This window comes from Tachyglossus aculeatus, chromosome X4 (genome assembly GCF_015852505.1).
Source record: "Tachyglossus aculeatus isolate mTacAcu1 chromosome X4, mTacAcu1.pri, whole genome shotgun sequence".
Classification (NCBI taxonomy): Eukaryota; Metazoa; Chordata; class Mammalia; order Monotremata; family Tachyglossidae; genus Tachyglossus; species Tachyglossus aculeatus.
Window position 1 is genome coordinate 18335779 of NC_052098.1, and position 278470 is coordinate 18614248.

Sequence of the window (278470 nt, forward strand, 5' to 3'; positions counted from 1 at the left end):
TACTAAGCGCTTGGGAGAATACAACACAACAGAATTAGCAGACAGGTTCCCTGCCCATTACGAACTTACAGTCTCGAGGGGGAGACAGACATTAATATGAATAAATAATTTATAATATATAAAGACAGGTTCACAGTGCTGTGGAGCGAATATCAAATGTCCCCAGGTCACAGATCCAAGTGCATAGATGATTCAGAAGGGAAAGCCAGCTGGGGAACAGAGGGCTTAAGCGGGGAGGGCCTCTTGGTAATGCTTTGAGGGTGGACAGAATGGTGGTCTGGCAATATATGGAGGGGGAAGGAGTTTCAGACCAAAGGGAGGATGAGGGAAAGGGGTCAGCAGTGAGGTAGATGAGATCGGGGCCCAGTGAGTAAACTGGTGCTAGAGGAGTAGAGTGTGTGGGCTGGGCTGGAGTAGGAGATTAGTGAGGTGACGTAGGATGGAGTGAGTTGATTGACCGCTTTAAAGCCAATGGTGAGGAGTTTCTGTTTGATGTGGAGGTGGATGGGCAGCCATTGGAGGTTCTTGAGGGGAGACATGGACTGAACATCTTTGTCAATAAATGATCTATGCAGCAGAGTGAAGTATGGATTGGAGTGGGGAAGAGACAGGAGGACAGGAGGTCAGCGAGGAGCCAGATGCAGTAGTCAAGGCGGGATAGGATAAGTGCTTGGATCAGAATGGTAGTAGCTTGGATGGAAAGGAAAGGGCAGATTTTAGCAACGTTGTGAAGGTGAAACTGACAGGATTTGGGGACAGGTTGCATATGTGGGTGGAAGGAGAGAGATGAGAACTCAATGTCAAGATGATGGATTTATGAGATATGGTGGATAGTGGTATTGTGTACAGTGATGGGAAAGACGATGGGAGGTCAGGGTTTGGGTGGGAAGATACGGCATTCAGTTTTGGACATGTTTAATTTGAGGTGCTGGCAGGATGAAATGTGAAATTGCAGGGAAGGAGAGAGTTCGGGGCTGGAGAGGTAGACTTGGGAATCATCTGCATAGAGATGGTAACTGAAGCCATGGGAGCATACTCATTGAAGCAGAACGAGCACAGGGAGTCAGCAGACCTGGGTTCTAATTCTAGCTCCACCACTTGCTTGTTGCAGGACCTTGGCCCAGTCACCTAATTTCTCTGTGCCTCCATTTCCTCATCTATCAATCACTCAATCAAAGACACTGATTGAGTGTTTACTGTTTGCAGAGCATTTATAAAATCATTATTGAATGCTTAACTCTGTAGAGCTCTATATTTAGCGCTTGGGAGAATGAATTGAATAATTATGGTAATTTTGGTATTTAAGCACTTACTACGTATCTAGGACCGTTCTAAGCTCTGTGGATACAAGATAATCAGGTTGGACCCAGTCTGTCCCACATTCATTCATTCAACTGTATTTATTGAGCACTGACTGCGTGCACAGCACTGTACTAAGCACTTGGAAAGTACAAATCGGCAACATATAGAGACGGGCCCTACCCAACAACGGGTTCACATGGGACTCATAGACTAAGTAGGAGGGTGTGGGATTTATTCCCCACTGTACAGATGATTTTACAGGGAGAGTACAATATAACAGTTAGTAGACACTTTTCCGGCCCACAAGGACCTTACCTGGGGATTCAAATACCTGTTCTCCCTTCCCCTTTGGCTACTCCCACCATTCCCAGCCTTTGTAGACCCACTCTCCCTGGCCTGTCTGGGTCAACACCAAATCGGTGACACCCTCACCTTTATTAATGAGCTGCTTTTTCCTAAGGAGTTTAGAAAACTCAAAACAGTGTTCCAGTTCTTGAAGTGCCTCTGAACGATTAAACACTGAAAATATTTTAAATACATAATGTTTATGAAAGTTTTGCCCAAGGACCGAACCATTTCAAAGAGATGACGATTTGGAATTGTTCACTGGCTCTTTAAAAATTCTAAACACCATCAGAACAAGTCTATTTTTCTTTTATTCCATCAGACATTGGAGTCAGTATATAAATTAGCTTTTAAGACTCCATTAGGATTAAACACAACAACAGAAATGTAAATTATTTAGTCTGGGAACTCTGACTATTCTCTATTACTTTGAAATCAATTTCATACTGTTAAATGACTTGCATTTGGTGAGCAATCATCAACAAATATCGATTAAGCACTCACAGAGTACATAGCACTGTACTGCGTGCTTGGGTGGGGGGTGTACAAAATTTACGATAGGTAACGGTCTTTACCTATGAAGAGCCTAGTCGGGAGTGGAACATGCTGGAACCGTATTCCTCTCTCATCACCTCATTTCCCATCGTGGTCTGTTTGCTGTGGCCCCATATGAGGACAGTGTCAGGAACAGGGCTCGCCTTCAAACTTTTTCCTCTCCAAGGAACGTGAGCGTTTGCGCTCCCTGGTCAGTGAACAAGAGGGAAACCGTTCAAATTCGAGGAACCTGTCATCTTGTCGTGGTATTTTCATAAAGTATCTGATGCAAAGAAAGAGGTTGAGATTGGGGAAATTTTAATGTATGGATGGTTAACTGCAGCAAGTATAAAATACCGCATAACCTCATCATCATCAATCGTATTTATTGAGCGCTTACTAGGCCCTCTTGAGAGCTCACCTCCTCCAGGAGGCCTTCCCAGACTGAGCCCCTACCTTCCTCTCCCCCTCGCCCCCCTCCACCCCCCCTTCTTACCTCCTTCCCTTCTCCGCATCACCTGTATATATGTATATATGTTTGTACATATTTATTACTCTATTTTACTTGTACATATCTATTCTATTTATTTTATTTTGTTAGTATGTTTGGTTTTGTTCTCTGTCTTCCCCTTTTAGACTGTGAGCCCACTGTTGGGTAGGGACTGTCTCTATATGTTGCCAATTTGTACTTCCCAAGCGCTTAGTACAGTGCTCTGCACATAGTAAGCGCTCAATAAATACGATTGATGATGATGATGATGCAAAGCACTGTACTAAGCGCTTGCACCGTACTAAGCGCTTGTGTATAACCTATACACAAAAGCACGTGTGTTGGATCCGGGAGGAGCAAATGTGTGTGTGTGTGTGTGTGTATGTGTACGGGGGCGGGGGAATCTAGAGAGCAAGAAAGGTAATCTGCATCATCTTATTTATATTTTAAGAAGCGGGATAAATTCCCCTCAAAGCAGTGGTTCGCAAATGCAGTCACGGTTGTGTCTCTGTTACCGAACCGCCCAATACTTTCGTTTGTCATCATCAATCATCAGTCGTATTTATTGAGTGCTTACTATGTGCAGAGCACTGTACTAAGCGCTTGGGAAGTACAAATTGGCAACATATAGAGACAACATATATGACAACATATATATGGCAACATATAGAGACAGGCCCTACCCAACAGTGGGCTCACAGTCAAAGTCATGAGCTTTATTGTTTTTATTTGCCAAGGCACTTTCAAATTGAGAAAGTGCGAGGGAAAAACGTCGTGGCGACCTCAACCAAATACCGTCTGAGAACCACCGTTCCTCCACACTTTTTCAACGGCCCCTTTCCCTGCACGGCGTCCAGCTGTTGCAATAGTGACAATCGCCATGTGTCCGCGATGAACTTTTCCCCCAACTTGCGCGACCCCCCCGGCCCCAAAACCAACTGGGGCTCACGCGTGGCAGGCGCTCCCTGCCGCGGGAGGCTGAGGCCGGTATGTGTGCAAGCCTATACGGCGCTGGCATAAGGTGAGCCCACTGTTGGGTAGGGACTGTCTCTATATGTTGCCAATTTGTACTTCCCAAGCGCTCAGTACAGTGCTCTGCACAAAGTAAGCGCTCAATAAATACGATCGATGATGATAAGGTGCCGCTCCTCCCACTGTCAAGCTGCGGGGTGGGGGGAGAGCGGCACGGAGGCCCGGGGATGTGAAAGAGGAAGCAGAAGGGTCGGAGAAAATCAATCAATCAATCAATCGTATTTATTGAGCGCTTACTATGTGCAGAGCACCGTACTAAGCGCTTGGGAAGTACAAATTGGCAACATATACAGTCCCTACCCAACAGTGGGCTCACAGTCTAAAAGGGGGAGACAGAGAACAAAACCAAACATACTAACAAAATAAAATAACTAGAATAGATATGTACAAGTAAAGTAAATAAATAGAGTAATAAATATGTACAAACATATATACAGGTGCTGTGGGGAAGGGAAGGAGGTAAGATGGGGGGATGGAGAGGGGGACAGAAAAGAGAGAAGAAACGAGTTTCTTCTCGTTATGTTTGGTTTTGTTGTCCGTCTCCCCCTTTTAGACTGTGAGCCCGCTGTTGGGTAGGGACTGTCTCTATATGTTGCCAATTTGTACTTCCCAAGCGCTTAGTACAGTGCTCTGCACACAGTAAGCGCTCAATAAATACGATTGATGATGATGAGGGGGAAGGAGGGAGAGGATCTACCGGGGCGGCCCTCCCCGGGGCCAAGTGGCAAGCCGTGAGTTCCCTCCCCCGCGGCTAGTGACTCCTTTCCCCTCCCGTCCAGTGGCCCGGCAGCAGGAGCATACCGCACACGTGTGCGCGCCAAAGGCCTGGCCCGCTCTTCCACCCCCTCCTCGGGCGGGCTGCGGGAGGACGTCAGGTTTCTCCGGGTCGGTGCTGGGATCGCGCCTCCCGCTCCCAGTTGCTCTTCCCAACCGGCCCGGGGCTGGACACTAGCCCTTCCGACCGGGAATCCCGCGGCCTTCCCGCCCCCTTCCTCGTTTTCCCCACCCGCTTCAGCCCCGCGCGCCGGGAGCGAGGCGCGGGCGCGCGCACACGCCCTCCCCCCGCCGCCTCCAGAGGGCGACGAAGGAGGAAGCGGACGAGGAGTAGGAAGGGGGACAGCTGGGGTCTGGAGTGCCGAGTAGCAGCCGCAAGAAAAGAAGTGGCGACGGGATCCCGGCCTCTCTTCCCCACGCCCAGTTAGCCCGAGTAGGACTGGTGGGGATTAGAGAGCGGCGAAGAAGCCTGCTTGGGGGAGGGAAGGAGCGAGGAAGAGTGAATAAGGAGAAAACGGCGGCTAGTCCTGTTGGCGCTGACAGTCATCGGACTGTGGTTTGGTGGTGGTGGGTGGGTGGGGGGGGGGGTCGGCTCCTCCTGATTCAGACCCCTGGCCCCGTCCGACCCCCGGGGAGGGGCGGAGAAGAGATTTGGCGGGGGGCGGGGACGGCATTTGTGCCTCCGGAGGAAACCGACCCTCTCTCCCACCTCCCCAGGATGTGAACCAGCCACCCGCAGGGCCAGACAGATAGCCGGACAGACGGCCAGGAGGCCCCACCCCCGTAAGGAGGTGGGGAGAGGAGGGGCAACCCGCCGGGATCCCCCCGCCTCCCGGCAGGCTTGGCCAGGGGTTCGTACCTCTTCCTCTCCCCACCCACCTCCCTCCCTCCCTCTCCGTGGCAGAGAAGGGCAGTCAGACAGACCGACCCAGAGGGACGGGCTCGTTTAGTCCGCGGGCCGAAGAGCTAGATTAGCAGGCGGCAGCGGGTGAGTAACCGGCCGCCGCCCCCCTCCCCTCCCCTTTTCCTGCCCCCCACCCCATGATGTCGTACGGCACATACTCTCTCCTGTCACTCGCACCTGGCAGGTTGCAGAGCCGCTTTCCCGGGAGCCGGGTTGGGGAGGAAGAAGCCGGAGGCGGTCAGGGCACAGGGGGGGTTCTTGCCCTCTCCCCTCCTCGCACCTTGCCCCCGTGCTCTCCTTCCGGTGACAGTTAACTTCTGCACCGTTTTCGAGACGAAACATCCTTGTGCGTTCCGCCCCGCTTTGACCCTGCCTCTACTCGCCCTCCTTTAAAACCGGGCAAATCTGGAAAACGGACAGCCTCCACCTCCCCTCGTTTGACCGTTTCGCTTTTTCTCCCGTGGGGCCGCTTTGTTTAGGTTTCGGAAGCAGACGGAGCGAGGGACCGAGATGTGATCCGTTTCTCCTGAGCAGAAGAGGCCCTTCCTCCTCCCTCCTTGCCTTTTCCCCAAGACGGTATGTATGGAAGCCTCCGCTGTCGTTTCGGAATCGAGAGCGAGTACTGTACAAGTCCAGGGTGTGCGTTCGCGAACCTTGGGTTGTACGGACGTGGTCCGATGGGGGATTTGTGCTCTCTCGAGCGCTTAGCGGTAGTTAACGGTACTGGGCAGTACCGTTCAATGAACACGACCGATTGATTGATATATGTGCAGTCCCTCCGGGGTTCCGGGGTTGCCTCTTCCCCGGCAAATGTCAATATTGTACTTTTGCCATTGGCCTAGGAGATTTGTTTTGGTTAGCCCTTCATTGTTGCTGTTGGACCGTCTTTGAAACGTTCGCGGTTTTCTTCCGCCGCTGGTTTTACAAGTATCACTGGCTCGGAAAGAAAAGTAAACGCTCCCCCCCCCCGCCCCCCCAATCGTGGGATTGTATGGGTCCGCCGCCGATATTACAGAGCGGGATGTCTTGGAAGAAGAAGGAAAAAGAAAATACACTTCTGCAAACATGTTAGCCGCTACTGCTGCTGCTGTTTCCGGTACTGGGTTATAGTGAAAACTCTTCTTGACCGTTTTGGCCGCTTCAGCTCACGGTCTGGCGGACTGTATCCTGTTGCACTCTCTTCTGCCTGAGGCCGACGCCAAATCAGTTGCTTTCAGGGAGACAGTGGACTCCTTTATTTTTTCATTTTTCTCGGCCCTAGAGAGAAGAAACTGGGGGAGGGGTGCGAGGGGAGTGAGGGGAAGGAGTACGCCGGTGACTTTTGGTTTCGTAATGGGTTTGCCCGGGCGAGTTGGCGACCGGCGAGTTTTCTGACGTTGCAAGCCGCAGATTCTGTGGGTTGACTAATCGATCTTTCTCCCGTTGCCTCCCTCCCCTGCTCTCCTCACCTCACCTCTGGAGCATCCGACTCCGCCGGGCATGGGAGAGGTGCATAGCATTTTTAGACTGTGAGCCCACTGTTGGGTAGGGACTGTCTCTATGTGTTGCCAATTTGTACTTCCCAAACGCTTAGTACAGTGCTGTGCACATAGTAAGCGCTCAATAAATACGATTGATGATGATGATGATGATGATAGCATTGCTACAGCGGGCTTGCCCGTCCCCAGATCGCTTTGGCCTGCTTCCCACATGGGGCTAAATTGGGATCGGGCACGTTTGAAGTTGTCACACCTTCACCAGCACCCCCCCCCCCCCCCCCCATCAGCTGTTGCTGCCCGGTGGGGTGGTCTGTGTCGACCGCGAAGGCCGGATGAAATCACCAAGTCATAGGCTCCCCAACAAGCGGTTCTCCTCCACGGGAGAGATCAGAGGGAAAAGACACTTGGAGGGGTTGAACCCTTATTTGACCCGGGCCTCGGGGGATTGCGGGTGTCGGGCTTTTCAAACGATAAACCACCCCGGGGGATAGGCCGGACACGGTTGCTCGCAGGAGAAATCTGAAGATTGTCAAGTGGCGGTTCCTGAAAGGGAAATGAGATCATGGGGGGCGGGCGGGGGGGGAAGCAGTCAGATGGAAAACGAAAGGGCACCGAGGGTACGATCGGTTTACTGGTTGTGGATGGAATGAAATGGAGCCGAGTCCTCTCTCTCCAGCCGGTGCAGCCCAGCAACCGGTAACGATCAAGGTTTCAGAGAGCCGTTCATTCTCCTTGTTTGTGCATCTGTTCGTTTTGGCATCGCCCAAAGGGCCCTTTTTCTTTGCCCCCTTGGGGTTTGGGCCACTGCTTTTTATTTACTCCGGAACAAATCTGCAAATGGGAGGCCACCGTTTACTATTGCAGTATGGAAGGAGGTATTTAAATACATACGACTCTTACATTTATCGTAGGTTCAGTGACTTACCCTTGAAAGGAAAGAAAAATTGTCCACCAAACTCACAGAGTAGCAGTAAACTAAATTTAGACGTGGGAAATGTACAGCCCTGCCTTTAAGCACAGAATCAGAGGCCCAAGTCCTGAAGGAAATTAGGCCGGCCCTAAGAGAAATCAAGATAAAGAGCGGTAGAGAATTTTGATAAGAATGGAAGAAAAATGACTTTTAGCGCTGTTAAGCTTTCATCAAGCAGCTGATTTCTCACAGCCATCAAGTGCATCAGCGCTCCCCTGGTCAATGTGGGAAAGTTGATGGAGGTTTCGTGGCCCAACTTGGAAAAAATAATGGGCAAGGATAAACCTTTTTAAAAAAATCGAATCTACAAGGCTCCCATTCTGTGATATGAGTGTTTACGAAATAGCGGAATTAGTGCCGTTGAAAACTTAGATTTGTTAAAATTAAAATTACGGCAGTGCATATTTAAAAACTTTAATTTTTCTCCTGACCTGTGTCCTTATTTAGTTGTCCATAATCCAGCCTTTGTAATATTTTTTATGAATCTCTCATGAAGTGCCAGAGAAGAGTGTATTTTAGAGTATTAGCATTCTCACTTACACTGTGAAACCAAGATACCTGAACTTTGAAGACTGTAAGTCCACTCCTGCTGGACTGCGTGAGGCAGAGCTATTGTAAACAAGCAGGTCGACTTGGCTGCTAGTCAGTGAAAACTCTGTCCCACATGACTTGATGAACCTGAATTTACATGCCCCACAAAAGAGGGGAGATTTGAGCTCTTTAATTTTTTTTGAGGTTCTACCAATTTCAGAGGATATCCTATTAAAACTCTGAAACTCTTAGAGTTTTAACTCCTATTAAAACTCAAACTATCAGCCTTAAAGCAAATTTGAATTCAACAAAACCATTGCTCATTCCACAACTTCTAAATGGTAGAAATGGTCAAAGGAACACTCCTTTGCTCATGAAAACTTAATGAAATAAGGTAAAGCTAAGGGGAACATTCACACTTTGCATATTTAGACTATATACACAAAAGATTAATAGATTCCGCCTTGTTTGATTCTTAAAGCACTGGATAGAATAGTTGAGTTCCACAAAGTTGCTCCAGTTAATGTTTTATCTATTTCCATCTGAACCAATGGAGGAGTGCCGGAGAGCAACATAGTACTTCTTTTGAAACTGTATTGTTCTGGAAGGCCCTTCGGAGAGTTCTCCGAAGATATGCAAGATATGGATTTTTAGGATGTTATCCATTTTGTCACAATTTCTATCCTATTGATTATCATCTTTGAAAAATTAGGATGAAAACTGAAAACATTCTTTGGAATTCAAGTTTTTCTTCAGATTTTTCTGCCAAATGGATATGTTGATTTACTAATTCATCCTAATTGAGCCAGTTAATTCAAGTCAATTTAATGCACTTAGATGATGAGTCATCAATATCGTCAATGTCATCAACAAGTGACATGTTTTGGAATATATTAGCCGCAAGGTTTGGTCACTTCTAAATTTATCAGAAAATTCATTTCTTCCTGGGTGCTTTTTGTCTCCCCACTCTATAGAGTCTCAGGTTTCTTTGGGCCACTTGCACCTGTAGTCATTTTTTGCTTATCTCTTGTGTGAATCCTCTCATTCTTCTTGTTTCAATATAATGCCCTCCCCTCAGAACCAAGATTTGGACGTTGACTTTTGGATTGATGTTTGAGTCCACTACCTAAACTAAGCAAGGTTGCTTTACCATTGCTCTGTAGGCCAGCAAATAGCTGCAATGTTGAGCAAACGCCAAGTAACACTTGCCGTGCATGCGATGTTGTCTGGGGATTATAAAAATCAAAAGGTAAAATAAAACCCACATTTTGGAAAAATTTTTGAAATTTAAATCGAATTTTGCCGGAATTAATAAAAACCTGATAATTAATCAACCAATCAATCGTATTGAGCGCTTACTGTGTGCAGAGCACTGTACTAAGCGCTTGGGAAGTACAAGTTGGCAACATATAGAGAGAGTCCCTACCCAACAGTGGGCTCACAGTCTAAAAGGGGGAGACAGAGAACAAAACCAAACATACTAACAAAATAAAATAAATAGAATAGATATGTACAAGTAAAATAAATAAATAAATAGAGTAATAAATTTGTACAAACATATATACAGGTGCTGTGGGGAAGGGAGGAGGTAAGATGGGGGATGGAGAGGGGGACGAGGGGGAGAGGAAGGAAGGGGCTCAGTCTGGGAAGGCCTCCTGGAGGAGGTGAGCTCTCAGTAGGGCCTTAAAGGGAGGAAGAGAGCTAGCTTGGCGGATGGGCAGAGGGAGGGCATTCCAGGCCCGGGGGATGACGTGGGCCGGGGGTCGATGGTGGGACAGGCGAGAACGAGGTATTTTCTCAACATGAAAATGCCTTTCGTTATTTAAAATGTAGTGACTGTTGAAGGAGATCCTTCAAGAGTAGGGACATCTAGAAATTAAAACAAAAAAGAATAAGCAACTTTTAAATCTCTTTATTGGAAAAAAATACAACATTTGAATATGCCTCCTAAAACTAATTCAGAGTTCGTATGTGATGTGAATTGCTTAAATACTTTAATGCTTCTATTTTTATTGAAAAGCTTCAAAATTCATATTTTATCTTCTTTTATATGTCTGCGTTAACTGACAGGGATTCCCCAGGAATTTTTGGTTCTACTTGTTAGGTGCCTTTTGGAATTGTTTCTTCTGATGCTAACCCCCTTCACCAACTTGAAGAGTGTATTTTTTGGCCTTCTTTTACATTTTCACAATGCCAAACTGCAGGGGATCAGCAATCCCTGGCACAACTAGCCTTTGAATGCAGATCAGCCATCACTATTTTTACTGCTACTGCAGGATCCTGCACCTGTTTTTCCTCCACCAGTACTAGTGTTTCCACTTTTTTTTTGTTTTTTGGTCTTCCTCCCACCATGAGTGTTCAACGACACCATTAGGAATTCACGGCCCTAGAGTGGTGACCTAGAACCGAAGATTAGGAGCCCAGGTGGAAGAAGAACAATACAGGATCCCAGTGGAGAAGGAATTCTGGGCAGGGGTGGTGGTGGTGGTGGTGTCCGTCCAATATCTGGCAAGTATTCCATCCTTGTCCCTCTTTCACACCTTTTGGACTGGCCTGGCAGTAAAAAAAGTGTTATCAATGCTTATAAACTATACTTTTACTCTTTGAATAATAATAGTAATAATTGTGGTATTTAAATGCTTACTATGTGCCAAGCACTGTATTGAGAGAGATACATGATAAACAGGTCCCATATGGGGCTCACTGTGTAAGTGGGAGGGAGAACAGGTATTGAATTTTCATTTTGCGATTGAGGGAACTGAGGCACAAAGAAGTTAAGTGACTTGCCCAAGGTCACACAACAGGTGAGGGGTGGAACAGGGATTAGAACCCAGGTCCTCTGACTCCCAGGCCTGTGCTCTTTCCACTAGGCTATGCTGCTTCACGGTGTAGTACAGTACGGTACTGTACTACAGTGAATAAGGTTGGGCACAGTCCCTGTCCTGCATGGGGCTCACAGTCTGTTTGACCCCTCTCTCCCTCTGTTCCCAGCCCTGGCTTGGACTTCAGTCTCAATCTCTTGTCATTCCCCTTCTGGTTTAAGTCCCTCTCTTCCTCTCTCTTTCTGGTTTACAGCACTAGAGTCCTTTTTATAAGCGTTCACTATGTAGGCAATCACAGCCTGGGGAGCCGCCTAGTAGCCTGCCAGCCAGTCTGAAGGTTTGGAGCTGGTGATCCAGACTACTACTTTGTCTGCCTAGAGAGAGAGAGAGAAACACACCTGCACATGCGTGCGCACGTGTGCACACACACACACACACACTCTCTCTCTCTCTCTCTCTCTCTCTCTCTCTCTCTCTCTCTCTCTCTCTCTCTCTGTCTCCCTCCCCCCTTGGGGTCCATAACTCTTTAGCAAGGCACTTAAGGGAACAAGTTAGAGTAGATATGGTCAACTTGTGGGTTCTATGCTTGAGCAACCAGGTAAAATGGAAAAAAACAGGTAAAAATGGAAAAAAAAACCAGACAGAGCTTGGACAGTGCCTCAAGCCCCTAGAATTTAAAAATTCAGACCCACCATTGATTGAGGAAGCCTGTGACAAAATTTGTACTTTTCAAGATGGTGGCTTTGCCACAGTGCATTACGGGGCAAGACAGTTCTCACTAGCTCCACGGTGGTTGGAGAGTCACGGTTTTTAGGGAAGAGATAGAGGGGGAAGTGCAGCTCCTTTTCCTGTTGCTGTCAGGGCTCACTGCCTGCATGCTATTTCTGAACGAAATGGGTGGAAGGGTGTGGTTAAAATGTTCCCATTCCCAAGCCAGCAGTTTCTTCTCCTGCCAAGCTGATGTGAGAATTTATTTATTTGAAGCCTTTGTGGTGGTTTTTATTTGTTGTCATGATAAAAGAGGCCATTCCCTGGTTATGTCATGGGTTAATTAATCCCAAGTTTCAGGATCCCCTGGGCTTGGGCTAAGATGCCAAATTTAGGACCATACAGGGCTCCACATCCTAATAGTAGGGCTGTCTTTCAATTTGAAGATAGTTGAGAGAATACAAACAAGCATATAATCATGGTAGATATGAACAGGTACAATAATGATGAAAGAAAGAGAAAGGAAGAAGAGTCATGGATCGTGCTGGTGTGTGTTGGAGTGAGGTAGAACCACAGGCACCAACTCCATGGGGGTAATGGGGATGAAAGTCTTTCCCGGCTCCACCGTTTGGAGCTAGAAATGGACCAGAGGACCTCTTGGTCCTCACAATGTTTGTGGGTCAGGAGTGAGCGACTCCTCTCTCCTCCCCCATCCCATTCTTTGCCTCCCAGTCTCCCCGTCTAGACCGTAAGCTTGTTGTGGACAGGGAACATATCTACCGACTCTGTTATATTGTGCGCTACCAAGCGCTGAGTATAGTGCTCTTCATGCAGTAAGCGCTCGATAAATATGATCGATTGATTTGATCCTCTCTCCACCCCCCCTTTATTTCCTCCTTCTCCACCTTCACTGTCCTTCTTCACCCCCCCTTTCATTCTCCTCTTTCTCCCCTTTACCCATTTGACCTCCTGAACACTGGCTTTAAGGCACTGCAACAGCTCTTTCCCTCCTACCTATCCACTCTGTTCTCCTGCAGCACCTCAGCTTACCCTTTCCAGTCCTCCCAAGCTCACCTCACTGTGCCTTATTATCGACTCTCCTACCTAAAACCTCTGTTTCATGCCCTTCCTCCTACCAGGTACTTCCTCTCCCTTCAAATCCACTAGGCCACACCTTTCCCCATCTTCAAAATCCTTCTGAAATGTCTCCCCTCCTCCAGGAGGCTTTCCCCTATTTATTTATTTTTCCCCAGGCCCTTATCTCGGCACTTTTGCACTACCTTAGCACTTTTGCTCTCAGTTTTACACACAAAAATATGATCTGAGTAATTCTTCCCACTGGTGAATTCGTTTATGTCCATCACTCCAGCTAGATGGTAAGCTCCTTTCATTCATTTGATTCATTCAATCGTATTTATTGAGTGCTTACTTTGTGCAGAGCACTGTACTAAGCACTTGGAAGTGGATCCAAGATCATTGCCCGTTGTGGGTGGGGAATGTGTTTGTCTAATGTTATATTGTACTCTCCCAAGCGCTTAGTACAGTGCTCTGCACACAGTGAGCACTCAATAAATATGATTGAATGAATGAATGAATGTCTTCTTCCTCCTTCTCTTCTTCCTAGAGAGCGCCCAGCCTACAATATGTGCTTAGTAAATACTGCCTATCGTATTTATTGATCGCTTACTATGTGCAGAGCACTGTACTAAGCGCTTGAGAGAGCACAGTGCAAGAGAATCCTAATTCAAATGCTTAGAATGGAGCTAAACAGAAGCGTTCGTAGGATGACACTTGCAACAGCCAAGTGCAGGTTCCATTGATTTTTAGCTGCATGGCCTGAAGCCTGTGAATAGCTTTTCTCTGGGGCCAGTGGAGATTTGGAACAGTGGCCTAATTCTGGGGAGCTAGCTAATGGTTGGGCTGCTGTTGTTGAAACTTAGCTCCTGCTGCTCCTGTTGAACTCTGTGTTGCCCCTGGCTTCCCAGAGTTCTTGCTCTTTCCATTTTGGCTGCCCTGGCCAAAATCTGGACTTTTATCAGTCCCCCAGGTCGTTTGAAGGGTGGCAAGGCTGGGAGGTTTTAGGTTGTGACTGTTCTGCCTGGTGTGGTGTGGTCGTGTTAAGGGAGTGGGGAGATTTGTGCCATTGTACAAATTCAAAATATTTGCCCCAAAATCGCAACTATTAAACTCCAGATTAGGCTTAACACTTTTGAGAGGTGGTGAAGCAAATAGGGAAAATTGCACAGGGTGGCTATCTTGAGAATCAGAGAAGGCAAATTAACCTGAGAATATGTTTCCATGGTTTTTCCAGGTTAGAGCAGGCTAGGGAAGTTCTCCGTGGTCACTGACTAATCAGTTACTGTTGAGCACCCACTTGCTCCATGACATCAGTGTTCTTTTGCCACATCGGGTAGCTTAATGAACAACATGCTGTCTGGGAACTACAGATTCAGGGTCACTGTTCTGAAAAGTGGCTAGGATAAAAATGAATAACATTTGCCTGGCTGTTGAGGGAGAATCCAGATAGAGCTAGAAAATATTTCTAGAGTCACAGAGCGAGAAAGGGAACCCAACTGCTACAGGTGTCCAGAGGAATTTGAAATCTGTATGCATTGAAGTTTTTTGTCTGCTCTTTAAATCATTTTTTGGTGAAAACGCCACTTGATTGAATGTTTAACAGTACAAAAAAATTGGTTAAAACCAAAAAAATTAGAGTTGTTGATCTGAAACACCTGTGAAACTATTGGCGATATTTTTTTTCCTTTAAAATTGATTTTGTAGAGCAGGTAACTGCTGTACAAACAAAGCATTAAGGAATAGGTAGAACTCTCTAAGTCCTAGTTCTGGCTGCTCCACTGTTGATTTAAGCATAGCAAATACCTTGGGTGCCTCACTTCTGCAACTATTCAAGGTGGAGGTACCACTCCCTACTTTGTGAGGAATGATAATCACGTCCCTGCAGTCCTCACTGTAAGTGTCCTCCCCGACACTTCAAAGTTCAGATTGATTCAGTTAAAAAAATCCTAGGCATTGAAAATTATAATTTAAAACGATAATGATTGAGCATAGGCCAGGGCCCATCCTGCCCCCTGAAAGACTCGACTGTTCCCAGGTCGGTGGCGTGGGTGGTTGGATTTCCTGCTGCACCATTACTGAATCCGCGGTCCGGTGGCAGCGTCAGTGATTCCTGCCACCGGCCCGGGCGCTTCCCCAGCACTTTTCCGCCACGTCTCTTTGATGTCTTCAGGTGGCAGGGGAGGGCGCCAGCTGGGGAGAGCAGCAGCCTTTGGATCTGGGGGTCTCCTCGGCTCCAAGTGGGGCCACGGATGAAGAAGTAACTAAGAAGCAGGGCTATGGGAGCTCTGGGGACTTGTCTTACATTTTCTTTTTAATGGCAAACCAAGATGAATGACATTGATTCAGCATTGTTCTCCGTTATTTCAGAGGGGTGACAGTGCAGAGACAATATAAAGCTAGAGTTTCTCCCCCTCCCACTTTATGTGAAGACTTTGAATGGATGTAGATGAACACGGTTATAGCAACCCTAACTTTAGATATGTCATTTCCCACAGATTGGAACCAGAGAAATTGTAATTTATTTCAATCACAGCATTCTATGTTAAGATATCAACCTCATCTATCACTTTAAATAGATTACCCCTGAAGCTGTCTTTATATCTCTTTGAAATATTAAAAACTTCTGTAGCTCAGCATAGAGCATTGCCTAGGTCAGGTTTTAGGGCCCTGCCCCTGACGCTGACTGGCCCAAGATTGATAAGCAAGGCAAGTTTGAGGTCCAGCCTACCCACACCCCAGATTTTTAGAAGATTGGCCTGTACAGGAGGGCCAGAATATTAAAGGGATTCAGTCCTTTTAAATGGCCGCAAAACAATTATGACTGTCCACGCAACCAGGCTCCACTAGCAGCAAAGACTCTCAGGGAAGTGAAAAACAGGTTTATAAGTTCTTCTGTATTTTGGTTTATCTCCCGCTGACTCGGTTCAGCAGGAGGTGAAGCAAAACAAAGAAGAACATGTTTGGATGGGGTTGTTAACACTTAGGAACCCAGACTAGAACTCCAACTTACTTAGACAAATGAGAAAAATCATCCTACAAACAGAATGACAAGTATAGGTGTGCAGTTATTGATGAAAAACACCATCAGTACAGTTGAGGGAAAGGTTGAGTAGGTACAAGGATACCAGAAACAGGCCCAGGATCTGAATGTGTTAGTGCTGTTATGAGAAAGCAGTGTAGCCTAGAGAAGAGAGCATGGGTTGGAGTGGCATGGATTCCACCGCTTGTCTGCTGTGTGACCTTGGGCAAGTCCCTTTGCTTCTCTGTGCCTCAGTTCCCTCATCTGCAAAATACCTATTCTCCCTCCTACTTTGACTGTGAGCCCCATGTGGGACCTAGTTAGCTTGTATCTACCCCAGCACTTAGTATGATTCTTGGCCCATAGTAAGCACTTACAAATACCACAATCATGAATTAGTATTAGAAAATCCAACCTGATACTAGGTTGTAACAGCAGGATCATGACTTACTAGGGTTAGGAAATAATGCTTCTTTATGTTCTGTACTGCTCAGACCCTCATTAGAATCCAGTTTTGGTCACATACCATTGGAAAAAAACCCCCAAATGCCATTTAAAAAATGGAGAGAGAACAAAACGAAGACAAGAAAAGGGACAAAAATGATTCAAGGGATGGAAAATAGGCCATAGGAGAAGCAGCGAAATAATTTGAGAAGAAAAGTTTGAAAGTTACCTTAATAATGGTCTTCAAGAATGCTAACAAATTTCTTTTCACGTCACTCAAACCCACCTTACAATCCCATGGCCGTGGCACTATTCTCGACTCCGGTTTCTTTTTCCACCCTCATATTAGGTCAGCCACAAAATCCTGTTGGTTCTTTCTTCACAGCATCTCCAGAATCCGCCCCTTCCTCTGCATTCCAGCCGCCACCATGCTGGTCCAAGCCTTTGACCTAACCTGACTTGACTACTGCATCACCCTTCTCACAGCTCTCCCCACCTCTCGTCTCTCCTCCCTCCACTCCTCCTTCACTCTGCTGCCTAAGTCACTTTTCTTAAAACGTATTCTGTCTCATCTTCCCAACTCTTCAGAAACCTTCAGTGTTTGCTTATTCCTCATTGTAGCAAGCAGAAAGAACCTCCTGACTGTTGCCTTCAAGGCACTCAGTCAGCTCTCTCCCCATCTCAGTCTCGCTCCCCTCCTACCACACGCCAGATCGCCTGCTTTGCTTCTCTCAAGTCAACTTACTGTGTGCTGTTCTTGTCCCTCTCACCACTGACCTCTTGCTCGTGCTCTCGTTCTAGCCTGGGACTCCCTCCCTCTTCACATCCTGCAGATCGCTGCTATCCCCATCTTAAAGCCCTCCTCGAATCTCACTCATTTCCCATCTCTTATCTCTCTGCAACTTTGACACTTCCACGACACCTAAGTACTGGGGCACACTATTCCCCCCACCCCCATCCTTCCCCTCCCACATATTTTAAAAGTCTGTTGCTCCTCACTATTTGTAATTTATTTTAGTGCCGCCTTGCCCTTGAGGGCAGGGACCTTGTCTACTAACTCCACTGTGCGCCCCCATTGTACACGTTCTAGAGGACGCAGTAAGATCAAGACACAGTCCCTCTCCCATATGGGTATCACTGTCTAAGGGGGAGGGAGAACAGATGTTTAACCTCCATTTTACAGATGAAGAAACTGAGGCACAGAGAAGTTAAGTGACTTGCTCAAAATCACACAGCAGGCAAGTGGTGGAGCTGGGATTAGAAGCCAGGTTAGTCTACTGATTCCCAGGCCTGTGCCCTTTCCACTAGGCTATGCTGTTTGCAGTCTAGTGATAGTAGTAGTAGACTTATTTCAGTGCCCGTTTTATGCAGTGCACTCTACTAGGCGCTTGGGCAAGTCTCATGACTTTACTGTGCCTCAGTTTCCTCATCTGTAAAACTGGGATTAAACACCTGTTCTCCCTCCTCCCTTAGACTGTGAGTCCCATGTGGGATAGGGACTGTGTCTGATCTGATGGTTTTTCTCTACCCTAGCCCCTAACACAGTGCTTGGCATATAGGAAGCACTTAACAAATACCACAATTTTTAATTATAATTGGGAAGTACATATGAAAGAAGTGGCATCTTCCCTGTCCACAAGGCAGAGGGAAACATAAAAATATTTAAAACTCAAGAGGTCAAAAGAAATAATTGAGAACATATAATATATGTGAGTGCTCAGGAGGGCGTAAGGAAGTACATCGCTGCATTTCTCGAAAGCCTTAAATGGTTATTCATTTAACTCCACATCAAGCAGAAACTCTTGGTTTTAAGGCACTCCAAAGGCTCTCTCCTGCTTACCTATCCACTCTTTTACCCTATTGCACCCTAACTCACGCTCTCCATTTCTCCCAAGCTTACTCCTTTTCTCTGCCTCATTCTCGACTCTTTCACCTCATGCCCTTCCTGCAGTTTAAAACTCCCTCTCCCTTTAAGTTGCCCAGATCTAATCTCTTCCCATTTTTAACTCTCTTTTGAAATCTTAACTACTCCATTGAAGTTTTTTTCTCCATAGGTCACATCGTCTCAACAGTCTAGAGGAGGCACTAAAGATCAACACATAGCCCCTCTCCCATATGGGTCTCGCCACCGCCTAAGGTGAATGGAGGGCAGATGGCCTGGGAGTCGGAAGGATCTGGGTTCTAATCCCGACTCCGCCACTTGTCTGCTGTGTGACCTTGGGCAAGTCACGTCACTTCTCTGTGCTTCGGTTACCTCATCTGTCAAGGGGATTAAGACTGTGAGCCCCATGTGGAACAAAGACCGTGTCCAACCTGACCACCTTGTATCTCCCCCAGCTCTTAGTACGGGGCCTGGCACATAGTAAGCACATAACAAATACCATAAAAAAGTCATCTCAGCATTTCTGCATCATCTCAACATTTAATGCTCTCACAACTTCCCCTAGCACTTTTGTACGTAAGCATTTACAAACTCTATTTCCCCACTTCTTCCTCCTATCTGTCAATTATTTTGTGTCTGTCTCCTCTATTTAAATTGCAAGCTTCTCGAGGGCAGGCATGATGTCTTCCACCTCTGTTGTAGCCTTCCAAGTGCTTAATACAGTTCTCTGCACCTGGTGGTCGAGAAGTACAATCGAGTGAGTAGCTGGGTGCTAGAATGGGAACTCTGGGGAATGGTCTCATGCCACTAATTTATCTACTTTGGCTAGCCCTTGCTGCCTTCCCCATTGCCCTACACCTTTAATGGAGTCACCGAACCACAATCTGTAAGCTTGCTGTGGGCCGGGAACGTGTCTGTTTATTGTTGTGATGTCCTTTCCCAAGCGCTTAGTACAGTGCTCTGCACACAGTAAGTTCTCAATAAATAAGATTGAATGAATGAAATTTGGGCATGCTCCCTCATGCTGCTCTTGCTGCTTCTGCCTTTCCTCTTGAATTCACTTGTATCTAGGGCAAACCCCATGGGTTGAGCCACCCACATTGGAAAGAGCTTCACCTAAACCTTTTCCATTTTCTGAACTCTCCTCTACAGGCTTTGATTCAGATCCTCGGCCACACTGTAGGCCTTGTTCCCTCTCTGTTCCCTGTCCTGCTCAGCCCGACATTTACCTCGGTTTGAATCACCCTTGGCTATGTGACGTGAATTGATTGACATTCTGAGCCTTTCAAAAGAGATGCATTGTACTACTTCGGCAGATGGGAAGTTTTTTCTAGGGAAGCAAGGACTTGTATTTCTAGTTTTATTTTTTTCTCCTTTCAGCTTTAACAAGCTTGAATGTTTCCTGATCAATTTTGCTGTGGATTCTTGTAAGTGATGGTAGCATAGATGATTGCATATGGATTTCCATGAACTGTAAGATGGTGTTCAAGGAGCTATTTTGTTTGAATTTTTTTCAAGCGTTACCTCTGCATTTCTGTTTGTGTGGAAGGAGAGCTTTTAAAATGATCCCTCTGCTTTGATGTGCCTGCTATTAGAATCTTGCAGTGGCTGAAAATGCAGGCACTTCCTCTCGCTCTTCCTCTTGAGTGACAGGCAGGGTGGTGTTATTGTCAGCGGTGATGGGGTGAGTTAGGCAGAGGAAAGGATTTGGGAGAGAAGATGAGGAAGTCAATTTTGGGCGTTGTGAAGTATTGGTGGGATCCAGGTGAAGATGTTCTGGATCTTTCATTCATTCATTCATTCAATCGTATTTATCGAGCACTTACTGTGTGCAGAGCACTGTACTAAGTGCTTGGGAAGTACAAGTTGGCAACATATAGAGACGGTCCCTACCCAACAACGGGCTCACAGTCTTTCCTTTCCTCTCCATCCAAACTGCTACCATGTTAATCCAAGCACTTATCGTATCCTGCCTTGATTACTGCTGATCTCCCTGCCTTCTGTCTCTCCCCTCTCCAGTCCATACCTCGCTCTACTGCCCGGGTCATTTTTCCACAAAAACATTCAGTAAACGTTTCCCCACTCCTCAATAACCTCCAGTGGTTGCCCATCCACCTCCGCATCAGATAGAAACTCTTTACCATCGGCTTTAAAGCACTCAATCACCTTGTCACCACCTCCCCTCCTACCCTGTCCTGCCCCCTCCTACCTCACTTCGCTACTCTCTTACTACAACCCAGCCTGCACACTTCGCTCTTCTAATGCCAACCTACTCACTGTACTCAATCTCGTCCATCTCACCGCTGACTTTCTCCCATGTCCTGCCTCTGGCCTCGAATGCTCTCCCTCTTCATATCTGACAGACAATTACTCTCCTCACCTTCAAAGCCTTATTGAAGGCACATCTCCAAAAGGTCTTCCCTAACTAAGCCCTCACTTCCTGTTTTAGCACTCCTTTCTGCATCACCCCGACTTGCTCCCTTTATTCACCATCCTCGCCCCCAGCCACATAGCACTTATTTATGTACGTATTTGTAATTAATCTTTTTATATTGATGTCTGTCTCCCCCTCTAGACTGTAAGCTTGTTGTGGGCAAGGAATGTGTCTGTTGTGTTGTTGCGTTGTACTCTCCCAAGTGCTTAGTACAGTGCCCTGCACACAGTAAGTGCTCAATAAATACAATTGATTGATGGATTGGAGGCAGAGGAATCCTGAGATTTGCAGAAAAGAAGAGAGGTCAGGGCTAGTGAGGTAGATTTGGGACTCATCCACATAGCAGTGGGAGTTGAATGCTTACTGTGTGCAGAACATTGTACCAAGAGCTCGGGAAAATTCAGTACAGTAGTTTGATAGACGTGATTCCTGCCCTCAAGTAGCTTAGAGTCTAGAGGAAGAGACAGGCATTAAAATAAATTATACATAGGGGAGGGAGCAAAGCATAAGGATATGTATGTAGGTACTGTGAAGTTGGGGTGAGTACTAAAGTGCTTAAGAGATACAGACCCAAGTGCATAGGCAACTTGGGGAAGGCTAATAGTGTGTGGAAATGAGAGGTTAGTCAGGAAAGACTTCTTGGAGGAGATATGCTTTTAGTAGGGCTTTGAAGATGGGGGGAGTAGTGATCTGTTGGATATGAAGGGGAAAGGAGTTCCAGGCCAGCAGGAGCATGTGGGCAAGGGGTCGGTGGTGAGGTAAGTGTGAGGGTTGGGTTGTAGTAGGAAATCAGAGAGGTAAAGGAGGAGGGGGAGTGCTCAGAGAGTGCCTTAAAGCCAGTGGTAAGGAGTTTCTGTTTGATGCAGAGATGGATGGGTGACACTACATAGTTCCCTAACAACATTCTATCTAGAATGCATAGTTCTCATAGGAGAACTGGGTGAACAAAAGGCATTTACTAATGCACTGATTAAATAGATAATACTGATCTACTGGAAAAAAATACAAGAGAAGTCAAATAAAATAAGGTCACAGAATTGATATATTATGAAATGAGAAATAATTTAATTAGCTGGAAAGAATGGGGGTCAGGTTGGGAATGCTCAATCCAGATGTCTTTTATGGTTTGGTATTTATGCATTTTAATGGACACAGTTGGAAAGTCTCTGTTCCACATGGGGCTCCCAGTCTACATAGGAGGGGAAACAGGCATTGAATCCCCATTTTACAGTGAGGCACAGAGAAGTTAAGTGAGTTGCCCGAGCTCACACAGCAGGCAACTGGCGGAGTCGGGATTAGAACCCAGGTCCTCTGACTGCCAGGCCCATGTTCTTTCCATGAGGCCACACTGCTCCTCTAATCAATGATTGATTGATTCTTTTGACAGCACACGCCTTTCTGGATAGAACGCAGTACAAAGTTAGAGTACATGATTGCAAACTTGCATGCAGTGTCAATCAAGGCATGTGTTTTACAATACAAACTTCCCTTCATGCATAGTTCAAGAATATTACCCTGACAACAAATTTTCAAAAATTTTGATGAGACCAGCACTGAGGCCATCACCCCATTTTTCTGACAGCATCTTTTAAAAAATTAGATTCTTCACATATTCACCTGTATATTCAGTGTTTTGTGCAATTGCTTCATCCCAATGTGTTTGTACTGCTTTCTGCTTTATCCTTATTCTTCCTCCAGGTTTCACTATCTGGTGATCATTTCTGTCTGTCTCCTACATTAAACTGTAGGTTCCATGAGGGCAGGGGATGTGTGTTTTGCTACTGATACACTCCCTCAAGTGCTTATTATGGTGCCTGGCACTCAGGTGCTCAATAAATATCACGGGTTAATTAAGGAGTTTATAATCTAATGGGGAGAGACAGGCAAAATTATTTACAGTAATATTATCAGGAGGTAATAGGTAAATACATAATTGAAGGTACAGATTAATGAAGCTATACATAAGTAAATTCATTCATTCAGTCGTATTTATTGAGCACTTACTGTGTGCAGAGCACTGTACTAAGCGCTTGGAAAGTACAATTCGGCAACAGATAGAGACAATCCCTACCCAACAGTGGGCTCACAGTCTAGAAGGGGGAGACAGACAACAAAACAAAACAAGTAGACAGGCAGGCTAAGAATACAGAAGTACCGAGAGTGGGTTTTGTGTTGCTGCACCTAGGCTACTGAGAATTCTTTGGGAGTAGGCTTTTGGGAGTAGAAGGTTTCTTAGGAGATTTTAGGAATTTATTTTTGGTATAAATCGTCAACGTATCATGGTATGAATTGTTTGAAATATTCAGGAGAGGTTTCCTTTTTAAAGAAGTTTGCATTATTAGGAAATCAGATAGATCTTTTTTATGTTCTGATGTGTTTGCTTTCAGCCAGAACCGAGAGACAGATGGCAATGCGTTTTTCACTAGCATAACCGTTTAGCTCCTTTGTGCGCCTAGATTCTGATCTACTGGAATACTGCCATTCCAGTGCTTGATTCTTTTTTCAGAAAAGATTCCTCTTGTCCTGAATTATCCATTAGTTTGGGAAGTGGATAAATGAACTCTGGAAGCCCTCGAGTGGAATTTAAATCTGTCGAATGACATTAAAGTGAAGTACACTAATTTGCTGTGTGAATTAGCATCCTTGTTCTTATGCTGAGCTCTACAAACTGGGAACAACAAAGGAGCAGGACCTTATGTTTTGTCTTACAAAATCCCACATGGGTCTAATAGGGACTCTCTTCTTATATAACGTCAGCTTTTTTCTTATCCCCAAATTCTGCCTGAGCTTTTGTTCCTGTATCAGTGTTGAGTGGCATTTGACTGGCCCCTGGGTCGAGTTAAGAATCAAAACAAAATCCGTTATATAATTTGAACTCATCTCTGGTTGGATTTCATGCAGTCGTCTGGAGGAAAGTGTTAAAATGGGTGTGTGTACATTATAAAGTCCTATGAAATTTACGTATTTAAATATATGTGTAGCTATGTAAATATGTAAAAACTCACATTTGGCTCTTCCCTAATCCAGGAGCCTTCTCCTTCATTTTGGCTCCGGTTTCAGCTGAGCTGAGGAAGCAGAACATTTCGAATCTGCATTTTAGTCCCTTCCTCCCCTTGTTCAATGAGTATTTGTTTTTGTTTGCTGGCTGCTGCTGGCAGCAGAGTGCACATATCTGCTCTGGAGGCAGAGAGCAGCGATTTAAAGGGGCCACTTCCTAGTAGTGTGGCCTTTCAGGCTGGTTTTGAGCCGGTCTGTTCCCTGTCGGATACAGACGCCACGCTGGGCGCCTCCGTCTCTGGTATTTTGTATTTTAAGCCCTCGGCCTCCCTACGGCCTGGATCCCGCTGTTGAACTTCAAGGCTAGGAAGGGGCGCCTGTGTTCAGAGGAACCAGGGGGACTGACCGGGGGTCCTCTGGAGAAATGCTTTAGGTTCCACAGAGTGTTCTGTATGAGGTCATGACATTTCACCGAGTGCCCGGCTCACATGCGTTTAAGGTCATGTGCACCTGGGTGTCTGCTGTGGACAAGTGTTGTCACTAGTTACCCTACTTCCCAGGCCTGCCCTAAGCTCATTGAAAAAAACAAACAAGCAAAGCCACTTTCTGGGTAGGCTGGACCTTTCATTTTCATTTTAATGTATGCGTCGAACTGGACTTTCAATTTAGGTGCGAATAAGGCACTCAATTCAGGGATCATACTGTATTTTACCTAAGCAGTAAGCAATTTGGCACGTACATAAATTAAACCAGTAAAGGAAATCAGTTCTGAAATGGTTTTTAAACAGTTGCACTTTGTTTATTTTCATAAATGTGTTTCAGCTGAGAAGTGTATGTGTTGTGGGAAAATGAAGAAAAACAGGCAAATGACTAACAACAGACTCTGGCGTTCATCTCTTGCTTCTAGTACTTACTGATGCCTCAGTGGAAGTTTTTCTCTTGCAAGGAAGTCGGGATCCTGGATGATGACAGCACAGTCGAATCTTTCAAAACGGACTAGAATGGGAAATGAATAAATTATAGCGTAGGTAAATCACTTTGGTTTTCGAGAGCTCAAAATACTCGGAAGTCTTTGCAAAATTTAGCTTACAGATCACTGCTAAATATGATGGATACATCAGTCTTTATCAAGTGTGTCTTTAAAAAAATCTCATAATACGATTGAAATGTTCAATCCTGTAACTGAAGTGATGGGGGTTATGTCTGAAGAGTCTGAAGACTGTTCATGGACTTTTCCTATTTTTTCCCCACACGTATCTAGAGCCAGGCCAGAAGAACAAAATGAAAGTCAAAGGGAAAGGTATGGACATGAAGGAAATGACTTACCTTTTTCTATCCTATTGTCCATATCTGGGTTGGAGCAGAGCCTTCGTCTCCATTTGATCCCATAGTTCCACCCCTCTGTTTCTTCCTCCTGTACTGGAAGACTGGGGACATGAGGAATCACACTTCCAAAAGGACCCCTTTTTACCAGGCTGGATGAACCCTGAGGTTTTTCTCATTTCTTCTTCTTTCACCACCTATAATGGTCCTTGCCCTAACCTGCACCTTCTGGATGTCAGCGAGGACCTCAGTGATTTGTACGGGGCACTTGGTTCTTCCATTATGTGTGTTTTCATTTACTGTTTTGGACCAAATGCTAATCAGGGAGCGTGTGTCTTTTTAGCAGCGTGGCCTAGAGGAAGGAGCTTGGGCTTGGGTGTCAGAGGACCTGGGTTCTAATCCTGGCTCTGCCACTTGTCTGCTGTGTGACCTTGGGCAAGTCACCTCACTTCTCTGGGCCTCAGTTCCCTCATCTGCAAAATGGGGTTTCAGTCCTGGTCTCCCTCCTACTAGACTGTGAGCCCCTTGTGGGACCTGATTATTTTGTATCTACTCCAGTGCTTAGTACAGTGCTTGGCACATAGTAAACACTTAACAAATATCACAGTCGTGATGATGACGACGACGATGATTTCGGGGTAGAAAATTGAGTGCTGTCAGAAGAAACAGATGTGTACACGCAGGCAGCATCAGTTCAAGGAACACATACTATAATGCCAGTTTTCCTCAAGGTGGGATTTGTCAAGAGCCTAGTCCCCATGTTACAAGAGAAATGAGCATATATGGGAGTGTCTCACTCAAGAATGGCATATAAACAAGGTGAGGACACCAGTAGCCATCTCCTGCAGAGGAGGGCATGCTGTTACCAGACTGAGCCCCCTCCTTCCTCTCCCCCTCCTCCCCCTCTCCATCCCCCCCGCCTTACCTCCTTCCCTTCCCCACAGCACCTGTATATATGTATATATGTTTGTACGTATTTATTACTGTATTTATTTATTTATTTTACTTGTACATATTTATTCTATTTTATTTTGTTAATATGTTTTGTTTTGTCCTCTGTCTCCCCCTTCTAGACTGTGAGCCCACTGTTGGGTAGGGACCGTCTCTATGTGTTGCCAACTTGTACTTCCCAAGCGCTTAGTACAGTGCTCTGCACACAGTAATCGCTCAATAAATACGATTGATTGATTGATTGATTGCTATGGCATAGTCCATGGCTTCAGGCTGCACTTCCAGTACCTAATGGTAGGCATGTCTTCTTCCCTTTACCAAATAATAATAATAAAAAGACCTTGCTCTAAATAACGCATGCACCCATGCTCTAAAAATTCTCCTTTGCCGTCGACGTTGGAGCTAGTAGATGGGGTTCCTTGTGCTGACAGGGCTGTGGTAATATTCCTGTGGAATTCCTTGTGAGTATCTTTGTTCTCCAGGACTCTAATGTCGAGTCATCCTGGTGGTTTGGAGGCCCCTCTTTTTTTAACCACATCACCGTCAGCTTGGAGAGTATCAAACCGTAGGTCCCGCTGGTATACAATTGTCTCTGTATTTTGATCGGTCAACCAATCCATCAGTGGTATTTGTTGAGTGCTTACCATGTGCAGAGCACTGTGTTAAGCCCTTGGGAGAGTACAGTAGAGTAGAGTTGGTAGACACGATCCCTACCCACAAGGAATTTACAGCTCTCTACACAGTTTTGGTAGATCTTCTGAAAGCATATAATAATAATAATAATAATAATGATAATAATAATGGTATTTGTTAAGTGCTTACTGTGTATCAAGCCCCGTGATAGATACGAGCTAATCAGGCTGGACACAGTCCCTGTCCTACTTGGGGCTCCCATTCACAGATGAGGTAACTGAGACAAAGAGAAGTTAAGTGACTTGCCCAAGGTCACACAGCAGACAAGTGGCGGAGCTGGGATTAGACCCATTACAGGTGTACTCCAGGAGACTTATGTAACGTGATCCTCGAATAGGTGGGTGATTTGTGCACCGTCATGTTATGGGATATGCTTTCCGGCAGTCTTAAATGTAGTTTGTTCGGTTCCTGTTCCAGAATGAGCCCTGATGTGACATCTGAGCTCAACAGGTAATTAAAAAGTACATTCTAGATCAGTCTCTGCCAGCCCCTTCCCCTTGTCCCTTCCTCTGCACTATTTTTAGGAACTTTCTTGACTCCTCTTTAATCAATGAATCATATTTATTGAGCACTTACTGTGTGCAGAGCATTGTACTAAGTGCTTGGGAGAGTACAGTATAACAGATGTAATAGTATTTATTAAGCGCTAACTGTGTGCAGTGACTTCTTTTAGTGTGTTGGGAAAGGTAGAATAAATATGAAACTTACTACTGATGTTTTATATAGAACAATATGACTCATGGATACCCACTTGGAGAAGATGGTTGAGGTGACTTTTCTATTTTTTTTTTTTTTTTTTTTTTACTTCCGAACAGTCAGTAGAAGCAGCATGGCTTAATGGATAGAGTATGGACTTGGGAGTCAAAGGACTGGGTTCTAATCCTGACTCCACCACTTGTCTGTTGTGTGACCTTGGGCAAGTCACTTAACTTCTCTGTGCCTCAGTTACCTCATCTGGAAAAATGGGGATGGAGACTGTGAGCCCTACGTGGGACAACTTGATGACCTTGTATCTACCCCAGTGCTTAGAACAGTGCTTGGCACATAGTAAGCCCTTAACAAATACCATTATTATTATTATTTACATGAGGGGTTAGCTTAGATTCTCGGATTTTTTTTATTTTAAAAGAACACGCTTCATGGCTTGGAAGCAGCATGGCATAAATGAAGAACTTCCATGAGTTGCTTGATTCATCCTGACTGACATGGCCCACCTCAGCATCAGCCCACTGAGATTTTCCCAGTATTCGACACAACCATTCAGGCCTCACCATTTCCAACTGGTCTCACCTCCAGCCAATGATCATCCCTCCTCCTCCTCCTACTGGACCTCAGCAATGAAGCAATCAATGGTATTTATCGAGTGCTTACTATGTGCAGAGCACTGTACTAAGAGCTTGGGAGAGTACGATACAAGAGAATTAGCTGGTACGTTCTCTGCCCATAACAAATGAACTCACATAAACCCGAGCTCTCAGTTTGCTGGAGAGAAAGCACGTACCCTGAGTCGATGCCAGATGATTCAGTTCTTGGAATAATGATAGATCTTTTAGACAAAAGAAAAAAAGATCTCCTTTAAGCTATATGAGAGGTTTTTGTTTCAAAAGCCGTTCATAATAGAGAGCGAACCCAGATAAAATTGTCAGCTGTGTGACTTTGGGCAAGTCACTTAACTTCTCTGTGCCTCAGTTCCCTCATCTGTAAAATGGGGATTAAGACTGTGAGCCCCCCGTGGGACAACCTGATCACCTTGTAACCTCCCCAGCGCTTAGAACAGTGCTTTGCACATAGTAAGCCCTTAATAAATGCCATTATTATGTTGTTATTATTAACATTTGTGAAGTATGCATTCATATCCTGGAGGCTCTCGCCTTCAATAAGAAAAATTTTAGAGGTCAAACAGACTTTTAAAAGAACTCTTCCAGAGCGTATTTAAGGGAGAGTAGTGGGGACTCAGAGGTGGGAAGGAATGGGTGTGTGTGTGAAACTGACAGGCAAACAAATAGTGAGGGATGTGAAGTTGTGGGTTTGGAGAGGGACAGATTCAATGGGTAGATGTAGGGTAGGTTCTCCTTGGAGCTATAAATCCAAATATTGAATTAACAATACATAATCTGATTTTTTTCTCTTCCTTCCCCGACCTGAGGAGAAAAGATTGAGGCATCATAAATGCGTAATAATAATAATTGTATTTGTTAAGCACTCACTGTGTGCCACACACCGTACTAAATGCTGGGGTGGATACAAGCCAATTGGGTTGGACACAGTCCCTGTCCCACGTGGGGCTCCCAGTCTCAATCCCCATTTTACAGATGAGTGATCAGGCACAGAGAATAATAATAATAATAATAATAATAATAATAATAATAATAATGGCATTTATTAAGTGCTTACTATGTGCAAAGCACTGTTCTAAGCGCTGGAAGTGAAATGCCTTGCCCCAGGTCACACCACAGACATGTAGCAGAGCCAGGAATAGCACCCATGACCTTCTGACTTCCAGTCCCATGATCTATCCACTATGCCGTGCCGCTTCTCTTGGCAGATCTTTTTGGTTTTCTGCCAGTCGAGGAGTATATAGCCTCTCCCTCATGTCTGAGTGGAGCATCTTTGAACTTAACCTCTGTGCTACAGCAGTTCCTGAGCTACGCAACCCAGTTTGGGGAGGAACGGAACCACTGAGAGCATTAGGGCTGCTCTGCTGGAACTATCCTTAAGCCAGACTCTATCTCACAGGTCTACCTGTAGAATTGCAGTGCTTAGAAAGGAACTTTTAAAGGTACTGCAGAGCCAGGAGAGTGTATAGTGGTGACTGAGTAATTCTCTGAGAAAGTGATGGAGGGAGGATGAGCTATTTGCATCCTACAGAGCTCAGGAAGGAGAGTGGGGCCCAATACTTATCCTTCTTCCCCTCATTTTCAATGCTTTATAATGATAATAGAGAGTGGAGGAGAGAAGGGAGAAGAACTAAGACCCGATGGGAAAAAAGGAAGATGTTAAAAATAGGCACAAAAAGATTTCTTTGGGGCTAGTCCAGTGGTTTAGCAGTAGTGCAGCATGGTGCCAACCTGGAGGCATAAGTTCTGAAAAAAACTGAACTTCAGGCCCAGGGCTCCTGGGGCAAGGGGGAGACTTGGGATTGACCCTCTGCTGCAATTGTATTGATTCCCTCTAGACTGTGAGCCCATTGTGGGCAGGGATTGTCTCTCTTCATTACTGTATTGTACTTTCCAAGCACTTAGTATAGTGCTCTGCACACAGTAAGCGCTCAGTAAATATGATTGAATGAATTTCCATCTGTTTTCTGGGTTTCAGTGGATTGGCCAGTCTGCTGGGCTGGTTAGAGGAAAGGAGCTTTTAGGGATAGGTGCCCACTCCACGGGGCAGTGGAGATGATGGCCCCCACAGCTTTCTCAGCTGGACTTCCAAACTTACTCATCCCAGGTCTCCGGCAAGGCTTGAATGTTTCCAGATGGGACTGAAAAGACCCAAAATGGTGGCTTTCTGGCCTATTGTAAGCTCTTTTTCCCTGTCCCTCTCCCAGTCTGCATCCTCCCCTAAAATCTCTACCCCCTTCTTGCCCCTATGCTCAATATGATAAGGTCAAAATTCATTTCGAAGAAGGGATTTTTAACCAGTATTAGTTGGAAAATAAAAATTGTGGCTGCTTGATGAAATGACTGTAGATTAGATTTGTCTGTACTCAGCAGGCCAGGCAAATTTCCACAATACCAGTCACTGGGCAGAGCTTCTGATAGTGAGATTTGATGATGGATACAATGGATGATGCTACTGGCCTGGTGGAAAGAGCACCGGCCTGGGAGTCAGAAGACCTGGGTTCCAATCCCGGCTCTGCCACTTGCCTGCTGTGTGACCAAGGGCAAGTCACTTAACTTCTCTGGGCCTCAGTTTCCTCATTTGTAAAATGGGGATTCCATGCCTGTTCTGAGTTCTACTTAGACCATGGGCCTCATGGGGGACAGGGCCTGTGCCCAATTTGATTAATTTGTACCTACCAGCGTTAGACACAGAACTCTTCTAATGGCTGGGAGATCTAGAAATAGAAGTGGGTAAAGAGTGCTTAAATACCACGATGATTATTCATATTATTATGAATAATAATCACAATAAATTAGGGAGCGGGGCAGGGGTGAACTACCAATCCTTTCCTTTAGTCTCCTGAAAAGTCCGCTGTACCCCACAGGCCATTGAAAGTGTTCAAATGGTATGTGGGAAAGACAGAGCCCATGACAGGCTAAAACATTTCAAGAAAGAATTGTTAAAGCAAGAAGAGATTCTAGTGTCGTTCACAATCTGATCCATCGTCATGTAGTTTTCCTGGAACTCTTATAATGGCTGGGAGATCTAAGGGAAACCTAGAAATAGAAGTGGTTAAGGAGTCATTGATCCTTCCTGAAACTCTTTTTCAGACTGCCATTTCCTTTGGGACAGCATCTCCTTGCAGGAATACAAGGATCCAGATGTGTAATGGGTAGGACAAGGAAAAGGAGGGCCAGGGTGGAGGGCGGGGGTGGGCAACCAGAGTACTTGCCCCAGAGCCCCTGGGGAATTGGGGCTCCAACTTTTCTGATTGGAAAGTGGGTGGGAAAAGAAGGATGAGATAGAGATAGTTCATAGTCACATCCCACCATAGTGGCTGCCAGCTCCCCAAGAGTTTCTGGAATGATAAGTCCCAGAAATAGGGCATACATGTAATAGTAGTACCTGTATTTTTTCAGTGCTTACTATGTGCCCAGCACTCATACTAAGTGCTGGGAAAAAAAGTAAACGGGTGAGATAAAGACACAATGTCTTGCCCCCAAGGGGCTCTCACAGTCTAAGATTAATTTGGAAGAGGGGATTGGAGGCTGGCAACAGACACGTAGGGAAAGCTGGTAATTTAAAAATATGACAGATGAGGACAACAGTAAAGACAAGGGCAATAAGGCATTGTGGGTAGAGGAGTAGGGTTTACAAGTGCTCCTGGATGTAATGTTTTTGGAAGCAGAAGAATGTCAGGGGAGATATACCTAGGGCTGGTCTTGATCTGCAATTGCAGACAGCATTGGTTGACCCTTTCTTGGCAGCTTAAAAGAGTAAAGACAGACCAGTCCTGTGATGGCACTCATCTCAGACCCCACTCCATCCTAGCTCTGACTCTTGTGGGAACTTGAAGCGTGCACCTCAGTATGTAGTTTGCTGTTTTCCTCCTTTTTTGGTAGAACACCCACCTCTGAATTCTCCCACGTAAAAATTCATGTAACAAATGTCTCAGGAGAGAATTTTAGATGATGTAAGACTTTTCTCCAGTTGAACCAACAGAATCAAATCCTTCCTGTGATGGATTCTACTGTGGCTATGGTGTTTCTCCTCACTCTCGACAGTAAAGAGCTTGAATTGATCAGCCTCTGTCCTTGTGCAATTCCTGTTATGTAACTTTTCTTGGCAGCCCTACTCCCTGGGTGTTTGACTTCTATTCCGGAAGGTATTGCGTTAGTATTCGTCCCAAAGTAATTGGCCAAAAATGAACATAAAAAAGAATGTCTGGCAGAATCGCCGGTTGATGTAACAAAATTAGGGTTAGGTTGGGGGAAACCAACAAACCCAAGGGCCCTATTAGAATTCAGAAGAGATAATGGACAGCAGGAGACTTGATGCTACAAGTATCTGGGGAATTGTTTGACTCTTAGTCTGCATTCACAACCTTTGCTTTTACAATAAATTAAACCAAAAAAAGCTGGAAATTATTGAGTAGCAAGGAACTGAGTTTCTACATTATTTCTCCACCTTATCAGTTACTTTTGCATTTTCTGAAAGTATGTTGCCTGGCCCTTTTTTTCCACTTGGGAGTTTTTTGGGGGTTTTGTGACAGTGCCGTGGAGGATCAAAGGTAAATCGTCTACTTTTCATTTGCCTAACCCAACCTTTTAGATATCTGTAAAGGAGAAAGGAGCAGAAGGAAAGAGAAACTTTCCTTTTATGTACTGTTTCCTGGTTAGTGGATCCCAAGTAATTAATTTTTTCATAGATTTTTCTGGATCTTTCTTTCTCCATAATTTTATTGAGAGTAAACCACAAAGTACTATGAGATTGTAATTCCTACCAAGGATTTATTTTGCCAAAGGCTTCAGCCGCATGTTTAAAGTCATAACTGAGGTGAGGTTTAAAATTGTGGAATTATGATTTTTGAAAATATTTCTCCCTTTATATATATATGTATACACACACACACACACACACACACACATGCACACATATATAGGCTTTTAGAGTACTCTTTATCCTCTGGAAATGAAGATTCTTCTCAGTCCCTGTCTTTTCTAGACCAGTAACTCACTTCTGAGCCTGAAGTCACTTGTTTGACCTTAGTGTTTCTAAAGCCAGAGGAAGTTATTTCTTGCCAGGTCTTAATAGTGTTTGAATAACACCTCTGAACTGTGCATGTCTACATTGTCAAAGTGAATTGTCAGGAATATTTGAATCGATCAATCAATGGTATTTATTGAGTACTTAGTCTGTGCCAGACACTAAACTAAGTGCTTGGGGCAGTACAGTACAGTTAGTAGACATGATCCCTGTCCTCAACGACCTTATCACCACCAAAGTGTGTTGACCCTAACGATTAGATTATTGTTAGAGGGAAGAGAATATGGTTTTTAATTGTTAAGATTCCCCAATTAACATTGGTGCTATTTCCCTAGTATAGAGAAGCAGCACGGCTCAGTGGAAAGAGCCCAGGTTTGGGAGCCAGAGGTCAAGGGTTCTAATCCCGGCTCCGCCACTTGTCGGCTGTGTGACTTTGGGCAAGTCACTTAACTTCTCTGTGCCTCAGTGACCTTATCTGTAAAATGGGGATTAAGACTGTGAGCCCCACTTGGGACAACCTGATCACCTTGTATCCCTCCCAGCGCTTACTTAGAACAATGCTTCACATATAGTAAGCGCTTAACAAATACCATCATTATTATTATTATGATTATAGGCCAGCATTAGTTGTACAGGAAAGACTGCTTATTATAATCCTTCACTTGCAAAATGCACAATAAAGGGCAGAAAATCCCACGAGAAGCAGTGTGGCCTAGTGGATAGAACCCAGGCCTAGGCATCAGAAGGACCTGGGTTCTAATCCCGGCCCCACCTCTTGTCTGTTCAGTGACCTTGGGCAAATCACTTCACTTTTCTGGGCCTCAGTTACTTCATGTTTAAAATGAGGATTAGGACTGTGAGCCCCATGTGGGCCAGGAACCGGGTCCAACCTGATTAGCTTGTTATCTACCCCAGTGTTGGTACAGTGCTTGGCATATAGTAAGTGCTTAACAAATGCCATAAAAAATAAATAAAAATGAGTCAGCAAATTCCCTATTTCTCCTTTGTTCTTTTTGGCAGGAAGAGCTGGGTCCGTTATTCTTGGGGAGCCTTCAGCTCGCACCCAGAAGCCTGGAATCTAGTAAGGGCTTAGTGCAGTGCTCTGCACCCACAAAGCCCTCAATAAATACTGTTGATTGATTGCTCGACAGTACCGGTTGGAGTCCTCAGTAGGTAATATCTGTTCACAAACATGAAGTAAGGATGGTTTATTGGATCTTAGTAGGATCACTAAAGCACTCACCCTAGTGATCAGGCAGGGCTCCAGACAAGCTCAGATAGCCCCCATAATCCTCTAAGCCTCCGCCCGGGACACAAAAATTCCTTGCCCCAGCATGGGCGAATGATTAAACGAGCCAGAATATAGGGTTGTCTCTTTCAAGATTGCCGTGGTTGATGGCCTATACCAACTTTTTATCACCTTGAGTTCAACTGAAGTCTCTCCTACCATAGTTACCTACATTTGAATTATTTTCTTTTTTCTTCCAGGTGAAGCAGAAAGAGCTCTACCTTTCATATGCAACATAAAGTTGAAGACTGAGATCCTGTGCACTTTGGGCAAAAACTGGTGCATTGGCCATTTTGGGTAATTACATCCTGAAAACAGCATTTCTGTGGGTTTTTTTAACCCTAATCTACAGGACACAGACTGTGAGATCTGGCCGATAAGCAGTACTCCTGATCATCTTAGATGTGTCGTTAGAGGAGGTGTCTTCTATCTATAGGGTGTGTTTCCTGGTTTCCTAGATTTACTGACAATCAGGACACAGGATCTTTCTCTTTGAGGCTAATAGCCCTGAATTATCCTACCTATGTCTTAGGCACTTGTTTACGTTACTATAAATAGTCTTTTCCAAAGACCAACTTTTCACTGTGCTTTTAGAAGAAGTTGATTTGGGCATCTTAATCTGAAAGTAGAAAAATATGTGGTTCAAAAATGAACATCACAGCAATTTTAAAAGCTGCTTAGAGAAAACATGATTCCCAAATCATGCATTGTTTTTCTCCAAATAAACATGCCCACAGATTCTAATTCTCTATGAAGTATTTTCAGAAAGGGTGTATCCATAACAGCAGATAGTGGTAACCACTCTAACAGCATGCTAAAATCTTTTCTAAAGAAGGATGCCCTTTACAAGTAAAATTGCTCTGATTAAGGTTGTTTTTCCCTTTTATGAAACTATAAGCAGGTGACAGAGGCTTCTGAAATATGAACTCTTTTCTTGACTTAAAAAAAGCACATGGAGGAACTTTAAGTGAAGCAGGAAGCATTAATAAGGAAATCAAAGGGATCAGAAGCTTCCCAATCACACTCCTTCCTTACGTTTTATGACTGTAAGTTCATTGTGGACAGGGAACATATCTACCAACTCTGTTGTATTGTACTCTCCCGAGGGCTTAGTATGGTGTTCTGCCCATTGTAAGTATTAATTAAATATGATTGATTGATGGATGGAATTCATTACCGCAGGATGTTGTGCAGGGCAAAAATAGCAAGAAGGCTCAAGAAGAGATTAGATGAATTCATAGTGTTCAAAAATGGGTTAGTAAAGGGAAAGTTGGGGAGGGAAAGAGAAAAATTGGGGATGTTAGATGGACCCCCCTATGCATTAGAAAGGAAGTCGAGGAGGGCAACCTCCATACACTGTCTTCAAGCATCTTTTGGGGTCACTGGTGCAGATCGAGTCATGGACTGGATGGATCGCTTATTAACCCAGTAATGGAAGGAAATGCTTATGATCACATGTTCCTCTGTTTCTCTCTTCCCCGAGTCACATTATTTTGTCACGCATTTACCATTTTAAAATGAAGAAGAAATCAAACTGACTGACGATCCCAGGTAGCATTTTATTTTGGAGGTCGGTTTCCCCTGTTGCTACTTGCAGTGTCGAACCATGAGATGTTACATTCTGAGTGTCTCGGTAAGAGTGGGGATTATTTTAAACAGCTTATTATCATGCACTGCATGTTGCTTTACAAAAAACATTTTCTCTTGGTGTTTAGTTTTTCCTTATTTCTTGCACCAGTCAGTGGGTCATGGCTGAGACGACTAAGTGAAATTGTTTCAGAGGAGCAGTGGAAGGAGCAGTAGAGGAGCCCTGGTGGGCTGGAAGATCTTAGCTGGCAGAGGCGACGCCATCCCCAGCTGGCACCCCCACTGCTGCGGCCTCGGTAGTGGCAGTACTGGAATCCGCAGCAGAGCCATGGTGCCAACCCATGACTAGGACCATGGGGAATGGTTGTTCAAAACCCCATAGGGGCCCCGGTGCCAGCCCCGGCCCTCATGCCTGTGTCTGTGACTGCAGCGGCAGCTTTTTGAAACCCCTTAGGAAGCTGGGAGGGGGCCCGTGGAGGCATCGTCGGGGTGGGAAGATGGTGGTAGCAGCAGGTCATTGTGGAGTCTGGGAAGTGAAGGTGGGCAGAGGAGGGTGGCGGTGGAAGCATAGGCAGTAAGCATGTCAGTGCTTTCGTAGGGCTCCCTTAACATAATGGTGTGGGGGGACGGGGCTTCTGAGTCTCCATGGGACCCCTTGAGAAGGGGATCTGGGACTTAAGCCCCACGAGCCCCAGTAAACTTGTGCCTTCCCCAGTCAATCGACCAATCGCGTTTATTGAGCGCTTACTGCGTGTGGAGCACTGTACTAAGCTCTAGGGAGAGTACAGTATAACAGAGCTGGTAGACACGTTCCCTTGCCCATGATGAGGAATGTAATGAATTAAGCATACTTTTGAATATTTCCATTTTGTTCATTTTTAGGATATTCCAGAGTGCTACTTTCTGTCTTTGTATATATTTTTTAATTGTTAAGAAATGGACCTCTTAGACTAGGTAGCCGTTAATAGAGTTGTTTAAGTATTTGCACATGTTTACTGATGTAGAGATGAAAGTTTGTATGCAGTCAGGAAGACTCCCAGAGCCAGGTTTTACAATGCCCCTGGCAATTATTAATTGCCAGGGGGAGAGAGGTATGGGGATTCTGGCCCGGCTGCATCAGGGACTGGAGCTACTGGAGAAACTGGGGGCTACAGGCCATCTCGGTGGTTTGACCGAGGGCTCCAGGAAAGTGGCGTGGCGTGGCCAATGAAACCGAGGAGTCCAGCCAGCTCGACCAGGGAGGGCAGGAGCTTGGAGCCAGAGGGTGGCGAGGAGGAGGTAACTGGCTCAAACTAAACTGGGTTTCCATCACTTGGTACAAGGAGATGGGTCAGGACCAGGCGTCCACTAAGCGGGGAGGCCGCAGACACTTTCCCGCCCCTCCCCTGCTGGAGGCCCCACCACATGTGTAACTGGATTAAACAAATATCCTGGAGGTGGGAGAGAGCCGGGAGGGAGAGGGCCAAGTTTGGGTGGGTAGGAGGAAGGAACACTATTCAGAATAGCTGGGAGCTGCATGAAAGGAAGAGAGGGGAGGAGAGGGAATTGATTTACCAGCAGTGATTGGCTGTACCTTTGGGGATGGGGCATATGGGTCTTGGAGTAGTTCAGCAATTACTGCATGATGCATCTCTGGGTTGCACCTACTGTGGGGTAGCTGCAACCTGGGGTAGATCTGTATTTGACCACTTTGGGCATTTTAAAAATAATTTAACATTTGCACGTGATGAATTTTCTTTTGTGGTTGAGAGAGCAGGTAACAATTGAGATAAGCATGTATTATCATTTTGAAGTATTAGAACCGTATTTGATGGTTCTTGTTTTTGGAGTGAATTGCAGGCTTGTTAAATAATAAGTTTGCGATATGCCTTCTGACAGCAGTGGGTTGGAAGTGTTTTTTCTTTTTGGTTAGGGTTTTATTCTTCATAATTTTCAGTGATCGTATCGTATTTCTTATTTTTTAATTATATTTTCAAGTATTTAAAAACTTTTGGAAAAGTATTTCACTTAGATGTTTTTAAATTTCTAGGTTGAATGCAAGGAGGATCATTATGTTTGGATCAGTTTTTAGTTTTATTCAATTAATCTATACTTAGCTTGGTTTTCTCTTTGGCCTTTGATTACTTTTGGAGCTCTAACTTGTTTTTGTAGGATTCTATTTTTTTCTATGGGGTTGTGTTTGAAGAGATAAGGGGATCTTGGTTTTGCATATTGTGTTCTATCTTTAATTTGCTTGCTGGTGGTACAGATATGGAATCAGCATACTTGCAGACAATTGGTGGTGGAAGGAAGTTAAATAAACCATCAGGCCAGTGCATTTAGCTGAGTTATATATGTTGATCATCAAAGATGGTGTTACTTATAATAATAATAATAATAATAATAATAATGGAATTTGTTAAGCGCTTACTATGTGCCAATCACTGTTCTAAGTGCTGGGGGAGATACAAGGTAATCAGGTTGTCCCACGTGGGGCTCACATTCTTAATCCCCATTTTACAGATGAGGTAACTGAGGCACAGAGAAGTTAAGTGACTTGCCCAAAGTCACACAGCTGACAAGTGCCAGAGCTGGGATTAGAACCCACGACCTCTGACTCCCAAGCCCATGCTCTTTCCACTGAGCCATGCTGCTTCTCTAATGACGCAAGAAGCAATGCATTTAAGTTATTTTGTAAAGAAGTTTTCACATTTTTATGTAGTTTTAAATAGTTGAATGAACCATACAGGAACTTAATCGATAGCAATCCAACTATGATTACCTTTTGTTTAAAAAAACCCCTATTTGACAGCTTTGTTATTCATAATTATGCTTGATGAAAAGTTTGCTTTCAGAAATATCAAACATCTTCAATAGGCTGCCCATTTCTACTGGATAGGTGAAGTGGATTATTGAAAAACTTCTAGAAAATACAATGCCTGCCACATAGTTATGATTGCCTATTTGTATAGAGACTAGGATAAATAGATGCGATATCCATGGGGGAAATAAGGACTACTGCTTCAACATTTCCAGTAAGCTATTGTTTCTACCCTTCCAAAGCTCTCACTCATCTCGGGTCTCTGATAAAACCTGAGCGCTTCCAAACATCTGAAAAGACCCATTAGATCTTTTAAAGCTCCCTCAGTCAATCAAACAATCAATGAATCAATAAATTGGATTTATTGAGTGCTGATTGTGTGCAGAGCACTGTACTAAGCACTTGGGAGACTACAGTATCACAGGTTTTTTGGGGTTTTTGGTTATTTTTATGGTACTTATGTGCTTACTATGTGTCAGGCACTGTACTAAGCACTGGGGTAGAGGCCAGCTAATCAGATTGGACACAGTCCATTCCCACAGTCTCAATACCCATTTTACAGATAAGGTAACTGAGTTGGTAGACCCGTTCCCTGACCACAATGAGCTAGAAGGGGAGGCAGACATTAAATAAATAAATTATAGGTATTCAATTCAATCGTATCTATTGAGCACTTACTGTGTGCAAAGCACTTTACTAAGCACTCATATAGTTACATACATGAGTGCTGTGGGACTGAGAGGATTGAATAAAGGGTGCAAATTCAAGCACAAGGGTGATGCAGAAGGGAGTGGGAAAAGAGGAAATAAGGGCTTAGTCAGGGAAGGCCTCTGGGAGGAGATAGTAATGGCATTTATTAAGCACTTACTATGTGTAAAGCACTTTCTACGCGCTGGGCCTTGAAGGTGGGGAGAGTGATTGTTGGCTATGAAGAGGGAGAGTGTATCAGCCCAGAGTCTGAGGGATTGGTGGTGATTTTGTCAAGATCGAGGTACAGTGAGTAGGTTGGCATTAGAAGAGCAAAGTGTGTGGGCTGGGTTGTATAGAACATCGGGAAGGAAAGGTAGGAGGTGGCAAGGTGATTAGTGCTTTAAAGCCTGTGGTAAGGAGTTTCTGTTTGATGAGTAGGTGGATGGGCAACCACTGGAGGTTCTTGAGGAGTGGGGAAACATGGACCGAATGGTTTTGTAGAAAAATGATCGGGGCAGCAGAGTGGGGAGAGAGGGGAAGCATGGCGGGCAGCAAGGAGACTGATGCAGTAGTCAAGGCAGAATAGGAGAAGTGCTTGGATTAGCGAGGTAGCAGTTAGGATGGAGAGGTAAGTGTGAATTTTAGTGATGTTGTGAAGGTTGAACCAACAGGGTTTTGTGACAGATTGAATATGTGGGTTGAATGAGAGAGATGAGTCAAGGATAATGTCAAGATTACAGGCTTGTGGGACAGGGAGGATGGTGGTGTTGTCTACAGTGATGGGAAAGACGGAGGGAGGGCAGGGTTTGTGTGGGAAGATAAGGAGTTTTGTTTTGAACGTTGTCAGAGGTGTTGGAGGGACATCCAAGTAGAGATGTCCTGTAGGCAGGAGGAAATTCGAGGCTGCAGAGAAGGAGAGAGATCAGGGCTGGGGATGCAGATCTGGGAATTATTCTCAGAGAGATCCTCATAGAGATGGTAGTTGAAGCCATGGGAGCAAATGGGTTCTCCAAAGGAGTGGGTTTAGATGGAGAATAGAATAACTGAGCCCTGAGGGACTTCCGCAGTTAGGGGGTGGGAGTCAGAGGAGGAGCCTGTGAAAGAGAGTGAGAATGCATGGCCCAAATCGTCCAAGGTCAGTAGTCCAATGGAAGGAGAACCAGGAGAGAACAGTGTCAGTGAAGCCAAAGTTAGATAATGTTTCCAGGAGAAGGGGGTGGTCGACAGTGTCAAAGGCAGCTGAGAGGTCGAGGAGGACTAGGATGGAGTAGAGGTCATTGGAGTTGGCAAGAAGGAGATCATTGGTGACCTTGGGAGGGCGGTTTCTGTGGAGTGAAGGGGATGGAAGCCAGATTGGAAGGGGGTCAAGGAGAGAGTTGGAGGAGAGGAACTGGAGGCAGAGGGTGTAGGCAACTTACTCAAGGAGTTTGGAAAGAAATGGTTGGAGGGAGTTGGGGCCATAACTAGTCGGAGGGTCCAGTCAAGGGAGGGTTTTTTTAGGAGCAGGTAGACAGCATGTTTGAAAGCAGTGGGGAAAAAAGCCAATGGAGGGTGAACAGTTGAAGATGGTGGTCAGGGAGGGATAAAGGGAGGGGGCAAATGCTTTGATAAAGTGTGAAAGGATGGGGTCAGAGGCACAGGTGGAGTGGGTGGATTTTGAGAGGAGGCAGGAGAACTCTTGAGATAATGCTGGGGAAGATAGGAGAGTTGAAGAAGGGTCTGGAGAGGAGCAGGGGAGATTTTAGGGCAATAACTCCTGATGGTTTCAATTTTCTCAATAAAGTAAGTGGCTGGGTCATTAGGGCCAAGAGGTGGGGATACAGGGGGTTTGAGGAAGGAGTGAAACGTCTGAAACAACTGGCGAGGGCAGTGGCACTCCTTGCCACTCCTAAGCCCCATCCTGTTTGCTTCTATTCCTTTTCACCCTTGTACTCAAAATGAAAAGCTGGCACCTATGTTGGAAAATAATTTGGCCATGTTTCAAACAATCCTCTCTGTCTTGGAAAAGCTCTGGACTCCCCAGAGGTTTTGCAAATACTGTAAAAGGTTTGTTAACTGGCATGTTAACAGAATGGGAGGTGCCATTTATTTAAAATGGTCAGTTAACTAAGAATCAGGGCTGCCTTGTAAGTGGCATAGCATACGGTGGGCAGATGAGAGCTACATAATTAGGAATAAGGTCCCTAAGGAAACCTGTTAACAGGAGGAACAGGTCTTAGTGGGGAGAGGAACTGTTAAGGGAGAATTGCTTGCTAATTGAATTAGTCTGAACTCAGCTGTTTGTTGCCTACCCTGGCTACTCATGTTAAAATTCTAAGGAGAGTTTGGTAACTGCATATACAGTTTGACTCGATCACCTCCCTCCTACCAGCTAGGGAGCTCTCAGGGCTGTAAAAACCCCTTCCCCATAAGAGATTAATGGTTAAGTTGGTCTGGTAAATGAGAAAATGAGCTCCTATTGTGTATTGTCCTCTCCCAAAGGCTCAATAAATGTCACTGATTAATTCATTAATTGATTGATTGGAAATACCAGTTTCTTGGGCTTTTTGGTCAGCGAGGTTTTGGGTAAACCAGTTTTTACCCGTAATATGTTTCACTTTTCCAATACTGAAATAGCTTGTGGATAGGGAGAAAGTGTCTCTACATATTGGCTTCCCCACTGTCAAAGCTCAAGGTTAGGATTTAAAATTTAACAATTTTGGAAATTCTCGGAATTCCATCTCATATTGTGGATAAATGATTTAGATGGCTGTCAAGCTTTGTAAAACACGTCTGGTTCAAGTCCATTGTAAATTAGCAGTGAAAGGTGAGCTGCCAAATTTTATTTATGTATTGTTTTCAGATACTTGTAATTAATTTCAAAATCATTGTCTTCCTCCTGAAGCTAATTACGGAATATTGCAGATAATGAGAATATATGTATATAAACACACTTATGTGTGTATCAGTAGTTATGTGTTACATCTGATATATCTATATATCTACATAGATATATATATATATATATATATATATATACATAGGCACTAATAGTGAATCACCATCCTTGTGTGCTGTGTGCTGGTATGATCAAATGGAATGATCCTTCTACCAATAATTCCTTTCCCCTATTAATTTTGCCCTTTGGTTTGTGACTGAAATTATCACTTGAAGTGTCTGCTACTTTGAACTCTGCCTGCTTTAACTTGCTATCTCTTTGGAACTTTTTGCTCTAGGAAAAACATCATAGTCATCAGTCAGTCGTATTTATTGAGTGCTTACTGTGTGCAGAGCACTGTACTAAGCACTTGGGAGAGTACACTATAACAATAGACACATTCCCTGCCCACAGTAAGCTTACAGGTCAAGAATAGTCCTAAGAATAGTCCTAGAATTTAGAGTCTAGAATAGTCCTATTCCAAAAGACTGTATGCCAGACTGGCCTTCCCACCTCCTGCACAGTTTACACAGATGCCTAATTGTTCAAAGAACTGCTTTATTGAATCTTTAAAAGAGTTTCTTTTGCTCACCTTTCCTGTGTATGCCTCAATTCGGCTCTCCCGACAGCACCTATTAACTTATTTTTGCTGTCCTCTATTGTCTGCCCATGTCTGGTCTAAAGGAAATGTGTCGCATTAAGCGTTGCTTCAGTGTGGTGATCTATTATTTGAGTACTTCATTGTTCTGCCATTTGATATTCTAGTTGGCACCGTAGGCTCTCCATATTATTTTTGCTAAAAACCCGGACTAGCTGATCAACCATCTCAAGCTTGTGCCCCTTTCCCCTTCCCTTTTAGTGATTGGGAGTGGAAGAAAGGAAGTGGGTAGATTGTAAGCTCCTTGAAGGCAGGGATCGTGTCTACCAACCCTGTTGTATTGGAAGAGTGCTTAGTACATCGCTCTGCACTCAGTAAGCACCCAGTAAACAGCAATGATTGATGTCAAAGACCCCGTTCTCAAATATCTGGACTGCAAGCTCTGCTTTAGCGCAGATACGAACTCAAGAAATTTACGGGAACAAGAGCAGCCAGGGATTGACTCAAGGTAGGTAGCCAGATTAGCCTGGTTAGTCCCAATTATGACACAGTGATACATTTTTTTCTAAAACGGCCCAACACAGCCTACAGTCCACGACTCTGTGGGATAAATGAGAAATGGAGTACGCCTATTCATCGGTAACACTAATAATAATAATTATGCTTAAGAACCTGGGTATGATAAGTGCTTAGTACAGTGCTCTCAGTAAGCACTCAGTAAATACAGTTGTATGAATGAATGTCTGTAGCAGATCGAGGTGTCTCAGCTGTGTAAGAGTTGTGCACTAAACTCTAGATATTATTGTTATGGTGCGGTGTGACCTTGGACAAGTCACTTAACTTCTCTGTGCCTCAGTTATGTCATCTGCAAAATGGGGATAAGAGTGAGCCCCATGTGGGACAGAGACAGTTTCTAGGAGAATTGGACACAGTCCCTGGCCCACATGGGGCTTACAGTCGTAATCCCCACTTTACAGATGATGTAACTAAGACTCAGAGAAGTAAAGCGACTCACCCAAGGTCACACAGCAGACAAGTCCAACCTGATTAACTTGTATCATCCGTAATGCTTAGAACAGCACTTCGCACATAGTAAGCACTTAAGTCCTATAATTTTTTTTATGTGCTAAGCATTGTTCTAAGTGCTGGGGTAGATTAGAGTTAATCAGGTGAGGTACAGTCCCTGTCCCACACGGGCAGTGTAATGCCAACGGACAGCGGGCCGACTGGGTTGGTTTGAACATCCAACTTCTACCTGCTCAGGGAGCCCGCGGGGACTCTATCACCCCACGATTGCTGCATGGCTCTTCTCCTGCCCCGGAGAGGTGAGTGCTGGACGGTCGGGCCGGTGGCCTCCTACAGGAGCGGCCCTGCTCCGGCTTCTAGGTTGTTCGCCGTGAGGCCGACTTCAGCCTGAGCGTAGATCTTCACTTTGGTCTGGTATAATCCCGTGATTTTACCTCAGGTGTCTCTTATTTGTAATTGAATGTAATAATTGTGGTATTTGTTAAGCACTTTCTATGTGCCAGGCACTGGGGTACATACAAATCAGTGGGATTGGGCACGGTCCCTGTCCCATATGGGGCTCACAGTCTTAATCTCCATTTTACAGATGAGATAACTGAGTCTCAGATTTGTTTTGATGTCTGCCTCCCCCTTTCTAGACTGTGAGCCTGTTGTGGGCAGGGACTGTCTCTCTTTGTGGCTGAATTGTACTTTCCAAGCACTTAGTACACTGCTCTGCACACAGTAAGCGCTCAATAAATACAAATGAATGAATGAAACAACTCACCCAGGGTCACACAGCAGACAGGTGACAGAGCCGGGATTACTACCCAGGTCCTTCTGACTTTCAGGCTTAAGCTCTATCCACTAGGCTGTGCTGCTTTTCATGATGTTGGTTTCCCCCTATAGCCTGTAAACTCCTCATGGGCAGGGATAGCACCTACCAGTTCTATCGTCTTCTCTTTATCGAGCGTTGTGCACACAGTAAGCACTCAATAATAACCACTGATGGATCGATTGCCTCCTCTATGTGATTTTTCTCCCTTGATAATTAGGACACAGGGGACTTCGGCTGATTCAGTGACGTCTTCAGCCCTATGTTGTCAGTGGCAATCTTTTGGTTGTGTACAGTTTCCCGGATTGTAGGCTGGCACGTAACCTTAGTTTTCTTCAGGCTGATGGCCAGCTCATAGCACTGAACCGACTCTGCAGAGTGGCACCTGATCTTTTTTTTGCCTACTTGCCTGTGAGTTTCCAGAAGTCAGGCATCACAAGATACAGCAGCTGCTGGATGAATGGCACAGGGACTTTGGCTGGTGCTTGTGGCTTATTGAGTGGGAAGTGTATCCCAAAGGACTGGAAGAATATTTCCACACAAAATGTGGTGTTGTTGACTGTTCAGAAGCTGTGGGTAGTTTTCAGAACACGCTAAAAATTAGACTGAGACCTGTGGAAAAATTCCATTTTTTCCCTTTTTTCTTCTCTTTTGCATTCATTCATTCAATCGTATTTATTGAGTGCTTACTGTGTGCAGAGCACTGTACTAAGCACTTTGGAGAGTACAATATAACAATAAATAGACACATTCCCTGCCCACAATGAGCTTAGAGTTTTCTGTCTTTTGTCCATGTCTTTTTTTCTGAAGCAGCATGGCTCAGTGGAAAGAGCACGGGCTTTGGAGTCAGAGGTCATCGGTTCAAATCCCAGCTCCACCACTTGTCAGCTGTGTGACTTTGGGCAAGTCACTTAACTTCTATGTGCCTCAGTTACCTCATCTGTAAAATGGGGATTAAGACTGTGAGCCCCAGGTGGGACAGCCTGATTACCTTGTAAACTCCCCAGTGCTTAGACCAGTGCTTTGCACATAGTAAGTGCTTAATAAATGCCATTATTATTATTATTATTATTGTTATTATTATTATTATCTATTAGCCAGGGCTTCCCCTTTTCTTCTATTCCTCCTTTTGGTCTTTCTTCGCGTTTGAGCCTTTCCCCTCCGTATCATTTCCCTTGCCTTCCCCATTCTACTTCATCTCCTTCCTTCATATCCCCCCTTCCTTTAGTTTATCTTGTCTCCTCTACTCCCATGGCTCCAACTGCACCCTTCTTCCTGGAAGGCGGGTAGGTGCAAGCACTCAAATAAACAGTGACATGGCCACTCCCACCCAGCCTTTGAGTTCTACATCTGTATATAATGGTTTCACAACAGCAGGCCAAATTTCACTTCTGGCCATAGCATGTTGATGGTGTCCCTACCCTGTTTCCCCCGCATTCCATCTTTGACCATGTGACCATGCCTCCTCACCCTCAGCTTCAAGGCTGTCCATCACCTCACCCCCTCCTACCTCACCTCCCTTCTCTCCTTCTCCAGCCCAGCCTGCACCCTCCGCTCCTCTGCCGCTAATCTCCTCACCGTGCCTCGTTCTCGCCTGTCCCGCCGTCAACCCCCGGCCCACGTCATGGCCCTGGCCTGGAATACCCTCCCTCCGCACATCCTCCAAGCTAGCTCTCTTCCTCCCTTCAAAACCCTACTGAGAGCTCACCTCCTCCAGGAGACCTTCCCAGACTGAGCCCCTTCCTTCCTCTCCCCCTCTCTCCCCTTACCTCCTTTCCCTCCCCACAGCACCTGTATATGTGTATATATGTTTGTACGTATTTATTACTCTATTATTTATTTTACTTGTATATATTTACTCTATTTTGTTAATATGTTTTGTTTTGTTGTCCGTCTCCCCCTTCTAGACTGTGAGCCCGCTGTTGGGTAGGGACCGTCTCTATATGTTGCCAACTTGTACTTCCCAAGTGCTTAGTACAGTGCTCTGCACACAGTAAGCGCTCAATAAATGCGATTGAATGAATGAATGAATAACCCTCATATCTCTCAACCCAATGTCCCCGAATACCCAGTCTCCTATCCTGTGGCTCTCCTCTATGCTGACCTCATACAGCTTTTTTTTTAAAAAATTATCCTGCCATTGTCACATCTGATCCTTCCCTGCTTTATAATTGACTTTGCCTGAATTTCCAAAGGCCCACACCCCTTCCTCCTGCCCCAAAGTCCTTTTAAAAATTTACCATCTCCAAGAGGCGTTCTCTGACCAATCCTCCTCTTTTCTGCTCAGGTCATTCCATCAGCCACTTTGGCAGTCATAACTATAGCTGTTTATTTGTTATGTATTTATTTCTTCTTGGTGAAGATCATGTGATGTGAAACTATGTTTTTTTGAGTCATTGAATCTGTAGGAGTTCTAGGGGATTCTTGTGGTTGAAGATTTTTTCATAATTCAAACAATTTGGCACACATTTGAGACTATATATATGTCAACTAGATGTTACTTCTATGTATGCATGTGTCCCCCATATTTGTGAGCTGTGAGCTCGTCTCTAGATTGTGAGCTTGTTGTGGGCAGGAATGTCTCTGTTGTTATATTGTACTCTCCCAAGCACTTAGTACAGTGCTTTGCACACAGTAAGAGCTCAGTAAATACGATTAAATGAATGAATACCCTTGCATATATTGTTATTATTATGGTATTTGTTAAGTGCTTACTATGTGCCAAGCACTGGGAGACTCCTCGTAATTCCTATGTGTGGATGTGAGTGCATGTATGTTTCTCTGTTCATGGGTCTGGAGTTTAGCCTTTCCTTTCTGATGTTTCTGCTCATCTATTTCTCATTGCCTCTAAAATTTGACCTGAGACAGAAAATGCCGGTGGCATCCAGTGTCAAGTGTGGAGCAAATGCTTCCTATTTGAGATCAAAACTTGCATCTGATTATGTGCAAATAGCAACTGCATCTCTTCCAAGGAATCCTGGGATTCCTTGAGAGTGGGGTTAGAGTTGAATGTCAATCCTGTTATGTTGAAAGTTGTGTTACATAAATTTGCTATCCAAAGTTCCTCTTTCAGGCCCCTGTTGCACTTATGTCTTTATTATGGTATTTATTAAACACTTACTTTATGCTAAGCACTAAGCTAAGCACAGTCCCTGTCCCACATGGGGCTCCCAGTTTAAGAGGTGGGAGAGCTGGTGTCTTATCCCCATTTTCTAGGTGAAGAATCTGAGGTGCAGAGAGATTAAGTACTTGCTCAAGGTCACACAACAGGCCAGTAGCAGAGCTGGACTAGAACCCAGGCCCTCTGACTTTGAGTCCTATAGTCTTTCCACTAGGCCTCACTTTATACCCATCCATAGTATTTGTGTATTCGTGTATGTTCAAAGAATGTAAGGTCCCTGTGGGCAGGGAACATGCCTTGTGCTTCTGTTGTACTTCCCAAGCACTTAGTACAGTGCAACCTACTCTCTGAAGCTTGATTTTTGTCTATCCCACCACTGACCCCAAGCCCAATAGTTCACTACTGTCCCCACCTTAAAAACCCTCCTAAAATCACACCTGTATATATGTATATATGTTTGTACATATTTATTACTCTATTTATTTATTTTACTTGTACATATCTATTCTATGTATTTTATTGTGTTAGTATGTTTGGTTTTGTTCTCTGTCTCCCCCTTTTAGACTGTGAGCCCACTGTTGGGTAGGGACTGTCTCTATACGTTGCCAACTTGTACTTCCCAAGCGCTTAGTACAGTGCTCTGCACACAGTAAGCGCTCAATAAATACGATTGATTGATTGATTGATCTCCTCCAAGAGGCTTCCCCTATTCCCTTATATTTCCTATCCGTTCTCCCCACTGCCTCAATTATGCATTTGGCTGAGTACCCCTTAAGTACTTTAATACTCACCCCAGCCCCACATCACTTATGTACGTGTCCTTCTACTCTGTTTCCCAGTATCTATAATTTATTTTGATGTCTGTCTCCCCCTGTAGCCTGTAAGTTCCTTGTGGGCAGGGATCACATCTACCAACTCTATCATATTGTATTTTCCCAGGAGCTTAGTACAGTGCTCTGCACACAGTAAGTGCTCATTAAGTACCACTGATGGATTGATGGCACTCAGGCACTTAATAAATGACATTACTACCACTAACTACTTCTTTTGTCTCCAGATCTTTGAATTCCAGCCTAAGAAATATAGGTTGAATTTTACTACTATATTATTTCGTCAAGTTTTCAAGTTATAGTGTGTAATAAACCTTTTATTTTCATAACTTTTACAGTAACAGCAATGGTAATAAGTGTAGCCTTTAATTAATCAATCAATAGTATTTATTGAGCACTTTGTGCAGAGAACTATACTGAGTATTTGGAAGAGTATAGTGGAAGTAAAAAAAACCCATGAATATTTTCAGGATGTGTTTTTGGTTTTAAAGGATTTTGGAGGGAGAGGGTGAAGGTCTAGAGAATCACTGGAAAGATGAGTAGCTTGGGTAGGAGAGGACAGGCTTAGAGAAGCAGTGTGGCCTAATGGAAAGAGCAGGGCCTCAGAGTCAGAGGACCTGGGTTCTAATCCCTGCTCTACCATGTGTTTGCTGTGTGACCTTGGGCAAGTCACTTAACTTTTCTAATACCTCAGTTACCTCATCTGTAAAATGAGGATTAGATCCTACTCTCTCCTACTTAGACTGTGAGCCCCATGTGGGACAGGACTGTGTCCAACCTGATGAACTTATATCTACCCCAGTGCTTGGCACTTAACAAGTACTATAATTATTATTATTATAAGAACCTGATCTACACATGGATCTCAGTGAGTATCGGAGATAATTACTGAGATGTATTCCAGGATGACTTGCAAAACCAAACAAACTTAACTGCAAAAAGGTCAATTAAGTAATCTGCATTTTATCTCTTAGCTCTATCTATGTAGGTAGAGGCATTTTTATCTTTGAGGAACTCTTTGAAAACTGCTGTTACAGAGTGTTTTAAAAAGGATGCAGCCTTAGTCCAATTTTTGCATTGTTCCTTTTTTTCTGCTTGAACTTGTGAATTTCCATTACAATAGCATTGCAGATAGGGCCCGAGAATCTATAAACTGCAACAGTTTTCATCAGCTTGCCACAAGTTTACCAGTTTGTGGCATTGAGCTTCTTCGGTTTGGAGAAGTGCAGTTTTAGTATTATGTGATGTTTCTTTCATTTTCATGACTGTAAAGTTCCTAATTGCCTGCAAGAGCTGGTAAGGATTGGGTTTACCAACTCTATTGTAATCTCCCAAGCCCCTTACAGTGCTCTGCCTCAATGACAAATAAATGATAAATACTTTTGATTGATTGAACTGGAATCCCCAGACAGAGCACCTCTAGGGCCTGTTTTTGGATTTGGAGTGTGGTGGCAGTGTGTAAGAGACTTAAGGAGTAGAGCTTTATTGGTACAGTAGATCATCTCATTAAACTGCCCTGGCCAAGACCTCTTACTTTTGAGGTCCCGCACACCATTTTTTCCCAATCGGTGGCTCCCCCAAATTGTTGGGCAAAATGACACATTTGGACTCTTAAATGGACATGATGCCGAGATCCAAGAAATGTAGTTTGTGAAAAGCTGTTCAGTTAAATTACAGAGAAACATGCATAGCCAGTGTACAGTAACCCCAAAAGGGGATTATTTTGTATACATTTTGTATGTTTTGTAATCTTTTTTTACTATTGCTGCAATTCATCAAAAAATATGATCGAGTGATTGAAACTAGCTTGTTGAAAAGCAAGACAAGTGACTTTCTGTCTTTACCACTCATCAGAGACACAGTCATAAAATTCTGTACATTGTAGACAACATTACTTGATTCAATTTTGCTTCGTTCGTTTGTGAATTACATGAATATTTTTTATTGAATTATGTAAAAACATGCAGTTTTTCATTTTATAGAAAGTCTTGGTGGAAGAATAATTTTTTTGTTGGGACAAAAAGTATAACCTTTTATGTTATACTTTAATGTCATCAGGCAAAAACTCCTCACTCTCGGCTTCAAGGCTCTCCATCACCTCGCCCCCTCCTACCTCACCTCCCTTCTTTCCTTCTACAACCCAGCCCGCACCTTCCGCTCCTCTGCCACTAACCTCCTTACTGTGCCTGGTTCTTGCCTGTCCCGCCATCGACCCCCGGCCCACGTCCTCCCCCTGGCCCGGAATGCCCTCCCTCGGCACATCCGCCAAGCTAGATCTCTTCCTCCCTTCAAAGCCCTACTGAGAGCTCACCTCCTCCAGGAGGCCTTCCCAGACTGAGCCCCCTCCTTCCTCTCCCCCTCCTCCCCCTCGCCCTACCTCATTCCCCCCCCCAGCACCTGTACATTTGTCTGTACAGATTTATTACTCTATCTTACTTGTACTTATTTACTATTCTATTTTATTTTGTTAATATGTGCTGTTTTGTTGTCTGTCTTCCCCTTCTAGACTGTGAGCCCGCTATTGGGTAGGGACCGTCTCTATATGTTACCAACTTGTACTTCCCAAGCACTTAGTACAGTGCTCTGCACACAGTAAGCGCTCAATAAATATGATTGAATGAATGAATGAATGTTGTATTACAACTTGAGTCAACCTTCTCATTATGGTATTTTTTTGTTGTTGTAATACACCCAAATTAGAACAGTCTGCCCAGGCATGCACAAAACTAAATTAAAATTGTTGCCACAAACCGTGGCAACATACACTCCATACGCTCAATATACAACACTATCTTGAACTTTGCTTGGTTTTTATAGCCCTTCAGGTTTAATTGAGAACAGGGCAGAACAATCAATTTGTCAATACCATGTTGGGGGCTGTTTTTGTGGAAGCATCCTTCAGCATAAGAAATAGATACTTTAAAAAGTTGTTTATAAAGTGCAACTCTGTAGATTGAACTCCATTATTTCCATGGGTTTACTTTTTATTATAGCAGAGGTGTTCTGTCATTCTGGCCAGGGAATGCATCTACTGACTCTGTTAGAGTATACTCTCCCAAGTGATTAGTACAGTGCTCTGCACACTGTAAGTGTTCAATAAGTACGATTGATTGATTGATTGTCTGTCCTCCTTCTCTGGAATTCCCATGCTGCACTACAAACAGGGAGTGAGGAAGTGGCAGGGTGCAGTAGGATTAGAACTAACAGACTCAAAGTCTTTAGGCTGATATTTAAGCCTCTGAACCATGCAAATTCACATTGTGTCTAAAGCCTTTACTATAGTCAGAGCTTAAGTAGCCATCTGATCACCGTGTTCTAATCCTGCCCTGTATTTTTCAATTTGTCAATACCATTTTCGTGAGGGTGGAGCAGTATGGCTTAGAGACTAAGTAACAGCTTGATAACCTTGGGTCTCTGAGTCCCAAAATGCTCTGGGTTTCTAATGCTCCCTTCAATCGATGGTATTTATTAAACACCTACTGGGTGAAAAGCACTTTACTAAGTGCTTGGGAGAGAACAAGAGAAGCAGTACACATGTGCCCTGTTCTCAAGAAATTTACAATTTAGTAGGGAGAGGCAGACAAAAATGATTCACAAGGATATAATAACCAGTAGTGCAAACATCAGGATGAAATAGCTGAATAAAGAATCAAATGTCCTAATAAATATACGTATGTATATAATTCTGCTCTCTCCACTGCAGCGGGATGAGGATAAAGCAAAGCCTGCCTTCTGAAATTTTTAGAACTTTGGTATTTACTCATGTCTTTATATATTATTTTCTGTTTCTTGTTTCACCTTCCTTGTGTGTCTGTGGTATTAGTGATGGTATTTGTTAAACACTTCTATGTGTCAAGCATTGTTCTAACTGTTGGGTTAGAGAGAAGCTAATCAGGTTGGACACAGTCCCTGTCCCACATAGGGCTCACAGTTTTAATCCCCATTTTGCAGATGATGCAAATGAAGCACAAAGAAGTTAAGTGACTTGCCCAAGGTCACACAGCAGACAACTGGTGGAGCCGGGATTAGAACCCAGGTCCTTGTGAATCCCAAACCCGTGCTGTATCCACTAGGCCATGTTGTTTCCTCAAGTCTATGCCCCCGCCTCCCCCCCCGCTATCCTTAGATTGTGAGCCTCTTAAGGGCCAGAGATCTTGTCTTTCTAATCTATGTACTTTTTCCCAGTGCTTAGTATAGTGCTTTGTATATGGTAAGCCCGTAATAAATCCTATTACTACTACTACTACTAGTTACAAAGTATGAATTCTAGTTCTGACCCACCACTGTCACATTGCATGACTTTGAGCAAGTCTCTGAGCCTCTCTGGACTTCTACTTCCCTTTCTGCAATGTGCAGATTGTACTATCTGCCACTGCCTAAGTGCCAGAGAATTTTGTAATAGCAAACTCTTTATCTTATGTTGGGACACTGACGTCCTAGTCATTTTAAAAAATGAGTGTATAGAAAATGAAAACTTCCAATCGCCATATAACCTTCTATCCCCCATGGTTAACCTCCCTCTGTGTTTTAAATGCAGAAATAGGATTGGTGACTTCATGAGATCGGGATGAAGAATTTAGGTCATTGGAGCTAAAAAAGTCTGTGGACAGCAGATAGGAGGGAGGGAGGAAAGGTCTTTGTGAGAGGGAGAATTTCTATGTAGCTGGGAGAGTTGCTAGGGTCAATAAAACAACAGCAAAACACCCTAGGTTGGATTTTAGATTTTTGTATGAGTAAATATTTCTATATCTGACACAAGGGAACATATCTGTTGTTATATAGTACTCTCCCAGGTGCTTAGTACAGTGCTCTGCACACAGTCAGCACTCAATAAATATGATTGACTGACTAATTGACATGACTGACCCAGATAGTTTGTTATCAGTGTATGGCTTTAGCAGCAAAGGCAGATGTGTAACTGGCAATCTCTTCCAAACTACACACAAAGATTGTCCTTTGGCCATGCTCTTCCATTTGCCACGTCTAGTGCCTGGTGTCATTTTACAGTTCCACCTTATGGGTGTTCATGATCTTGACACTGCTGCTCCTAAAGAGTGACCCCTTTCCCAATTGCTGCCTCTCAGATCTTCTGTCTGCCGTCATTCTCTACCAGAAATTCACACCTGTACAACATCATAAAAAGTTGGGCTTTGCTGTAGCTTTGAAATATTTCTTCTGCCCTCTCTGCTCTGTCCCCTCCTCTCTGTGCTTCAGTTCCCTCATCCGCAAAATGGGGATTCAATACCTGTTCTCCTTCCTACTAGGATCACAGCCATAGTAACTGGGATTTCTGATATTTTCCTAATACAAGTGCAATCTTGGCTAATTGATGTCTTGGAAAGAACCTCTTCTTCCAGCAGGAGCAGTTTGTAATAATAATAATAATATTTATGGTAGTCATTATGTACTTACTATGTGCCAGGCACTGTTCTAAGTACTGGGGTAGATACAAGTTAATCAGGTTGGACACAGTTCACATGGGGTTCACAATCTTAATCCCCATTTTACAGATGAGGTAACTGAGGCCCAGAGAATAATAATAATTATGGTATTTGTTAAGCAGTTATTATGTGCCAGATGCTGTACTAAGCACTGGTGTGGATTCAAGCAAATCGGGTTGGACACAATCCCTTGTCCCACGTGGGGCTCACAGTCTCAATCCCCATTTTACATATGAGGTAACTGAGGCACAGAGAAGTGAAGTGACTTGCCCAAGGTCAAACAGTAGACAGGTGGTGGAGCTAGGATTAGAACCCAGGTCCTTCTGACTCCCAGCCCCATGCTCTATCCACTAAGCCAGGCTGCTTATGATCAGGGTATGCCTAAATTCTCTATGGTCGTAGTGAAGGAAACTAGCACAGTCAAGCTGTTTGTACTCCCCCTCATTGTGGACAGGGATTGTGTCCGCTTATTGTTATATTGTACTCACCCAAGTGCTTAGTACAGTGCTCTACACACAGAAAGTGCTCAGTAAATACGATTGAGTGAATGAATGAATAGATGGATGTTTCACTCGTCTAAGGTAGCACTAAGTCGGCAAACAACAGAGGGTTCTGCTGCTCTTCCTAGTAAACAGTCCTTCCCTTAACAGTAGATGGTAGGACCAAAACCATTCCTCTTCTAGGGTTCAGCTAATCAGTGAGATCCTTTTCCCATTCTGGTCACCACTCCTTGCGGTTCTTCCTTGGGATAACAGGTTGGAACTTCACTCTAATTTTGCATCTTTCTTTCTAGTCTTCTGTGTGGCTATTAAAAGCCTTTTCCTGGGAGCGGTTCCTGGGTGTTCTCGACTCTTAGTTAATAGAATTTGTGACGAACAAGCACCTTCTATATTCCCAGAATGCCAGGTAACAAAGCTATTACTGTATTAGCAAGTTCTGTGTTCCTTGTTAAGATTGTTGAGGTGCTGTAGCCACTTCCTCATTCTCCTCACATGTCTCAGCATGGTTGTGTTGGGGTGAGCAGAACGTCAGTGCTGGGAGACTGCATGGGTTCTAGGACTTCATTGCTTGGGGTCCTGTCTTGCCATTCGATTTTGAGAGTAGCCTTTAAGTGGTGCTGATGGAGAGCCTTTGACATCATCAGTAGGCATGGACTCTGGCAATTAATTAGCAAATTTGGCTACCCTGAAAAGCTCGTTAAGATTCAGAGACTGCCCCATGACAACAAGAAGCAACGTGGAGTAGTGGGTAGAGCACAGGCCTTGGAGTCAGCAGGTCGTGAGTTCTAATCCCAGCTCCACCACCTATCTGCTGTGTGACCTTGAGCAACTCTCTTCACTTCTCTGGGCCTCAGTTATCTCATCTGTAAACTGGGGATTGAGAACGTGAGCCTCACATGGGACAGGGACTGTGTCCAACCCAATTTGCTTGTATCCAGTGCTTAGTACAGTGCCTGACACATAGTAACTGCTTAAATCCTACTCCCTCCTAGTTAGACTGTGAGCCCCATGTGGGACAGGGACTGTGTCCAACCTGAAAAACCCCTATCTACCCCAGTGCTTAGAACAGTGCTTGACACATGGTAAACAGTTAATAAATGTAAAAAATAGACTTTGAGCACCATCCAAAGTCCCAGAGATGACTATTCAAGGATTGCTGTACCCTAGAAGCATACATCCAAGAAGACATGCTAATCATTGTAAAGCATATCATTGAATTAGCTAGGTGTTACGGGCTTATGCTAAATCTGAAGAAGTCCAAGATGGTGTATCAACCTGCACCAGGAAAGTCGCATCCTCAACCAAAGAATGGGTATTAACAAGATGGCTAAATGCTGTCCCAGAATTCTGTTATCTAGGTAGCACTCTGACTAATGATGCAGTGAAGGCTTAACATGAAAACCATATAAGCATTGCAGATGAATGTGTTTTCACGAGTCAGAGAATTGTGGAAATATCCCACATGATGTGATATGTATGAAGGGCTCAGAGGACCTCGTGTGGGTGGGAATTAAGCATTTGTATTAGAAACTACTTTCACTCATCCAGACTATCATAAACAGTAAGAGAGGAGGAGGAAGGAGGCTTTTAAAACTTAGCAATGCTGAAGATAGTATAAAATGTCTTTATCTCCCAAGTGCTTAGCATAGTGCCCTGCGCACGGTGCGTGCTCAGGAAATACCGTTGAATGGTATGATCATTCATTCATTCATTCAATTGTATTTATTGAGTGCTTACCATGTGCAGAGCACTGTACTAAGCTCTTGGGAAGTACAAGTCGGCAACATATAGAAATGGTCCCTACCCAACAACGGGCTCACAGTCTAGACAGACAACAAAACAAAACATGTAGACAGGTGTCAAAATCGTCAGAACAAATAGAATTATAGTTATGTGCACATCATTAACAAAACAAATAGAATAGTAAATATGTACAAGTAAAATAAATAGAGTAATAAATATGTACAAATACATATACAAGTGCTGTGGGGAGGGGAAGGAGGTAGGGCAGAGGGCGGGATGCGGAGGAGGAGAGGAAAAAGGGCGCTCAGTTTGGGAAGGCCTCCTGGAGGAGGTGAGCTCTCAGTAGGGCTTTGAAGGGAGGAAGAGAGCTAGTTTGGCGGATGTGTGGAGGGAGGGCATTCCAAGGCAGGGGAAGGACGTGGGCCAGGGGTCGTTGGCGGGCCAGACGAGAACAAGGCCCAGTAAGGAGGTTAGCGGCAGAGGAGCGGAGGGTGCAGGCTGGGCTGTAGAAGGAGAGAAGGGAGGTTAGGTAAGAAGGGGCGAGGTGATGGAGAGCCTTAAAGCCGAGAGTGAGGAGTTTTTGCTTGATTCGTAGGTTGACAGGCAACCACCGGAGATTTTTGAGGAGGGGAGTGACATGCCCAGAGCATTTCTGTACAAAGATAATCTGGGCAGCAGAGTTAGTATTTAAAACTTAAAAAGTCAGGGAATCCCTGGGTTGAAGTCATAGAGGGCAGCCTTTTAGCAGCCAAACTGGCAAAACTTTGGAAGGAATTGCCTTAGAAAATGAAGAGGCGAGACTAGATTCCTGAAATAGGGCAAATCTAGATTATGAAATCATTTGTAATTCTGCCCTTTGAGACCTGGAGGACTATTCCCACTCAGACAAACTGAGATGGCTGCCCTACTAGAAGTTGCGATACCGGTTGACTGGTAGGATGCAGGCACTGCCCTTCCTAAGAATGCCAGTGGAAAACCCCGTACTTCTTTCCTTCGGTTCTTCAGAATGCCTAGAGAAATCACACAGAACCAAGCCCCCTACTGACTTGTGAGTTGTGATTTCTTTTTGTTTCTATAGTAAACTTTCTCCCAAGTTTTTCCCCAGCACGACTGTTTGAGGTAAGGTAGGTAATGGAGGGGAGACCCAGTTTCATTTTCCCTCCCCACCACGGCTCTTCCCCATAGCATGACTGATAGATTGGACCCACTTTTCTAACCAAATCACCTGCTTAGTGACTGCTGCGGGTGCTCCGTGTAATTTTCTCTCTTACCCCCCAACTGACCTCGGGGTTCCCGATGGGAGGCGCGTATTCTACCTTTTGGTTGTGTAGCTCCAAGGGACTTGCTCTGCCCTGGGGAGCTGTTTACAGTTCCAGGCGGCACGCACCAGAGAGGCCCTGCTTGTTCTTTAGACCTAGTCTAGGTGGTGGTTCAGCAGACAGAGGTCCCAGCTAGTTGGTTGGGATTTCCATTGGCAACACTCCTGCACCTGTCGGGAAAGTTTTTGCTGTGGCTTTTGCCCTCCTAGCCCTCCGCAGGTGGTTTGATTAAATGGGAGGGATTTGAAGGGGAATATGGGTCATTTGTATCGTGTTAGTCAATATTTAAACATGGCCTGTCTGTTAGGCCATTGCACTGTATCCCAGTTAATACGTAAGCTTGAATCAGCTCCACTGTTTGGCGGGGGAGTGGTTTTGTTTTTATTTGGGGTTTTTATTTTGGTTCGAACCGCCCATTTTCTTCTCACCTTGACTATAAAAATATAAGGAATATTCTTACTAGGTCATTGGTCCATCCAGCTCTGTTTTCTATCTCCCAACAAAAGCTCCAAACAATATTCAGAGGAACAGGGTGGGGGTTGCCTTCTTGACATTTATTCTAATATTACATCTATAAATTTTCCTCCTAAATCTCTAACTTTACTTCTAAAAGTCCATTATGGACCTCTTGTTTTGCTTTTCTTCAAACCCCCCGATAGCCTATTTCTTCTTTGGTGTGCCCAATTTACTGTGGTAATTTCCCCTTGCCTTCAGTGCATCTCTGGTTGTATGTCCTCCCGTCACCTCAAGCTTAACTTGTCCAAAACAGAACTCCTTATCTTCCCACCCAAACCCTGTCCTCCCCCTGAATTTCCCATCACTGTAGATGGTACCACCATCCTTCCTGTCTCAAGCCCATAACCCTGGTGTTATCCTTGACTCCTTTCTCTCATTCAACCCAAATATTCAATCCATCACTAAATCCCGTTGGTTCCACCTTCACAACATCACTAAAATCCACCCTTTCCTCTCCATCCAAACTGCTACCACGTTAATACAATCACTCATCCTATCCCTCCTGGATTACTGCAGCAACCTCCTTGCTGATCTCCTAGCTTCCTATATCTCCCCAATCCAGTCCATACTTCACTCTGCTGCTCACATCATTTTCCTGCAGAAATGTTCAGGCACGTCACCCTACTCCTCAAAAAACTCCAGTGGTTGCCCATTCACCTCCGCATCAAACGAAAACTCCTCACCATTGGCACTCCTTCACCTTGCTCTCTCCTACCTCATTTCGCTACTCTTCTACTACAACCCAACTTGCACACTTCACTCCTCTAGTGCTAACCTTCTCACTGTGCCTCGATCTCACCTATCTCGCCACCGACCCCTCGCCCATGTCCTGCCTCTGGTCTGGGACGCCCTCCCTCCTCAAATCCAACAGATAGTTACTCTCCCCACCTTCAAAGCCTTACTGAAGGCACATCTCTTCCAGGAGGCCTTCCCTGACTAAGCCCTCCTTTCCTCTTCTCCCACTCCCTTCTGCATCACCCTGACTTGTGCCCTCTGTTATTCCCCCCTTCCCAGGCCCACAGCATTTATGGACATATATGTAAATTTTTTAATATTAATGTCTGTTTCCCCTGTCTAGACTGAAAGCTCATTGTGGGCAGGGAATATGTCTGTTTATTGTTGTATTGCACTCTCCCAAGCGCTTAGAACAGTGCTCTGCACACAGTAAGCGCTCAGTAAATTTGAATGAATTACTTAACCACCTACTGTGTGGAAAAAAAAAAAGCCTCCTTTGTTAGTTTTGAATTTACCACCTTCAAACTTTGCTACCCCTTGTTCAGTGTGAATCATCTTGTGGTGATTATTTTGATTAAGGGCTTTATTTTTATCCATTTCTGGTATGTGGGACAATGAAACAATTTTGGTGAAAGTTTGATATATGTAATGGGATTAAGGAAAGCGTAGAAGATGATCATTTTTCCTTGAAATTGATTAGCCCTGAGTTAACCTCAGAAAAAAGGAAAATAATATTTAATCAGTTTTTGTTTGGGTATGATGACAAGTGAGGGGAAACTATTTTAAGGGATTAGTTCTAGTAGAAAAAGGAGACTTTAGCTTTCTATTCCAAACTGGTTTGTATCCTATAGGTGATTGGTATATAATTGGGAAGTTAGTAGACATATGTTAATGACCAAAGAGGAGAAAGTATCAATAAGAATAATGATTGTGCTTAAGTGCTTACTATGTGCTAAATACTGTACTAAGCACTGGGGTAGATATGAGATAATCAGGTAGGACCCAGCTCCTGTCCTACATTGGGCTCACAGCCCAAGTAGGAGGAAGAACAGGTATTTAATCCCCTTTTTACACATGAGGAAACCAAGGTACGGAAAAGTTAAGTGATTTGCCCAAGGTCACATAGGTAAATGGCTGAGCTGGGATTAGTACCCAAATCCTCTGACTCCCTCTAACCTTGAGAAAGGATTTTTAGGCATTTGTTATCATCAGTAATATAGCAAAAATAATTTTGCTTTATGCTTGTTCTCATTTTCTTTTGTTTTTATGGCTCTCTGTTGCATGACCATACAAGTGAACTATGCAAGGAAAAACTATTTCGTAGAATTAAAATTCAACTATAATTAGTGAGATATTTAATTCTTACTCAGAACACATAATTCTATATTAAAAATTCTAATTTGATATATGAGCCTTTCTGAGACAAAGAGTTTTGAATCAATTCTAGTTTTTACTCTACAAGTCAGTATAACCATTTTAAGGCATATAAGTAATCAATCAGTTGTATTTGAGTGCTTACTCTGTGCAGCGCAGTATACCAAGTGCTTGGGAGAGTATAATATAACAGAGTTGGTAGACAAGTTCCCTGCCCACAATGAGCTTACAGTCTAGAGGGGGAGACAGACATAATATAAATGAATAAATTACAGGTATGTACATAATAATAATACCAGCATTTATTAAGTGCTTACTATGTGCCAAGCACTGTTCTAAGCACTGGAGAGGTTACAAGGTGATCAGGTTGTCCCACGTGGGGCTCACAGTCTTCATCCCCATTTTACAGATAAGGGAACTGAGGCCCAGAGAAGTGAAGTAACTTGCCCAAAGTCACACAGCTGACAATTGGCGGAGCCGGGATTTGAACCCGTGACTTCTGACTCCAAAGCCCGTGCTCTTTCCACTGAGTCACGCAGCACATTAATGCTGTGGGGTTGAGGGAGGGATGAATAAAGGAAGCAAATCCAAGTGCAAGGGTGACAAAGAAGGGAGTGAGAGAAGAAGAAATGAAGTCTTAGTTGGGGAAGACCTCTTGGAGGAGTTGTGCCTTCAGTAAGTCTTTGAAATTGGGGAGTTACATCCGTGCTCTGCCACTTGTCTGCTGTGTGACCTTGGGCAAGCCACTTCAATTCTCTGGGCCTCAGTTACCTCATCTGTCAACTGGAGATTAAGACTGTGAAGCCCCACATGGGACAGGGACTGTGTCCAATCTGATTTGCTTGTATCCACCCCGGCACTTAGTACAGTGCCTGTCACATTGTAAGCGTTCAACAAATACCACAATTATTATTATTATGTCTCCACAACTTTGTGAGATTTTTTTATGAACAGATTCAACCTAATGTGGATTTTTTTTTTTGGTAACCTAAAACTTCACACTGGTCTAAATTTTACTGTGCAAGCCCAAGAGACACAGGGTTCTCCAAAAAAAGTCAAAAATGATTAAGTCGGGGGCAAGCGTTAGTGTTTTAAAGTCAGCAGGAGCCGCCACAGCCTCTCTGACACTAAATAATAATAATAATGTCATTTATTAAGTGCTTACTATGTGCAAAGCACTGTTCTAAGTCCTGGGGAGGTTACAAGATGATCAGGTTGTCCCACGTGGGGCTCATAGTCTTCATCCCCATTTTCCAGATGAGGTCACTGAGACACAGAGAAGTGAAGTGACTTGCCCAACGTCACACAGCTGACAATTGGTGGAGCCGGGATTTGAACCCGTGAACTCTGACTCCAAAGCCCATGCTCTTTCCACTTAGCCACACTGCTTCTGGGCAGTGGCTGTGGGAGTCTTACCGCTGTAGTCTGGGCTAGGAGGGCTTCCGCCACCACTTCGAAGTAAATCCTGAAGACTTTCCAGTGGAAACCCTTTTGAGTGGCGGGACAGAACTTCTAAAGAGGGAAGCAGCGTGGCCTAGTAGAGAGAGCTTGGGCCTGGGAGGACCTGGGCTTTATTCTGCTGCTTTTTTAAATTTTATTTTATTTTTTGGTATTTTTTAAGCGCTTATTATGTGTCAAACACTGTTCTAAGCGCTGGGGTAGGTACAAGTTAATTAGGTCGGACACAGTCCCTGTCCTGCATGGGTTCGCAGTCTAAGTAGGAGGGAGCTGTCTGCTCTGTCCCTTAATTTCTCTGAGCCTCAGATACCCCAACTGTCCAGCACTTAGAACATGCTTTGCACATAGTAAGTGCGTAATAAATGCCATTATTATTATTACGGTGGGGAGTAAATTCTACTCCTTCCTGCTTAAATTGTGAGCCCCATGTGGGACAAGGACTCTGTCCAACCTGATTTTATTGTATCTACCCCAGTGCTTAGTTAGGAGCCTGGCACCTCTTAAGCTCTTAACAAGTACCAATAAAAAAAAAAATCTTGTTCACTCTGCCTAAGTAGTAAATCATGTCTCATTTCTTTAAATATCTTCTAATGGTCTATTGCTGGTGCAACAGATTGTACCCCTTAATCAATCAGTTGGTATTTATTGAGTGCTTACTATGTGCAGAGCACTGTACTAAGTGCTTGGAAGAGTATGATAAAACAGAGTTGGTAAACACATTCCCTGCCCACAAAGAGCTTACAGTCTAGAGGGGGAAACAGGCATTAAAAAAAATTACAGATATGTATGTAAGTGCTGTGGGGCTGAGGGATGGGTGGAAATCAATTCCAGTTTAAAATAAAGGAGGCCCATAGTCATAGTAAAAGTATCGTGTTGGTTTTATTAGTACAATACTATACTTTTAAATTTAAAAGGATAACAAAATGATACCTTCTGGCATTTATCTTTTAGTCAAATAGATGGCTATTCTGGAAATTAGATTGAAATAATTTGGCCAACATGTTTTTCTTGTGGGTGGAATATAGATATTTGTACTCTTTATTATTGGAATTGAATTGTTGTAATAATACGTGCTAGGCAGCTTGGGGCAATCTAATTCTTAAATCCTGGAGGTAAAGGCTTTCATTAAGCCACAGAAGATGTGCAGCTAAAATTCACATAATAGTTGTTGTATCCATTTTGCAATTATAGGTAACAATACAAATTTCATTTTTGTAGGCATTTTTCTTTTGTAAATTTAGTAAGCATTTTCTTTTTCTTTCAGGCAAATGTACTAAAGAAAACCCAGCACGGGAATGGCTTGCCTCACCTTGACAGAGATGGAGGGAACTGCCACATCTACTGCTCATCAGAATGGTGATGTCCCTGGGAACGATAATGCTGTGAAGCAAATAGAGCCGTTTCTTCAGGTCTATCTTTACCACTCCCTGGGAAAGGCTGAGGGAGATTACTTACAGTTTCCAGCCGGGGAGCATATTGCTGAAGAGATTTGTGTGGCTGCTTGTAAAGCTTGTGGTAAGTCTAGGGGAGGTCAATCAACTTCTGATTGAGTGAGTACTATTTTAAGTCCAGTATGGAATGGTAAAAGTGTGCAGTACTATATTCTGATGATCAGAGCAGACATAAGCATGCAAGGGTGGAGGGAGTTGGCATTTCAGTTTTGCTTTTTCCACAGGGGGTCATCATTAGATAATTATCAGCAGTTGCCTCTACACAAGTTAATCAGGATGCCAATATTTGGAAATTGGCCAAATGTGTGTGTATGTGTATAGATGCACATATGTAGATATTTGCATGTATAGATGAATTTTTTTGAAAGTGGTATTTTAAAATGGTTGGCTAGTGGGGCGTTGGCAGGTGGTGGAGATCACAGCAGCAATCATGGAAACTTCCTGCTGGGTTTGGGGGCTTCAGCACAGCATTGGCACTATGCTGAGGTCACTTTGGCTGCAAATGGGTCCTGTATGATAAAAAAAATATATAACTTTGTATGAACTTTGCAATTTATCGCACCTTTTTTTAATGGTATTTGTTAAGCGCTTACTGTGTGCCAGGCACAGATACACGCTAGTTTGGACACAGTCTCACAGAGGGCTCACAGTCTTAATCCCCATTTTACAGATGAGGTGACTGAGGCACAGAGAAGTGAAGTGACTTGCCCAAGGTCACACAGGAGACAAGTGGTGGAGCTGGGATTAGAAGCCTGGTTTTCTGACTCCCAGGCTTGTGCTCTTTCCACTAGGCCACGTTGCTTCCCAATTTTTCAGTGCACCTCAGGGACACTTTTAACTGAGATCTCAAAGCTACTGATAGAACGCTGTTTTGAAAGCTAACCTGAAAATGCTGTTCTAACTCACCTAAATTTCTGGGCCACAAGAATCCTTAGCAGGGAGGTGAGAAATCTGTCACTCTGTGGAGATGATTGTGCTTTCTATATGTTTCCCTAGTGCCCATCATTGTTCTGTGGCCTTTGAAAAAAAACTCATTTGTGCTTGGTGATCCATCAATATCAAACAGTATTTATTAAGTGCCTATGGTGTGCAGAACACAGTATTAAGCAGTTGGGAAATAAACAAAAGTAGTAAATACACAATCCCCTCCCTTGAGGGCTTTGCAATCTAACAGGGAAGTCGTGGACAAAAATTGACGAGTATTCAGTAGTCCAAGAAGTGAGAGGCTAGATATAAAAGAGGGAGGTGAATGAACAAATAAATGCATTAATAATAGTGAGTCAATTGTATGGCAAGCCACTTCTCCATGCCTCAGTTCCCTCATCTGTAAAATGGGGATTAAGACTGTGAGCCCCACATGGGACAACTTGATTACCATGTATCTCCCCCAGTGCTTAGAACAGTGTTTGGCACATAGTAAGCACTTAACACCGTCTTTCTTCTTTTTCTTCTTATTATTATTGAGCATCTACTGGGTGCAAAGCACTCTACTAAGCATTTTGGAATGCCCCCATTTGCCAGCTTTACTATCTCTAGTGAAAGCGGCAGTACCAGCTAGAGAAAGAGTGGCCCTTCTGGCCACTGCTATCCTGGCTTCCATGGCTGTGATTATCTCTGGGAAAGTGCTGGTAGTTCAGGGCATCTGCATTCCCTAGCGTAGATATGGTGCGGTGAATGTGCTGCCCTTCAAATGGCATCAATCGATTGCATTGGTGAGTACAGAGCACTGTACTAAGTGCTTGGGAGAGCTAGACCATAAACTCCTTGTGGACAGGGATCGTGTCTACTAGCTGTTGTATCATACTGTCCCAAGCACTTAGCACATTGCTCTGCACACAGGAATCACTCAACAAATCTCATGGATTGATTACAAATGGTAGAAGACACAGCCCTGTCCTCAGAGAGCTTATAGTCTATTGGGGGAAACACACGAAAATAAATTACAGAGAAGGGGAATAATAGGGTCTATAAGATATGTACGGTCTGTGAGGGTTGTGGAAACCACTTAGGTGGTATGGAGAGGCCAATGTGGCAGTTGGGGGATATAAAGTGGGATAATTAGAGATTAGTCAAGGGAGGCCTCCTGCACGTGAAGTGATCTCAAAAGGGCTTTGAAAATGGGAAGAGCTGTGAAAGGGAAGGGAGGTCCAGACAGTGGGGAGTCTGTGAGCAAGAGGCCTGTGGCAAGAGAGATTCATTCATTCATTCATTCATTCATTCATTCAATCGTATTTATTGAGCGCTTACTATGTGCAGAGCACTGTATTAAGCGCTTGGGAAGTGCAAGTTGGCAACATATAGAGACGGTCCCTACCCAACAGCGGGCTCACAGTCTAGAAGGGGGAGACAGACAACAAAAGAAAACATATTAACAAAATAAAATAAATAGAATAGTAAATATGTACAAGTAAAATAAATAGAGTAATAAAGCTGTACAAACATATATACAGGTGCTGTGGGGACGGGAAGGAGGTAGGGAGGGGGAATGGGGACGGGGAGAGGAAGGAGTGGGCTCAGTCTGGGAAGGCCTCCTGGAGGAGGTGAGCTCTCAGTAGGGCTTTGAAGGGAGGAAGAGAGCTAGCTTGGGGGATGTGCGGAGGGAGGGCATTCCAGGCCGGGGGGGGGACGTGGGCCGCGGTCGATGGTGGGACAGGTAAGAACGAGGCACAGAGAGGAGGTTAGTGGCAGAGGAGCGGAGGGTGCGGGCTGGGCTATAGAAGGAAAGAAGGGAGGTGAGGTAGGAGGGGGCGAGGTGATGGACAGCCTTGAAGCCGAGAGTGAGGAGTTTTTGCCTGATGCGTAGGTTGATTGGTAGCCACTGGAGATTTTTGAGGAGGGGAGTAACATGCCCAGAGCATATCTTCACAAAGATGATCTGGGATGAGAGATGAGAAGAGGCACGGCACAGTGCATAGGTTAACTTGGGAGGAATAAAGAGTGCAAGCTGGGGGGTAGTGGGAGTGGAGAGTGGATGAATAGCAAGAGAGAGCCGATTGAGTGTCTTAAAGCCAACGGCCAGGCATTCTGCTTGATGCGGTGAGGGATGGAAAGCCATTGGAGGTTTTGGAGGATCAGGGAGATGTAGGCAGGAGGAGCTGAGTGAAATAATAATAACTGTGGTACTTGTTAAGTGCTTACTATGTGCCAGGCACTGTACTAAGCGCTGAGGTGGATACAAGTAAATCAGGTTGGACACAGTCCTTCTCCTATGTGGGGCTCATGGTCTCAATCCCCATTTGACAGATGAGGTCACTGAGGCACAGAGAAGTTAAGTGACTTGCCCCAGGTCACACAGCAAACAAGCGGCAGAGCTGGAAATAGGTCCCATGACCTTCTGACTCCCAGGCCCGTAGTCCGTCCACTATTCAATGAAGTGTTGACTGTAGAGTGGAAAGGCAGGAGGGAAATCAGTGAGATCAGCTTGGAGGCTGGCATTTGTTGGACGCTCAGCATGGCTCTAATGATTAGGCATCCATTAAAATAGAAGGGCCCTTCAATTAAGGATTTGTATTTATTTAAAGCTCAGCCTGCAGAAGTTTATACTAAAGTTGGAGTTTACAGTGTAATAACCTCAATAAGATTACAACCAAAAGAGGGGAGAGACAACAGGTACAAAAACCATTAAACCTCAAGGTGTGATTCGAGTACATTCATTCATTCATTCATTCAATCTTATTTATTGAGCACTTACTGTGTGCAGAGCACTGTACTAAGCACTTGGAAAGTACAGTTTGGCAACAGAGACAGTCCCTACCCAACAACGGGCTCACAGTCTAGAGGGGGGAGACAGAGAACAAAACAAGTAGGCAGGTGTCAATACCATCAAAATAGATAAATAGAATTATAGATATATGCATAGCATTAATAAAATAGAGTAATAAATATGTACAAATATGCACAAGTGCTGTGGGGAGGGGAAGGGGGAAGGGCAGAGGGAGGGAAGGAGGAGGAGAGGAAAAGGGGGGCTCAGTCTGGGAAGGCCTCCTGGAGGAGGTGAGCTCTCAGTAGGGCTTTGAAGGGAGGAAGAGAGCTAGCTTGATGGATGTGTGGAGGAAGGGCATTCCAGGCCAGAGGTAGGACATGGGCCAGGGGTCGACGGTGGGACAGGCGAGAATGAGGCACAGTGAGGAGGTTGGTGGCAGAGGAGTGGAGTGTGCGGGCTTGGCTGTATAAGGAGGGAAGGGAGGTGAGGTAGGAGGGGGCGAGGTGATGGAGAGCTCTGAAGCCGAGAGTGAGGAGTATCCAATTCTCCTAGAGACTGTCTCTGTCCCACATGGGGCTCACACTCTTATCCCTATTTTACAGATGATGTAACAGGCACAGAGAAGTTAAGTGACATGCCCAAGGTCACACAGCATCATAATAATATCTACAGAGTTGTTAGTGCACAACTCTTACACAGCTGAGACACCTGGATCTGCTACAAACATTCATTCATGCAATCGTATTTACTGAGCGCTTACTGTATACAGAGCACTGTACTAAGCGCTTATCATACCCAGGTTCTTAAGCATAATTATGACTGTTAGTGTTACCGATGAACAGGCGTACTCTATTTCTGATTTACCCCACAGAGTTCTAGACTGTAGGCTGTGTTGGGCCATTTAAGAAAAAAATATATATCACTGTGTCATAATTGGGACTAACCAGGCTAAACTGGCTACCTACCTTGAGTCAATCCCTGGCTGCTCTTGCTCGCTTAAATTTCTTGATTTCATATCTGCACTGGAGCAGAGCTTGCAATTCCAGATATTTGAGAACGGGGTCTTTAACATCAATCAGTGCTGTTTACTGGGTGCTTACTGAGTGCAGAGCGCTGTACTAAGCACTTGGAAGAGTCCAATACAACAGTACTGGTACATACGATCCCTGCCCTCAGGGAGCTTACAATCTACCCACTTCCTTTCTTCTACTCCCAATCACTAAGAGGGAAGGGAAAAGGGGCACAAGCTTGAAATGGTTGGTCAGCTAGTCCGGGTTTTTAGCAAAAATAATATGGATAGCCTACGGTGCCAACTAGAATATCAAATGGCAGAACAGTGAAGTACTCAAATATAGTCAGCTCACCACACTGAAGCAATGCTTAATGTGACACATTTCCTTTAGACCAGACATGGGCAGACAATAGAGGACAGCAAAAATAAGTTAATAGGTGCTGTAGAGAGAGCTGAATTGGGGCAAACACAGGAAAGGTGAGCAAAAGAAACTCTTTTAAAGATACAATAAAGCAGTTAGGTGGAAAGTACATGACTTCTGGGTGCAGGGTTGAATTCAGTGTTTCCTCCTCTTAACCTTACCGCAGTGTTAGCAGGCGCTTAGCAGTTTCTGTATTCAGCACCTTTGGCCCAAGAGGCAGTCACAGAGCCAGCTGAGCTATTTATCTGGAATGTAGCCTTCAAATATCTTATTTTGCCTTAAGGCTTTTCTAGTGAGGAATCAATAGCCTACTCCTTCCTGCTTTTCACCCAGATAATTCAGTTAGTTTGGAAGCGTTTCCTTCCTCAAGAGAAGCAAGTCCTGAGAGAGGCCCCATTAGCTGAGCATGGGAAAGGGTATTGTTTCTTTCCTATTTTCATGAGCGTATCAAAGAAGTGATGAGAAAATTACAGAATTGGCCATAGATGGAATTGGCCAAAGCAAATTTCCAGCCTCACCTTTTGAAATTAAGACTGTTTTGGAATAGTTGTTGGTCAAGGACCCTGTTTCTAACAAAGCTATAAAATTAACATCCCTTCCTATCACTCCATCCGAGCATCATCCGAGCACTCTTTTTGTATTCATTTGTCTTCTTCCTAGGATTGAGAGTTTTCTGGCTTCTGGTTTAATTGAGTTTCAGAAGGGTTAAGGAAGGACCAGGAAGCTCTTCAATCTCAAGTTAGAGTAACAAAGAGGCCTACATGTTGTCAAGTGTTCAACTTGTTTCTGAGTCTTAAAAAATTCCTAACAAGAACGAGAGCTGACAGAGAGTACAAGAGAGTACAACCAGATCCTGAAAAATCAGCTCCCGAGCAGGATTTTGGGGGACACAACCATGGACATGCAGATAACCTTCCTAAATTCCAGTTCTGCAGCAACATTTTCAGGGTGATGGTGCAACTCAAGCTAGCTTAACATTTGTTGTCTTTCTAGATTCCATACCTATTCTAGGTTTTTCAGTCTAGTAGTGACAAGTATAGCCCATCAATTCCAAGTAGGAAAAGTCTAAAGGATGAGAAAAGGTGCTTGGTTTCAACCAGGATATAGTTGTCACGTGAAGAGTCCACTTGTGGCAGTTTGACTAGCCAGAGAATGCATTTTAGAGTTGTTGCTGCTACTGTTGGCTTGGTTTCAGTTTGAAGAAAAGAGGCTCAGGTCAATTAATTGATGGAGAGGTGAACAGTAATGTGGGTTGGGAAAGCTGCTTTCCAAAAATCTAGTTTTAGGGTAGGAAGTGGAATATATTTTCGGAAGAATGACTGCATGTAGAACATATCCAATGTCAAGTTAATTGGACTATTTTGTTCTAATTAATCTTGATGCTAAATTACTGCTGACCTCTTTGGATCATCTGAAATATTGATTACCAATTGGGATCTGTTTCTCATAAGGAGAAGGCCCTGCAGCTGCTACTGAAGAGACATAAGTTATTTTTCCCCATCATCAAGAAAGCAGCTTCAACTAGATAATAAGTAATATAGTCTCCCAGTGGTTTTTTCAATTTATTAAACTCTTATTGCTTTTAAAAATTGCTCCAAGGAACTCAGTTTTCAGAAGTGACAAATACAGAAGGCCATGGGTCTGATGGTGGGGTTTTCATGGAAACTGTTTTGTGGGTCTCCTTTAAGCCTACCAAACTCTTTAAGCGATAGCATGCTGAATTTGCTTACTTGGTAGCCTTGAAAGTGTATCCTATGAAATGTATGCAGGAAATGACAAGGCTCAATGCCCATGAGGCCCAACCACCATATCCCTTCACATTTTATTTATAACTTTTGCAAGGATGTAAATGATGGGAAAAGACTTTCGTCTTTTTTTTAAATGGTGTTTGTTAAGCACTTACTATGTGCCAGGCATTGTACTAAGCACTGGGATAGATACAAGCTAATCAGTTTGATCACAGTCCATGTCTGACATGGGGCTCACAGTCTTAATCCCCATTTTACAGATGAGGTAGTTGAGGCACAGAGAAGTGAAGCGACTTGGCCAAGGTCACATAGCAGAAAAGTGGCGGAGCCAGGATTAGAGCCCAGGTCCTTCTGACTCCCAGGACTGGGCTCTATCCACTAGGCCACACTGCTTCTCTCAGTAAAAAAAGGAACAAGAGACACAGACTTTATAGGAACATATTAGGCACATTCTAGAGAGAATTGAATTATTCGGGGGGGTGGGGGGGAGCTACAGGCTGCTTGTGTTCCCGCAAGGTGACTTGTATGGCCATTTGGAAAAAGCACAAAATAACTATTTCTCAAAGGCACAGTGTTTAGCAACCTTGTTTTCAAGTTGAATGACCAGTCTGTCTTTTCAAAATGATGTGCCTTGTGAATGTTGGTGTGAGCTTTTGAAGAAAGAGCAGCAGCTCTGTGGGATGACTTTTGGGGTGTGCTGTGCTGCCTGATTGTCTTGGTGATTGATAGGGATGGCCTAGAGCTGCAGGTGACACTGTGCTTCCCTCACACCCACCAGTAGCCTTTAATTCAGGGACCTACCCTATAGCTTCTCTCCTTTTCTTCCTCTTCTCCTCCCTCACTGTATTGAACTGCTTGTTTGATTTTTATTCATATCAAAAGTTCAAGTTGTGACTTTTATGTGTATTGAATGTTTATAGATTACCTTCCTATACTAGTGAAGTCTAGAGTACATTTGAATGTGAATCAATCAATCAGTGGTACTTACTGAGCTCTTACTGTGTGCAGAGCTCTGTATTAGGCACTTAGGGGGAGTAGACAGGATCCGTGCACTCAAGGAAGTTACAGATGAGAGGGGTGTTAATAACTGGAAATAAGCAGGGTTTTTAATGCTAGAACGTGGTAGAAATTATTTCTGACATCTTGTTGGATTTGGGGTTGTTTGTCCCCCAGGCAGTGTAAGTGGGTAAGCACCATAGAAAAAAGGAACTAGGATCTCAGAAGCAGCATTCGTGTGGTCTGCATTGTCTTCCCTTCTTGTAACCGTCATCGTCCATCAGTCTAGGTTTTCAGCCTTTGTAATCGCAATAAAAGTACCAATAGTTACTCTACATCCCAGCTGAACTCTTGATTTGAAGTAAGCTCAATACTAAGCACTGAGGTGATTGCATCAAATTCAGACCCCATCCTACAAGGCATTCACAATCAGAGTGGAGGACAGACACATATAGGATAACATGAGTGTAATCTAATCAACAAGAAAAACAGGCTATAATTCAGTTCAAAATAACAACTCTGAAATACATAAGGGGTAAATAGAAAGGGGGCAGTTCACCTCACTGCTTCAGATGAAGTTCTTGGTGAGAAAACACCACAACCTTCCACCAATTCCAAAGCTCTGGTTCTAGGCTTCTCTTTTCCTTCCACTTCTGAGAGAAGATGAAGTGTAATTCTCAGCAGTTTTGGAGGGAGATGGGGTAACCCTGATCATTGAATCTTAGGAAGATTGTTTTCAGTATGCTGTACAAATGTGAATTTGCCCCTTTCAAATAAAAAAAATGATAAATATCCTGTTTCATTTAACCTGAAGGGTTATTTCCATTTTTTGTCATTGCCTTTGTCCTCTCTCAATTTATTCTCACTGAGCTAATTTAGTCAGTTTGTTATTCACTCTGTTCCCCAGATTTTTTTTCTCTGAAACATTCACAGAACCAGTCTTTTCCTTCCCCATTTTATTCAGTTTGTTTTTCCTCCACAGGAGTACAGCCCTGAATTTGTCTCTGTTGAACTTCTTTCTGCTTGCTTATACTGTACTCTCCCAAACGCTTAGAGAAGCAATGTGGCATAGTGAATAGAGCACGGGCCTGGGAGTCAGAAGGACCTGAGTTCTAATCCTGGCTCTGCCACTTGTCTGCTGTGTCACCTTGGGCAAGTCATTTCACTTCTCCGTGCTTCAGTTGTAAAATCTGTAAAATGGGGATTAAGAATGTGAGCCCCATGTAGGACATGGACTGTGTCCAACCTTGTATCTACTCCTGCGCTTTGAACAGTGCCTGGCACATAGTAAGTTCTTAACAGATACTACCTCCACACCCCCCAAAAAGTGTTCTGAACACAGTAAGCACTGTTTCTGATATCTCCAATTTGTCAGTATCACTTAAACTCAAAATTTTATATTCCATGATACTGGAAAGTCGGGGGAAGCTTGGAATCAATCATTCACTCAGTCGATCCACAGGATTTATTAAGTGCTTACTCTATGCATAGCACAGCACTAAGTGCTTGGCAGAATACACTAGAGTAAGTAGACACAATTCCTGTCCATGAAGAGCTAATAAATTACAGGGGAAATGGCATAGTATAAGGATATGTACATAAGTGCTGTGGGGCTGAGAGTGGGGTGACTATCCGGTGCTTAAGTGGTTCGGGTAAAAAGTGCATAGGTGACCCAGAAAGGAGGGCAAATAAGGGAAAGGAGGGCTTAGTGATCAGCTTCTTGGAGGAGATGTGATTTTAGTAAGGCTTTGAAGGTGGGGAGGTGGTGGTCTGTTGGATATGAAGGAGGAGGGAGTTCCAAGCCATTGGGAGGATGTGGGCAAAGGGCCGGCAACGAGATAGACAGGATCGGGGCACAGTGAGGGAGAGCTGATCAAGTGACTTAAAACCGGCAGTAAGGAGTTTCTTTACTTTCAGGCTCAAGCATAGTGGTTCTCCAGTGTGGCATAGTAAAGAAAATCAGGTAGGAGAGAAGCATAAGATACAAAAGGCTTTACCTAATGTGGGGAAAAAAACCAAAGAGAGTTACCCTGTGCAGTGTTTTTCTGTACAGTGAACTGTCAACCCTAGTTCCTCTGTGACAGTTAATAGCAAAAGCAAAGGTAACCCAAGGCTAAGAGAAGATAAATGGAAGGAGAGGATAGTAAATGACAGACTGTAAAATATTTGCTAATAGAAATGAGACAGACACCAAATACAAAGCTGAATGCAGAAAAAAGAAAAATGACTAGGGCAGGGAGCAACCCAAGGAGAGAGAAAGGAGAGATAAGAGGGAGAAAAATGGGAATGTCACCCAGTCACCCACACTGGGACAAGGATAGATGGACAATCTAAAAGGCAAACAGAAGGAGAAAATCAACACCACAAGAAGGTAGAAGCAGTAGATGGAAGAAGAGAACAAAAACATCATCATCTGTATAATCCAGGGGAAGACTGGATGATTCTGCTAGTTACAGATATGTTTAATCTGTGTATGTATGAATATTGAGCAGAAGCTCACTAAAAGTAAGTTCCTTAGCCATAGATATTTTTTTTGGCAGTTGCACCCAGAGTGCTGGGGAGGTTTATTCCCCATTAATTTTTTTTTTTTGAGAGAGAGTTTGCTCTAGGTATAAAGAGAGTACTGTTTTTGTTCAGTTTCAGGATATCACCGCAGTGGAAAATGTTGAAGTCTGACCCGTTAGAACAGGAAAACAGTCTAGGTGTTCACATCAGTGAAGTCTCTCTTTGTGAACATATTTTTCTCCCCCGGAAGAATTATGAAAGTTAACTCTGGGGACTTGCCTGGTGAAGAGAACTTGGACCAGATGATCACAAGTATTTTCTTGTATTCTATGCCAGACTATTACAAGTCCCCTCCTATGCCTGAGCAGAGCAGTGGACAACTGCTTTGCTGTAACGGACATTTTTATAACCTTAGTTTCATGGGCAGAGATATTGGATTAATTGAACATCTTTTTTCTCCAACTCCAAATCAGATCAAGTGAGAATAATTATGTGCAAACTGTGGCCTTGCTGCCAACGCTTAGTACAGTGCTCTGCACACAGTAAGCGCTCAACAAATACCATTGATTGAACCGTTGAGTAGTCCTCACTTCTCAGGGAAGCTTTCTTATAATCTTCCAGGCTTTATTTTAATACCCACTCCACCTGTATTTTTCATTACATTTTTCTTTAAACTACTCAACCATACTAGGTCAATGTAAAATGGTTGTATACTTTTAATTATTTATTTTTCTTATATAGACTAAATTATACACCAGAATAACTAAATTTTAATCAGAGAGCAGGTCAAAGTATATGATAATGTTGAAGCAAGGAAAGGGAGTCAGAAATCCTGACTTTTAGTCCTTACTCCTGTATCAGTTCATATGTGATTTTTAAGAAATAATTCTTTTTATGCTTTTTATGCTTGTGCCTCTAAAATAGTGACAGTAATACATGTAGTGGTCATGCTTGTAGAGAGATTTGTGTGTAAACTACTAATGTTCCACTTTAAAGCCCTCAGAATAGGAAACAGTGTGGCCTAAAGGTTAAGAGCCTGGGTCTGGGTTCTAATTCTGCATCTGTCACTTGTCTGCTGCTGACTTTGGGCAAGTCACGTAACTTCTCTGTGCCTCAGTTACTTCACTTGTAAAATGGAGATTAAGACTGTGAGCTCCATGTGGGACATGGACTAAATCCAATCTGATTAGCTTGTAATCAGTCGGTTAATTGTATTTATTGAACATGTACTATGTGCAGAACACTGTACTAAGTGCTTGGGAGAGTACAATACAACAATAAACTGATAGAATCCCAGACCACAATGAGCTCACAGTCTAGAGGGGGAGGCAGACATTACTATAAATAAAAAATAAAGCGCAGACATGTACATAAGTGCTGTGGGGCTGGGAGAGAGGATAAATAAAGTGAGCAAATCAGGGTGACGCAGAAGGGAGTGGAAGAAGAGGAAAAGAAGGCTTAGTGAGGGAAGGCCCCTTGGAGGTGATGTGCCTTTAATAAGTATTTGGAGGTGGGGCGAGTAATTGCCTGTAGGATATGAGGAGGGAGGGCATTCCAGGCCAGAGGCAGGACATGGGTGAGAGGTCAGTAGCAAGATTGAGATAAAGGTATAGTGAGAAGGTTAGCATTGGAGGAATGAAGGGTGCAGGCTGGGTCGTAGTAGGAGATGGCAAGGTGAGGTTGGCAGGGGCAAAGTGATTGAGTGCTTTAAACCCAATGGAGAGGAGTTTCTGTTAGATGTGGAGGTGGATAACCACTGCAGATTCTTGAGGAGTGGGGAAACGTGGCCTGAACATTTGTGTAGAAAAATGATCCGGGCAGCAGAATGAAGTATGGACCGGAGTGGGGAGAAAGAGGAAGGTGGGAGGTCAGCAAGGAGGATGATACAGTAATCAAGGTGGAATAGAATAAATGATTGGATTAACATGGTAGCAGTTTGGACAGAGAGGAAAGGGAGGATTTTAGCCATGTTGTCAAGGTCGCACCAACAGGATTTAGTGATGGATTGAATATGTGGATTGAATGAGAGAGAGCAGTCAAGGATAACGCCAAGGTTATGAGCTTGTGAGACAGGAAGGATGGTGGTGTCATCTATAGTGATGGGAAAGTCAGAGGGAATTCTGTTTTAGACATGTTAAGCTTGAGATAACTGGAAGGCATCCAAGTAGCGATGTCTCAAAGACAGGAGGAAATGTGAGACTGCAGAGAGGGAGAGAGATCAGGGCTGGAAATGGAGATTTGGGAATCATCCGCATAAAGATGGTAGTTGAAGCCATGGGAGCGAATGAGTTCTCCATGAGAGTGGGTGTAGATGGAGAACTGAACCTTGAAAGACACCCACAGTTAGGGGATGGGAAACAGAGGAGGAGACCGCAAAAGAGACTGAGAATGAACGGCCAGAGAGAGAGGAGGAGAACCAGGAGAGGACAGTGTCAGTGAAGCTGAGGTTGGATAATGTTTCCAAGAGAAGGGGGCGGTCCACAGTGTCGAAGGCATCTCAGAGTCAAGGACAATTAAGATAGAGTAGAGGCCATTGGATTTGGCAAGAAGGAGATGATTTGTGACCTTCGAGAGGGTGGTTTCTGTGCAGTGAAGGGGACGGAAGCCAGACTGGAGGGGATCAAGGAGAGAATTGGAGGAGAGGAATTTGAGACAGTGGGCGTAGACAACTCATTCAAGAAGTTTGGAGAGGAATGGTACAAGGGAGCTTGGGCGATAACTGGAGAGAGACGTGGGCTCAAGGGAGGTTTTTTTTTTAAGATGGGGAAACATGGGCTTGTTTGAAAGTAGTAGGAAAGAAGCCATTGGAGAGGGAACACTTGGAGAGGGAAGAAGGTGGGGGAGGGCAAGTGTTCTGATAAGGTGCAAAGGAATGTGGTCGGATGTGCAGATGGAGGGGGTGGTTTTTAAGAGAAGGCAGGAGATCTCCTCTAGAGATACTGCGGAGAAGGATGGGAGAGTTGAAGAAGGAGCAGGGAAGATTTTAGGGAGATCATGCCTGATAGTGTCAATTTTCTCAATAAAGTAGGTGATCAGGTCAGTAGGGACAAGGGATGGGAGAGGCAGGGGGGCAGGGGTATTGAGGAGGGAATTCTTCCTCCACCCTTCTGTGTCGCCTAGGCACTTGTGACCATACCCCATGAATACTTTGGTACTCATTCCCACCCTTACTACACTTATGTACATATCCTTATACTCTGCCACTTCCCTTATCTGTAATTTATTTTATTGTCTGTCTCCCCCATTGAATTGTAAGATCCTTTTGGGCAGAGATTGTGTCTACCAAATCTTTTGTACTCTCCCAAGTTCTTAGTATAGTTCTGTGCACAGAGTAAGTGCTCAGCAAATACCATTGATTGGCTGATCGATTATTGGTGAATCATTTTCCTAGTTTTAAAGTATGTTGTTGGTGTGTTTAAAGGTGTAATTATTCTGTTGCCTGCTAGGTAATGCCCTGGAGGAAAACTGCACAGTAAACTAGCTTTTTAAAACTACTCTTTTAATGCTAGACTATTTTAAAATTTTTGCCAGTGCATAATTTAGCATTAGTAGTAGCTGGAGTTGTCTGTTTTTATTTGCCGTTATCTTTTTAATAGTAATAATTATGGTATGTGGTAAGTACTTACTGTGATACTACTTAGATACAAAGTAGTCAGGGGCTCGCAGTCTTAATCCCCATTTTATAAATGAGGTAACTAAGGCCCAGAGAAGTGAAGTGACTTGCCCAAGGTCACACAGCAGACAAGTGGCGGTGCTGGGATTAGAACCCCTAACCTTCTGACTTCCACTCCCGGGCTCTATCCACTATACCATGCTGCTTCTCATGCTGTTACTAATACTAATACTGTTACTTCTATCCATTAAGGTAAGTAACTTAATCTCTCTGGGCACCAGTTTTCTCATCTGCAAAATGGGGGTAAAATATCTGCTCTCCCTACCTTTTAGAGTTTGAGCACCATATCTAGCAGGGACTGTGTCCTATCTGATTATTTTATACCTACCTCAGGGCTTGGCATATACTCACCTAATAGATACCGTCATTATTATTATTTGAATTCCAATTGCCTGCGTAGAACTCACACTATGCTAATGGTGGTAAATAAGGACTGAGTATGTCCTAAGCACTGGGGTAGATACTATACAGTCAGATCAGACACAGACCCTGTTCCATATGGGGCTCATCTTCTAAGAGGAGCCGTGCTAGGAGCCAAAAATGTAATAGGCCTATTGTTATGTTGGTCAATCAATGGTATTTATTGAGTGGTAAGCACTGTACTGAGAACTTGGATGACCTGATTATTTTGTATCTACCCTAGCACTTAGCCCATAGTAAGAGCGTGATAAATGCCTTAATTATTAATATTGCATTAGTAACAAGACCCGTATTCCGTGTCCTCAAGAAGCTTACAGTTTAAGAGGGGACACAGAAACATATGCCCATTATTGCAATGAATAGGGTGTGGTCAATGATCAGTAGTATCTTTTCTTCTTTTAATCTTATCTTGAAGCCTCCCCAAGGATATTTGCTCTAACCAAGTTTTCATATGGATTGAATGGAGTTATTAGAAGGAGGGACTTGAAGCTAAATAATAATAATGGTATTTGTTAAGCGCTTACTACGTGCCAAGCACTGTTCTAAATATTGCATTACCTCTGGGCTGGTCTCCCAGTAACTTAAATGACAATTCCCTTTGTGCCTGAAGGCCCGGTTCACCCATCTTCCTTTGATTTCCAAAGGGTTTTGTTATTGTGGGGAATATGCACCCAACAGAAAACAAGTATATGGTTAAAATGTCAAAAGTAGAAAGCTGTCGGAGGAACAGAGAAAAGATCAAGCACCCAAAATCGCTCATTTAAGGATCAGTTTTAAAAATAACAGTAATCAGAGATAGTTTCACCTAAGCGCTCTTGCTAGGTATAGACATTGAATACAGTTTTCTTTTTCTAATTTACTTTTTCCCAAAAAAGAAGTTTTAGAACTAGAAAAAGCTTTTCTTTCTTGCATTGATAACCCATGTACTTGCATTGTCCAAGATCTTCCACCCAGTAAGTATTGAAGTAGAAGCCCTGTGAGCCCATTGTTGGGTAGGCACCGTCTCTATATGTTGCCCACTTGTACTTCCCAAGCGCTTAGTACAGTGCTCTGCATACCATAGGCGCTCAATAAATACGATTGAATGAATGAATGAATGTCCTGCTGTTCTTGAACCTTATGTGTGTCACCTCAGATGATCCATGTACTTTTTCATTTCTCTTGAAAGAAGATAGTCATTTTTGTGAGCTTTACTTCTCCTTTTTCATCCGATTTGTGAAACCAACTGTCTTCCACCCCAAACCCTCACTCCTTCCTCTTTAGTTGTTTTGTTTTCTGTGGTCTGGCCATCTGAGCAAGAGTAGTTGTAAAATTTCTTTAAAAGTACTTTTAATTCCCTTTTTGCTCCCTTTTCTCTGAATAATGATGCTGTTTCCTCTCCGTTTGAAAGGAGCATTTTTATCCATAAATAGTAGAGTCTTTTTCGTGACAAAGACTAACAATTGAACCCCACAATTCTTTTTTTCTATCAGAATTTTCTTAGATTAGTTCCCTTTTTGCTAGCACTCAGTAAATACCACTGATTATTTGATAGAGTTCTGATAAAGACTGACTCATGCCTTCATCCTGTTTATAATTCTCCATCCCACTTACATTCTCTTTTCATGTGTCTGGGAAAGTAGACTTGGAATACGTATCAAAATAGAAGACAGCTACTTAGTATCACTTCAAGTTTGGACTTGACTTTCTGCCAGAGTAGCCTTAAAATCATGGTGAATGGCTGCTTAGAGGGCTTGCCTGGCATTCCATGTTCAGAGATTAAAATGTCCTTGATAGCTGTTCATTGGTGTTGTTATAGAAGTTTGAGTTGCCAGTCATCACGCTCTCTCACTTATCTTCTTCCTGTTTTAATTGTTTCTTAGAACACAAATGTTGTCTTGCTGATATTCTTTCAGCCCTCTTATAGTTGTCCTCAAAGCATCTTATTGTATTTCTTTCATAATTTTCCAGGTGAAAAAAAATAAAGCATGTTGAAATATTTGAAATCTGTCTGAATTTTGCCATAGTTTGCATCTGTTAATTTAAGGTTTAGGGTGTAGAAAACAGCTGATCCTATACACGCTGTTATAGCCATGACAAAGCAATGGAACCCAAAACAAGTTCAAAGCAGGGAATTTGAAAACTATAACCTTTATGCAAAATGCTTCAACATTCTCCCATTTCTCATTAACTAATTCAGCTTGAAACCAGTGAAGTCTTCTAACATTTTTTTTGTTTTCTTTATTATGTGATGCCATTATGCTTTTTCCAGATACACGATAGCTAGGAGTAAATTCCTGTATTCCTGTAAAAGTTATTTGGCTGTTTTTGAACTTCCATTCCTTTTCTAGTGATCTAACAAGTAGCGTGCTTTTATTTCATAATGAGAAAAGTATAGCAGAAGTTAATGTATGACCATGTGTGACAGAGTTCAATTTTTTTTCAGTAATGACAACTTGAATAATATCCTTGACTTGATGTTGGCTTCAGGTGGAAATACTGTTATGATGCAGTCTTTCATTCATTCAGTCATATCTATTGAGCGTTAATTTTTGAGAGCAATAAGAATCTGATCAATTCATACTTGATAATAAAGCAGAAGCATAGTTTTGTCTTTTCTGTGGCAAGTTTTCCTCTTTTAGTTGAAGTGGAGGTCTTGATATATAAGTTTATTTATGTCTCCAGTCTAGATGAGAATTGTTTTTTCTATGGCTACAGAACTGGTTCACAGAGACAGAAATTTGGCTATGAGTCAAGGCAACTAATGTAAATTTAGCACATTTTAGATTGTAAAGAACAGAGGATAGGCCTAAAATAAATCAGGTCATGAAGAATTAGAATTTTAGGGAGCTCTGCCTTCCCTCTCCAGTTCCATTCTCCTTTTCCTTTTCATTTGCTCTTTTTTATTGCCCTTCTGCTCTACTGCCTGCCACCTGAGGTACTGCACTTTGAAACAAGTTTTTTCTTTCATTTCTTATTTCCTGTTATCATTTTGTTATGTTTTTATGAGGTCTCTGTGTCCTCTGACAATATTTCTTGGCAAGTGCTTGCATTTGAGAATGAGTAGGATGGATTGAATGTGTCTAGTGTGATTGATATTTGAAATGGACTGATAGGAATCTTTGGAGGAGATAAGATATTTTTGAGGGTTCCTGGAATATTTCGAGACATCTGAAGTCTTGGATGGGCCATAAATGTGGAAACCACACCAAACAAACTCCGGAAATGTGGGTTTGTACCCGGCTAGTGTGGCAATCAATCAGTGGTCTTTATTGAGTACTTACAGTGTGCAGAGTGCTGTACTAAGTGCTTGGGAAAGTACAATACAGTAGAGTAGTGGGCATGATCCCTACTTACAAGGAGCTTACAGTCTACAGGATCCAAAAATGGCACTGGCGTATAATAATAATAATGATGGTATTTGTTAAGCACTTACTATGTGCCAAGCACTGTTCTAAGCGCTGGGTTAGATACAAGGTAATCAGTTTGTCCCACATGGGGCTCACAGTCTTAATCCCCATTTTACAGATGAGGTAACTGAGGCACAAAGAAGTTAAATCTTGACACATAGTAAGCGCTGAACAAATACCATTATTATTATTATTATTATTATTATTATTATTATTATTATTAAATGGCTTGCCTGAGGTCACAAAACAGGCAAGTGGCGGAGCCAGGATTAGAACCCACGTCCTCTGACTCGCAAGCCCGTGCTCTTGCCACTAAGCCACACCTTTGTCAAAGGGTCCCCTCCCTCCTATATAGTCTATTAAAATGTTTTTCCATGCAAATCGTCTTATTTTCAAGTGCTTATAACTCCCAGTCACTCAGGAAACAGTAAGGGCAACAGTAGTGAAAAGAATAATCAGTGAGTATTGCAGTATCAAAAATAAAAACCAGTTTTTACCAGTACAAACAGGTACCCTGACCTGCACAAGAATAGAAACCCAGGTGTTTCTATTTCTGTTCTATTCCTAGTTGACTCAGCTCTCCCTGTCCTCGGTGGCTGACCTAGAGATCTCAACGGGACAGGGGAGAGGCAGGGTCTTGGGCTCTGCCTTTCAGCAGGAAGTAGAAAGTCAGACAGCGGGACACCGGGCCCAGTTGGATGGAAACCCAGGTGTCCTATAGTTCTGTACTCTGAGGCTCCCCATTTGGGTGTGGCCGGGCCCCAGTGTGTAGTGAGGGTTGAAGGAGTTTGGCCTGGGATTTCCGCAGTCCGGCCCACTCTTGCTTGTGGGCAGGCGAGGCGGGGGTAGGGGAGATCTGTGCCCTGCCCCTTTGCCAGTAACCTGGTTGGAACAGAGCTGGAGGAGAGAGGAGGTTGGGGAGACCTCGCCGATTGTGTTCAACTGGATCACCCCTGCATCAGTGGGGTGCCTGGTCCCCCAAGCATCTCCTTCTGTATTGTCCTTTCCTAAGCACTTAGTACAGTGCTCTGGATGCAGTAAGTGCTCAATAAACACCATTGATGGATTGATTGGTGCCATAGGGGTCGTTCCCCTTATTCTGGGATGGGATGACCCAAGGCCCCGCCTTGAGGTGGCCACATGATGGTCCTTGCTGGTCATGCCACATAATGGAAAGTTTTCACATGTGCCCGTCCTATAATGCTTTTTTTTTTCTTTTTAATGGTATTTATTAAGCCCTTACCACTGTCAAGCACTGTTCTAAGCCCTGGGGTAGATAGAAGTTTATCAAGTTGGACACAGTCCTTGTCCCACATGGGGTTCACAGTCTAAATTGCAGGGAGGATGATTTAATCCCCATTTTACGGATGAGATAACTGAGGGACAGAGAAGTTAAGCGACTTGCCCAAGTCAATCACTAAGCATTTGGGAGAATGCAATATAACAGTATAAATGTTATTATTATACATAATATTATTATATATATGATTAGCTCTCAATCGTATTTATTGAACTCTTACTATGTGCCGAGCACTATACTATGCACTTGGGAGAGTATGATATAACAGAGTTGGTAGACATGCTCCCTGCCCACGACGAGCATACAATTGATTGTGAAATCTCCCCAAATAGCGGTTGGTTAACTGTTATGTACATATCTGGCCCATCTCTATGTGAGGTCAGGTATAGTTAGGCTTCAGGTCAGGCTTCAGGGGAAGCAGCGTGGCTCAGTGGAAAGAGCATGGGCTTGGGAGTCAGCGATCATGGGTTCGAATCCTGGCTCAGCCACTTGTCAGCTGTGTGACCTTGGGCAAGCCACTTAACTTCTCTGTGTCTGTTACCTCATCTGTAAAATGGGGATTAAGACTGTGAGCCCCTGTGGAACAACCTGATCACCTTGTAACCTCCCCAGCTCTTAGAACAGTGCTTTGCACAAAGTAAGCGCTTAATAAATGCCATTATTATTATTATTATTATTATTCTTATCTGTAAAATGGAGATTAAGACTGTGAGCCCCAAGTGGGACAACCTGATCACCTTGCATCCCCCCAGCGCTTAGAACAGTGCTTCGCACATAGTAAGCACTTAACAGATATCACCATTATTATAGTTAGGTATAGTAGGTTGGCCATTTGTCATGTTTTATATTGAATATTTTGGTTTCGCTGCTGGTTTCTATGACTGACACAGTGCCAGAGTTCATACGCCTCTGGAAGGGGAACTCAATAGCTGTGGAACAAGTGGAAGGGTCAGGATCCCCAGGAGAAGCAGCGTGGTCCTCTGGGAGTCAGAGGACCTGGCTCCTCCTCCCCCTCCCATCCCTTTACTGTAGGGGTTCCTCAAGGTTCAGTTCTTGGTCCCCTTCTGTACTCGATCTACACTCACTCCCTGGTGACCTCATTCGCTCCCAGGGCTTCAACTATCATCTCAATGCTGATGACACCCAAATCTACATCTCTGCCCCTGCTCTCTCCCCCTCCCTCCAGGCTCACATTTCCTCCTGCCTTCAGGACATCTCCATCTGGATGTCTGCCCGCCACCTAAAACTCAACATGTCCAAGACTGAACTCCTTGTCTTCCCTCCCAAACCCTGCCCTCTCCCTGACTTTCCCATCTCTGTTGACGGCACTACCATCCTTCCCGTCTCACAAGCCCGCAACCTTGGTGTCATCCTCGACTCCGCTCTCTCGTTCACCCCTCACATCCAAGCCGTCACCAAAACCTGCCGGTCTCAGCTCCGCAACATTGCCAAGATCTGCCCTTCCCTCTCCATCCAAACTGCTACCCTGCTCGTTCAATCTCTCATCCTATCCTGTCTGGACTACTGCATCAGCCTCCTCTCTGATCTCCCATCCTCGTGTCTCTCCCCACTTCAATCCATACTTCACGCCGCTGCCCGGATTGTCTTTGTCCAGAAACGCTCTGGGCATGTTACTCCCCTCCTCAAAAATCTCCAGTGGCTACCAATCAGTCTGCACATCAGGCAGAAACTCCTCACCCTCGGCTTCAAGGCTGTCCATCACCTCGCCCCCTCCTACCTCACCTCCCTTCTCTCCTTCTCCAGCCCAGCCCGCACCCTCCGCTCCTCTGCCGCTAATCTCCTCACCGTGCCTTGTTCTTGCCTGTCCCGCCGTCGACCCCTGGCCCACGTCATCCCCCTGGCCTGGAATGCCCTCCCTCCCAACATCTGCCAAGCTAGCTCTCTTCCTCCCTTCAAGGCCCTACTGAGAGCTCACCTCCTCCAGCAGGCCTCCCCAGACTGAGCCCCCTCCTTCCTCTCCCCCTCATCCCCCTCTCCACCTTCCCCATCTTACCTCCTTCCCTTCCCCACAGCACCTGTATATATGTATATATGTTTGTACATATTTATTACTCTATTTATTTTACTTGTACATATCTATTCTATTTATTTTATTTTGTTAATTTGTTTGGTTTTGTTCTCTGTCTCCCCCTTCTAGACTGTGAGCCCACTGTTGAGTAGGGACTGTCTCTATATGTCGCCAACTTGTACTTCCCAAGTACTTAGTACAGTGCTCTGCACACAGTAAGCGCTCAATAAATACGATTGATTGATTCCCCCTGCCTTGCCTCCTTCCCCTCCTCACAGCACCTGTATATATGTATATATGTTTGTATGTATTTATTACTCTATTTTATTTGTACATATTCTATTTATTTTATTTTGTTAATATGTTTTGTTTTGTTCTGTGTCCCCCCCTTCTAGACTGTGAGCCCACTGTTGGGTAGGGATCGTCTCTATATGTTGCCAACTTGTACTTCCCAAGCGCTTAGTACAGTGCTCTGCACAGAGTAAGCACTCAATAAATACGATTGAATGAATGAATGAATGAATTCTAATCCCGGCTCTGCCGATTGCTTGCTGTGTGACCCATGTTATATTATATTATGTCACTTTGAGATGGAACAGACATGCACGCAACATTTAACCAGTTGCTATCTGGGAAGAGTGCACAATCAGTCAACCAATGGTATGGTATGCTCCTTGTGGGTAAGGAATGTGGTTACCAACTCTGTTATATTGTATATTAATCAATTGAGAGCTATGTGCAGAGCACTGTACTAAGCACGTGGGCGAATGCAATACCACAGAGTTGGTAGACACGTTCTCCGCCCACAACGAGCTTACAGTCTAGAGGGCAGAGCAGTACTGTGAACTTCTTTCTCTTTCATCCCCAGCTCCTTTGTGCTGTAAACAAAAATAAGAGACTTGCCCCAAATTCTACAATTTTTTCCAGGTTTCTGTCCTCCTTCTTCAGGCCTCTGTCCTTGCTGGGAAGAGGGGGAGTATGAGTGGGCTAATGTGGGCAATGTGTTTAGGTGGGGGGAGCGCCCAGGACTCGGAACAGCCATATAGCCTGGGCCTTTCCAGCAGGGGACTCAGGGATCATTTCTCTTAAATAATGGTGGCATTTATTAAGTGCGTACTATGTGCTACTTCATCATCATAGGTTTAGTTTGATCTTTTAAATTTCTTATGCTATTTTCCGCTTCACCTCTTCACCAATATGCAACCCCCCCGCCCTCCTTCAGGGTCTATTAAAAACCCAATTTTTTGGATGAAATTTTTGATTACTGGTTAGGTTTTCCATCCAGCTTCTCTAGTACCTATAGATTCTTCCATTGAATAGCTCTGTAAATCTCATTTCTAGTGTAATATTCTAGCTCCGTGTTCTAGGACTTTATATTTTTAATCGCCATTCATGTTCCCAAGTCAGAGTGTTTTTTCTTTTTCTTTTGTTCTTATATGGCAAGATACTCAGAGGCCAAGCACTATCTCTTACATTTCTTTTATAATTCCCAACAGCACCTAAGTCAGGGCTCTGCACAAAACAGGCATTTAATAAGTGCTGTGGATGAAAATGAACAAAAGCTCTATTAAGGGAGTATAAACTGTGTTTAGATTAGAGAAAATTGAATAATGAAGCTCTTCATTACCAAATGAGTACTCAGACCTGGTTTTACACTAACATATGAATCTGCAACTAAGTCTATGGCTACACGAGCACAGTGAACTGAAGAGATGAGTAATATCTAGTGAACCTTATCAACAATAGCAGCTGATAGAATCATTCCAACCAAAATGCGTGTCCCTCCTCCCCATGCCACCATTTTTCTCTCCGTGATTTTTAAAAAATAATTGAATGTCTTAATTTCACGTTGCTTGCATACGTCCTCCCCCTTTCCCTGTGAGTCTTGGGGTGGAAGAAGATGAGGTCCCCTCTGGAGAGAGTGGCAGGGGAAACTGTGTCATCTGGGGACAGCCAGGTTTTAGTGATGGCGAGGAGAGGTGGCGACTGGTTCGGGAACAGGTCAGTGATGAAGGGAAGCTTTCTTGGGATGGAGCAGAGTTCCACAGTCTGCACTTAGCCGAGGCTGGGGGAGGGGTAGGTACAAGGGGTGGGTAGGGGTTGGATGGGAATGAACGGTTATGGCTTTATTCATATTACTGAAAATTATCTCTAATAATTTCCTTTCTGCTGCTTTTCTAGGTGTCACACCTGTGTATCATAACATGTTTGCTCTAATGTGTGAGACAGAGAGGACCTGGTATCCTCCCAACCATGTCTTCCATATAGATGAGTCAACCAAGCACACCATCCTGTACCGAATAAGGTAGTGAAATTATTCATTTGGTGTTGAGTGGAAGAAAACAAGTAGCATGTGATTCATTATTAAGTTAGTTAGAAAAAAACAAGGCATTGAAACCAACGGAGAGCAAAATGAAAAATCCAAACATAACTTATTATATGTATGCAGTTTCTAAGTGAGCCCGCTGAAATTTTTAGTTTTGGAAAGATCGTGATTTTTTTTTCCTGTTGTGTTTTTGTTGTTCTTGTTGTTAGTCAAATTAAAGTAATATTGGAGACTTCTCAGTTTAAAAAGAAAAGCAGCAGAAGTTAAGGCCTTCATTAAAAGTCAGTTAACACGATAAATATGCCTGACAAAGGTATCTAATATAATTAGGATGTTCATGGTAGGGGTGCTTAATTTTTCATTCACTGAACAAGAGATAATCTGTTTTTGAAAAGCGTCATTCCAGAGCCGTAAGTTCACTTGTTTAGCCGCCTTATCATAAACCTTCCTGGAAGGGTTAGCAGCCTTGTACAGGTGAGCTTCTGGATATGCGCTATTTAGAGACGGAGCTACGGGGTGGGGGCAGTGATCATATGCTCTCCTGCATTCCCGCTTCCCTCAAGATGGGCTTCCATACACATTCCTTTGAGATGATGATGGTGGTATTTGTTAAGGGTTTGCATAAGAGATCACATTGCAAAAGTTGTGGAGGAATCAGGGAGTGATTCTCTAGTTGAATTTGGAATAAGCCTGGTTTGAATAGAAAATATGAGAGCAGGGCAAAGGGAGTTTGTTCATCTCTAGACTGTAGTGCGCCGCCCCCCCCCCCCCCCCCCCCCACTTCTAGTCTGTAAGCTTGTTATGGGCAGGGAACGTGCCCCCTAATTATGGATTGTAATTAGAGTCAATCTCTAATCGAATTGTACTCTCCCAAGCGCTTTGTACAGTGCTCTGCACCTAGTAAGCGCTCAATGAATGGCACTGATTGATCGATTCTCCTCTTGGCAGCTCCATGGTGGTGTGTTGTTGGGTCCCCCAGACCTAAAATATCAGTTATGTTCGGTCCATTTGCTATTGTTGAGTAATACTTATTAACCGTCAGAGTGGTAGGTGCTGAACAAAACTCCCTCTCTCAAGAAGCACACATATATCTACCTGCTTTCCATAATTCAGATGAATTTAGCCTCAGTACTCTAATCATGTGTCTTACAGGTTTTACTTTCCTCACTGGTATTGTAATGGAGATAAGCGAGCCTACCGACATGGGATTTCTCGAGGTGCTGAGGCCCCTCTTCTTGATGATTTTGTCATGTCTTACCTCTTTGCTCAGGTATGGCTTTTGGTTTATGGCTACCTTCCCTGATTTTGATAAACTTTTGGTCTCTTAACTCTCCCCTCCTCTCTGTATTCTCCAATAGTCAGAGGCAGCTTCATACAGGGACGGTCTTTGTCATAGACCAAATGTGGAGAAGGGCAGAGAGTTCGATGTTTTGTGTCAGTTCTCAGCCTAGGCATTACCGTAGCCAACCTGATTAACTTGTGTCTACCCCAGGGCTTAGAACAGTGCTTGGCACATAGTAAGTGCTTAACAAGTACAAGTAACAAGTAGAGAAGCAGCGTGGCTCAGTGGGAAAGAGCACAGGCTTTGGAGTCAGAGGTCATGGGTTCAAATCCCGGCTCTGTCAATTGACTGCTGTGTGACTTTGGGCAAGTCACTTAACTTCTCTGTGCCTCAGTGACCTCACCTGTAAAATGGGGATTAAGACTGTGAGCCCCCCGTGGGACAACCTGATCACCTTGTAACCTCCCCAGTGCTTAGAACAGTGCTTTGCACATAGTAAGCGCTTAATAAATGCCATTATTATTAAGTACTCTTAATACTAAATGCAATTGAATGAAATTATGATTATTATTAGATCAATAAAACCAAGGACCTTGTGGCTGGAGGCAGCGTAATACAGTCTAATTTTACCGAGATTCCTCTAGTTGGCCATTTAGTCATCACTACTGTAGATCCTTTCAGAGAGGGCTCTGTCAGTTATAGCCCAAAACAGGTGTGGTTTCTCTAGGGATTTAAAATTCTCATGTAGAACTCCTGTAGCTATGTGTTTCCCAGACCTTTCATGTGGACTCAGAGACAGAGTAGCTGCCAGAGGAAAAAAAATATGCTGCTTTTTAAGCTGTTTGAATTGTTACATCACCTAGGAATCTATAGTTCTGATAGTACTTGGAAGTCTGGTATATAAGAAGTGAAACCAAAAAGAGTACTTCCCTGACAATCCTATTGTTTCATGCCAGCCTCCTCCCTGCAAAAATATTTGTAAACTACCAAAATTGAATCTGTGAAGATGCCATTTGCCATTGAATTGGTATATTAAAAGTGCCTAAAACAATGCCTCGGGAGGATTAATGGGGGCTAAAAGAGGCTATTACTACTATCACTATTAATACAGATACTTTCTGTATTGCTTGCCTAAATTTGTTGCCATTTTTGCTTTGCTCCCTGAGGAGGACATGGGGACCACCTCAAATAATGATGGTAAATGTTTTTGTTAAGGGGCCAAGCACTGTATTAAGAAAGCCATATGTTCTAATCCCAACACTGCCAGTTGCCGGCTGTGTGACCTTGGGCAAATCACTTCACTTCTCCGTGCCTCAGTTTTTAAGTGTAGTAGTGTCTTTTAGACTGTGAGCCCACCTTTTAGACTGTGAGCCCACCTTTTAGACTGTGAGCCCACTGTTGGGTAGGGACTGTCTCTATGTGATGCCAATTTGTACTTCCCAAGCGCTTAGTACAGTGCTCTGCACATAGTAAGCGCTCAATAAATACGATTGATTGATTGATAGTGTGGCAAGACTAAAGCCTTGGCAAACAGTAACCTGGCTGGGGTGTCTGGGATCTATTTTAAAGGATGAAGTAATTTTATTGATCTCTTTGGAGTTTTTAGTTGCTGATCCCAAACATCCAGCCAACAATGAATGGGGCCAGGGTGTAAAATGGGGATTGAGACTTTCAGCCCCCCGTGGGACAGGGACTGCGTCTAACCCGATTTGCTTGTTTCCACCCCAGTGCTCAGTACAGTGCTTGGCACATAGAAAGCGCTTAACAAATACCATAGTCATTGTAATTATTATTAAGAGCTGGTGGGGTAGGATGCAAGGCAGTCCAGTCAGACAGCCCCAGCCCCACATGGTCTAAGGAGGAGGGAGAACTACTATTTATAGCAGCACCTTCTCGTGCCCCCTACATGAAACTGAGTCAGATTTTGGATGTTGGGTATGGGGGAGTCAGTGTCGACCCTGGCTGGGCTGGGCTCAGACTGGAGACACATGCTTCCGGGCATACCCTACAGCTCGCTTCTAGGGCCGTGTTGAACCAGGGGGCAGCGGAAGATGAGACTGAGGCTCTTTTTTAGCACACAAGGGCTGTACGCTGTTGGAACGCTAAATTCCAGCCCTCTCGAGTGATGATCATCCTTGTACGCTTAGGCAGAAGTGCCATCCAGAAATGAAGCAAGTGCCTGGATTTGAGCCGGACACCACGGTCTCGGTGCTTTATTTAATCTGGGCAGAGACTGGGGACTGAGTCAGGTAGGCCAGCCTGCAACAATTTGTCCCCCACAAACCCTTTGTAGCCTCAGACTTTCACCTTGGCCCCATTCATGGTTGGCTGGACGTTTGGCATCAGCCACGAAAAAATCCAAAGAGACCAATAAAATTACTTCATCCTTCAAAATGGATCCCGGACACCCCAACCAGGTTACAATAGGACAAGGATTTAGTTTTGCCACGCTACTACACTTAAAAAGCCCGGTGACTGACAACAGAGTACTGACAACCGAGGATTCTATTCAACCAGGTGTCAGGAAGTCAGAGAGTGGCAACTAAGCCCCAACTGACTTCTCCTCTTGTTTCTTGGGTGATGGTTTGAGAGTTCAAAAGCTGAAGCTAGTGAAACAAGAAGAGAACCACTACTATTGTGGTTCTTTTTATAGTACTGAAACGAACTGAGAGGAGGCGAGTATTTTCAGATCCTCTCAGTTCCCTTCAGAATTAAAGCCAGCACCGTACATTTGTCGTCTTAGTGTCAGGGCGCCTACTTGCCAGTGTTTGCTGGTTGTGGCTTTATGTGGCGCTTAATACAGTGCTCTGCACACAGTAAGCACTTAATAAATGCACTTGATTAATTGATTGATCTTTGATGACCAAGCCAGATCAGATGGACTGCCAGAGTATGCCCTCCTAAAAATCACATCTTCCCCAAGAACCCTTCCCTGGGGAACCCTCATTTCCCCTACCCATCCACCGCTCTGCATCACCTATGTACTCGGATCTGTACCTCTTAAACTCTTGATAGTCACACCTCAGCATTTTATGTACATTTCCCCTATCTGGAATTTGTTTCAGTGTCTGTCTCCCCCTCCAAACTGAAAGCTCCCTGTGGTGAGGTATCGTGTCTGCCCTGAGAAAGCAGCGTGGTCTAGTGGAAAGAGCCACAGGCCTGGGAGTCAGAGGATCTGGGTTCTAATCCTGACTCTGCCCCTTGTCTTTTATGTGACCCGGGACAAGTCATTTAACTTCTCAGTGCCTCAGTTCTGTCATCTGTAAAATGGGGATTAAATCCTATTCCCTCTTACCTAGACTGTGAGCACCATGTGGGACTGGAACTCTTTCCAACCTGATTATCTTGTATCTACACAGTGCTTACACCAATGCTGGGTACATTGTCAACACTTAACAAATACCCTAATTGTTAGTAATTATTATTATTAATATTATTACCTACTCAGTGGTATTGTATTTTTCCCAAGTGCTTAGTACAGTGCTCTGCACACAGTAAGTGCTCAGTTTTCTAGACTGTGAGTCTGTTGTTGGGTAGGGATTGTCTCTGTTGCTGAATTGTACTTTGCAAGCATTTAGTATGGTGCTGTTCACAAAGTAAGCACTCAATAAATATGATTGAATGATTGAATTTAATACCGTTGATTGAGGTACAATAGCAATTGATATCACTGCAGTAGTAATTGTTATTAATTATTATTATTATTCACTCTGTTGTACTTTCCTGAGATTTTAGTGAAGTGCTCTGCACACAGTAAATGCTCAATTAATACAACTGATTGATTGATTGAGGTGCAACAGCAATGGATATCACTGCACTGGTAGAACTGAAGGCAGCCCCTCCTCGTCATCCAAACATAACAGTAACAATAATGATATTAAAAATAGCATTTGTTAAGAACTTACTGTGTGCTAGTCACTGAGCTGAGTGCTGGGGCAGTTACAAGATAATGAGATGACATGCATTCCTCTGGGCTCCCAGTCTGAGAGAGAGTGAACAGGTATTTAATCCCCATCTAATCCCTCCTCTTGTGCCTCTGACCCAATCCCTTCTATTCTTCTCTCCCTGACCACTATCTTCAACTGTTCACTTTCCAATAGCTTCTTCCCTACTACTTTCCAACTTGCTCCTGTATCCTTAAAAACCCCTCCCTTGATTCCCACGGATCCCTCCAGGTCTTTCCCCATCTCCCTCCTCTCATTCCTCCCCAAATTTCAAGTTTGAGTTATCTACACCTGCTGCCTTCAATGTCTCTCCTCCAATTCTCTTCTTGACTCCCTCCATTTTGATTTCCACCCCCTTCACGCCATAGAAACGTCCCTCTCTGAGGTTACCAATGACCTTCTCCTTGCCAAATCCGACAGCCTCTACTCCATCTTAATCCTCCGTGACTCCTTGAAACACTAGTTTCACTGACTCTGTTCTCTCCTGGCTCCGCCTCTATCTCCCTGGTCATTCCTTCTCGGTCTCTTTCGCGGGCTTCTCCTCTGCTTTCCACCCTCTAACTGTGAGAGTCCCTCAAGGCTCAGTTCTGGGTCCCCTTCTATTCTCCATCTACACCCGCTCCCATGGAGGACTCCTTCACTCTCATGGCTTCAACTACCATCTCTATGCAGATGATTCCCAAATCTACCTCTCCAGCCCTGACCTCTCTCCTTCTCTGCAGTCTCATATTTCCTCCTGCCTTCAGGACATCTCTACCTGGATATCCAACTGACCCCTCAAGCTAAACAGTCCAAAACAGAACTCCGCTCAGTCAATCAATTGTATGTATTGAGAGCTTTCTATGTTCAGAGCACTGTGCTGAGCACTTGGCAGAGTACAGTATAACAGAGTTGGTAGACATGTTCCTTCCCCACAACAAGCTTACAGTCTAGAGTTTACAGTATTCTCCCTTTGATTTTTCATCACTATAGACAGCACCACCAGGACCTTAAATGGCATTATCCTAGACTCGTCTCTTTCATTCACCCTACATATTCAGTCTGTCACTGAATCCTGTCGGTTCTACCTTCACGACATTACTAAAAATCCACCCTTTCCTCTCTATCCAAAATGCCGCTGTGCTGATCCAAGCACTTAATTCTATCCTGCCTTGATGACTGCATCTTCCTTTTTGCTGACCTCCCTGCCTCCTGTCTCTCCCCAATCCAGTCGGCACTTCACTCTACTGCTCAGATCATTTTTTTCTCAAAAAACATTGACCACATCTCTCCACTCCTCGGGATCCTCCAGTGGTTGCCCATCCACCTCTGCACTAAACAGAAGTTCATTGCCACTAGTTTTTAAAACACTCCCACAGCTCACCCCCTCCTGCTTTACCTGACCCGATTTCCTATTACAACCCAGTCTGCTCACTCTGCTGCTCTAACACCAGTTTACTCACTGTACCTCCATCTAATCTATCTTACTTCTGACCCCTTGCCCACTCCCTGCCTCTGACATAATAATAATAATGATGGCATTTGTTAAGTGCTTACTGTGTGCAAAGCACTGTTCTAAGCACTGGGGAGGTTACAAGGTGATCAGGTTGTCCCATGGGGGGCTCACAGTCTTAATCCCCATTTTACAGCTGAGGTAACTGAGGCACGGAGAAATTAAATGACTTGCCCAAAGTCACACAGCTGATAATTGGCTGGGCCGGGATTTGAACCCATGAACTGTGACTTCAAAGCCCGTGCTCTTTCCACTGAGCCACACTGCTTCTCTAACATGGAACTCCCTCCCCCTCCATGTAAGACAGATCACTTCTCTCCCCTTCTTCAAAGCCTTATTAAAGTCACATCTCCTCCAGGAGGCCCTCCCCTATAACCTCTCCCTTCTGCAGTTCCCATACAACTTGGATCTATACCCTCTAAGCACTTGATATTTGCCCCTCAGTACTTAAGTAACTTATGTAAGTATCGAGCTGTAATTCATTTGTTTGTATTAATGTCTGCTCCTTTCCCTCCCACCCCCCTGCCACCATAGAAGTTGCTGCTGGGCTATATAAAGCTCCCAAAGGGGAGTAGTATCATACTCTCCTAAGTGCTTAATACAGTGCTCTTTACAGAGTAAGTGCTCAATAAATACCAATCAATCAATCAATCGTATTTATTGAGCGCTTACTGTGTGCAGAGCACTGTACTAAGCACTTGGGAAGTACAAATTGGCAACATATAGAGACAGTCCCTACCCAACAGTGGGCTCACAGTCTAGAAGGGGGAGACAGAGAACAAAACCAAACATATTAACAAAATAAAATAAATAGAATAGATATGTACAAGTAAAATAAATAAATAAATAAACAGAGTAATAAATATGTACAAACATATATACATGTATGCAGGTGTTGTGGGGAAGGGAAGGAGGTAAGATGGGGGGATGGAGGGGGATGGGGGGAAAGGAAGGAGGGGGCTCAGTCTGGGAAGGCCTCCTGGAGGAGGTGATCTCTCAGTAGGGCCTTGAAGGGAGGAAGAGAGCTAGCTTGGCGGATGTTGGGAGGGAGGGCAGTCCAGGCCAGGGGGATGACGTGGGCCGGGGATCGACGGCGGGACAGGCGAGAACGAGGCACAGTGAGGAGATTAGCAGCAGAGGAGCGGAGGGTGCGGGCTGGGCTGTAGAAGGAGAGAAGGGAGGTGAGGTAGGAGGGGGTGAGGTGATGGAGAGCCTTAAAGCTGAGGGTGAGGAGTTTCTGCCTGATGCGCAGATTGATTGGTAGCCACTGGAGATTTTTGAGGAGGGGAGTAACATGCCCAAAACGTTTCTGGACGAAGACAATCCGGGCAGCGTCGTGAAGTATGGATTGAAGTGGGGAGAGACACGAGGATGGGAGATCAGAGAGGAGGCTGATGCAGTAGTCCAGATGGGATAGGATGAGAGCTTGAAAGAGCAGGGTAGCGGTTTGGATGGAGAGGAAAGGGCAGATCTTGGCAATGTTGCGGAGCTGAGACCGGCTGGTTTTGGTGATGGCTTGGATGTGAGGGGTGAATGAGAGAGCGTAGTCGAGGATGACACCAAGGTTGTGGGCTTGTGAGACGGGAAGGATGGTAGTGCCGTCAACAGTGATGGGAAAGTCAGGGAGAGGGCAGGGTTTGGGAGGGAAGACCACTGATTAATCGATTGATTAAGACAGCTGCAGTGGTAGTAGCAGGATTATGCTTGGTTTAACGTAGAACCAGGTCGTCAGTGGCTGAAGTCATTAGCGTGCCAACCCTGTGGAGCACTGTGCACTTGGCAGATGGGGACAGAACTTCATCCGTCAGTAAACTGCCATGGCCAGCCAATAAAAGGGCAAGGCGACTGTTAATAGTTCATATAGTTAATATGATGATTCCTCCATGGAGACCTGACTCTGCAGCTGGCCACTTCTAACAGGCGGATTGGTAGGTCAAGAAGGTTTTCTCAAAAAGTCAAAAATCACACATTGATCATAAGGCGAAATGAGAGTTCCTAAAAAATCAAAGCAGAGATCACCCAGTTATTGGGCATCCCTGGAGGGACTGAAGTATCTGACATGGAACTCTAGACTGTAAGCTCATTGTGGGCAGGGAGCGTGTCTACCAACTCTGTTACATTGTATTCTCCTAAGTGCTTAGTTCCGTGCTGTGCACACAGTAAAGGTTCAATAAATATGGTTTATTGAAGTCTCCGTAGCCTTTTCTTTTCTCCCTTTTACTGTGGTTATTCAGCAAGCATACAGCCACACTGGCACAGAAACAACTCTCTTCCCATTCTTCACATTCGTTGTTTTCAGAAAATAGCTGTGCTCTTTGCCTTTCTTTCTTCTGTGACTGTGACCATGGCCCAGGTTCCTTATTTGATATGTTCCTTATCTAAAATGCTAAATATTGAATTTTCAAGTGTGGGGGTTGAGATTTAAATTAGTTCCTTTATTTCATATATTGAAATCCCTATGCTGCTGCAAAACCAATTGAATTCACGTTAAAGTTGCAAGTCTCTCTTCATATCCTTTTAATCTTATGGTACTGAAGAAATTCAACAATCCTGGCATATTAGCAAGGAGAGGCAGAATGAGCAAAACTTTTTAATCAATGTGACATAACCAGCGTTTATCAGTGTTTCATGGTTCCCCGCTTCAGTCTATACTTCACTCTGCTGCTTGGATAATCTTTGTATAGAAACGCTCTGGGCATGTCACTCCCCTCCTCAAAAATCTCCAGTGGTTGCCTATCAACCTTCGAATCAAGCAAAAACCCCTCACTCTCAGCTTCCCCCCTTTTAGACTCCCCCCCCCCGCTTTTAGACTGTGAGCCCACTGTTGGGTAGGGACTGTCTCTATGTGATGCCAATTTGTACTTCCCAAGCGCTTAGTACAGTGCTCTGCACATAGTAAGCGCTCAATAAATACGATTGATTGATTGATTGATTGATTGATTCAGAGCTCTCCATCACCTCGCCCCCTCCTACCTCACCTCCCTTCTCTCCTTCTCCAGCCCAGCCTGCACACTCTGCTTCTCTGCTGCTAACCTCCTCACTGGGCCTCGTTCTCGCCTGTCCCGCCGTCGACCCCTAGCCCACGTCCCACCTCTGGCCTGGAATGCCCTCCCTCCACACATCTGCCAAACCAGCTCTCTTCCTCCCTTCAAAACCCTACTGAGAGCTCACCTCCTCCAGGAGGCCTTCCCAGACTGAGCCCCCCTTTTTCTTCTCCTCCTCTCCTTCCCATCGCCCCCCTCCCTCCCTCTGCCCTTCCCCCTTCCCCTCACGACAGTACTTGTGTATATTTGTACATATTTGTTACTCTTTATTTTATTAATGATGTGTATATAGCTATAATTCTGTTTATTCTGTTGGTATACAGCTGTCTACTTGGTTTTTTTTTGTCTGTCTCCCCCTTTTAGACCGTCTCTATATGTTGCCCATTTGTACTTCCCAAGTGCTTAGTACAGTGTTCTGCACACAGTAAGCGTTCAATAAATATGAATGAATGAATGAATGAATGGCCTTTTTAAAGCCTATTCCCCACCCCCACCCCATCTTTTTGGGGAGAATTGTGGGAGAAGTCTCCTCTCTGATCTCCCATCCTCTTGTCTCTCCTCACTTCAATCCATACTTCATGCAGCTGCCCGGATTGTCTTTGTCCAGAAATGCTCTGGGCATGTTACTCCCCTCCTCAAAAATCTGCAGTGGCTACCAATCAACCTACGCATCAGGCAGAAACTCCTCCCCCTGGGCTTCAAGGCTGGCCATCACCTTGCCCCCTCCTACCTCACCTCCCTTCTCTCCTTCTACAGCCCAGCCCGCACCCTCCGCTCCTCTGCCGCTAATCTCCTCACCGTGCCTCGTTCTCGCCTGTCCCGCCGTCGACCCCCAGCCCACGTCATCCCCCTGGCCTGGAATGCCCTCCCTCCCCACATCCGCCAAGCCAACTCTCTTCCTCCCTTCAAGGCCCTACTGAGAGCTCACCTCCTCCAGGAGGCCTTCCCAGACTGAGCCCCCTCCTTCCTCTCCCCCTCGCTCCCCTCTCCATCCCCCCCGCCTTACCTCCTTCCCTTCCCCACAGCACCTGTATATATGTATATATGTTTGTACATATTTATTACTCTATTTATCTTCCTTGTACATATCTATTCTATTTATTTTATTTTGTTAATATGTTTGGTTTTGTTCTCTGTCTCCCCCTTCTAGACTGTGAGCCCACTGTTGTGTAGGGACCGTCTCTATATGTTGCCAACTTGTACTTCCCAAGCGCTTAGTACAGTGCTCTGCACACAGTAAGCGCTCAATAAATGCGATTGATTGATTGGACACAGTCCATGTCCCACCTGGGGGATCACAGTCTTAATCCTCATTTTACAGATGAGGTAATTGTGGCACAGAGAAGTTAAGTGAGTTGCCCAAAACCACACAGCAGACAAGGGGAGGAACCAGGATTAAAACCCAGGTCCTCTGACTCCCAGGTCTGTGCTCTTTCCACCAGGCTACGCTGCTTCTAAAGTTTCTGGCCTTGCCGCGGCTAGACCATTACATCAGCCTCCTCGCTGGTCTCCCAGCCTCCAGCCTCTCTCCTCTCCAGTCTATACTAGGTGCTGCTGCCTGGATCATCTTCCTTAAGATATTCGGCCCACATCTCTCCCCTCCTCAAAACCCTCTACTGGCTTCCTGTGTCTCTCTACATCAACCTAAAACCCTTCACAGTTGGCTTCAAGGCTCTCCTCCATCTGGCCCCACCTTCCATATCTGCTCTCTTCACTTCCTTTGTCCCGACTCACTGTTTTGATTCCTTCACACCAGTCTTGTAGCTGTACCTTGCTATCCACTCTCCTGCTTCAGTTCCCTTGCTCACGCCATTCACCAAGCGTGGAACTCCCTCCCTCCCTCCCATCAGACAGACCACAGCTCTCCCCACGCTCCGAAAATCACATCTCCTCCAACCACAAGATGTCCCCAATCAATTTTCCAGCACCCTGAGCCATATAATAATAATAATAGTAGTAATTATGGTATTTGTTAAGCACTTACTATGTGCCAAGCACTGATCTAAGCGCTGGGGTAAATACAGGGTAATCAGGTTGTCCCATGTGGGGCTCACAGTCTCAATTCCCATTTTACAGATGAGGTAACTGAGCCACAGAGAAGTGAAGTGGCTTGCCCAAAGTCACATAGCAGACAAAGTGGCAAAGTCGGGATTAGAACCTGTGACCTCTGACTCCCAAACCTGTGTTCTTGCCACTGAGCCATGCTCCTTCTCTATATTCATCCCTTCAGCCAACTCTAGTATTTATGAACTTATTCACATCCTCCTTAACACTCATGTATATGTGCACTTGCTTAATTATTTGTTTTGACAACTCAAGTTGTACTTTTTTTGTTGTTAATCTCCTCTTTTAGAGGGTAAACTCCTTGCACACAAGATATGTGTCACTTGGTTATTTTGTACTTCCCAAGTGCCTAGGACAAGGCACCTCACCAAGTGGGTATTCAAGATATGCTTAGTACTACTACTACTGATAAAGAAGGATATACCCAGTTTCCAAAATGAGTAGTTCATGTGAGGGGTTTTTTTTTTAACAGAAAACAAGGTTGGGAACACTGGTTCTTTAAATTCCAAGTAATAAAAGATGGGAAGAAATAGTCTGAAGCTATAGAGTAGCAAACTGCTAAACAGTTGGTCTTCATTAAAAACTACAGCTGATAGTGACGTCACCAGAATGGAAAAATGCAGGCTAAGAAAACCAGCCAGACAGCTATTTTAATTTAGCACCACTGTTCACTTATTCTCCAAAGTATGGGGAAAAGGCTAAAAATATGAACACTAACTTGCCGTTGTTTAATGAATTTTGGCCTGAATTTGTGTTTAGAGTCCATGCTTTATGCATTCTTTTTTTAACACACTAGAAAAGAGTCTATACTTCGTATTAGTCAAAATTATAAAATAAACTTTCTGAATTCATATTTGTTATATTTAATGAAGCCATACTCCCTACTAGTGGGGATATGTACCCTTATCGATGCTGTCTGTAATTTATTTCAGTGAGATTGAAAGCTCTGAGGGCAAGGATCATGTATACTAATTCTGTTGTACTCTCCCCAGCATTTAGTATGTGCACAGTAAGTACTCAATAGATATTATTGATTGAATGATTTGGGAAACAAAGCTAAAATGTAGTCCTCTTGACAAAATGCAAAATAACATCTATCTCGTTATCCTATTTTCTGGCTGTGATTTGTGATAGTAAAAGCTTGAAAAAAAAAACTTTACCTAATCTGTGGACAAGGCAGGTTTGCTGCTCTGGAACACCAGTAATGAAGCCCCCAAAGCCCATGACAGCATTGCAATGTCCTGAGACCATTCTGGGGATGTAGGCCAGGTCCCTACAGTTTTCTGATAGCTATTTTCATTGAAATTTTAAACCTTACATTTAGCCTGAGGTCTATTAGCTCCTTTTTTAGTCACCAACTTTTTTTTTCTTTTTTTTCCAAGTAAAGGAAATTTGAAGAGCCTTTAGAGGATGGACAAGCTATTTTAATCCTGGCCACTTTAATGTAGTTACTAGAACAGAGTAGAACAGGCTGCTCTTGTATGTACCATCCTTATTGAAGTCTATTTAAAATCAGATGGTAGTATCCTCCTGCATAGGAAAAGGAGCTAATGTATTTTTTTCTCTCCTATGAACATTATAATGCTGAAGGTTTAAATGTGATGGACAAAAATACTTAGTGAGAATTTTTTTTCTTTTTTCCTTCAGTGGAGAGATGACTTTGTTCACGGTTGGATAAAGGTGCCTGTAACTCATGAAACACAGGAAGAATGTCTTGGGATGGCGGTCCTGGATATGATGAGAATAGCTAAGGAAAAAAACCAAACCCCCTTGGCCATCTATAACTCTATCAGGTAATTAACTCCTTGCTTAAAAGTAGTGCTACATGTCTCTTAGTTTTCAAGAGTACAGGTCTGTGCTATTACTGATTCTCCTGTTCTTAAAAACATCAGTATCAAAGTATTTCTTTTACCATAATACCATATCAAGAGAGTTGTTGAAGGTGAGTATCAAGGGCAAATTTTATCCAAGTGTGTGAGGGCAGATGAAAGAGCTGACGCACCTCCAAAGACCCCTCCATATTGTGCACATGAAGGAATTATCTTGGCCATGCTGTTGGATTTGTGGTCTGAGGCACCTGACACCTTTTACTTAATAGCAAAATCTTTCTAAAGCATCTGCTTGCAAACAACTTCTTCTGGTTTCCTCATGCCAAGCTGATCTGCCTGCTGTCGTTGTCTCCCATCATCATTTGAGATTCTCCTTCAGTATATCTTTAAAATAGTTCTCTTGTCTTCCCTGAATTTTGGTGCCCTATCAGAGACAGCCAGTTTGGGTCTTCATATCATTTCTTTCTGAATTGGCAGTCATCTAGTTCTCCTGCTCTCACAGCGGTCATAAATTGATACTTCAGAACTATCTACGAGATGTGTGACTTTCAAGTTGAGAAGCCAAAGTGTCATTAAAAAAGAGTAGCTGCCTTTCTAATGGCACATATGAGGATTAGGAGCCTAAGGAGGGCCAACATCTGTAGGGATCTAAGCATAGTACACCAGTGTTAGTGAAGAGTATAGATGACGCCACTCTCATTGCAGACAAGAAGAAAATCAAGTTAGTAGCTTGAGTAATCTTTTTAGAGCACCTTTCATCCTCAAGATCGAGCTCCTACCGAGAATAGAGCATTTCCCAATATACGATGGCGTGGCCTATATTCCAGTTTTTGAGGAAGTCACTACTGCAGTTAGGACCTGAAGAATGGTGAAGGCTCCTGGATCTGAAGGCACACCCGGATGAATTGTACAAGCAAGGAGGAGATGTACTGCTCAGATAACTGCTTCAGCTTTTCAAAGGAAATGCCTTAGGGCTTTCAGTATGGCACCATCATCACTGTTTTCAAAAGAAAGGTGAAAGAGCTGTACCCTTTGAATACATGATATTCACCCCACCCTCAGCCCCATGGCACTTACGTACATGTCTTTATACCCTGCCATTTCTCCTATCTGTATTTATTTCATTGCCTGACTCCCCTGCTAGGCTTTTAGCTCCTTGTGAGCAGGAATCGTGTCTACCAACTCTGTTATAACATACTATCCCAAGTGCTTAGTGCAGTGCTCTGCTCACAGTAAGCGCTCAGTAAATACCATTGATTGGTTGATTGACTGACTGAAATACAGAAGCAGTTGTGACATGTAACTGCCATTTATTGCTGGCAATAACTTAGCCAGAGTACTTCTGAAACTGGCTACGGAAGAATAGTGTTAATCATGTGCTCCCAGAATGATAATGTTGTTTTTAACCACAGTGGGCATGACTCTTGCTGCATGTCAGACACAGAATAACATTAAGGCCTCTATAGTGTATTCTTTAGCTATACAAATGGCTTAATACAGTGCTCTGCACATAGTATGCACTCAGTAAATACCAATGATTGATCGATTCAAATAAGTTTAGCTGTCTTAGGAAGTTTATTAAGAGCTACGATGACATGGCCAGGTATTTCTTTTTCAACCCATATCATGCTGCCATCCAGTTGACTTATTCTACACTGCCATGTTTCAAGATGCAAGAGAGGACTTAGAATCTGATGTTAGAATAAGGAAAGCTCTTCAGACCCAATAGGTTATGAACATCATTGAACCTAATTGTCTGAAGAAATATCTGAAGTAAATAAAAAAGTAAAGTGGGTAAGTCTAAAGTGTAAGCCCCTTGTGTGCAGAGGGAATGTGTCACTTCTAGGTTTTGTACTTCCCCAGCGCTTAGTACAGTGCATCATACCCAGTGAGTGCACAATAAATGCTATTTTTACCACTACCACTGAGGTTATGAACCAGTCTGCCTCTAGTTAACTCTAGGCAAAAAAAAAAAAAAAAATCATAGGGGATTGAGTTGAATGCAGTCATTGGATTCTGCTACCTAAGTAGTTCATTACTAAATACAGGATAATCAGGTTGGACACAGTCCCTGTCCCACATGGGGCTCACAGTTTAAATCAGAGGGAGGAGGATTTAATCCTCATTTTAGAGATGGGGTAACAGAGGCACTGAGAAATTAAGTAGCGTATGGTGGATTAAGTTCTTCAGTAACCTGTTCAGAAAGGTTTTGTGAGAGTCTTGTCAATCAATCAATCAATCAATCGTATTTATTGAGCGCTTACTATGTGCAGAGCACTGTACTAAGCGCTTGGGAAGTACAAATTGGCATCACATAGAGACAGTCCCTACCCAACAGTGGGCTCACAGTCTAAAAGGGGGAGACAGAGAACAGAACCAAACATACCAACAAAATAAAATAAGTAGGATAGAAATGTACAAGTCAAATAAATAAATAAATAAATAAATAGAGTAATAAATATGTACAACCATATATACATATATACAGGTGCTGTGGGGAAGGGAAGGAGGTAAGACGGGGGGATGGAGAGGGGGACGAGGGGGAGAGGAAAGAAGGGGCTCAGTCTGGGAAGGCCTCCTGGAGGAGGTGAGCTCTCAGCAGGGCCTTGAAGGGAGGAAGAGAGCTAGCTTGGCGGATGGGCAGAGGGAGGGCATTCCAGGCCCGGGGGATGACGTGGGCCGGGGGTCGACGGCGGGACAGGCGAGAGCGAGGTACGGTGAGGAGATTAGTGGTGGAGGAGCGGAGGGTGCGGGCTGGGCAGTAGAAGGAGAGAAGGGAGGTGAGGTAGGAGGGGGCGAGGTGATGGAGAGCCTTGAAGCCCAGGGTGAGGAGTTTCTGCCTGATGCGCAGATTGATCGGTAGCCATTGGAGGTTTTTGAGGAGGGGAGTAATATGTCCAGAGCGTTTCTGGACAAAGATAATCCGGGCAGCAGCATGAAGTATGGATTGAAGTGGAGAGAGACACGAGGATGGGAGATCAGAGAGAAGGCTAGTGCAGTAGTCCAGACGGGATAGGATGAGAGCTTGAATTAGCAGGGTAGCGGTTTGGATGGAGAGGAAAGGGCGGATCTTGGCAATGTTGCGGAGCTGAGACCGGCAGGTTTGGGTGACGGCTTGGATGTGAGGGGTGAATGAGAGAGCGGAGTCGAGGATGACACCAAGGTTGCGGGCTTGTGAGACGGAAAGGATGGTAGTGCCGTCAACAGAGATGGGAAAGTCAGGGAGAGGACAAGGTTTGGGAAAGCAGAGAAAGTCTCCTGCTCCTGTAGCTTCCCCTTTGAGAACAGAGATTATGAAGACAACAGCACACAGGGAGAGAGAAGCAGCAGACAGAGCAACCTGGTGTATGGCAGTCAGTATTGTTTTGCTCTTTTAGCAAAAGAGAAAGTAGTGCCTGGCTCTGCAAAGAGGAAAGGTTGATCTTCATATGTGTATTCTCCTCCACCTAATTTTTCCATCGCAGTTGACAGCACCACCGTCCTACTTGTCTAAGAAGATCTCAAATTTGGCATTATCCTGGCTTCCTCATTGTCTTTCAATTCTCCTGCCGATTTTTCCTCCATAACAGTTCCCAGACCCTCCGCTTCTACCTCCGCATTGAACAGAAACGCCTTACCATCAGCTTTACAGCACTCAACCAGCTTACCCCCTTCTACCTAACTTCACTGATTTCCTACTACAACCCAGCCCGCACACTTCGCTCCTCTAACGCCAGCCTGCTCACTGTACCTTGATCTCGTCTGTCTCGCCGCCGACTCCTTGCCCACGTTCTCCCTCTGGCCTGGAACTCCTCTCCCCCTTCATATGACAGACCATCAAAGCCTTATTAAAATCACATCTCCTCCAAGGGTCCTTCCCTGAGTGAGCCTCATTACCCTCTCCCTTCTGCATCTTGGACCTGTACTCTTAAAGCCCTTGATATGCATTCCACCCCTCGGCCTCACAGCACATATGGACCTAGCCATAATTTATTTTAATGTCCATCTCCCCCTCTAGACTGTAAGCTCCTTGTGGGATGAATCGTGTCTCCCAACTCAATTGTATTTTATCTGCTCAAGCACTCTGCCCACAGTAAGCACTCAATAAATACCATTGATCAATTGATTGATCTGCCTCCAAATGGCTCCCACCAACCCTGCCGCCCCCTTACAGTCTGCTGACCTTTGCCACCCCCCTGGAGAATCCCCCCAGGCTCTCACCCAACTTCCACCCCATTTTGGCTTCTTGAGACAGAGCAGGACAGCCACAGCTTCCCACCCTACCCCCAAAATTGCAGGGGTGATGCTAATGGTTTTGCCAATTGCGTGGGCATCATCACCCCTTTCACCGTTAGGAAGTGGGAGCCCATGAGTAGAGCTGCATTTGAATAAGGTTGCTCACCATAGATGAAAGAGAATCAATCTCTTCCTTGCTTGGCTTTTTGAAAGTTTGGGGTTGGTCTTTTGATTTCGTTTTGAGATTTATAGTTGACCCTAGAGCATTGAAAACGGTGTGCTCTTGTGTCTCCAGCTACAAGACATTCTTACCAAAATGTGTTCGAGCAAAGATTCAAGGCTATCACATTTTGACGCGAAAGCGAATAAGGTACAGGTTCCGCAGATTTATTCAGCAATTCAGCCAGTGCAAAGCTACTGCCAGAAACTTGAAACTTAAGTATCTTATAAATCTGGAAACTCTTCAGTCTGCCTTCTACTCAGAAAAATTTGAAGTAAAAGAGCCTGGCAGAGGTCCTTCAGGTGAGGAGATTTTTGCAACCATTATAATAACTGGAAACGGTGGAATTCAGTGGTCAAGAGGGAAACATAAAGAAAGTGAGACACTGGCAGAACAGGTAATTCTTAATGATATATTCTTATTCTTTGTTGTTGTAAGGATTTTAAATAAAATAGTAGTGGAAACAAAGTAATTTTGTTCATCATTGGCCCAGTCTTGCAAAGCTCCCATTAATGGCAAGGGAAGCTGGGCTGGTGTGCTCAGTAGTGGCATGCCTAAGTAACGTTATTACAAATACTTTTGGGATAAGGCCTGTGGGCATTTGTTGGACCTGATGAAAATCTAAATATGAAGACCTTCCTAAACTAGATGCTATCTTTGTCTTCCTTTTAATTTGCTCTCAGTTTTTTATTTGTGATAGAGGGAACACAGGATACCTTTATCCCTAAAATAGGATAAAGAAAATGAATGGAATAAATCAAATAAGCAATGATTTTCTGTGACAGGGTACTTATTAAACAACTCTATAATTTACTCAGATATTTGTGGCACACTGTATGATAGAATGAAGCTTTATCACTTAATCTTATTTTTTGCATTGAAATTTAGCATTAAATTAAAGCATGCTTGTTAAACAACTCTATAATTTACTCACATACCTGCTGTATGCTGTATGATGATAAAGAGTGAAGCTTTATCACTTTTTTTATCCTTCTTTGCACTTAAAGTTTCAGGTATCTGTTGATTCTATTATTAGTTAAAACCATTTTAGGGTTTAGTGTCTAGGATTCTCAACTTTTGGCACTCTAATAAAATATAAGTCCCAGCTGTTTCATGGTAAACCCAAAGCAAGATTGTCAGGTTGCTATGGGTGTAAAAAAATGCATTTGTCACTTTCAAAATCTTGATGAAATGGGATATTGGAGATGGGAAAGGCCATCTACTTTTCAAAAATACAAATATCCTTAATTTTATACATCAGTGCCTTTCTTTAATGATCACCCCTGAAGGACCTAAGAACTATGGCAGTGAAGGAAGACTTCATGCTTTTGCCTGAAACTCTCAGTTTCTCTAGATCCAGGTCCAAAGATGAATCAAAGGCCAAATCCAGATTACTGTTAATACTAATTATTACGTATTAAATGTGAAATATGTAACATCTAGCATTGATTACATTCCTGCTTCCAACTCATGCTATGTATCTGAAAGGGTATTTATTTTCAGGTACTTAAAAAATTTTTGGTGAACACCTGTAAAAAAAAATTTGTATTATATATTAGAGGAATTAACTTCAAAATTCTGGTGTCTTTTGACAAAGGCATTTGTAGGAAAATATTTTCTATCTGAATATAAAGATGTGGAATGTACATAAAGATGTGTGATTATGAAGATGGTGACATTTTTTCGTGGTCTGTTTCATTTCTAAAAATTTCTCTCCTTTATCAGATTTCTAATTTGATAATTTATAGATCCACTGAGGATTTTAACTCTGGATGATCACCTTGCTTTTCTTAATTTTGAGGTTGTTTCAGACCTGTAATACCTGTAAGAGAAAGGACTGTTGAGCTGATTATGCTTTCTGAGATTCTAAAGCTGAAACATTATAAAGTCAACTTTCAATTTCACCCAAATATTCATTACAGGATTTACAAACATATTGTGACTTTCCTGATATTATCGACGTGAGCATTAAGCAAGCGAACCAAGAAGACTCTACTGAGAGTAGGGTGGTAACTATTCATAAGCAAGACAGCAAGAATTTGGTAAGTTCTCTCTGATGACTAAATAATAATCATGCACTACACATGAATTGTAGAAACGTAGGACTGGAAAGGACTTTAAGAGACTATCCAGTCAAGCTTCCTACCTCCAGGCAAGTGACCGATTAAGCCATCCACAGCAGATGGTTGCTTATTCTTTTCTTAAAGACCATCAGGGAGGGGGACTTCACTGTCTCTCTTGGAGGCTGTTCCAGTGTTGCATCACCTTGACAATCAAGAGTCGCTTCCCTAAGTCCAACCACACTCTTTCCTGCTGTAATTTTAACCCACTTCCTGTCAGTCAATCAATCAATAATATTTTTTGAAAGATTACTGTGCAGAGAGCAGTACTAAGTGGTTGAATTGGCTTTTCTCCTGGACATGGAGAGCTGATCAACACAGCCTCATTAAAAAAAAAAAATCTTCAAGTAATTAAAAGCCATAAAAAAAACCCTTTGAGGTCTTCTCTTCTCCAGGATAAACAACCCCATTCCTGGTAACCTTTCTTCAAGGGGCTGTTTTTTACACTCTATTAATTATTTTTGGCACTCTTTTCTGGGGACTCCCCATTTTTTTCACATATAAATGACCTGAACACAATATTCTGAAGATCTGACCACTGCTGAAATGGTCTGTCCAGAGCAGTGTAAAAGATTATTTCCTGGTTCTAGCATGCCAGACTCGTAAGAATTCCTCGCAAAATGATATTGGATTTTTTTTTATAGTGGCACTATATTAACCACTTATATTGAGTTTGTGGTAACTATGCTTTCTAAATTATTTTTTTCTTATGCTAAGTCATTCTTTCCCTCATCTTTCCCATTTTCTTGTCTGTGTTGTTGAAACCTGTAGAAATGAAATTTATACCTTGAAAATTTAATTTAGCTTTAACAGTGGACTGCTAGGGCAGGTTTTGGTTAAAAAAGTATACAAGCAGTTTTCTAGATCAGTAGATTGGAGAAAATCGCACCAAATATAAGAAGTACATAAATTTCATTGAAATTTATTTGGCCTCTCTCAGTGATCTGCTGCTATAACCTAGTAATTCCCTCTGACTTATTAACACTGTCTCTTCCAGGAAGTTTAAAGAGACAATTTTAACTTGTTATGGGTTTTTTTTTTCCCTCTTGGATGCAAGGTTGTTTTTGTTTTTGGCCTCCATAACAGCGCTGGTTGGTATATGTAAGGCACTGTATTATAGCCTCAATATTTGATACTGGTGAAAATTAAACTTCCCACTTTCCAAAACTAAATTTCATCAGACTTAAAGGCAGTATTTCAGGTGGGTGGGTAAGGTGGGAAATAATTGACTTCTTTGGTTTAAAACTCCTCAGAGTGGGAAGTTCATAATTTAGGAAGAGAAAAGCAATGAGATTTAGTCATATGGTACTTCTTAAAGTATTCAAGATCCTATGCTTTTGAAAGGTGATGGATGTGCGTTTGCAATTTTCAGACAAGGTGGGTTAACTTAATGTTGTGGGTAGAGGATGGAAAACAAACTCTCAGTGGCATCCTTATTTCTTTTTTTTTCCACTGAGACTCAGCATCAAAGTAGCCTGGTAGGCATTTATATCTGCTTGCAGTGGTCAATGGGGAGGGTCAAAAATTGGCAGTAGACAATCGTGTCCGGTTTAAGATCTGAAGACCCCCAAAATCAATGATGATGGACTCTCCTATCATGAGCAACAGACAAAAAGAATTAATTATACTGATAGTGGCTTGTGCGGTGCCACTTGTGCTCTCTCAACTCTGCCAGTCATGTTCCTTCTGCATCATTGACTGCGACTAGTGAGTAGGTGGGTTAGGGTGTAGCACACTGTGAACTGCACGCAAAGGTTTTTGAATAACAATAATTGTAGTATTTGGTAAGCACTTACTATGTGCCAAGCACTGGGGCAGATACGATACAATCAACTCAGACAGTCTCTGGGACTCATGGTCTAACGGGGAGGGAGAATGGGTATTTAGTCACCATTTTACTGAGGTGGAAACTGAGGCAAAGAGAAGTTTAGTGACTCATCCAAGGTCACACAGCACGTACTTCCCAAGCGCTTAGTACAGTGCTCTGCACATAGTAAGCGCTCAATAAATACGATTGATGATGATGATGATGGAGCCGAGCCAGGATTAGAACCCGGGGGGGGGGGGGGGGCGGGGAGGGGTTAATGATATTTGTTAAGCACTTACACTTGGATAGAGCATGGGCCTGCAAGTCAGAAGGGCCTGGATTCTAATTCTGGATCCACCACTTGTCCTCTGCATGGTCTTGGGCAAGTCACTTCACTTCTCTGTACCTCAGTTACCTCATCTGTAAAATGGGGATTAAGACTGTGAGCTCCATGGAGGACATAGATTGGGTCCAACCTGATTAGCTTAGCCCAGTGCCTGGCACATAGTAAGCACTTAACAAATACCACAAAAAAGTAAAATCACATACAGTTTCTTTCCCACATGGGGCTCCCAATCAGAGAGGATGGGAGAACCGGTCTTCTATCCCCAATTTACAGATGACGAAACCGAGGTACAGAGAAATCCAGTGACTCGCCTAAAGTCACACAGCAGGTAAATAGTGGACCTGGAATTAGAACTCAGTTTCCTATTTAAGAAGGTAATGTTCAACCCAACTCGTCAAAGTAGTTAGGAAGGGCGCCCTAAAACCAAATATAAAAAAATGTGCACTATAAAGAGAATAGCCAGCACGCATGGAATAGTAGGATGTTACATGATGATGACTGCAGCAGCATCGCAAAAAGATGAACAACACTTCTAACCCTTGAAATGGGCAGATACAGTCAGGCTTGAAACACAGGGTGAAATTGAACCACCTGATAAAGGATAGATAGCTCACAGCTTGGCGCTGAATGAATCATCTTTTATAATAGAGAGGTCTTCCCTCTTCACTTTCAGGTATTGAATCCACAAGTAGGCAAATTCAGTGACGAATGACGGGCAGGATGGCCATTTGTCCAGCTTTATACTGGTCAGTCTGGTTTTCATCTCGCCTGTCAGATCCTGATATGGAACCAGACACTTTTTTGTCCAGTCTTCTTGTTCTTTTCTTCATTTCTCATGCCGAGCCATCTTCCAGCGCAGCTCCTCTGTTGAGTTCTGTGGTCCAGACATAGCACGGTATACACTTGGAAGGGTAATGCATTGACTCAAGAACATGTAGGAGTGAGTGGGGTCCTGGGTCCCCCCAGAGAAGTGGTCTAGGATTGGCCAGGCTGGCCTACTTGAGCAAAATAGTGCCTGCGATATCATCACGTTACTCTGCATGCCCGGTTGAATACTTGTGACTTCTCGTGCATCTCATCTGGAATTGGTGAGGTCACCTTGTTGCCAGTCTAGTGACAGAAGCAAGTAAGTCCAGAACTAGCTTCTGTAAGCAGCTAAATTCTGTTTTATTTAGAGACAGCGTGTTTAAACAACATAAAACTTGTGATGTAAGTTGAAAATCTGACCCTGAAGCAGTGTTCCATACACAATAAATGCTTAATAAATACTATTATTACTACTATTCCCACAGAGTGGCCCTCTCTACTAGTCGAAGAATCCTGATGAGTGGAGAAAGTACAGAAAGGAGCAAACAAAATTAGGAAAACAGAGTAGTGGTATATGAGGAGAGACTAAAAGTAGGTCTCTTCAGTCTGGAAACAAGATAGGTGAGAGAGGACCTGACAGAAGTTATAAATTGTGAAGAGGGCAGATAGAGTGAATATGGAATTGTTTTCACTGAAACCTAAGACTGCGGGCATCCTTAGAAACTTTAAAGTGGTAAGTTCGAGTCAAACCAAAGGAACCACTTCGCAAATGATGACAAGCATATAGAATTCGTTACTTCAGGAAACCGTGAAGGTAGTATATATCAGTAGCATCAGTAGAGGTTTGGATTAATTCATGGATGAGAAATTCATAATGAGCTTCCAAGGGGAAATTCTTGATTTAAAGGTTTGAGTTTGAGATGTTAGATTGTACTTCCATTACCATTAGGAGAAATGTCTAAGAGGGCAACCACTGTAATGTTCCTTCAAGCACCTTTTTGCTACTGTCAGAGATAGAATATTGGGCTGTGTGGACCTTTGGTGACCTGTCCAAAACTGAACTCCTTATCTTCCCACCCAAATCCTGTCCTCCCCATGACTTTCCCAACACTGTAGACAGCACCATCATCCTCCCTCTGTTACTAGCCTATAACTTTGACATTATCCTTGACTAATTTCTCTCATTCAACCCACATAGTCAATCCGTCACCAAATCCTGTCAGTTCAACCTTCACAGCATTACTACAAACCACCCTTTTCCTCTCCGTCCAAACTACTACCACATTAATCCAAGCACTTATCCTCTCCTATCTTGATTACTGTATCAGCCTCCTTGCTGACCTCCCTGCCTCCTATCTCTCCCCACTCCAGTCCATATTTCACTCTACTGCCTGGATCATTTTTCTATAAAACCATTCAGTCCATGTTTCCTCACTTCTCAAGAATCTCCAGTGGCTGCCCATCCACCTCCACATCAAACAGAAACTCCTAACCATCAGCTTTAAAGCACTCAATCAGCTCACCCCCTCCTACCTTACTTACCTCTCTGCTTTCCTACTACAACCCAGTCCGCACACTTTCCTCCTCGTACACCAACCTACTCACTGTACCTCAGTCTCATCTATTTCACCTCTGACCCTTTTTCCACATCCTCCTCTGTAGCCTGGAACTCCCTCCCCACTCCATATATGCCAGACCACCACTCTCCCCCACCTTCAAAGCATTATTAAGGTCACATCTCCTCCAAGAGGAGATTAAGACCTTTCCCTGGCTCACTCTCCCTTCTGTTTCATCTAGAATATAAGCCTGTCGTGGGCAGGGGATGTGACTGTTTATTGGTGTATTGTACTCTCCCAAGAACTCAGTACAGTGCTCTGCACACAATAAGTGCTCAGTAAATATGATTGAATGAATGAATGAATCTATGCACTTGGCTCTGTGACCTTTGGGCATTTGATATTTGCCCCACCCTCAACCCCATAGCACTTAGGTATGTATCTTAAAATATATTATGTTACTTATTAATTTACATTAATGTCTGTTTCCCCCCTCTAGACTGTAAGTTCTAAATTCATTGTGGACAGGGAACATTTATGCTAATTCTGTTGTATTGTACTCTCCCAGGTGCTTAGTACAGTGCTCTGCACATTGTAAGTGCCCAATAAATATCATTGATTGATCGACTGATTGACCCAGAAGTGGTATTTCTTAAGTTCTTATGTCAGGGGAAGGGTCTAAAATGCTAGGAAAGAATCCCCTTCTTTTGTGCTCTTTCCTGTACTGCAGGGAATGCTTAAGAGAAATTTTCATCCCTGTATAAGACAGATGGTATTCATTTTTCAGACAAACTATGTGGAATTGAAAAGAGGGGTGAAGTGTACCCAATTCTTGTACACTCACATCAAGCAGTGGTAGTTATTGAGTGCCTACTGAGTGCAGAACACTGTTCTTGGCAGGAGAATTAGTAGTTATCAAGCACTCTCTGGGTGCAATACACTCTATTAAGCACTTGGGAAGTGCAAAACAAGGAAGTGACAAACTGACTTGCCCACAGAGAGTTTATTCTCTAATGGGGCTGACAGACATAAGAGTATCAACAAATAGAGAAAACTAAATAATTGTATTCTAATCCCAGCTCCATCACCTGTCTGCTGTGTGACCTTGGGCAAGTCACTTCACTTCTCTGTACCTCAATGACCTCATCTGTAAAATGGGGATTGAGACTGTGAGCCCCATGCAGGACAGGGACTGTGTCCAGCCTGATTTGCTTGTATCCACCCCAGCGCTAGACTGTGAGCTCATTGTGGGCAGGGATTGTCACTCTTTATTGTTGTACTATGCTTTCCCAAGTGCTTAGTATAGTGGTCCTATCACTGTAAGTGCTTAATAAATACGATTGAATGAATACAGTTCCTTGCACATAGTAAGTGCTTGACAAATACCACAACTGTTATTACAGTTGAGCATATGTAGGTACGTAAGTGCTGAAGATAGTACACCAAAAACCAGAAACATCATCCTGAACCTCTAGGAGCATACATTTTAATGGAGGAGTGAAGCAGATATAAAGTATTTCTAAATAGTGAAAGCAGGAGGAAGAAAAATCATAACAAAAATAATAATAATAATGGCATTTGTTAAGCGCTTACTATGTGCAAAGCACTGTTCTAAGTGCTGGGGAGGATACAAAGTGATCAGATTGTCCTACATGGGGCTCACAGTCTTCTTCCCCATTTTACAGTTGAGGTAACTGAGGCCCAGAGAAGTGAAGTGACTTGCCCAAAGTCACACAGCTGACAGTTGGCAGAGCCGGGATTAGAACCCACGACCTTTGACTCCCAAGTCGGGGATCTTTCCACTGAGTCATGCTACTTCTCTAATGCGCAAAAATGCACAAGTATGACAGAGACAATGATGAATTATTGAATATACATCTGAATAGTGTGTGTGTGTACACATAAGGGCTGAGGATGGGTAAAACACCAAAAGGGCTAAGGGTGGATGATTAGTTTATGTCGAGGTTTTGGGAAGACTTCTTAGGGGAAATGGGACTTTAGGAAGGCTTTGAAGAAAAGGAGAGCTGTGGCCTGGGGTATTTAAAGTATGATATGGACATATCCTTATATTTTAGTATTTCCCTTATCTGTAATTTAGTTTCAATCAATTTAATGCCATTGACTGATTGATTAAGAGGGAGTTCCAGGCAAAGGAAATAGTGTGATCAGAGGGTTGAAGGTGGGAGAGTTGAAAGTGAGAGACAGCAAGAAGGTGAGCTTAGGAGAAGCAAAGCATGCAAGTTGGGAAACCGCGAGTGAAGGGAGCCAATACATAAGGTGGAGAAGGCTAGCAGATAGCCTTGAAGTCAATGGCATTGCGTTTCCGCTTAACGCAGAGGCAAATGGGTAGCCTGTTGAAGGCTTTTGAATAGCGGAGAGACATGTGGCAAACTGCATTTTAAAGATGATGATGCAGGCAGCAGTGTACAGAGCCTGGGAGACAGGTGAGGAATTTTTGCATGATGAGAGCTTGAACCAGGGAAGTGGCTTTGTGGGTGGAGAGGAAGGGTGTATCCAGGAAATGTTTTGGAGAAAGAACTGGCTGAATTTGGCAGTTGATCGAATGTGAGGGTTGAAACAGTGAGACGCGGAGGATGACACTGAGTTGTCAAGCTTCCGGGAATGGGGCGGACGGCGTTGTTATTAACAGAGAAAAGAGAAAACAGCACCAGGCACTACAAACGTTAAGTGCAGCAACATAACAAGGGGCCGTCTTTTTGTGTGCATTGGCCTATTCAGTCACTCATGCCCTCATAGGTGAAATTTCATCGTCAGCGGCGTCTCTGAATACAATGGACAACTGCATATGGATCTGTGGTATTTATTGAGCATTTGCTATGTGCAGAGCACTGTACTAAGTGCTTGGCCTATCAAAAGAGATGGGACAGTTGGGAGGAAGAGCGAGTCTAGAGAAGATGAAGTACAGTTTTAGACGCGTTAAGTTTGAGGTGCTAATGGGGCATCAAAGTGGAGATGTCCTAAAGGCATGAGAAAATGAAAACTACAGGATTGTAGTTAGGGGGAGGTCAGGACTGAAGATACGCAAGTGTGGCGATCATGCAAGCAACTAAGCTCCCCAATCAATCAATCAGTGGTATTTATTGAGCACCTACTGTGTGCAGAGCACTGTACTAAGCACTTGGCAGAGTACAATACAACAGAATTAGCAGACACATTCCCTGCCCATAATGAGCTTACAGTCTAGAAGGGGAAGAGTGAGAGAGTAAAGCCAAGAAGAGTAATGAGTGGACTCAGAACAGTCTTGCAGGTCACCCCAAGTTTGGGAATGAGAAGTGAAAGGCTCATATTTGCACAAATATAGGACTAAGTTCTTGTGCATGTTACATCCAAAAAAAGATACTAAGCCTAGGTTTTTTGAACAAATTTGTGTTTACGGTAGAGGCGGAAATGCATTCTCTGAACTTCATCAGAACCTACAGCACTTAGGTAAAAAAACCTTGTTATTATAGCTGGCGTCTAGGAGTCACGGTTCTCCCTCCCCACCCCAACACACACACACACACACACACACACACACACACACACACACACACACACACACACACACACACACACACACACACACACACACACACACACACACCCCCCCCCCCCCCACTCCATTAGTTGATCTAGGGAGCTTCAAATTTCCTGTTTCAAACATTTGCCTGTGTAATTAGTCTTGGGTCTTGAGCAAATGCCAGCAAGGTAAAGATGAACAATTAAAATAGTTCTTCCTTCCTGAGGAAAGTAACTGAAAACACTTTGAAAGCAAATGTTACATGAGATTTAATTATGTTTCTTAAAAAGGAAAAAAAATAACCCTCAATTTCTTCTCAAAATAACATACTCTGCCCATCTCTCTCCTTGAAGATATTCTTCATATCTAAATTTAGTAATAGCAGTTAAAACAATTCTAGTAGTTAGGAGGTCACAGCAAACAGCTTTTCTTACTGTACTTCTTACTTTTCTACTTTTGCGTTTTAACAGTTGTCCCTATTCTAAATTTCATATTTTGTAATTAGACTGGTTTTGAATGAATGTGCTTCTTTGTATTTCTATTTTAAAACACTGAAAGTCTTTTGTTTCCTATTGAACAATATGTTTGCCATCTTGTGGGGTTTTTTTTGTGAGGTGAAACAGAAGACTAGGTACTGTGGAAGATCTGTGATGACTCTTGAACTCTTTTCAAAGAGGAAAAAAAGACCCTAATGTTTGTTTCTTCATGGAGCCAGATTCTCCCAAGTAGTTAACAGTATTTATTGAACACTCACTTTGTTCAGAGCATGGTAATATAGGCTGACTCAAGTTGCTTACAATCAATTGGGTAATATACGACAGACACTAATAGAGAAAACATAAGCAGAGCCGACTGCATTTGGCTCTGGGTGCACTGCAGAGGAGTAGTCACGAGGTAACGGGTTACAAATTTATTCATTCATTCATTCTATCATATTTATTGAGCGCTTACTACACATAGTAAGCGCTTAACAAATACCATTATTATTATTATTATTATTATTACTGTGTGCAGAGCATTGTACTAAGCGCTTGGGAAAGTACAATACAGCAGTAAAGAGAGACAATCCCTGCCAACAACAAGCTCACAGTCCGGCGGGGGGGGGGTGCAGATTTGAATGTGCCCACCTAAGTCGGACTTGGAAGGAGGAAACATGATGGTTCTGGGGCATGGGGAAATCAGGGGTTCCCCTGGGGAAATACTCTGGATTTGGGAGCTCAGCCCAACCTCCATATGTCAGCACACTACATGCAGCATGTGCACACAGCATAACCTGATGATGTCATATAGTTCAGTGCTCTGCCCACAGTAAGGGCCCAATAAATACGATTGACTGACTGGAACGGGAGGGAGTGCAAATTTTTAGCTATCTTCGAACAGCTGAATGCCATTCAAAAGAAGAAGGGACACCATCTTCTTCATCAGTAGCATTTATTGAATGCCTGAGTTTCTGTGGCCCTTTCCCCTTGGTTCTCTAAGGGGCCATGTCCTAGCTCGGACTCACATGGGCTCATAGTCTAAGTAGGAAAGAGAAGATGGGTTGAGCCCCCATTTTACAGGAGGGGAAACTGAGGCATTGAGAAGTTAAGTGTCTGTCCCAAGGTCATACAGAATGCAAGTGACATAGTTGGTATTAGAACCCAGGTCCTCTGACTCCCAGCCCCATGCTTTTTTCACTTGGCCGCATTTACTTACAAGCTGGACACTTGAACAAAATGACCACTGCTATTGTGCATAGGATAGACTGGCAAGGGGCAAAGGTGTGGGCTAAGAGACCAGTAAAACAGGCAGAAGCATTTACACGTAAACAGTATAAAAATATAAACAACAGAAATACCTAAGCACCTGTACAGAGACCTAAAACTGCTGAAGATTCCTAGATATATGGAAGCAGGTTCGCCTGAGCCACTCCTGGAAACAAGTTGGGAATATTTAGAACTCTCACTCAACTGATGGGTGGTTGTTGGTAAATTACTCCTTTTTCCAAAATGGCACCTCTGAAGTTGAAAGAGTCCTTGCAGTTTCCATATGCACATATCATGCGGGTATCTCAGGAATGGCTTTGACTGCAAGCCCCCAGTTCCCCGAGTCTTTAGAGAAATTCACAGCAAAATTTAAAAACAGAAATTTTAATAAATGTGAAGGAAGCTAGTGGGATATTTAAATTATATTTACAGCAAACTTTTTTTAAAAAAAAATTGGGATCTTATTCATTTTTCATCTTTGGTTTAGCGGGTTGAATAAAATGATTTGAAATGACAAACCCTAAGAGCATTTTCTCTTGTAATCCTGTTATCTGAATACAGTCTCGACTGGTGTTTGGAGGCAGGTGGAGGAATAACTAAGATGGGTCGAATCCTTTTCTGATGCTCGAGGTGTTGCCTTATTCATTTTTACAATTTCTAGGCTCCTCATATGTCATTTCAGCATTTTATTTCCAAGGTGATGTTCAGGAAAACAGTTATTCTGGGAACCGTGCAAATGTCCACAAAAACTGTGTGCCATTTAAGAAAAATAAATGTAGTTTTTCTGCTTGTGTGCCAGTATTAGGAATTTAGCACCAGTTAGAGTTATATTAATTCACTGGCATGTATATATAAAATAGGAGCAACTGGAGCAGCAGAGTGGCCTACTGGATAGAGCATGAACCTGGGAGTCAGAAGAACCTGGGTTCTAATCCCGGCTCTGCCACTTGTCTGCTGTGTGACCTTGGGCAAGTCACTTAATTTCTCCGTGCCTCAGTTACCTCATCTATAAAATGGGACAGGGACTGCGTCTAATCTGATAAGCTTGTTGTATCTACCCCAGCGCTTAGTATAGTACCTGGCACATAGTAAGCACTTAACAAATATCATAAAAAAAGAAAAGGAATAACATGTTTCATTCTAGACTGTAAACTCACTGTGGGCAGGGAACATATCTACCAACTCTGTTGTATTGTACCTCTCCCAAGTGCTTAGTACAGTGCTCTGCACATGGTAGGTGCTTAATAAATACCAGTGATTGATATTTTTGCATATTTTTCATTCCTAAAACCCTCTCCTGTTTTTGCACCCTAAATCATGCTGTTGACCTGAATAGAAGTTCTGCCTGTCATAGGAAGTAACACAACTTTGACAGGGTTGATCTCAGGCAAGCAAGAGAGGAAAAAAAACCCTTTTTAATATAGAATACCCAAATGTCCTCTATATGAACTTAAATTTAGGCTTAAATCTTGGTTAAATTCCCATTTTTCTATCCCAAAATTGCAAATTTAGAGTTCCTCACTAAGATGGGAAGTGACGAGGACCAAGTGAGCTTTGATCTGGACCGTTCAGAATAAGCCGAGCCAAGCAGGGAAACAGAGTGGCCTGGTGGAAAGAGCATGAACCCAGGAGAGAGGAGTCCTGGGTTCTAATCCCAGCTCTGGCATTTGCCTGCTGGGTGAACTTGGATAAGTCACCTAACTTCCCTGTGCCTCGGTTTCCTCATCTGTAAAATGGGAATTCATTATCTGTTCGCTTTCCTACTTAGACTGTGAGCCCAATGTGGGAGGGATTGTTTCTGACCTGATTGTCTTGTCTTTACCCCAGCCCTTAGCACTGTGGTTGGTAAGTGCTTAATAAATACTATTATTATTGTTATTATTATTGAGCTGCATTCTGCTTATACCATGAATACTCGCTAGAAGATATCTGCACTACTGTTAAATGATATTTCATGCAATTTTCCCTGAATAAGGGATATCATTTGAAACAAATCAGTTCTCATCTCATTCTGCAGCTCAACGGTGATATTCCACTTAAGGTGACACGTGCCAGCTTTGTAGAGACACAGAATTAGATAGTTTTAAAAAATCTCAGATCCCCTCCACACCTCAGCTATGTTGAGAGTAGCGTTTTAGAATCTGTCACATTTGGAATTTCAAAGACCAGAACACTGATTTACGAAAAAAATTTCTAGTGTGTAGAAATTTTCATCAGGTTGCTGCTGACCAGTTTTTCCACTAAGAATATGGAAGGCCTTTACTGAAATATCTCTGCTCCAGCCTCAAATTCTGATTTACCAATTTGGCCAAAATTGAACTCAAATATATAATCAAAACTAAGACTAAGATGAGGACTGGGGCAGTCTGGACTGGAGTAGTGAGGAGTTGAGAAGACTAAGGACTGTTCATTTGAAGCAGTAATGAACTGTTAATTTTTACTGTTGTTATTATGAATTTGCTGATCTTAGCCTGTTTTCTTTTTTTTCTTTTTCCCTGTGGTTTATCCCACCCACTTTAGATTGTGAGCCCCCTATGGGCCAGGAGTTTCCCGACAGAACAGCGACTTTCGCTGCACTGTCGGGCGATGCACGCTTCCCCACGACGTGCTTTCCTGCCGAGGTAAGTACCTCCCCCTTCCCAGCCCCTGCCACCCTCACCCAGTCTTCCCTGCTCTTAGTGCTGCTAATGTGGCCTTCCTGCTCCCTCCCTCCCACTACACCCCACACTTGCCACTTCTCCTCCACATCCCTACCAGGTCATCCCAGCCCCGAAAACCAACCTTTTTCTTCGTTTCAACTTCCCCAATTTTTCTAATTTAGCAGCTAGGCCGCTGCCATTCCCCTCACTTTCCCCAGCGAGCAGCTCTGCCCTTCCCCACCCTGGTCAAAGCCACAGGACGGAACTAGACCACAACAGAAAGCTGGGAGAGAAGGCAGGGGGGATCACCTCCCCTGCCTCCACCCCCCCTGCCCCCCTCAACCCATTCTTTCCCCTTCTCCAGATGGCAGCACCGCCCTCTCCACCCTGCTCGAAGCTGACGGGATGGCTTGGCAGCGTGGCTTCCTAGCCCTGGGCCACCACCTTCTGACTCTTCCTCTTTCCCAGATTGCAGCCACACCCTCCCTACTCCAGCCAAAGCCAGGGGATGGAGGGAGGATTGGTGGCAGCAATCCCTTCCCTGGCCTCATCTCCTTGTCCCCACCACTGCCCACGTCCTTTCACCCTACGGAAGCTGAGGGTAATGGGGCCCTACCGAGACAGAATAGGAATCAGGTGTGGGTGTGGAACTGTGGACTCTCCTGGGCTTTCTCCTGGCTCTCTCCTGCAGCCATGTAATTGTGGCCCTCCCCTTCCCTCCCTCCCCCCCTAATTCCTGACCCAGTCCTTCTTCGTCTCCCTGGTTTGGACTGGATTAGGAAGGGCGGACCTACAAACCGGGAAAGGGGCAGGGGTCAGAACAATGCTAGATCAAGCGTTTTTAAAAGTTTGGGGTTTTTTCAGAGAGAAAAAGGTGGGTTGGTTATGGAATCTGGGCAGGACTGGCTGGGGAGAGTTGAGGTGAAAAAGTCAGGGAAGGGGATCAGGAAGTTGGAATTGGGGAGGTTGACTTCTGGGACTGGGGAGGGCGGGGCTGGGGGGTGGTCAGGAAAGGCTTCCTTACCTGTCAAATTTTCAACGTGGAAAGCAGAGTGCGGCTCACTTAAACAAAAAGTGATTTCTACTAGGCTGTCCTGGAACTGGCCCTGGGAGGATAGCTAAATTATCATTCGTGTGTCCTGCCCTGCGCCCCCCATGCGTTGTACACTGTAAGTGCTTAATAAATGGGATTGATTGATTGATTGATGGGAGGGGAGGTTTTAGAGACCTCAAAAAAGGCCTTAATTCTCCATCTGAATGAGACTCAGGAGATATGTTTGGTTTTGTTCTCTGTCTCCCCCTTTTAGACTGTGAGCCCACTGTTGGGTAGGGACTGTCTCTATGTGTTGCCAACTTGTACTTCCCAAGCGCTTAGTACAGTGCTCTGCACACAGTAAGCGCTCAATAAATATGATTGATGATGATGATGATGAATAAAATCATCAGGAGTCCTCCCTTGTAAAGCAAAATGGATTTACATTTGGGTCACGGGCAGGAACACTATTGTAAACCTTCTCAGCCTAATCTGTTGGGTTTCTACTCACTTGAATCACTCCATCAACCACTTAGTATATTTCTGTACAATATGCTTATATTTCTGGAGTTCGTTTTTATGTCTCTGTTACAGACGTCCATGTTATTTGCATTTGTGTTTTATGGCACTTCAAACGTGTAATCTGCTCTAACTCCCCTATTTGGAACCCCCCACCCCCACCCCCCGACCCCGGTAATGTTCCTCAACGCCAAACTGTGGATCGGCAATCAATTTGGGTCAGCTGAATAGTTAACTTCCTGTGGAAGCAGTGATCGCCCTTACCCTGTGGAAAGCTGTCCCTATGAACCAAAAATATATTCAATTTCTGCTCCTTTAAAGTCTATTTCAAAATTATAATCCCAGTGATTGCCTTTGGAATTTAAAGGTAAAAGGTAGCATTTGAAGATTTCAGTGAGAATAGAAAGATGCTTTGGAGATTTAAAGTTTCCTTTTCTAAGTATTTGTAATTATTTGCTTTTATTTTCAGGCAGATATATTGTTTCCTTTTCATTTTTAAATTTGCATATTTTTGAAAAGTCCTCCCTGTACACAAAGAAATTCTTAAGCGTAGTTTGAACCCAACAAGATATGTAAAAATTTGAGCCAATCAACATTCAGTTATTGATCGAGTCTGCAGAAGGCTAGCATATTTTTGGTACCAAATAAACATTTATGGGAATTGCCCCATTCAGACAAAGGAAAGGTTTTTAGAGGCATCTATAAAGGAAAGCCTGGTAACTGATGTCCTGAGCAAAGCTTAAGAAGCAGCCTGGCCTGGTGGACAGAGCACTGGCTTGGGAGTCAGAAGGACTTGGATTCTAATCTCGGCTCAGTCACTTGTCTGCTGTGTGACCTTGGGCAAGCCATTTAACCTCTCTGTGCCTCAGTTCCCTCATCTGTGAAATGGGGGTTAAGACTGTGAGCTCCATGTGGGACAGGGACTGTGTCCAACCCGATTAGCTTGTGTCTACCCCAGTGCTTAGTACAGTGTCTGGCACATAGTAAGTATTTAAAAAATACCATAAGAAAAAAGGATGTGTGGTAACTGCTGCCTTCCTGCTCACCACAGAGCTTCAGTACGTGCTCTGTACGTGCCAGGCCGGGGATAAAAGCTGGTACCCGCGTGCTCTCCGATCCCCTGCGTCCTGGCCGAGCAGAGCCACCCCTGTAATCAGTCAATCAATGGTATTTATTGAGCGCTTACTGTGTGCAGAGCACTGTACTAAGCGCTTGGGAAGTACAAGTTGGCAACAAGTTGGTAAGGGCCACCTTCCCTCCCGCCACTCAGGACCTTGCTCCCGACACGGTGCGTACCTGCCCCCTCCACCGCTCAGCTTGGAAACTGGCCATCGACGAGATTCTACCTCCTCCTGTCCCAAACCACCTGGGTGGGAAAGAGAAAAGCAGCTGCAGCAGAAGGCCTCCACAAATCCTTGGGAAGACTGGTGGCTGCTGGAGCGGCCGCTGTGACCCCAAGGGTGCCTTGGACTCAGGGCCACCAGGACTGTGAAACTCTGCTCCTCTAGCCACAGCTCCTGGCCCATTTTTGTTTTTTATTTTGCGTATTTGCCTTTGTGTTATGTTTTATTGCTTCATCATTCCTGATGTCTCTGTCTCCAATCCCTTCTCTCCATTCATGTTCTTAGATTGTGAGCCCCCCAGGGACAGGGACTGTGTCTAATTCCCACCTGGGTATTCTCTCCCAGTGCTTAGCCCAGTGCTCTGAACACAGTAAGCACTTTTACTACTACAACTACTGCTACCGCTGACAAACTGCACTTACTGTGAATATGTGGAGTTTCTTGGCCATGCTTATTGAACCTCATGGTTTTACCCAGCCTGCTCTTTGGTTTGATAGGCTTTTGTATTTTGGGAGCTTTCCTTTCCCCTGTCAGTTTTTCAGCACACAAGGAGTGGGGAATGGGGGCTAGCGAAAGAGTCATTCATTCATTCAATCGTATTTATTGAGCACTTGCTGTGTGCAGAGCACTGTACTAAGTGCTTGGAAAGTACAATGAAACGAGAAGGTTAATAGGTGTGGGTGGTGAAAAGTAAAAAAATATCAGGGAAGGGGAAGGACCCCAGAGACTCTGGGGAGGAGGATGGTGAGGGTGGGGGAAGAAGCAGAACAAAGTCTTCAGCAGATCCGAGATTAGCTCGCTTTTCTAATACAAATTGACTCAATGTCTCAGGTCAGCATTTTTCAAACTGAGGTCCGTCAAATGCCAATCTGAATTAGGCTAGGAACCAAAACAATAGTGTCGGTAAGAGCTGACGTTTTCATTGATCGAGAGAATCAATGCCAGAAAAGTTTGTTACAGTGAAGTTTTCCCTTCATTGTAGGGTTCAGTGAGGTCCCCCCACTTTTTCCACCAGCTGCTGGTGATGAAAAGCTAGCAGTGTGTTTGGTTTTGTTTTACTGGTATTTGTTACGCACTTGCTATGTGTCAAACACTGTTGTAAGTACTGGAATAGGTACTGGTTAATTAGGTCAAACACAGTCCCTGTCCCCCCATGGGACTCACAGTCTAAGGTATTGAATCCTCATTTTACAGTTGAGGAAACTGAGGCTCAGCGAAGTTAAGTGACTTGTCCAAGGTCACACAGCAGACAAGTGGCAGAGCCGGGATTAGAACCCAGATCCTCTGATTCCCAGGCCCATGCTCTTTCTACTAGGCCATGTTGCTTCTTAAAGTGTTGACACTTTAATTCATTCGATAGTATTTATTGAGCACTTACTGTGTACAGAGCACTGTACTAGGCATTTGGGAGAGTACAATAACAGTAAAAGACACCTTACCTGCCCTCAGGTAATTTACAGCCTAATGTGGGAAGATGGGCAGAAACAAAATGTATTCCTACAGTGGGAAGAGGAGGCAAAACGTGGATATATCTGACAATAGCAAGAATATGGAAAAACAGAAAAAGTAAAGCATCCAAGTAAATAAGGAAAATTTTGTGGGAAACCTTCAAAGAGGCAACAGGGTTGTGGTTAGCTGTCCCACTTATTAAAGATATAGCATAGATTTTATCTATACAAATCTAGAACCCCCTTTTTCTCATGCTTCCTGCGTTGCATGCAGTATTCGATCTTTCAAATGATAGGAATGCTCAAAGTCAAGTAGCTTGAACTCATCTCCTGTTCTTGCCTCCCGGATTTTTCCTCTCCATTTACCTGGGGCTTTGCTCTACTGCCCGGGTAATCTTCAGACACCCTCAACTTCACGTTTAACCCTTTGTGGAGTTCTGGAGTCCGAAGATTTTGCACCTCTGCCCGCTCCCAACCCCATGACCCTAAGCAGTCCTGAATTCTGATTCCAGATCCCTCTGCCTTAAATTTGCCCCATGAGGGTCCTGAGAACTTTCTGGATTTCTTTTCCCCTCTGTAGTTTGAACCTTACCTTTCCTTTGTCTTCTCCCTCTGCCTTCATTTCCCCCACCTCCACACATTGGCCACAGTACTGGGTGTGGTACTTAGGAATCCATCAGTCACTTCCTCTAACGGGGTGGGGGTGGAGGGTTGCCAACTTGTTGCCAACTTGTACTTCCCAAGCGCTTAGTACAGTGCTCTGCACACAGTAAGCGCTCAATAAATACAATGAATGAATAAATGAGGGTGGCAGGGATCCCCTCATCTCCAAGAAAATTAGTCCTAGAACTCGGGAACCAGGTAGAGACAGTCCCCTTTACGTCTCAGCTGAAACCCAAGCCTACTCTGGTAACCACTGAAGATGACGGGCACAGCTGAGGGATTTAGGCATCACAGTGTTACCTCAAGGCAGAAACTTGGATTTCCTCCTGCATTTAGCACCTACAACTACAGGGCAGAACACTCCATGTCTCTAATGTACGCAGAAATGGAGCCATCTTACATGATGACAGTTTCAGTTTTTGGGTGTGATTCCTGGTTCTGGATTTCTAGTTTTCCGTTATTGTTTGATTTAATAATCAGTTTATCTAGCCCTTCATTTTCCTTGATTATATGTAGGCACCTGTTATGTAATAATAACAACAACAGTAATAATAGCACAGAAGCTCCTTTTGGCCAGGGAACCTATGACACCCTTTTGTTTTGTACTTCCCAAATGCTTAATATAGTGAATTGCACCAAGTGGATCTTCAACAAATACTACTATTAGTACATGATTTGCAAGTATAAAATGCTTAGATTGTAGCAAATTATTCAGCTTTTGTCAGTGTTTTTCCTATACATCTAGTCCATTGTTGCTATTCAAAATTATTTAAAAATGCTATCAGCAAGTAATTCTCTTTCTCCTTTTTCTGTTCTTCTCTGCTTTCAGGAAATTGAATTTCTCTCCTTAAAAGAAGCTCTGTCTTTTATATCACTGATTGATGGGTATTACAGATTGACTGCAGATGCACACCATTACCTCTGTAAAGAAGTCGCACCCCCAACAGTGCTTAAAAATATCCAAAGCAATTGTCACGGGCCTGTTTCGTAAGTACCGACATGCCCTGCTTCCTCCCCTCCTCAAAAATCTCCAGTGGCTACCAATCAACCTACGCATCAGGCAGAAACTCCTCACCCTCGGCTTCAAGGCTCTCCATCACCTCGCCCCCTCCTACATCACCTTCCTTCTCTCCTTCTACAGCCCAGCCCGCACCCTCCGCTCCTCTGCCGCTAATCTCCTCACCGTGCCTCGTTCTCGCCTGTACCGCCGTCGACCCCCGGCCCATGTCATCCCCCTGGCCTGGAATGCCCTCCCTCCCAACATCCGCCAAGCTAGCTCTCTTCCTCCCTTCAAGGCCCTACTGAGAGCTCACCTCCTCCAGGAGGCCTTCCCAGACTGAGCCCCCTCCTTCCTCTCCCCCTCCTTCCCCTCTCCATCCCCCCTGACCTACCTCCTTCCCTTCCCCACAGCACCTGTATATATGTATATATGTTTGTAAACATTTATTACTCTATTTTACTTGTACATATCTATTCTATTTATTTTATTTTGTTAATATGTTTTGTTTTGTTCTCTGTCTTCCCCTTCTAGACTGTGAGCCCACTGTTTGGTAGGGACTGTCTCTATATGTTGCCAACTTGTACTTCCCAAGCGCTTAGTACAGTGCTCTGCACACAGTAAGCGCTCAATAAATACAGTTGATTGATTGATTTTACACTGTGGCCGTGGTGGGAGGAAAGAGTAATCTTTAAAGTGTATCAGTCAACCAACCAATGGTGTTTATTGAGCACTTGCTGTGTGCACAGTACTGTACTAAGCACTTGGGAGAGTATAGTACCATAGATTTGTGATAGACACAATCCCTGCCCACGAGGAGCTTACAGACTAGAGGGGGAGAGAGATGTTAAAATAAATTGTGGATATGGACATAAGTGCTGTGGGGCTGGGGGTGGGGTGAATATCAAAGTGACTAAGTAATACAGACCCATGTGCACAGGTGAAGCAGAAGTGAGGGTGAATAGGGGAAATGGGAACTTAGGAGGGAGGGCCTTGTGGAGGAGATCTGATTTTAGTAGGGCTTTGAAGATGATGAGAGTGGTGGACTGTCAAGTGGAGATCGACGGCAAGGTAGACGGGATCGAGGTACAGAGAGTAGGTTGCCAAGGTTAGAGTGAAGTGTGCAGGCTGGGTTCTAGTGGGAGATCAGCGAGGTAAGGGAGGAGGGGGATAACCGATGGAGTGCTGAAGCTGATGGTAATTGGTTCCAGACAAAAATGAGCAACCTCATCCTTACTGAAGAAACTAAAAAGCATTTACTGGTCATCTACTATAGGCAAAGCACACTCAGTCTCTGGAAACATACAGTAGTGGGCAAAAAAAGTTCCTGCTGTCCCGGAGTTTACAGTCTAATGAGGGAGATGAGCTGATGCAGAGTGCCTATCGTAGAATAGATAAAAGGGAACGTAAACACAAAGAATTAAAGACCAAAAATGAACCACTAAATAAGTAACAGATAAATCAAAGTCCTAGCACATGGATGCTCAGGTAGCTAATGGGGAGGCGTTTATGGGAGGTGAGGGATTCTTAGAATGTGGAAGATAACGGAGGTGGGTGATGAGGAGCAAAAAGTTAAGCCTTGGACTCCCAAATGGCTCTCCTTTGGGATTGGACTTTGATCTTTGGGGGTGGCACATGGTCATTCTTAATGTCTGTGGTGATTCTTTAAGTTAGCAATTCCATCTATAAATGTGATCAAAGGATGCTGTAAAGCGTGCCAGTTACATAAATTCAAAAGGTTTGGGTCCTCGAGTCTTCTCTACTGTCAGAGATCTCTTCTGTGTCGCAATTGTCCGCATTTTGCAATACAAATTATCTTTCTTCTTTCTGACTCTCAGGATGGAATTTGCCATCAGTAAACTGAAGAAAGCAGGTAACCAAACTGGCCTCTATGTCCTTCGCTGCAGTCCTAAAGACTTTAATAAATACTTCCTCACCTTTGCTGTTGAGGTGAGTATATCACATTGATGACTGGCAACATTCTGCTTCACAGGATCAAAATTGCTGTTGGTTTTCAAACAATTTGATTCTCAAGCTTTAACTGTAATATCAGGAATGGTGGAGGTAAAGAGAAATGGAAAAACTAGGAAAATGGAAACAGGCCAGAACCTTAATTAAATAGGAATTTTAAGCAGATGAAAGTTAATTTTGCGATGAAAATGTCAGTACTCTTCTATGTATCCTATTGCTAAAGAAAGAATAGCGATAGGAAATTTCCAGGAAGAAGTGAGATGTGGTGTGGCTTAGTGGGAAAAGCCGGGCCTGGGTGTCAGAGGATCTGGGTTCTTGTCCTGGCTCTGCCACTTGTCTGCCGTGTGACCTTGGGCGAGTCACTTCACTCCTCTGTGCTTCAGTTCCCTTATCTGAAAAATGGGGATTCAATTCCTGTTCTCCCACTTATTTATACTGTGAGCCCCATGTGGGACCTAATTATCTTGTTTCTGCCCCAGTGCTTAGTACAGTGCTTGACACAGAGTAAGCACTTAAATATCACAGTTATTATTGCTATTTTCATGTGGCACTTTCCCTGCCCAAAGGTGTTTCCCCACTACAGGGGAAGGCAGGCAGAAATACTTACAAATAGAATAGTAGAGATAATACAATTGAATATATGGGTATAAATGGATATGAATAAGTTCAAAAGTGTTGGAGGTTAATAAATGAATTGTATTTATTGAATGCTTACTGTGGGCAGGACACTGTGCTAAGCACTTGGGAGTGTATAACACAGTTAGTAGACACATTCCCCGCCCACAACGAGCTTACAGTCTAGAGGCCTGATGGGTTTGTGCAAATTATGGTGCTGGGAATTAAAGCAGTCACTCATTCAGTGGAATAGATTAAGCATTTCATGCAGAGCACTGTACCAAGTGCTGGGGGAGAGTACAATACAGTGGTTACACATGAGCCCTGTCCACAAGGCACTTGGAGTCTAGTGGGGATCTCTCGGTAATAAAGAACTCAGGGCACTGTACTTGTAAATGATCCTGTGCTATAATTCAGTTGAGGAATTCGACATGTAAGATTTCTAGACTCAGTGGTATAATTATAGATGAGAACAGGTGCTCCAAATGCAGTCCAGAAGAGGCCATAGAATGGTGTTTAGCACTCCAAATATCCATCTGCTTTTGCTTTGATGATATAAAGTGAAAGAATCTAGGAACAGTTATCTCTGCAAGCATTCATACTTGAAACTTGTTCCAAATATCTTCTACATAAGACTGAATGCTTCTATGCATTGTCTAGATGTAGATAATAAAAGGGGCATGCGTGAGGCCTGATGGTTCATTGTGACATCTCCTAGAGCAATGGTTTTGGGGGAAAAAATGATCTGTGTCCACAGAGGCTTCTTTTTATTGGATTTCTCTCAGCTAATGCAGCTAAATTTATTCCATCCAAGTATTAAAGCAAGTATTCCAAAGGGGAAACAATCCTATGCACCTCTCTCCCTCTTCCCTTCACACATCTCTGGACTCCATTGACTATCACACTATATTTGACTGAGAAGAGTGCAGCCTTCTGGACAAGGTGATGTTTCTTTTCAAGGCAGGAAGTAAAATAATAATAATAATAATGATGATGGTATTTTTTAAGCGCTTACTCTGTGCCAAGCACTGTCCTAAGCTCTGCGGTAGATACAAGGTGATCAGGTTGTCCCACTCAGGGCTCACAGTCTTAATCCCCATTTTACAGATGAGGTAACTGAGGCACAGAGAAGTTAAGTGACTTACCCAAAGTCACACAGCTGACGCGTGGCAGAGCCGGGATTAGAACCCACCACCTCTATGTAGTGAGGCTAATGACTGTTCGCTGTGTGGTGTGTTATGCCCATCTCCTGTCTCTTTTGGAGGCTGGTCCTATTTTAGCCTGAGTTTGCGAAATTCTGATCCAGGAAGGTCTGCTCTGGTTTTCAATTGCCCTGGGTATTCCTGACTGGCTCTTCATTCATTCATTCAATTGTATTAATTGAATGCTTACTGTGTACTGAGCACTGTACTAAGCGCTTGGGCTCTTAGTCATCCCTGGTCAGGAGGTTTCCTGAGGAGATGCGTTGTGGGAAGGGAACATGTCTACCGACTCTGTGATGTTGTACTCTCCCAAGCGCTAAGTACAACACTCTGCACTCAGTAAGCTTTCGATAGTACAGTTGACGAGGCCATTCCAGGTACATCCCCAGGGTTCAGGCCTGATGTAAAGTAGACATACAGTGGCCCCAGGGGTCCTGGATCAAACTGCACCTTCCGACCCAATCTAGAATGGATTTGAAACCCTAAAAAGGACGCAGAACCACTCAAGCCTAGGATTGATTGGAGGCAAAATTGTCTTGTTATGCCAGGGGTATCACGTAACTTCTCTCTACCTCAGTTACCTCATCTGTAAAATGAGGATTGACTGTGAGCCCCACGTGGGACAACCTGATTATCTCGAATATACCCTAGCACTCAGAACAGTGCTTGGCACAGAGTAAGTGCTAAACAAATACCATAACTCATCTTCTTCTTATTATTATCATTAAGATGCTATCGGGATGGCCAAAGGTGGCCCCTGACAGTTGAAGGGGAGAAAAAGTTTCCTTTGAGGAGAACTGGCATGGCTCAGTGGAAGGAGCACGGGCTTTGGAGTCAGAAGTCATGGGTTCTAATCCCAGCTCCTCCACTTGTCAGCTGTGTGACTTTGGGCAAGTCACTTAACTTCTCTGTGCCTCAGTTCCCTCCTCTGTAAAATGGGGATTAAGACTGTGAGCACCATGTTGGACAACCTGATCATCTTGTAACCTCCCAGCACTTAGAACAGTGCTTTGCACATAGTAAGCGCTTAATAAATGCCATCATCATCATCATTTGAGGATGTTAAGCCCTCCTGGAAGTTGTAAGGGAGCCCGTCTGTGGTAGCGGGTTTCAAGAGTGAATTGAAGTGAAACAGTCATTCATGTTGCTTTGCTTGTCTTCTTTTGATTCAAGAGATTCCATCACCCCTCTCCACAAACCTCCCTCCTAGAGCTAGCCACATTCTGTCACAGCACACAGTCTTTTGTCTCCCCCTCTAGACTGTAAGCTTATTCATCATGGGCAGGAAACGTGTCTGCTAATTCTGTTGTACTCTCCCAAGAGCTTAAAACAGTGCTCTGCACAGAGTAAGCGCTCAATAAATACCATTGATATGTTGATCGATTGCACAGAAGAATGTCAGAAATGCACTGAGCCCATAGCACCACATTCAAGAACCACTTTCTAATGCACTTTAAGGCTACAATCCTTAAAGAAGTCTCTCTAGCAGAACCCTTGAAAGACTTCTGCTGAGCCCATTGTTCCTAAAATCTTTCCCCTCAGTTTTAGGAACAGCTTCCCCTGACCTCAAGTGACATGTCTTAAAGGAGTGTTTTGCAATAGATGCCCAAAGATTGGTGGCTTTGGGGCATCCTGATTCAGGGTAAATTTTTAGCAGAATTTGGAGAAATTTAAGGGAAAAGCAGCTTAAATACCAGCACTCTGTTATTCTAAATATTTGACTTTCTGTTGCAAAACGCTACAAGTTTTTTGTGAAATTGGGCCATTGTCTCTGGGAGATGATTGATGTTTAGCTGCCGTACCCATTTGTCATCTATTTTTGTTTAGCGGGTGGATTTTTCAGGGTGTTCGATTACTCAGAATTCCCAGCTATTGTCCGTGAGTGCTTTGGCCATTATGGCCATGCAGCTTCCCTCCTGGGAAACCAGCCCCTCAGTCCAGGCCAGCACCCCCTTCAAGAGCAGGATTATTCGAAATACGAGCCCGGACATCTGCAGTGTCCCCTTTGTGTAACTGACTAGAGTATCACTTCTTGTAATGAGTTTTCATTTCTGTTTTTATGCCTAAATCAATGCAGCGGGAACATGTCATGGATTACAAGCATTGCTTGATTACTAAAAATGAGAACAACGAATACAATCTCAGTGGAACTAAGAAGAGCTTTGGTAACCTTAAAGATCTTCTGAACTGCTATCAAATGGAAACTGTTCGCTCAGACAGCATCATTTTCCAGTTTACCAAATGTTGCCCACCTAAGCCCAAAGGTAAAGACAGTTTTTCATCTTTCCTCTGTGTTACCTGTTACGTCGATTTGGACAAAGGTAATAGACGAGCAGCCTAACACACAGATTTATTCTCTCATCTCACTGTGTAGGCACTATTTTCTAGTCCTAAACCTAGGTTGCTTTTGGCTTCCGTTGAATATAAATTACTTTGAAATGCTAGGTTTCTATCTTGGCAGCTGTTCTCAGAATTCTGTGTTCTTTGAACCTTAGTATTTACACTGCAAAGTCAGTGAATATTTATTAAGCACCTACAGCATGCATAACATTGTCCTAGGCATTTTTAAGAGGTCCAAATCCAAAATAGGATTAAAACAATACAGATATGCTTTTAAAGTGACGAAAAGCAATTGTTACCTTATCAAATAGCAGTGTAAATATGCACGAACGATAGTTTTTTATTTAGAATTTTTTATGTGTTTATATGCTGCTGCTTAATTTTCCAAGTGTTAGCTATCACGTCCTATTTAGCAAAAAGGTGTACCAACACACTAAGGATCTGTTTTTATCTGTGCCAAATAGGTCTGCCAATTTTGTAATGTTAAATTGAAATAAGTTTTAGTCACTCTATTCAAGTCAGGTTAAGGAGGTTGAGGAGAGGAAGGGAGGCGTCTAAGCCATAGTAAAATTTGTAGCATTATCTTGAAAAGAGTGCCATAAAAAATAACAGCATCAAAATTCAATAGAGCTGTTGCCAAAGATTGCTTGACGAAGAGTGTTATAGCAATGCTGAGCTATATATGTGTACCTATTTTTCTGAAATAACATTTCTGGGACATTTATTATGTATACAGTTAACCTCATGAAGTCTGTTCATAGTGTAATAGAATTTAAGGGATCGTTTGGTCCTACCTCCTGGCTCTATACAGGTGAATGACCAAGTAGAAGTAGTAAGTACCTGCAGTATGCAAACATTGTACTAAGGACTGGGGAAAATACACAGGTGAGAATTGGACACAGTCTCTAGCCCTCAAAGGGGCTTACAATCTAAGAATAAGGGGACTTGGGGGAAGGGTTTCTGGAAGGCACATAAGAAAAAGATGAAGTGATAAAACCACAGATACATCAGAAAAGACAAGGAAAATGATTCATTCATTCATTCAATCTTATTTTTTGAGCGCCTTCTTTGTCTAGAGCACTGTACTAAGATCTTGGGAGAGTACAATATAACAATAAACGGAAACATTCACAAGGAGCTTACAGTCTAGAGGGGAAGACAGACATTAATAAAAATAAATTACAGCTATGTACATAAGTGCTGTGGGGCTGGGAGGGGGGATGAATAAAGGGAGCAAGTCAGGGTGATGCAGAAGGAAGTGGGAGAAGAGGAAAGGGGGGCTTAGGGAAGGCCTGACTGAACATAAGAAACGGAATAGGGTATTGTAGCTAGAGAAGCAAGGTTACAGGCTCCATGTGGCTTAGAGTCCAACAGTCACAGCAGACTCAGCCACAGCAAAAGCCTTCCTAGCATTCTAAAATTTGTGGAGGCCTCATGCTGCCAGTGTTTAAGGACTTCCAGGTCCTGATGCCATGGCACAGGTCAGGAGCCAAAGCCCGGGGATGGCACGGTGGGAGGACAACAGAAATTCCAGTCAGTGTTCCTCTCTAGTTTGGTGGCCAGTAGTGGGGCCACAGGCTTCCCTCCATTCTAAAAGGTGGAAATAATAGTCACTGTGGTATTTGGCAAGTGCTTACTATGTGCCAAGCATTGTACTTAGCGCTGGGGTAGATGCAAGGTGATCAGGTCCCACATGGGGCTTACGGTCTGAGTAGGAGGGAGAATAGGTATTGCATCCCCATTTTGCAGGTGAGGGAACTGAGGCTCCGAGAAGCGAAGCGACTGGCCCAAGATTACCCAGCAGGCAAGTCCTCTGACTCCTGGGCCCAGGCTCTTTCCACTAGACCACACTGCTGCTGCGTCCTCCTTCTGCCACGCTGGAGAAAGGGCTGAGAGTGGTGTGGGACTTTTGTTCTGAGAGAGCAGCCTGGCCTCACACTGCCACCCGTGTCCTCCCTTGGCTGTGCTAGAGACAGAATAATCCACTCAAGATTACTGACTGTCTGTTCTCTTCCTAGTTCTCCAGAGAACGGAGACTCACACACTCTTGTTAAATTATTCCCATGTTTAGTAACAGACAGAAGTTCATTCTTATGTTTAACAAAAACCTTTCTGGGTTTAATTTAAGCCCGCTTTGTCGTACTTGGTCCTAAGTACAAAGAGTTGGTATCCTCTCGTGGTCTAGGGGAAAGAGCCTGGGTCTGGGAGTCAGAGGACCTGGGTTCTAATCCCCGCTCTGCCACTTGCCTGCTGTCTGACCTTGAGCAAGACACTTAACTTATCTGTGCCTCAGTTCTTTCATCTGCAGAATGGGGATTCAATACCTGTTCTCCTTCCTACTTAGAATGTGAGCCCCATGTGGGACCTGATTATCTTATGTATACCCCAGTGCTTAGTACAGTGCTTGGGACATAGTAAGCACTTAGCAAATACCGCTATTATTATTGTATACATGAAGACAGTTTCTAAGTGACCCCTTAATTTTCTGTTCTCCACGCTAATAGGGTTTCATAGACACAATATTTTTTTCCCTCCACAGATTGTTTTTGTCACTCTTCTATAGGTCATCTCCAGTTTCTCCATGTGCACTTTAAAGATTCAGGGATCAAGCCTAGGTACAATACTTTAATAGAAGTCTGACTAATGCAGATGCTACAGAAGGATTATTTTCTAGGCCTTGCATTTCATACTTAGGTTAATACATCCCAGTATCATGTTTCTTTTTTAAAAATAACAGAATGACATTGCTGACTCAATCAATTTCTGGTTAACTGTGTGTGACCTTTATGCCTTTTCCTGCTATATTTGTCTCTAGCCAGTCTTATTCCCATTCTGTGTTTTCTTTGTACTACTGTAATGTTGATTGTTCTTTGACCCCAACTGCATAGGGAAGCAGTGTAGTCTAGTGGAAAGAGCACAGGCCTGGGAGTTAGAGGACCTAGGTTCTAATCCCAGCTCTGCCTCTTGCCTGCTGTGTGACCTGGGATAAGTCACTTGACTTCTCAGGACCTCAATTTCCTCATCCGTAAAATGGGGTTTCAAGACCTGTTTTCTCTCCTAATTAGACCGCAAGCCTCATGTGGGACAGGGCCAAAGTTTGACCTGATTATCTTGTATCTATTCAAACGCTTAGTACAATGCTTGGTATGTAATAAGTGCTTAACAAATACAGTAGTAATATCAAAATTATTATTATTGAAAGCCAACCTATTTCACTACGACCATTTTTCTAAATTAGAAGGTCAGTTTTTATTCCTGTCAGGGAAGCCAGCAACATGAGTTGAAGTGAAACAAGAGAAGCAGCATGGCCTCGTGGATAGAGCATGGGCCTGGGAGTCAGAAGGACCTGGGTTCTAATTGCGGCTCCACCACTTGTCTGCTGTATGACTTTGGGCAAGTCACTTAACTTCTCTGGGCCTCAGTTCCCTCATCTGTAAAATAGGGAGTAAGACTGTTAGCCCCACGTGGGACATGGACTGTGTCCAATCTGGTTAGTGTATCTACTCCAGTGCTTAGTACAGTGCCTGGCACATAGTAAGTGCTTAACAAATACCATTTAAGAAAAACCAAAAAAATTTCCCCAACGAATTAGCACTGTGGGGAAAAATCCAATTTCCCCCCAGAACATTTTAGGTAAAGCAAGCAGCCTTAGTTAGCTGGCCCAACCCCTTGGAACCAGATGGGAGCTAGAAGTGGAGCCAAGATGTGGCTGCACATCTTAGTTGACCTCCTGTTGAAAGGCTGTGTTCTCTTATCGACCTAGAAACCAACAGGGTTCCTCACACCCCCACCAGTAAGGTAAGGTGTTTTGCAATGGAAGATATTCTTCCTACTCTCAGTATTTATAATAATAATAAAAATAATAGTGATGGCATTTGTTAAGCGCTTACTATGTGCAAAGCAGATGGAGGCCATCTTCCTTAAAGATCACATCATTGTAGAGGAGTCAGAAGTGTGTTTTTTGTTATCAGCCTTATTAACTAAGTATTCATCTTCCAGTTGCATCTGTTTTTGCTGGAACCTTCATCTCAACTGGGGAATCAGATTGTATGATACGTTCTGTTGTTGAAATATCCGACATTCTTGGACAGCCAAGAGTAGGACTGTGATCTAGCAAAGAGTGCAATATTCTCAGCACCAAAATGCGGGTTATGTATCCCAGGACAGTATATCCCAGTGCCTAAGTTCTCAGTGCCTAAGTTTCTCTGTCTGTGCCATGCATTAGAAATGCACTTTCAAATTATAAAGGGTCTATCACGCATGTTTTTTTAATGTTAATTTTTAAGCGCTTACTACGTGTCAAACACTGTTCTAAGTACTGGAGTAGATACAAGTTAATTAGGCTGGACACAGTTCCCATCCCACCTGGGGCTCACAGTCTAAGTAGGAGGGAGCATTGCTTGAGTGGTCTGTTGGCAGGGTGAAGATATAGGTACCACCATTTCTAGTCCAAATAATTCATACTCAAAGTGCAAACCACAGGTAAACAAATCTGCCAAAAATATAGATCCCTCATTTTTCATGTCTGTCTGGTTCCCTTCACAAATAAAATGATCAGACTGCTGAAATTTACCGCTTACTAAATTAATGTATTTCTGACTTTCCCTTTTTTCCTCAGATAAATCTAATCTCTTAGTCTTCAGGAGCAATGGCATTTCAGATGTGCCTACATCACCCACTTTGCAGAGACACAATAATGTAAACCAGATGGTTTTTCACAAAATCAGAAATGAAGATTTGACATTTGTAAGTAGTAGTAGTAATGACAGTTATTGAAAGTGATTAAATGCTGAGTTTTTTCCATGTTTCAGAAAGTACTTGAGACAGCATGTCTCTCCCCTTGTTACCATACCAAATTTCCCCATGCCATGAGTAACACACCTTATTGCACAAGAGGCCCAAAGAATGTTACTAAAGGTGGGGTTGACAAAAATAAGAGTATTTTCAAAATGAATTTGGGTCCAGCTCTTGGGTTTCCCTAAGAGAAATCATCGAGATGGGTAATTTTTGGTTTGAAAATCCCTGTCTGCTTTGGGTAAGAAATGGAGTTTCTCACTTGAAATATAGATTTCTGACCAGAATCTGCACAATGCAAATTTAGCACTTGCTACCAATCTCAAGTTTATGTGGCAAACACTGCATGGCCTTGGGTAACAGAGTACTTCCTCAGCCCATGCGCAGAGCTCCTCTCCTGAGTTCATCTGCCTGAATGACCAATAGTATTTTGGTTTTTTCAGTACCCCAGGTACTAGATATCCACCCGTTACCATGGCAAGCCATGTGCCTCAGCCTCCGGAGTCCAGCGAAGCTAAAAGCAGAGTGAAGAGAGCAGCACAGAATAGCAAGTAGAGTCCTGAGCCAATCGGGAGGCATGCAAGAGCATGTTATTACACAGCCCAAAAGTCATGACTTCCCAGATTCCAATCAATCAATCAATTGTATTTAATGAGACCCTATTGTGTGCAGAATACTGTATTAAGCACTTGGGCTAGGTAGAAGCCAATCCAGAAATACTATGACAAAAAGAACTGGTTACAGATCTTCCCTTTGAAAACAAGACAGGAAATGTTTGCACCTCTAGGATTTTAAAAATTTAAGCCAACTTTGCTCCTCCCCCCCGCCCCCCCACCTAATAGACAAGTTTGTGAGAAATAGTCTCGTGAAGTCACTGAAACATTTGGTAGTATGAACCTGGATTAGCTTGACTGATTCCAGGACAGCTACCGTATGTTATTTAGATCAATCAGTGGTATTTATTGAGTGCTTACTGTGCGCAGGGAACTATACTAAGCACTTAGGAGAGTGCAGTACAACAGAGTTATATAAGTGGAACATGAGCGATGTTTCCAAATTCCCAATTTTTCTCCTCAAATGGCCTTGGCAACTGGCCAGGAATTCCCATTTCCTGAGTTTCTGAACAAAATTTTAGACACATGTTTGAGGAGGAAATGAAGGGGGGTGGGTGGAGAATGAAACCCTAGCAGATAGAGAGTGAGGAAAAAGGAGTAATTGGCAATCTCTGCTCCAATCCTGTCCACTGATTCCCTTCCCTGTGAGATGGAAGACTCTGGGGGTTTGGGATTATCATGCCATGTGGAAACCATGCTGTGCAGTAATATGCAAAGGATTTTAAAATAAAAATAGCTATCTGCTGCATCTCTCTGGGCCTCAGTTACCTCATCTGTAAAATGGGGATTGAGACTGTGAGCCCCACGTGGGACAGGGACTGTCCAGCCCAATTTGCTTGTGTCTAACCCAGCGCTCAGTACAGTGCCTGGCACATAGTAAGCACTTAACAAATACCGTCATTATTATTATCAGTTTCCCGACTTGCCCATAGCTACCATCAGAAGGAAGGAAAACAGAACACCAGCAACAGCTGCTGTCAACTTTGTTGTTGATCTCATTAGACAGCGGCTGCTACTGCTGGTGTCCTGTATTTGTTGCATAATTGTGTTTCCTCCTGTTGTTCCTCCTTAGCTTCCCCTCCACGGGAGACATGCAACAGCCCCAAGGCTGAAGGGTGCCAGGCTCCCTCAGTCCCTCAGTGTGGACCCATCCTCAACTGCACAGTGGTTCCTCTCTGCAGCTGCTGCAGGGCCTCTTTCATCACTAGGAGGCCCCTAGATCTGTGAGCTAGGCCTAGGGTGAGCTGCAAGCAGGGGTCAGTCCCCGCAAACCACCTCTTCCCTAGCTCCGACTCAGCTTAATAATAATTCCAGTATCTGTTAAGCACTTACTATGTGCCAAGCACTGTTTTAAGCACTGGGGTAGATACAAGGTAATCAGGGTGGACCCAATCCCTGTCTCACATGGGGCTCACAGTCTTAATCTCCATTTTACAGTTGAGGTAACTAAGGCACAGAGAAGTGAAGTGACTTGCCCAAGGTCACACAGCAGACAAGTGGCAGAACCTGTCTTCTCCAATTGCCCCTTGCCCCTTCTCTGCTCCTGCTCTCCTCCTGTGGCACTTCAGCAAACACACAGTCTCTCTGCCTCTAGTCATCAACCCGTCAACCAGCCTGGCTCCCTAGCGTAGCTCGAGTTTCCATGTATGCACCAAGCTATTTTAGCACATTATGATTTGAACAGTATTCCTAGGCCACGGAATTTTGGAAGCATCGGAAAGGTGTACTGATCTGGAGGTGGGAGTCGTCTTCTACCGGGAGAAAGGATGGAGTGAGGATTCTCCAGAGCAGAAAAAAGATTCATTCATTCATTCAATCGTATTTATTGAGCGCTTACTGTGTGCAGAGCACTGTACTAAGCGCTTGGGAAGTACAATGAGAGAAGAGTCAAGGATAACACCAAGGTTACAGGTTTATATATATATATATATATATGTCATACATGGACTTTGTTAGCACACTCATGCCTAAGTGGCTCAGATGTGCTAAAATGGAAGTTGAGGGGATATGATGGGGGAAGATTAGAGATTAATTGGAGAACACCTCTTGAGGAGATGTTCTTTCAGAAGGACACTGAAGACAGGGAGAGCTGTAGTTTGTTGGATATGAAGGGAGGGAGTTCCAGGCATGGGGAATGACATGAGCGAGAGGTTGGTGGTGGGAGAGAAGAATGAGGTACTATGAGTAGATTTTAAGAGGAAATAAGAGTACACGCTGGGGTGTAATGAGAGAATCAAGTTGGTAGGAGGGACAGAGCTGGATTGTGAATGAAAGTCAGGTATATGCATATATATACAAAAACCCCTTATCAGTTTTTCTGGGGCAGTTTCAGTCATTCCAAACATCATAGTAGTTTTGAATGTGCCTGGGTTACTTAGGTATTTAAATGAAATTGAGCAGAGGAACACTGTTGTTCTAAAAATAAAAGGAAACCATTTATTTTTCAATAGTATTCCCTGACAATTGTTAGCCCTACCATTGTTTGTTTGAAAGTTGTGGAGATATCGGCATGTGCATTATTAAGATAGTCTGAATATGGTAAGATGCACCCAATGTCTCTGAGGGAGTTAAAGATTGGAGGGGGCCACTGGATTGACGGTCTCCACTGCCTCTCTTCTTGCTCTTCTTCCATCTTTTACAGTCGGAATATTGTTACCCTTGCAAACCACCTCTCTTCTCTTCAAAACCTCAGCTAGCCCGTACCGGGCCACCAAAGAGTCCTTGTCCAGTTAGTTGTCTGTGACCTTTTGAGAGCTTTAAAAAAAAGAATCCCTAGGAAAGTAGCACGATAAGATGGCACCTGGAGATGCTAAATTTCTTTAAAGCTAGTACAGAAGATGAGGTATATTTTCTTTTCTGGTTTTCCATGAGAAACCTCAATCTGGGAAAGATGAAAGATTATTGACATAATTTCTGAAAATGAAAAAAAATTAGGCAGACTGAGAAACGAAAGTCAATGAGTAAACATAAAATCTAAAACTTGAGCTGCAGGCCAATGAAAGAATGCTCGTGTACAATGGCCTTCAAATTTCATTTTTTAATTTTTATTAAATTAGAATGTCTTCTCTTTCTTTCTGCTGTTTCTGTTGAAAAGTGTTCAGCTATGAAGATGAAACAAGATATTCCTCAGGGATCTTAAGAATAAAGATAAATCCCTTTGAATATTTGGAATATTTTCAAAATCCAATTTCTGTAACAAGCTTTAGCTTTTGCATTATATGTATGCGGATTGGAAAAGTTAGCATTTCAACTCTGGGTTCGTTGAAAGTTACCTGACAGACTGACATGTTTCCGGCTAGCACAGAATCAATCAATCAGTGGTATTTTAGAGCGCTTACTGTGCGCGGAGCACTGTACTAAGGGCTTGGGAGAGTACAATAGAGTTGGTAGCCACGATCCCCGCCCATAAGAAGATTACAGACTAGAAGGGGTGACAGACATTAAAATAAATGACAGATAGGGGAAATGGCACAGTATGGGGAAATGGCATGGTATGAGGTTATGTCCATAAGTGCTGGGGACTGAGGGTGGGATGGCTATCAAATGCTTGAAGGTTACGGATCCAACGGCATAGGCGACGCAGAAGGGAGAGCAAGTAGTTTTAGCTTATATTAATGTCTGCCGCCTCCTCCTCTAAACTGTAAGCTCATGGTGAGCAGGGAATGTGCCTTTTTATTGTTATTTTGTACTCCCCCAAGTGCTCAGTACAGTGCTTTGCACACAGTAAGTGCTCAATAAGTACGACTGAATGAATGATGGCTTTGAAGATGGGGAGAGTGCTGGTTTCTTGGTTACAAAGCGGGTTGGCAGCAAAATAGATGAGATCGAGGCACAGTGAAGCCAGCCGGCGCTGGGGGAGTGAAGTGTGTGGGCTGGGCTGTAGTAGGAGATCAGCGAGGCAAGGTAGGAGGAATGTTAGTCATTGTTACCATTTTCGGTCCTGTTTTACTATCTGTTTAAGGAGTTAGAATGGATAAATTGACAGCAATTTGGATTTAATTCTCTAGTTTGCAAGTTAAATGATCAAGGAGCAATCAATCAGTTGTGTGTACTTTTTGGATTTCATCAACTGGTCTTTCTTTTTGTTTTCTATTAAAGAACGAAAGTCTGGGACAAGGTACCTTTACCAAGATTTTCAAGGGTGTAAGGAAAGAAATAGGAGACTACGGTCTCCATCAAACAGAAGTCCTTTTAAAAGTTCTGGATAAAGCACACAGAAACTATTCAGAGGTTTGTATGTAATTTGAAAATTTTGAGGCGTTCATTGTTCAAATTAGTCATTTTTCAACCGAACTTGCAACCCTCTAGCTCTCTTTAAAGATAATCCAGAAACCAGTTGCTTTCTCAGCATCCTTGTAATCAAATGAACACGATTATTATTAAATTTTTATCCTGATATTGTCTGTCACTTGAGTCCAGTCAAGGGCACAGGGGCAGCAGTGCTTCATAAAGAAGTAAAGGCACTGGAATTAGGGCACATGGCTGTGGCCGCTGGGTTCTGAGACCAGCGGAGCATCCTTTGCCGCTAATCTCCGTCGGTCCACATGAGCAACTACTTTGGGTGGCTTATCTGGAGGCACCCCTGTTGTTTTCCTCATCACTGGGGAAACTGTGGATTTTCAGAGTAAAATCCAGTAGTGAAGTTGGGAACAGGGGCAGCAGTCTAGGAAGTAGCAGCTTAAGACATCATCATTGCCTACTCTTTCAGCTGCCAAGTTCCTACTCTGCCTCTGGGCAACACATCAGTCGATGGTATTTATTGAATGCTTTCTATGTGCAGGGCACTGTACTAAGCGCTTGGGAGAGTACAGTACAGTAGAATTAGCAGACACATTCCCTGCCCATACTCTATCTTAACACTTTAACGTCCCCTGAGAAAAAATGTTCCTGTCCTAAACACTGTAACTTCCCCCGAAGAACACCTAGCATTCCTTCTCTCATTACTCTTTGTGTTTCTCTTATTTTTTAGTCTTTTTTTGAAGCAGCCAGCATGATGAGCCAACTTTCGTACAAGCACCTTGTATTAAATTATGGAGTCTGTGTCTGTGGAGAGGAAAGTAAGTAAAATCATTGATATTATCTGGGGCAATTTCATGCCTTTCTTATCGGTGAGGCCATGCCAGTTGATATGGGAAGATCTGTTTCACAATCATAGTTAGATGACAAGTGGACCTGCAGTTTGGAAACCATTGAAAATCGTTGCAGAGCAGCATATGGAAAAGGAGTTTGGAGCGCAACCTTTGCAGAGGGGTTATATAAAGACTCTGTATGGCCAAATAGAACTGCTGTCCTCCCACAGCCCAGTAAAATACCCAGTCCCTAGAGCATGACTATTCAGAAGAGTGTGCATCCCCTGCTTTTGTGACTGCATCCTTCTCCTCCTCATCAGTGCTATTTATTGAGCACTTATGGTGTGCAGAGTACTTACTAAGCACTTGGGAGAGTACAATACAACATTGCAGCAAAACAAGGAAAGGGAGACATTCATGTAATCCGGTAATGTCACGGAGGTCAGGACTTTATGGAATCCTAGAGCCAAAAGGAACTGGAAGAAATTATCTAGGAAGTCCTCCTGCTTCCAGAAAGGACCACAACCAAACCATCCCAGAAGGATAATTGTGACTTACTTTCCGAGAATTCTTCAGAGAAGGAGATACCACAGCATTCCTCTGGAAGTATTCCTGGGAGTTAAAAAAAAAAATCTGGTATTTCTTCCATTGACAAACCTAAGTTCCTCCCAATGAAAAAGAATTTCATTCTTCTGTGCTCTGTTCACCTAGAGAGCAACTACGCATCGCCAAGCGTAGCTATTACTGTACACTAGCTAACCCATAGATTGAGAGCCCCTTGAAGGACAGGGTCCATACATGTCTAATTCCCACCCAAATACTCTTTCCCAACACTTAGTACAGTTCTCTGTACCCAGTCAACTCTTAATAAATACTGTTTCTGCTCCTGCAGTTCTTTCTCCTTTCTTCATAGAGCCCGTCTTCAACCATTTTAGTCATTTGTGTTGTCCTTGCTCCAGAGAGAAGTGAGGGAAACAAAGTTCCCACCATCTAAATTAAATGTAGGGCTCTAGAATGAACACAATAATGGCCAAAGGCTTTGCTGAATATAGCGGAAGGATTGCATCATTGTTTCCAAATACAACAACCCCATATGTACGTACAAGTCTCCACTGATCCTCAACACAATGATTTGTTTTACAAATTTTCCAGATACAGAAGTGGACTTATCGCCTGTAATTTCCAGGGTCATCTTTGGGACCCTTCTTATAACTGGGGGAGCTACAGTGATGATCCACCAGGTCTCTGGTTCAGTTAGTAAATAGTATTCATTGAATGCCTATAGTGTACTGAGTGCTGTATTAAATGCTTTGGAAAATCTCTGGCCTCAACGAGTTACTGATCTAATTGTGGAGGGGGGCGTGGACATAATTGTACCATTGATCCAAAAATCAATATATGCATAAGTGCATAAGATGAAGGCAGATACATAATTGTAAAGGTGAATATTTGATGGATTCAGCTTGGGATACTGACAATGAATCTCTCCAGTTCCAACTCCCTGCCTGGAATATCAAGATGTTCCAGTTTTTCCAAACTTTCTAAACTGATTGAAAGGTGCAATCCTCATCTGGAGGCGGTGGACTTTTAGGAGAGCTCTGAAGATGGGGAAAGTTTTGATACGGTGGATTTGAAGGGGGAAGGAGACCAGATAGAAGAGCGGAAGGGAACAGAGGTGGGAGAATTCTGAGTAGGGTAGAGGTTGAAGTTGAGCTTGGGAGGAGCCAAGTATGTGAACTGGGGTTTAGTATCTTAAGAGAATTGATATGTAAAATGGAAAGGGCTGGTAGAGAGCCTTGAGCCCAGTGGTTAGGGGTTTGTGCTTGATGTTGCCCAGTGCTTGCTTAGAATGATGTCGGTTACACAAGCTGGTCAAGAGTTCCAAAAGTTTTCCTTCATCCCAGTGATTTGTGTTGTTGTTATCTAATTATCCCAGTCATGAGCTTATTTTTTTTTTTTAACAAAGGCACTATACTTCTGATTTACACTTAGCTTGTGGTCCACTCCGATGCCCAAACTTTTCTGTAACTCTTGCACTGTGGCCCAAGTAGGCCCAAATGCACACTTTCAAATGCAAACCTGTGGGTATTTTTTAAAATATGAATCTATTGTAACTATTAATCATGGCATAATATCATTCTATACAGTAGAAATTGTATAGGAAAGCCATGTTAGAATTTTAAATACAAATTTCATGCTATCACTATTTTAATTTTCCCCACTGCGCTTTTCTCTAACTTCTGCAATGTGTCATTATCCTGATCTTACCAAATTCATCCATGGAGTGGTGAAGAATGTTGAAATAACAAGTGTTCTTCTTCCAATAAATTTCTTTTGGAAATTAAGTTTAAAATAGCAATGTAGTTCTAAAATTAAACCACGAAATCTGGGTCACAACCAAGTGACTAAGCATTTGCCTATTTGATGGAAGGCAACTGTTGCTTCTTGATCCTTTGATCTTAGTAATATGGCTCATAAAATACTCCCATGGCAAAATAGTTTCGATCCCTGTTCATGGAAGGGAACATCTGCTTTGGGGGAAGAGAATATGATACTTTTAGTGATAATCAACAGCAATTTGATTTGAAGATAAAATTGTCAAAGAGTAACTGCTAATATTTGTGCAAGTTGTGAGAAGGATTTAAACACAGTGAGAAAGAAATATATTCATTCAATCGTATCTAGTGAGTGCTTACTGTATGACAAGCACTGTACCAAGTGCAATATTGAAATTTGAGCTTATTTTCTCTATTCTTACAAAGGTGTATAGCATTCATTGCAATATCCTTTACTGTACAGAGATAGGCTAAAGCATTATTACCATTTTTAATTACTATCAATCAATCAATCAATCAATCAATCGTATTTATTGAGCGCTTACTATGTGCAGAGCACTGTACTAAGCGCTTGGGAAGTACAAATTGGCATCACATAGAGACAGTCCCTACCCAACAGTGGGCTCACAGTCTAAAAGGGGGAGACAGAGAACAGAACCAAACATACCAACAAAATAAAATAAGTAGGATAGAAATGTACAAGTAAAATAAATAAATAAATAAATAAATAGAGTAATAAATATGTACAACCATATATACATATATACAGGTGCTGTGGGGAAGGGAAGGAGGTAAGACGGGGGGATGGAGAGGGGGACGAGGGGGAGAGGAAAGAAGGGGCTCAGTCTGGGAAGGCCTCCTGGAGGAGGTGAGCTCTCAGCAGGGCCTTGAAGGGAGGAAGAGAGCTAGCTTGGCGGATGGGCAGAGGGAGGGCATTCCAGGCCCGGGGGATGACGTGGGCCGGGGGTCGATGGCAGGACAGGCGAGAGCGAGGTACAGTGAGATTAGTGGTGGAGGAGCGGAGGGTGCGGGCTGGGCAGTAGAAGGAGAGAAGGGAGGTGAGGTAGGAGGGGGCGAGGTGATGGAGAGCCTTGAAGCCCAGGGTGAGGAGTTTCTGCCTGATGCACAGATTGATCGGTAGCCATTGGAGGTTTTTGAGGAGGGGAGTAATATGTCCAGAGCGTTTCTGGACGGTTCCTTAAAGAATGATAAAAATGTCTATGGAAACTAAGTAGCAATATCTTAAGGCAAGACCATCATAAGAATGCTACCCATGCAAAATCCCACCTCCCTGCCTCAGCATTAGTCAGGATATAAATGTAAAGCAATGTATGGTGGAGTGCAAACTCAAGTAGGCCCCCCAAAATTTGTGAATGTGTTGAGCTAGGAAGCAGGACAGTAGGGAATTTGATGAAGGCCCCTGTCATTCAAGGATCAAGCCTTAGTAAAGCAGAAAAGAGTTATATGTCACAGAAGGTGGTGATCCAAATGTTCAGATGTGAAAGAATTTGCCAAAAATGTATAAACTGGGAAAATCGGTCTGTCTCCCCCACTAGACTGCAAATTCATTATGAGCAGGGTGCGTGTCCATTATTGTTACACTGTACTCTCCCAAGCACCTAGTACAGTGCTCTGCACAAAGTACATGCTCAAGAAATACAATTAATTGATTGAGTCATTGAAAATGGAGGCAGATTTCTTTACTGGCCCAAGCAAAGCTTATTATCCAGGATAAAATAAGGAGCAATGAAAGGGTCAGGGGAATCCCTAAACTGTATTGACCAAGTCATAATATGCAAAGGTGGCTAAGTGGAAAGAGCCTGGGCTTGGGAGTCAGACGTTGTGGGTTGTAATCCCACATCTGCCACTTGTCAGCTGTGTGACTTTGGGCAAGTCCCTTAACTTCTCTGGGCCTCAGTTCCCTCATCTGTAAAATGGGGATGAAATCTGTGAGTCCTATGTGGAACACCCTGATTACCCTGTGTCTACCCCAGTGCTTAGATCAGTGCCTGGCACATAGTAAGCACTTAACAAATTCCATCATCATTATTATTATTATTATCTTTGAAGGCTAGTTCAAAGAAACTACAGTTAGAGCAAAATCATCAGCATTTATGAAGCAAGAAGAGCCAAGTATGTTTAAGGGTCCAGGAGACCCCAATCTCATCCCTGACCTTGCAGCCTAGATTGCTGGTACTTTCCTTCCCTTACCCAGTTCTGAGGCACTTCCACTATCTAATCCAGCTTTCTGTGCCTCCCAGGATGTTTTAAATGGTGTTAGGAGCAATTTATGTTCAATAATAGTACTTCTGGTATTTGTTAAACACTTTCTAATAATAAAAATAATTCTGCTATTTAAGTGCTTACTATTTGCCAGGCACTGTACACAGCACTGGGGTGGATATGAGCAAATAATGTTGGACACAGCCCCTGTTCCACATAGAACTCACAGCTTAATCTCCATTATTACAATATGAGGGAACTGAGGCCTAGAGAAGTTGTGTCTTTCCCAAGATCACACAGCGGACATGTGGTGGAGCTGGAATTAGAACCCATGACCTTCTGACGCCCAGGCCCGTGCTCTATCCACTAACCACGCTGCTTCTGCAAAGCAGTGTACTAAGCACTGGGGTAGATACAAAATAATCAAGTCAAACACAGTCCCTGGCCACAAAGCATTAACAGTTTGATGATGGCAATGGTATTTGTTAAGCACTATATGCCATGAACGACACTAAGCACTGGGGTAGATGCGAGATAGATCAGTTCTAACACAGTCCCTGACCCACATGGGCCTCACAGTCTAAAGGAAGCAGCATGGCTCAGTGGAAGGAGCATGGGCTTTGGAGTCAGCGGTCATCGGTTCAAGTCCCGGCTCTGCCACTTGTCAGCTGTGTGACTTTGGGCAAATCACTTAACTTCTCTGTGCTTCAGTTACCTCATCTGTAGAATGGGGAATAAGACTGTGAGCCCCCCATGGGACAACCTGATCGCACTGTAAACTCCCCAGCGCTTAGAACAGTGCTTTGCACATAGTAAGCGCTTAATAAATGCCATTAAAAAAATAATAACTTGTTGCCCAGTGAAACAGGAGGGTCATTTATTTTAGGGGAGGTAAAGCAGAAATTAGAAGAGCCAGGCCTTGAGGAATTTGATTTATTATCAGTCAATTAATGGGTATTTATTGAGTGCTTACTGTGTGCAGAGCACTGTACTAAGCACTTGGGAGAGTACAATATAACAGAGTTGTAGGCATGTTCCCTGCCCACAGGGAGCTTACAATTTAGAGGGATGTAGTGCCACTGATTGAAAGCTGCTGTATCATCATCAACATCATCCCAATTGTTTATTTAAGTGCATCAAAGTGTGCCAAGCGCAATACTAGACACTGGGATGGGGGGGAAGTAAATGAAAAGTAGCAGGATCCCTGTCCTTCAGGAGCCCACAATCTAAAACTGAGGGTAACGCACACACTTAGAACAGTGCTTGGCACATAGTAAGCGCTTAACAAATACCATCATTAACACACACACACACACACACACACACGCACACACCGAAAAAGTCCAACTCAAAAACATATTTGGCGTGTCAGAAAAAAGTTCAAACAATTGAAAGTGTCTCCAGTGCTAACTCCCCGTTCAAGGCATCAAGATGTTCCAATTTTTCCGAACATTCTAAACTGATTGAAAGATACACCTCTTGTCAGTTCATCTTATGCACTCGGCACTAGGGCACTTTGGAAATAGTATAAGTGGCAGCTCAACACAACAGGCTGATGACAAGGAGACTGAAGAGTTCTGTGAGAAAGTTGAAGGTGTTCTTCATAGGAGGTCAATAGGTGGGACATAGGGAACTTATAGCTATCACAGGACAAAAAGAAAGCGTCCAAGAATGCGTTATTAGCAAATTTGGAATAAAAAACAACCTAGCCAAGTGAGCAAGAAGTTTGATTGTTCACTTCTGCCAAGGCTGTCTATCCCTCATGAGCAGAGTAGTAGCAAAAGAACAAAGGTATCAATAGGCTGGGAAAAACTCCAACCAGAACCAGATGAGTTAAATATGGATGCATCTGAAAATAATATTTTGCAGCATTTTGACAATAGACAAAAGCACCATTTGCATTGGCTTGCTGCAATAAAAAAAAAATAATCACTGCCTCCATGAAGACCAAGTTAAAAGAATTATGAAGCAGCATGACCTAGTGGATAAAGCACGGGCTTGGGAGCCAGAGGACACAAGTCATAATCCCGGCTCGGCTCCTTGCCTGCTGTGTGGCCTTGAGCAAGTCAACTTTTTTGTGCCTGTTTTCTCAGCTGCATAATAGGGATGCAATACCTGTTTTCCCTTCTCCTAAGACTGTGAGCCCCATGTGGGACAGGGACTGTATCCAGCCTGATTAACTTGTATCTACTCAGCATTTAGAACTGTGTTTGACACATAATAATAATAATATTAATTGTGGTATTTGTTCATTCATTCAATTGTATTTATTGAGCGCTTACTGTGTACTAAGCAATAGGGTGGAAACAAGCAAATCGGGTTAGACACAGTCCCTGTCCCTTCGGGGGCTCACAGTCTCAATCCCCATTTTACAGATGAGGTAACTCAGGCACAGAAAATTGAAGTGACTTGCCCAAGGTCATGCAGCAGACAAGTGGCAGAGCCGGGATTAGAACGCATGACCTTCTGCCTCCCAGGCCGGGGCTCTAGCCCTTATGCCATGCTGCTTCTCATAGTAAGCACTTAACTAATACCATTAAAAAAAATTAAGACGTCAACAAGGAAGTGCCAATTTAGTGGAGAAGTGTTTGCAGAGCAATTACATTTATTGAGTTTCAAATATAACTTTCAGGGGAATAGATCAGGATCATGCTGTATTCCTTATGCAAACAATCTTGTCAGTAAATAAGACAAAATGAAAACAGTCAAAGAACAGAGAAGAATCAAGAAAGGGAAGCTGAAAATGAGGGTGAAGTGGATGGGCATGAAAGTAAAAAAAAAAAACAATGAATTATACAATACAGGTTGCTTTGCAAGGACAGATTGGAGGTGATTAAAAAGGTCTATGAAGTGCTCAGAAAAAAGAGATTAAGACTAGCAGCAGGAAGTGAAGACTCTGAAGAGAGTTGAAAAAATGGAAGACTGAGTCAGAATATCCTAGTGACACTAAAAGATGTAAATGGAGAATGGATAGCACAGGATTAAGCTGAATAAAATAAATTCAAAAATTCTACAAAGGCTTGTACTCATTTAAAATCACAGTAAATTGCATTCAGCCAAGGACAAACTGGAATCTGGCCCAGAGGTAATTTGAAAATGCTGAAAGCTGAAAATGCTGTTCACAATGTGAAATGTGGAAAATGCCCAGACAAGAAAAATATATGGCTGGAGTAAACTCAAAGCAGGAGAAAAACCATGTAAAGTGCTAACACAGTGGTTTAAGCTTATAATTAATGAGCAAGGAAACTCCAGCTACATGGAGAAGAACAAAGACAATGTGGCTGAAGAAAGGAGACACCGAAGGTCTTCAAAGTTAGTTCCTAATAACTCTCCTCCCACAAGCACACAGAGGTCTTTCCAGTCACACTAAATGAAGAATGATCCTGATTTTAATACCGGCATAGAACAAATCAAATTCCCCACAGACTACCCTACTGTTGATAACACCTACTCACCCTATCAGCTAACTGAAAAGTGCAAGAAATACTAAATTCCAATTTGCTTTATGCTTGTTGATGATAAAAAATATTATTTGGCAGTGTAATTCAAAGTTGTTTTCAATTAGGCAGCAACGTGACATATTTAAACCACCCGGGGAAATGAACTGCAACTCATAAAGCAATGGAGCAAGGCACACGCAAAGTTTCTCACCTAAGGACCACATTCCAAACAAAGATTTAGGAAACAATGGGTGTTAGATAAGGTTCAAACTAGCTATGCAGTGGAATGAAAGATGGGCGGGGCACGAAGTTTGCAGGAATGCAGTCGACGACCCTCCTAATAGATTAGACTCCAAAAAGCAGAAATCCTCTGTGGCGAAAGCCGAGGACCTACTTGATAAATCCATTAACGAAACAGACCCACCCTGACGCGATCTGCCTGGATAGAATAGAATGGTGTTTTTCTTCAATAAGGTCCCAATGAATATGACCAATTAGAGAATTCAGAAGAACCCCGCTGAGACATGCAGTAGTCATTGAAGTGAGCAGTTCCCAATTCTTAGTCTTTATAAAGCAAGCGCTCAATAAATACGATTGAATGAATGAAAAAATGCCATTATTATTATTATTATTATGAGCTCACCTCCTCCAGGAGGCCTTCCCAGACTGAGCCCCCTCCTTCCTCTCCCCCTTCCCCTCCCCACAGCACATGTGTATGTTTGTACAGATTTATTACTCTATTTTACTTGTACATATTTATTCTATTGATTTTATTTTGTTAATATGTTTTGTTGTCTGTCTCCCCCTTCTAGACTGTAAGCCCGCTGTTGGGTAGGGACCGTCTCTATATTTTGCAAGGCATCCCCCCTGCCTTACCTCCTTCCCTTCCCCACAGCACCTGTATGTATGTATATATGTTTGTACGTATTTATTACTCTATTTTACTTGCACATATCTATTCTATTTATTTTATTTTGTTAATATGTTTTGTTTTGTTCTCTGTCTCCCCCTTCTAGACTGTAAGCCCACTGTTGGGTAGGGACCGTCTCTATATGTTGCCAACTTGTACTTCCCAAGTGCTTAGTACAGTGCTCTGCACACAGTAAGCTCTCAATAAATACAATTGATTGATTGATAGTAAGTGCTTAATAAAAATGCCATTATTATTATTATTATTAGAGGGTTGCCTTCTTGCAGAACCCCACATTAAGAAAAATCTCACGTTGTAGGACACGCCGTGTTCAGTGTTACATATGTGTGCTGCATGTGTGTAACCATTTCTTCTGACACCATGTCATGCTGCAACCAGACGACTATATGTTGTTGGAATAACATTTCCTGATTTTAGCATTCTGTTCCAACTTAAAACGTGTAGTGAAAACGTGTTGTGGCAGAACCGAGTTTGTTATATCTACTGCATTGTACTCTCCCAAGCACTTAGTACAGTGCGTTGTGTACTGTAAAGGCTCAATAACATTTATTATGCGCTTACTATGTGCAAGGCACTGTTCTAAGCGCTAGGGAAGTTACAAAGTGATCAGGTTGTCCCAAGGGGGGCTCACAGTCTTCATCCCCATTTTACAGATGAGGTAACTGAGGCCCAGAGAAGTGAAGTGACTTGCCCAAAGTCACACAGCTGACAAGTGGTGGACCCGGGATTTGAACCCATGACCTCTAACTCCAAAGCCTGTGCTGTTTCCACTGAGCCATGCTGCTTCTCCCAAGTGACTTGTAATCAATCAATCAATCAATCAATCGTATTTATTGAGCGCTTACTATGTGCAGAGCACTGTACTAAGCGCTTGGGAAGTACAAATTGGCATCACATAGAGACAGTCCCTACCCAACAGTGGGCTCACAGTCTAAAAGGGGGAGACAGAGAACAGAACCAAACATACCAACAAAATAAAATAAGTAGGATAGAAATGTACAAGTAAAATAAATAAATAAATAAATAAATAGAGTAATAAATATGTACAACCATATATACATATATACAGGTGCTGTGGGGAAGGGAAGGAGGTAAGACGGGGGGATGGAGAGGGGGACGAGGGGGAGAGGAAAGAAGGGGCTCAGTCTGGGAAGGCCTCCTGGAGGAGGTGAGCTCTCAGCAGGGCCTTGAAGGGAGGAAGAGAGCTAGCTTGGCGGATGGGCAGAGGGAGGGCATTCCAGGCCCGGGGGATGACGTGGGCCGGGGGTCGACGGCGGGACAGGCGAGAGCGAGGTACGGTGAGGAGATTAGTGGTGGAGGAGCGGAGGGTGCGGGCTGGGCAGTAGAAGGAGAGAAGGGAGGTGAGGTAGGAGGGGGCGAGGTGATGGAGAGCCTTGAAGCCCAGGGTGAGGAGTTTCTGCCTGATGCGCAGATTGATCGGTAGCCATTGGAGGTTTTTGAGGAGGGGAGTAATATGTCCAGAGCGTTTCTGGACAAAGATAATCCGGGCAGCAGCATGAAGTATGGATTGAAGTGGAGAGAGACACGAGGATGGGAGATCAGAGAGAAGGCTAGTGCAGTAGTCCAGACGGGATAGGATGAGAGCTTGAATGAGCAGGGTAGCGGTTTGGATGGAGAGGAAAGGGCGGATCTTGGCAATGTTGCGGAGCTGAGTCCGGCAGGTTTTGGTGACGGCTTGGATGTGAGGGGTGAATGAGAGAGCGGAGTCGAGGATGACACCAAGGTTGCGGGCTTGTGAGACGGGAAGGATGGTAGTGCCATCAACAGAGATGGGAAAGTCAGGGAGAGGACAAGGTTTGGGAGGGAAGACAAGGAGCTCAGTCTTCGACATGTTGAGCTTTAGGTGGCGGGCGGACATCCAGATGGAGATGTCCTGAAGGCAGGAGGAGATGCGAGCCTGGAGGGAGGGGGAGAGAGCAGGGGCAGGGATGTAGATCTGGGTGTCATCAGCGTAGAGATGATAGTTGAAGCCGTGGGAGCGAATGAGGTCACCAAGGGAGTGAGTGTATATTGAGAACAGAAGGGGACCAAGCACTGAACCTTGGGGAACCCCCACAGTAAGAGGATGGGAGGGGGAGGAGGAGCCTGCAAAAGAGACTGAGAAAGAACGACCGGAGAGATAAGAGGAGAACCAGGAGAGGACGGAGTCTGTGAAGCCAAGGTCAGATAACGTGTTGAGGAGAAGGGGGTGGTCCACAGTGTCAAAGGCAGCTGAGAGGTCGAGGAGGATTAGGACAGAGTATGAGCCGTTGGATTTGGCAAGCAGGAGGTCATCGGTGACCTTTGAGAGCGCAGTTTCTGTGGAATGAAGGGGACGGAAGCCAAACTGGAGGGGGTCGAGGAGAGAGTTGTTGTTGAGGAATTCTAGGCAGCGCGTGTAGACAACTCGTTCAAGGAGTTTGGAAAGGAATGGTAGGAGGGATATGGGACGATAACTAGAAGGTGAGGTGGGGTCAAGAGAGGGTTTTTTTAGGATGGGAGAGACATGGGCATGTTTGAAGGCAGAGGGGAAGGAACCAGTGGAGAGTGAGCGGTTGAAGATGGAAGTTAAGGAGGAGAGAAGGGATGGAGCGAGAGATTTCATAAGATGAGAGGGAATGGGGTCAGAAGCACAGGTGGCCGGATTAGCACTTGAGAGGAGGGAGGAGAGTTCCTCTGAGGATACCACTGGGAAGGATGGGAGAGTAGCAGAGAGTGTTGAGAGCCGGGGGGTTGGAGAAAGGGGGGAAGAGACTTTGGGGAGGTCGGACCTGATGGATTTAATTTTGTTAATGAAGTAGGAGGCCAGATCGTTGGGGGTGAGGGAAGGAGGAGGGGGAGGAACCGGGGTCCTGAGAACGGAGTTGAATGTACGGAAGAGCTGGCGGGGGTGATGGGCACGGGTGTCAATAAGGGAGGAGAAATAGTTTTGTCTGGCAGAAGAGAGGGCTGAGTTAAGGCAGGAAAGGATAAACTTGAAGTGAACGAGGTTGGCATGGTGTTTAGACTTTCACCAGCAGCGTTCGGCAGCTCGAGCATAAGAGCGAAGGAGGCGGACAGTGGCAGTGATCCAGGGCTGTGGGTTAGTGGTGCGAGAGCGGCGAAGGGAAAGGGGAGCGAGCGAGTCTAGCTGAGTAGAAAGGGTAGAGTTGAGAGCAGTAATCTGATCATCAAGACTGGGTAGAGAGGAGAGGGCGGCGAGGTGGGGTGTGAGGCGCTCCGAAAGATGGGTGGGGTCCAGAGAGCGGAGATCTCTGTGAGGGAGTAATACGGATTTACAGGGGAAAGGAGTGTGAGTGAGGAGGCAGGTGAGAAGATTATGATCAGAGAGAGGGATCACAGAGTTGGTGAGGGTGGACACAGTGCAGCGATAGGAGATGATGAGGTCGAGGGTATGACCAAGTTGGTGAGTGGGTGAGGTGGGGTGGAGGAAGAGGTTGGCAGCGTCAAGGAGAGATAGAAGGCGGGCGGCAGAGGAGTCGTTAGGGATATCCATGTGGATATTGAAGTCTCCGAGGATCAGAGTGGGCAAGGAGAAGGAGAGGAGGAATGTGAGGAAGGGGTCAAAGTCGTTAAAGAAGTTGGAAGTGGGGCCCGGAGGGCGGTAGATGACGGCTACAAGAATCTGGAGGGGGTGGTAGAGGCGAATAATGTGGGCTTCAAAGGAAGGGAAGGAAAGGGAAGGGGGAGGAGGGATAGTGCGAAAGCGACATTGGGGGGCGAGAAGGAAACCGACACCTCCTCCTTTTCCGGTGAGTCTGGGGGAGTGGGAGAAGAAGAGGCCTGCACTGCAGAGAGCAGCAGAAGAGACCGTGTCGTCCGGCGACAGCCATGTTTCAGTTAGGGCGAGGAGGAGTAGAGAACTGGAAAGGAAAAGGTCCAGGATGAAAGGGATCTTACTTAAAACGGAGCGGGGGTTCCAGAGGCCACACTTGGCATCAGCTGTCGAGGGTGGGGAGGGAGGGGGAAGGGTGCGAGGGGTGGGGAGGGTTTGGATTGAGGTAAGTACTTTCCCAAGCACTTAGAACCGTGCTTTGCACACAGTAAGTGCTCAGTAAATTTGATTGAATGAATTGGTTGATCATTGCATTGCACTTACTAGAAACTTAGTACCATTACTTCCACTACTACTATTATTTTTAAAAACCCTTAGTACAGTGATGCAATAAAACAATTGCAGTGCATAAGCCATTCTTCAAACTTTAATTTTTACCCCAAAGCTGACTAAAATGTGTTAAAGTTTAAGCCTTTCCTGTTACTAAATTCAATTTAAATTTCCTAGTCATTCACTTGTAAATACATGCATTATATTTACGTTTTGTATTTTCACTTAAAATATTTGAGCCATGTTATTCTTTTTTTCATTTTAAATTAGATATCCTGGTTCAAGAGTTTGTCAAATTTGGATCACTGGACACTTATCTGAAAAAAAACAAGAATTCTATCAATATTTTGTGGAAGTTGGAAGTGGCCAAACAGTTGGCATGGGCCATGCATTTTCTAGTAAGTAATGAGTGTTCTTAACAATGGCGTATTGTATAAATTCTACCAGAGGTAGTCTGATTGGCCTTCCCCAATTAAGCCCACTCCTTCTCCCTTCTAAGTCATCTTTGTATTTGAATCTGTAACCTTCGGGCATTTGATATTTGCCCCACCCTCAGCCCCGCAGCACTTATGTACATAGCTATAAATTATATAGTAGAGCTAGGCAACACATGACCAGGGCATTTGTAGTGCCAGACATTACGGAGTGTAGATGGGATGCATGTTAATACCCGACTACTGCTGTACTGACCAGGGAAAATCTGTAGCACAACTAGCCAGGAAGAGTGATCTTTTTCTGGGGTAGATAGAGTAACCTGTAAGAGTGAACCACCAATTATGTAAAGCACAACTTTTTATAAGTTGATTTGTCACATCTTTACTTGGGCTTTAAAAGTGAATTAATGAGGTGTAAATTGATCTCATAGGGAACTTAATTATGCTACAGATTACAAACTCTAGGTTGAGATGTTGTACTCTAGTGCTTAGCGCCATGCTCTGCACACAGCAAGCACTCAATAAATATGACTGATTAATAGATCATCATTATTTTATGTGTCTTGTTTACTGGTATATTCTTCATATATTTACCATATCACTCACTGTGGGAGGTAAAGTTCATATCATCTTTTATTTCCTAATATTCCCAGAGTAATGTTTGTTTTAATATTCTCACCCATACATTTTTACAAATGAATTTCTATTTTGCATGTACATGTATTTCCCTTTAACAGGAGGAAAAAAATCTCATTCATGGGAATGTATGTTCAAAAAATATTTTACTTATCAGGGAAGAGGACAGGAAATCAGGAAACCCTCCTTTCATCAAGCTCAGCGATCCTGGCATTAGTATTACAGTTTTGCCAAAAGACAGTAAGTTTTTCAGACGTGGCTCTTTTTTAACAACTATTGTGTTTTACCACGTGTCTAGCGCAGCATTCTCCACCCAATAGGCACTCAGTAAATGCAGTCGTTGGTGGTGATGATGATGCACTGGGGTGTTGGTTTGGAAAAGTGATACTCTAGTTTTTCCCTGTATTATCTGTATCATCGTGATCACCTTGGTTAACAATATAATCTACTCGGGATTTGAAGCCATTTTTAAGGCCACCTAAATTTAATGAACAATTTATATCCAGGGCTTTTTAGTCATTCATTCGCTCAGAGCAGCATGGCCTGGTAGAAAGAACACAGAACTCAATGGGAGAGGATCTGAGTTCTAATCCCAGCTCCACCACTTGCTTGCTTTGTGACCTTGGGCAAGTCACTTGACTTCTCTGTGCCCCTGTTTCCTCATCTGTAAAATGGGAATTAAAGACTGGTTCTCCCTTACCCACAGATGGTCAGCCCAGTGTGGGACAGGGACTGTGTCTGATCAGATGTTATTGTATGTACTCCAGCACTTAGCAGAGTGTTTGGCATGTACTAAGTGCTTAACAAATACCATTATTGTTATTATTATTAGTCATCCTTTTTTAAAACCCATGAGGTTGTCTCTACAGTCTTGGTGGCTGCTCTTGGTTGAACCAGTTCTTATGCACACAGGATATTGATTAAGAAAAAATGTTTTTTTAATCTTGATTTCCAAGCCCCCCATGTTAGTCAAGGGGTTTATTTCTTGGGTTCTCTTGCTGTATAGCCATTAAACAATTATGGGGAAGTTCAGTCTTTACCTCTTCAGGACTCTAGTACACAAGCTAAAGAACCTAATACAAAGACTGTAGACTGTAAGCCTGTTGTGGACAGGGAATGTGTCTTTTTAGTGTTATATTGTACTCTCCCAAGCACTTAGTACAGTGCTTTGTGCACAGTAAGCACTCAATAAATACAGTCGAATGAATGAATGAATGAAAAAGCCCAGCACTCAGATTGGAGTGAGGAATGGTGGGCCAAATTTGGAGCAAACCCACACATCAATTTCAGACTTCTTGGACCAAAGCTGATCCCGGGCAAAGCGAAGCCCAGCTCCAATAGTCCAGATCCACCTCCAACCAGTAAGCCTGGCTGGGCCCTCTGAGATTTCACTTAGCTTCTATAGTTGTCTGTAAGGGCAGCTGGCATTCATAACCTCATTGAGCACCCAGGAACTGCTGTCCATGCCAGGAGCCACTGCACCCCAAATCAGAAGAAGCCTTTCACAGGCCAGGCCAGTCTCAACTTGCGCTCTCCTAAGCACTTAATACAGTGTTCTGTGCAAAGTAAGCGCTCAATAAATACCACTGATCGATCGATAGATTGATTCACCTATAATTCAGCCCCACCATTCTGGGAACCAGCCTATATGGAATTCTGTTCCTCAGACCAGGGGAGATGGAAGTGCCCGGCACGGGTGGCTGGAGTATCATTGTCCATCCAGTACTTAGTACAGCACGAGGCACATAGTAAGCGCTTAACAAATACCATTATTATTATCATCTATAAAGAATCATGCTTATCACAGTGTGCATATTGAGTCATGCTTTCCTTTTCCCCTATCCTCCAGAAGAAAAGTTGGGTTTGAACAAGTTTTGGTCCAGGTATAGGCCCATTCTCTAGGGTGGAGACAGGGAGGGGCAGAAGGGGGGTTCAGCTGGCAAAGTTCAAGGCTTTGAAAAAAATTGGCATACACAATTGCCCCATGCATTATTACTTTGTGCAATCCAACTACCTTTAACATCACATTTTGTTTTCATGATGACAAAGTCCTTCTAGAGAGAATACCATGGGTTCCACCTGAATGCATTGAAAACCCCAAAAATCTAAGCTTGGCAACAGATAAATGGAGTTTTGGAACCACTCTGTGGGAAATCTGCAGTGGAGGAGACAAACCACTGAGTGCACTTGATTCTCAAAGAGTAAGTTCTGCAAACCGTGTAAATTGGGATTACTGCTGCCTTTTAGAGGTTTCACTTTTTTGACCATTCACGTTTTATACAATAAAACTGCAATGTGTTTTTAAATTATAGAAGCTACAGTTTTACGAAGACAGGCACCAACTTCCTGCACCAAAATGGACAGAATTAGCGAATCTTATCAACAACTGTATGGAATTTGAACCAGATTTCAGACCTTCTTTCAGAGCCATCATACGGGATCTCAACAGTTTGTTCACTCCAGGTGGGGTTTCGAAGGAGAGAGAATAGACTTGCGTTTCCAGGACCTTCAGTTTGCTGTGAAGAATTTAGACTCTGTATGAGTATTGATTGACACAGAACGTTCTCATTTACTAATATGTCTTCTGATCACAAATTCTACTAGAAAATATTCTTTCATGGAATGGAGAATCATGGCTTTTGAGGAGACGAGAATTTCTAAATTTGTGTGAATTGGCCTATTTTCTTCCTGATTTTTGTTCTTCAGAGCCTGAGAGGCTAATAGTTTCCCGCTGCAAATTTCCATGTAATGTGACAGCTTCAGGGTGTGTGTTCATGAATTTATGCATTACAAGTACGCTGTCTTCCACCTATCTATCCAGAAGCTCATTTTAAAACCTACCTCCTGCATGTTAGCATTCATATTTCATCATCTTCAAATATGAAAAGACAGCTCATCACCGTTTGGGTGGGTGAAAAGTTTTTTCAGGACTTGGCAGTTTCCATGAACTGAGTTTTCCACCAACTCTACCCATACAAGGATATGTTTATCATCATCATCAGTGGTATTTATTGAGTGCTTACTGCATGCAGAGCACTCTACTAAGCACTAGGGAGAGTGCAATATAGCAGTCAGTAGACACGTTTCCTGTCCACAATGAGCTTACAGTATAGGATTATCATAAGCATGTGTCCTCAAATGCTCAACTGCACAGCCCTGCCTCCCATTTCTAGGGCTCAAGGAGAAGGTGAAAGCTGACGTTATCTCCAGTGTTTTAATTTGTTCCTAACAACAAAATTGATATAGTGTCGTCTAGATAATTAGCAGAAACATTATCAAATTTAGCCTTCTGTAGCCTCTCTTGCAATATTTGTGCTCAGGAAATATTGAAATGTGAAAACAGACACATCTGGACTATTATGCAAGTCATTTTAAGCAAACCAGCATTTAGTGGAAGGAGAAAGTTTACAGAGGATACACTCATGTGTGTCTGTGTCCACTCTGGCTTTAATCTAGACAATTTGGGCTGAACTGCTTTCATTTCTGCCTGTTTTTTGTAATGGTTCATAGTTAAATACAGCAACTGGTTGTTAATTAGAGCATTAATGCTTATTTTGAAAGTACCACATTGCCTTGTCCCCTGTTAATAACCAGAACCTCACCTCCCTGTCCATTTAGCAAAAAAACCAGATCTAAGGACTTGTGAGAGGCCCCCCTTTTTTTAATATATACCCTGGGGCCTATACCTCTTTTCTAAGTAGGGTCAGTGTGCTTTGAAACATTAAAAAAAAAAAGTTTTACCCAGTATAATGATACTAGAGGTTGTTGCTCAGATGTTGTTAAAGCCCATAGAAAGGTATACTTTGCTGACATAACAGAGATGCAATTTCTCCTTTTTGTTGTATATTGTTTTCCCAGATTATGAACTTTTAACAGAAAATGACATGTTACCCAACATGAGAATTGGTGCCCTCGGATTTTCTGGTGCGTTTGAAGACAGGGACCCCACACAGTTTGAAGAGAGACACCTTAAATTCCTACAACAGCTCGGCAAGGTAAAAACTCTGTGGGACCTGTTTATGAAGAGAACATTTTTTATTTTCTTTTGGTGATTTCTTGGACTGCGGTTGTATTGAAACCTTCTTTGGTTGCTGTTTCTGGGTCAATTGTGTAAATCTTATTCTCTCCAGATATAAATCAAATAGATTTGTTCCAGGCAGTCAGTAGTTTTTGTTACAACATGTAGCCAGCAACTGCTTATCAAATTTGCTGAGCCATCATTATGCAAAATGCCAAAATAGCGTAATGACATTTGGTCTAGGGATCCTGCTCAGATACATCTTGATTTGTTCTTACTTTTGTACAGATCTCTTCATGATCAAAGCACTAGTCACTAGATTTCCAGAAGTTACAAATTGTAAGTCCCCCATAGTATAAAAGTTGGCTTTGTGATCATGGACAAGCTATTTAACTCCTTTGGTACTCTTTTTTATCAGTTAAATTGGCGATAGTAATATGCACCTTGATAAACAGATTTTTTTGAGGATCGTTGAAAAACTATTTGAAATGCACTTAGGACTCCGTAAGTGTCATGTAGACCGTAAGTATTATTAGCCACTTTCAGCTCCAGAAAATAATATTTAAACTTCATCTTTAAAACATGAGATTGCAGTTTCTATGATCCTTTGTGTTTTCATACTCAACTGCGATTACTAGGTTCATAGCCTGTTCAGTGCAGGTACTAGTTTTCAAGTTTTTAATCACTACCAGAGGTATTTTTATGTCAAAAGCCAGTGCTTACAATTTTCCACTTTTGAACATCTGTTTCTACCCCATAAATAAAAACTAGGAATCAAAGAGTGCTCAGGCAATAGCAAGACATATCCTTTGGAGTTTCATAGCATCTGTGAGAAATAAATTAGTCAAAAGGAACTCCCAAGTAATTCAACATTAAATGTATATGTATGTATATATATATTGCATTTGTTCATTGACAAAAGAGGAAAAATGTCCTCGCAAATATTGGCCCCAGCTCTCTGAGGGAATTTGCTTTGCTTTTTGATTCTCACCACAAAACATCATCTAGAAATCAAGGCCAGCCCTAGGAAGGGGAAAAGTGAGCAGCTGCTCAAGGTGGAGGATGGGTGGAGGTGTCTGTTATATTGTTATTAATATAAACAAGCACTTAGTACAGTGCTGTGCACATAGTAAGTGCTCAATAAATATGATTGACTGACTCCTTGCCAGCAGCGCCATTGATGCCAGTTCCCCCATCGTGAGCACTGCTGCACCATGGCTGCCCCGTCTGCCTGGGTTACAAAAGATGGCTGAGAGTAACAAAGGCAACACCCCACTCCTGTCACTTCCTCTGCTGTGGCCACTGTCACTTTCTCAGCTCTTTATGGGCACTACACATTCCAGAAATGCTCTGGGCATATAAATATCCTCCCACCCATGTTTGTGGAGTAATGCAGGAAAGGGCAGAGAGGTGTAGCCCCCTGGGCTAGGAACTCATAAATTAGGAGACATTTGATTCAAATCTTACATTTTTTTGGACACCTGGCTTAGATCCCTATAGTGATGATTAATTTGAGCAGAGAAACTCCTTTAGATATTCTGTTTTGTTCTCTTTGTTGTAAATTTTAAACTAGTTGATCTACATTTTTCATATGCACTCAAACTTCAAAAATGTTTAGGGACTGATTATGCAGTCTGTGGATTACCTATGCCTTTTGTTTCCCTGCCTCCCTCCTGAATCCTGCCATTTTGATAATTAATATCTCTTCTAGAAGATGAGGTGTGAAAAGGAGAAGAGGCAAAATTTGAGTTGACTGTGTTTGCAGATGAATTTTGAAAAGCAGCAACTAGAAACCTAATGCCATTTTTCATGATTTCTTCCATCCTTTTTATTTTTAATCATGTTTCTCTTCCTGTCACTTTTCTTGGGGCTCTTCTCTCTTCCATCCCATGACTTACCTCCTGACAACCCTTTCCCTAATCACTTACTATTTATAGTGATATTGACCAGGCTACTTTTAATCTCCTAAAGTGTCACTGGGTCCTAAACCACCTTCTCCTTGTTTGACCCAGATTGTGAACAATGTGTGGGTCCTAACAGCCTGATCCTTGCTATATCTCCCAGAAAGTGTTTTGGTTTCTAAACCAGAGGGGACTGGGACACCAGATAGGGCCAAGGCTCACCTTCAACTTTCAGCCATAAAGAAAATCCTTCAGTGTTATTCCATCTGAGAGCTATTGCTAAAGCCTTTAAATGTGGCACGTGGGGGCAGTGTGCATTCAAGGCCTCTTTCGCCTTCACAATCCCAGGATTGAACAATGTAAGATTTTTTTAACCTTTAGATAGAAATGTGATTTTGTTCTCCTACCATCTAATGAATGAGAATCACCACCAAAAAATAAAATAAACTATTCTACATTGTAGTTTTCAGAAATTTTTAGCCCCACAAATTCTTTTCTTTCCCCCAGTATTTGCCATGGCCCCATCCCCATTTTAGCCCTGCAATCTCCCAACCACCACTGATGTTTTTCTACTGTTCCCATACCCCAAGATATAGAGATTTGTCTGCTACAGATATACTCAGAAGTGTCCCATTCAGATTACCAAGCAAAAAAGTAATGGGAAAGAGAGGCAGAGTTTTTGAAAATATCTCATTAGGCCTCCTTCCTGATCATTTCCATTAGGACTCTCAGATTTCTTTTAGGTCTTAAGCAGATGAATACACACTTAATTTAATGGCTAGTGGTGCACATTGAAGGACTTCCGCTTAATTCGAAAACGATAATTAGCAAAGATTCAGAACTCTCTGTGAATTAAATACTGTTATCTCTATTTCAGATTTTCCCACTGAAGAGATTTAGGTAAAGACATGTTCTGGGGCTTGCCCAGAGTCTTCTAGAAAGATTATGAAAGGTTTTGACAGACCTAGGGTCTTCTCCCTCTCCCGTCTTGTTCCTATAATCTAATTCTCACCTCTCTCTCTCTCTCTCTCTCTCTCTCTCACACACACACACACACACACACACACACAGACCTTTCATTGCTTTTGCCAAATAATTGGGCAGCTAACTGGCTGACCATGATGATGGGGACGCTATTTATCCCCCTCTCCCTCCCACTCCCAACCTTACTAGCAGAAAAAAAGAGGTGTGGATATGTGACAGTGGTGACAGGAGAGTTCTACCGGCAGCAGCAAGCCATGTCCTCTCACCATGTCTTTGGATCTATGGATCTGTGTATGGACTCTACACTCCAGTCTTGTCAAGGAGATATTCTAGGAATCGGAATCCTGGAGAAGCACTGTAGCCTAGTGGAAAGAGCATGGGACTGGGAGGCACTTAGTAAGCATTTAACACACGCCACTATCAATGTTATTGCTATTGTTAGTATTGTTACTATTATCCTGCAGGAAGACATTCATGGCCACCTCAACTAGCTCCACCTTCATCCCAGGCTAGGATCTAGTTAGTTTTTCTGAGGGTTTGTGGATAAGAACAATCGCAGGCCTTTCATTTCCGGTTCTCTTCAAACTCAGAGCTCAGAGGAATCATTTGCAACTTTTAACAGAAAAGGAGTGGTTGAAGTCAGGTAAGCGCTGAATGGAATTCCTGTAGCAAGAGGAATTGAAAGGACCCCAAAAGCCAGGGCACCAGTGCTGCTTTGGGTTACAGGCACAAGGTAAATCTGGCTACATCAGGTGCATCACCTTTAGGATGCAGAAGCCTAGTGTTTACTAAGTATTGCCCCGACACTTGCTCACAATCCCGTCGGATTACCTCCTGAGCCCAAACGGCCTAGAAAACCTGGCCAGCTGACACTCTTAGAATGCATCTGTTATACCTTTATATCGTACTCTTCCAAGCGCCTAGTACAGTAAGCGCTCAATAAATACGATTGATGAGATCTAGGATTCCCATCCATCAGCCCGGTTTTCCATCTGGAGCTATAGATTGGTAGATGACAGTAGAAAGTGCTGCAAGACATCCGTAATAGCCAGGCTTCTGGGGCGTGAGGACCACAACATCAAGAAAGGGCGCTCTGCTTTGGCAGCTCAGAGGGGCCTCCCTACCCCACCCCACCCCGCTTTCACCTGGAGCTAGCCTCTACGGGATCAGAGGCTGCAACAGGCCCCTACATTAGCTCATTTGGCAGTTAAAGGAGAAGCAGAGAAGCAGCATGGCTTAGTGGAAAGAGCACGGACTTGGGAGTCAGAGGTCATGGGTTCTAATCCCAGATCCGCCACTTGTCTGCTGTGTGACCTCGGGCAAGTCACTTAACATCTCTGTGCCTCGGTTCCCTCATCTGTAAAATGGGGATTAAGACTGTGAGCCCCACCTAATACAACCTGATAACCTTGTATCTACCCCAGCACTTAGAACAGTGCTTGGCACATAGTAGGCGCTTAACAAATGCCATCATCATTATTATTAATTAGAGTACCCAGAAAGGTTAGGAGCCTTCGCTAATACAGCGCATGCTATATCTCTTCCAAGCAGACCATTTTAGTTATTTTCAATGTAACGTAGCAGTCCACTGGAAGTTTTTCTTCCCGCAAACATATTGTTCCTAATCAGCTCTATTTGTCTCCCTGGCTGAAAGACATTTATCGGACCAACTTCTTAATAGCTGTTTCTCCTTTGGGTTGAAATAGTAAACAGAACATCCCAAAATTGCAGCCCATAAAATTTAATTTTGGTGATGTTGAGGCAAAATGAACCTTTAATTGAAAAAACTTGTTTTTCTCTTAAATGTTCTTTCATTCTGCCTGGCTATTTATAGGCTATCACCGCAGAAACGTTTCTCCGAAAGAGTTGAAAAAGAAGTCGGCCGCCTCCAAACCTAGTAGAGAATGAAGAACCCCTTCCCGCTCTCATTCCTCAGTTTTCATTTCATAAAATGAAAACATAGCATTTAGAGTCATACTGTCAGGACTTGTGAGACATCAAATTTAAACAGAATGTGAGATTTAGATTTAATCTAGAAATCTCACCAAGAATACATTGCCACCCTGGAGAAGCGTGAATAATCAGCCACGGAAAAAATCACACTTTTGAAACTGCATGAATAGAGCACATTGTTCCATTTTTAAAATACGTTTGAATTTTGATTAATTTATTCTCCTTTGTTTGATTATTTAATCTTCGTTGGTTTGTGGAGTAAACTTATAATGTAACCCGTTAATACAAAGGAAGTTGAGAAAACTTTAATAAGAGCGTTTTCTAAATATGTTTTTAATTAAAAAGATTTCTCAGTACAGTAATTTGGTTTATAGGAAATGGAAATGGAAGGCAAAACATTTTAAAAAGAGTGCTTTTCAGTCATTGAGACTTCCTTAGTTGTGGCAATTGCCCATCTGCATCTGGGAGTGCAATCTGTGCTCCAGCTTTGCATGCTTGAATGGACATGCCTCTAGGTCAGCCCGATTATTCTTATTGTCTTCTCAGGACACTCCTAAATGCCACCCTGCAAAAGTAATTGCACATATAACGTAACCCACATCTCTGTAAAAATGTTGTCGTCTTGGCTTTCTTTAGAGGATCCAGCTGTTAGCATTATGCATCCCTTTAGGCAGAGATCCTCTTCAATTAGAATAATAATAATAGTAATAATAATCGCTTACCATCTGCCAAGCTACTAAGCTCTGGTGTAGACCCAAGATAATCACGCCAGATACAGTCCCTGTCCCACATTTATTTCTTTTAATGTCTGTCTCCCCCCACCTAGACTGTGAGCTCATTGTGGGCAGGGAGTATGTCTGTTATATTGTAATAATAATAATAATGGCATTTGTTAAGCGCTTACTACAAGAAACACTGTTCTAAGCTGGGGGGGAGGGGAATACGAGGTGATCAGGTTGTCCTACGTGGAGCTCACAGTCTTAATCCCCATTTTACAGATGAGGTAACTGAGGCTCAGAGAAGTTAAGTGACTTGCCCAAGGTCACACAGCTAAGTGGTGGAGCCGGGATTAGAACCCATGACTTCTGACGCCCAAGCCCGTGCTCTTTCCACTGAACCACACTGCTTCCCTAATTGTACTGTCTCCCAAGCGCTTGGTTCAGTGCTCCGTACACAGTGGGTGCTCAATAAATAGGATTGACTGACTGACATGGGCTCATGGCCTAAGTAGGAGAGAGTAGGATTTACTCCCCATTTTACAGATGAGGAAACTGAGGCCCAAAGAAGTGAAGTTCCTTGCCCAAAGCCACACAGCAGGTGATCAGCTGTGTGACTTTGGGCAAGTCACTTCTCTGGGCCTCAGTTACCTCATCTGTAAAAGGGGGATCAAGACAGTTATCCCCACGTGGGACAACCTAATTCCTTTGTATCTCCCCCAGTGCTTAGAACAGTGCTTGGCACATAGTAAGCACTTAACAAACACCATCATCATTATTATTATTCAGCACTTAGAACAGTGCTTTGCACAGAGCAAGCACTTAACAAATGTCATCATTATTATTAAGTGGCAGAGCCATGATTAGAACCCAGGTCCCAGGCCTGTGCTCTTTCCACTAGGCCAAGCTGCTTCTCGTGGTAGTCATGATATTCTAGTTAGTTTTTGGAGGATAAGGGGTTTTAGTCAGTAATATTCAACAATCCAGGCTGCCATCCAGATTATTTATCTAAAATATTGTTTTGCGCACATCTCCCCTCTCCCCCAAACCTCCTCCGATGGTCGCCCATCTCCTCATCAAACAGAAACTCCTCGCCATGGACTTTATGGCATGAGCTCTCTCCCTCTTACCTGTCTTTGCTCCTCTCCCACTACAACTCAGCCCGCACACTTCACTCCTCTAACACCAACTTGCTCACTGTGCCTCGATAACATCCGTCTCACTGTCAATCCTTTGTCCATGCCCTTCTTCCCACCTGGAACTCCCTCCCGCTCCATATCCAACCTTCAAAGCCCTGCTAAAATCATATCTTCTCCAAGAAGTCTTCTCTGACCAATCTGTCGTCTCCCCACCCCTTCCTCTCTCCGTTGTGCATTACTTACTTACTGGGAGACAGAAGACCAGCGTTCTAATCCTGGCTCTGACGCTGGTCTGCTGGATGACTTCTATCATCTGTAAAATGGGGATTAAAAGACTGTGAGCTTCACATGGGGCATGGACTGGGTCCAACCTAATCAGCTTGTATCTACCCCAGCACTTAGTACAGTGCCTGGTACCGAGGAAGCGCTTAACAAATACCATTGGAAAAAAAAATCCAGATTCATTTGAAGGGGCGAAATGGAAAACTGGGCATGGAACGTCAAAGTTAAGATAAGTAGGTGGGGTAATGTTTCTGACTTTTAGTTCTTTCAGTTTGCATCCTCTAGCGGTTTGTTCTAATTTCTTCTGGGCTGTATCCTGGTGCTATTTACAGTTATATTATTCTAATTCAGTTAGCCTGTTTATTGGATGAAAAACTTGGAAGGAAAAATCTGAATGGAAACGCTTTTGTCTACTGCCCAGGGTAATTTTGGCAGTGTGGAGATGTGCCGGTACGACCCCCTGCAAGACAATACTGGTGAGGTGGTAGCTGTGAAGAAGCTTCAGCACAGCACTGAAGAACACTTGCGAGATTTTGAAAGAGAAATTGAAATTCTGAAATCCCTGCAGCATGATAACATTGTCAAATACAAGGGAGTCTGCTATAGTGCCGGTAGGTTGTGCATTTAAGCTGGTTTTCTTCAAGATTTGTCCACATCAGTCCCATCTAGCTTGTAAGCTCATTATGGGCAGGGAACATGTCTGTTAACTCTCGTATTTTACTCGCCCAATGTACAGTACAGTGCTCTGCACATAGTAAGCACTCAGTAAATACCATTGATCAATTGATTGATTAGCCTAAAAAAGCAAATTTATGTGACCTTTGGTGAAAAAAAAAAACAGGGCAAATGATTCAGAATTGCACCAAGCAATTGTGGGAAACCTCTCCCCTGGTCCTAAACTACAGGAAGGCTTTCCTAGGCAGACCCCATAAAAAGGTATCCTGTGCTGTGCCATCAAGTTAAAAAAGAGAAACCTATCTCCTCAGGGCGTCCGCAAAGAAAATAGAGTAAAAGTTAGAGTTCATTACACCAAATGCGATTTTTTTTTTTTACCATCTTGGTAAGGGGTTGGTCATTATCATCTTATAAAGAGCCTTAAGTCAAAGACTGTGAAAGACCTCCAGTCGTCATTCGAAACAGCTTTCCATCATCACCTTCAAGCAAGACCACAGATGCGAATAATTCCTATTTTGTACGTTTCCAGAAAAGGAATTTTCTCTACATCCCTCAATGATTCATGCCAATATTGAATAGTAATCAGTTTCAGGATATTTTTCTCTAATATCTGATGTAAAACCTTCAGCTGCAGTTCAAACCTGTACTTCCAGATTCTGTTTTCACTGGGGATAGAGAACAGATCATCACCAGCCTCTGTGAAAGCTCTTTGTGTTCTTGAAGCCCTTGATTAAAGCATCCCTCGGGCTTTCTTCTCCAGACTGAGTAATAGAAGTCCCTTTAACCTTTCCACAGCAAATCAGTGAATTATTTAGTCATCAAAATACTGAAAACATTTTCTTTTAAAAATCAGCTGCTCGTATTTCAAAGCAAATGGAAAAAGAGCAATATAGTCATTATCTTGTTTTAAAATTTGCCTACAAGAGTGGACAAAGGAGGAAGACACTATCTTGGATTCCTCCATGAAAAAAATTCAATAATTAAAAACTTGCAGACATTTTTAAAAGCTCTCCACTGGAGATTTTATGACAAAGACTAGAGTGGTAAGACTAGAAGCAGCGTGGCCAGTTGAATAGAGCACGGGCCTCGGAGTCAGAGGGATGTGGGTTCTAATTCCAGTCCCGCCACTTGTCTGCCATGTGACCTTAGGCAAGTCACATCACTTCTCTGTGCCTCAGTTACCTCATCTGTAAAATGGGGATTAAGGCTGTGAGCCCCATGTGAGACATGGACTGTGCTCAACCTGATTGGCTTGTATCTATCCCAGTGCTCAGAACAGTGCTTGGCATATAGTACGCACTTAACAAATACCATAAAAAAATGGCTGGGACTTGAGGTGGAACTCTGCAAGACTCTAAGTTTTCAGCAATTTCCAGGATGGGTGAATATTTGAACAATGTATTTTCTCTCCAATTGGCAGTTCTCTTTGACCGTGATTTTTGTTAGCATTAAGGTTTTTGTAACTGTCTCCCTCAGAATGTTCAAATGCTATTAGTACATAAATTATCGTTACCACAAATGATTTTATGTAAGTTAAAAAACATCCCTAATTACTTTTAAGGGAAATAAAATGTATTTCATTATCCTATTGCTACATTTTTTCAAAAAAGGTTTTCAAGCATTAAGCGTGGGAAGTGTTTTCTTAATTGTCTGCCTTGGAGTTTGATTTCGGCAACAGTTTTACTTTTCACATCTTAGGCAATCGTCAAGACGATTTTACAAATTCTCATTTTAAAGGGGAGTGAATCTGCTATAGATGCCACCGTTCCTTCCAAGAACTTATTTATATCATCCATTAAAACCAAGAGACTTCAAAGTCTCCTTCACGGAATAACAAATCAAATTTTACTAGGTTTTGATCATCTGGAAAGGCTTATCTCAATTTTGCAAATCCCAGAAAAGAGTTTCTTATATATTGGTGGAGCAAGACAAATGAAGATTTACCAACTGTAACAAATTCTGATCACTAATATCAATCAATCAATCAGTGGTATTTACTGAGCACTTAGCATGTGCAGAGTACATCCTTCCTTCCTCTCCCCCTCGTCCCCCTCTCCATCCCCCCATCTTACCTCCTTCCCTTCCCCACAGCACCTGTATATATGTATATATGTTTGTACATATTTATTACTCTATTTATTTATTTATTTTATTTGTACATATCTATTCTATTCATTTTATTTTGTTAGTATGTTTGGTTTTGTTCTCTGTCTCCCCCCTTTTAGACTGTGAGCCCACTGTTGGGTAGGGACTGTCTCTATATGTTGCCAATTTGTACTTCCCAAGCACTTAGTACAGTGCTCTGCACATAGTAAGCGCTCAATAAATACGATTGATGATGATGATGTACTCATCAACAGAGTACAACAGAGTTGGCAGATGTATTCCCTGCCCACAGCAGTCTTAATTTTTATTTCCTCTACCCACTACTGAGAGGAAGGAGAGTGCCCCTCTTAACAAACTCTTAGTATGAACTGGCATAATGTTCATTACAGTAGTTATAAAGACTAATTTTCAAATGCTGCAAAAAAATACTTGAATTCCAATAGAGGGTGAGATTCCTTATTGTGAGCAAATAGCACAGGAGCAAAATATGTATATAAACATTCCTCTTGAGATCTTTGGAGGGTTATTTTTTCAAAGATTTAAAGGGAATTATTATCGACTTCTATGCAGTTTTAAAATCTGATCCAATTTTGGCACTGTCTCCCTTGAAATGAACATTGTCATAGAGCAGAACTGAAATTTTCCGAACTAGAGTCTCTAGATAAATTTGAGCCTGAGGACCTAGTTGTATATTTATGCCCCTTAATGGTAATGTATCAGGATATTAAATTGAAAGGTTTGTGAGAGGGAGAGCTGGTTTAGATATTGCAAAGACAATCTGTACAAACCAAGGCTTCTAATCTGTAAATGTTGGTTATATTGCAAGCTGTCGAACATGTTTGTGCATCTTTCCCACCCTCTTCGAACATAAAACAGGAATGGATTCTAGTGGGCATAGCAAATAAAGGAAGGATCTAAATGTGTTCCAATGGGTCATTTGTACAGGGCGTTTTCTCTCCGACTGTATATATTTCAAAATTGTGCCATTTAGATACAACAAGCAGTAACTTTATATTTTCATTTACGTTTTAATTTACCTTCTCAAAGGTCGTCGTAATCTGAGATTGATCATGGAATATTTGCCCTATGGAAGTTTACGTGATTATCTCCAAAAACATAAGGAAAGGCTGGATCATAAGAAGCTATTACAGTACACATCTCAGATATGCAAGGTAGTATACTATGACCCCCCCTCCCCGCCGGTCCTCTTTAGAAAGCACACTGTGTGGAATACCCCTAAATTCATTCCCTTCTCATCGCCTTTTTATTAATATCATGTTTATGAAGTGTTTACTGTGAGCTAAGCACTCTGTTAAATGCCGGGGTCGATAGAATTTGACGGTCCTTCCCCTGGCTCTGCTGCCTCCTCACCTCCTCTCCTCGGCCACTTTCCTGTCCGCTCCATCCTGCTTTGGTGCTGTTTTTGGAACCAGCCACCCTAACCCTTCCTCTGGTAATCCCGTCCCTATCACAGGAATGAGGACAGATTGACGGGGTGAGGTACTGCAGCCCCTTCCTAACCTCCCACCACCTTTCCCTCTGACCCCCTCCCCGTTTCTGAGCCCAGGGGCCTAGCAGGAAGGGGAAATGAGGTGACGGCTGCATTTGCAGGAGCAGCAGTTAGTTGAAATGCTGGGAAGCAGCATAGCCTACTGGCAACAGCGCGGGCTTGGGTGTCAGAGGTCATGGGTTCTAATCCCGGCTCCGCGACTTTGCTGTGTGCCCTCGGTTCTCTGGGCCTCAGTTACCTCGTCTGTAAAATGGGGATTAAGAGCGTGAGCCTCAGGTGAGACAGTGACTGTGTCCAACCTGATTACCCTGGATGCCCCTGCGCTTAAAACAGTGCATGGCACATACTACATGCTTAACAAATGCCATGATCATCATCATTATTATTATTATTTAAATCAACCCATCCCTGTCCTTGCTTCCCAGCCACCCCAGCCCCCACCCTCCTCCATCCACCCCCTCCCCTGACCCATCCTTGCTCTTCTTTCCCAGCGCCTGGCCCTCCTCCCCCTGGCGCCGGCCCAATCCCATCCAACCCCTTGAATCTTCGTCTCCTCTCCTCACCCCTACCCCTCCGCTTCAGCCACATGTAACCTGTGGAATTTCTGCTCCGTTGTGGGAAAGCTTCCCTTCATCCTTGACCTGTTCCTGACCAACTCACTGTTCCATTTCGCCTTTACTCCAACCTGGCTCTCTCCAGATGACACCGTCTCCCCCATCACTCTCTCCAAAGGGGGCTTCATCCCCATAGCTCTCCAGGAAAGGGGGAGGAGTGGGCTTCCCATTGCCAGTGTCCCAACTCCCCCATCCCTCTCTTTCCCTAACTCTGAAGACCATATCATCGACCTCTACCACCCACTCCAGTTACCAGTCATGGTTATTTACCACTGCTCAGGTTCTGCCCCCGACTTTCTGAACCATTTTGATCCCCTTCTCGCTTTCTTTCTCTCTTTCCCTCTCATTTTCTGTTACAACTCAGCCTGCCCGCTTCACTCCTCTAAGGCCAACCCACTCACTGTACCTCAGTCTCATCTGTCTCGTCACCAGCCTCTTGGCCACATCCTTCCTCTGGCCTTTTCCCTAGTGTTAGAACAGCAGATCATTAAAGCTCTTAGTAAATGTTACTAATTGATCCAGTCGAGGCCGATTTGGCTGTCATTGTTGGTTTTGTCATGTGGATGTATTTTCCTGAGAAATTATTTTAGTTTTTCTTGGGTAATGGAGGGAGAGGTCAGATTTGGGGGCGAAGTATTTGTTCTAGTTACTTTTTGTTTTCAAGAAACATGTTGAGTTGTATTTTTGTTGCAAAAATGTATTGCACCCTCATTTAGTTAAATGAATAAATACAATATAAAGTTTCTTATCCTTAGGGCATGGAGTATCTTGGAACAAAGAGATACATCCATAGGGATCTGGCCACAAGAAATATCTTAGTGGAGAATGAGAACAGAGTTAAAATTGGAGATTTTGGATTGACTAAAGTCCTGCCACAAGATAAGGAATATTACAAAGTGAAAGAACCTGGAGAAAGTCCCATATTCTGGTAAGTTATGCCTTTCAATAAAACAAATGCAAGTAGGAGTGTCCTGATTCTCAGAATTGATGCCTACAGAAGCAGCATGGCCTAGTGGACAGAGCACGGGCTTGGGAGTTGGAAGGTCACGAGTTGTAATTCCGGCTCTGCCACTTGTCTGCTGTGTGACCTTGAGCAAGTCACTTAACTTCTCTGGGCCTCAGTTCCCTCATCTATAAAATGGGATTAAGACTGTGAGCTCTATGTGGGACAGGGACCGTGTCCAACCTGATTATTTTAGCGCTTAGAGGGATCAAACCAGCGCTTAGAACAGTGCCTGGCACATAGTGAGCACTTAACAAATACCATTATTTATTTCACTTTACTGCATTGTATGGCCAATTTGCAGTCATCTGAGAAAGGGTGGCTAGCCTGGATCTTTGAGATCTACAGTTTATCATGTCCTGTCATTTCAACTTCTTCACTTAACCCTTTATCTAACGTGCTGATGCGCAAAATTGATTTTTTCACATTTCTTCCCCTTTTAGTTTCATTACTCGCCCTTTTAAGGAGCAATAAAATGGCCAAAAATGTCAGAGGGGAAAGAAGAAATCAATCAGTCGATTGGTGGTATTAATTGAATAGCTTACCGTGTGCCGAGCTCTGTACTAAGCGGTTGGGAGAGTGCAATACAAGACACATTGCCTATGCACAAGGAGCTTTCAGTCTAGAGAAACAAATGATCTGGCTAATTCTCAAACTGAATGATTAACCTCTGGGTAATTGAGAGTTGATAGTAATTGTTACTATATTTTATGTCCAGTAAGCACTGACACTGGATGTAACCCTAATGCTAAAAGTCACTTAAAGCTGCATTATGGGAGCAGGTTCTTGGATTGGATTGAATGTGGGAGGTGAGAATTAACACATAGACTTTATTCAGCATTGTTTTAGTGAAAGCTCCAGCAAATACACTGTGTTCTTTTCTGAGATGTTAGATTCCCACATCTAATTTTTTGGTTGTTGCAAAAAGGTCAGAGGAACTGGGTCAGATTGTGGTGACCTCATGGGATGTTTAAGACCAATTGATAATAATAATACCCTGATTTGACATAGCACTTTTATTCCCAAAGCTCTTATGTCCCATTACTTTGCTCATTTTTGTCCTCACAACATCTCCATGAGGTAAGGGAAAGCAGGGACAATTGTTCACATTTCACTGGTGAGGAAACCAAGTGACTTGCCCAAGGTCGCACGGCAGACCAGTGGCAGAGCTGAGACTTGAACTCTAGTCCTCCATTCCCCCGTTCTTTCCATTATTCCACACTTCCTCCCATCAAGAACTCAGAAGGGGAATTGCAGGGCACCTGGCAAGAGGGTGTAGGCTATTGTTTTAAGCAGACACTGTCCCACAGGACTGGCGGATTGCCAACAAAATACTCATTTAACTAAAGGGTTCCGGTGTTCCTGGGAATTTTAGACCAATAAGTCTCAATTCCAGTACTACAATTAAGTTTAAGATAATAATAATAATAATAAGGGCATTTGTGAAGCGCTTACTGTGTGCAAAGCATTGTTCTAAGCATTGGGGGATACAAGGTGATCAGGTTGTCCCACATGGGGCTCACATTCTTAATCCCCATTTTACAGATGAGGTAACTGAGACCCAGAGAAGTTAAGTGACTTGCCCAAAGCCACACAGGTGATAAATGGCGGAGTCAGAACCCATGACCCAAGCCCGTGAACTCCCAAGCCCGTGCTCTTTCCATTAAGCCATGCTGCTTCTCTAAAATGAGTGACCATATGAGAAAACACAATCTTTCGGGGAAAAGCAATGTGGTTTTTCAAAAGGAAAGTCATGCTTCACCACTCTGCTAGAGTTCTTTGAAAGAGTTAATGTATATGTGGCTAGCGGAAACCAGTGGACAAAATTCAAGAGACCTCTGACGTGATTCCACACCAAAGGCTTAAAAAAGGAGAACTGTCAGAGAGAATGTTGGCTAAAAGATAAGGAAAAGAGGGGAGGGATAAATAGCCATTTTTCAAGATGAAGGGTTGTAGTGTGTCCCCCGCCCCACCCCCCCACCCCCCACCATCTGTGGTAGGACCATTTTTGTTTAACATCTTCATAAATGTTCCAGAAGAGGTAATGTGCAGGGAAATCTCAGCAATGACAGATGACATTAAACTTTTAAGGATGGTGAAATACCAGAACAATGGGGATAAATTCCCAGAAAATCTCATTAAGCTGAATGAGTAGATTGAGAAATGAAGGTGAGGTTCAGTGGGAACAAGTGCAAGGTAATGCACTGAGAGGAGAATAACCCAAATTGCAACTTCTTGGTTGGAGCTCTCTTGGAGTTGTAGCTTGGAGTTATCAGTCACTTTTCAGGAAAACAATCTCAGAGTCATTGTTCATGGTTTTTTAAAATCATTGGGCCAATGTGTACAGTAGTCAGAAAGGCCAAAGAGAGGCTGGATAACATCAGGAAGGGGATAGAAAGCAAGACAAAAGCCTTAGTTTTGCACTACGGAAATCCACGTTGCTCCCAAACTGGGAATCCTATCTACAGTTCCGATCCCAGCATTGCAGGAGGGACTTGTTGAATGAATGAATCAATCAGTGGTATTTATTGAGCACTTACTATGTGCTGAGCACTGTACTAAGTGCTTGGGGGAGTACAATAAAGCAGAATTAAGTCTTCCATCAGATTGACGGAATCATCAGAGAAGCAGTGTGGCTCAGTGGAAAGAGCACGGGCTTAGGAGTCAGAAGTCATGGGTTCAAATCCTGACTCTGCCAATTGTCAGCTGTGTGACTTTGGGCAAGTCACTTAACTTCACTGTGCATCAGTTACCTCATCTGTAAAATGGGGAATAAGACTGTGAGCCCCATGTGGGACAACCTGATCACCTTGTATCCTCCCCAGCACTTAGAACAATGCTTTGAACATAGTAAGCACTTAACAAATACCATTATTATTATTATTATTGACATAATCGAGTACAGAGATTGGAACAGTGCAGAGAAGGTGAGTCAAAATGACAGGGGGAGATATTCAATTATGAGGATAGACCAAAAGAGCTGTGACTCGTCCATCCAGAAAGCCACAGGCTGAGAAAGGGACATGATTGAAATCTACCAAATGAGAAAGGGTGTGGACAGGGCAAATATTGAATTGTTAATAACCAAATCGCACAACAACAGAATGAGGGGAGACAACCACTGAAGCATGATGTTGAGCGAGGATCGAAACAAAAAGAAACAGTTCTTCACCCTGGGGGTGGCTGGGGGGGGGGGGCAACCCTATTGAATTTGTTCACATAAGAAATGATGTAAGCGGAAATTAAGTTCAGGAGGCGTTGGGATAAATTAATGGTTGAGCAGTCCATAATGAGTTATCATAAGGAAAGTTAGGGATGGAGTGGAAAAAGGTTAGGGGTGTGAGATGACTCCTGAACTCTAGGATGAAATTCAAGGAGGGCAGCTAGCTCATGAATCCTCCAAGCATCCAGTTGCCTCCATTAGAGACAGAATATTGAAATGGATGGCCTGACCCAGGAATGGCAGTATACATTTAGATAAACTCTGGTGTGCTTTATTTTCACAGTCAGTTCTGCTCCAGTACGATTTGCTGGCGGACCCGAGCCGCGACCTGGGCCGGGATGTCCGTGCAGCCGGCAGACCTGTGTAGGATCAGACCAATGGGTCATTCAGTATGTGTCTCCAATAGTCGCAACTGGATGGTTGGACAAATAGTGTGATATTTGCCCTATCAGTGGTATTCACTGAGCACTTGCTATTTGCAGAGTATTGTACGAAGCACTTGGGAGGGCGCAATACAATAATAATAATGATGGTATGTGTTAAGTGCTTACTATGTGCCAAGCACTGTTCTAAGTGCCGGGGTAGACACAAGGAAATCGGGTTGTCCGACATGGGGCTCGCAGTCTTAATCTCCATTTTACAGATGAGGTAACTGAGGCACAGAGAATCAGTCAATCAATCGTATTTATTGAGCGCTTACTGTGTGCAGAGCACTGTACTAAGCGATTGGGAAGTACAAGCTGGCAACATATAGAGACAGTCCCTACCCAACAGTGGGCTCGCAGACTAGAAGGGGGAGACAGAGAACAAAAGCAAACATACTAACAAAATAAAATAAATAGAATAGATATGTACAAGAAAAATAATAAAAAAATAGAGTAATAAATATGTACAAACATATATACATATATACAGGTGTTGTGGGGACGGGAAGGAGGTAAGATGCGGGTGATGGAGAGGGGGACGAGGGGGAGAGGAAGGAAGGGGCTCAGTCTGGGAAGGCCTCCTGGAGGAGGTGAGCTCTCAGTAGGGCCTTGAAGGGAGGAAGAGAGCTAGCTTGGCGGATGGGCAGAGGGAGGGCATTCCAGGCCCGGGGGAGGACGTGGGCCGGATGGCGGGACAGGAAGGTTGAGTAGGTGCGAATGAGGTTCTCGTTAATGCAACTTGGTAATAACAAGGGCCTTTTTCCCGAGGTGGGGGCAGGGAGTCAGTCAGGACCAGACCGGGAAGGGGGGTTGGGGGGCACTATAAGGAAGGTCGCTTAGGTGGGTGGGGGTGGAAGCAGGGGGCATCTATGGCGGCGCTCGGAGGAGAGGAGCCTTCCGGGAGCAACGGGGGCCACGCGGTGTGATGGTGGGCGGATCTCTCGGGAATGGAGTCCCGGGCATCTATGGCGGGCCTCTCTGGCGCTCTGAGGAGAGGATCCTTCCGGGAGCAGCAGGGTCCACGCAGTGTGATGGCGGGAGGGCCTCTCGGGAACGGAGTCCCGGGCGTCTATGGGGGCGCTCTGAGGAGAGTATCATTCCTGGAGCAGCGGGGGCCACGCGGTGTGATGGCGGGCGGGCGGGCCTCTCGGGTACGGAGTCCCGGGCGTCTATGGCGGCGCGCTCTGAGGAGAGGATCCTTCCGGGAGCAGCAAGGCCGCGCGGTGTGATGGCGAGCGGGCCTCTCGGGAACGGAGTCCCGGGCGTCTGTGGCGGCGCTCTGAGGAGAGGATCCTTCCAGGAGCAGCAAGGCCGCGCGGTGTGATGGCGGGCGGGCCTCTCGGGAACGGAGTCCCGGGCGTCTATGGCGGCGGTCTGAGAAGTTAAGTGGCTTGCCCAAGGTCACACAGCAGGCAATTGGCGGAGCCAGGATTAGAACCCATGACCTCTGACTCCCAAGCCCGTGCTCTTTCCACTGAGCCACACTATAATAATAATAATGGCTTTTGTTAAACGCTTACTATGTGCCAAGCACTGTTCTAAGCACTGGGGGGGGGTGGGGGGGATACGAGGTAATCAGGTTGTCCTACATGGGGCTCACTATTGGTAGACATGATTCCCACCCTCAAGGATCTTACAATCTCATGCTATTCCACTCAACATGTTTCTTGAACAAAATGTATAACAAATATTTTGTCCCCAAATCTGATGTCTACCACCATTGTTCCAGAAAAACTAAAATGAGTTTTTCCAAAAACGTCACATTGTAGCATTTGCGGTACCCAACACCACGTGCCTGCGTAAGTGCGCACAACTGTTTCTTCCAACACCACGTTACATTTTTCCAAACAGGCTCACGTTGCCAGAAGAACGCTCCTTAATTCTGCAACATCATTCTAACCAAAATAGGTAATGATAACACACATTATGGTGGAATAAAGTATACCAAATTCATTAAAGATTTAGAATGCAGAGAAATAATGGGAAAGTCAACACAAGTTCTTAGTTCGGCAATTGGAAAGCCTGTTGGCTTTTTCACACGACTGAGATTTGAGGGCTGCCAGGATTTATTTCAGTCTAAATGGTTGTGAATGACCATTAGTAGTTATTTTTTCTATTGCATTAAGATCTGGTCAAGGGGACACTCCCATGGAGACCTTAATTTGAAGGGACAGGGCACAGTATTTCCTCCCTCTAGGGTTTGGGCTGGATGAATAAGGTGAGAAATGCCAAAATACTTGCTGATGCAATGAGAAAGTATTGTCTGTTCCTCGGAAACACGTCAGGTTGTGGGGTGGGTGGGGTGGGGACAGGAGTGGTCTTCCTGGTTTCCTAGAAAGCTCAGCGGCTCAGCAGTTTGGCTGGTGAGTTTGGATTTAGCTAAATGATGCTGAAGTTGTCCTGAACCAGCTGGGGGGAGATTTAGAAGTGTTGCGTGTTTTTGTTGTTGTTGTTGTTTTGTGCTTACTATGTGCAAGGCACTCTATTAAATGGTGGGGGTGATAATAATGATGGTATTTGTTAAGCGCTTACTATGTGCCAAGCACTGCAAACTAAGGTAGATACAAGGTAATCAGGTTGTCCCATGTGGGGCTCACAGTGTTAATCCCCATTTTGCAGCTGAGGGAACTGAGGCCCAGAGAAGTGAAGTGACTTGCCCAGAGTCACACAGCCGACATGTGGCGGAGCCGGGATTGGAACCCACGACCGCTGACTTCCAAGCCCGGGCTCATCTCACTGAGCCACGCTGCTAGATACAAACCAATCAAGTTAGACACACAGGCTGCATGCAAGTCCCAGTCCAGATCACCGATCAGGTCTGCCGGCTGCGCAGAAGTAGTTCATAATACCGGAGAACCTGCGTGGCCTACTGGATTAGAGCATGGGCCTGGGAGTGAGAAGGGTGATGATAATAATAATAATGATGGTATTTGCTAAGCGCTTACTATGTGTCAAGCACTGTTCTAAGCGCCGGGGTAGATACAAGGTAATCGGGTTGTCCCACGTGGGGCTCACAGTCTTAATCCCCATTTTACAGATGAGGGAACTGAGGCCCAGAGAAGTGAAGTGACTTGCCCAAGGTCACACAGCAGACAAGTGGCAGTCGGGATTAGAACCCAAGTCCTCTGACTCCCAAGCCCGCGCTCTCTCCACTAAGCCGCTCTGCTTCTCCTCTCGTTCAATTGCCCACTGGAGGGCGGATAAAGTGTCTCCGTCCCCAGGGTCCACTGGCAGGGCCCAGCTTCCCTCTGCTAACACAGTTGGGGAGGAGCGGCCCAATGTGGCCGGGCTGCTTACCTGATCCCAGCGTGATAGCCTTGTGCTGCCCGGTGACGGCCTGTGATCACCATGTGATCCCGGGGGGCCACGCACATGTCCACCATGTGACAGCCCCCCCCTCACCCCGTGATCCCAGGTGGCTCACCCCATGTAACCCACGTGCCCACTGCAGGCCATCTCCGCACCACCCACAATGCAGCCAGCCCATCGCCCCGTCCTCTCCACCTATTTGTGTGTATGCCGATGCAGTCATTCTGCCGTCCTTCCCCGTGAATCCCACAATCCAAGGGGAAGGGTCGCTCCCCCCCCCCCCCCCATATCTCCCTCCCACCTGGCGGAGATGATGAGAGCCATGGGCAAACGGCCACCCGGCCCCGACTTGAATGAGACGCCGATGGCAAGTGGATTCTCCCCTTAGGCTGGGAGCAGCCGAGCCGCCCCCAACTAGAAAAACCAGCTGCAGGCCACAGGGGCTACCACCCAAGACGCCCGCTTCACTCCTTTAATGCCAACCTACTTGCTCCATCATCATCATCATCATCATCATCATCATCATCAATCGTATTTATTGAGTGCTCACTATGTGCAGAGCACTGTACTAAGCGCTTGGGAAGTACAAATTGGCAACATATAGAGACGGTCCCTACCCAACAGCGGGCTCACAGTCTAGGAGGGGGAGACGGGCAACGGAACCAAACATATTAACAAAATAAAAGAAATAGAATAGATATGAACAATTGATATCATCATCATCATCATCAATCGTATTTATTGAGCGCTTACTATGTGCAGAGCACTGGACTAAGCACTTGGGAAGTACAAATTGGCAACATCTAGAGACGGACCCTACCCAACAGTGGGCTCACAGTCTAAAAGGGGGAGACAGAGAACAAAACCAAACATACTAACAAAATAAAATAAATAGAATAGATATGAACAATAGATTTCATCATCAATTGTATTTATTGAGCGCTTACTATGTGCAGAGCACTGTACTAAGCGCTTGGGAAGTACAAGTTGGCAACATATAGAGACGGTCCCTACCCAACAGTGGGCTCACAGTCTAGAAGGGGGAGACAGAGAACAGAACCAAACATACTAACAAAATAAAATAAATAGACTAGATATGAACAATAGATATCATCATCATCAATCATATTTATTGAGCGCTTACTGTGTGCAGAGCACTGTACTAAGCGCTTGGGAAGTACAAATTGGCAACATATAGAGACGGTCCCTACCCAACAGTGGGCTCACAGTCTAGGAGGGGGAGACGGGCAACGGAACCAAACATATTAACAAAATAAAAGAAATAGAATAGATATGAACAATAGATATCATCATCATCATCAATCGTATTTATTGAGCGCTTACTATGTGCTCCATCTCAATCTCATCTTGCCCTCTGCGGTCCCTTGGTCTAGCATGCTCTCTTTCTCGTCCTAGGTTGGAACAAGACATCTAAGTATCCGGCTGCTTTTTTGTTGGGTTTTTTGAAGTAACCCATACTCTGGAAAATGTTAATTTTAGGGAAAGCGATAAGACAGTGGGCATTGGAAATGACTCTTTTAGGAATCTTTAGTGGGCATACATGGGCAAAGACCTCAACCAGAAACTGTTTGCTCCTACTTCTACTTCTCTACTCTTTCCACAAGGCCACGCTTCCTCTGGTGGGAGATTTTGCGAGACCACAACAACCACACTTTATGAGCATGAGCGTACTGAATTTTTTGAAACCCCTGGTATTTTATCAAGAGTTCAAAGATGTTCATTTCCTTTCTCTTGAACAATCCTTCATTCAGAAAAACTCCATGAAATTTCAACAGCCTGAAATTTCCATGGTTTGTCTTGAACTGCTTATTTTAGAATAATAATGATAATAATAATAATGGTGTTAAGCACTTACCTTGTGCCAAGCACTGTTCTAAGTGCCAGGGTAGATACAAGGTAATCAGGTTGTCCCACGTGGGGCTAACAGACTTCATCTCCATTTTACAGATGAGGTCACTGAGGCACAGAGAAGTTAAGTGACTTGCTCAAAGTCACACAGCTAACAAGTGGCGGGAAAGTACTTGTTTAGCAGCAATGTTGACAGAGTCTTGTTATAGCACATGGTTCCAAAAATGCTTTGGGATTTCCTTAAGATCTGTAAAATTCCAGCATTAGGGATTGACCTTTTACAATAATTGTACGCATTTGATATGTATAAACTCAACACCACATCTACACTGGCGGCCTGTAGATACAGATCACATGTTGTAAGATGTGAAGTCCTGCAATATTTTTCTGCCACGGTAATATGAAAGATTTACGGCAATTTCTGAAATGCTCTTAGAAGGTCACATTATTGATGGCTTAGCCCAGCAGGGGAAGAGAGAAACAACATGAAGAAAGCTATTACATCATCAGTTAATGTTATTATCAGATATCTTTAGGATGAATGTACTCCCAGGTCTGTGAAAGACTTGGGTGCAAGGAGAGCACCTGGAGGCGGAAATTGGAAAAGAAGGAAGACTTGTCTCTAGATCAGTGGTTCTTAGTGAAATCCCTGATCATTTTGGTACAGTGCTCAAAATTAAAAATGTCCCAGTTGAAAATGTCTTTGCCTAGAGATGGTCCACATAAAACTTTTTACCATTATTTGCTTAATTTTTAAAATGTACAGTCACAAAAATGTTGTGGTGACCTATTTTTGACATCAGCAGCTCTAGAACAGTGCTGTCACAATCCACTAGTAGTACCAATGTGATTTCTTAGCACACCAGCCAGTATTTGATCAAAATATCTTGAGGAAAACACTGTAGTGCTTGCATTAAGGGACGATAAACATGAGCTGCTTATTTGATTTAAATAACTACCTAGTCTCTTTAATATAAAAAAGGTTGTTTCCTATTCAAGGTTGCTTTGCATAATTCTTTAATATAAAGGCATTTTTATGGTTAACATTCGCTTTGTCCCTGTAAGAATGATTCTCCATTCCAGGTCTATCATTCGTTTCCCCTCTCATTGAAATATACAGTCTGCAGTCTATTGGAGTGGTAACCTCAAACAAATTTAAAAGTACTACTGTAAATTGGCCTTTGGAAAATGGAAAAATGAAGGAAAAGTTAAAAAAAAAACAACACATTTAGGAGTGGAACAGTTAATTTGTGTTTGGTTGATCAAGATTACAGCCAAGAAGAATAAACATATTTATTCTGTGGTGCACAGAAATACTGCGATAGACTGTGCAGAAAGTAGAAATTAGTGAAATGCAAATGTAGGCTTATGTAGTGCTTTGATATGCTTTACGTTTGACTAATTTATTTCCTTGAATCTTTCATGATAGAAAAACCATTCTTCTTTACAGTACTACCGGCTGAACAGCGGGGGAAAGAAGGAAAATTACAGATCAGTTGCTTTTTCTTCTTGTTAGCAGGTCTGGTAAAAAGGTTTCACTGGGGAGGAACGACTGAATTGTGAAGCTCAGTAAAAGACCCTTGGTATCCTCAGCTGGAGGATTCGGGAACAAGAGAGCTCTGTCATAAATCACACCATGTTCCCTCTTTCTCCTTCGCTCCCTCACTACCACTCCTCCCTTCCCTCCCTGTCCCTTCTGCCATCCCCTTTCCCTTATTTGTGTCCCTTTACTCTGCACACACTATAGCACTTTTCCTTTTCACACCATGATCTTAAGCTACAGTTCCATGAAAGAACACCAAACCTTCAAGAGGGTGCTTGAATGGAGCTGAAGACATGCAGAAGGGCTCCTGGCCCGTTCAGCTGCATCCAGACCCTTAAAAAGAAACAGGCTCAGGTCCCTCTACACCAGCAATGGTTTTGTTTCTGGAGAGAGTTTTTTGTTCTTTTGTCCTCTCCTGGTTCTCCTCTTATCTCTCCGGTCGTTCTTTCTCAGTCTCTTTTGCAGGCTCCTCCTCCCCCTCCCATCCTCTTACTGTGGGGGTTCCCCAAGGTTCAGTGCTTGGTCCCCTTCTGTTCTCAATCTACACTCACTCCCTTGGTGACCTCATTCGCTCCCACGGCTTCAACTATCATCTCTACGCTGATGACACCCAGATCTACATCTCTGCCCCTGCTCTCTCCCCCTCCCTCCAGGCTCGCATCTCCTCCTGCCTTCAGGACATCTCCATCTGGATGTCCGCCCGCCACCTAAAGCTCAACATGTCGAAGACTGAGCTCCTTGTCTTCCCTCCCAAACCTTGTCCTCTCCCTGACTTTCCCATCTCTGTTGACGGCACTACCATCCTTCCCGTCTCACAGGCCCGCAACCTTGGTGTCATCCTCGACTCCGCTCTCTCATTCACCCCTCACATCCAAGCCGTCACCAAAACCTGCCGGTCTCAGCTCCACAACATTGCCAAGATCCGCCCTTTCCTCTCCATCCCAACCGCTACCCTGCTAATTCAAGCTCTCATCCTATCCCGTCTGGACTACTGCACTAGCCTTCTCTCTGATCTCCCATCCTCGTGTCTCTCTCCACTTCAATCCATACTTCATGCTGCTGCCCGGATTATCTTTGTCCAGAAACGCTCTGGACATATTACTCCCCTCCTCAAAAACCTCCAATGGCTACCGATCAATCTGCGCATCAAGCAGAAACTCCTCACCCTGGGCTTCAAGGCCCTCCATCACCTCGCCCCCTCCTACCTCACCTCCCTTCTCTCCTTCTACTGCCCAGCCCGCACCCTCCGCTCCTCCACCACTAATCTCCTCACTGTACCTCGCTCTCGCCTGTCCCGCCATCGACCCCCGGCCCACGTCATCCCCCGGGCCTGGAATGCCCTCCCTCTGCCCATCCGCCAAGCTAGCTCTCTTCCTCCCTTCAAGGCCCTGCTGAGAGCTCACCTCCTCCAGGAGGCCTTCCCAGACTGAGCCCCTTCTTTCCTCTCCCCTCGTCCCCCTCTCCATCCCCCCGTCTTACCTCCTTCCCTTCCCCACAGCACCTGTATATATGTATATATGGTTGTACATATTTATTGCTCTATTTATTTATTTATTTATTTATTTTACTTGTACATTTCTATCCTACTTATTTTATTTTGCTGGTGTGTTTGGTTCTGTTCTCTGTCTCCCCCTTTTAGACTGTGAGCCCACTGTTGGGTAGGGACTGTCTCTATGTGATGCCAATTTGTACTTCCCAAGCGCTTAGTACAGTGCTCTGCACATAGTAAGCACTCAATAAATACGATTGATTGATTGATTGATTCTTTTTTTCATGGTTTCTTAAGCCCTTACTATGTGTCAGGCACCGTAGTAAGTACTGGTGTAGATACAAGGTCTTCAGGTGGGACACAGCTCCTGTCCTGCATAAGGCTCACAGTCTTAATCCCAATTTTATAGAAGTACAGAGAAGTGAAGTGACTCGCTCATGGTCATACAGCAGACAAGTGGCAGAGCCGGGATTAGAACCCAGGTCCTCTGACTTCCCAGGCCTGGACTTTTTCCACTAGGCCCCGCTGCTTCCTGATTTCAAGGTCGAAATCATTGGCTCAAACGAGGGTTTGGGATGATCAGTGGTCTTGAATTTATCCATGCAATTCTGTCTCCCCTTAGCCGGATAATCATAAATTGGCAGGACCACGGTCTCGTTCGGTCTTTTGATCTTTATTGATTTCCTTCCACTCAATCTAGGTATGCTCCGGAATCTCTGACGGAGAGCAAGTTTTCCGTAGCCTCGGATGTCTGGAGTTTTGGAGTGGTTCTGTATGAACTGTTCACATATATCGAGAAAAGCAAAAGCCCACCAGCGGTCAGTGTGCCATTTTTATCTACCAATCTCGTGGTGGGGAGTGGAGGAGGGAAGTGGGAAAACAGGGTCATCTGGAAAATAAGCCATAATCCATTATGAGGCCTTTGAAACTTGTTGGATTTTTTTTCAGTAGTACAAAGTCCATTTATACCAAAAAAAATGTTGGTTCACCTGTGCTCATTAATCGGAGAAAAGAAGCTGTGGATATGTTCTTTGAGAACAATATAATGAAGGATTTCTAGTCCGATCCAGTACCAAAAAAAATCCTTTAACTCGATGATTTTAGGTTACTAATGTTGCACCGACCCCTGACTTTGGGGTTTTTGTTTTTTGGTCGGGAGAAAAGAGATTTTCATGCACTCAGCCAAGGTGATCATAGCTTTGAGAAAATGTGATCCCAGTGAAAATTCACTTCTCAGTTACACATGGGGATGGAGCCCAGTCCAGAAACCAGGATTCATCTAAATCATATCTAAGCTCTTACTACTGTGCTCTGCAGCACAGTAAGTGCTAAATAAATACCACTGAAGAGTTGAAAAAGTCACGGTGGAATCTCTGTCTGCTAATCTGGACGTATTCAGTATAATCAGTCATTCATTTATTGAGCACTTACTGTGTGCAGACCACTGTACTAAGCTCTTGGGAGAGGACTACATAGCAATAAACAGACATCCCCTGCCCACAGCGAGCTTACAGTCTAGAGGGAGAGACAGACATTAATAGAAATAAAATTACAGTTCTGTACATAAATGCTGTGGGGCTGGGAGGAGGGGAGGATGAATAAAGGAAGCACCAATCAGTGGTGAGCCCGCTGTTGGGTAGGGACCGTCTCTATATGTTGCCAACTTGTACTTCCCAAGTTCCCAACTTGTACAGTGCTCTGCACACAGTAAGCATCTAGAGCAAGTGGACAGACATTTAAAGAAATTACAGATGCATACCCAAATGCCGTGGGACTAAGGGTGGGGTGAATAGAGTACTTAAAGGATACAAATCCTAGGGATAAGGGCACCAAAGGAAAAAAGAGCAGAAACACAGAGCCCGAGTGGGATTCAACAAACACACTAATAGGCACACGGAGGACCCGGCACAAACAACTAGAGCAACCACAAAACATCACATACATCTCCACGTACACATAGAGTTGGCCTTCCTATTTGTAAATGATGCTACTGACAGTGAGGTGTACCTGTAGAACCCACAATGAAGACATAGAGAGATTGGGAAATAGTCATAGAGCTATCAAACACTCAGTGGTATTTTTTGAGCGCCTACTGGGGATGGAGCACTTGGGAGAGCCCAACTCGTGCAGTCAATCCACCGATGGTATTTACTGAGTGCTTACTGTGTGCAGAGCACTGTTCTAGGAGCTTAGACACAATTATAGAAGAATCCAAGTTTCTGGACTGACCTGTAATAATAATGATAATCATAATTATGGTATTGGTTAAGCGCTTACTATGTGCTAAACGCTGTTCTAAGCGCTGGGGTAGATGCAAGGTAATCAGGTTGTCCCATGTGGGACTCACAGTCTTAATCCCCATTTTACAGATGAGGTAACTGAGTCACAGAGAAGTGAAGTGGCTTGCCCAAGGTCACACAGCCGACAAGCGGTGAAACCGGGATTAGAACCCACGTCCTCTGACTCCCAAGCCTGTGCTCCTTTCACTAAGCCATGCTGCTTCTCTAATCACGATGGTATTTGTTAAGCGCTTACTATGTGCCAAGCACTGTTCTAAGCACTGGGGTAGATACAGGGTAATCAGATTGTCCCACGTGGGGCTCATAGTCTTAATCCTCCTTTTACAGATAAGGTAACTGAGGCACAGAGAAGTGAAGTGACTTGACCAAAGTCACACAGCTGACAAGCGGTGGAGCCAGGTTTAGAACCCATGACCTCTGATTCCCAAGCCCGTGCTCTTTCCACTAAGCCATGCCGCTTTACAGTGCAACAGAGTCGGAAGGCACATTACCTGCCCACAACGAGCTTACAGTCTAGAGGGGAAGGCAGACAGGAGTATGAGTAAATCATTCCAGCCCTTAGAACAGTGCCTGGCACATAGAAAGTGCTTAACAAATATTATTATTATTATTTCTAATACATAATTTATAAATATATACATAAGCGCTGTGGGGCCGAGGGTGGGACAAACACCAAATCCTCCAAGGTCACAGATCCAAGCGCGGAGACGGCACAGAAGAGAGATGGAGGCTGGGGAAAGGGCTTAGTCGGAGAAGGCCTCTTGGAGATGATTTGACCTTAATAAGGCTTTGAAGGTGGGGGAGAGTGGTAGTCTAGCATATATGGAGGGGAAAGGAGTTCTGCTACAAAAACCAGTAAGACCTGGCAAACGAGAGCTACGTAGAGAGGTATAAATGGAGAGAAACAGATTAAAAATGTCCTAGAGACAGATTCAAGAGAGGAGGCTAGGTGACGGTGGGTGACTTGATGAGTGGAAGACCAAATGGGTGGATAATGGGGAATAATCCTAATTTTTAAAAACATTTATTCATTCATTCATTCAGTTGTATTTATTGAGCCCTTACTGTGTGCAGAGCACTGTGCTAAGCGCTTGGGAAGTACAAATCGGCAACAAATAGAGACGGTCCCTACCCAACAATGGGCTCACAGTCTAGAAGCGGGAGACAGACAAAAAAGAAAAAAAAAACAAGTAGACAGGTGTCAATACCGACAAAATAGAATTATAGCTATATGCACTTCATTAATAAAATAGAGTAATAAATATGTACAAATATACACAAGTGTTGTGGGGAGGGAAAGGGGGAAGGGCAGAGGGAGGGAGGGGGACGATGGGAAGGGGAGGAGGAGGACGAGAGGAAAAATGGGGGGTTCAGTCTGGGAAGGCCTAATGAATTTTTTCACAGGTTTTAGCTGATATATAATAATAGATGGTTTTAGTAAGAGGAGGGCTAGTCAGGCACGAAAGCTTCAGGGAAGATCACGTGAATGTCAGAGGGAAAGGAGAAAGGGCTAGGGAATGGGGAGGAAATAAAATTGGGAGGAGAGAGGAGAAAGAGTTTAGTAGAGTGGGAGTCTTTAGCTAGTTCTGGATTGTTTTTCTATTTTCTTCCCAGTGTTATTAAAGTAGTAGGACCATCCTTCAATGCCCTATCCCATGATGTGCCCAGACCCTCTTTGTTTTCCTTCTCTCACATCCCCTCACCCACCTTTTTCCCACTTCCCATCTGCAGTTCCAGATTTCTTCTCTCTTTCTCTCCCAGTGCTCCCAGATCCCATACCCTCTCCAGAGTTCCAGAGCCTTTTCCTTTCCCCCTTCACGTCCCAACTCTCCAGACCCCTTTCCTTCTTCCGTCTCCTGCTATTCTGAGATGCCATTCCCTCCCTCCTTCTGCCAGCTCTCAATACCCAATTCCCTGTTGGGATGTGCATCTGTTGATGTGTGTGTATGTGTGTCTGTGTAGGAGACTGAGTATGTCTCATGTGTACATTTTACACCTATGCAGAGAATGGGTTATTTAGCTCATTGTGGGAAGGGAGTGTGCCTGTTACATTATTGTGTTGTACTCTCCCAAGTGCTTAGTATTGTGCTCTGTACACAGTAAGCACCCAATAAGTATGATTGAATTGACTGATTGCTCCCACGGGAATAATTTTCACCATGACACTAGGTTTTGAAAACTTGGATGAACAACCCCAGGAAATTAAATTATTACATTATTATATCAGGGCTCTGTACATAAACAAGAGCCCATAAGAGACTTATGCAGAGAGCTGTTGTTTTTACAGGAATTCATGCGAATGATTGGCAATGACAAACAAGGACAGATGATTGTATTCCATTTGATAGAACTTTTGAAGAATAATGGACGGCTTCCAAGACCAGAGGGCTGTCCTGATGAGGTAATAAGAATATTTGGTCTCTATTATCATTAATGTTTACAGTAAGTATATATCCCAAAGTAAAGAGGAGCAGCGTGGCTCAATGGAAAGAGCCCGGGCTTGGGAGTCAGAGGTCATGGGTTTGAATCCCGGCTCCACCACTTGTCAGCTGTGTGACCTTGGGCAAGCCACTTAGCCTCTCTGTGCCTCAGTTCCCTCATATGTAAAATGGGGATGAAGACTGTGAGCCCCACGTGGGACACCTGATCACCTTGTATCCCCCAACGCTCACAACAGTGCTTTGCACATAGTAAGCGCTTAACAAATACCGTTATTATTATTATTATTATTAAAGAATCCCAATTCTGTGACATATAATTAGCTGAGCATTTTTAGAGAATTAGGAGTGGGAAACTGAGGCACGGGAAGGGTGACAGATGCTCTAAAGTGCAAAACAATCCAGGGAATACTAATTATCAGTCTCCCACCCAGATGAACAAGATGCACTCTGATGGGCATAATTCTGATTTCTTTTCTGTTTCCCCAGATTTATTCTATAATGACAGAGTGCTGGAACAACAATGTAAGCCAGCGCCCCTCCTTCAGGGAGCTCGCTGTTCGAGTGGATCGCATCAGGGACAGCATGGGTGGATGAAAGAGCTGGAGCTCACAATAGGTTCACATTAGACTTCAAAATTAAGCTTTCTCCTTCAGGTTGCTCTGGATTATTCTCCCACACATCTTAATGGTGGATAGACAAAGACATGTCGAAGTATCTCATCAGAACCTGCAAGCTTTGGGGACTTTCTGCTTGTTTTTGCCAAGAGAGTCGTACTTTACAAGAATATGCCAATAGACCCTGAAATAGTATCGGGAATTATTTCTGTAAGCAAGGTAGTGAAACCAGTTCTGTGTGTCATCAGTTAGCATCGCCATCATTTGCCTTTCGAGGCAAAGTAAAAAGAGCAGTGACAAGTAAACCGTCGGTCGGACGAAAAAGCAACATTTCATTCATTTTTTTGGCCATGATGAAGATGCATAGAATATATTTGTACGGTCTTTTTCTCACAGTGAATGTAGAACGACTTGGCACTCGGAAAATGTTTTGCACAAGGGCTTGTGTTCATGAATATTGTTTTATAGTTTTTCATTGCTGATCCACAAGGGTGTCACTGCAGAACAGCATGAAGAAAATGTACCAAGTAAATTTCAGTGGGCCCATTCAACGGCACCCCTGGTCAGCAATATTAACAGGTGTATGCTTAGAGCTTTTTGTTTCATGTACTGTAAATATTTTACTACGGAAAGGGAACAGATGTCTAGGTTTATTTGTACAGGCTGATTTCCCCACTCCTGAAGGCAATCTATTTTCCTACTCAGTTTTCATGTGTCTGGGTGGAAGTGTTCATTAAGTGGAGTTCCCGCCACAGTATCTTCACCCTTCTTCACCCTGAAAAATAAGGACGGGACAACAGTTCTCCGGATAGGTATTAGCCTCCAAACTCTTCCTTCAACCCCAGAGACCCGTGGCCAACAATTCAATTAAACCACATAAGAAAAATGTTAGCCTTGTAATTCATACTGTGTAAACCTACTTGCTTTGCTCTTCAAAGATATTGTAGGTTAGAAAGATAAGTTAGTAAGTTCAATTCTTGGTCAACCTTTGTTTTCCTTAAGGTTGATTTATTTTAATAGTAGGAAAAAATCATTTTTCCTAACCTCCTAGCTAATTCTGTGTGCATTGTTTAACAGGAAATGAGAGCAATTGCCAACCCCCACCTTTAAGAGTAACAGAATTCATAATGCAAACCTGGGAAAATTAAGGCAAGCGTAGTGGAAGAATTTTGCAATAGATCAAGTTTGTACTTGATACTCCCATTTTGCCAGTAAATTGCCAAGTTTGGGTGTTACTGTATTCTGGATCATGTACCTCGTTGACATTTTTGCCTCATGCTCAAGTTTAAACTATTTAATCCATATCTTGAAGATTTGTCTCAGTGGCACAAGCTGGTTTTTAATTATGTACTTTTGTTTAAGTCAAGTCCCGTTATTAGTTGAGTTCTGCTCTGGAATCGGTCTGAAATCTCAGTGTATATTAAACATTTGGAGGTCTGGAGAAGGCATTTTTTTTTACAAAAAAAAAGAAGAAAATAGCTTTACAGCATTGACAGCATTTGACAGCTGAACTAATGAATGCAGAAATAATCTAAAATGGCAATGTACTTTGGTGCAGTAGTAAAGTAGATCCCAATGGATATTTAAAAAGCGAAATGTAGTCGTTTGTGTTAAAAAAAAAAATCTCAGGGATATATATGTGTAGTGCAATTAAGAGATCTTCCAGACTGCCAGTTTTTCGAGAGAAATGTATGCCCTTATTATGATATAGGATCGTTTGATGGATTTCATACTCGGTACTAACAAAAGTGGGTGAAAAGTCTTGTGAAGGTCTGTATCATTTTGTTTTATGCTTTTAAAAAAAACAAGGATACTTGCTGGTATTCTTTTCTTTTTTAAAAAAATTTTAATACCTTGAGTCTTAGTGATAGGTAAAGAATCCCAAGCAAATTCCCTTCATTTTACTGAATTACGGATGAATGACTCTGGGATTTCAAAGTGAAGTTATTTTTTAATTGAGGGTTTATGTTTTTCTTTTCAGTTCAAACCATGCATGGAAAAACACTGTAATTATTTAATTGGTTGTTCTCAAGGTACTTGTCGTGACTTTACTGTTCTTATTAATGCCAGTCACCTTCAAATTAGTACAATATAGAAATGAAGTTTTGTTAGAATCTCAGCAGTTCTCTGTATATGCTGCAGTATTTTTTTACTTGTTTAGAAGTCTTTGCATTAAGAGGCAAACTAATTCCTCTGTTGGTATTTGCTTTGGAAAAAAAATCTCCTTTACATGTTATTTATATATGCTCCCTAAAGCGTTGTGGCCTGTGGTGGAAAAGTGCTCTCCCTCACATACATGACCGCTGCTATGAAGTTCCGTGGAATTTTTTTTCACCGCTACTGCTTTTCAGATATTTTAAAATTATTTTAATAGTACAGTGCACATTGCAAGCACCTAAAAATTCACAACAGCGTTTCTCTCCGGTACAGTCCTGCTCTGCAATTTCTTGATTGCCGGTGTGCTTATTCTTCCCAAACTTGTTCTTAAACCTTTTCTAAAGAGCTGCAAAGATCATGTAGTGAGACTATAGATGTGAGTTGCCATCTCACTGTCACCTACCTGAGAAAGTGGGGAAACCCACTTACAGGTTTCTGTATGGACAAATTGGAGAATCCAAGGAATGCTTCCCTAGTTCTCTGACACCAGCTAGTATATTGTCTCCGTGAACATTGCTGTATCAACATAATCCAAAGTATTAAAATAATTTTAAAATGTGAAAGTTCCCTGTAATTTTTTAGAGTAGACTTATAAAGTTCTCACCTTTTCTTTAATAAATGAATCCAAAAAGTGGTTGCAGTAGGTATGAAGCAGTGTGGCCTAGTGGAAAGAGCACAGGCCTGGAAGTCAGAGGCCCTGGGTTCCAATTCTGGCTTCGCCATTTGCCTGCCATGTGATCTTGAGCAAGATGCTTAACTTCTCTGTGCCTCAGTGACCCCACCTGACAAGTGGGGATTAAGTACCTGTTCTCCCTCCTCCTTAGCCTGTGAGGGACAAGGACTTGGATCGACCCGATTGACTTGTATCGACCGCAGTGCACAGAACCGTGCACTTGGGCAAGTCACGTAACGTCTCCGTTATCTCATCTGGAAAATGGGGATTGAGGCTGTGAGCCCCACATGGGACGGGGATTGTGTCCCACCTGATTTGCTTGTATCCACCCCAGCGCTTAGTTCAGTGCCTGGCACAGAGTATCTACCGCAGTGCACAGAACCGTGCTTGACTCACAGTAAGTGCTTAATAAATGCTATAATTATTATTATTTGAACATCCTGCCCAGCACCGTGCATGTGTCAGTGACTGGGGCTTCCTGCCCTTCTCCTCTATCAGTCCCCACATTTGTTTAGGAGATAGAGGCACCCTCAGGGTATCCTGAGGACCAAACCTCCTTTGGCTCCATCATTTCTAGACGGTGAGCCCGTTGTCAGGTAGGGACCATCTCTGTATATGTTGCCGACTTGTACTTCCCAAATGCTTAGTACAGTGCTCTGCACTCAGTAAACGCTCAATAAATCCGATTGAATAAATGAATTTGCTGTGGTGATGGATCCAGCGGTAGCATTTACTGAGGAGTTACTGTGTGCAGAGCACTATATCAAGGTCTTGGGAGACTCCAATACAGTTAGTAGACATGGCCCTCTACCCTCAAGGAGTTTACAGTCTAGCAGGGGAGACAGACACTCATCTAAATTACAGATAGGAGGAAGAAGGAAAAGGGGATATTTACATAGGTTTGTGCTTTAAATGCTTAAACAAGAAACGCTACGGGAGATTGTGAGAAGAGAGGTGCTTAGGTGGCACGCGGAGAAGCAGCATGGCTTAGTGGATAGAGCGCGGGCCTGGGGGTCAGAGGGTCATGGGTTCTAATCCCAACTCCACCACTTGTCTGCTGTGTGATCTTGGGCGGGTCACGTGTCTCCGTGCCTCAGTTATCTCCTCTGTAAAGTGGGGATTGAGACTGTGAGCCCCACGTGGGACAGGGACTGTGTCCCTCCCGATTTGCTTGTATCCACAGTGCCTGGCACATAGTAAGAGCGATATTTACATTCACATCCAAAAAAAAATCTAATTTATAATTTGATTCTTGGTGTGTATTTACATTACTACTTGATCACACGACTATGTCGTGTGTTTTTACTGCTGTTTCTTAATATATTTATATTGTTTTGGGAAATGTTTTTTTTTCCCCTTGGGAGAGCTTTAATGCACTTTACATTATTTCCTCCGGGAGACCTTTTTTTTAGTGTTCTTTTGCTTAACACTGCATTATCATGGAACTAATTCAGCCCTACTGGGTTCCTGCCTAACATGGAGAGAGATTGATTTAAGTTAATGAGACTGTGAGTAATCACAAAGGAGACTGTGTGTTGTTTTTAACTCAAGCCCAAACGTATTTCTTACAAGTAACATTTGAAGAAAATGGTTTTCAGAGGTCTGGTGTACTGAAGAAGCTACAAGTCAGCTCAGTGCTTAGAACGTTTCACTGTATAAAATTTGGTCCCCTCCTTGGGTCCCTTTCAATGTAAAAGTGTGAAACTACAGCCTCAAGATCCAGCAAGCAAGCAGCGCTGTAAGGGTTGTGCAATTTGGAGAGTGATAATTCATTCATTCAGTCGTATTTACTGAGTGCTTACTGTGTGCAGAGCACAGTACTAAGCGCTTGGGAAGTACAATTCAGCAACAAATAATAGTAATGGTATTTATCAAGTGCTCATTACAAACCAAGCACTCTGCTAAACACTGAGAGAGATACAAGGTAATCAGATCAGACACGGTGCCTAGCTCACATGTGGATAACAATCTAAGAGGGAGGGAAAACCGGTATTTTCTCCCCATTTTACAAAGGAGGAATCTGAGGCCCAGGGAGGTTAAGTGACATGCCCCAGGTCACACAGCAAGCAAGTGGTGGAGCCGCATCCAGCACCCAGGGCTCCTGATTTCCAGGTCTGTGCTCTACTCACTGGGCCACGATGACAAAGGGGTCACGGGTGAACCTCAGTCAAATCACAAAGACTTTAAGACCGAGACGTTGTGCCAAGAAATCGATTGTAGAGGCCTCTCACACTTCGCTGGTACTTGCCGGTTGGGTTCCTGCCGAAGCAGTGAGTTCAAGCAAGTAGTCAGGCAGAAGTGCGGGGCACTGTGAATGGCGTGCATTCATTCTATAGACAAAACCCATTTTGAATCAGAGACCACACGATACGGCCAGTGCCTAACGTGAAGGGCACGGACCAAAGCGGTTCAAATTCATTTCATTCATTCAATTGTATTTATCAATCAATCAATCAATCGTATTTACTGAGCGCTTACTGTGTGCAGAGCACTGTGCTAAGCGCTTGGGAAGTACAAATCGGCAACATATAGAGACGGTCCCTACCCAACAACGGGCTCACAGTCTAGAAGGGGGAGATGGACAACAAAACAAAACATGTAGACAGTTGTCAAAACCGTCAGAACACCCTTTGTGTTAGCCAGCTATTTTCAGCATTGGGGTCACAAATCTTCACCACCAAAGGCAAGCCTCGAGTAGATGCTCCCCTGCTTCTGACTATTTCACCCCTTCGTGAGCTTATTTATTAAGCGCTTACTGTGTGCAGAACAGTATGTTGAGTGCTGGGAAAAATATGCATGTGAGAGGTGAGATGTTGGCTATGCAGATATTAGAATAGATGGTAAGGCTGCTTAACCCTGCTGTCTTCAAGTATATGAAGGGGTATGTAGGGAGCATCCTGACCAGGGGTTAGCTGTATCCAAGGAGGGCTGAACAATAAGAAATTAGCTCAACTATAAATGGCAGCAGACCAGAGTTTGTTTAGACAGACCTAAGGGGTTTTTGACTATCATCACGTTGATAAGACCCTAGACCAGGTTACCAAGGGAGGCTGTGGATTTTCCATTCCTCGAGGCCGTTGACAGAATTTACTGAGTGCCTACTTCGTGTAAATCAATCAATCAATGGTATTTATTGAGTGCTTACTGTGTGCAGAGCACTGTATGAAGGGCTTGCATGGTTCAGTCATTTGCCTACAGGAAATAAAAGGCAGGATCAAATGGCTTCTTAAATTCCTTCCAGTTCTGAGAATCTATTTAATCATCAAATAGTACGATACACACTGATGGTCCATTGGAAAAAGCAGGGCTCTGCAAATCAGGCATTTATTGAGCACTTAATGTTTACAGAGGAATGGGTGACCATTAGAGGTTTTTGAGGAGTGGGACAATGCCTGAAAAATGATGTTTTATCTGGTTTTGTACAAATAGCTTTGCTGCTTGTAAATATCTTTATGTTTGTCTCCTCCATTGGAGTGTAAGATCCTTGTGGGCAAAGAACATGCCACTTCTTTATTCTGTACTTCACAAGCACCTAGTACAGTATACCACACAAAAAGAGTGCTCCATAAATACTACTGCTACTGAATTTTTTATTGTGTTCTATTTTACTTCACGTCCTTCTCTGAATTTCTTTTGAAGATTTAAAAATGAAGAAACTCATCCATCATAACACTGTATTTTTTAAAATAATGACACTCAACAGTGTTTGGCAGACATCCTCAAGCTGTATCCTCAAGGAGGAAGAAAGGTAGAGCTCTGGAAGAGCAAAGGGTCAGCTGTCCCTGACCTTTTATCAATCAGTGGTATTTGTTGATTTATCAACTTACCAAAAAAGAAACTTATCGAGCACCTATTGTGTGCAGAGCCCTGTACTAAGTGCTTGGGAGAGTATAATATAGGAGGGTTGGTAAACGCTGAGCTTGCAGTCTAGAGGGGTGAACAGCTCTAAATAAATAATTTATAATATATAATTTAAAGATATGTGCATAAGTGCTGTGGGGTTGAGGGTGGGGTGCATATCAAATGCCCAAAGGTCACAGATTCAAGTGCCTAGGTGATGCATTTTGTACCATTAAGCTTGCAGACCAATATCTGAAGAAACTTTATAAGACTAGGCCTTAGCCAAAGTGGGGATGGGAGAGAGCCGCTCAATAGGTCTGGGCGGTGATGATAGTGATGCAGTTACCCAGGTAAATCAGGCCAAAAGAAGAGACTTATTTTGTCTGGATTCTCTCAGTTGTTTCCTTTCTCCTCTTATCTCAGCATATAATGATTTTAGAGTTGGGGAAAATAGTAAAAAAAAAAAAAAAAATACTTCCTCTCTTCCCTCCCAGAAAAGTGAAGGAGAGTATCTTGGGCTCCTTGAGGATTGAGATTGTGTGTACCACTCCATTATTGTGTGGTCTTCTCCCAAGTGCTCAATGCTTTGCACACGGTAAATGCTCACTAAACACCATCGATTGATTGATTACATTCTGGGAAGACTGGGCTTTCATTTCATGAAGTCTTATGGGATGAAAGCTTTCCCTGTACTGTCAAATTACTGTACATCCATCTCCATTTTCTCAACGGTGAGATATAGTCATCCAGGAGGCCAAGTTGAGCAGTTGAGCATCAGCCCACGACCGTACTGGGAACCACCCAATCAGTGGTATTTAATGAGCACCTACTGTGGGCAGAGCACTGTACTATGCACTTTGGAGAGCCCAATACAACAGAGTTGGTAGACCAGGGAATCCAATTCTACAGCTTCAGATAAGAACCTCCCCAATTCAAAACCCAGAAAGGGAGCAGCATTTCTAATCAATACTACCTATCGCAGAGAGAATGAGAGCTGGAAAAATGAGGCTTGGGGGGCGGGGGGCGGGGGAGTGAGGGAGGGATCAGATGCAGGGAGAGAGTTGGGAGGAGTGGGGAGATCATCAGAGACTGCAAAAGAATGAGAGAGAACTCACCTGAGTCTGCTAGAGGCTATAGCCACCCAGAACTGTCTGTTCAAAACATGTGTGAGAAACTACAGTGCTCATATCTTCTGCATCTCAAAGTGGAACAGAAGGTTGGACTGAAAGGCAGCAGGGCCAATGGTTTGAACAGATGAGGGCAAGGAGAGAGAAAGGAAAAAAGGTTACTGGTTCTCTTCCTCCCTTTTTCTCCACCTCATTTCTCTCTCCCCCTCTTTCTCTTCCTCACCCTCACAGAGAAATAGGGGAAGGAAAAGCAAAATGAAGAGGGAGAAAGAGTTTAGCAAAAGCGTCCCCATTCCCGCTCCCGGCTATCTTTTGAGCTCATCTTTGTCCCTTATTGTGCCTCCTGGCTGGCAGTCTGGTTTTTCCTCCAGCTGCTATTGTTTCTCAGCTGCTGAAATTAATTTTAGATGTAGAGTAATGCTAAGCGTGGTTTGTTGCTGTTAGAAGCTTCAAAGCACACAAAGCCTTATGCTCCAAGCCCCACTACTTCCCTCCCTCCCACTCACCTTTCTTGCTCCTAGCTGCTCTCTGTTCACTTCGGAGGTTCCTGGCTTCTGTTGTCTTCCTGGACCTTGAATCGGCTGGGCTACAGCTCCCTTTCTAAAGGAGCTTGGACAAATTTTGGAAACTTCTAGGTGTTAGCCTGACTGTCATGGAATCCCTTGTTTGAGGCTTCTTGGTACCCACAGCTCCCAAACAACGTGACCTAGTGGAAAGAGCATGGTCCCAGGAGCCCGAGGACCTGGGTTCTAAGTACCTCTTGTCGCTGTGTGACCTTGGACAAGTCACTTAACTTCTCTTTGTTTCGGTTACCTCATCAGCAAACTGGGGATTAAAACTGAGAGCCCCTGTGGGTCATGGACTCTGTCCAACCTGGTTAGCATGCATCTACACCAGCGTTTAATATTCATTCATTCAATCAATCAATCGTATTTATTGAGTGCTTACTGTGTGCAGAGCACTGTACTAAGCACTTGGGAAGTACAAGTTGGCAACATAAAGAGACAGTCCGTACCCAATCACGGGCTCACAGTCTAGAAGGGGGATACAGACAACAAAACAAAACATGTGGACAGGTGTCATCAGAATAAATAGAAATAAAGCCTGGTATATAGCAAATGTTTAACGAATACCATAAAAAAAGTAAAGTCACCCCCACTAGACTGTAAGCTCCTTAAGGGCAGGGATCATGCCTACCAACTCTATTGAATTGTAAGAATAATAATAATAGCATTTGTTAAACGCTTACTATGTGCCAAGCACTGTCCTAAGCGCTGGGGGGATACAAGGTAATCAGATTGTCCTACATGGGGCTCACAGTCTTAATCCCCATTTTCCAAATGAGGTAACTGAGGCACAGAGAGGTTAAGTGATTGTCCAAAGTCACACAGCTGACAAGCAGCGGAGTCTGGATTAGAACCCATGACTTCTGACTCCCAAGCCCTCCGAAGCACAGAGTAAGTGATCAGTAAATACCATTGATTGATATTGTCATCATTTATATTAATGTCTATCTCCCCCTATAGACCTCAAGCTCCTCGTGGGCAGGGTACATGTCTACTTACTCTGTTATATAGTACTCTCCCATACGCTTAAATACAGTACTTAATACAGAGAAGCAGCGTGGCTCAGTGGAAAAAGCACGGGCTCGGGAGTCAGAGATCATGGGTTCAAATCCCAGCTCCGCCGCCTGTCAGCTGTGTGACTTTGGGCGAGTCACTTCACTTCTCTGGGCCTCAGTAACCTCATCTGTAAAATGGAGATTATGATTGTGAGCCCCACATGGGACAACCTGATCACCTTGTATCCTCCCCAGCGCTTAGAACAGTGCTTTGCACATAGTAAGCGCTTAACAAATGCCATTATTGTTATTATTATTACTCTGCACACAGTGAATGCTCAGAAAATACGATTGATTTCAGGGAAGACGGACGGCTAGAATTTTTCATTCCCTCTGTTTTCACCTTAGTTATCTTTCCCCATGTCCTCAACCCCAAGTCATAGGCGACTTGTACTTCCCAAGCGCTTAGTACAGTGTTCTGCACCCAGTAAGAGCTCAATAAATACGATTGAATGAATGAACAGGCGGAATTCAGCAGTAGACGAATTCTCCGTCCACTTCGTTGTCTTCGATAGCATAGTGGGGAAAAGATTACGGCTGCCACCGAGTGGCAATTCTTTAAAACGCTCAATTTTACCTGATCCAAGGCCAATTACCTTCGAGTCGTGCTGAAGTCCTTGGGTCCTAATGCCAATTCTGGAGAGCTCAAACGGGTCTCCTCCATCCCCCAGCAGAGGTGGGAAGTCTCCGTTCTGTTCTGGGGTGACGAAGACATTTCTAACCCGTACATCCAAATACAGAACACACTGCTATGTTATGTTATCCTGGACATGATGTTGTGTCGCAGACAAAAATGAAAACCGGAGAAGGGGGTGCTGCTGCTGAATAAGCCAGGGGGCAGAGACCCCTCACCCCCACTCCCAACGGGCCCAAACTGTTTTCTCCCTTCGATCTGGTGGGGACACTGTGTAGAGAAGCAGTGTGCTCAGTGGAAAGAGCCCGGCCTTGGGAGTCAGTGGTCATGGGTTCAAATCCCGACTCCACCGCTTGTCAGCTGTGTGACTTCGGGCAAGCCACTTAACTTCTCTGTGCCTTAGTTTCCTCATCTGTAAAATGGGGATTCAGTGCCTGTTCTCCCTCCTACTTAGACCGTGAGCCCCATGTGGGACAGGGACTGTTTTCAACCTGATTAACTTGTATCTACTCCAGCAGTTGGAACAGTGCCTGCCACCATAAAGAACAGATAGCACGAGACAGTTTTTGTGCAGGTACAGTGTGATCAGAACAGTGGATTCCATATTTCCCCCAAAGGTGAATTTCACTGTCTGTCATATCTTCTTCCAGCACAAAGGACATTTAGAAATAGATGAGCTTATTTTTGTGTGCGTGGCTCAGTGGAAAGAGCACGGGCTTTGGAGTCAGAGGTCATGGGTTCAAATCCCGGCTCCGCCGCTTGTCAGCTGTGTGACTTTGGGCAAGTCACAACTTCTCTGGGCCTCAGTTACCTCATCTGTAAAATGGGGATGAAGACTGTGAGCCTCACGTGGGACAACCTGATCACCTAGTATCCTTCCCAGTGCTTAGAACAGTGCTTTGCACATAGTAAGCACTTAACAAATGCCATTATTATTATTATTATGTTCATATCTGAGGGTAAGTGCACATGCCTGAATGTGGTTAGACTGCAAAAAGAAAACAAAAAATTATTTTTAATAACCAAAAAGCTATTAGATATAGGGAGAGGAGGCTCATCTCTTTTCAACAACAGGCAATTCCAAAAAGGTGAGTATATTCATTTTCTATCAAATTAAAATAAACACTTCTTAATCCTAACCCCTCCCTCCCCCCTCCTTCTCCTTCTCCCTCTCTCATAATGTCTGCTGAAATTTGCTTTAAAAAATTTTAGAAACATTTTCAGGTGCTAGGGATATCATCTGAAAGTGTTTCTAATTTTTTTTAAAGCAAGTATTTAGCAGATGTTATAAGGGCCTCTTCAGAAACTTCCCTTGACTCGGGGAGGGAAAACCCCAGGGATTTCAGGACACAGTGGGGGTGGGGGTGGGGGGCACCACCAAGCATCTGAGTCTGTTTTCGGTGACTTTGAGGGATATTTCAACCAGGAGTAAGGTTGGGGAGCTCCTAGTCCATCACAGTCTCTTTTGGGAGGGATTTATCATTTAATACTCAGTTATATAACAGATGGGGAGTTCTCCAGCCCTGCTCCTGGTTGAAATATCCCCCAAAGTCACTGAAAACGAGCTCAGATGCCTGGTAGTGTCCCCAGTGTCCTGAAACCCTTGGGGTTTTCCCTTCTGGGTACAGGGGTAGTTTCTAGAAGTCTCTAAAGAGGCCCTGGAAAACTCTCCCTGCAATTCAGTGCCACTGCCCTGTGGCTCTTCAGATCGGCCCCTTCCAATAGCCCCAGTAGATCAGTTGGGGTCCAGCTATCCAGCCAGGCAATCGAGTCTTGCACTTCTCTCCGGCCTGCAAGGGGCAGGCACCTCCCTGCTCATAAGCACAAGACACCGCGATTCGTTAGAAAATTCACTTTTTCAGAGTGCATGAAGAATATGTTTTTGATCATGTAACATTTGAACCAAAGTCTGATTCCAAAACTCCTAATCCTCATGTTATAAATTACAGATGGGGGGAGTAGTAGAGTTTAAGGATAGGTACTTAAGTGCTGTGGGACTGAGGTGAGTATCCAAGTGCTTAAGGGGGACACGGGCAAGTGCGTGTGTGATGCAGTAGGGAGGGCGGGTGGGAGAACTGAGGGCTTAGTCAGGGATGGCTTCTTCACTGTATTGATATATAGGCTAGCTAAACTTATCACTCTGTCCAACAAATGACTTCCTTTTTTGTGACCTTTAAGTTTCTTCTCTGGCTCTGCACACAGAACGTGCTCAATAAATATCACCGATCGATTGATTGATGCTTGATAGAGGAGCAGAAATGCAGAAGGTGACAGAGGAAAGTCATAAGGTGAGAGACAGAAAGATGCGTATACACTTAGGCAGACACCTGTACCAGAATAGATGTCCTAGGAGTGCAGTGTAGCAGATAATAATAATAATTAATAACAATGATATTTGCCAAGTGCTTAATATTTTCCTAGCACTTTACTAAGTGCTAAGAGTAGATGCAAGGTAATCAGGTCAGATGCAGTCCTTGTTCCAAAATGGAGTTCACAGTATCAAGGAGGAGGAAGAACAGATATCAAGTCCCCATTTTATAGATGAGGGAACTGAGGCCCAGAAAAGTTAAGTGACTTGCACAAGGTCACACAACAGTACCTACAGGATTGCATCAAGCAGTCAAAACCAGGCACTGCAGGCTTTTTTTTTAACTTTTCCTGGCAGTGCTTAAGCTCTTGGAAAGCTGAAACCATAGCTTTTACTCAATCAACCAATCATATTTATTGAATGCTTACTGTGTGCAGAACACCGAACTAAGCGCTGGGGAGAGTACAATGTAGCAGAGTTGGTGGACACGTTCCCTGCCCACAAAAAGCTTACATTGTTCTTTCCCAAGCAACAAGCACACAGTAAGTGCTCAATAGATACGATTGAATGAGTGAATGAATGAATGCTACATCACTCTGTGCTGAGGACATCTGCTTTGGTGAAAGTGTGTGTGTGTGTGTGTGTGTGTGTGTGTGCACATGCATGCATGCGTGCACACACATGCGCGCACAAAAGATGTGTGAGCCTGTAGGCTTGTTGTGGGCAGGGAACATGTCTGCTAATTCATGTTTGCAAATACAAGCACTTAGTACAGTGCTCTGCACATAGCAAGCACTCAATACCATTGATTGATTGATCCTTGCCTAAGTGTCTACCTGGATCTACATCTGCCTCCTTTTCTCTCTTTTACTCTATTCCTAATTGTCTGTTCTTCTATCATCGACCTCCTTAGTAGTAGTAATAATAATATTATTATTACACTATTCTCATTCTGTTAGTAGTAACAGTAGTAGTAGTAATAATATTTAATAAACGCTTACTGGGTGCAGAGCTCTGTACTGAGCGCCGAGAAAGAATACAGAGGTGGGAGTTAGATATGGTCTCTGTCCCTAAAGGGGCTCACAATCCAATAATATAGAGGGGGACAGTGAACTGGCGAAAGATATAAGAGGACAGACTTTTCTCCTACCAGCTGATAGGCCCCCCAGAGATGCCACTGCTCTGTGCCCAAGAGTCTAACCTTGTGGTTTCAGGTGAAGTGTCATGAACTGTGAACAAAGATTCCGGTTTCCAATCCCCTTCCCGTGGTGCCAAACAAAGGACTGCCAGTGATGGTGGTTACAGAGTAGAAGGCAGTGTGTATTCAGATTCTGTTTGTTTACTTTTTCAAATTGCTGAGCTGAATACCTGTTGCAGACGCAATCACGACATTCATTCATTCATTCAATTGTATTTATTGAGCGCTTACTGTGTGCAGAGCACTGTACTAAACGCTTGGGATGTACAAGTTGGCAACATATGGAGACGGTCCCTACCCAACAGCGGGCTCACAGTCTAGAAGGGGGGAAACAGACAACAAAACAAAACATATTAACAAAATAAAATAAATAGAATAAATATGTACAAGTAAAATAAATAGAGTAATAAATAGGTACAAACATATATACATATATACAGGTGCTGTGGGGAGGGGAAGGAGGTAAGGTTGGGGGGAGGGGGATGGGGAGGAGGGGGAGACGAAGGAGGGGGCTCAGTCTGGGAAGGCCTCCTGGAGGTGGTGAACTCTCAGTAGGGCTTTGAAGGAAGGAAGAGAGCTAGCTTGGCGGCTGTGCGGAGGGAGGGCATTCTGGGCCAGGGGGAGGACGTGGGCCGGGGGTTGACCGCGGGACAGGCGAGAACGAGGTACAGTGAGGAGATTAGCGGCAGAGGAGCGGAAGGTGCAGGCTGGGCTGTGGAAGGAAAGAAGGGAGGTGAGGTAGGAGGGGGCGAGGTGATGGAGAGCCTTGAAGCTGAGAGTGAGGAGTTTTTGCCTGTTGCGTAGGTTGTCTGGTAGCCACTGGAGATTTTTGAGGAGGGAAGTAACATGCCCAGAGCGTTTCTGCACAAAGATGATCCGGGCAGCAGTGTGAAGTGTAGACTGAAGTGGGGAGAGACAGGAGGATGGGAGATCAGAGAGGAGGCTGATGCAGTAATCCAGTCGGGATTGGATGAGAGATTGAACGAGCAGGGTAGCAGTTTGGATGGAGAGGAAAGGGCAGATCTTGGCGATGTTGCGGAGGTGAGACCCGCAGGTTTTGGTGACGGATTGGATGTGAGGGGTGAATGAGAGAGCGGAGTCGAGGATAACACCAAGGTTGCGGGCTTGTGAGATGGGAAGGATGGTAGTGCCGTCAACAGTGATGGGAAAGTCAGGGAGAGAGCAGGGTTTGGGAGGGAAGATAAGGAGTTCAGTCTTGGACATATCGAGTTTTAGATGGCGGGCAGACATCCAGATGGAGATGTTTTGAAGGAAGGAGGAGACACGAGCCTGAAGGGAGGGAGAGAGAGCAGGGGCAATGTAGATTTGGGTGTCATCAGCGTAGAGATGATAGTGGGAGTGAATGAGTTCACCAAGGGAGTGAGTGTAGATAGAGAACAGAAGGGGACCAAGAACTGACCCTTGAGGAACCCCTACAGTAAGGGGATGGGAGGGGGAGGAAGAGCCCACAAAAGAGACTGAGAATGAATGGCTGGAGAGATGAGGAGAACCAGGAGTGGACGGAGTCTGTGAAGCCAAGGTTGGATAGGGTGTTGAGGAGAAGGGGGTGGTCCACAGTGTCGAAGGCAGCTGAGAGGTCGAGGAAGATTAGGATATAGGGGTCGTTGGATTTGGCAAGCAGGAGGTCATTGGTGACCTTTGAGAGGGCAGTTTCCGTGGAATGTAGGGGATGGAAGCCAGACTGGAGGGGGTCGAGGAGAGAGTTGGTGCTGAGGAATTCGAGGCAGCATGTGTAGACGATGCATTCAAGGAGTTTGGAAAGGAATGATAGGAGGGAGATAGGGCGATAACTAGAAGGGGAGGTGAGGTCAAGAGAGGGTTTTTTTAGGATGGGGGGGACGTGGGCATGTTTGAAGGCAGAGGGGAAGGAACCAGTGGAGAGTGAGCAGTTGAAGATGGAAGTTAAGGAGGGGAGGAGGGATGGAGCGAGAGATTTTATAAGATGAGAGGGAATGGGGTCAGAAGCACAGGTGGCCAGAGTAGCACTTGAGAGGAGGGAGGAGATCTCATCTGAGGATACTGCTGGGAAGGATGGGAGAGTAGCGGAGAGGGTTGAGAGCCGGGGGGTTGGAGAAGGGGGAGAAGTAACTTTGGGGAGCTCAGACCTGATGGATTTAATTTTATTAATGAAGTAGGAGGCCAAATCGTTGGGGGTGAGGGAAGGAGGAAGGGGCCTGAGAAGGGAGTTAAACGTACAGAAGAGCTGACGGGGATGATAGGCATGGGTGTCAATAAGGGAGGAGAAATAGTTTTGTCTGGCAGATGAGAGGGCAGAGTTAAGGCAGGAAAGGATAAACTTGAAGTGAACGAGGTTGGCATGGTGTTTAGACTTTCACCAGCAGCGTTCAGCAGCTTGAGCATAAGAGCGAAGGAAGCAGACAGTGGCAGTGATCCAGGGCTGTGGGTTAGTGGTATGAGAGTGGCGAAGGGAAAGGGGAGCGAGGGAGTCGAGCTGAGTAGAGAGGGTAGAGCTGAGAGCAGTACCCTGATCATCAAGGTTGGGTAGAGAGGAAAGGGAGGTGAGGTGGGGCGTGAGGCACTCAGAAAGATGGATGGGGTGGAGAGAGTGGAGGTCTCTGTGAGGTAATCTCCACACCGTGCCTCGTTCTCGCCTGTCCCGCCATCGACCCCCGGCCCACGTCATTCCCCGGGCCTGGAATGCCCTCCCTCTGCCCATCCGCCAAGCTAGCTCTCTTCTTCCCTTCAGGGCCCTACTGAGAGCTCACCTCCTCCAGGAGGCCTTCCCAGACTGAGCCCCTTCCTTCCTCTCCCCCTTGTCCCCCTCTCCATCCCCCCATCTTACCTCCTTCCCTTCCCCACAGCACCTGTATATATGTATATATGTTTGTACATATTTATTACTCTATTTATTTTACTTGTACATATCTATTCTATTTATTTTATTTTGTTAGTATGTTTGGTTTTGTCTCCCCCTTTTAGACTGTGAGCCCACTGTTGGGTAGGGACTGTCTCTATATGTTGCCAATTTGTACTTCCTAAGTGCTTAGTACAGTGCTCTGCACACAGTAAGCGCTCAATAAATACGATTGATGATGATGATGATGATGATAGATTTACAGGGGAGAGGACAGTTAACGTCACAAAAAACCCCCTGCTCATCCTTCTAAGTAGACCCTTAGAAGATTTTCTTTGAAAGTACATATTACAATCTGACTGGAACAATCACATTCCCTGAAAATTCGCTTCTCAATCAGTGGTATTTATTGAGCACTTACTGCATGCAGAGCACAGCACTAGGCACTTGAGAGAGTACAGTGTAACAGAGTTGGTAAATACATTCCCTGTTCACTTCTGTAGTTCTAGTAAACGGTAATAGCAACTGGGCTCAGATTTTTTTGCTCCAGAAATTCCTTTAATCGACTGTTTGTTACTCTAACTTTAAAAACAAGTTCATTTTTGCTTTAGTATAAAGTATTCCAGGATTCTGACTGGAACTCAAGGCCTACCCACCCCACCCCGAGACCCCCCCCCTCCCCCCAACAAAAAAACCACACCCTTCAGGTTATTTCTACAATATTGTGTATGCTTTAATGATTTCATCCATTTCCCTACAGAATCACAAGGTTAAAATAATGAGAAATACCCTAGAAATGAAAATTTAAAATTAGGAACAGACTTGCAAATCTTGTTACTTTTCCACTAGAAAAAAAAAATCCCTGAAGATTGCTCTTTCAGGAAAAAAGGTATGAGATTCATTCATAGTTAACAATAAAGAAAGGACTATTAGATTCTTCCAGGTTAACTGAAAACTACAGTCATCAAAACAATATTTCACTTTCTACCAATACATAGTACTGATTGGGACATCAACGAAGTTGACATTCTCACAGCTCAGCATGCTTTGGCAATATCAGCTTTGGTACAGGTATAAGTACAACAATAAGACGCCAAGCTGAAGTCTCTCTTTTTTCGGGGATGTTTCACCCAGCTAAAGTTGCTTGGCTCTAAAGGATTTGTGGCTTCCCCTTCACCTTGACTCGTCTCAGAATATTCCTTGAGTTGATCGATGTACGTTTTTAAATTCTCCGACATGGGTAGAGACTCATGGTCACTGTCCAGATCAAATAAATCCTTCAGTTTCTTCTGGGTGAAGATGCCCTGTAACTCTTCCACGCCAGGATTTAATGCTGACTTCAGCTTGTCCGGTTCCACATCTTTGCTAATGAACGATTGGACAGATTCTGTTGACAAAAAAGGGGACCGATAAAAGTGCAGGAAAACCATTTGCATAACATGGAAAACTTGGGGGCAGTTAGACAGACACTGTGTTTTAGGGTGGGGGGAAAGCAGTCTCAAGGAATCATAGGGAAGCAGCACAGCTTAATGGAAAGACCACAGGCCTGAGAGTCAGGAGGCCTGGGTGATAATCCAGGCTCTGCCACTCGCCTACTGTGTGACCTCTGGCAAGTCACTTAGTTCTCTGTGCCTCGATTTCCTCATCTGTAAATGGGGATTTCCTCTTTTGAAAAACGGGAAGCAAGAGCACAGCTTACTGGAAAGAGCACGGGTTTGGGAGTCAAAGGTCATAGGTTCTGATCCTGGCTTCACTACTTATCAGCTGTGTGACTTTGGGCCGATCACTTCACTTCTCTGTGCCTCAGTTACCTCTTCTGTACAATGGGGAGTAAGACTGTGAGTCCAGTGTGGGACAACCTGATTACCTTCTTATCTACCCCAGTGCTTAGAACAGTGCTTGGCACATAGTAAGCGCCTAACAAATACCATCCCCTTTTACATGTGAGTCTCATGTGGGACAGGGATTACATCTGACTCACTTATATTGGATCAATCAACGGTATTTTCTTGGACACTTACTGTGCGCAGAGCACAGTTACTAGTGCTTGGGAGAGAGCAATACAACAGAGTTGGTAAAATGAATCTCTCATCTCCACAGCCTATTTCCCCTTCTACTGCCACTTCAGCTCTTCTTTAATCAATCAATCAATGGCATTTACTGAGCACTTACTGTAGGCAGAGCACTGCACTAAGCACTTGGGAGAGTAAAATGCAACAGAGTTCCCTGTCCACAAAGAGCTGCCTATACCCCAGTGCTTAGTATGATGCTTGGAACATAGTAAGTGCATAACAAATTCCACAACGCAGCTGTGCACATGTGCATGGTGTCAGTGGAATCACATGCATTAGAATGCCAGGAATTGAGCCTTGGATCACAGAATAACTGAATGCATGCAGGGAGGCAGAAAGGCAGGATTCAGCTGCACGGAAGCTAATGGAACGAGTACAGTGGCACACTTCTGGATGGCCTGGTTTCTCCTCTGAGAAGTCCTGTTTGAGTACGGGATACCAACAACCTGGGCGGAGAAACTGATTCTAGTCCTAGTTTCTGGCTGTGATTTTCATCTTACTTGATTAAAACACAGCCGCACTCTTTCCCTGGGGCCAACAGCAGGGTTACTGGTTACTTCTAAGCATCTTATCCTTCTCTAGGTGTTGGAAATGTCCTATCTGGATATTGTTTAGCTAACATATCCACAGTTTCTGGTGTCTTTCATCTTCCAGTCTTTGGATACCTTCTGAATCTCCTGCCTACTTCCACCCCACCATTCATTCATTCATTCATTCATTCATTCAATCGTATTTACTGGGTGCTTACTGTGTGCAGAGCACTGTACTAAGTGCTTGGGAAGTACAAGTCGGCAACATATAGAGACAGTCCCTACCCAACCACGGGCTCACAGTCTAGAAAGGGGAGACAGACAACAAAGCAAAACGTGTAGACAGGTATATAAAAATAAAAATAATAAAAACTATATAGTCAAATATATATAGTCATAAAAACAATAGCTAGTGGCCCCAAAACAGTTGCAGTCAAATAAGATGAAAGTCACAGGGGGCTTCATGTTTGGGTATGTCTAATTTATGTACATAATTCTTCTCTTTATCTAACTGGATAAATCCTGAGTGGTTAATTCCATTTTACAGCTCACAGTTATACTTGTATGGCTAAAGATGGAGATGGAAAAATAAGTTAAAAGCCTCTGCCCCTTTGATGTCAACTATTATTACTCTGAATCTGCACTCCCGGATGACTCTAGCAGTGAAGATGGACATGGAAAATAGCAAGGATGAACGTTCGTCTTGAGACTTTCCAATTTGTACCGTCCAATCAATTTTTTTGCACTTTTAATTGCTGCTTCAGAACTTGCTGCTTCTTAACAGGGATAAGCATGTCCCTGCGAGTTTTGCTTACCTTGGTAATAGGCCTTAAATGGGAAGCATAAAAGGTACCAAAAAAGAATGACAGCACCCCGCCTTTTAGGGGAGAAAAAGGCACTCGATTTCAGTCAATCAATCCATCAGTGGTATTTATTGAGCGCTTACTGTGTGTGGAGCACCGACCTAAGTGCTTGGCGAGAAGCAGCGTGGCTCAGTGGAAAGAGCCCGGGCTTGGGAGTCAGAGGTCATGCGTTCGAATCTTGGCTCCGTCACTTGTCAGCTGTGTGACCTTGGGCAAGCCACTTAACTTCTCTGTGCCTCAGTTACCCCATCTGTAAAATGGGGATTAAAACTGAGCCCCACGTGGGACAATCTCATCACCTTGTATCCCCCAGTGCTTTGCACATAGTAAGCGATTAACAAATACCATTATTATTATTACCACCCAACAATCTAAGAGCTCAGTGGTATTTATTGAGCGTTTACTTTGTGCGGAACACCGACCTACGCGCTTGGGAGAGTACCACACAACAATGTAATAGTTCAGCGGTACTTATTGAGCTCTAACTGGGTGCGGAGCACCGTCCTGAGCGCCTGGGAGAGTCCCACCCAACAATCTAAGAGCTCAGTGGTATTTATTGAGCTCTAACTGGGTACGGAGCACCGTCCTGAGCGCCTGGGAGAGTCCCACCCAACAATCTAAGAGCTCAGTGGTATTTATTGTGCTCTAACTGGGTACGGAGCACCGTCCTAAGCGCTTGGGAGAGTACCACACAACAATGTAACAGTTCAGTGGTATTAACTGAGGTCTAAGTGGGTGCGGAGCACCGTCCTGAGCGCTTGGGAGAGTCCCACCCAACAATCTAACAGTTCGACGGGGTTTATTGAGCGCTAACGGTATGCAGAGCATGCTTCCGATGGAGCGCTTTCCCACTTCGGAAGTCATTTTCGTCCCCACGGCACCCCTGCGAGGCGGGAGTACGCGGAGGCACGAAGCCCCACTACAGCTCCGGAGCCAGACGGAGCGGGGGTGGAGCCACTCACCAGCCGGCTGGGCCTGGCGGTCCATCTGCTGGTCCAGCGACAGCCTCCGCCAGCGGGAGCTGCCGCAGGTGTAGATGACGGTTCGGATGAACTCGCGGCCGCAGAGTTTCATCCTCTCGGGCTGTTGTGATCGGCCCTCCCCCGGGAAGTGGCTGGACAGCAACCAGACCCACAGCAGCTGCGAAAACACCGGGTACTGCATGTCGATAGAGCCGCCCCTGCTTCTGCACTCCCTCTCGCTCCTTCCCCAAGCCCCTCAACTCTCCCGGCCTCCTCGCCCCTCAGCCCTTTTTATAACCCTCCCGCTCCCCTCCTCAGTCACCCGGTCCCGCCCCCTCCCACTTCCCCAGGGCACTTGCAACCGTCCGAGCAATCGCGTGCGCTTTTCGCTGCTGCTCCAGAACTCCGGGCTTTGCGTGCGTGCATGTGCATGCATCCGTCCATCCATCCATCCAGTCCACCGTACTGCTCGAGCGCTTACGGTGTGCAGAGCACTGTGCTAAGCGCCCGGGAGAGGTCAGTCCGGCGATAGAGACGATCCCTACCCGCCACCAGCCCCCAGTTATCTCCCCGCCGGTTTGACTTCCCCGGGTTAAAGGGACCCGTTAAATGGGAAGCGGACTCGATAAGACTTGGGATTTTCATTGACATTTTCTATAGGTTCCGAGAGGAGTCGGGATCGTGTGCCCGTCCAACATTAAGTCGGCACGTTGTCCTCAGTGGGAAAAGCTACTCTCCTGGCCCGGTCACTTGTCTTTCCTTACTGATCACCCTCCCTCTCTCGGCCAACAACGGGGCCCTACCGGAGCGTCTGCTCAGACGGAAAGTTAGCACGGCCCTGGGGAACTGAGATCTGGGAGAAAGCTTTATCTTTTCCAGATGATTAAAAGCTCGTTGTTCATAAAAGTTGCATTTTCATCTGGCCTTTTGCTGTTACACTGTAAAATGCTTGACGTGATGGATTGGATTGGATGACAACCTGTGCAGATTCCTGGTAAAAATACAGTCTTCCACATCCTAAGGGTATTTAGTGGGCCTGGCTCTGTTCAGTTCATCTCCATCGACGGCAGATCCGGATGAGGTCTCAATACACTTCCACTGCTGTAACTCCACAGACTTGGAGCATCATCTAAAGTCCTAGGGACAGTCATTGATGAATTACTTTTGTGGGTAACTGTGCCCCGGAGACACTCGCCCACACCCAAGCAGCAAAGAACTATATCTGCCGGCACGAGGGAACCAGGCACACAGTCAAACATCTATATTGGCCACACGGAGCTTGATGGTGTCACGGAATTCAGTTACCTAGGCTGATCGACATGGCAATGATAGACAAAAGAGTAGGAAACTGAATCGAGAAGAGCGCATTCTTTGGGAGACTGTCGGGGTATCATAGTAGCGTGGTATTAGTGCCCGGACCAAACTAAAGGGCTAGAGAGATGAAGGACCGTCCAGTTCTCTCTACAGCTATGACACTCGGGCTCCGCACCAACGCCACATTCGACTCCTTGAGCAGTCTCGTCAGCATCATTTGCAGGCTACGACAAGCCTGTCAGTCCAAATCAAATGACAAGACAGGGTCACAAACAAAATCAGTCTCCTAGCACTATAGCTCTGGTCGCCACAACAAAGCTACACCGGGTGGGACACATAAAGGATGACAGCAGGATCCCCAATCTGCTGCTACGATGGTGAGGTGAATCGGGAAATGAGAACGAGGATGGAGGGAGTTAAGTAAAAAAAAAAAAATCTCAGGTTCAAAACGAGGATTGAATTACTGAGGACACACCAGAGTGGCTCTTTTTGAGCAGAAGCTTTGTAAGAATGAGACAAGGAGGCAAACATGAAAACACTGCTTTGCTATACCACAAATAAATATAAATAGAGGAGGGGGAAAGAAAATGACTCTTTCTGTATTCAGGAGCTCTGCTTTCACTGATGGAGAAAGGTAAATTACACCTAGGAATACCTACAAAGTGCATTTGCTTTAGGAAAAAAACAAAACACAAAGACACTCACAAACATTTTCGCACACAGGTAAATTTTGTTAATTCTATCTTAAGAAACAGGATATACAGGACTTGTCAGTCATCACATCCTTACATTTACTCCTGAACACGTGTATTAAGTTTATGCCCGTTAGGAGAGTTAATTTTGTTGTAATTATTATTTGCTTATTTATTTTCCAGATTGCTAAAGCTTCTTCCCTCCCTACAAACTGAATGGAGAAAGTTGCTCAGGTGTTGCAAGTGTTCCTCTTTGAAGAAGCTCTCTTACCTTTCCCCGGGCAACGGCGTCCATGGGACACTGTGGGAGAGGGGTATCCGAATCCCCTTACCTGGGGATCTGTCAGTCTTGAACAGCGTTCCCCTGACGGCCCTCCTTTCTGGAAGAAGGAGAAATCTCACATCTAGCCTTAAATTGTTGAATTGTCAAATCCCAGGTATTCACTGCATGTAGTGTTTAAGGGTGAATAGGGAAGGAGGGCGCTGCCCAACAATCAACAGGTAATAATAATAATTGTGCTATTTGGAAAGTCCCCCTTACACCCCCAGCTCCTTGAGGACAGGGATCTCGTATTGTACTCTCCCAAGAGCTTAGTTCGGTGCGCATGGTAAATAAATACTGTTAATTGATTGCTTGTTTACTTACTATGTACCAAGCACCGTATTAAGCACTGGGGTAGTTACAAGGTAATCCCATGGGACACAGATCCTGTCTTTGCATCACAAGGCCTGGAACTTCCACCCATTCATATTTGGCAGACCAATACTTTCCCCATCTTCATAGCCGTACTAAAATCACATCTCTTCCAGGAAGCTTTCCTGACTCATCTCTCAGCTCCAGGCCCTATCTTTCCCTCTGCTGCAGCACTTTCCCACTCCTCCCACCACACTCCTGTACGTATTCTGTTGCTTCCCCCAGCTTGTACTTGATTTTGGTGTCTTTCTAGATTGGATGCTTCTCGAGGACAGGGTTAGTGTCTGCTAACTCCACTGTGCTCTCCCAAGCTTTTAGAACAGGGCTCTGCCCAGAGTAAGTGCTCAGTAAATTGACCAATTGGTTGCCGAGAAAGACACTCCGGCTCCCCTTCGAACAAAGCAGGCTTTTTGCCTTTTACCTTCTAACTACCAAAACCGTAGCCAGATCCGAGATGATGCCCAATTCCAGCTCCAATTAGGGAGAATGAGTCCTCACTGTGACTCTCCTAGAAAATGGTACTAATTGATGAGGCTTTGGGGTTGTGAGCTGCCAAAAGGTATAGAAAATGAATAAAATGACTATGACTGTAATCGTAGGCTCATTTAGCCAAGTGCATGGAAATTGAAAAATTGAGTAATTAAGACAGCAAAAGGTTTTTTTTTTAATGGCAATTTATTAAGCGCTTACTATGTGCAAAGCACTGTTCTAAGCACTGGGGAGGTTACAAGGTGATCAGGTTGTCCCGGGGGGGCTTACAGTCTTCATCCCCATTTTACAGATGAGGTAACTGAGGCACAGAGAAGTTAAGTGACTTGCCCAAAGTCACACAGGTGACACACGGCAGAGCCGGGATTTGAACCCATGACCTCTGACTCCAAAGCCCGGCCTCTTTCCACTGAGCCACGCTGCTTCTCTTCTAATGCCAACCAACTCACTGTACCTGGATCTTGTCTATCTCGCTGCCAATCCCTTGTACACGTCTCCCCTACAGCCTGGAACTCCCTCCTCCCTCATATCCGAGAGATGATCACTCTCCCCACCAAAGTCTTATTATAAGCACATCTCTCCCAAGAGATCTTTCCCATGTCCTCATTTCCCTCCGTCACCCTTGCACTTGGATTTGCACCCTTCATTCGCCCCAACAGCATTTATGTACACAGCTGTAATTTATTTACAGTCTGTCTTCACCTGCGTCTACCAACTCTGTTATATTATACTCTCCCAAGGACTCCCAGGAAAATGTTTAAATCAATCAATCGTATGTATTGAGCACTTACTGTGTGTAGAGCACTGTACTAAGCGCTTGGGAAGTACAAGCTGGCAACATATAGAGACAGTCCCTACCCAACAGTGGGCTCACAGTCTAGAAGGGGGAGACAGAGAACAAAACCAAACATACTAACAAAATAAAATGAATAGAATAGATAAGTACAAGTAAAATAAATAAATAAATAGAGTAATAAATATGTACAAACATATATACATATATACAGGTGCTGTGGGGAAGGGAAGGAGGTAAGATGCAGGGGATGGAGAGGGGGACGAGGGGGAGAGGAAGGAAGGGGCTCAGTCTGGGAAGGCCTCCTGGAGGAGGTGAGCTCTCAGTAGGGCCTTGAAGGGAGGAAGAGAGCTAGCTTGGCGGATGGGCAGAGGGAGGGCATTCCAGGCCCGGGGGAGGACGTGGGCCGGGGGTCGATGGCGGGACAGGAAGGCTGAGTAGGTGCGAATGAGGTTGTCGTTAATGTAACTTGGTGATAACAAGGGCCTTTTTCCCGGGGTGGGGGCGGGGAGTCTGTCAGGACCGGACCGGGAAGGGGGGTTGGGGGGGGGCACTATAAGGAAGGTCACTTAAATGGGTGGGGGTAGAAGCAGGGGGCGTCTATGGCGGCGCTCGGAGGAGAGGAGCCTTCCGGGAGCAGCGGGGGACACGCGGTGTGATGGCGGGCGAGTGGGCGGGCCTCTCGGGAACAGAGTCCCGGACGTCTATGGCGGCGCGCTCTGAGGAGAGGAGCCTTCCGGGAGCAGCGGGGGCCATGCGGTGTGATGGCGGGCGGGCCTCTCAGGAACGGAGTCCCGGGCGTCTATGGCGGCACACTCTGAGGAGAGGATCCTTCCAGGAGCAGTAAGGCCGCGCGGTGTGATGGCGGGCGGGCGGTTGCGCCTCTCGGGAACGGAGTCCCGGGCGTTTGTGGCGGCGCGATCAGAGGGGAGGATCCTTCCGGGAACAGCGGGGGCCACACGGTGTGATGGCGGGCGGGCCTCTCGGGAACGGAGTCCCGGGCGTCTGTGGCGGCGCGCTCTGAGGAGAGGATCCTTCGGGAACAGCGGGGGCCACGCGGTGTGATGGCGGGCGGGTGGGCTTCTCGGGAACGGAGTCCCAGGCGTCTATGGCGGGCCTCTCTGGCGCTCTGAGGAGAGGAGCCTTCCGGGAGCAGCGGGGGCCACGCGGTGTGATGGCGGATGGGCGGGCGGGCCTCTTGGGAACGGAGTCCCGGGCGTTTAAACTCAAGGTAAAGTAACATTTCAATTGGCTTTTATGAAATCCAACTGCGAACCTATGGTATTATATAAATATCCACTTTCTGGATAGTTTTGAAATCCTAAACCTTCCTGCCTCAATGCGTGTGTTCACATCACACATTTAAACCGGATGATTCCAAAAGTTTCTAAGTGTACCTGGCTGCTTCAGTTAATTTGCTAAAATCGCCAAGGAGTGGGGAAGCAGTGCTTCCTAGTGGAAAGAACATGGATCTGGGGGTCAGAGGACCTGTGCCCCATGCTGGCTTTGCCATTTGCCTACTGTTTGTGACCTTGGGCAAGTCAAAACGTCTCTGTGCCTCAGTTACCTCAACTGTAAAATGGGGATTAAATCCTCCTCCCTCCAATTTAGACTCAAACTAACTTTGAGGTTCAGGGCCTTCGAGTAATTTAAAACTGAGTTTCGTATCAATAAACCATGCTTAGGAGCACTAGTGAAAGTAACTTTGAAATTAAACTGTTTATATCGGAGATTGCTGGCAGTAGGCTGATGTTGACAAATTCACTGTCTGACTGGATTGTGTTAAAAAAAACCCCAATACCTTTTTTATTGCTCAATACTTTGCTTCCTGTCACATTTTAATATTGTTACTTTTGCATCATCTCGAAAGTGCGTCAAATAGATGTGTTGTGACTTGAAGACGAGATCATAAAGAAAACATAGTTATGTGAGTTGAATGACTTTGAAATCAACATTTTATATTGCTAGGATGTCTGGCTATCATTCGGTAATCAGCCATTAATTTGGTTCAGGCTGGAAGCTAAGAAGCAATAGTTGTTTGTCACAGCAAGGGAAAAAAATCCATTCCAAACAAAGAAAGGAGACACTAAATAATTGAACTTCCAGGATTTCAAGTTAATAAATTACAGTGTTATCTTTACTGTATGATTGTATTATTTGTGTAAAAAAGATCAAGATAATGATGAACAGAATGATGCGTTTAATCTCCAGAAATGTGCGCCGTTATAGTTTGCTCTACACAGTATGCTGCTCCAGTTCGGTTATTTATTTATTTATTTGTTTATTGTTTTAAAGAAGATGCTTTGAAGTTTAGTTCTCCACTTACCACACACCAGACCTTTTTATACAAAGGCCATTTGCACTTAGGTTAATAGGAAAAAATGATGGAGCTCTCAGCAAAAACAAAGGATGGGCTTCCGTTTCCCTTCTCACGCACTTCACACCCCCAGGAGTCGCAAACTTTGGGCCCCTGTTGCACATGCCTTCCGCCAGTGGTTTCAGTGAAAACCTCTCGATGGACTACAATTCACTAGATTGCTAGCTTCTCCTAGGCAACGATGATACCCTCTGACCAGTGCTCTCGTAACACCAAATTAATTGCTCACTGGTGTGAAATGAACCAGAGCTGGAGGGTTGACTGTCACCTTTCCTCTGTCATTCAGATTCAGCAGAGGATGCCCACGAGGCACAATACTGGGCCCAAAATGATGGAATCGGGGAGAACTCTCAGGGAAAACCATTTAGCTTGAATCATTCCATCCTCTTGGTATTTTGGGACTGGATTTTTTGGGTGAAGTCTAAACTAGAAGTTTATTCCAAATGAAAACCGTGGGGACTGACTGAACAGTGCTCTGAACACAGTGCTCAATAAATACGAATGAATGAATGAATGAACCCCATTAATTCCTCTGTCTCTAGAGTACATCTCCATGCAGCCCGTGTTAATAATGATAATTAATAATTCTGGTACTTGTTAAGCACTTACTGTGATTAAGACTGTGAGCCCCATGTGGGGCAGGGACTGTGTCCAACCTGCTTACTTTGTATCGACCCCAGCGCTTAGAAAAGTGCTTGGCACATAGTAAGCATTTAACAAATAACACTATGATTGTTATTATCGTTGGGGTTTGAAGGGTCGGGGATAGAGCTTTCTTCATCCCATCCCATTCTTCTCATTCTTCATGAGATGCAGCATGGCGTTGTGGATCGAGCACGGGTCTAGGAGCCAGATGGTCATGGGTTCTAATCCTGGCTCTGCCACCTGTCTGCTGTGTGTCCTGGGGCAAGTCACTTGACTTCTCTGTGCCTCAGTTACCTCATCTGTAAAATGAGGATTGAGACTGTGAGCCCCACGTGGGACAGGGACTTTATCCAACCCGACTTGCTTGTCTCCACCCCAGCATTTAGTACAGCGCCTGCCACACGGTAAGCACATAACAAATAGCGCAACTATTGTTATTATTACTGTCGCCTTTCCCACCCTTGCCTCCTCAAAAATCTGCCCTCTTCACCATCCCCTTGCTACACCATGGCTCCTGCTCCTGATCCCTTTCCCCTTCCCCACACCCACATCCAACCCCCTCCTAGCCAGCTAGCAAAAGCGTGACCTACCACTCAGATGCCTTCTCTATACCAAGACCTAATATTTTTGCCAATCGACTGGGTCTAGAGGAAGTTCCATTTTAACTATGATTCCCTAACTAATGTGTGCTAGATTTGGGCTGTGTGGATATAACCTTCCATTAAGGAGGCACACTGCCTTGACCCACTTTATGAATCCTGTCATCAAGAGAAGTAGCGTAGCCTAATGGAAAGAACATGGGCCTTGGAGCCAGAGGACCTGGGTTCATTCATTCATTCATTCAATCGTATTTATTGAGCGCTTACTGTGTGCAGAGCACTGTACTGAGCGCTTGGGAAGTACAAGTGGGTTCTAATCCTGACTCTGCCACTTGCCTGTTGTGTGACCTTAGGCAAGTCACTTCACTTCTCCGGGCCTCAGTTTCCTCATCCATAAAATACCTGTCCTCAGCTCCTCTTTACACTGTGAGCCCCATGTGGGACAGGGCCTCTGTCCAACCTAATTATCTTGTATCCACCCCAGAGCTTGATAAAGTACTTGATACATAGTAAGTGCTTAACAAGTACCGTGATCATTATTAAGCTCTCGATCTGCTAGGCAAGGAACAGTTCAAGATATTCCTTCCCTTCCCGACCTCCTCAAATTCAGTTCCTACTCCTTTGTGCCAGCTTGGGGATGACTAAAGGCAATCTGTGGGCATCACAAACAACCTGGGACATTAGCTGTCAGTCATGCCAATCATTAGCACTTCTGGACCAATCAGGACGCTCATGCAAGGAAATTATCTTGATGTTGCTGTTTTATGTCAACAAATCCAGCAATGAAAATCAGACTGAACTGGGAAAAGAAAAACTAGTTACCAGCCTCTTTTCATTGAACTGAAAAAGAGACCACTGAACAAGGACTACCTTCTCAGGTTCCTTTTTTTTTTTTAATTTACCACATCGTTCACTTGGAGTCATGAGGTACACTGCCAGCACTAAATGTGAACACAGGAATGTGCTATCCCCTCTCTAAAATGAGAAAACCAATGAAACGGACATATGTGGATTATGTAGAAATCCACATGCGTTGAATATTGCTCAAATAGAAAAACCTAATGAATGGCTATCTGCAAGGACAAGGAGAAAGCAAAACAAAAACACTCCAAGGTTGAGAGACTTTTTGACGCTCAAACAACTCTTTTTGTTTAATAACACTTTCCCCACATGCATTGTGTGTTTTAATTCTTCTAATAGCTTGTTAAGAAATCCAGCTCTTAGCAGATAAGCACTGGATATAATGACTGATTCATGTTCTGCTTTGGAAAGAATTACTTGCACAAGGGATTAGTCTCTGTGTTCCTAAAAGTGAGCAGCAAGAACTGGAAGAACAAGGACAGCGGAGAGGGAGATTATAAGTATGTGGTAAAGGTTAGAGGGACCCAAATCTCCTACCACCAGGAGAACTAAATATTCCAGCATGCCACTGTCAGAGGAACTAGGTTCTATTCCCGGCTCCACCACTCATCTGCTGCAAGACCTTGGGCAATTCACCTAAATTCGATGTTCCTCAGTTGCCTCATTTGAAAAATGGAGATTCAATACCTGTCTTCCCTCCTACTTAGACTGTGAGCCTTATGTGGAAAAGGGACTGTGTCCGCCCTGATTATCTTGTATCTACCCCAACGCTTAGTAGTGTGCTTGGTACATGGTACACGCTTAACGAATACCATCATTATTATCATTATTCCTCAGAGGGGAGAACTGGTGACAGGCACACAGGGAAAGAAATAATAGGGTAAATACAGTATCAACAGTCATCCAAAACACCAGTCGTAATAACAAATGCAGCCGGTCAACACTGTTGGATAGGTTGTCTTCACCTTCCCAGCTTTTGAAGAATTGGGCAGGATCGGTCACCCCTGGGGTTGACAAGCAGGGGAGGGGACTGCCACCCTTCCCTCCCCAGGGCCTCAATGAAAGAAAAGCTCTGGGCTTCGTAGCTCCAGCTTCTCATGCCTACTCAACCCACTGCTTCCTCAAACTCACATATGCTTAATTGATCAGTCAATCAATCATATCTGTTGAGTGCTTATTGTGTGCAGAGCATGGTACTAAACGCTTGGGCGAGTACAGTGTACCAGAGTTGGTAGACACAGTCCCTGCCCACAATGAGTTTATGGTCTGCAGTCTTAAAGCTTAAAGCAGTGTGGCCTAGTGGAAAGAGCACAGGCTTGGAAGTCAAAGGCCCCAGATTCTAAACCTGGCTCTGCCACTTACCTGCTGTGTGGCCTTGGGCAAGTCACTTAACTTCTTGGCCCCTCAGTTTCTTCATCTGTAAAATGGGGATTTACTACCTGCTCTCTCTTCTACTTAAGACAGTGAGGCCCATTTGGGAACTGATTATCTTGTATCTATCCCAATGCTTAGAACAGTGCTTGACATGTAGTAAGCGCTTAGTAGATATCATAATCCTAATGGTTTAGGGAGTAAGTAATGCTAGGCTAGTCCTGAGGGCTGGCCAGAGATCCAGATAGTAGTAGCCATATTATTCGTTGAATACTTACAATGGGCAAAGTACTGTGCTAAGCCTGGGGAAAGAATACCATGGGGGAAAATTAGACAAGTAGCACAGTTGGGATAAAAGCCCAGGTCCTCTGACTTCCAGGGCCATGTTCCTTCCCCTAGATGGATTTTTTTCCGGGAATTGTATGCAGAGATGGTCTCTGGTTCTGTGAAAGAGGAGAAGGATTACTGGAAAAGGCATGGCATGCCACACTGTAACAGAAGGGGTGGGCTGAGGGGGTGGTGGCGAATATAAATGACAAAAATCACTCAACCTGTATTGAGTCTCCTTGCTCTTTCCTAGTTGAGTAGGAGAGGAGGCTCCCTTCAGAATGAGCCCAAAGTGGGGGAACCACAGCAATACAATCTATGCTCGCTCAAACTGTGTGGCCCTGGTCTTGGGCTGACATGGGATGGGGTGGGGGAGGGGACGTGGAGGGGATGTTACAGAAGCGGGGATCTAGAGCTGTGAGAAATGGGGGTTCCCAAAGCAGGAACTGCCTACAAGCAATCCACAGTCGAGTGGAAATGATCCACAGCTGCAGTGAACTTGGTGGCAGCTGGAGAGGCTGAGCCACGTTGGCCACAGCTTCCTGTGACCCGCTGTCGTGTTGTGCCACCATCATCAACCAATCCTTAGTATTTATTGAGCTCCTGTTGTGTGCAAAGCACTGTACTAAGTGCTTGGGAAAGTCAGAATTGATAGACCTGATTTGTGACCACACAGAACTTACAATCTAGTCAGAGAGACAAACACTAAAATAAATCACAGGTAGGGGAACGTAGGGAGCGGGGGAAGGCGATGAGACAAGCAGTATGTGCACACAAACCGTACCCAACGGCTCAAGGCCAAACAGACTCAACAACAGGAGATAAAGAGACCAGGGCAAGAAAAGCAAGCTTGCACCTGCAAGGCTCGGAGGCAACCTCAAGGCCATATCCGCAGCCAGCGACGGTTGGCAACGGGTGGCTGGGGGCGAGCCAGAGCAAACGCTTCATGACTGGACAGAGCAGTTGTTAGGCTAGTGGCTGGAGGGCGGTCAAAGCCTCGATATGCCATCCCCCGAGAAAACCCTGCCCCCGGGCAACGGGGGGTATAAGAGACGAACAAGACAAAGGGGGGGCATGCGCGCGCTCTCTCCCTCTCTCTCTCTCGCTCTCTCTCTCTTTCAACCATGTAACCGCTGATAGCAAATAAACGGCAACCAAGCTTTGAACCTCTGGCTGACTCTTCCTGGTGTGAACGCGCGGGCCGCGTCCGGAGATGTCCGAAGACCCGGAGAGGGTAAGAACCCGAGAGTTGCCCCCGAAACCACGGGGAGCAACGAGTGGCGCCCAACGTGGACTCGGATACCCCCATTTGGGAAGACCAGGGAGAGTGCCCCGTAGGCCAGGTAGATAAAGGTTAGGCGGGAAGATGGGGACGGCACGATCGTTGCCCATATATAAGCCAGAAGATAAGGAATTGTACACCCGGCACTGTTACAAGATATTGAGAAGTAAGGGGGGTAAAAATTGAGCTGAAAACAATAAGGGAATTTATAGGGAAGATAACTATGACCTCCCCGTGGATATTTGATTCCAGGATCACGGAGGAGCGGTGGGACGTTATTGGGGAACAGATTACGGCCTATGAAGACTCCCACCCGGGGGAGCTAAAGGACGTGGACTTCCTTATACACGGTATCCTCCGTGCAGCCTTTCAAGGGCAGCAAACTCTCCTAGCTGCCATCCAAGAATTGGGCCGGAAACCTACTAATTGGGACTCCTTCCACGGGATGATCCAGAGGGAAAGGGAAACCTCTGATGACTTTTTCACTCGTCTTAGTGAGAGAGAAGAGACGATGGTTAAAAGAATTGTATGTGTATAAAGGAAGAAGGAGGGAAAAGGAGAAAGAAAAGAGAAGGTGAAGCAATTGCAGTTGAAGGAAATTGTCTGCTCAGGCATCTACACCCTGCGAAGCAGGTGTCCCATAAGGGGGAATGATGGGTGGAGAGATTGCCTCTGAAGGAAATTGTATGTGTATGAAGGTTAGAATAAGTGTGTATGAAGGAGAAAGAGAAGAGACACGAGGGAATTTTAGTCGAATGTCAGTCTTCCTGTAATACTCCTGTGTTGCCTGTGCGAAAACTGGGCTTCCCTGTGTCTTATCAGTTAGTCCAGGACTTGCGTGCAATTAACTCTTACGTTTTGCTTCTGCATGCTGTGGTTCCAAGTCCCATGGCAGTAATTAGCTCTGTGAGCCCCAAAGCAACCTGTTTTACTTGGATTGATCTAACTGGTGCTTTCTTTACTATCCTGGTGTCCTGGGAGAGCCAGTACCTTTTTGCCTTTACCTGGGAAGGTCGTCAACTAACCTGGACGAGACTTCCCCAGGGTTTTGTTCACTCCCCAACTATCTTTTCGAGAGAATTGTGCAGAGCCTTCTCTCCCCTCATATTACCTGAAGGGATCAGTATGTTCCAGTATATGGATGATATCCTTATTGCTGGGGACACGAAGGATCTGTGTCGGACAGGTTCCCTCCAGGTCCTAGCATGTTTGCATCAGCTTGGTCTTAAAGTTAGTCGCAAGAAACGGCAGTGGTGTCAGCCCCAGGTAAAATATCTTGGGTTCATGTTGCGGGCGGGAGAAAGAGCAATTGCCCCCAAGCAAGCGAGCCTTATTCAATGCATGCCTCGCCCCACTACTAAGCGGGCCCTGAGAGGTTTTTTTGGTGCGGCTGGGTTTTGTCGAGCTTGGATTCCAGAATTTGGGTTGTTAACCAGACCCCTTTTTGAGCTCCTAAAAATTACTTCCCCAGAGCCCCTGGACTGGACTCCCGAGACTGTAGAAGCCTTTCAATATGAGGCACTGGAACGGGACGGACTCTTTTGGGTCCCTGATGGATGCCCTATTTTGCCCGCTGCTGCACTGCGACCAGTTTGTCTGGGTCTTCACCAGGAGACTCACTTTGGTGCAGATGCCTTGGCAGCCACAGTTCTTCGAGTTTGGTTTGCCCCAGGTATCCATCCTGTTGCCAAATGTGTCACAGCCAGTTGTGCTACTTGCCAGAGCTTCAATGCTCACCCTGGTTATCGGGTTCCCTTGCGGGGGACGCCCTTGGGTCTATTCCCCTTTTGAGGGTTTGCAGGTTGATTTTGTGACACTTCCGAGGGCTGGTCGTTTCCGATATTTACTAGTCATTGTTGATCACCCGACTAGGTGGATGGAGGCTTTCCCTTCCTCCCGAGCAACTGCTCTTACGGTGGTGAAATGTCTCTAGCGGGAAGTCATTCCCAGGTTTGGGCCACCTGCTGTTATTGATTCTGATCAAGGATCACATTTTACTGAGTCTGTTCTATCTGAAATTTATTGACCTGTCTCTATATGTTGCCAACTTGGACTTCCCAAGCGCTTAGTACAGTGCTCTGCACACAGCGCTCAATAAATACGATTGAATGAATGAATGAATGAATCGACCACTTGGAATTGAATGTTCTTTACATGCACCATACCAGGGCGATGATGCCCTGCGAGCCTATGTTTTGTCTCTCCAGGGAATTCTAGCTGAGCTGCAGGCTGCTGGAATCCTCCGTCAGCGCACCCCTCTCACCGATCATCTGCATCCGTTCATCGCTGGAGATTGGGTTTGGGTTAAGCGCATGGTCGGCAACGGTTCACTTAAGCCATCCTGGGAGGGGCCCTACCAGGTTCTCTTGTCTTCCTTTTCTGCAGTTCGTGTTGCCGAGCGCCCCTCATGGATCCATCACTCCCAGGTGAAGCCAGCCGTTTTTGATGCTTCGCCTCCTGATTGTACTCCCCCATCGGTTTCTGCTGACTCTCAAGATTCCAAGCCACCCACTGTCCCAGCTTTATGGCTGCGTCGAACTTCTACCGGATGGGCCTCGGTCCTGTGAGATTTTGTCTGGTTGCTTATTTGTGTGTCTTGCCGCTGGTTTGGTTTTTGCTGTGCTGTGTTTTTCAGTTCCTGAAGGCCTGCCTCCGATGCGCTTCATATACCCTGATGCTTCTACAAACCCCGACCACACCCTTGTCCAAAGCTGAAGTCACAGACATGCAGCGCCATCTGGACGCTGTGTTTCGCTGAGGAGGGGGATTGTTGTGTGTGCTCAGTTGTGCCTGGATTGTTGTGTGTGCTCAGTTGTGCTTGAATTTTTCTGTTGGATTTTTCTATCTTTTCTTTTTGCCTGGATGTTTTTGTCTTTTCCTTATCCTTTACTTTAGGCGCCGGCTTTGCGGAAGACCTTTGTTATCACGAGGAGGGTCGTATGTGATCCTCCTGGTGGCCATGGGCCTCGGAAGGATCAAAGGGGGGTCTTACTTTTGCTCATGTGCCTCCCGTGCCTCCTTCGTCTCTTTTGCTCCATTGTTGCCCGGGTGGTCCGCGAGATTAAGGTCGAGATGCTCCCATTGCGCGGACGCCCTTAGCGGTCCCCGCCCTAACAGGAGGGGGACACGTAGGGAGCGGGGGAAGGCGATGAGACAGGCAGTATGTGCACACAAACCGTACCCAACGGCTCAAGGCCAAACAGACTCAACAACAGGAGATAAAGAGACCAGGGCAAGAAAAGCAAGCTTGCACCTGCAAGGCTCGGAGGCAACCTCAAGGCCATATCCGCAGCCAGCGACGGTTGGCAACGGGTGGCTGGGGGCGAGCCAGAGCAAATGCTTCATGACTGGACAGAGCTGTTGTTAGGCTAGTGGCTGGAGGGTGGTCAAAGCCTCGATATGCCATCCCCCGAGAAAACCCTGCCCCCGGGCAACGGGGGGTATAAGAGACGAACAAGACAAAGGGGGGGCATGCGCGCGCTCTCTCCCTCTCTCTCTCTCGCTCTCTCTCTCTTTCAACCATGTAATCGCTGATAGCAAATAAACGGCAACCAAGCTTTGAACCTCTGGCTGACTCTTCCTGGTGTGAACGCGCGGGCCGCGTCCGGAGATGTCCGAAGACCCGGAGAGGGTAAGAACCCGAGAGTTGCCCCCGAAACCACGGGGAGCAACGGGGGAAAGCATTAATAATGATGGTATTTGTTAAGTGTGGCTCGGTGGAAAGAGCCTGGGCTTTGGAGTCAAAGGTCATGAGTTCAAATCCCGGCTAAGCCACTTGTCAGTTGTGTGACTTTGGGCAAGTCACTTCACTTCTCTGTGTCTCAGTTCCCTCATCTTTAAAGTGGGGATTAAGACTGTGAGCTCCCTGGGGGAAAACCTGATCACCTTGTAACCTCCCCAAGCACTTAGAACAGTGCTTTGCACATAGTAAGCACTTAATAAATGCCATTATTATTATTAAGCGCTTACTATGTGCTAGGCACTGTACACTAGAATATCGGCTTTAGAGCACTCAATCAGTTCTCCCACTCCTATCTTACCTCGCGGATTTCCTACTACCATCCAGTCTGCAAGCTTTTCTTCTCTAACACCGACTTACTCACTGTACCTCAATCTGTTCTATCTCAATGCCAAACCCTTGCCCATATCCTACCCCTGGCCTGGAACTCCCCCCCGACTTCACATCTGACAGACCAGCACTCTCCCCACCTTCACCAACTAAGCCCTCATTTCTCCTACTCCCTCTCCCTTCTGCATTTCACTTGAGCATGAATCTGGGCCCTTTAAGTGCTTGGTATTCACACCACCCTCAGCCCCACAGCACTTATGTACATGTCCGTAATTTATTTCAATATCTGTCTTCCCTTCTAGATGCGCTCCTTGTGGGAAGGGACTGTGTCTACCAACTGTATCGTATGGTACTCTTCCAAGCGCTTAGTACAGTGCTCTGCACACAGTAAGCGCTCAATAAGTACCATCGATTGAACGACTGAGGTACAGAAATACAAGGATGTATATATCAGTATAAAGATCCACAGTGGGGATTGTGACTACTTAAGTGTGTAGGTAGTGCGGAAATGCTGGAATTAGCAGTTGGGGGTATATGATGTGGGGAGATTAATAATTGTTCAGGTAAAGTGGAAGGCAATCTGCCACAAGTCAAAACTCACCTGAGCTGGGCAAGCAGTGGCAGGGAAGAGAGTCGAGGGCAGAGACTCAAGTTTACTGTGCGGAAGGAGGCAATGGTAAATTGCTTCCATATTTTTATCAAGAAAACTCAATGGATACATTACCAGAAAGATTGCAGATGGAGAGCGGGGCGTTCTGGGAGAGATGCGTCCATGGTGTCCTTAGTACAGTGCTCTGCACACAGTAAGTGCTCAATAAATACGATTGAATGAATGAAATGGGTCAGAAACGACTTGACGGCATAAGACAAGAAAGCTTCCTGGAAGAGGTGTGATTTTTAGAAGGGCTTTTAAGGTAGGGGTACCGTGAGCTGACAGATGTAAAGTGGCAGTTCCTGTAGAACCCTTTAAGGCATCGTTAGGAAATTGAGCTCCCCTCATAGTTAAGTCTCAAACTCCACAGCAAAATATTCTCCTTGGAAAGAGGTGCAAAAATGCTTCCTGCTGCCACACACATTTAACAGCTACCCTAGTCTAAATTAACTTCCACAGAGTGGGGGCACCAACTTTTCCATTTGAACATAGGAGCAAACTTGGAATGGACCATTATTATTATGCTATTATTATGGTATTTGTTATGCGCTGAATATATGTCAAGCACTGATCTAAGCACTGGTTTAGATATAGTTTAATCCGGTCGGGCACAGTCCCTGTCCCACCTGGGGCTCATGGTCTACGTAGGAGGGGGTCGTTGTTGTTGTTAACAGGCTGTTCAGAACCTTCTTCTCTAGGACAGATCAGAAGCTTTATAAAATTGATTTTATTAATATTCATTAATCAATAAAAATTAATCAATCATATTTAGAGAGCACCTGTTTGTATGTAAAGAACTGGATTAAGTGATTGCGATTGACGCCAAGGAATGACTATCTCTACAGGGCAATCCATGTTCTCACAACATCTATAGGGTCTCCTTGGAAAATAGAAGAGAAAGCAGTACAAAGTTAAGAGCGTGGCCAATTATCTTCAGTACCATGTGTTTTCCACTTAGTTTCACGAGCCCCTTACCCATACAAAAATGTAAAATTAATGAGTCTAATAAGTTTTTAAAGAGGCTTCTCTGGTGTCTTTCCCCGCCCCAGCCAAGATTGCTCACTTCTTACCTCTAAATGATTTTCCAGTGATTCATGTCCATGGTAGCATATGCATTCATGCTTTTGCTTTGCTGGAGTCTTTGCTTGGGGGTATTCAGTTATCTCTTACTTGTGGTAGTGAGAGAAATTGCCTGGGTGACTGATCCAAACCACTCAAAAACCTCATTTGCACCCATAGTTCCAGCTTCCTCTTCCATTAATTCTTTTACCGGAGTTGCTGCCAGAAAATCAAACTGGTTTGAATTTTACCTCTTTCCTGCTTTCTAGTGGAGTAACTTGTTTTGTTTTGTTGTCTGTCTCCCCTTTCTAGACTGTGAGCCCGTTGTTGGGTAGGGACCATCTCTATATGTTGCCGATTTGTACTTCCCAAGCGCTTAGTACAGTGGTCTGCACACAGTAAGCGCTCAATAAATATGATTGAATTGAATGAATTAATATCATCAATCATCAATGGCATTTATTGAGTGCTGTTTGCAGAACACTAAACTAAGTGGTTGGGATAGTACAACAGAGTTGGTAGACACTGTTCCTGCCCACAGTAAGCTGACAGTCTAGAGAGTAGTGAACTAGATGAAGAATTAGTAGCATGCATAATGGAGAAACAAAAGGGCGAAACTCAGATACTGTATTGATGGAGTCTCCCGTCTAGCATAATGGTCAGTTTCAAGAAACTGTGTGATAAAATTGATGAAAAAGGGAGAACGGTCCTGTTGCTAAGACCACTGCATTGTTGGGGAGGGAAGGAAGGGAGGGGCAAAGGTAATGCTTGGTGCCCACCTGTGGGGGTAATGGTTTCTCCCCCTCAAGGAGCTGAGGCCCACGCTTGGAGTGACACAGGTATTAAAATGAATGATATTTGCATTCTTTGCTAATCACACTGGACCAGCAGGCAAATGCTTGACAGCAAAACCAGATGCTAGAATAGAGATTTCCCTAAGTTACTCTTCTGTGGTAGCCACCCTGTGATTCCTTACTACACCCTGAAACCCAGTGGATGCTTGGGTAAAGGGACCATTTTTTTTAGAGGGCAAAGTGGTACAGGGGGCAGAGCCTCAAGGGAAATGGGGGCAAAAAAGGAAGGTTTGATCAATGCCACCCTCTGGGGCATTTTGGATGGCAGTCAAAAAATTGTTCCTTGTCTGGGGACTTCTATGGAAGTAGGGCTATTCTCACACACTCTACCACTTCAGGGTTCCAAAAGCCTTGAGAAGGAAAAAATCTTAGCTCCATTAGCCTCCCAAGGCCTCAGGAAACAACTTCCTTCTCTTAGTCCCCAGGACCACCCGAAACCTATTTCGATTGCATTGCGGCTCCAGGATACAGTGTGGCTTCCCAGTCTTTGAAATCTATTTGCTACAAGGGAATTTTTTTTTGATAAGTGATATCTTTGTAAATTTTCAGACTTCATTAAACATAAACCTCACAAAAGATCATCCTCAGATATAGCAGATAACGTGAATTGAAGGCCACGGTCTGAATGTTCGTATTATTTTGTAAACTGATATTGTTACTTCTGCATGGAGACATTTGGACAATGGTACCCGGTTGTAAGCTCACTCACTTCAGTTCATAGAAAAGTTCGGGATTATGGAGTTTATCACCAAATATGGACTTAACAGCTGTTATCAGACACTGCCAAATACTTTATTTCTCAGATAAATTAATTTGCATACTATTTATTACACTGGACACTTCTCAAAATTTTATTGTAAGTGGAAGAATGATTTAACTAGATGCAAACAAACTCTAGATATTCAATAAGGCCACTCGCTGCCCCATGGTAACAGTGACTAAAAAGCATTAACATGTTTCTATAGTTTTAAAGTAAACTGAAAGCATGATTTTGGTTTTAATTACATTCAAAAATCATCTGGAAGCTAATCTACTGGAGATTCGTAATAGCACATAAAGGTTCTTCATTCTAGACATCAATTTTCTGGATATTTCTCCCTTCTAGGCACTGCCCATGTATTCGGTCATCTGTTGTTATATATTACGACCACATCTGTAGGTCTCAGAGTAGAAGGCATTGCTTTTAAAGTATATCACCTGAAAAAGGACGGTATTGTCACTTAGGCACTCAATAATCCTGGAGAAAGACGTTTGGCTATAATATTTGAAACCTGTCATGGCAGGATGCGTTTTTTTATTGGTCAAAGAATGCATAATCTTCTGGTGAGCACTGAAGTCAGTAGTAAGTTGGAATTGAATGAAACAGGGTCACTGATTTACAGAATATATGGATATGTGCAAAAACATTTTTTCCTGAGTTTAATACTGTTTTTGCTTATACTTTGAAAGTGATACATAATGAAGAAATGAGATAATAATCAATGTTATTTTTTCTCTTTGAGCCTAAATGTGCATTCCCCAAATGAGCACCATTTTTCTCTATCTTTACAAAAGGGGCTTTGTTTTGAAGTGCTAGCCACGCACATTTCAGAACTTGTTACTAATTAATCATGGTATTTGTCAAGCGCTCTTGTAGAGTGGAGACACAAATGTGTGAACCCACACAGGGTTCACAGTCTAAGTAGGAGGGAGAACAGGTATTAAATCCCCATTTTACAGATGAGGAAACTGAGGCACAGAGAAGTTAAGTGACTTGCCCAAGGTCACACAGCGGGCCAGTGGTGGAGTCGGGATTAGAACCTAGGTTCTGTAACTCCCAGGCTCGGGCTCTTTCCAGGAGGCCATGATGCTCCTCACTGCTCCCTAACTGTAGTTTATAGATTAGTTGGTTTCATCCTTATTATGGGGTCATTATTTTTGAGGAGTGGCAGCCACAGGAAATTGGTGCCGAAGAGTTGAAAATAATACCGTTCACTATTGTAGTTCTGGATGTTTGCAACCCAACTACAGCACATGAAAGATGTAAAAGGGAAATATTGCCCTTTAGGAGTATTATCCATAATCAGATATTAAATGTGCCAAATTCTTATTTTTTTAAAAAGCACATATGAAGTAACTTGACCATTTTTAAAATCAAGAAAAAAACATGATTTCACACAAATCATTTACGCTTTGAGTATTGATTGTTAGAAATATCCCTTCATTTTTCTATGAAGAATTTGCTCTGAGCTCTTCTGGCTTTTTCCAGGCTTTCAAATGTGATCATTCCTTTTGGGAGCTGCAATTTCTCATTTTCTGTTTCAAGTATGTTCTCCGCTTCACCTTAAATAAAGCACATGAAATGCAAGAAACTGATTAATGATTTTAAAAGATACTTTATGAGAATGATTTATTAATAATGATAATGATAGTGGTATTTGTTAAGGCCTTAATGAGTGCCAAGCATTGTGCTAAACACTGGGTAGATGCAGTATAGGCAGTTGGATACCAGTCCCTGTCCCACAGGGGGCTTACAGTCTAAGAGGGAGGGAGAACAGATTTTGAATCTCCATTTTTCAGGTGAGGAAATTGAGGCACTAAGGTCCAAGGTTACATAGCAGGAACGTGGCAGAGCCGGGATTAGAATCCAGGTCCTCTGACTTCTAGGCCTGGGCTCTTTCAGTTGGAGTTGATATCATTTCCATTTTTACATTTTGGAAATAAGTACACTGATTTGCTAGAGAAATATTTTAGAAAACTGAACCTCAAATCATCCTCCTCATCAGAAACGAAATACGACCCCTGTGGTGATGTAGACAGTTTCAAAGACACCGTGCTTGGCCTCCTAGGTGCTTATAATTAATACATGCAACAGTGGCGGAGCAAGAGATATGAGCCACAGAGACCTATTGACGGGGTTTGGATTAAGAGGGGAGGGGTTCCTGTGGTGTACTGAGTCAGGCAGCACTCGGAGAAATGGTAAGTAGCAAATTCCCTAGCAGTGTGGCCTAACCGACAGAGCAACGGCCTGGGATTCTAATCCTGGATCTGCCACTTGTCTGGGCCTCAGTTACCTCATCTGTAAAATGGGGATTAAGACTGTGAGCCCCATGTGGGACAGGGACTGTATCCAACCTGATTAGCCTATATCTACCCCAGCATGTAGTTCAGTGCCTGGCACATAGTAAGCACCGAACCAATCCCATAAAAAAAAGAAATCTCAATTTTCTTATTATTTTTCACCCAAACTTCTAACACTTCGTTTCTGCTGCCTTTGGCCCAAAAATTAAATAGGAAGGTACGAGAAAAACTATACCATTGTTTAAAATGAATGACATCCATTATATAGTGGAATACTGCAATTGCTATGTTTTCAAACCATTACTCTCTTATAGAGGTGAAGGAAATTAGAATTGAGCAGCTATTGTCAGCTGCTTAAAAATCACTGGGGTTCTAGATTCCTTTTCCATCTAACATGTTCACATGCCAAGTGCTAAAATTGGGCTTGAAGTGTTCTTACTCGGGAGCCCCTCCAAAGGAGCCAGAGAGAAACAACTATTCCACCTGTCACCCTCAATTTACCATCAGCCTGTGTGGCCTCGAGGACCGATACAGAGATTACCTAGAGAGGTAGTGACATTGAGCAAATGATGGAAACCAAGAGGGTAAATAGAGGGTGGCAGGTGGAAAAGACATTTGAAATGTTGCATGTCAATTACAGCCATTCGGGGATGTTCGTGGAGTAGGCTCGGCTGCCGGACTAGTGATATGTGTTTCCCTGACAGAGCGTTGCCATTCACACCCCAAATTCCATGAGTACAAGGGTGCTGGAAATTGGAAAATTAGTTGGGAATACTATCTCCCAGTAGCGTCATCTGTCTATCAGAGCATAGTTTTGCAGACCCAAATTATCTGGATATTGAATGCACACTGGCTTAAATCAACTGGATATTTCAAAACAGGATGACTCTACAAAGATATCCAAATGATTTGAGCCAACATGTACTTCTGAAGCCTGAATTTGTGTGCACAGACCCAGGTGAAAAGAGGACTGTAGCCCAAGTTTTCTGAGTTGTCTTTTTCTTATCTTGATAGACATGAATTTGCTGAACACAAGGCTGTTTGGATTTTACAATATCCTGGTGGTCTAGCTAGCTAGCTCCATCCTGTTCTATTCCTACAAGAGTATTACATACTTTTAATTGTATTATGTTTGAGTCAACATTGCTACTAAAAAATAAACACACTGACTTCATTAATAATTTTGACATGTTCTTTGCATATTAGATTATTTTCGTGAGTAAGACAGGGTCAAGCCTGCATAGAGGCATTCATGTAGGGCTTTTCAGCACAGGGCAAGCCTGACCCCAGGTTGAAAAACATTCCCAATCAATTAATCAAAGGTATTTATTAAGCACTTCCTGTGTGCAGGGCACTGTACTAAGCGCTTGGGAGAGCACAGTATAGTTGGTACACACGATCCCTGGCCAGAAGGAGTTTACAGTCTAATGATTCCCAGATGACCTTTTTCTTTTGTGATGCTAACGTGATCTTACTTAGCCGACCAATCAATCAAAAAATCAATCAAAGAAGTATTGGCAACTAGTACTTTTTGACACAATTCAGCCCAAGAGAACTGAAAAATGATAGATTGGACAAGATTGGGCTGGGAATCCACCCAGTTAACAGTTGCTGCTTGCTCCCCCCTCACTCTACTACCAGGCTGCCTGAACTCCATGGAAACATGTAATAATAAATAATGATAATAATTAGTATTTGTTAAGCACTTACTAGGTGCCAAGCACTGTACTAAGCACTGGGGTAGATACAAGATAATCAGGTTGGACACAGTCCCTGTCCCACATGGGGCTCACTAAGTAGGAGGGAGAGCAGGTACTAAATCCCCATTTTATATATGGGGACAGTGAGGCACAGAGAAGTTACGTAACTTGTCTCTAAAATATGCTTGGCTCCTGCAGACGTACCCATCGTTTGATCTCAGACTCATGGGGTCAGAAGATATGTAATACGCAACTTGTCACTGAAGTGACCCTTACGATAATTAGTTGAATTGGTTATGCATGCTGAATACTAGAGAACAAAATAGGATAAAGAAACCAACTGTCATTTTGTCAAGGCCTACCTTTCATTCTGTGTAGAAGGGTTCCATAACCCATGTCATATTCATAGGCAAAGACAAAACTTAGTGGAATTAGTGGGAAAAAGAGGAAAGGTTTCTTGTTTTTGATTGCTCTGTTCAAAAAAAAGAAAAAGAAACATCAGTGATTAAAACACTCTTGCATGGGTAGCAGCTCCAAAAAGATACTTTTAACGCCACTGGAAAAATCTTACCTGGTTTTCAGGACAAATACCTCTATTTCTATTTAAGTTTTGACTCATTCAGGACTTGTATGTACTCATATTTTTCTGAAGGTATGTGCTCCCTGTGGAATCCTTACTTGAGAATCCCTCATTCATGAATATGGTGTCATGTCACTTTGTGGGGAATACGTGTACCCAAAAGAAAACAGACAGAAGAAGACACTGGGGAGTTGTCGGGCCCTGCATAACTAAATCCGAGCAGCTATTCCGCTTGGAACAAGTGATTCAGCTTGGGATATCGAGTAGCTTGGTTTTTCTTGGTTTAATCAAGTACTTCACTTATTTTGGTCACATGGTGGTCCACGCTGGAATACAAAGGCGATGTAAGGCCACAGTTTCATTCTCCCCTTTGCACCCCAGATATCTCTTCTATTTGTACACCACAACTGCCGGTTTTACTGACGTGTCAAAGGGTTCAAGCCCAGCTTGCACTCAGGTGCAAAAGAGAAGCATAAAAGAGGGTGTTTCCTTGTCAAACTTTGCCCCTTGAAAATCCAGTTGTTAATAAACACAATATCAATCAACCAACAGCAACCCCATGATTAATACCTAAAGGAGCTAATTCCAAATAAGCTGGCTATGTATTAAAAAAAACTATTTGCTTGAAAATATGAGATAAAGGACAAATGTTGCTGGTAAGGGAATCAAAGCATTTAGGAAACATTTCCTTTGTTTATTTATTTATTTCCACTTTTCCACATGCATCAACCTGCATTCCCATTACCTGCATCTAATAGATTATGACATTGTAAAAGAGTATGATATGTCTGTCTCCCCCTCTAGACTGTCAGCTTGTTGTGGCAGGGAACATGTCTACCAACTGTGTTATACTATACTCTCCCAAGTGTGTAGTACAGTGCTCTGCAAAAAGTGCTCAATAAATATGACTGGTTAAGAGACCACTGTTTTGCCAGCAGGGTTTCCTGTTGTTGATCCATGTTCAATGTTGATTATGCATGACCTCAAGCAGCTGCTTGACCTCACTGTCATTTCCATGGACTCTATCTTGATGTTTTCTTTTGGTAAAGCCAAGAAGATACGCGGTTGTGTTGTATTGTGGTGTCCTTGAATACTGACCACATGGTCTCAAGATCTGGGTTGCCCGAACACAAGAATGAGACAGAGGGCTTGATCCGTCCTGTTGTGCTTCTTTGTAGGTGGCTTCGATGAGGAGACGTCAGCTCAAATCTTATTCGGCTGGCCATGAAATGATGGTCAAACGGCATGGGCGTTTCTCTCAAGGAATGTGTGACCTCCTCATCCTATCTATCATGCTGTTTTACGACACAATTTATTAGATGCCAGTAATGGGAATGCGGGTTGATCCATGTGGTTTTATGTTTCGTTGCCAGCTAGAACACAGTGCTTGAGCTGGCCAACGGATTGCTCACCCCCATATTAAGAACCAGGGCCAGGCCTCACTGTACTAAGCGTTTGGAAGAGTACAATAGTTAGCAAACATGATCCCCACCCTTAAGGTGTTTACATTCTCACCGGAGAGATAAATAAAACATTTTTTAACAGAAAGAAGAAGAGAAAGGAAAAATAGACATGTAGATGAGTAAGAGCTTAACTAGTAGGCCATTTAAGTCGAAGTGAACAGAAATACTATGGGTGCATAGCAGTGGTGCATGAGTGCTCTGGTAGAAAGGGGATACAATCTGGAGAGAAGAAAAATGAATTGCGTTTCATTATAATGGGTTGCACTCCACTGATAGGCTGCTTAGATAGTTGGCCTTATGAGAGTTAGGTGGTGGGAGAAAGGCTTCGTACTCCTTCCCTTATGGGAGCTGCTATCTTGCTGCTATCTTGTTGCTATCTCTCACTGTCTTCCAGTCAGCTTACTGGTTAGGAGGGCTCGAGCCGGAGAGACAGGAAAAGTGCATCTTCCCACATGTAGTGGAGCCTGGATTAGAACCCACATCCTCAGACTCGCAGGCCCATGCTCTTTCCACTAGGCCATGCTGCTTAATTTTTTAATATTTAAATAGCCACAGTCCTACTTCCCTGTAAGACAGGTGTGTGTGTCTGCTTGAGTGTACGTGGGTGACCGACTTTATGTAAATGTCGATACGTCACTCCCTGTGAGGGTGGGTGGGACTAATCTGAACCTGGGAGAAGCCAGGCAATTCTTCCCATTGAATTTCTATGACAAATGCTTGGGTGTATGGGAATGGAGAATGGAGGAAATACTTAAACGGCGATCGGCATTCCCAACGGTTTTCTATTTTGACTTCCTACTCACAAAGAAGAACCCTTCATGACACATGGATTCCGTGTTGAAGTCAGCAAAGAGGAGAATACCTAGATTTTAGATAACTGCAAAATATTTAAATATTTAAACATTAAGTGATGTGGCCTAGTGGAAAGAGCACGGGCCTGGGGGTCAGAAGATGTGGGTTCTCATTCCGGCTCCGCCACATGTCTGCTGTGTGACCTTGGGCAAGTTACTTCGCTTCTCTGTGTCTCAGTTACCTCATCTGTAAAATGGAGATTAAGACTGTGATCTCCATGTGGGACAGGGACTATGTCCAACTTGATTACCTTGTATCTACCCCTGTGCTTAGAGCAGGGCTTGGTACGTAGTAAGCGCTCAACACCATAATTATTATCGTGATTGTCATTCTTCTTGTTATTAACAATACAGGATAATTATTTCATACTTTAATATACTCTATCAGTATTGAGTGTCTTCTGTGTGCAGAACACTGTACTAGGTATTTGGGGAACATGTAAAAGGAATAAGAGATGCAATCCCTGCCCTGGAGGTTACATTCTGGTGAAGGAGACAATAAACAAAAATTGATGAATATATTAAAGTGAACAGTGAGAATTTAGGTATAACTAACAGGCACAAGTGATTGATCAATCAATCATATTTTTTGAGTGCTTACTGTGTGCAGAGCACTGTACTAAGCATTTGGGCGGTAGAAGTGTTTCCTGCCCACAACCAGCTTACAGTATAAACACTATCTAAGTATATAAATAATATATGAATAGCATGACCAAAAAAGTGTGTGTGTGTGTGTGTGTGTGTGTGTGGTGGGGGGATGGAGCGGGGGGGGGGGAAATCAGTCAGGGAATGGCTTGTGGGCTTGTGGTGAATGACTTTTTAGAAGGGTGTGGAAAGGGGTGGAATGTGTTTTAGTGAAATTAAGTGTGGAGGGGAATGGAGTGAGCGAGTCCCACACTTTTTTTCTATAACACTAGTCGACGAAATTTTGTGGTTGCAACTAAATTTATGATTGAATTATAAAAAAGAATACATCTAATGAACCCCTTTCTAGGATTATGTAAGCCTAAAAAACATACATACAGAGAGAATTGATATACATGTCACCAAGAAAGAATCAATATTTGGATGCTCAAATATACCACAGGATTAAGTTTACAAATCAAGAAATTCTACTTAATCTATCACCCTCAAATTACAGGGCCCTTCATTTTTTTTGCAACCAAACTATGTTCCTTTGGTTCCCACATCAGAATTGTCTCAAGGAACACAATTTTTGTTATTGATCTATCATTCAGTCTAGTAATGCAGAAAGCAGTATAGAATCTACTTGCATTGTTTTGGCCACGCCTTCAATAATAATTTGTTACTAATGAAGAGAAACAGGCAAATGCGCACCACAGGAAGAGACAGAAGCAACAGTTTTGAATAAATACTAATTTGTCACGTAAGAATTGTACTTCAGCCCAGTTCTAGAGACTGTCATAAGGTAAGGAGAAACAATGAATGGCATAATATAATGTTATTTGATTTTTACCTAGAAGTACTAAACGTTCACACTTACCCAGCTGTTAGAGATACTGCCGCAATGCCAAAAAATGTTCCAAAATACTTGAGAAATTCCCGAGTCCAGGCAATCTGCATAGCCATTTGTCGCTCCCGCATTTCCTGCTGCATCATTAGCTGTCTTTCCAGCTGAGGGGAGAATTCTAGATATATTAAGTGTCCTAGCTTGAAATTGGGTAGATTACAGAGTCTCTACTGGGCCAACCCACAACCCTTTTTGGTCCAATTAAATTTCACTGCAGTTATTTAATGTTAAGAATAAGCAAAGTCCTTTAGGTAATCTTGTATTGAAATGTACTAAGGCCAGTCCCGGCAGTGAAAGCCTTCCTAGCGCAGGCACAGAGTGAACTTCCAAGATTCCACTGCCCATCTTGGCTTCATGGCATTTAGCTCCAAACCCAGTCCAAAAACAAAAACCTTGGGTGAGTCACAGAACTCCTCTGTGCCTCAGTTTCCTCATCTGTAAAAATGGGGATTAAGAGTGTGAGCCTCACGTGGGACAAGGACGGTGTCCAGCCTGATTATATCGTATCTCCCCCTGTGCTTAGTAAAGTGTCTGACACATAAGCGCTTAATAAATACCATTAAAAAACCCTACAAGAACGAACATGAATCTTAATCGAATGAAAAGCAGCACCTAGATCTAGCATGGGGTGGGGGTGGAATGCAGATGTTTAAATAATTTACAGAGAGGAGGAAGGGAACGGGATATGTAGATGAGTGAGTTCTTAAGTAATAGGGTATGTAAATTGATATGTACAGAAGTGCTAGAGGTGTTTGTGAGTACACAAGTACCTGGTTGGTGCAAAAGTACTGAGGTGAAAGGTTGAGATATATATATATATTATGTGAAGAAGAGAAATTAATTGAGGGAGACCTCAAAGGTAGTTCTTTCATTCATTCATTTTCATTCATTCATTCATATCTATTGAGCACTTACTAGGTGCAAAGCACTGTACTAAGTGCTAGGGGGAGTACGATACAACAATAAACACATTCCCCACCCACAACGAATTTACAGTCTAGAGAGGGGGAGGTAGACATCAATACAAATAAATTGTAGCTATGTACATAAGTGTGCAGAACACTGAACTAAGCATTTGGGAGTGTAGATAGAGGCATTCGTTGTCTACGGCAAGCTTACAGTCTACTGTCACCTCCGGGATGAGATGTGATTTCAGAAGGGCTTTAAAAATGGAGCAAGCTGCAGTCTGGTGGATTTGAAGGGGGAGGGAGTTCCAGGCGGGAAGAAGGATGTGAGCAGATGAGAGGCAGAAGACAGGAGAGAGAGGCCCAGTGAGTAGGTGAGCATGAGAGGAATGAAGAATACCAGCTTTGGTGTCGCGGCAGAAGGGAATGGACAAGTAGAAAGGAGAGAGTGGATTTGGAGCCTTAAAGCCAATGGTCAGGAATTTCTTGTTGACCGACTCACTGATAGAAATCATTAATGACTTTCTCATTCATTTTGCAAATCTGGTTGAAAGTCCCCGAACTAGATTTAGGTCCGGCTATCGAGAGGCACATATCAAGGAACTATCTTTGTGTGCTTGAGATATTGATGAGAATATCAGTCACACATCTGATTTTCCAACTACCTGAGCACACATATGCTACTTATCTGTCTATTCCTTTACCAAAAAACCATATACTCATAATCCATGATGCCATTCTTTTTAAACATTTTAATAACGGAAAACATTCTTGAAATTACTCTATAAAACCTGGGCATCTTTACACACCCCATACTTACATATATTTTCAACTTTCCTCCCCTAAACAAGACGTATTGTATTCTCTCAAGTACTTAGCACTGTGTTCCGCACACAGTAAGCGCTCAATAAATACCACTGATTGATTGATTAAACAAGAATGAATAAATAAAAGGGGAATAGGAACAATATGTTCCCTTCTTAAGGCCTTTTAGTCCAAATCATCAACTACCTAAGTCTCTCCTGGTATTACAGAGGCTTGTCAACTTAAATGACAATACCTAATCACTTTTCCTAAAGTTACAGTTTTCTCATCCCTTTATGTATCTGCACTATTATTGATTTAGCCTGACTAAACAATTAGAAATTAAACAGCCCTGATTATGCCTTTGGACTATGTTGATCTTACTGCCTAATTTAATGCTGATTAAACTACAAGACAACTACAGTTTTTTTGGTAGAGGACATATTAAGAGGGATAGATCTCATTAAAAATAATTGCACATAGGAGAAATGATGTGCTGTCCATCTTTTCAAAACTATTACATTTGATTCTCTTTCCACTGGACTTTTTCCTCTATAATCACTTTTATTAAAAACATTACAAACAACCGCTAATTTATGACAGCTCTAATTTGCCAATCTTTTGAGTTTCAGAAGGGGCAATTAAGTAAAGGCCCACAGAGCTCTTAACACATCATCAAAATAATTAATTTCATTTTGACACCCATAACCCATTTGCACACTACAAAGAAGGCAATGACGTTGCTGGAAATTAGCCCTATTGTGATTTTTTGAATGGAAGGCTTTGTAATTGTTGAGTGCCAATATGACCACAACATGGAAAAATCAATTTACCCTAAAGTTTTCTATTGATCTAATTTATGCAGAATACATTCAGGTGAACACATTGAGTCATCTTCATATTTGTTTCATTAAACAATGACAAAAAGATAATCTATGCCCTCAGCCATAAATGAGCTTTACAGTTTTAATGAGACAAACACAGGCTTTGTTAACCTTTGTCTATCCACTTGATGATATTATTGGTGCAAACTAAAAAAATAATCTATATCAAGGATATTCTGCTCTGGATTTTTTTGCAGCCACACAGTAGTTGAATTACACTAGCCACAGGAAGACTCTACTTTGCACAGTTCTATCCATTGGGTGAGACATAGGACCACCTGATCATTTTGAGGGGTAGCCAAATGAAGCCATAATGAGTCTTTTTTCCCCAAAGGATGACCCTCTGGCCTGGAATGCCCTCCCTCCTCAAATCTGCCAATCACACTTTCGCCCTTCAAAGCCCTACTGAAGGCTCACCTCCTCCAGGAGGCCTTCCCACACTAAGCCCCCCTTTTCCTCAGCTCCCCATCCCCCCACCTTGTCCCAACTCGCTCCCTTTGTTCTATCCCCCTCCCAGCCCCACAGCACTTGTGTACATAAGTACATATTTATAATTATATTTATATTAATGCCTTTTTAACTTGTTCTGATATATATCTATACAATTCTATTTATTTATATTGATGCTATTGATGTCTGTTTACTTGTTTTGATGTCTGCCTCCCCCCTTCTAGACTGTGAGCCCATTGTGGGCAGGGATTGTGTCTGCTGATGAATTGTACTTTCTAAGCGCTTAGTACAGTGCTCTGCACACAGTAAGCACTCAATAAATATGACTGAATGAATGAATGACCTCAGCATGGAGGGATAAAAGGAGACTTGTAGCGGACAGTGAAGAAAGGCCACCCTAAACAAAACTAGAGTTGGCTGGATGGGGTCAGCCTGAACACAAAGACACTGGCCAGAATGGGAGAGGCCAGGAACCAGCTCTGCTACATGTCTGCTGTGTGACTCTGGGCAAGTCTCTTAACTTCTCTGAGCCCCAGTTATCTCATCTGTAAAATAGGGATTAAGACTATGAGCCCCACATAGGATATGGACTGTGTCCAACATGATTAGCTTTTATCTACCCCAGTGCTTAGTTCAATGCCTGGCACATAGTAAGCACTTAACAAATACCATTAATAGTATATTAAAAAAAACACCAAAACAGCCTCAAGCCCAGCCTCAAGCCCAAAATAACAGCTTTCCCCAATTAAGCCCTCAGTTTCCCTATGCCCTCTCTGCATTGCCTATGCACTTGGATCCGTACCCTTTGGGCACTTGATATTCACCCCACCCTCAGACCCCAGCACTTCTGTACATATCTGAAATGTATTTTAATGTCGGTCTCCCCCTCTAGACTGTAAGGTCCTTGTGGGCAGGGATCATGTCCATCAACTCTGTTGCATCGTATTCTCCCAAGCGCTTAGTACAGTGCTTTGCACCCAGTAAGCACTCAATAAATACCACTGATTGACTGACGGAGGATGAAGGCACCTAGGTTACAAACCAAAATTTGAGGCAAGAAAACTTAATGACTATATTTTTAGCAAAGCAAAAACAATAGCAAAAACAGAATTCATTCATTCATTCATTCATTCAATCATATTTATTGAGTGCTTACTGTGTGCAGAGCACTGTACTAAGCCCTTGGGAAGTACAAGTTGGCAGCATATAGAGACGGTCCCTACCCAACAGCGGGCTCACAGTCTAGAAGGGGAAGACAGAAAACAAAACAAAACATATTAACAAAATATAATGAATAGGATAAATATGTACAAATAAAATAGAGTAATAAATATGTACAAACATATATACATATATATAGGTGCTGTGGGGAGGGGAAGGAGGTAAGGTGGGGGGATGGGTAGGGAGAGGTGGGGGAGAGGAAGGAGGGGGCTCAGTCTGGGAAGGCCTCCTGGAGGAGGTGAGCTCTCAGTAGGGCTTTGAAGGGAGGAAGAGAGCTAACTTGGCGGATGTGTGGAGGGAGGGCATTCCAGGCCAGGGGGATGACGTGGTCCAGGGGTCGACAGCGCGACAGGCAAGAACGAGGCACGGTGAGGAGATTTGCGGCAGAGGAGCGGAGGGTGCGGGCTGGGCTGTAGAAGGAGAGAAGGGAGGTGAGGTAGGAGGGGGCGAGGTGATGGACAGCCTTGAAGCCGAGGGTGAGGAGTTTTTGCCTGATGCATAGGTTGACTGGTAGCCACTGGAGATTTTTGAGGAGGGGAGTAACATGCCCAGAGCGTTTCTGCACAAAGATGATCTGGGCAGCAGTGTGAAGTATAGACTGAACTTGGAAGAGACAGGAGGATGGGAGATCGGAGAGGAGGCTGATGCAGTAATCCAGATGGGATAGGATGAGAGCTTGAATGAGCAGGGTAGCGGTTTGGATGGAGAGGAAAGGGCGGATCTTGGCAATGTTGCAGAGGTGAGACCGGCAGGTTTTGGTGACGGATTGGATGTGAGGGATGAACGAGAGAGCGGAGTCGAGGACGACACCAAGGTTGCGGGCTTGTGAGATGGAAAGGATGGTAGTGCCGTCAACAATGATGGGAAAGTCAGGGAGAGGGCAGGGTTTGAGAGGGAAGAATAACCAGCATTTAGCATTTATAATGTGCTTAATAATTTAAAAACATAGTCATTAGTTTGGAAAGAGTCTATGAGAAGAATATAAGAGTAAATTAAAGCTTTTTCAAAATACATTGTGATGGTATTCCCCCACTCCCTTTTGGGACTTTTAAAATTGTTTCCCAATTTCCACAATTCCTGTGCATGCCTCCATTCCCCAGGCTAGTGGTGTAAAGGCAAAACAAACGTGTTGCTTAGCAGTCAATCAAGGCAGAAAGGAGGGCGAGCAGGAAACAGTGTTTCTCCCCATCCATCCCCCGAAATTCAGGCATTTGACAGTTGTAAGCAGCAGTGTGGCTCACTGGAAAAAGCCTGGGTTTGGGAGTCAGAGGGCGTGGGTTCTAATCCATCTCTGTCACCTGTCTGCTGTGTGACCTCGGGCGAGTCACTTCACTTCTCCGGGCCTCAGTGACCTCATCTGTAAAATGGGGATGAAGACTGTGAGCCCCACGTGGGGCAACCTGATTACCTTGCATCTACCCCGGTGCTTAGAACAGTGCTTGGTACATAGCGCTTAACAAATACCATCATCATTATTATTATTATGACAGAAATGGAATACTAATAACGGGGATTGGGCCATTTGCAATCCGCCCCACCCATACAGCACACATACCAATCTTTACATTATTTACTATAAATTACTTATTCAGATTATTGTCTGTCCCACTGTAGGCAGGGAATGCGTCTGCTGATTCAGTGGTACTCTCCTGCGCACTTAGTACAGGGCTCTGCACCTAGGGTGCAATAAATATCATAGATTGATCGTGGGGCTTGTTAAGTGCCTACTCTGTACCCCACACCGGACTAAGCATTGGGGTAGATCATCAGGTCCCACCTGGGGCTCACAGCCTAAGTAAGAGGGAGAACAGATGTCTGGAGGAATCCCAGAGGCCCTCATAATGGCAATATTAGCCAGTTCTCTGGGTTTAACAGGTCCTTCGGTGACACCTTTCTCTGTTTAAGAGCCTACTTGACCACTCTGGAATAGCTCGATGACTTGACCTACTCAAGCCAAGTCTGGCTATTTGCTTGACTCAAATAATTCAATGACTTGATTGACTCAAATCGACTACAGTGCTCTGCACACAGTAAGTGCTTAATAAATACGATTGAACAAATGAATGAGTAGCCAAGTTCGATTTGAGATGAGATGAAACTACTCTCTTGAGTTAATCAAGACCCCTGGCCCTGCTTATCAGTAATATCAGATCACCTAGAAAAAATGCCCTTATCTGCTTTCTATCCTAAAGTATTTCCCTTATATTGTACTCTTCTTATCATTTGGAATGCTGTACCAACAGTATATAAAGAAACTCTGTATTGCTTGAAGTTGAGCTGGCCTTGACTAGCAGGTGAATCTCTGCCACTCAATTGCCTCTCCCTCCTAGTGCTGGAAGAAGCGCTAGTAGAAATAAGCTTGTCTCTGACATACTTTTGCTAAACATAACGCAGTTTGTGAAGTTTTTCTTCCACACAGTGATATTTCACGAGGAGGCCAAAATAAGACATTTGGATTATTTGTGGATTTCAATGATCTATGCTCATTCTATTCCCCACTCTTCCAGATAATGGAGTTTGTGTTTCTGCAAATGGCAACAAAAAGTCCCTTTCATCTTCTAAATCTTGAAATATGGACTATTGTTTTCCTATCTTAGATACCTGGAGGCTTTCCCTTGGGAAAGCTAATCACTGAAAACTAAAAAAATTACTTAATCCAATTAATTTCCTACTCCTTTATAATACGGATAATCCCATATCCTTCCCGACATTATCAATCTAATTATTCCAAGAATCTACCCAATTCTGATTTCAAAATGTTTAAAAATTAATTTTTTTCAAATATTTTTCTCCTACCACTGCTACCGTTTTGAAATATGACTTTGCGAAACAATGCCAGAGATGTTTTTACAACAGTAAATTGAAATTAAAATATATTGACACAGAACAATAATTAAACCCAACGGCTCCTGAATTCTGCTTTAATTCTACATGTTGACATCCAAGTACCTCCAATATGAAGATAGATTTGAAATGCAGACTACTGAATATTTCATTAGGATAATGATTTAAATTGAATACAAATATAGTATTAAATGATATTAAAAATATTGTTCTATGAGCTCATATCCCAGATGCAGGCTTTTAGTTTGATAAAAATTCATATTACTCATAGATATCTGATCAAGAAATAAAATAGTTCTTAATTGACGGTTCTGGGTCATCCCTCCCCATCCCATCTGCAAAGGATAAATCTTGATTTGGAAATTCACTTAAAGCTACAGCTTTGACATCAATATCCTATTATCAGGGATCGGTCTTCCCTCAAAATGTAAAATGTGATTGGAAAAAGGCTGAATTTAATTTAAATATGCAGGTATTTAGGATCTTGGTATTTTCCTGCTTAATTTGTTTTTAGATTTTTTTAAGTGATAAAGATTGTAAGGGGATTTGTTCCATTATGACAGTTTGGTACTACTACTAATGATATTTGTTAAGCACTTACTATGTGCCAAGCACTGTTCTAAGCACTGGGGTAGATACAAGGTAATAGGATTGTCCCATGTGGGGCTCACAGTCTTAACCCCTATTTTACAGATGAGGTAGCTGAGGCACAGAGAAGTTAAGTGACTTGCCCAAAGTCACACAGCTGACAAGTGGTGGAGCCGGGATTAGAACCCACAATCTCTGACTCCCAAGGCTGTGCTCTTTCCACTAAGCCACGCTGCTTCTCGTTACCACTACTAATAGGTCTTCATCTTTTAAAACATTCAAAAATTATATTTTTATTTTACTGATTACTCCAATCAGATTCTTAAAACTTGGGTATAATAGACTTTGGTGACTGAATAACAGGTATCTAAAATAGAAAGTTTGAAAAGCAAAACAATAGGACAAAATGTTAAGTGACAGATAAAAACGAACGACAGAAAGAAGAGGAAGAAAAGTAGTGAAAAAGGTAGCATGAAATCTGAGAACACCTTAATCATTTTCAGATTTTATTTACAGCTATAACGGATTAAAATTTTATGCAAGAAACTTGTTGATCCAGACAACTGAGCAATGATGAGATTTCTCAGACTAAAAATAGCAGTAGGCCCTTAGTTTTTATGTGACTAACACAATCTCTCTCTAGAATTATAAAAAGCATTTGAAAATTAAAATGCCAAAGTATGAGTACAGTAACAGAGCATTTGGAAGACATTGAAAACAAGCTAATATAATTTCTTAATGCATTATTTTCCCTGATTCAGGAATAAATATTTGTGGGTCATATAATGGGCAAGTCACTTCACTTCTCTGTGTGTCAATTACCTCCTCTGAAAAATGGGGATTAAGACTGTGTGCTCCATGTGGGACAGGACTGTGTCCAACTTGACAACCTTGACTCTACCCCAGCGCTTAGTACTGTGCCTTGCACATAGTAAGTGCTTAACAAATACCATTTCAAAAAATAATCTCAGGCTACATACCGCTTCCAGGAAAGTCTCGCACTGATCAAAGAACAATAGAAATGGCATTACTGGGTCGGACCAAAAGTCCACCCAGCCCCGTGCTTTGTCTCCAACTGTGATCCTTCTAGACTGTGAGCTCGTTGTGGGGTAGGGACCGTCTCTATATGTTGCCAACTTGTACTTCCCAAGTGCTTAGTACAGTGCTGTGCACACAGTAAGTGCTCAATAAATACGATTGAACGAATGAATGAATGATCCAAAAGTTGGGTGGAGGTTATCCTTCATGAGAAGCAGCGTGGCTCAGTGGAAAGAGCCCGGGCTTTGGAGTCAGAGGCCATGGGTTCAAATCCCGGCTCCGCTGTCAGCTGTGTGACTTTGGGCAAGTCACTTAACTTCTCTGGGCCTCAGTTACCTCATCTGTAAAAAATGGGGATTAAAACTGTGAGCCCCACGTGGGACAGCCTGATCACCTTGTAACCTCCCCAGCACTTAGAACAGTGCTTTGCACATAGTAAGCGCTTAACAGATACCATTATTATTATTATTATTATTATCCTTCTTTCACATGGTTACGGGTGTACGTACCATTTAACTTTCCTAACTCTCTCCTCTCCATGATGGGCCTCTCAACTATGATGTATCTAACTGCTTCTGGAAACTGCTGACATTTCCAGCCTACGCAATTTCTTACATTAAGGGAGTCCACATGCTAAACATATTCTGTAAAGAAGTTTTTCCTTTCGTTCACTGAGCTTAAATGGATGCTTTCTTCTTTGAGTGCTGTGGAGTTCGGTGACTGACCAACCTATTTTCACCCTACCTACACCCTTCATGATTTTATCAAGTTCCATCATGTTACCTTTCAGACTAAAAAGGCCTAATCGTTACAGTTTACATTCACCTGGAAGCTGCTCCATCTCTCAGATTATTTGGTTGCCTTTCTCTGAACCTTTTCCAGCTCTCATATGTCTGTTCTAAGATGGAGCCAACCAGAACTGTTCCTGGTACTATGGTTTTACATATAGCCACCTTCCTGAAAAATGCTCTTCCCTTGGCATTCTTTGGTGATAGCGCTGTTGCATTTTAATTCCAGTATTACTTACAGTGCTCTCTCACTTTGAAATGCTGCAAAATTTACCTAGGCTTAAGCACTTCCCTTTCCCCTTCCTTTGAAGTATTCTGACTTGGAGAAGCAGCATGGACTAGTGGAAAGAGCAAGGGCCTGGGAATCAGGGGAACCTGGGTTCTAATCCCGGCTCTGCCATTTGCCTGATACATCACCTTGGGAAAGTTGCTTAACTTCTCTGTGCCTCAGTTCCTTCACCTGTAAAATGGGGATCCAATACTTGTTCTCCTCCCTCCTTACACTGTGAGCTCCATGTGGGGCAGGGACTGTGTTCAACATGATTATCTTGTATCTGTCCCAGGGCTTACTTAGTACAGTGCCTGCCACATATTAAGTGCTTAACAAATATAATGATAATAATAATAAGAGAAATAATAATAATTGTTATTATTCTTACATTGAATAGAATGATTAAAGCCCAGGCTAGGGTTCAGACAGTAAGCAGAGTAAACAGTTGCCTCAGGGCAGGAGTTAGATACTCAGATGGAGATGAACGAAAACCAGGTCTCTCATTCATACAGAACACTAACCTAACTCCCAATCTTCCTCCTAAGAAAAATTTATGGAATTAAATTCTTACCTTTTGGGCAAAACCTTGGCTCTTTATTTACTTATCATTTAACTTTACGGAAAAATAATTACCCCATTTTTGCCTTGTTTTTCTTTATGATCAGTCCAGTTTTCAGAACATACACATACACCATTTTTAATAGTGCCATCCAATGCAAAATTCCCCCAAAGCACTCTATAATAAAGAGCTTTATTGCAGTGAGATGCATGGTTTCAATCTTCCTTGCCTCTGTGGAGTCATCTATAGTTGGGGTTTATATGGTACAGTGAAACTAATAATAACATTAAAATGTGACAAGAGGCCATTTACTTCCTACATTTCAACTCATCACCTAGAGGGCCAAGTCATTTTTCTTCTTATTTTACTATTCTTTCTATTGAATCTTTTAAATTTAAAATCACCTTCCAGGATCCTGTTAGAAACAAGACAAATTAGAGGATTTGTTTGGATGAAAAAGATAAAAAGGGACCTAAACTACACAAACAATACTTAGTTAGAATAAATGCTTGTCATACACAAATGTTCAGTGAAAAGTAAAATAACTGGAATAACCAATATTTTGTCAATATTTGAGTCCATTTATTTTTAATTAGTGACTATAAGAAACAAATGAGTAATAGCTACTTTCCTCCAGAAAAACCTCAGGTATTTTCTAAACTAATATATTGTGCCTGGCAGCCTTCTCATGCTTGGGTTGAACTTTGATATTCTCTTCATAGGTCCAGGTCTTTTGACTTATTTTCATTCTTGTTTCTCCAAGATATCCACTTATCCAAGGTATTTCAAGATATCAATATCCATCTCAAAGCATGGTTTCCAAAATAGAACACTTGAGCACGAGAAAGCTCACCAGTCATAAATACAAGTTGGGACATTTATTACTTAATTCTTTCCCTCATCTTTTGCCCCTCATCCCACCTTCCTGATCCCTACCCTAGGGCAAGGGGTAGCAGAGCTAGACTCCATAGTTTGTCTTTATCTTTTATGCTGTTTTTGTTTTTTCACTGATACATTTCTCCTTATGTGTCCACCACCACCCTCCTCTTCCTCTTAGATTGTGAACTGGTCAGGGAATGTGTCTAAATATCACTCTTGCATTTTCTCCCACTGCTTGGTACAGTACTTTCCACATTGCTGGCACTTAAATACTGTTTCTACCAGTAAACTCACTAGGCCTGGGTACCACTTCTCCTGCTGCTGACCTCTTGTTCACCCCTCCTTCCCCCTGCCCTCTCCTCCCACCCATCCTCCCCCTTCATATCCAACAGACCATTGCCCTTCCCATCTTCATTGCTCTTCTGAAATCATTTCTCCACCAGGAAGCCTTCCTCAATTAATTTCTACTCTTCTCACCTTATAAACCCTAGCTCCTACAGTGGCACTTTTGTGCTGCCCAAGCCCTATCTGTAGTTTACTTTAGGATCTGTCTCTCCTGCTAGATAGTAAGCTCCTTTCAGGCAAGGATCATATCTTTTAACTCCATTGTACTTTCCCAACTGCTAGGTACAGTGTCTTGCATACAGTAGGTGCTCAAACATTGATTGATTGTTCGAAGTCAGGAAAGACAACACTGCACACACACTGACAAACGTGCTGATTCTTTACTGTTTATGCTGACCCAGAATAGGTGGCCAATAAGTCAATCATCAATCAATCGTATTTATTGAGCGCTTTCTGTATGCAGAGCACTGTATCAAGCACTTGAGAGAGTACGATATAACAGTCAGTACAAACGTTACCTGTCCACAACGAGCTTACGGTCTAGCCAGTCTGGCCATGGACAGCACTTGCAATAATCAGGTGGCCCTCTGTCGATAGGAAATAACGGCTATCCGTTATGTAGGTTTGGCAAAGGAATGTGATGATATCATATGAAAATCTTTGTGAAAATCCATAGACCCTAGAGGGTGTGGCTGGGGTGAGGGTGGGGGGCTCCTAACTCCCAAACCCACTCCAGAGTCATTGCATTTCCCTCCCAGGTCCCTGTATTCCTAGGGCCCCCACTTCCAAGTCATTGGACTTGGAGGCAGAAGCAGAGAGGGAGGGAAGCTGAGTGTCTAGAATTAAAGTTACGGATAAAAAGGAGTCTGGTGTGGTGTCCGCATTTTCATTCATTCATTCATTCATTCAATTGTATTTACTGAGTGCTTACTGTGTGCACAGCACTGTACTAAGCACTTGGGAAGTACAAGTTGGCAACATATAGAGACGGTCCCTACCCAACAGTGGGCTCACAATCTAAAAGGGGGAGACACAGAACAAAACAAAACATATTAACAAAATAAAATAAATAGGATAAATATGTACAAATAAAATAGAGTAATAAATACGCACAAACATATATACATACATACAGGTGCTGTGGGGAGGGGAAGGAGGTAAGGCAGGGGGGATGGGGAGGGGAGGAGTGGGAGAGGAAGGATGGGGGCTCAGTCTGGGAAAGCCTCCTGAAGGTGAGCTCTCAGTAGGGCTTTGAAGGGAGGAAGAGAGCTAGCTTGGCGGATGTGCGGAGGGAGGGCATTCCAGGCCAGGGGGATGACGTGGGCCAGGGGTCGACAGTGGGACAGGCAAGAACAAGGCATGTTGAGGAGATTAGCAGCAGAGGGTGCGGGCTGGGCTGTAGAAGGAGAGAAGGGAGGTGAGGTAGGAGGGGGCGAGGTGATGGAGAACCTTGAAGCCGAGGGTGAGGAGATTTTGCCTGATGTGTAGGTTGATTGGTAGCCACTGGAGATCTTTGAGGAGGGGAGTAACGTGCCCAGAGCGTTTCTGGACAAAGACGATCCAGGCAGCGGCGTGAAGTATGAATTTATGTGGGGAGAGACAGGAGGATGGGAGATTGGAGAGGAGGCAGATGCAGTAATCCAGACGGGATAGGATGAGAGCTTGAACGAGCAGGGTAGCGGTTTGGATGGAGAGGAATGGGCAGATCTTGGCGATGTTGCTGAGGTGGGACCGGCAGGTTTTGGTGATGGATTGGATGTGAGGGGTGAACGAGAGACCGGAGTCGAGGATGACACCAAGGTTGCGGGCTTGTGAGACGGGAAGGATGGCAGTGCCGTCAACAGTGATGGGAACATCAGGGAGAGGGCAGGGTTTGGGAGGGAAGACAAGGAGTTCAGTCTTGGACATGTTGAGTTTTAGATGGTGGGCAGACATCCAGATGGAGATGTCCTGAAGGCAGGAGGAGATGCAAGCCTAGAGGGAGGGAGAGAGAGCAGGGGCAGAGATGTAGATTTGGATGTCATCAGTGTAGAGATGATAGTTGAAGCCGTGGGAGCGAATGAGTTCACCAAGGGAGTGGGTGTAGGTAGAGAACAGAAGGGGACCAAGAACTGACCCTTGAGGAACCCCTACAGTAAAGGGATGGGAGAGGGAGGAGGAGCCCTCAAAAGAGAAGCCCGCAAAAGTCCACATATGATTGGGGTGAACCAGCAGAAAGCCGGATTGACATAAATGGACATAGCCAGGTGTAGCTGATGGGATGATGCGACTAGGGAAGTGGGAAAGTGCCCTTTTTGGAGGGCTTTAAAAGTGAACTGGATTTCAGGGGGGAAGGGAGTTTCAAATAAGGGGAAGGGTGAGAAATGGGAGAGTCAAGAGGTTAGCTTTGGAGGAGCAAAGACTGGGAGCTGAAGTGTATCAGAATAAGAGTTACAAAAGCGAGGAGACAGCTGGAGGAGAGCTTTGAATCCACTAATAAGAGTGTCATGTTTCACATACTGATGCAAGACTTAGATGGGCAGGAGAGTTAGCTGGCATGTGCATTTCCACCAGTTGGTTTCTCTCCCAGCGCTGCTCTCTCTGCTAAGATTTGGGAGAAGCCAGGACACAACATGTTTTCTTTTGAGGATAAGGCAGCCACTATCTCTGCTAATATACTCTGATTCTCTTCTGAGAAAAAAAAAATCATCCTCAATTTCCTGGAGGTATAGAATACGAGAGCACCAAAAATGGAAAAGTGTGACTTTATATATTCTTGACTTAACTATGAAATGAACATATTATATACTGATTGTTTTGGATGGGGAAAAGGTGTTAACATTTTTCTATACCTCAGCACTCTTGAATGTAAGCTCGCTGTGGGCAGGGAATGTGACCGTTTACATTGTATTGTACTCTCCCAAGCGCTTAGCATAGTACTCTGCACACAGTAAGCGCTCAATAAATAAGACTGAATGAATGAATTAGCACACCACCCCTACTTATTGTGCTTTGAATTCCTCTCTCATCGCTGACCCCTTGCTTACCTCCTCCCTCTGACCTGGAACTCCCTCCCCCATCATATCCAAAAGACCACCGCTCTCCCCATCTTCAAAGCCTTTCTAAAAATCACATCTTCTCCAAGAGGGCTTTTTATTTTTTAAATGGTATTTGTTAAATGTTTACTATGTGCCAGGCACTGTACTAAGCACTGGGGTAGATACAAGCTCATCAGGTTGGATACAGTCCATGTCCCACGTGGGGCTCCCAATCTTAATCCCCATTTGATAGATGAGGTAACAGAGGCACAGAGAAGTGAAGTGCTTTGCCCAAGGTCACACAGCAGACAAGTGGCAGGGCTGGGATTAGAACCTAGGTCCTCTGACTCCCAGGCAAGTGCTCTTTTCACTGGGCCACGCTCATCCCCCACCCTATTTGCCCTCCCCTCCACGTCACCCATGCACTTGGGTCTGTAATAATAATGATGGTGTTTGTTAAGCGCTTACTATGTGCCAGGCACTGTACTAAGCGCTGGGGTGGATACAAGCAAATCGAGTGGGACACAGTCCCTGTCCCACGTGGGGTTCACAGTCTCAATCCCCATTGAACAGATGAGGTTACTGAGGCCCAGAGACGTAAAGCGACTTGCTCAAGGTCACACAGCAGACAAGTGGCAGAGGCGGGTTTAGAACCCATGACCTCCTGACTCCCAGGCCCAGGCTCTAGCCACTACACCATGCTGCTTCTCAAGCACTTGGATACTTACTCCACCTGCAGCCCCACAGCACTTTACATCCATAGCTTTATACTCAGCTGCTTCCTCGATCCGTAATGTATTTAATATCTGTCTCCCCTACTAGACTGTAAACTCCTCAAAGGCAGGGATCATGCCTACCAACTCTATTCCTCTTGCCTCTACTCCACATGGATGTCCTGCTGGCACCTTAGGTTTAAATGCAAAAACTGAACACCACTCTTTCCTCCAAAATGCCACTCTTCCATCTAACTTTCCCATCACAGTTGACAGCACCACCCTCCTCATCTCTGACACCCACAACCATAGCATTTACCTTAACTCCTCGCTCTCTTTCAACACTCAGATTCAGTCTGTTGCTAAACTCCAGTGGTTTTTCCTCCACAGCATTTCCCAGACTGCCCCATCCTCTTAATCCAAACGGCCACCACTCTGGTTCAGGCACTTATTGCATCCTGTCTGGACTACTGTATTGGCCTCCTCACTATTTTCCCTGCTTCCAATCTCTCCCTTCCCCAGCCCATACTTCATTCTGCTGTCTGGCTCATTTTTCTAAAATGGTGTTCTACACAGGTCTCTCTGTGCCTCTAAAAATTCCAATGGTTACTCATTCCTCTCTGCAAGAAACAGAAACTCCCATCGGATTTAAGGAACTCCATCACCTCTCTCTATCGTACTTATCAACCTCACTAAGATTGATCTATGGGGTGGGGCAAGCCTGGCACATAGCTCTACCCCACAGGCTCCCAGGAGTGAGAGGATCACCCCCTCCACCCCACAATACATGCTCCCAGACCAGAAAATGGCTATCAGAGGGCAAGAATTCAACCTGCCTTCTTGCCTTCACCTCTCCACGGGGCAAGATGAGCTAGCTATGGCTACCCGCCCTGTCACAAAAGCGGGAAGGATAGCCTGGCCAGTAAAATGGTTTTCAGCTGGCCTTTCCCTATTTGGTTCTAATATGGGAATGGATGTTTCCATGTCCTTATTTTATTCTTGGCATTGAGCATCCTTCTGCCATGGCTCTTGCCATCAGAGTTCAGTGGGTTGGATGCTGTGCCAGAATTCCACTAGGGCACACTGCTTCCCCCGTGGATTGTGGGTTGTGAGATTGCTTGTTACTGCATACCTCCTGATTAGCTCAGAAATCAACTCAATTGTCAGCTGCTGCCACCTGGGAGTTCTGGGAACAAGTGCTATTTCCCACATCCTGTTTGGATATTTGCCAAGAGCAGGGTATCCAGGGTCAGCTTTGAAAGTGGGACTAGTACTACATAGCTCCAAAGACCTTTTTATGGTATTTATTAAATGTTTACTTGATGCCAGGCACTGTACAAAGTGCTGGGGTAGACATGAGTTAATCAGGTTGGACACAGCCCCTGTACCACCATGAAGCTCAAAGACTTGATCCCCATTTCCCTCCTTTTCCTCTGCTCCTCCTCCCCTCCCCATAACCCCGACTCCCTCCCTCTGCTCTACCCCCTCCCTGTCCCACAGCACTTGTGTATATATGTACATATTTATTATTCTATTTATTTTATTAATGATGTGCATATATTTGTAATTCTATTTATTTATACTGATGCTATTGATGCCTGTTTACTTGTTTTGATATCTATCTCCCCCCTTCTAGACTGTGAGCCCATTGTTGGGCAGGGATTGTCTCTTTTGCTGAACTGTACTTGCCAAGCGCTTAGTACAGTGCTCTGCATGCAGTAAGTGCTCAATAAATACGACTGAATGGATGAATTCTACAGATGAGGTAACCAAGGCATAGGAGAAGTTAAGTGATTTGTCCAAGGTGACACCACATTCATGGGATGGAGCCAGGATTAAAACCCAGGTCCCCTGACTCCCAGGCCTGTGCTCTTTCCACTAGGCCATGCTGCTTCTCTATCTGGTTTTGCCACTTCATAAGGAACGAGAAATGAGGAGGGCAAAAATAGTAAACCGTACTGTACACTGCAAATGATAAACATGATAACACAACCTGAGATGATCTTTTTGTGTGCCTAATGTGGTTGGGACTGTGGATCCCACATTAGCCATTTTCAGTCATACATAAATCTCTCTCCCTATATATTTTTTTGGGGGGAGGAGAGAGTCTTAGCTATTAACCATACCCCATTTGGACTCCATGGCCTGCCATGTCCTACCCAGGGTGGCAAAAAAAAGTACATAAGCAGGTATGTGTTTGAGGGGCAGAGGGAGGGGGTTTCTATAACAAGAGTTGGCTTGATGTCAAAGGTTAAAATTCCTCCATGCAAATTTGGGTCACAAAGAGAATTTTTCCTAGAAATGTTTTCTTCTACTTTTAGACCCCTAATTATCTGAATAAATTGCACGTGAGATTCACGCATTGAAAAACAGGCTATAAAAAGGAAAGCAAAGGTATCTTATGTGCAATTTTTGCCTGCTGGCCTCATAAACTACAGGATCATACTAGACCTTGATCAAGCACTTAGTACAGTACTCTGCACACAGTAAGCATTCAATAAATATGATTGAATGAATGAATTTGTAAGAATTTATCATAGCATGCCATTATTCACTAGTGTTATAAAATTATCTCAAATAAGAACAAGATATGCTACAATTTCAGCAAGCACAAGATAACCAGACAGAATTTCAATTGTATACAATTTTTTTGAATGAGCTTAGGCAAGATTATTTAAACAGTTTTCTTTTTCCATTAGTCAACAGTGTGGTTACATTTCATAGATTCAAAGATTGCCTCTGGCTTCGTAGATAAATGGTCTTACTCATTTGGTAATATTGTCGAATACAAATTGCATCACAAAGGAAAGATGTCAAAATTCTAGAATTTTAGAGACGTTTGTGGTTCTAAAGGAGTGATAGTTTAGTATAAATAACATCAAAGTTTATCATGTTCTTGAATACCATTATGGCCAACATAGATTTGGCAACATACTCTTTCCACCAGTTAGTACTTTGAGGAAAGGGGGGGAGGAGGGGTTTAAATTTTAAACAAAGCTCCCAGTCTTAAACCCAAAGATTCTAGGTGGCATTTGGGAAAGGAACAAAGGACAAAATAGATTACTTTTTGAACATACAAAGCAGGGGGGTGGGGGGAGAGAGCACACCTAAGAAACCTCAATTCGGTCAGTAACTTGGAATGACCAACTACATGTCAATCATCATCATCATCATCAATCGTATTTATTGAGCGCTTACTGTGTGCAGAGCACTGTACTAAGAGCTTGGGAAGTACAAGTTGGCAACATATAGAGACAGTCCCTACCCAACAGTGGGCTCACAGTCTAAAAGGGGGAGACAGAGAACAAAACCAAACATACTAATAAAATAAATAGAATAGATATGTACAAGTAAAATAAATAGAGTAATAAATATGTACAAACATATACACATATATACAGGTGCTGTGGGGAAGGTAAGGAGGTAAGATGAGGGGGATGGAGAGGGGGACGAGGGGGAGCGGAAGGAAGGTGCTCAGTCTGGGAAGGCCTCCTGGAGGAGGTGAGCTCTCAGTAGGGCCTTGAAGGGACGAAGAGAGCTAGCTTGGCGGATGGGCAGAGGGAGGGCATTCCAGGCCCAGGGGATGACGTGGGCCGGGGGTCGATGGCGGGACAGGCGAGAACAAGGCACGGTGAGGAGATTAGCCGCAGAGGAGCGGAGGGTGTGTGCTGGGCTGTAGAAGGAGAGAAGGGAGGTGAGGTAGGAGGGGGCGAGGTGATGGAGAGCCTTGAAGCCGAGGGTGAGGAGTTTCTGCCTGATGCACAGATTGATTGGTAGCCACTGGAGATTTCTGAGGAGAGAGTAACATGTCCAGAGCGTTTCTGGACAAAGACAATCCGGGCAGCAGCATGAAGTATGGATTGAAGTGGGGAGAGACATGAGGATGGGAGATCAGAGAGAAGGCTGATACAGTAGTCCAGACGGGATAGGATGAGAGCTTGAACGAGCAGGGTAGCGGTTTGGATGGAGAGGAAAGGGTGGATCTTGGCAATGTTGCAGAGCTGAGACCGGCAGGTTTTGGTGACGGCTTGGATGTGAGGGGTAAATGAGAGAGCAGAGTCGAGGATGACACCAAGGTTGCGGGCTTGTGAGACGGGAAGGATGGTAGTGCTGTCAACAGAGATGGGAAAGTCAGGGAGAGGGCAGGGTTTGGGAGGGAAGACAAGGAGTTCAGTCTTGGACATGCTGAGTTTTAGGTGGTGGGCAGACATCCAGATGGAGATGTCCTGAAGGCAGGAGGAGATGCGAGCCTGGAGAGAGGGGGAGAGAGCAGGGGCAGAGATGTAGATCTGGGTGTCATCAGCGTAGAGATGATAGTTGAAGCCATGGGAGCGAATGAGATCACCAAGGGAGTGAGTGTAGATCGAGAACAGAAGGGGACCAAGCACTGAACCTTGGGGAACCCCCACAGTAAGGGGATGGGAGGGGGAGGAGGAGACTGCAAAAGAGACTGAGAATGAACAACCGGAGAGATAAGAGGAGAACCAGGAGAGGACGGAGTCTGTGAAGCCAAGGTCGGATAGCGTGTTGAGGAGAAGGGAGTGGTCCGCAGTGTCGAAGGCAGCTGAGAGGTCGAGGAGGATTAGGATAGAGTATGAGCCGTTGGATTTGGCAAGCAGGAGGTCATTGGTGACCTTAGAGAGGGCAGTTTCCGTGGAATGTAGGGGACGGAAGCCAGACTGGAGGGGGTCGAGGAGAGAGTAGGTGTTGAGGAATTCGAGGCAGCGTGTGTAGACAACTCATTCAAGGATCATTGGCATTTATTAAGCACTGTGCTAAGCGCTTGGGAAAATAAAATACAATAGAGTTGGTAGACACAGTCCCTGCCCGCAAGATGCTTATAGTCTACAGGGGGAGACACATTAAAATTAATTACAGATAGGAGAAATGGTAGAGCATAAGGATAATGACCTGAGAGCGTGGTACATCTTTGCATATGAATTGCTCACATTAGAAGAGGTGGAACAAGTCCATCATAGGCTCTGGGGCTAAGTTCCCATTTGGAACCACCTCTCATCATAATTTCAGGTTGTCCAGTCAACTAATGAATGGATTTATTGAGCGTCTGAGTGTGAAGGACTGTACTAAGCATTTGGTAGAGTACAACAAAAGCGAAACACGTGTTCCCCGCCCTCAAGGGGTTTACAATCTATGGCAGGCAGCCAGCCAAAAATTATTTACAAATGGTGGAAGCAGGAGGAAGAACAAGACTAGAATGAGTAATACAAGTAAGTCAGGAAGAAATAGGGGAATACTTGAATATGCAAATAAATAAGAATACATAGGTACATAAATACTGAGGGTCAGAGTAAAATCCATAAGTACTAAAGGAGGCTGTTGGGTTGATGTGACTAGAATGTTGTGAATTTATTGTGGGAGGCTTAAATGTCATGACTGCAGCACCAGGAAGTCATAAATTTGAAAAATGACTCTCTCCTCCCTTCAAAGCCTTATTGAAGGCACATCTCCTCCAAGAGGCCTTCCCAGACTAAGCCCCACTTTTCCTCATCTCCCACTCCCTTCTGCGTCACCCTGACTTGCTCCCTTTGCTCTTCCCCCCTCCGCGCCCCACATGACTTATGTACATATCTGTCATTTTATTTATTTGTATTGATGCCTGTCTCCCCCACTATAGACTGTAAGCTCACTGGGGACAGGGAATGGGACTATTTATTGTTGTATTGCACTTTCCCAAGCTCTCTGTACAGTGCTCTATGCACAGTAAGTGCTCAATAAATACGAGTGAATGAATGAAAAATGAGAACGAGGGTACCTTAAAGACACCCTTGGTACCAAATAACCACATATAATCCCCCACTTCCTAGGAGGCAGTTTCTCCCTCCTGAACACATTCTTTCCAGGAGCCAGGATATATATATATATATATATATATATATATATATATATATATATATATATATATATGTATATATGTATATGTGTGTGTGTGTGTGTGTGTGTGTGTACGTACACGAGTGTGATTGTTTTTTTGCTTTCTAATCATCCTTGCCCCCATTTCCAGAGGAAGGGAACAGTATGGTCCAGTGGCAAGAGCACAGGTGTATGGTCCAGTGGCAAGAGCACAGGCTTGGGAGTCACAGGATGTGGGTTCTAATCCCTGCTCCACCGCTTGTCTGCTGTGTGACCTTGGGCAAGTCACTTAACTTCTCTGTGCTTCAGTTCCTTCATCTGTAAAACGGGGATTAAGACTGTGAGCCCCAACTGGGACAGGGACTGTGTCCAACCCGATTCATTTTATAACTAATCCAACACTTAGTACAGTGTCTGGCACATAGTAAGCACTTAATAAATATCATTAAAAAAAAGAAAAAAAGAGAGCTAGAGGCCACCCATGCCAATCTGAGGCTGGTCTAAAATCAGGAAGAATTTTTTTTTTACTTTAGTCCACTCCCATCCCTAAGCTAAGGCCCACGATTTTCCCCAATCCCTCAGAGCCCCGCTCCTTCCCTATCTGCCGATGCTGACTTCCAGTTCCAGTTCACTTGCTGACAGCACTCTTGATAGGCAGGGAAAATTGGGGTCTGGTTTTCTGAATTTCCCTCTTGCCAATAGTAGAGAGTAGTTCATGGAAATGCCATGATCACTGAATAAAATTTATATCTGCCTTCTTTCTGAATGGAAAAGGTTTCTATTCTTTCTTTTCTGCTAACTCAACATTCACCTAGGTATAACTAAAAGGTTATTCAGAAGCAGCGTGGCCTAATGGAGACAGCAGAGGCCTGGGAGTCAGAGGACCTGGGTTCTAATCCCAGCTCCACCACTTGCCTGCTTTGTGAGCTTGGGCAAGTCACTTTTTTTTCAATAGTATTTGCTGAAGCACTTACTATGTGCCAGGCACTGTATTAAGCACTGGAGTAGATACAAGCTAATCAGGTTGGACACAGTTCATGTCGCACATGGGGTCACGATCTTAATCCCCATTTTATAGATGAGGGAACTGAGGCACAGAGAAGTTTAAGTGACTTGCCCAAGGTCACACAGCAGACGTGTGGCGGAGTCAGGTTTGGTACCTAGGTCCGTCTTTAACTTCTCTGTGCCTCAGTTTCCTCAACTGCAAAATGAGGATTCAATACTCACTTTTCCTCGTATTGAGACTGTGAGCCCCATTTGAGACAGGGACTGGATAGGGCCTGTTCAACTTGTGTCTACCCCAGTGCTTAAAACAGTGCTTGACACATAGTAAGCACTTAAATACTATTAAAAAAAAGCCATAACCAACCCAGTCACTGATCATCCTTCTGAAGGAAAAAGCAAGAACATGAATATTTTCACATGCTTGGTATTTCCTCTTAAACTTACTAAGTACTTTTATCCTCCTCACTATATATTTGGTCAGAGGCATTTGAGATAGTCACTAGTTAATCATCTGAGGCATGGGGAATGTTTGAAACAAAAAGCTGCATTAACTAAAAATATAACAGTAACTGTTCCATTTCCAATCTGAGCTTTATAAAATGAATGAGACTTATTTACAGGGAAAAATTCCTCCTAGATTCTACTCTTTGGGGAGGAGAAAGAGAAAAGGGGTTCAGAACTCAGACTGTGACCCCCATGTGGGACAGGGATTGCATCTCACCTGATTTTCCTGTAACTACCCCAGCGCTTAGTATAGTTCTTGGCACATACTAAGCACTTAACAAATACCACCACCATTATCACTATTGTTATCACTACTAGTAACTCAAGCCAAAAATTGTTGTCCCTTGTGAAATTCACAGTTGGAAACTTTTAAAGTTTGGGATCTTTTTGTTTCAGAACCTCATCACACTAATCAAATAGAGACTAGAAACAAAAACCCATTTTGTTTTTGTGGCTAGTGGATTGTCTTGCATATTATGTGCACTCAACAGAAGTTGGTTGAATTGACGGAACAACCTTTCTACGAACCATCACTACCTTTGCCTAAACCGCTCAGGATCTTAAGATTTTGTGGAATATTTACCCTCTTATCTCTATGTGCTTCTTTTTCCCCACTCTGATCAATCAATCAATGGTTTTTATAAAGGGTTACTGTGTGCAGAGCACTGTATTAAGCCCGTGGGAGAGTACAACAGAGTTGGTAGAAACATTCCCTGCTCACAAGGAACTTACAGTCTAGAGTTCAGTTATTACAGTCCAGTTTTGATGAGTCAATGGTATTTATTGTGTGGCTGTGGGCGGAGAACTGTATTAAGTCTTCAGGCAAGAACGCAGAGGTAAAAGACACAATCCCTGCCCTAAGAAGCCGACAAATGATGCTCCTGCTTCCATCCCCTTGCTCGTGCTGCTTCCCCAGCCAGGAACTCCCTCCCCCGACCAAAATCTGACAGGCCACAGCTCTTCCCAAATTCAAAGCCCTCCTAAAATCCCTCCCACCTCCTCCAATAAACCTTTCACAATACACTCCCAACACCCCAAGTCGAATCGACCCAACAGCCAGCCACCCCTAGAACTTATATTTTATTCATACGCGTCCCCAGCATATGTTAATACATGTGCAGTCAGTTATCTATTTGGAATTGTTTGTGACTATTTTCTTCATTATACTGTAAAAGATCAATCATCAATCAACGGAATTTACTGAGCGCTTTCTGTGAGCAGATCACTGCATGAAGGGCTTGGGAAAGTACAAGATAATAGAGTTGGTAGACGTGATCTCTGCCCACAAGGAGTTTAGTCTATAGCTTCAGTCTTTATTCTCTTCTTTCCAAGTGCTTAGGACAGTACTTGGCACACAGTAAGTGCTCAATAAATACCACTGGATGATGAAATTAATTAAGGGTCTATGTTGACTCCACGACTAAACAAAGCTCAGACGTGCCACCTAGTGGCACTTTATGAAAGTGTACATCTTTACCTGAAAATACTTTTGATATTTATTAAGTACTTATTATGTGCCACACGCTGTGATAAACGGGGGGTAGATACTAATCAATCAATGGTATTTATTGAGCATTTACTCTGTGCAGAGCACTGTACTAAGTACTTGGGAGACTACAATACAGTAAAGCCGGTAGACATGATCCCTGCCCACAAGGATTTCACAGACTAAACGATGAGATACAACACAGTCTCCGTCCCACACAAAGCAGACAGTCTAAGCAGGAGGAAGAGCTGGTATCTTCTTTCAGTTTTACCAAAGAGGCAACTGAGACCCAGAGAGTTAATTGACTTGCCCAAGGCCACACAATGGCCAGAATAGGGATTAGAATCTAGGTCTTCTGACTCCCAGTAGCATGCCCTTTCCACTAGATGAAAAAGTTTGTTTAACATCATTATTACTTCAGTCCACTCTCTTGATCATCTTTGGTAAAAGGGGATAGAATAATATGGATAACCCAACTCCTCAAAAAAATTCAAAATCTGATTTAAGCATTAGCTTCCTTCCATTCATTCAATCAAATTTATTAAAATAATAATGATGGCATTTGTTAAACGCTTATGCAAAGCACTGTTCTAAATGCTGGGGAGGATACAAGGTTATCAGGTTGTCCCACGTGGGACTCACAGTCTTAATCCCCATTTTACAGATGAGGGAACTGAGGCACAGAGAAGTTAAATGGCTTGCCCAAAGTCACACAGCTGACAAGTGGCAGAGCTGGGATTTGAACCCATGACCTCTGACTCCCAAGCCCATGCTCTTTCCACTGAGACACAATGAGAGCACTGTACTAAGCGCTTGATCTTCCCCCTACTAACAAAAAGCAAAATGATTTGGTCTGTGTTCCATCACCTTTTGTTTCCCCATCTTTCCCTCTCATTTTGGTGCTACAGATAACCAGGAAGACATCGAAATCTCATTTTAGTTGAATTTCAAACCCCTTCCTTCACTTCCTTTCCCCAACAGTTATTTTAACCCAAACTGCCAGATGCTAGAGAGAAAAGACATAGAGGTCACAGGCTATTTACAGTGAATTACAGCATTTCAGTCTAGATTTATTAGCTCCCACACTTGATTAACCTGGGAAATTTGCTATTGCAAAGAATGAAGTGAGGGGAGCACAGCAATTCACTGTCACACTCTTACCTCTAAAACCTGCAATGAGAGGGACTTGAGAGAGGGGTGACTAGTAGTTGGTCGCATTACTGCTTTAAGGTAGTTTCCTTTTGGTAATCCACTCTAGTAACGCACAGTGAGCCCAGCAACAGAGGCTAGCCCCGTTTCAAAGGACCTAGAGAGACTCAGTCATCATCATCATCATCAATGATATTTAGTGAGTGCTTACTGTGCACAGAGCATAGTACTAAGCTCTGGGGAGAATGCAGTACAACAGAGTTGGTAGACTCGTTCCCTGCCCACAACGAGCTTACAGCCCAGAAGGGGAGACAGGCATTACTATAATGTCAGATCTAGCACAGATCCAAGGGTTTAGCTGGCCTCTTAAACAAGGCTACCAGCTATTCAGCAAGCTCATCATGATGATGGTATTTGTGAAGCGCTTACTATGTGCCAGGCACTGTACTACATGCTGAGGTGGATACAAGCAAATCAAGCTGGACACAGTCCCTGTCCCATGTGGGGCTCACAGTCTCAATCCCCATTTTCCAAATGAGGTAACTGAGGCACAGAGAAGTGAAGTGACTCGCCCAGGGTCACAGAGCAGACAAGTGGCAGAGGTGGGAATAGAACCCATGACCTTCTGACGCCCAGGCCCATACTCTATCCACTATGCCTGTCTTCTCCTTGGTACTTCAAGATAAATCCCCAAGTGTTCAGGGAAGTAAAATACTATGAACAAATAAATCTGTATTTTTTTTTTCAATGAGCCATACACAGTTGTCAGTTTAGGTGGGATAACTGGGCCAACTTAAGTCTCTAGTGGGACCAGAGGCTGTTCTATTCCCACCTTCCCCAAATACAGCCATGCTTCTAGGGCCTTGGGGGCTGCCTCCTTACACTGCACTGGCTGCCAAAAGGAATTTTGCAAGAAGTAGCTGGTGCACCAGAGGAAAAGGGTGGGAGAGGGTTACCCTGATTCCCATCACAAAAGAGGGGGCCCAGAAGATGCCCTGAATGGCCACTGAATAAAGACTTTAGACTCATTGACTAGATCGGTAGTTTTCAATTGTTCCTGCAAAAGCCTGTTTGGCACCTAACATGCATTACTATTCAATGACTTGAATTCTATTTGAAAACAGCAGTTTTCTGTTCTACTTTGACTACCTGCATAAGCGCTTAGTACAGTGCTCTGCACACAGTAAGTGCTCAATAAATATGATTGAATGAATGAATCTGGCCTTACCTACACTTTATCTTTTTTATGGGGAATAAAATACAAATATCCTAGCCCGAAAGTGCTCAAGTAGTTCAAACTGGAACAAATTAATGCAATCTATTCAAACCTACCTGAAGCCGAGCATTCATAAGCATGAATTCCTGTTGGTTTTTCATGTTTTCATTCATAGATTTGGAAAAGATAAATCCCATTTTGACCTAAAATGTTAAAAATACAACAACACATCAAGGTAAATTTAATACATGTTCAATTAGGATCCCAGCATCCTATTATTCTTATAACAACTGTAATCTTTGTTTCTAATTTCTCAACTCCCAATGTCCTAGTCTTAAAGAAACAGCAGCATGGCCTAGAGAAAAGAGCTCAGATCGGGTCAGGAGTCCTGAGTTACAATTCTAGCTCTGTCACTTGCCTGCCATGTTACCTTAGGATGGCCTTTTTTTTTTTTAATGGTATTTGTTAAGTGCTTACTATGTGCCGGGCACTGTATTAAGCAGTAGGGTAGATACAAGTTAATCAGTTTCAACACAGTCCATGTCCCATGTGAGGCTCACCGTCTTAATCCCCATTTTACAGATGAGGTAACTGAGGCACAGAGAAGTTGAGTGTCTTGCCCAAGGTCACACACAGCAGACATAAGGCGGAGCAGGATTAGAACCCAGGTCCTCTGACTCCCAAGCCCGTGCTGTTTCCACTAGGCAACGCTGCTTCAGACGTCATGTGATCCTGCACATGCACGTAACAAAACATAGAGCACGGGCCTGGGAGTCACAAGGTTATGGGTTCTTATCCAGGCTCCACCACTTGTCTGCTGTGTGACCTTGGGCAAGTCACTTCACTTCTCTGGGCCCCAGTTACCTCATCTGGAAAATGAGGATTGAGACTGTGAGCCCCACAGGGGACAGGGACTGCATCCAACTCAATTTGCTTGTATCCACCCCAGCGCTTAGAACAGTGCCTGGCACACGGTAAGCACGTAACAAATACCATCATCATTATTATTACAATGGTGTCCAATGTGACCTTTTGCAGAAGAGCATTTCTCCACAATTGTCAACCAACCACCCAGGACAGCTTGCCTATTGCTAAATCCTGCCTGTTCTTTCTCTGCAACATTTCCTGCTTTTACTTATTCCTCTCCACCCAGACTTTGGTCCAAACTCTTGTCATATTGCATCTAGACAAATGTACTAGCCTCTCTGCTGGTCTCTTTGCTCCAGCCTCTTCCCCCTTCAACTGATACTCCGCGCTGTTGCACGGATCATCTTGAAGCATCCCTCATCTCACATTGCTCTCTTCAAAACCCTCCACTGGCTTCCCATTTCTCTCCACGCCAAGTAAAATCTCCTCATAATCAACTTCAAGGATCTTCACCAACTTTTCCCAATGTATATACTGACCTTCTTTGCAAACTACTCTTCTGCTTGCTCCCAAGCTAAGCTTCTGGTTGACCTTAGCTTTCAACTCTCCTGCTTCTGTGCCCTCGCTTATACTGCTCCATAGGACCCACCTCCTCACCTAATCCCACAGACTAACAATAATATAATTGTGGGGTTTGTTTAGCACTTACTATGTGCCAAGCCCTGCACTAAAGCTCTGGGGTAGGTACAAGAATGAACAAGTCCCTCAAGGTGCTCACAGTCTAAGTAGGAGGAAGAACAGTTTTGACTCCCCATTGCAGTTGCGGAAATAGGCACAGAAAAGTTAAATAACTTGCCCAAAGTTCCACAGCAGGCAAGTGGCAGAGTAAGGATTAGATCCCAGGTCCTCTAGCTCCCAGACCTGTGCTTTATCCACTAGTTCTTCCCACCTTCAAAGCCCTCATAAAATCCCAACTCCTCCACAAAGCCTTCCCAATTAAATCTCAACACTGCAAGTCACATCAACTCATCAGCTGCTTCTGGCATTTACTATTTATTCCTTCTCCAGCACTCCTATATATAGTACAATTTATTGATTATGATTACCCTATTTGTAAATATTTTCGTGTCTGTCTCCCCAGTTAGAGTGTAAGCTCCTAGACAGCAGGGAACATTTCTTATTTTTCTGTTGTACTTTCCCAAGGGCTTAGTATAGCACATTGCACCTAGTAGGCACTCATTAAATACATTCATTACTTCTACCTGTGTCTCCTGCCCCTCACAAAAAAAAGAAAGATGCATTTATAGGGAGTGACTGAAGCAGTGTATGAGAAGCAACATGGCTTAGTGGAAAGAGCCCGGGCTTGGGAATCAGCGGATCTGGGTTCTAATCCCAGTTCCGCCACTTCTCTGCTGTGTGGCCTTGGGCAAGTCACTTAATTTCCCTATGCCTCTGTTACCTCATCTGTAAAAGGGGGATTAAGACTGTGAGTCCTATCTATGTATTGATCAATCGATGGTATTTATGAAGTGCTTACTGTGTGCAGGGTACTGTACTAAGTGCTGGGGAGAGTGTGTGGGACAGGGACTAGTAGCTTGTCTACGCACTTAATGTGGTGCTCAGCAAAGGATAGGCATTTGTTCATTCCATCACATTTAATGAGCACTTACTGTGTGCAGAGCACTGTATTAAGTGCTTGTACTAAGAGTCTTGTCTTATGCGGTCGAGTCATCTCCGACTCATAGTGACACCATGGCCGCATCTCTCCCAGAATGCCAAATACCATTGATTTTTTGATTGATCTACCATAGCACTTAGCAGAGTGGCTAGCACAAGGCATGTGCTTAACAAATACTGTAAAAAGAAAAAAAAGGAATGACTATGGGCACCACCTACGCGCAGCCTTCTCCAGAAACCAATTGCAGCCCAACCTCCCTCCCTCGGCCCATCTGCTCCCAACTTAGCAAGGGCCGGGGGCAGCAAATGGGGAAGCTTGGGCTCGGGGAGATGGCTACGAGGGTCTTGTGTGGAAGAAGAAAGAGAGATCCCAACACTTCAAGTGGTTGGCTGCCTTCTTGTTCTCCCTTCCCATATACTCTTCCCCCAGCTTCAAAGCCTCATTGAATGCCCATCTCCTCCAAGAGGCCTTCCCAGACTAAGTCCCACTTTTCCTCATCTCCCGCTCCCTTCTGCTTTGCCCTGACTTGCTCCCTTTGCTCTTTCCTCCTCTCCCTGCCCCACAGCACTTATGCCCAGGTCTGTCATTTCATTTATCCCTTTGCTCTTCCCCCCTCCCGGCCCCATGGCCCTTCTGTACATCTCTGTCATTTTATAATAGTAATAATAATAATGGCATTTATTAAGTGCTTACTATGTGCAAAGCACTGTTCTAAGCACTAGGGAGGTTACAACGTGATCAGGTTGTCCTACGTGGGGCTCACGCTCTTAATCCCCATTTTACAGATGAGGTAACTGAGGCCCAGGGAAGTTAAGTGACTTGCCCAAAGTCACACAGCTGACCATTGGCGGAACCGGGATTAGAACCCATGACCTCTGACTCCAAAGCCCGTGCTCTTTCCACTGAGTCACGCTGCTTCTCTGATTATTTATTTGTATCGATGTCTGTCTCCCCCCACCCCAGACTGTGAACTCGTTGTGGGCAGGGAATGTATCTCTTTATTATGGCATTGTACTTTCCCAAGCGCTTAGTACAGAACTCTGCACACACGACGGTAAGGGCTTAAAGTATGAACGAATGAATGAATTCTGGCTGGCTCGCTCGCTTCCGGGGCCCACGCTCGCTCCCTCCCGCTTCCCCCCCCGCCCCCAAGCAACCAACCCTCTGGCCCTTCGGGGTCATCAGCCCCCGACGTTGTCGACTTGTACTTCCCAAGCGCTTAGTCCAGTGCTCAATAAATACGATTGAATGAATGACGGAATCAGCCAGAGTATTTAGTAAGGGCACAGCGCTGTCCTGATAAGCACTTGGGAGAATGCGGTAGAAACAAGGAACAGTGTTTTGCACATAGTAAGCGCTTAATAAATGCCATTATTATTATAAGCAAGGCGCGCCCTTCCAACGCGCACGCGCACGCCCTCCGGCCCTCTCCGGCGAGCACTTCCCCGCCCCCCCGCCGTGGGCTAGGCTACCGCTCGTCCCCCGTTTACCGAATCGAGTGTGGGGGGATCGATGATCAGGTGGCGGGATGGTGGGGCTTTCTTTTTCTAGCTCTCCTCTTGTATTTCAAGTTCGGTAGCTCACAGTCGGTCCAACGGACTACTCAATCCGCAGCCAATCAGCGTGTAGCTCCCTGGATTACCCTTAAAGGGCCCGGAACCCAATTCGCCCTCCCTCGCTCTTGTCTCAGGCCATTTCTTCCTTAAGAATGATAACGACGACAGCCAAAACCAAAAATAATGATAATGTTCGTTGAGACTTCGCCCCATGTCAATCACTGTACTAAGCGCTGGGGTAGATCCAAGATAATCAGGTCCCACGTGGGACTCACACTCGAAATAGGAGGGTATTGAATCCCCATTTTGCAGATGAGGGAACTGGGGCCCAGAGAAGTGGAGCGACTTGCCCAAGGTCACATAGCAGGTAATTGATAGATCCCGAATTAGAACCCAGGTCCTCTGTTGGGTAGGGACCGTCTCTATATGTTGCCGATTTGTACTTGCCAAGCGCTTAGTAATAATAATAATGGTATTTGTTAAGTGCTTAACTAGGTGCCAGGCACTGTACTAAGCGCTGGGGTGGATACAAGCAGATCAGATTGGACGCAGGCCCTGTCCCACGTGGGGCTCACAGTCTCAATCCCCATTTTCCAGATGAGGTAACTGAGGCCCAGAGAAGTGAAGTGACTTGCCCGAGGTCACACAGCCGACAAGTGGTGGAGCCAGCATTAGAATCTATGACCTTCTGACTCCCAGGCCCATGCTCTATCCACTACACCATGCTGCTTCTCACAGTACAGTGCTCTGCACACAGTAAGTGCTCAATAAATACGATTGAATGAATGAATGAACTCCCAGGCCCCTGCTCTTTCCACTAGGCCAAACTGGTTCCTTCTGGGGGCCCATAAATTATTTACATCAATTATTCATAAATGATTTATCTATATTAGTGTCTGTCTCCCCCTCTAGACTGGTCTATCACAACACTGTAATGCCAAAGCCTTAGGGAGAAGAGGAGGCTTGTGCAGGCTGTCTTGGGGTTGGGCAAATTTTTTCGAAAGTGATTTTTGTCCAAAGTCCTGCCCGGACTACAGGAAATATGTCTCTTTTAATTACATTGCATCTCCTCCAGGGCTTAGCACAGTACTTGACACTCAAACTATATTATCATTATAATAATAATAATGACAATGATAATAACAATAATAATAAAATGTCAGTTCAGCCATTTCTGGGTTACTAAATCTGAGCTTTCAGAGTTGAAGATGAAAGCTCTCCCTAGGTAACCCCAGAGTAAATTTGGAAGTTTACCCTATTTGGTTAATTATCCTTTCCACAATGACTATGCTCTGTGCACGCTCAGAAATGAAGACATGCCCATATGGATCTCATTCTCTGTTTTCATTACCTCTTTCTGTTCCATACCTTTGGTGTTTCAGTACTAAAGAGTCTCCCTTTGATCCCACTTCTGGCTTGATCTTGTATCTTGATCAGCACTTGTATATATTTGTACATATTTATTATTCTATTTATTTTACTTGTATATATTTACTACTCTATTTTATTAATGATGTGCATATAGCTATAATTCTATTTATTCTGACGGTTTTGACACCTCTCTACACGTTTTGTTCTGTTGCCTGTCTCCCCCTTCTAGACTGTGAGCCCGTTGTTGGGTAGGGACCGTCTCTATATGTTGCCAACTTGTACTTCCCAAGCGCTTAGTACAGTGCTCTGCACACAGTAAGCACTCAATAAATACGATTGAATGAATGAATGAATTCTGTTATACTGCACTCTCCTAAGGGCTTAGCAAAGTGCTCTGCACGCAGTAAGCCCTCATTAACAATAATTAGGATATTTGTTAAGCACTTATGTGCCAGGCACTGTTCATTCATTCATTCATTCATTCAATCATATTTATTGAGCCCTCACTGTGTGCAGAGCACTGTACTAAGCCCTTGGGAAGTACAATTCAGCAACATATTCTAAGCACCGGGGTGGATGCAAGCAAATCAGAGAAGGTGGCTTTTAATAATAATTATGGTGTTTGTTAAGCATTTAACTATGTGCCAGGCACTGTATTAAGCGCTGGGGTGGATACAAGGAAATCGGGTTGGACACAATTCCCTGTCCCCCGTGGGGCTCACAGTCTCAATCCCCATTTTACAGATGAGGTAACTGAGGCTCAGAGAAGTGAAGTGACTTGCCCAAGGTCACACAGCAGACAAGTGGAGGAACCGGAATTAGAACCCATGACCATCTGACTCCCAGGCCCATGCTCTATCCACAATATTATGCTGCTTTTAAGTACCACAGATTGATTGATTGGGAAGGCTTGGGGAGGGAGGTCAGTCTGCAACTGGTTTCTGGGGAGAGCTGTATTTTGATGGTGCTTACGATCACCCACTCCCTATCAATTCACCTTTCTTTTTCTTGTGGGGTAGAGGACAAGTGTAGTTGGGTGGGCATTTCACCTTTCATATATTGCTATGGTTCAACCTGTGTAAAGTGGTGTCCCATTATATTTATTTTTTATGCTTAACAATAATAATAATTGTGGTATTTGTTCAGCGCTTACTTTGTGCCAGGCACTGTACTAAGCACTGGGGTGGATACAAATTGGGTTGGACACAGTCCCTGTCCCAAGTGGGGCTCCCAGTCTCAATCCCCATTTTACAGATGAGGTAACTGAGGCACAGAGAAGTGAAGTGACCTACCCAAGGCCACATAGCAGATGAGTGGTGAAGCTGGAATTAGACCTTGTAACTCCCAGGCCCGTGCTCTACCCACTACGCAATGCTGCTTCCTGTCCCTGTCCCATATTGGGCTTGGTATAGCATCCAAGCTCCAGCCATAATGGAAGAACACAATACATGACGTACCTTAAGACAAAGAGCAGTAAATTCTCCTTGGGGCAATTACTAGGTCCTGCCTGGTTCTCTCCATTATAGGGATCTGATAAGCAGGTCGAGAATCCTGATCTGACTTCCTCCTCTCTCACGATCTTAACATACCAAACTTCCTGATAGACACCTAGAAAGGATGAAACAAAGAAGAGAGGAAGATAGTGATGTACTCATTTCTAGCAAATGGCCACTTGCCCAGACAAAATGGAGTCCTGGCCTAAAGGCCCATCACATTCCATCCCTAGGTTCCCTACCATCCCTACCATTCCTAGGGACTCTAGTCACCAGAGTTACTCTTGTTCACTTAAGATGGTTAGGAGACAATCAAACAGGTCTTGAAACAAAACAGCTCAGAGGGAAAGATTAACTGAGAAGGGGCTAATGCAAGGCCTAGACCACTGTACTTTCACCACCGTCAAAGCTTTATTAAAATCACATCTCCAAAGAGGCGTTTCCTGACTAATCCCTCTTTTCCCCTACTCCCGCTCCCTTCTGCATCACTTTACACTTGGATCTGTACCCTTTAAGCAGTTATATTCACCCCATCTTCAGCCCCACATCATTTATACATATATATATATATATATATATATATATATATATATATGCATAATTTATTTTCATGTCTGGCTCCCCCTCTAGATTACAAGTGCCTTGTGGGCAGGGAACATGTCTACCAACTCTGTGATATTGTACTCTCCCAAGTGCTTAGTACAGTGCTGTGCACACGGCAAGTGCTCAATAAATACGATTGATTGATAGGAGTGTAGCTCATGCTAGTCAAGGTCGAACCTACTGGCTAAAATGAGATTTGGTGTTATTTGTAGTCTTCAATTAATTTTGTGCTCCCTCCCCCTCACTTTGAATAATCAAGAGCTGGCTCTATAATCTTCCAGAAAATGAATAAATAATTTTCTATGAGCCCATTTCACACCTCCTATGGCCTAATTTGATGATGGAGTCTCCCATCAAAACGTGGGGTGCACCTCATTCCCATCTCTTGCAGGGCTTTGAGAGATGGGCAAAGAGGCCAAGGCATAATGAACTTGGCCTATGATCTCTTAAAGAAGCAGCGTGGCATAGTGGATCGAGCATGGGCCTGGGAATCAGAAGGTCATGGGTTCAAATCCAGGCTCTGCCACTTGTTTGCTGGGTTGCCTTGGGCAAGTCACTTCACTTCTCCGTGCTTCAGTTACCTCATCTGTAAAATGGGGACTGAGACTGTGAGCCCCATGTGTGACAGGGAATGTGTCCATGCCGATTTTCTTGTATCCACCACTTAGTACTGTGCCTAGCACGTAGTAAGTTCTGAAGAAATACCATAATTGTTATTATTATCTCGAAGAGTTGCCATAGAGCAAAATGATAAATTTCACAGGAAGCTTTTTTAGATTAAAATCTAGGGTAGGGATTTACTGATGTAATCAAATCTAGTCAATTTTGTTGGAGTTTGTCAGGTCCTCACTGGACTAGCTTATTACCTTTACAGAGACCAGTGCTGCTAATATACCAGTGCTGAATGAGCTCCCTTTTGTCTAGAGCATGGGATTCAGTGATGGCCTGATGAGGAGGATCTGACATTGGCAAACCAGGACGCTATGTTGTTTAAGTAGCACGTATTTTCCCATACCTATTGGAAACAGAGAAAATGTTTCACTTCCCTGACCTGGTAGTTTACAGATATTCAGACACAAATTTAAAAACTGTAGTTCATAAAGCGATAATCTATTGTTGGCACCAACTCCAGGTGAGGAGGAGAAGCCCTCGGTAGGGGATCTCTACTGATCCTGGCCTTGAGCTTGGGGATGTGTGTTCCTGACCCTGTTCAGCCCAACATCCAACTGAAAACAGGCTCACTGAGCCATCTGCCCCCTACTTCAGCAGGAACTGGCACTCTGGACCCATCCCGGCCAAGTCTTGACTGCTTTCCATGTGTGCTGCCCTAGCCCTGAGGGTAGCCTAGGTTTCCCCCTCTTGACTCTGGGTCTGCATACCCAATTTTGATCTGATTTTGATCTCCCTCCACCACAACACTGTTCTCATTGTGACCATGCCGTCCCATAGCTTCCCACGGCAATTTTGAACAAGCCTTAGCCCTTATTTTTGTACTTCAAAATCATCCAACAAGGTGCTCCAGTAGAGGTCAACTAGTCATTTTGTACTGGGGGCTCATTTCCTCTAGACTGTAAGCTCATTGTGAGCAGGGGAATTGTTTACCAACTCTGTTATACTGTACTCTTCCAAGTGCTTAGTACAGTGCTCTACACACACTAAGTGCTCAATAAATACCATTGATTGATTGATTGATTGATTAGGAATCAGGAGACCCAGGTCCTAGTCTCAGCTCTGCCACTGACCTGCTCTGTGACCCTGGAAAAGCAGAGTGGATAGAGCACAGGCCTGAGAGTCAGAAGGATCTGGGTTCTAATCCCAGCTCCATCACTTGTCTGCTGTGTGACCTTGGGGAAGTCACTTCACTTCTCTATGCCTCGGTTACCTCATCTGTGAAATGGGGATTAAGACTGTGAGCCCCATGTGGGACATGAACTGTGTCCAACTTGAGTGGCTTGTATTTACCCCAGCACTTAGTTCAGTGCCTGGCACATAATAAGAGCTTAACAAATACCATAAAAAAGTCACCTAAACTCCCTAGGCCTCAACTTTCTCATCTGTAAAATGGTAACAAAATACCTGCTTTCCCTCCATCTTAGACTGTGAGCCCCATGTGGAAAAGGAATTCTGTATCTGATCTGATTCTACCTCAGTGTTTAGCATAATGATTTGGCATATAGCAAGTGCTAAATAAATTTTATTATTTATATTCAATATTTGTCCTTGTCTATAGATGTCCTTTATACCTGACCACAACAGTGTTGTCTGTTTTAAGCTTCTAGATGGTGTGGCTTGGTTTTAACTTGCTTCATACATGTCCAAGCACAAATAGGCCCTTAATATCGGCTTTTTTTTTGGGTGTGTGTGTGTGTGTGTGTGTGTGTGTGTGTGTGTGTGTGTGTGTGTGTGTGTGTGTGTGTGTGTGTGTGTGTGTGTGTGTGTGTGTGTGTGTGTGTGTGTGTGTGTGTGTGTGTTTTCTTGGCTTTCCTCTCCTTTCAAAATCCAGGAGAATTGATCTCCCTTATTATTTAAGATTGGGAGTCTGTTCAGTTTAGGACTAGGCAAAGCAGCTATTATGTTTGCACTTTAAAATAACATTTTCATCAAGTGAAAATGTATTTGAGGAATGTGATTTTAACGAAGTAAACGTTTGTGTTGGAAATTAAATTGCGGGGGGGGCATATAACGATGATGTAAACTGAGTAGAAAAATACAGTCTATGAACATTTCTATGATATTTTCTTTTTTGTTCTCACCTGATCAGTTTTGGATTTCTGTTTCGTAAGTGTGAATAGTTGTGTTTCAGTGGTTTATGGGTCAGGTTGCAACATTGCCAATCTACCAGAAGGTGGCATAGTGCTTGCACAGACCTTTTTAAACAACAGCATATAGAACATTTTCATTTACAGACAGTGGACATGTGACCCAGAGGAAATTGTGCTGTAGACCCTTCAGCAATGATGGCAAAGGACATTTGATCAAAAGTGCTAGCACGTGGAGAGGCCATGGGGGTTTCTGCAGAAAAAAAACTACCAAAACACTGTGGATAAGCACTTAAACTATAATAAAAAGCTGGCCCCTTGCAGCCTTGAGCACTTTCAGGGTAATTTGGAATCACTGTAGGACTGTCATTCATTCAGTCATTTATTCATATTTATTGAGTGCTTACTGTGTGCAGAGCACTGTAATAAGTACTTGGGAGAGTACACTATAAGAATAAACAGACACATTCTCTGCTCACGAGCTTACAGTCTGGAGGGGGTGGGACAGATTTTGGAATGGGTCCTGGACCAAATTAAGAAGCCTGAAAGTCATTCCCCGGAAATGGCTGTTGTTCCCTCAAGCCTCCAGGACCCATTCCAAAATCTGTCCCACCCCCTCTAGACTGTAAACTCGTGAGCAGAGCTAATGATGTGCCTTAAAGCTGACAGGACAGTCAAGAGCTTCTGCTCAGTGTAGAGAGGAATAGGTAACCATGGAAAGGTTTAGGGGAATGGGGAAATGTATGCGGAATGACATTTTAGGAAAATGATCTGGGCAGTAGAGTGAAGTATGGACTAGAGAGAGACTAGAGGCAGAGAGACTGGTGAAAAGGCTGCTCTATCAGTAGTCTAATCCAGAGTGCATACAAAAAATGAGAAGAGAAGGGGATGCAGAACAGAGCCTTGAGGGTATACCCCACAGTTAGGGGATGAGAAGCGGAAAAGGAGACAGTGAAAGGGACTGAGGATAGGAGCCTAAAGAGGTAAGAGCAAAGCTGGGAGAGAACTGTGTTGGCAAGAATAAGATTAGATAGCATTTCCAGGAGAATGGAGTGTCAAAAGCAGTCCAGAGGCCAAAGGGGATGAGGACATAGAGTTTGATTTAGTAATAATAATAATAATCACAGATGTGGTATTTGTTAAGTGCTTACTATGTGTCAGGTACTGTACTAAGCGCTGGGGTGGATACAAGCAAATCGGTTTGGACCCAGTCTCTGTTCCACATGGGGCTCACAGTCTCAATCCCCATTTTACAGACGAGGTTCCTGAGCCCCTGAGAAGTGAAGTGACTTGCCCAAGGTCACACAGCAGACGAGTGGTGGTCAGGATTAGAACCCTTGACCCTCTGACTCCCAGGCCCATGCTCTATCCGCTACACCATGCTGCTCAGTAAATACCATGGATTGATTGGGTCAAAGAACAATGGCAACTGAGAAAATCTCAGAAGCTCCAGGGGGTGACCCTGGACAAGAGACAATGGGACAGAGGAGAAGCACAGAACCCCAGGACTCAAGGAAAAGCACAGCTGACTAAGAGGTCATAATACATGCATTGCTAGGCCTTCCCAGACTGAGCCCCCTCCTTCCTCTCCCCCTCCTCCCCCTCCCCATCCCCCCACCTTACCTCCTTCCCCTCCCTACAGCACCTATATATGTACATATGTTTGTACGTATTTATTACTCTATTAATTTATTAATTTATTTTATTTGTACATATTTATTCTAATTATTTTATTTTGTTAATATGTTTTGTTTTGTTCTCTGTCTCCCCCTTCTAGACTGTGAGCTCACTGTTGGGTAGGGACCGTCTCTATATGTTGCCAACTTGTACTTCCCAAGCGCTTAGTACAGTGCTCTGCACACAGTAAGTGCTCAATAAATACGATTGAATGAATGAATGAATGAACTTCCTTTGGGTCTTATTTGGATGCTCTCGGTCTCCATCACACTCATGAGACACAGCCCAGTCAATGGAAAAGACACCTTGCGGGTTCCAGTCCCTGGCCCATCATTGCTTCACGATATTTTCTGCTCTTTAAAGTTTCACTAGAGCCAGCTCCACTCAGCTTCATTGGAAGAGGATCTCGGAGCCTGTGGGTGAAAAAAAAGCCTGTTATCCCACAGAGGGAGTCATTGCACAGTCATCAAATCGGCCAGCAGATTGAGCTCCTCCAGCTGGGGATGCCGAGTCATGGGGCGACAGTACTGGGCAGGGTCAGATTAATGCAAGGGCTTTAGGGGGTGAGGGAGGGGGAGGCCAAGAGTTAATCTGGCAGTGGGTCCCATGTACCGACACCCAGCCTCAGTTTGACCCAGTGCCCCCGAGCTGAACTGCCGACCCTTGCCTCCTCTACCACCCCCCCCCCCCGGCGGGGTCTTGGGCAAAGTTGCTTGAGGACAGTCGTCACCCAGCCCTGCCCTCCATCCATTCGAGAGGCACAACTCTAATAATAATAACTGCAGTGTTTGTTAAGCGCTTACTATGTCTCAGGCACTGTACTAAACGCTGGAGTGGAGCCAAGCAAATCGAGTTGAACACAGTCCCTGTCCCTTGCAGGGCTCACAGTCTCGATCCCCATTTCCCAGATGAGGTAACTGAGGCACAGAGAAGTGAAGTGACTTGCCAAGGTCACACAGCAGGTACGTGGTGGAGCAGGGATTAGAAACCAGGACTTCTGACTTCCAGACCCGTGCTCTTTCCATTAGGTCACACTGCTTCTCTGAGGTTTGGAACACGCTAGAATCAGCAATCACCTGTTCTCCACTCCCCAACAGGCCATTTCCCTCCCACTTCCAGATGCTGCCAGCTCAGGTGGCTCATGGCAAGCTAACTGGGTGGGGACAAACAGTCTGGTAAGGCCCGAGGCCCAGCCTGGGTTCATGGGAAGGGAAAAAAACTCCCAGGTTTCCCATTGGCATTCATTAATCATGCCAGTTTTAATGAAGTTTAACCCAGAAGCGACAGAGGGGAGGGAAATTAAGGAAGTTAGAGAGGATTGGAGATAGGAGCCAGGATCCAGCAATGATGTTGTTTGGGTCTTAACCCCTACTTCCTAGGCCCTTCACAATTTGAGTTTCCCTCTTCTCTGCCTCCCCTCTCGACTGTAAACTCATTCTGGGCAGGGAACGTGTCAGCCGACTCCGCTATATTGTACAGTGCTCTGCACGCAGAAAGCACTCAGTAAATACCAGTGATTGAGTGATTATTATTATTACTACTACTACTACTATTACTACTATTTGAGAAAGTAATTGAAGCC

General features: G+C 44.0%; 3 protein-coding genes across 5 annotated transcripts; 1 reads left to right on the forward strand and 2 right to left on the reverse strand.

Annotated features, from left to right (window-relative positions):
* Positions 1-5263: 5263 nt before the first annotated feature.
* Positions 5264-192974, forward strand: JAK2 (Janus kinase 2). Of its 3 annotated transcripts, XM_038769575.1 has the most exons (26): positions 5265-5465; positions 5861-5957; positions 34565-34661; positions 63098-63348; positions 86662-86785; positions 87959-88076; positions 100280-100425; positions 104972-105293; positions 106819-106938; positions 125272-125429; positions 127278-127389; positions 131305-131491; positions 136186-136313; positions 141074-141205; positions 141945-142032; positions 155350-155477; positions 156251-156389; positions 158199-158350; positions 158462-158612; positions 160008-160144; positions 167564-167753; positions 170971-171095; positions 172803-172975; positions 185609-185726; positions 189496-189609; positions 190136-192974. In XM_038769575.1, exons 4-26 carry the CDS (start codon positions 63129-63131, stop codon positions 190241-190243), a joined length of 3390 nt encoding a protein of 1129 aa, XP_038625503.1. In that variant the 5' UTR covers positions 5265-5465; positions 5861-5957; positions 34565-34661; positions 63098-63128; the 3' UTR covers positions 190244-192974. The 3 variants fall into 3 exon arrangements, with proteins under 3 accessions (XP_038625505.1, XP_038625503.1, XP_038625506.1); XM_038769577.1 differs by lacking the exons at positions 155350-155477; positions 156251-156389 and having other exon boundaries at positions 5264-5465; XM_038769578.1 differs by lacking the exons at positions 5265-5465; positions 5861-5957; positions 34565-34661; ... (4 more) ...; positions 104972-105293; positions 106819-106938 and adding an exon at positions 120593-120605.
* Positions 192975-207365: 14391 nt separating this feature from the next.
* On the reverse strand, positions 207366-211351 carry LOC119947799 (prorelaxin-like). The gene is made up of 2 exons (XM_038769380.1): positions 211085-211351; positions 207366-208044 (listed from the first exon to the last, which is right to left on the reverse strand). Exons 1-2 carry the CDS (start codon positions 211284-211286, stop codon positions 207695-207697), a joined length of 552 nt encoding a protein of 183 aa, XP_038625308.1. The 5' UTR covers positions 211287-211351; the 3' UTR covers positions 207366-207694.
* Positions 211352-231309: 19958 nt separating this feature from the next.
* PLGRKT (plasminogen receptor with a C-terminal lysine) lies at positions 231310-269045 on the reverse strand. The gene is made up of 5 exons (XM_038769848.1): positions 268920-269045; positions 265001-265087; positions 238321-238451; positions 234285-234394; positions 231310-231484 (listed from the first exon to the last, which is right to left on the reverse strand). The coding sequence occupies exons 2-5, from the start codon at positions 265079-265081 to the stop codon at positions 231363-231365; spliced, it is 444 nt and encodes a 147-aa protein (XP_038625776.1). The 5' UTR covers positions 265082-265087; positions 268920-269045; the 3' UTR covers positions 231310-231362.
* Positions 269046-278470: the final 9425 nt, after the last annotated feature.

Coding starts and splice junctions, on each gene's coding strand:
- PLGRKT (XM_038769848.1), bottom strand. CDS start 265,081: ATGGGATTTATCTTTTCCAAATCTATGAATGAAAACATGAAAAACCAA. Junction 234,395..238,320: donor GCAGTATCTCTAACAGCTGG/GTAAGTGTGAAC, acceptor TTTTTTGAACAG/AGCAATCAAAAACAAGAAAC. Junction 231,485..234,284: donor CCTTCTACACAGAATGAAAG/GTAGGCCTTGAC, acceptor GCTTTATTTAAG/GTGAAGCGGAGAACATACTT.
- LOC119947799 (XM_038769380.1), bottom strand. CDS start 211,286: ATGCAGTACCCGGTGTTTTCGCAGCTGCTGTGGGTCTGGTTGCTGTCC. Junction 208,045..211,084: donor CCGCCAGGCCCAGCCGGCTG/GTGAGTGGCTCC, acceptor TTTTGTCAACAG/AATCTGTCCAATCGTTCATT.
- JAK2 (XM_038769575.1), top strand. CDS start 63,129: ATGGCTTGCCTCACCTTGACAGAGATGGAGGGAACTGCCACATCTACT. Junction 158,613..160,007: donor CAACAGTTTGTTCACTCCAG/GTGGGGTTTCGA, acceptor TTGTTTTCCCAG/ATTATGAACTTTTAACAGAA. Junction 167,754..170,970: donor GGGAGTCTGCTATAGTGCCG/GTAGGTTGTGCA, acceptor ACCTTCTCAAAG/GTCGTCGTAATCTGAGATTG.